This window comes from Acanthochromis polyacanthus, chromosome 12 (genome assembly GCF_021347895.1).
Source record: "Acanthochromis polyacanthus isolate Apoly-LR-REF ecotype Palm Island chromosome 12, KAUST_Apoly_ChrSc, whole genome shotgun sequence".
Classification (NCBI taxonomy): Eukaryota; Metazoa; Chordata; class Actinopteri; family Pomacentridae; genus Acanthochromis; species Acanthochromis polyacanthus.
Window position 1 is genome coordinate 22,423,895 of NC_067124.1, and position 285,714 is coordinate 22,709,608.

Below are 285,714 nucleotides of genomic sequence, written 5' to 3' on the forward strand. Positions count from 1 at the left end.
AAAATTTCTTAACGTCAACCTTCAGTTCAATATAAACTGTTTAATAGGGTTAACTCATAACTGAGCATGACTTCATGAGATTTTATCCAAAGCAGTGCTGCCACAAAGTAAGGATGACACGAACCTTTGATGCCATGGACATAACAGTTAAAACCTTTGAGTAGACATGTTGCATGATGACTCTATTATAAACTGATTAAATATTCAGCCCTAAGTGACACAGACACTTAATATTTATGCAGAAATGATACAATACAAAGTAATCATGATCTAACTGTGGAAACCTTACATTACAGCTGCTGTGTTTCAGATGTTAAAAGGTCAGAGGTGACTTTCTGAAAGGAGGAACGAAGCTGATTTCTTCATGGGGACTGCTGGTCTGCTGAGACTGCTCAACTTGTTCACAGGTAATATAAAGATTTATCAGTTTGTGTCAGTGGTTCTCTTGCTAACATTCATTAAAGGAAGAATATACGCACAAACACACACAACAAGCTGTATCAACTGACTGAGTCTAACCTCGAAGGACAGAAAAAGCAGCATCAAAGAAAAGAAACCAGTAATTACCTGCACTCTTTGTAATGTTATTACTAGAATCCTGCAGTCAAATATTACTAATTAATACATAACATTTTCATTTGCACTGATTATGATAGATATGCAACATACAGTGAGTTACCACGGTGAGATACCCCAGTGCCCTGGTCTGAAAAAACCTTAAGTTACATCACTTTGTAGTCGCTACCGATCTACGGTTGAAGCCATTCAGAGTTTCTCTGAACTCAGCTGATTTTCCTCATGTTTTCCTCATGTCGCTCCAACTGTTCGCTAAAGTGTTAACCACCTGTCCTCACCACAGCTCCCAGTCAGAAGAATTGTTTAAAGATCATTTTCTCATGCTGTCTTACTGCACTGTCAGGAAGCTCCATTTGGTGAACAAAGTGAAAACAGTTTGCAATCAAGCAAATGATGCAAACCTTACCTTAAGCTTGACTAAAATGAGTAATTATGGAACAAAAAGATAGTAAAATCATCTCCAACTCAATTAATTCCCAGTGTAGGCCATCTATCACCATTAATCACTTCTTAAGATGAAGAAAGTCACCTCCGGGTTCTCGGTGCTCAGTTAACAGAACACAAGTTTAAGTGATTTTGAATAAACGGAGCTGCCCATGAGCTGTGACCTTAATAAAATCTGACTTGAATTAAAATGCGACAGCATAAAATGTGATGAAATGCAGAAAATCCAACATAAATTAGATTAAATTATATATTTATCAATGACAAAGTGGCACAACACACATGTTACAGCTCCTACTCTCGGAGAAACTGTCTGGACTGAACTGATCTGGAAAGGAATAAAAACTGTGATGATTTCTGTGAAGAAATGACTTCCTGAAGCAGCAGAAATAAAGAGATCAATAAATTCTGAATGCAAAACAAATATTACATGAGGAAACAAGGATGGTTGGCCTGTTTCTGATCAGAGATTACACCACGTGTGTCAGATTTTTACTTAATCACTCTGTATGTTTGAAAATGATGAACACAAGAGGTCTGAGATAGTTTGATGACATGGAAAGTGTCAATATGTGTATTCTGTCTTTCTAAATGCCCCAGTAATCCTACCAGAAACAGGTTGGTAGACTGTGCTTGTCATAGATTATTGTTGTGTTCTGATGCTCAATCTTTTGTCATTTTAATGACCCACAGACCACCGTCAGACTTTGTGTGTGACACTCGTGTGTTTTCAAAGTGTAGAACTAGATTTTTTGTAGAATAGTTCACACAAGATTTATGTCAAATTTTCTTCATTCAAAACAGACTTTTACATTATCTTTTTTTTTATGTAAGTCACAAGATTTTCATAGATACAAGGTGATGAAAATATACAAATACTGTGCCTGTTGTGTTGACAATATGCAAATATATAACAGTGAGCATGAAGAAGTAAGTATGAAACTAAGACGAGGATGAATAGCTTAATTTATTTATTATCTCTAACATACAAATGCTCTCTTGTTTACATCACAAGATGACGATGCATATTCAGGCCAAAAGAGAAACTCAGAGGTAGACAGACTCTCCGTGTAAGTCTCATCAGTCCCTCATAAATATGTCACAGTTAATCATCATATTGGGCTATGGACATTTTTTGAATAGTGCAACAAAAACACATTGAAAATTAACTTGCGCCATAAACATGAGTATGGCTTACTACTGGTATTTTATATTGTTTCTGGACAACCATATTCCTTAACTGTGTTAGTTGGCCAACCATCACAGCTCAGATAATCTAAATAAATCAATCCTACAACCCACCTCAAAACAATCAGAACTAAACAACTGAAATCAAAATCAGTTGCTGAAACCACGTCACTCATAATGCCACAGTGGATCTAAACTCAAAGAAAGATGTCTAAAACTGAATGTCTGCATGTTCCAAGATGGCCTCTTTGTTTGAATGTGTGTTGTCATAACTGCAATAGATGTAGGCTGCATTTTGCATTTTAGTTAATATTAACCAACAGCTTGCTGTTCAGCAGAGAGCTGTGTGTCACAGGGCTTGAGCAGGACTTGATGTTTCCAGCTTAGAACTTTTATATCAGCTCAGCCTTGACCTAACAAGTTTTGAAGAAAGCCACAGAAAATAATTTCCATTGTTGGTTCTTTATTTCTTGACATTTGGGATGTCTTCTACTACTAGGTGAGTAAATAACTCAGGTTTGCCTTGTCCAACCAATTCTTTCTGCTAGTGAAATTTCACATCTGGTGTTTGAAATTGGAGCCAGATTGCTGAATATGACTCGTTTGTTTTGGTACAAGGTCAGTGGTCAGAGCCGTTCTTCTAACTAATTTTATCCATTTTCAGAGATGGGAAAGATAACTGTGGCATCAACAATGTCTGCTGTATTGCTGATGAAACATTCTTAAGATTCTAATTTGACTTTATCCAAATCAAATGTCTTTCACCAGATATTCTTTCATATAAATCACTATGAATTAATGCAACACTAAAAGCGTCCTACCCTCCACCTCTGCTTAACCGACAGTTCCTCTCCTTTTTCCTCTTCCCTGTATACTGGCGTGAGTGAGGTGTGTGTGTTCCTCACAGCAGCCATCATCAGACCGTCCTCATTCACAACTAGGACTGTATAGATTTTGTGGACTAAACAAAATTACACCAACAACATTGTTGGATAAAAGCAGTGTAGTTTTTTTGCATAATATTCCCGTTATTGCTTTGGAGAGCTGAAAATTGATCTCTGCAGTGAGATTATTTGGAAACATTAAGTTTGTACCAAGTTACAATGATCACAGTTACTTCACACTCTTTCTCCTTCTTTTAAATTTGAACTTTTTAATTTAATGGATACATTCATGTTTGGAAACAGTTAATTTCAAAAGCAATTATATTCCTCTGCTTCCCTTCATCTGAGTGTAACATGTACTTTCAAGACTGAAAAAAAAATCTTCAGATTCACTTGAGGATGTTCACAAAGAAACTGAAATGATCGTTTGTGTGGCTTTTCATTTTATTTAAAATAAAACTTACTATAGCAGACTTTAAGGTTTAGCGATTAGTCATAAAAAAGGTTTCCTGATCAAGTTCTCAAAATATCACATTTAAAAATGTCAATTGTTTCTTTTGTAAACTCCATGATGTTTGACTTTCTCCAGACAAACAACGATGCTTGGAGCTTTGACTTTCCTCCTCATTGGCTCTCTGCTGCAGGGTGAGTTCAAGTCCATTAACATCTGAGTTTGAGGAAAGATTATTGAAAGTTATACTAATAAAATGGTTCTAATTTAAAAGACTCGTACTCTTAGTGAAACTATGAAATTCTGGCTCTCTTAAATATTTAACAGAAATGTTGTATGCTTTTTGGTATTTTTTTTTCAAGATCTAACAAAAACTCTGAAATCACGAAACAATAATCGTTTTGGAGAAAGGCTGCAGATCACTGATACCAGAATAATACTGTTTCCTTTTCTTCTTTAAAGAGTTGTGTTTTGCATTTCAGGTGCCCTGTGTGGAGATTGGAATGTCACTGTACCACAGACAGTAGAAGCTGTGAAAGGATGCTGTGTGACCATCCCCTGCTCCTTTGATTTACCTGATAGATTTGTACAATACCTAAATAGCCAGTGTGAAGCAATATGGAAGACAAGTAACAACCAGATTGTTCTAACTCAAACAATGGCAGGAAATGCAATAAAGAAGAACTGCACCTCAACCTTCAATACTGCTATAAACAGCGATCAGTATTACTTCACACTGCAGTGTCCAGAACAGGCGATGTATAATTTTTTAAACTATCCTGTCAATTTGGTAGTCACAGGTAGGTTTTTTATGTCCATGTTCAGATCATTCATAGACAAAATATGCTTACAGATGTGGTTTGACCTAGTTTTAAATTTACTGCATTTTACAAATCACAAGAATTTTTTAAAAAAGAAACTGTTGATCATTCATTGCCTAATCTAAATGTACCTTCCAACCAGATCATCCTCCTGCACCAAACCTGAGTCCGTCTCCTCTGGAGGTGAAGGAGGGATCCTCAGTGAATCTGACCTGCTCTGCTCCAGCTCCCTGTCAGACTCATCCTCCAACTCTGACATGGACCCCCAGTCTGGGTGACGTTCAAGAGCAACTGCTGGAGAATAACGACAAAACTAAAGTCAAGATGTCTGTCCTGACCTTCAATGCTTCTCACCTCCATGATGGAGAGAATATCTCCTGCACTGTGGTCTACAAGAAACAAGATGGCAGCAGAGATGCATCTGTGAGCAGTTTAACAGCTGCTGTTTTCTGTGAGTCAATTTGTCCACTGATAAAATCTGAACATTAACATAAACTAAACCAGATCCACTGACTTAACAGTTAGTGAATAACTTTATTATTCCATTGCAAGAAGACAACAGTCACCAGTTTTGATAATCTATTAATCATGACACCTTGTTCCTGTTCTGAAGAAACTTCACATTTTACAACAGTTTAATCTAATGTTTTAGTCAGTTAATAGTTCATTGAACCATACAGGCTATTTGGGAATTAATGCATTTTAAACACTGAGGTCACTTCCGTCAGCGGTTATTGATTCTACAAGGCTACAAATGATCATGCAGTTGAATGTCTGAGCAACAGTCCAATAGTTGTTCAACGTATGCATTAAACCGTCTGTTTTACCCAACCTGACTAGAAACCAACTTCAACATTGAAATCATCAACCCTCAAATGTCTATACTATACATTCAGAATAGTCAACCTGTTAAGGAACGAGTTTTTGCTGAACCCAAGCAGAGAACACACAGTGAGGACTGAGGCAGATAACCAGGTTTAATTGGGGATTTATGGGATGATTTGGGTAAGGGGAACCAGGTCTTCGGGGATACGGATGACTTCTTTGCTGAAGGTGGGAGCAGCGGAGCCAGGAGACGACGGCTGGTGTTCGTTGGGGGAGGCGGGTGTGTGGCAGCTGGGGAGCAGGCGGGGCTCGGCGGAGGCGAGAGGAAAGGCGGCTTGGGAATCCAGTGAGGCGAGCGAGACGGGGGCGTGACGGCCAGAGCAGGAGAATCGACAGATGACTAGGGGGGGCAATTGAACAGACGAGGAGTAAAACCAGGAAACTCCGGAGACACACAGAATAATCCAACAGGGCAGGAAACAATCCGAGCAGCTGGGTCCGACTGCAAACAGGGAGGACAGACAGGAATTAATGATACGAATAAAAACTTGAGCATACGTTACGTGGCGACAGGGAAACTGACTGCACTAGCAGAGTTTACGATCTGGCAGGGTGTGGATGCAGGAACCGGTCTTTTATTGCAGGTGTGTAGATTGTCCGATGACTCTCAGCTGCTCGGATCTAGAAGAACACTGAGCTGGGGAGAGAGGGAGGAGAGAGGGAAAAACAAATAATATGCACACACAATTTCCAAGAGAGGCATACAGAGGAATCCCTTACACAACCAATTGGAGAAATCCATGTTTGTTTTTTTCTGTTAACAGCTTCAATAAGTGGTTGACACAATCCAAATATTAGGCCTCATAAAGATTGTCACACCCAAATATATACCAATAATGTGTATGTTTCATTTGCTGATTTTTCAGATTCACCTAAAGACACCACAGTGTCAGTCAGCCCCTCTGGTCCAGTCCAACAGAGCACTATTGTGACTCTGACATGCACAAGTAACGCAAACCCAGCAGTAAAGAACTTCACCTGGTACAGAGATGATGGAAGCCAGGAGACTGTCATTGGAACCAAAGAAGTTTTAAACATTCAAGCATCTGAAGTCAGTCGACCGTTTTTCTGTGAGGCTGCAAATGATGTTGGAGTTGGACGTTCCAACCAGAGTCAGATAGATGTTCAGTGTATGTAAAAAAAACTCTATCACTGGATCCATTAATTATTTATTTACCTTCTGGATAATTGTTGGAGAAGGGGTGGGAGGGGATAATTATATCAATTTCAAAGATTATCTACATACATGAAAATCTTATCATAAAAAGTCTTTTGAAATAGTAAAATGCTCGTGACTATGCATCTACTAGGTATTTATATTCAGGCTGTCATCAGTCCCTGATATAAATATGACACACTTAGTCATCACATTGGGGTTTGGACATTTTTTTAATTGGGCAGCAAAAATACATTGATCGAAATAATTAACTCACACCATACACATTAGTATTGCTTGCTACTGGTATTTTCTATTTTTTCTGGACAACTTCCTTAACTCTGTTAGTTGACCAACCATCACAGATGATCTTAATAAATTAATCCCACTAATAAAACACATCGCAAACCAATTAAACTAAACAATCAGACAAAAAGAAGAAGATCCTCAAAATACAAAATTGATTACAATGTTTAATCAATAAGAAAAAGTGTTGCACATCAGCTTGAACATGTTGCATGAGATGAAGTAACTCATTTTTAAAAAATGAATCAGACATGCAGTCGAAATGCCAGACAGCAGGAAGGAACTACACCTGCTACAGAGCTACCAAAGGTCAGGATACTTTAAAACAGAAAAGTTTTAAATCATTTAGAAATCTAAAATGAATTGTTCTTTTTTCATGCCAATTTGAAAATGAGCATAGAGCTCGGCATTTAGTCATTGATAAACACATCCGTGTTTTTTTTTCTGTTAGCAGCTTCAATAAGTGGTTGACACAATCCACATATTAGGCCTCATGACAAAGAATGTAACACCCTAAAATATGCCAATAATGTGTATGTTTCATTGCTGATTTTTCAGATTCACCCAAAGAAACCACAGTGTCAGTCAGCCCCTCTGGTCCAGTCCAACAGAGCACTATTGTGACTCTGACATGCACAAGTAACGCAAACCCAGCAGTAAAGAACTTCACCTGGTACAGAGATGATGGAAGCCAGGAGACTGTCATTGGAACCAAAGAAGTTTTAAACATTCAAGCATCTGAAGTCAGTCGACTGTTTTTCTGTGAGGCTGTAAATCATGTTGGAGTTGGACGTTCCAACCAGAGTCAGATAGATGTTCAGTGTATGTAAAAAAAACTCTATCACTGGATCCATTAATTATTTATTTACCTTCTGGATAATTGTTGGAGAAGGGGTGGGAGGGGATAATTACATCAATTTGAAAGATTATCTACATACATGAAAATCTTATCATAAAAAGTCTTTTGAAATAGTAAAATGCTCGTGACTATGCATCTACTAGGTATTTATATTCAGGCTGTCATCAGTCCCTGATATAAATATGACACACTTAGTAATCACATTGGGGTTTGGACATTTTTTTAATTGGGCAGCAAAAATACATTGTTTGAAATAATTAACTCACACCATACACATTAGTATTGCTTGCTACTGGTATTTTCTATTTTTTCTGGACAACTTCCTTAACTCTGTTAGTTGACCAACCATCACAGATGATCTTAATAAATTAATCCCACTAATAAAACACATCCCAAACCAATTAAACTAAGCAATCAGACAAAAAGAAGAAGATCCTCAAAATACAAAATTGATTACAATGTTTAATCAATAAGAAAAAGTGTTGCACATCAGCTTGAACATGTTGCATGAGATGAAGTAACTCATTTTTAAAAAATGAATCAGACATGCAGTCGAAATGCCAGACAGCAGGAAGGAACTACACCTGCTACAGAGCTACCAAAGGTCAGGATACTTGAAAACAGAAAAGTTTTAAATCATTTAGAAATCTAAAATGAATTGTTCTTTTTTCATGCCAATTTGAAAGTGAGCATAGAGCTAGGCATTTAGTCATTGATAACACATCCATGTTTTTCTTCTGTTAGCAGCTTCAATAAGTGGTTGACACAATCCAAATATTAGGACTCATGACAAAGAATGTAACACCCTAAAATATGCCAATAATGTGCATGTTTCATTTGCTGATTCTTCAGATTCACCCAAAGACACCACAGTGTCAGTCAGCCCCTCTGGTCCAGTCCAACAGAGCACTATTGTGACTCTGACATGCACAAGTAATGCAAACCCAGCAGTAAAGAACTTCACCTGGTACAGAGATGATGGAAGCCAGGAGACTGTCATTGGAACCAAAGAAGTTTTAAACATTCAAGCATCTGAAGTCAGTCGGCCGTTTTTCTGTGAGGCTGCAAATGATGTTGGAGTTGGACGTTCCAACCTGAGTCACATAGATGTTCAGTGTATGTATCACACAACAAAAAACATTTGTTTCAGAAGTCATAATGATGAAGTAATCAGCTTGTTTTTTATTTCTATGATGTAGGTAGTTGTTTTTTTTTAATCTTTTAAACAACCCGAAGTAAATGAAAATTGACTTACTTCACAAAAAGAGGAAGATCCTCAAAATTCTAAATAAAATACCTGCGAGAAAAATCAAAGTGACACATCAGCTTAAATGTTCAGTTCAATTCTGTTTTTTTAATATATTATGCTAATTCACAACATATTTTATCTCATAGCACTTAACCTATTAAAGTGTTAGTCGAAGATTCATCATGAACATGAATAAAATTAAATCCTTCCGTTAAATATGGTTTCAACCAGCAAAATCCTAAAAACATGTTCCAGTGTCTGAAATAAGATGTTGTGATTAGCAAACTGCATCCGATTATTAAGTCAGTAGTCAGTGGAAAAAAAGAGAGAGACTTTAAAACAGATATGTTTTATTTATTTAGATGTCATTAACACTAACATTAGCAGTTCTTTTTTATGCCAACTTGAAAATGAGCATCGAGCTGGGCATTCAGTCACCAGCAAAACAGATGTTTATTGTTTGAATCACATGATTCATCAGGAATATTTGCATCATGATTCTCTTCTCTGGTTCACTTCACTCAGTCTTCACTCATAATTTTAAAATTATTACTTTGTCAGTACATCTTTTTCAATTAAATCTTTACTTTGATTGCAGTTCCTCCACAGATCCTGCCATCATCTGATTGCACCACAACTGCAGGCCAGCTCAACTGTTACTGTGAGACTGTGGGAAATCCTTTTCCCACTTTACACTGGTCTTTGGATGGTCAACCTATCAGTCAGTCTGACAAGTTTGTGATCAGCAGTGAGCGTCTAAATGATGACAAAGGTCTGAGGAGCTTCATCACTGTGGATCAACCACAAGAGATGGATCGTTCCACCTTGATGTGCCACAGCTTCAACTCTCTTGGATCTGCCAGTCAACAATTCCACTTTGAGCATCAAGCATGTGCTGAAAGTCCTGGTCTGTTTTTTTAAAATCTATTTCTTGTAACAGTTAGCTGGAAGCTGTCAGTTACCTCACAATAACTTTTATTTTTCTTCACAATGAGTTTGGCAATCATTGGGACTGACATGAACAGCTTGTGTGTTGGTTCAGTCCATAGACTCCTATCCATAGAATCAAAATCTACAAACTGCCCATCGTGCAACACTCTGCAGAGTACCATCATCACAAACGTAAAATACCATCTTATATGCAGACCAAAGTAATTGAACATTGCTGCATGAAGTAATATACTAGAGAACATTCTTACTCAACAAAAAACAAAGAAAGCAAATGAAGAAAAAGAATCAACAACACCTTCTGCTCACATGCACCTCTGTCTTGACGGACAAAAGGTAGTGATAACAACAAGACAAGAAGTTGTAATATGTTTAAGCTAGTTTATGCAGGCTATCCAGACTCTTAAACTTTATGTCTGAATTATATCCTCATCTTAATCTTCGATTTTGTGTTCCAGATCAATGGCTGATGCTACTGTTCATCTCCACAACTGTCTTTTTCTTCACACTTGTGTGTGTTCTGCTGTGTGTTATCAGGTTAGCTAACAGCTTTTGAAGAGATTAAAATGAAAACTACCACTACTTTTTAAATCACCTCAGTATCGTAGTTCACTGACTGTCAGTACTGAATTCAAGTCAACATATTGTGACTTTTCTGACAAAAAAAAGATTAAATATAGAACAATCACAGTCTACATAAACTTTTATATAATATTGGCATAATATTTAGCACAGGAAATAAATCATGTAGTGTTTTTAACAGCCAATTAATAAAAAGAGAACATAAACTTACTTCAGTTGGGATGATCAGTCACCTGATTAATTATTAAGGTGCAACAGTTGAACCCTTTTATACACATACAGTTAAAATAATCAAAGCTGATACTAAAGGCTGACCATGATCTGTGCAAACAAGTCCAAACCATTATAAACAAGAAAAACACTCAGAGAGACTTGTGCAATTTATGATGGATCAGTCCTGATAAGTCCTCAACTGTGTTTTTTTTAATAAGCTCGCAATCATGTGATCGTCAGCAGGCAGCTGATGTAGTGTTCACTTGTTGCCATAATTTCTTTGACACTGTGACGCTCTCGCGAAATGATACAGAAATCTTTAACAAATCTGTGGATCCAGACTATAAGCCACATTACTGCCAAAATCTAATCACTTGATCCTTGCGTCATTTCTGACCTTCCCTGAAAATTTCATCCAAATCCGTTGGTCTGTTTTGGGTAATGTTGCCAACAGATAAACAGTCAAATATATGCCGATCGTCACATAACTCCACCGTTCCTTGGCAGAGTAACAAAGCCGTTGTGGGTAAAGCAGCCACCACGGTATCTGCCACAATTGTAGATGCCAGGTAACAGGAAGTGAAGCGTGCCCTCAAATTCACAAAGAGAGAAGGTACAGATGACAGCTATTCATGATTTATATTATGGCGACCTGATAAAGAAGGGAGAATACAAGCCCACTTAGACCTGGCAGAACTACTTATTCTACTACACAATCACTTATTTGAAGTTATCATTTCTTGAACTTCTTTGATTCATTGACGTTGCTTTGTAGAAATCATTTTTAGTACATTTTTTGCATTCTCTGTGACTTCATCTTGTGGACAAACAAATGAGCAGTAAGAAAACCAAATGTGAATCAAATAAACCCATTGACGCTGCATTTTCTACTGTATTTTTCAGGGCTCTGAAGAATCGCCAAAACCCCAACAGTCACCTCACAGGTGAAATCAACCAAATTGCTAAGAGACAACATGTAACAACAGAGGTATGTGAGGTACTTTGACTCAAAGTTTTAGAATTAGACAGCTATTTGTGCGTTTTCTGTTCTACTGATGTTTTCTCCATAATTGTAGGCACCCAACACACCAGAAGAACACATTTATGTCAACACTGAACGCCAGCCAGAGGTAAATGAGATACTTTAAATCAAAGTTTTGAAATTAAACAGGGATTTGTACATTATGTGTTCCACTGATGTTTTCTGTTTGATTGTAGGTACCCAACACACAAGAAGAGGGCATTTATGTCAGCTTTGAATGCCAACCAGAGGTAAATGAAGTACTTTGATTCAAAGTTTTGAAATTAAACAGTGATTGGTACATTATGTGTTCCTCTGATGTTTTCTGTTTGACTGTAGGTTCCCAACACAACAGAAGAACACATTTACGTCAACACCAAAGGCCAACCAAACGCCAGTGACCCTCCAGTTGTGTCTGAACAAAATGGCAAAACTGTGCCAAGCTCTGGGTCAAACAATGTGGAAGGAGTAGGTAAAAGCTCAGAGAAGAATGAGAAGGAGAGCATTTGAAATGTGAGGAAGGGATCAGAGTGTGAATATGCTCAGGTTAAAAAGAAAGGCAAGAGAGCAAAGAAAAAATAAATGATGTTGGAAATTGCTGTCTTGCTCTCTTATGTGTATGTTTTTGGTGTAACTAATCAAATATGGAAATTTACAGAATGTTTGCCTGTCTTGTACAAATGTAGGAAAGAAACTGGAGTCTCACTGATATCATATATGTTCATAGAGCTGAAAGTTTTTACTCCAAACAGATACTGGATCCACGTATTGGCTCCTACTGATCACTAATAATTTGTATCGGCTCTGAAAGATACGTATCATCTGATTTCTAGTTATTAAAGATTTTGTCTGATTTTGACTTTTTGCTGCACAGAAGAATTTTGTCATATTGTAAAAACACAAAAGTTGTCATAATATGCAACAGTTTTCACAATTTCTGCTGTGTCAATGTAAAATATGAAATGCTGCATATTTATAAAGCTTCTTAGTGAAATGCCGACACTGGTCATATAAAAACTGCAAAAACTCGTGCTATCTTATTTTTATTTATTAGTGTGGTATGTACTGTTTAATGACTTGTTTTGACATATTTTTTGATGGAAACTGCAGTGGTTGTAATTATATTGACTAAAGTGATACATAATGTGTTTCCCCCCAAAGTAACAGTCTCTCGAGTTGTTCCTTATGTCTTGACTTGCATGAGTTTTTTCATTCAATAACTTTATTTAAAGCAGATGTTTTTGCATGCATTCCAATATAATCATCATTCATGTTATGTGAGAAGAGATTTCCTTGTTCTATATCAGCTATTTGTGAAATAAATATAAGCTTACATATCAATGCAAATCTTTTTTTCAGCAAAATGTTTTGTTGGCTTCACTTTTATGAACAGATGTAAACTTTAACAAGAAACAAGAAGTAGCAATAATGTTGCCATCGATACAGTGAGTCACACTTTGGGCAAAAATGAGCCTTTTGTTTATTTTTGGAAATATTTGCATACAGTTTGGGACATAGGTAAATCAAAGTGGCAGTTACTAGTTCCTTTTATTATGAGAAAAGGTCTGTCTTTTCTGTCTTTTGTGATGGTAATACACCTTTGTAAGTCTGAGATTGCTCACAAAAATCTTTTCTTTTTAGCATTGTGTGGTTGGTATTCACTGACATACAGAGACTGGTTATGGGGTGGAGCTGCTGACAGACACAGCTGGTTTGAGTAACTTTCATGGATGTATTATTACCTCTGTTTCTATTGCTGAGGTGATATCGCCCCATTAGGTGGCTGATGTGATCAGCATACAGGAATTCAAGGATGCTATTTCCCACCTTCAATACATGCCTGCAAGATGAAAATAAAATAAAACAAAATTTACTGATTGCTATAAATTACATCTGTTTGTTACTGTTGAACCCTTTTACTGTGTAGTATATCGTCATTCACATTAATCCGTTATTTGAGTCACCATCATTTAACCTGATGTTAAGTTTGAGAGATTCATCTAAATTGTTATTTTTTGTAACTTTTCATGATATAGAGCTGATGTTCTTCAGTCTTTAGGAAGAAATAGCATGAGATGCATATTATCAGAGCAGTTGAAGCAGCTCTTGTGTGACACCAGCACTGGCACATCTAATATTGGTTTGATATGAAAGTAATTGATAAATCAACAAAGTAGATATTTAGGGGATACTTTTGACAGTCCCTTCATATTCAATACCTTGCACATTTGGACAAGACTTTATCTTCAATGCATCTTACCCTTGCCACAGTGAGCTAATCACTAACTGTAGTATGTCATGATTTTAAATTAAAAGCAAGGCAGCTTCGATTTCAAGCTTTCTCGTCATTCAGGTTAGCTGCTTTATATGAGCTCAGCAAGTTTCTTGTTTGAGGCTGAAAAGAACAGAAGAGCTGTCAAGGGATTGATGTGTTTTGCTTGAGCAAATTTGTCTGACAGATACTGCAATTTGAATCTAAGTGAATGAAAAACTTCTTAACGTCAACCTTCAGTTCAATATAAACTGTGCAGTGTTGTCATAGATTATTGTTGTGTTCTGATGCTCAATCTTTTGTCATTTTAATGACCCACAGATTGTCGTCAGACTTGGTGTGTGACACTCGTGTGTTTTCAAGGTATAAAACTAAAATTTTTGTCGAACAGTTCACACAAGATTTATGTCAAATTTTCCTCATTTAAAACAGACTTCTACATTATCTTGTTTTTATTTAGGTCACAAGATTTTCATAAATACAAGGTGATGAAAATATACAAATACTGTGCCTGTTGTGTTGATAATATGCAAATATACAACAGTGAGCATGAAGAAGTGAGTATGAAACTAAGGCGAGGATGAATAGCCTAATTTATTATTATCTATACATACAAATGATCTCTTGTTTACATCACAAGTGGACGATACACATTCAGGCCAGAAGAGAAACTCAGAGGTAGACAGACTCTCGGTGTTTATGACAATGATTGTATGGAAGAAATGTGTAGATCACACTGGGCTGAACAGCACAGAAACAATGCAACAGCTGTCCAGAGGGAAGGTGAACTACATCCACTGGCAAAGGTGCAGCAAACTATGCAAAATAATAATTCTAATAATTCCTGGGTCAGACGTCGCTAATGCAAAGCATGAAACACATTTGGAGCTGCTGCAACCTTGACACATAAAACCAAATTCCCTTGATTACTTATGATATTGTCATTTTTGTCACGAACTATTTCTTTTTGTCTCTCCAGATTAAACATAATTAATAATTCCTGTATATAGGCTTTTTTTCTTAAACCATTCAAAAATATTACAGCCATTCATTTTACTTCCTGGCCTGTCCTTCGCCTGAGTCAGCTGGGATAGGCTCCAGCACCCCCTGCGACCCTAGTGAGGATAAAGCGGTGTGTAGAGGAAGGATGGATGGATGGATTTTACTTCCTCCACGGTGAGCACTATGACATGAGTATTTATCTGAAGTCTTGATCAGAGGACATTTGCTGCCAACATCCCATAATAGGCTCCATTTATCCATTCTTCTGTTTTTCTGTTTGTAACCTGACTGGACACATTTGCGTGCTTATTTTGGAGAAAATATAGTTGCTTGTGTTTTATAGTTTTTATAGTTAAGGTTTCTATCTATTCACTAAAGTGAAGGCTTTAAAAAAAACTAATCGAACATTTCTGAAAATATTTAGCAAAGAATGACTTCAGTCGATGTTTAAGCTTCTATTTATTACATAGGTAGCCTCTATAGGACAGAAAAATACATCATCACCGTAATTAAGACCATTTCTCACATAATGCAGTTGATAACCACCTAAACCTTTCTCATATTTCAGACCTTAAATGATTATACCATGGCAAGTGTGTCCACTTTCCCTTCCATGTTATCAGTTACACTAGAAATCAAATGTAAAAATGTCCACATTAAAATAGTTCTTGAAAAAATAAATTGCAACTCAAGACAACAGAAAAACGACTCTCGACATTGTTGCTTTGGGTGACATTATGTGTCACCTTAACTCTCTTTCTCAATGTAATTGGAACTACTTCAGTTCCCACATTAAAATGAATGCATTAAACAGCATATACCACACAAGCATACAAAAATAAAACAGCATGGATTCTCTCAATTTACACATGAGCAATATCAGCATTTAAGTTAAAAAAAAAAGCAAATATACAGCGTTCCATATTATTTTGCATTGACAGTGGAAATTGTGGAAACTGTTCATCAATATGAGAATACTTTGTGTGTTTAAAAGTGACAAGATTCTTCTTCAAGAATTTAAATAAGTTAAAATCTTTCAAAAACAGTGTCGTATAGAATAATTTCTTCCAGGGCTGAAACTAATTATGAGTACTCAAGGAGGCGAATAGCCAATAGTTAGATCCAATAGGCATTTGGAGTAAAAACTTTGAGGTGGTAGACATACAGCATGAAACTGGTTGGATTGTCATTTAAAACAATGTTTTTGATGGAATGTTTCCACACTTTCTTCTATACAACAGTACCAGCCAGGCCAACATTCTAAAAATATATAGTCTGATATTTGCAAAAAGATAGCATGCATGCAGCCGAGCAGTTCTTTCCAACAGTGGAAAATGCTGATTTTTTCCCCCCGCACTTTTGCCTTCAAACAGGGCCGGCCACTGGCATAAACACTCTATGCCGTTGTTTATAGCCACATCCACTAGAGGGGGCCACACCACAATAAGTGTGTGATTCGCATTTTGTCCCTGTCTTTATTCCAATAAAACATAAATCTGTTAATGCTGTCAATCATGTGCATGTGTGTTTTAACCCAATTACAAGCTGTGCATGTGATTTGGTAGTTGCCCTGTGTATGTTTTGGGGCCACAAAAAAAATCTTGCTTAGGGCCACCAAAGTCCTAGGGCCGGCCCTGCCTTCAAATGTATGCATAGTCACACTCTGCTTCCTTCCTCACATTTCTAGGCCCCACTTCATCACACAGGTTTCCCATCTCCAGTGCATTACTCATAAAATTCCTGCAAATGCTCCCCACCATCCACTTCTCCTCCTCCAGATAGGAACCACCAGATGGATGCCTCCTTCTTCTTGTTCTTCCACTCAGCCTCATTCTTCTTCATTTGGCTCAGACACAGTTGGAGGGTTGGCTGCGTCTGGTTGGCACTCGGTGTTGACATAAATGGCCTCTTCTGGTGTGTTGGGCACCTACAATTACAGAGAAAGCATCAGTGGAACAGATAACGTACTAATCCCTGTCTAATGATAAAACTCTGAGTCAAAGTACCTCATTTGCCTCTCTTATCAGAAGTTGGCTCATAGCGACACGGCTGATTTCAGCTGTGGGGCGACGGTTTTGGTGATTCTTCAGAGCCCTGAAAAATACAGAAGAACATGCAGCAAAATGGTTGATTTGGTTTTCATTTGTTATTTCTTACTACTCTTGTTTTTCCACAGGATGGAACCACAGAGAAGGGTTGTCTTCACTGTAGTGTCTCAAAAGCTGTGACCTTACTTGATAACACACAGCAGAGCACAAAATAGTGCAAGCAAGATGGCAGTTTTGGTAAAGAACATCAGAAACAGCACCGGATCTGAAACACAAAATTGAAGATTAAGATCTAATTCATTCTTACATTTCTGATAGAAGTATGGACAGCCTCCACTTCTGATGCTTACTAACCAATACATACTGGGAACATCCCACAAAAATAAAAAACAAAAAGAACATTCTTCTGCAGGAGTGGTGGTGATTTTTTTTTCTAGACTACCGGGCTAATGCAACACAGTAAGTTTTGTGATGCTTTGCATTAATATTTGCATTTCCTCGGATCCATAGAAGAAGGTTGAGGAATGACAGATGAGATCACTGCTGATTTCACCTTTCAAAACCGCTAACGAGCATTAAAAACATCATGCAAAGTCTCACACTACGTTTCCTTTCTGTAGTAGCTACTCAGCTGTTTGCTTAACTGGAAGTGTAGTACAAATAGCCTAAACCTGAGTTAACTATTACAAGAAATAGATAGAAAACAGACCATGACTTTCAGCTGATGCTTGACCCTCAGGGCAGAATTGTTGACTGGCAGATCCAAGAGAGTTGAAGCTGTGGCACATCAAGGTGGAACAATCCATCTCTTGTGGTTGATCCACAATGATGAAGCTCCTCAGACCTTTGTCATCATTTAGACGCTCACTGCTGATCACAAACTTGTCAGGCTGACTGACAGGTTGACCATCCAAAGACCAGTGTACAGTGGGAAAAGGATTTCCCACAGTCTCACAGGAACAGTTGAGCTGGCCTGCAGTTGTGGTGCAATCAGATGATGGCAGGATCCGTGGAGGAACTGCAGTGAAAATAGGCAAAAGAGTCGATATAATTCACTGAAGTTAATGAAAATATCTACTGCCAAATTATCGTTGAAAAGTTGGAAGTGAAGACTGAGTGAAGTGAACCAGAGAAGAGAATCATGATGCAAAGTGAGATCCTAGTGAACCATGTGATTCATACAAGAAACATCTGTTTTACCAATGACTGAAAGCCCAGCTCGATGCTCATTTTCAACTTTGCATACAAAAGAACTGCTAATTGTACTAATTTGACTAAATGACCTACCTACGTATCTACATCTTATCCATCCCAGCCTCTGTTAGTTCTGTACAGGTGTAGTTCCTTATTATTGTCCCGGCATTGCTACTGCATGTCTGATTTATTCTGTACCATTAGGTGGATGCAAAAGATGAGTTACTTCAACTTATGAAGTCTTATTAAGCTGATCTATAACTGATTTTTCTTACAAAGGTTTGTTTTGAAATTTGTGTTGCTTTTTGTGATGAGGCTGGTTTTCATCTTTGATTTCAGTTGTTCAGCTCTGATTGTTTCGGGATGGGTTTTATTAGTAGGACTCTTTTATTAAGATCATCTGTGATGATTGATCAACTAACACAGTTGATGAAATTGTTCACAAAAAGCAGAAAACACCAGTAGCAAGCAATACGAGAGTTCATGGTCCAAATTAATTCTTTCAATGTATTTTGTTTGAAAATTGTCCAAACTCAAAATGATGATCAAGTGTGACATTTTTAAAAGGGACTGATGACAGTCTGAGTACAAATACTTCCTAGACGCATGACTACAAATTTTTCCCTGTTTCAAAATACTTTTCTCTATAATAGTTGATAATATTTTCATGGATCTAGAAAGTCATTTAAGTTGATATAATTTAAAAAAAAAGATTTTTCAACAGTTGAGGCGAAGGTTAGTAGATAAGGAAATGGATCCAGTATTCTCTTTAGAAGGGAGCTACATTAATAAATAAGATAGCTAGATCATAGACATCAAAAATGTTTGTTATGACATTGTTATGTCTTGTGAAACATAAAATCATTTAGTTATGTGATACATACATTGGACATCTATTTGTCTCAGGTTGGAACGTCCAACTCCAACATCATTTTCAGCCTCACAGAAAAACGGCCGACTGACTTCAGATGCTTAAATGTTTAAAACTTCTTTGGTTCCAATGACAGTCTGCTGGCTTCCATCATCTCTGTACCAGGTGAAGTCCTTTACTGCTGGGTTTGCATTACTTGTGCATGTCAGAGTCACAATACTGCTCTGTTGGACTGGACCAGAGGGGCTGACTGACACTGTGGTTTCTTTGGGTGAATCTGAGAAATCAGCAATGAAATATGCACATTATTGGTGTATATTGGGTGTTTTATCTATCATGAGTTCTTCTCTTCTGTACTCTGATACTGAATCAGAGCAGCTGACTAAAATGGGATGTCTTCAGGTGATTCTGGAAAGGTGCAACAATCTATTGTAGATTTCTGTTTTAAAATATAATTGAATTATCTCAGGTATGTCAGAGACAAAGACCACATCTGCACCTGTTGTGACCTGACCGAGTTTTTTATGTATCAGTCCAGTGCAGACTGCAGCTAACTCGTATTTACTGATTAATCTGCAGATTATTTTCATAATGAAGCATTCAGCCTAAACTGTAAAACATGACAGCTGCATCTTCCAAGCAGCTAAGGCAGCACAGTCAACATACCCTCTCGAGTTGAATTATATTTTTTACTTCTAGTAATGTTGTCTATAGGAAGAACATTTTGAACCCTCGTGTTGTCCTTACCAAAAAATGTTGTTGCCTTGTCTGAAAAAAAGTCCAAAAATTCAGAAAAATTTTCCCCAAATTTATAAAAAGTTGCAAAATCTTCAGGAAGAAAATTCTGAATGTTCTTAAACATTCTTTTTAATTTGTTTTTTTTTCAGCAAAAAATGTTCAAAAATTTACTAAAAATTTTTTTGAAAATGTGGAAGTTTTCACTGTGAAAATATATATATTTTTTGCACATTTTTAAAACTTTAAAACGGGTCAATTTGACCCGCAGGACGACAGGAGGGTTAACAGCAACATTCCCAAACCATCTTCTGAGTATTACGATGAAAATGTTTTGTCTTTGTTGATTTGTCACAGCACAGGATTATTTCATGAAAAAACATTCCAGGGATCTGTGAGGCAACAGTGCTAACCAACGAGCCTCCATACAGCCTCTAAATGTTAAAATGCTCCATCTTAGTTCACCTTTGATCTCATAGGAACACTAACTGAAATGGCAAATATCCCTAAACATTTTTTTAACATTAGTTTAAAATGTTTTCTTTTAAACATCATTTGAACTGATAGGAAATGTAACATTCTGTACTTGTTGGTCTGTATGGTCCAATCAACTATCCAACTGTAAAGGATACTAGATTGTTAAGTAAAGGACTAAAATGACTATTTTTTTAAAGAACATTGAAAAAATGTGCATGAAAGAAATGTGTCATGATTGATTGATTTTTAAAAGTTGCTTTTCTTGCAAAGGAATAATAAAGTCACTCAGTGTTTCATCCTAAATGAAACTAGGCTAGAAAACAAAATCAAATGGTTTGGTTTATGTTAATGTTCAGATTTTATCAGTGGACAAATTGACTCACAGGAAACAGCAGCTGTTAAACTGCTCACAGATGCAGCTCTGCTGCCATCTTGTTTCTTGTAGACCACAGTGCAGGAGATATTCTCTCCATCATGGAGGTGAGAAGCATTGAAGGTCAGGACAGACATCTTGACTTTAGTTTTGTCCTCATTCTCCAGCAGTTGCTCTTGAACATCACCCAGACTGGGGGTCCATGTCAGATTTGGAGGATGAGTCTGACAGGGAGCTGGAGCAGAGCAGGTCAGATTCACTGAGGATCCCTCCTTCACCTCCAGAGGAGACGGAGTCAGGTTTGGTGCAGGAGGATGATCTGGTTGGAAGGTACATTGAGATTAGACAATGAATGACCAACAGTTTCTTTCAGATTTTTGTTGTGATTTGTAAAATGCAGTAAATTTAACACTCGGCCAAACCACATCTGTAAGCATATTTTGTCTATGAATGATCTGAACATGGACATAAAAAACCTACCTGTGACTACCAAATTCACAGGATAGTTTAAAAAATCATATTTCGCCCATTCTGGACACTGCAGTGTGAAGTAATACTGATCGCTGTTTATAGCAATATTGAAGGTTGCGGTGCAGTTTTTTTTTATTGCATTTCCTGCCATTGCTTGAGTTAGAACAATCTGGTTGTCACTTGTTTTCTTCCACATTGCTTCACACTGGCTATTTAGGTATTGTACATATCCATCAGGTAAATCAAAGGAGCAGGGGATGGTCACACAGCATCCTTTCACAGCTTCTACTGTCTGTGGTACAGTGGCACTCCAATCTCCACACAGGGCACCTGAAATGCAAAACACAACTCTTTAAAGAAGAAAAGGAAACAGTATTATTCTGGTATCAGTGATCTACAGCCTTTCTCCAAAATGATTATTGTTTTGTGATTTCAGAGTTTCTGTTAGACCTTAAGAAAAAAAATATTCCTGTTAAAATTTTTCAGAAAAGGCTGGCCAGAGAGTTTGTTAGTTTGACTGACTCCATCTTTTATTTTGAAGGATGTTATCACATATACTGAGACGCCAAAGTATGAATCTTTTAAGATTGAGAAAAAAGAAAGAAAGAAACAAAAAATAACCCATAACAGATATTTTGGTAGTTTTAGCATGATACCAAGATATCCATCCATTCTCTATACACCGCTTTATCCTCACTAGGGTCGCGGGGGGTCCTGGAGTCTGTCCCAGCTGACTCAGGCGAAGGCAGGGGACACCCTGGACAGGTCACCAGTCTGTCGCAGGGCTACATATACAGACAAACAATCACACTCACATTCACACCTACGGGCAATTTAGAGTAACCAATTAACCTCAGCATATTTTTGGACTGTGGGAGGAAGCCGGAGTGCCCGGAGAAAACCCACCCATGCACAGGGAGAACATGCAAACTCCATGCAGAAAGATCCCAGGCCCGGAATTTGAACCGGGGATCTTCTTGCTGCAAGGCAAAAGTGCTAACCACAATACCACTGTGCAGCCCATGATACCAAGTTATGAATCTTTTAAATTAGAACCATTTTATTAGTATAACTTTCAATAATCTTTACCCAAACCCAGATATTAATGGACTTGAACTCACCCTGCAGCAGAGAGCCAATGAGGAGGAAAGTCAAAGCTCCAAGCATCGTTGTTTGTCTGGAGAAAGTCAAACATCATGGAGTTTACAAAAGAAAGAGTTACATTTTTTTGGATGAATTTCTTTCTTCAAGCAGTTTTAAATGTGATCATTTGAGAACAGGAAACCTTTTGTGATGACTCATCTCATCGCTAAACCTTACAAGTGAAATAAAGTCTGCTCTAGCAACTTTGATTTCAAATAAAAAAAAGAAAAGCCACACAAATGATCATTTCGGCTATTTTGTCAAAACGGTCACATGAATCTCAAAATTTTTTTAGTTTCAAAAGCACATATATTTCACTCACTTGAGGCAACAGAATATCATTATTTCTTTTCAAATTAAGTGTTTCTAAACACACATGCATCATTTAAACAAATCTGTGCTAATTAAAAAGACATGACACAGTGCTTCAGTGCCTGTGATCGTGGTAATTTAGTATGTTGCCATGTAATCACTCTGCTTTTATTTAACAATGTTCAGAACATAAAATAGGTGTAGAAACAAAGTGAAAACGGTTGTGGCGTTATGACATTCATTTAACTGGTGCATTTTTAATTCAGGTGTTTCATATTTATGATTAGAAATACTCAGAAGAAATGCTCAAGAGCTACAATCTGTTTCCTGTTTTGTAGATTTTACAAACAAAGGCTCAACATTTTACCTTTAATTTTAAGCTTTGCAAATAATAACATTAATCTGAAAAATTGAATGACTCCTAGAACATTACACTCTCCTTGTGTTAAATTTTAGTTAATAGATTCAGATATGATGACTTACATTTTGCACGAGGCCTGCAGAGAAGTCCAATTCCACAGAAATGAAGTTATATTTTACAGCAGCACTTATCCCTAAATCTCAAAATGAGGAAGTCACAAATATTGCACAAAGAATGTGAGAATGAGATACGGTTGTTACCAGATGTGATATCGATCGAACCCAAACAAGTTTTCTCGTTTTCAGGGTGATAAGACAAGTTGACACTAGCTGGGACTGTGTTCAAATGTTGTTACTGAGCTGGAGACTGCTGGCAGTTCTCATCACATGAAATCAAAGAAGGTGATTTCTAATCAACACGCAAACTAATATCTAAGGACATTTGTTTAAAAGACAGAAAATCTGGTTCATTTGTTACTTTGCTTTCCAGACATCCACAGTTTTTCTCCCAGCCACAATATTAAAGCCCCTGGCAGGTCTACAAAGTGGATAACATTGATTGTGTCTTTCTACATTGTAATGTTCTGCTGGGAAATACTGGCTTCTGAAATGTGGATGTTTTTGAAAAATTCGGTGCTGTGGCTGTTTGGTCTCTGTGGTTCAAGACACGTCTAGACAGCATGATATGTAAAAATAAACCTTGTGAAAGACTTGAAAGGTGCAGAGTTTAAGATGTCTGATTCAAATTCATCAAACTCATCGCAAACATTTCTAAATTCCTTCTTCTCTTTTTGTGCTCAGCTTTGACTTGCAGAAGTCTCTCTGTCCAATGTCACATAGCATCAGTAGATGCTGGTGCGGTTGCAATGAGAGAGTGTCACTGTCTGCAGTCAGCAGCAGCAATAGTAGCCTCTGCAATTTAAGTCCCTGTGATCTCTTTGATGTCAGCAACACAGAAGGACCTGGCCACACACTGTATTTAATTTGGCCGAGTTACTTCATATGAGAGGTCTTGCAGAATTACGAATCACTAAATCATCTGTGTTGACCAAAATATCTTTTATGAATATTCCAACATTCACAATTCCAGTGCCACAATATTTCATCAACGTACTTTCATCTTATGTTTCCTGAAGCGACCATTCTTGAGTTGCTCTTCTTTATTCATTCCACTTCTTTCTTTCAGGCCTGCCTTTGTGCGAAACACCTTCACCTGAACCTCCACAGTGTCCACACAGTCTCAGCTCAAACTCTGATTCTTTCATCTGCTGGCTCTGTTCCATCAGCAGCAGTGATGAGACTCCAGGGGAGATTCTGCCTGATCAGAGCAGCAACATGTAACTTATTAGATCTGGCTTTGTGCCATATAATATCAATAACCCACTCATACCAGGCTGCAGCCATCTCCCGCTGGATCTTTTCGAACACCAGTGCCCTGAGTGTCCCCTTTTTTTTCTTCAGAGATAATTTTGTTTTCATTTCATTTTATTTTTGTACTGAGTAAACTAAAAGCGGTAAAAATATGCATTTTGCACAAATTGCTAGTGAGCGTGCGTTCACGTGTGCGTGCCCGCGCACATGGATGGATGGAACCATCGTTCCTATGTCGTTCCAACAACAACCAAGGCCACAAATACTGAAGCTGTGATTGAGGAATCACGAACAGCTAAATCTGTGACTCCAGTTCCAACTACATCTAAAGCCACAAATACTGACACTGTGTTAGAGGAATTACAAACACGTTATTCTGTGACTCCAGTTCCAACAACATCTAACAACACCATCTAAGGCCACAAATACTGAAGTTGTGCTACAGGAATCCCCACCAGATAAGTGTAAAACAGGTCCACAGGCTCCGTTGTACCGAATCACCTCAGACATCAAGGCTGATTTTGTCTTTAGAAGAAAGTGAACTAAACCTCTGATTCCGGAGTGCACCATTAATTCCAAACAGAAAATATCTTGACACAGACGTGAAGTTATTTTTTTTAATATTTACTATAAAATACAAAAAGAAAACATAAAATAAAAAAAATAAACAAAAGCAAAAAAAAAAAAACAATGTGAGAAATTGAATGGAATTTCTTTGTTGTTATTGCACAGTGTACAACAAAATGAAGCAGAATTCCTGTCAATGCATTCACACAGTTAGACACTCAAGAAATATTCAAATGTAGAATATAACATCTAGTGAAGAAAAACATATTTATGCAAGTGTATGTATGAGAACAATGGGATAGCTTATTCTGCTTATTTGATACATGAGAAAGAGTACTTTAACTGATGTTTTAGAAATATATATATATGTATATATATATATATATATATATATATATATATACACACACACACATATATAACTCCGCTGCTCCCCACTGCTTTTGTAGTATTTTGCAAATACACACGTGGACAAAATTGTTGGTACCCCTCAGTTAAAGAAGGAAAAACCCACAATTCTTGAAACTCACAAAAGTAACAATAAATAAAAATTTATTGAAAATTAAATAATCAAAAACAGCCATTACTTTTGAATTGTTGATTAACATAATTATTTAAAAAAACAAATTAATGAAACAGGCCTGGACAAAAATGATGGTACCTCTATAAAAGATTGAAAACTATTTGACCAAAGTGACATGATTAACTCAGGTGTGTCATTTAATTGACATCACAGGTGTTTCCAAACTCATAATCAGTCAGTCTGCCTATTTAAAGGGAGACAAGTAGTCACCCTGCTGTTTGGTGAAAAGGTGTGTACCACACTGAACATGGACAACAGAAAGCGAAGGAGAGAATTGTCCCAGGACATCCGAAAAAAATTATAGACAAACATCTTAAAGGTAAAGGCTATAAGACCATCTCTAAACAGCTTGAAGTTCCTGTGACAACAGTGGCTCATATTATTCAGAAGTTCAAGACCCACGGGACAGTAGCCAACCTCCCTGGACGTGGCCGCAAGAGGAAAATTGATGACAAATTGAAGAGACGGATCGTTGGAATTGTATCCAAAGAGCCCAGAGCAACCTCCAAAGAAATTAAAGGTGAACTCCAAGGCCAAGGTACATCAGTGTCAGATCGCACCATTCGTCGTTGTTTGAGCCAAAGTGGACTTCATGGGAGACGACCAAGGAGGACACCACTGCTGAAAAAACTCATAAAAAAGCCAGACTGGAATTTGCAAAAATGCATGTTGACAAGCCACAAAGCTTCTGGGAGAATGTCCTTTGGACAGATGAGACCAAACTGGAGCTTTTTGGTAAGGCACATCAACTCTATGTTCATAGACTCAAAAACCAAGCATACGAAGAAAAGAACACTGTCCCTACGGTGAAACATGGAGGAGGCTCAGTAATGTTTTGGGGCTGCTTTGCTGCATCTGGCACAGGGTGTCTTGAAAGTGTGCAAGGTACGATGAAATCTGAAGACTATCAAGGCATTCTGGAGAGAAATGTGCTGCCTAGTGTCAGAAAGCTTGGTCTCAGTCGCAGGTCATGGGTCTTCCAACAGGACAACGATCCAAAACACACAGCCAAAAACACCCAAGAATGGCTGAGAGAAAAGCGTTGGACTATTCTAAAGTGGCCTTCTATGAGCCCAGATCTGAATCCCATTGAACATATGTGGAAGGAGCTGAAACATGCCATTTGGAGAAGACACCCATCAAACCTGAGACAACTGGAGCTGTTTGCTCATGAGGAGTGGGCCAAAATACCTGTTGACAGCTGCAGAACGCTCATTGACAAATACAGAAATGATTTAATTGCAGTGATTGCCTCAAAAGGTTGTGCAACAAAATATTAAGTTATGGGTCATTTTTGTCCAGCCCTATTTCATTAGTTTGTTTTTTTAAATAATTATGTTAATCAACAATTCAAAAGTGATGGCTGATTTTGATTATTTAATTTTCAATAAATTTTTAATTATTGTTACTTTTGTGAGTTTCAAGTGATTTCAGTGAGAATTGTGGGTTTTTCCTTCTTTAACTGAGGGGTACCAACAATTTTGTCCACGTGTGTATAAGATGCAAAGCTGTGAACTGTGGGTTCCCCAGAATATTAAGGCTTCTTTGCCACAACATACACTGATGATCCTCAGATCTTCTGGGAGATTGTTGTATGGACTGATGAGTGGACAACTGAACTATGTGGAAAACAGAAGTGCCCTTACAAGTGGCACAAATCAAACACAGAATTCCACACAACAGATAAAAACATGGATGTGGCGGTGTAATGTTGTGGGGATGCTTTTGTGCTTCAGGTGGATTTTTCCATCATTGAAGGAGACATGAATTCTGTCGTCTGACAGAAAACCAGAAAGAAGAACACCAGGTCATCAGTCTGAGACTTGAAGTTCCACTTCTCAAAGAGAATGAAATGAAAGTTCTGGAGGGGCCTGGTCAAAGTCTCCCTGAGATGCTGTAGCAGGACATGAAAAGAGAAATCCATGCTCACAATTCCAGTGTTGCTCCACTAAAGCTGTTCTCTAAAGAAGAAAGGGCCAAAGCTCCACCACATCGATGTCAGAGACCTCCAGTTGTCGGCAGCATGTGTTTGCAAACTAACAAACTAACAGATTCAATAAAAAGATGTAATTTTGACAATTAAAAAAACAGAAAACATTTCAGAGTTTCAAACTCACTGATAAGTTTATGGTTTCAGAGTGAAAGTGATAATTCAGTTGAACAGGCGTGGGCATGTCTAGTCCAGGTAAAATCAGTTATTTATACAGTTTGGTAGTTTTCTGGATTTAGTAACTAAGGGAGCAAGTATTTTCTAACACAGGCCCAGTTGTATGGAATGTCATTGATAATTTGTATTTGTGGTGACTCATGTTGCCTTTATTTAATACTCCATTTTATTGAAATGTTTCACATAGTTTAATATGAGATACACACAAAAGAAAAGAAAGACAAGCTGTCTTTGCAGCACGTTTTTTAAAATATGAGTTTGTACTTATTAAGAGCTCATTAAAACTTACAGTCATCTGCTGCTCATCTGTGTTCACTAGCAGAGAAAAACTGCTTTTTTTCAGAAGTCAAAGAACAGACAGATGTGTCTTTACTAAGTATCTTTGCAATTTGTTAAAATAGCAATTTTTTTAATCAAGCAAAGAATTCAGACTTCTTCTGACACTGAAATAAAAATGAAATTGAGGACCATTGTAACATTTTGTTATTGAGAAAACGTACTTCATTTTAATTCATAAATTGTGTTAGTAACATTAGTTTTACTTCAGTTTTTAATTAAAAAAACATAGCAATTATTAAATTATATATATATATATATATATATATATATATATATATATATATATATATATATATATATATTGTTTTTGTCTTTTGTGAGTTTGTCTTAGCCCCAATTTGTAAAATAGAAAAAAAGTTGTTGTTATAAAACACAATAAGGGAATATTTCATGTTTCACCTTTAGGGTTAATTCAACCTGCAATTTCTGCAAAAAATTAAAAAAAAAAAACACAACAAAAACAACGCTGTTCCAACAATAAGAATAATCCTTTGAAGTTAACAATAGTTTACATCCAGGTTCTCTGACCAAGTCATGATTTATTTAATAGAATTTTCTGAAACGTGTCATCTGTGTAACACTAACTATCAGGGAGATGAAACAATGTTAAGTGTGGGTTTTTTAGCTGTTATCACCACCCCTCAATCTCAGACTCACAATACATCATTATCTTCAATATAAATCCTGCTATCACAGATATAAGTCAGAATGTTGGTCTTCTTCCTTCCATCAGATCTGTAGAGGAACTCAGCAGCTCCTCGATCTTTGCCTGCAGCTCCTCTGCTTTCTCTGCGTTCTCTTTTCTCTCCACCTTTCTTCCCGCCACCTGGAGTCCCTTCAGCACAGACCGCAGTGCGTCTGCATTCTTCACTGAGTCCATCTGGTCTCTGTCAGCCTGGATCTCCTCCACCCAGTCCAGGTAGGCCTGAAGTAACCCAAGGTCATCTACAAAATTTGCAATGATCCTGAGCCCTGGCCTACGTTGTTGCAGCTCCTTCAGCCTCCTCCTCCCCATCTCTCCGATGTCATTCCCAACGATGCTGAGGAAGAAGACAATTACTGGTTAAGGCAGCAACTCACACTAGATGGCAGTGTTATAACATTCAAAACACTGAGTAGATGTGTGTTTGAATCTTACGTCAGTGTCCTCAGAGACGTGTTTTTGCTGAGGCAGTTGACAATGTTTTCTGTTCCTCTCTCTGTGATGCCAGTGATGTCCAGATAGAGCTCTTCCACAGTCGTGTTGTGCTCCAGAGCATTCCACAGCTCCAAAACCCCCTCTGGACCCAGATTATTGCCACACATACTGGAAACATGAGTAGAACAATTGTGGTCTAGTGACATATTCAGTATGTGCTTGTATCAAAGGAGATTAGGGTATCTGCAGGCTATTACAAATTGTTATTTTTTTTGAAGTGCAGGAGTTACTTCCTGAAGCAAATACCTTAGAAGACATCGAAAGGTAAATGTTACAACTGTTTTATGTAGTTGCAGGCTGCAGGGAGACATACATTTATTAACTAAAAACAAGATGGATGCATCTGTAAGTACACTGCAGGAGGCTGTTTAATCATTTTCTGCAATGTTTTGATCAGCGAGTTTTAGTGAACACCATCACCTCTGTTAGTTACCGCAGCTAGAAAAATGGTTGTCTCTGAATGGTCAGTTTTAGCACAAACTTACATTAAATAGCATCTACTGTCAAAAATATAATATAAATGGCAGCAAAATAACACTGTAATAAATAATTGTTGGTCTTATTACATTTTATTCTGGAACTCTTGGGGTGTAAGTGCACAACAGCATGATGACCAAACAAAACTTTGATCGTTATTATCTTTGACCCATTGTTGTTGACACGTTTTGAAAATGGCAAAGAATTTCCATAATGATTAATCAACTGGACTATGTTCTACATCAGCTGAAGAACTGTAATTTGCTAAAGTATACATTTTATGACAGTCCTGTTTTATGTCCTTCTTATCTTTCAAAGCAAGTAGTTGTAAAAAAAAAATCTGTAATGACTTACAAGAGTTTCTTCACTTGGCACTCGTTTGATTTCAGAACTGCAGATTCCAGAAAAGCTGCCTGCTTGTCCAGACAGTTGTATCTCAAACTGAAAGAGAATGAATAAATATCAGGTCAACATTGTTTTTTGGCAACCTGACTTGAAAGAAAGCTTGTGTCCATCGTAGCATGCATCAGACAGACGGCAGGGTGTACCCTGAAGAGACTACCAATCTATAATTGTAAAACACATACAAACAACAGTAACAATGCAAACTCCACACTGAAAGGCATCAATTAGCAAGGAAACTGGAACCCAAGCCTGTTTATATTCCACAGTATTTAAATTTTTTACTCTAGTCTTTTTGATAGTTGAACATAGAAGGAGATACTCACTAGAGACTTTCACAGCGATGTAAGATGGGTCTCAGTCTGCTGAGTCCTCTGTTTCCAATGTTGGAGTAGCCCACGTTGAGCTCCTGCAGGTTGTGTGGAGAAAACTGCAGCACATAATGCATCGCTGTACAGTCAGCAACACTGAGCTTCATTTTAAACAGGTAAAGTGTCTTGATCTCTGGTGCCGCTATACTGGTAGTTTCCTTCATGTGGAACTCCAACAGACAGTGGAGAAGATTCAAAGCTGCCAGATTTTCCAGCTTCTCGCTTTTAAACTGGCCTTGGAACCACAAACCCAGCCTAGCAGGAAGGCCATCCTCTTGCTGCAATGGGGAATGAACAAGACCATCCAACTGACCTGCCAGCCGGGCTCGAAGCATTCCCATGAAGAAGCGTGTGAACATCTGGAGGCTCTCCAGTTTGTCCATGTTAAGATCTATATTTTGCAGACATGCGGCTGTAGAGGACTCTGGATGTCGCCCAAAGCACCAGAAATCAAGAGCTTGGATTACTTCATCCTGGCTGGAGAGGTTGACAGCACAGTAAAGGGCAGCCAGATGTTCTTGAACTGTCAAGTGGAAGAACGAATACATCTCCACTTTCTCCTCTTTGAGAGGCTGGATGATGTGACAAAGAAAGGTGCTCTGAACATCAGCAGGTGTAACACCATAGTTCTTCAGATCCGCTGCGTCAAACATTATCTTTCTCTGAAGCAGATTTTCATAAGCCAGTTTTCCAAGGTTTGTCAGCTGTTGATTCGCTAATGACAGAACCTCAGATCTAGACGTGCTTCTGTCTGCACTTGCCTTCAGTGCATGGTGCTTGACTGCTGTTAACAAGTAGCAGAAATAAACCTCACTGACTGTTCTAGGTGGGTTTAACTCCAGAGACTTTGAGTCACCGACATCTTGAGTCTCCGAAGAAAAGAACTCAGCTATTGCAGTACAGATGATGTAGCAATAAAGAGGGATGAAGGACAGTACGAAAAGGTTGTCATTGTTCAAGATGTAATCATAAACTTTTTCAGCAACTCTGCTATCTTTGTAGAACTTGGTAGTATATTCCTTCACCTGGTCCTCCTCGAAGCCCAGTACCACACAACATCTCTGGAAGAAACCCTTGGGCGCTTCAGTAGTCGGCCTCGTCGTGACAATGACGGATGCCTTCGGGAGAAGACTTCCTTTGATCAAAGCCACCATTAGCTCTGACACTGACACCTTTGTGTTTATATCAATGTTTTTGTCTGGACTGTTCCAGTCCAAGCGGAATTTAAACTCATCTAAACCATCTAAAATGAAGAGCAACGAGCTTGGTGAGGTGAAAAGATCAGGCAGAGCTTCCTTCAGATACCGGAACCGTTCTTCAAGCAGTTCCAGTAAACTCAGTGGGGCTTCAATTAGATTGAGCTCTCGGAAGCGCAGGTCAAAAATGCAAGTGAATTCACGCATATTCTTCCCAATTGCCCACTCATAGACCAGTCTCTGTACTGCTACGCTTTTTCCGATGCCAGCAATACCCTTGATTTTAACCCTTTTGGGAGGCCGATTCGATGGTCCCTGGGGACTGAAGAGATGACAAGGCCGGATGCGTTGGCAGGCCTGGTGGACATAGATGCGAGCTCGTCTTCTGGCCAAGTCAAAGTACTCGTGTTGGCTGCTGTCGACTATGTCATTATCTTCTGTCACAAAGAGGTCAGTGTAGCGGATCTCGATGTGAGAAGCTAAGTTTGAAGCCACTTTATTGCCTTCTGAGTAACATCTTAACTGCTCTGTACGTTTCAGAAGGGTTGTTTTATGGGCAGAGATGGGAACTATAATGAAAATATTAGACAAGAGAACATCACTCTTCAATTTTGCTAGATAAAGTTAAATATTTTGACTTCTCTCCTTCAGCTGACTTCTTTTGGCATACCTCGGATGTTAGCCAGCCTTAGACTCCTGCCAGGTTTTAGTTCTTCTTTGGCTACAACATAAAAATAATACTCCCTTTTTAAAACAAGCATGGGGAATAAGTAAATAGAAAGTGGTACTTGCTACTCATTGTATATCAGTATATGCATATATATTGTTTATCACTAGTAAGAAGTCATATCAGCAGTAATGTAAATCCAGTTTTTGATAAGATAGTAAATTCATACCTGTAACCTCAGGAATTAAAGAGGATCCTTTGCTCTTCCCTTTAAACAGTTTAGCAATGGAGCCTTTAGTCTTCTTCTCTGTAAATATCACATGATTTATGTAAGTAATTTACCAGATGTTACATAACAAAAGTTATTTTGAGTTGGTTTAGATGCTATGACTTTTTCCAAAGTGTCACATTCTCAGGTTTCTGTGCCGTTTGAGCTTATTCATGTCATACAGATTGATCATCTTGGAACCACTAATATCAGTACCAAGTGTAGATGTTCAAGCTGTCCACAAAGTCAAAAGAATTTACATGCTGTACAAAAGTTTATGACAGTCCATCCTGTAAATGTGGAGCTATGTCATTCTGGATTAACATCATGAACTGACTGATGAACATGGATTGTTATTCCAAGAGCCATAGCAACAGCAAAACTAACATTTTAACCTGTGACAGCTGGGCTTAATATTCCTTATGCATGAGAATGGCTTCATTTTGAGTCAGACAAGGCATCATTGCTGATTGTATCCTGCTAATGGTTTCATCACACGTTTGCTATTCAGCAGGCAATTAAATGTGATTGCCTTCAGCACCTGTCCTGCATTTGAAGCTCAAGTTTGGAAAGCAATATTATTCTCCCTTACTTTGAAATTGTTTATATAAAAACCATAGCATAGCTGTCAGTAGCATTTTAAAGCAGCCTCACCTTGATCTATAACAGGTGCAGGTACTGGCTTTCTGATGGCATCATTCCTGCAGTGTCTCTCAACCCAGACTTGCAGATCTCTGCAGTAATAGTCCTGCACATCCCTCAACACCTGCAGGAACTTTTCACTGCTCTCCTCAGTGGCACACACTGTCTCCAGAGCCTGGACCACAGCGTTGGAAGGTGTCCTCTCCAGTAGAGACAGGTAGGAGGTAGAGGAAAGTGCCTGTTCATCATGGAGCCAACGCAGCAATGGTGCTGGATGGTCAGAAGTCCAGTTCACCAGTATGTCTCTCTGAGATCGGAGAAGCTGCTGAGCTGAACTCATGGCTTCTGAAAATATTGTAGGACTGTAATGAGGAATTAAGTAACACAATATGTTTTTAAATAAGCATTAAAGCTTTTCAATGAGCAGTTACTACAATCCGTATTAAGAGCACACTGAAACTTTGACATCACATTTCCCGTGCATATGCATAACTACATTAGAACAGCATGAAAAACTGTAAGAATTTCAGCACAAACACTCCCCATACAATGACTCAGATACATACCTTAACCAGATGTTTTATCTTTACATTCTACAATGGTTTCAGTCTTGTCTGGTGTTGCTCTTTGCTGTCATGAGTGTTGGCATTTAAGCGGTTTGTGTTCTGTCTTAAGGCGCAGGAAGGTGTAGGCAGCAGTTAAAAGGTCCAGAGTTCAACTTCAAATCAGTCCAAGTGTTTGTCGGTCACTGTGATTACTCCGTTTGATCCCACCCAAACATGCCATTTCCCTCCAAACACCAGTGACTTGTTAGAATGCACAATGTAGAAAAAAATATCAAGCAAAGCTATAATGTACACTAATGAAATAAATGTGTATTTGATTTATTTGTTATTTTCCAAACAGTTCAAGAGGAAAAACTCAACCATTCATTCTGGTTTAAATTTCAGCACGAAACTTTTCCCCTTTGTTTTCCTTCCTTAATACAACTGTGATGACCTACTTACACTGATTGTCAACAGCACAGCAATAAAGTAATGTCAGATTTAAAAAAAAAGTTAACCATTAATCTGTTTCATTCAGCCTTTATCATCTTTTTTTTCTGTGTCACTTCAATCACACTGTCAGCGGTTTGGTTTGGCCTTGTAGATAAGTCGAATCAGAAATGAGCGCATCTGGTGTCAGAGCCTTTGAGGAAATGGCCATCAGCGTGAGAATGACTCACCCATTGTCATGTGTTGTCTCACTAATACTTGCTGAGGTCTTTCTTTCCCTTGCAAACATTTTCGCCCTTTGAATAATCATTTGAATCTTTTGTAATGTTTCAACAAGCATAAAGTTGTGCCATTATTCCAATATCACTAATTCTGAAGTCTTATGGTAACTCCGTAGGGTGGAACGAACAAAGATCATAAACTATGGTATTGAAAATTTGAGAGGAGGTATCAAAGTGAAGTCATAGCACAACGAAACAATCCAACTTCCCCCTCTTTGCTCCTCTGGTCGTCCTTCCCTGTCTGTGCTGCCAGAGCAGGGTTGCAATCATGCATGTGGATACAGTATTCCTTACGTGTCCTCTGATTTTTGGTAAGTAACTAAAATTTCTATTTCTAATGCATTTGCTTTGCTTTTTACATGAACTACATTATATTTTCATTTGCTGGCTGTACCTTTACCTCTGGTATTATCAATATTAACTGTGAAAGATGTAGAAATTGTTGTTTTTTTGTCTGTGAATGTTTCCTGCAGAATATAGTGCACATGAGAAAGTTGAATATTCACATTTGAAAATTCTGTATTAAAAAATAAACGCTCATTTCATTACTCCAGGAAGTTGATGTCACTGTGGAAATAAATACGCAAGAGAAAAATCTGAATAATTTTCATATTTAACTTAGAATTAGGGTTAGCAGATTAGTTCCAGAGCTAAAAGTGTAGTTGCCCTCTTCCCCTTTCTAAATATACATCTGTTGCAAAATTGTTCTGTCATCTTACGCATTTGCAGACAGCGCAGCAAAATACAGCAGCGTAAACATCTTGTCTTTTCAAATTTAATATTTATGATTACTATTCGACAAGTTAATTTAGCTTCACCTCCTTTATTGGAAGTGAGAAACTTTTTATCTGGCATCAAAAATTACCTTTGACTTCTCAGGGGTAAAAATGAAACTTAAAACATCCCAATTATGGTGCACTTATAATTCATCTCACTTAACTGTATGGGTATATATATTGCTAACAAACCTGATCTCTTTACTCTCTAAACTTCACCCTAGAATAAATCACACTTCTGTCAGATTATACTTGCTAAACGACTTTCTGTTCTCCATCACAACAGCAGCCTTGTGGAGGGGGGTCCAGGCTGTGTCTCCTGTTCCCTCAGTCCCTGACCGTGTCCAGGCTCTGGCGGGCTCCTGTGTGGTGATTCCCTGCTCCTTCACTCCTCTAGCTTCTCGTCCCCTCAGGGGGAGGAAGGAGAGGGTGGACGTGAGGCTGAGTTTCAGAGGTGGTGGTCATTTTTTCCCTCTTCGCAGCACCGCTTTTAACAGCGAGGACAGAGACCAAGTGAGCAGGGATTTCCAAGGCCGGACATCCCTTTTTGGTCGAATCGCGGATGGGGACTGCTCGGTGAAGATTGAAAGGATCAGCCAGGATGACCCGCAGGTGTTTGAAATTGCTCTGAAGACAGGCGATGACTTACTCTGGGGGAAACCGTCAAAATTCAATCTGAACATTATTGGTGAGTGGGGATGACACTAGACTGCCTTCCTTTACTCTTTTAAAACAATATTTAAGAACCTGATGAGCTTCTTTTTCAAGGCTATTAGGATAAAATATTACAAAGAAGAAGAGATATGAGCAGTATTGGGGGAAAAAATCTCTCACACTTGACTCAACCGAGTGGTATATAGCCAATATCTAAATAGACTCAATGAAAGGTATAATCAATGATATTTATTGCGTGTTTGAGTGCAAAGTATTGCATTAAGTGCAAATTTGTCTTCCTCTGAGGTCATGCCTAACATGGAAATTAAGAAATAGTAAAAAACTGATTCAGAAAATTTAGATTTAGAAGATCATAAATAGACACATGAAGATGTTTAAATAAAACAACAAAAGAAGGAATGTGAAATCATCCACCTCATATATTTAAATCTAGTGGTTCCTGCATTTATATGAAAAAAGAAAAAACTGGGACATGTAATCTATGACCGTGGAGTGGAGCTTCTCTTGTCCAATTGAGATGCCTTTAAACAGATACACAGAGGTAATGACACTTAGTCATGATGGAATTTTACCTCACTCGCAGAAACCCCGGAGTCTCCCGTCATCAGTGGCGTGTTGTCAGCCACAGAGGGACAGCTGGTCACCCTGAACTGCTCCGTCAGCTATCACTGCCCCTCCAGACCTCCTGCCCTGCAGTGGAGGTGGGAGCGGGGAGCCCAGATGAACAACACCGAGTCGGAGAAAGTGCAGATAATCCACCCGGAACCCCAGCGGCTGACATTACTGGCCTCTCTGTCCTTTACTGTATCACACCAGGTGAAGCCCAGGCTCAGGTGTGAGGTCAGCTACCCAGGAGCCAAAACATTAGCCACTTCAAAGGATCTGCATGTGACGTGTAAGAGAAGTCCTGATTTTATCTTTGAACTTCTTGGTTCAGTTGAGACTTACTTTAATTTTTTTGTACATAAACATCTATATTTGTGTGCCTTAGTTCCACCGAAGGATGTGAAGGTTCAGGTCCAGACCTTGACAGTGCAGGAGGGGGGCAGTGCCTTGCTCATGTGCTCATGTAAAGCTGACCCTCCAGCTTCAGAGTACCGCTGGTCCTACAGTCAACATGGCCGCACTGTGCACCTCCACCAGCGAACACACACAGTTCGGGTGTTCAACGTCACCAGAGATATGAGGGTCCGCTGCTCAGCTCAGAACCTGATTGGTCGAGGAGAGTCCTGGCCCACGCCACTGAACATACAATGTAATTCCATCTCTTACCTGCCTACATCAGATTCAGATTCAGATATATTTTATTCATGCACAGAGAAAGATAAATATGTTCTACCAAAGCAGTTTACAGCAGATGTACATGAAAGGGAACCTCAGGGAAGCCAAAGTTCTTATAATTAGGGGACATCCATCTGAACTATCTGACGTGTACCTCACAGCACTTTGTTATTGTAAGTTTCAAGTTTGTGTCACTTCGGACAAGTCAGAAATGTATCTGTAACTACACCAGTGCTGATGTCACACTGTACTGAGCATACACTGCAGTACAGTGTGACATCACTGCAGCAAGGTGAGCAGTGAAATCACTAAAGGTCAGCAAAATCAAGATTTCCAGGTTGCCCTTGAAGATGGTGCAATGCAAAGAAGCAAAGGAGCATAGTAATTGTAGAGCGGTTTCAGAAGAATAGCTTTGAAAAATATGAGTTACATAGACCGCTGTGTGCTGGTAAATAAAGAGCTACAACATGCAGCCTGTCAGCTCAGCTTGACCTGCACAAACTTCAGAAAGTTACTGGTCCCAGACAAGTAACAGCTGACACTGCTCTATAATACAGGAACCTGATATTTAAACACCCCAAGAAATGACAGATAGTGCATATATTAGTGAGCCTTAGAGGTGCTGGTATGCACATTCTGTTTGTGCTGCACAGATCCCAGCTATCCTTTTGGCAATAAGCTAACCAGTTTCTTGCTTTGTAGCATCACCTTTAGCCTTTTCATTTAATTCTCGTTAATAATTATATATTTTTTGCAGTTCATATTATTTTTGTCAAATCACCCCACTTATATTTACACAAAGCCAATCGATAAGCTTATCTGAAATTAGTACAACTCAGTATTTCATACTTCCCCCCCCCTTTGACTCTCAGAGCAAACACAGCATGGTCAAATTGGGTTACAGTGTCAGAAGGTTAACTACAATATCAACAGCCTAAACAACATAAATCAAGTATCAAGAGTAATAAATTCCAGCTGAAGTGTGACAGTCCATCCATCTTCTCTCTCCTCCAGATAAGCCTCTCATCCTCCGGCTCTCCTCCACCTGTGTTGTGGAGGATCTGAGGCTGCTGTGTAGCTGTTCGGTCGACTCCAACCCCAAACCTGCAGTCACCTGGAGCGTTAACGGGACGGTTCCACCTCACGATTACAATCTGTCAGTAACATCAGAGCCCAGCATGCTAACAGCTACTCTGAGAGGCCACATGGACAAACCTCAGAGGGTGATCTGCTTTGCTGTCAACGCACTGGGAAACGACTCCCTGGTTTTGCTGCAGGGAGAAGAAAGTGTGTACCAAGCATTGTTTATCCATATTAGCAAGGGCCTCTTCTTTATTCACTTTAATGTAGCTGGTGCTGAAACATCTGTGCAATATGTCAGTGTTTTAAAAACATAAGCAGAAGAGAAAAAGCTGAAGAGTGTATTAGAAAATGCTGCAAAGAAAACCTTTCTTTAACTATTTTTGCTGCATTAAAATGTCGTTGCATTGCTTAGTGTGAAAATAAGCTTTTACAGAGCATTTCATTATTAAGTGACGTCACTAAATTAAGTGTGAAGGACAAGCAATATGTCTATAAGGAACAGAGAAGTAAAATTGTACTTCATCTGCTGATCCACTGCTGCTCTTGTGGTTTATGTACAGACGCAGCACCTTTGTTGTGGTTGATTTTACCTGCTGTGGCCATCTGCCTGGCCGTACCCCTTCTGTCTCTTCTTGTCTACTGCTGCCGAAAGAGAGCTGGGAAGTATGTAAAGCAAATCTGCCCTTTAAATATTCATTTCATGGCACTTGCTTATTGTGAAGCTCACATAACTCCTCTGCTCCTCTCAGACGTGTCCTGAGCAAACGTCCAGCTGTGTACCCTGAAGGACTGGGAATTTACCAGGACAGGATGCCTCTCTATATAAACTGCACAGAAGTGACTCATATTTACACCAACGGCAGCTACCAACTTGTATACCAGAACTGCACGCCTCTCTTTGTCCACACTAAGCAGGTATTTGATTAACTCGACTTGTGTGTGTGTGTGTGTGTGTGTGTGTGTGTGTGTGTGTGTGTGTGTGTGTGTGTGTGTGTGTGTGTGTGTGTGTGTGACTCAGAAACCTAAGATCAAAATGTCGACCTCCTACAGTATATTTGAAGAATAACAACACTTGTCCTGCTTTTACAGATCCGTCCAATGGGCAGAAGAGGTGGGGAGAGAAGAAGAGGGGGAGAGGGGGGAGGAACGGATAGACGAGCTGGTTTGGGAGTCAGAGGAGTTAGAGAGGTGCAGGGTGCTACTGATGCAGAGACTGCCATCTACCTGGAGATCCTCTGAACTCTGAGTCACATTAAGCTCTTACTAGACTCCAGATTCATTTTCATGCTGGTGGTTATCCATATGTTTAAGTAGCTTTCAGGCTGTTTTATAAAGTTTACATCTATACATGTATGCCATTTCTCAACCATGCACTCCTATCTGTTGAATAGCCAGTGGTGATCTATCTGTCTAATAATCTCCATATTGAACAATTTCCTTCAATGAGTGCTGGTCTGTGACCTTTATCTTTGCTCTTTTTATAAAAGATGAAAAGATCACAAGAACAGATGCTCTAATCTGATGCAGTCTGACCAGTGGGCTCTTCCAGCACAAAATGATGCTCAGGCAATGGTAAAGTTCCTCTGGAGGGAGAAAGACTCCAGCTCTAGCTGTGGTGAAATTTGTAATGCTCATTATATCATATGATGTGATGGCTCTGTTCTAATGTTTGTGTAAATGAAGCCCCATAAAGCCCTGGAACTGTTACAACTAATTAAAATGGAGTCATTTTTGTGACCTTTGTTTTACTAGGACTTCACATCATTCACACAGACTGGCACAGTAGTTATAGGCCTGTCATCCGCAGTGAATGCAGAGACAAAAAGCATTGGGTATGAAGAAAAAACACAGAGAATCTACTCTCAAACTCCCATTCAGAAATCTAGATGACATGACATGACATGACATGACATGACATGACATGACATGACATGACATGACATGACATGACATGACATGACATGACATAATTTTTATTAATACAATAAAAAGAAATCTACCTAAACAGGCAGTGGCTGCACATGTAACACACAGGAAATACTAATATTACACAGGGAAGCATTGATACTGCACTCAGTTGTTCTATAAAAAAAACAAAAAACAAAACAAAACTATAGAGCACAGATCCTTACATGTGTTGGACATATTGATAATATGCTTGTTCCTCTAAATGATCTTCTATATGTAGAAAAATACGGACATTGCATGGAGTCTTTTTGTTTCTCTATGTTTGTTGCGTTTGCGTCACATCAGCGATGTTGTCTGATTTCTTTGGCAAAATCAAAATTAATCTTCTTTAAAAATATATATTTGTCACAAAGTAGGACAAGTAGGAACACACAAAAAAATCTATTAATGCTAAAATCCCTATTAATTTGAAGATATTTTGTCTTTGTATTATGTGTTAACCAGTACACAGTCTTACCTGTTGGTGGCGATAAAACTCCACTGACGCCGGTGATTGAATCGTAGAAGAAGAAAGCAAGGCCCTGATTGGATACAAAGGCTTGGTCGGAAGTTACGTCCCATCACAACGTTTACAGGCTTTTGGTGGGAAAATGAGTGGACCTTTATACACGTTTACCTGAAAATTTAAAGCATTTATGTGTGTTCTCTGTCATTTACTGTAACGGTAAAGTAATAGATATATGTCACGTCTGTAACCGTGTGAAATATTCACGCACAGCAGCCCTGTAGGTGTGCTAAAATCACCAGGCTAATCAGGAAAAGTTCACTCTGCCTATTGTTTGCTAGCATGCTATCACGTTAGTCAACTGACGCTGATTAGCTACTAAGTCAATTTTCTTGACTTTCCGGAGCTAAAATCATTGGCGCTGAAGGGAAACTTGCTGTGTTTTATTAGCGGGTTACGATATTGCTCCGTGACAAAGCAAGCGACCGGTTGGTTTATGACTTAACGCGGACTGTGGAGCGTCAACAACATGCCAGAAATCAAACTCAAACACGTCGTGTCCTGCAGCACAGAGGACAATGTAAGTTGTTCATCTGTCACTTGAATCACACATGTGAAATGGAGAAAGTCACGTTCTCTTTCGTATTTTAACACTCACACCGATCAGGCATAACATTAAGACCACCTGCCTAATATTGTGTTGGTCCCTCTTGTGGTTAAAAATGCTATGAACCATTGGGACCTCCTATCGAGTCTGACACCAGGACTCTGGCAAAGGATCCTTTGGATACTTTGGGCTGTGAAGTAAGGCCACTGTGAATCAATCTTGTTCCACTGTATCCTATAGATGCTTCATCAGAATGTGGTCTAGGACGTGCGACGTGTAAGATATTCCATTTGCATGAAGGAGTGTGCTTGTTCTATTAAATGTTTATTTGGGTGTCTACGTTTCATCAACGCGGACACAAAAATCCAAGGTTTTTCAGCAGAACAGCACATGGTACCAATATGATCAACGTTATTCACTTTACCTGTCAGTGGTTATAATGCTGTGGCTGATCGGTGCATTTTCAAGCTTATAGCTTAGCATGAATCTCACTTACCATTTTGTTTCTTGTGATACGTCACAGACGCACAAGGCAGACAACCTGCTGAGTTCAGACACCTACAGAAAGTGGAAAGCCGCAAGACCAGGGGAGAAGCAAACATCCGTCATTCTTCAGGTTTGCTTTTTGCCCTCTGACTCCCACGAGTGTTAGCAAACAGTGTTTCAATAACATGTTGCTTTGTCATTGCTGATCACCATTTATTTAGGTTGTATATACTTCCTCTTACTTCAGGTGACAGTCAACTGAATGTCTTTGGATTGTGGACTAAATAATAGATTTAAGGACTTTCTGGACTATGAGAAACAGTGATCATTTTAAAAATAATTTTCTGTACCAAATAACTAATCAGTTAATCAAAGAAATTGTCAACTGATTAATTATGATTTAAGTAATTGAGAGTTGTAGATGCATTGCTGGGTAGAACAGATTTATTTTCTAACTTGTTGAATGTAAATCCCAGCTTTTTCTTTGTTCTGTTTTGTGCTGTGAGGTTTTCCCACAATATCATATCGCTCGCATGTGTGTGATCATTGAATCTAACTTGTTTTTGTCAGCCAAGTGTTTCTACACATCTTACATTTGTGCAGCGTATCACTGAATATAAATGTAAACTTATACATTCAGATGTTTTCCCACTTCCCATTTGTTGATGTATTTTTGTCCTTTCAGAAACTCCCTTGTCTGTGCTGTCATTAGGGTGATACCCTCCTCAGCTTATGCAGACATTTTGGCTCTGTTTTTTTTTCCTAGGGAATAGTTACTTTTTAGAGACCAGGCAGATGTCATTTGCTTGCTGTAGCATTTGAATCTTTGTCTCCCTTCAGCCACAGAATGAGACTTTAAGGATGTATTGTATAATTTTACAGAACATGTTTAATGTACCTAAGAGTTTGTCACTGAATTCTGTTCCTAATGTTAGACTATTTCTGTGGGATTGTTGTTACATTCAGTCTGTCCCAGCTTTATGAGTCCCTGATTGTGCATTCAAAACAAAAATGCTATCTACACAACTTTACTATATTTTATTGTTTTTGTACTTTTCTTCAGGAGAGTAAATATTATAAACTGTTGCGTTCATAAGAAGCATTGTTCTGTCTCCACATGTGCATATGTTTTGCAAAGCACTTCTAAAATCAAGGCTGACTGAATACTTTCTCTCCCTGCAGATACTTTTTCAGATGTTTTTTCCCCCTACCTCATCTTACCTCTTTTAACAAATGCTGCTTTACTTTTTTCAGTTTGAAAAGGAAGAGCAGGTGCACAGCATTGATATTGGAAATGAGGGGTCTGCTTTTATCGAGGTGCTGGTGGGCAATTCTTCAGCTGTCAGAGACCAGGACTATGAGGTATTCACTAAGAAATGTCTCATTTCCCTGTTCTAATTAGTAATTACCTAATAATACCCACTTTGATCCCTGTTTCAGGTTCTTCTGGTTACGTCTTCCTTTATGTCCCCCACTGAAAGCCGTAACGGCACCAACATGAACCGAGTGCGTTTCTTTGGGCCCAATCAGCTACAGAAGAGCACATCTCAGGAGAAGTGGGACAGAGTGAAAATTGTGTGTAGTCAACCATATAGTAAGGTAAGGCCTGGGCAATTCTAATCAAGAGCCATTTCAGTCTTTAGAGCGAAGGTCCGTCTCATCTTAGTCCAAATCACATCATCATCATCGTCAGCAGCAGCAAGTAGAACATTCTAAGTTTGGAGTAATTATTTGTATATTATCACAGTAATCATATCATACAGTAGTGTAGTAGAACCTGACAGTGCAGATGATTGCCAAATGGCTGTAACCATGGTTCCACTGGTAGTGCATTCAGGTGCTTTTTCTAAACGCTGCCCAGAAATGTGTTCTATAAAAATGACTGCATGTGAGATGAAATATAAGAGCGAACATCCTGTTTCTAGATCAGATGTCAGATCTGTCTGTTGAAGCACTGTTTGAGTCGAATAGATTGCTTTTCACAGATATTAACATATTTTTTGTCTTTGCGCTTTACAGAACATAGCATATGGGCTTGCCTTTGTTAAGTTCCATTCACCACCTGACAAAAATGATCCTCCTCCTACTTCTTCCCCTGTAAGTAATGCACTGTCTTGTTCCCATTATATTGAAGGTTTATTGTCTTAAGGGAGGGATACCACAGGATACTGCTGTATAACCTTTCCAACAGATATTCTATAATTTGGGAAAATTATAATGTTATTTAGAAACTCATTAAGCAAGGCTATGATTCTGACCAGATGTTTGTTGGTAACTCGTAGCTATGACACTTTTCAAAATAACAAAAAAGCAGTAAGGTTTTTGACACCCGGAGTTGTTAGTGTCAACGTGAAGCTCAGTGTTCTAAGAAGATGATGTCGTAGAATTAATCACCAGACTGCACTGGTGTCAGAACTGTCTTACGTTGATATTAACATATTTAGCGTTTATTTGAATTTCTCCTTTTATTTATACTCTGGAGGGAATCCTGCACATAAACCTGACAGTGCGTGGTGCCTTCAGTCTGTCTTTTGAAAAACTTTTTAGCTCATGAAGTCATTTGTCATGTTGAAACCCGTGCTGTAATGAGAAGAAATGCACTTCAACGGTCCTTCCATCTTCTGCTTTGGCATTGAACTCTTCCTTCTTTTCTCCTGTCAGAAACTGACAAAGCTGGGACAGTTCAGGGTGAAGGATGAGTCTCCTTCATCTGGGACCAGCCTTCAACCTGGCAGCCTCTTCTTCAATCGGGACAATGCAGCAAAGTCAAGTACTCCACTCAAAGGTGAATCCAGTATTCAAAGCTCTTCTCTGCCTTCTTTAAAACCTGACTCTGTTTATCAAAGTTATATATTTAGAAGTTTATTTTCCATGAAAGCAATCCCTTCATGCCTTGAAAGGGCTTGGATGTAACTCAACACCTTTGCCCTCTTCAGTATGCACGGATCTATCAAGTCCCTGCCTTTGTCTCTGCATAACCCTTTGCCATTTGCCTGCTCAAACATTGTTGGATTGCCTCAGTCCTGAGCTAATCATGGCATTTTTTTTTACTGATTGGCATCAGCACACACCTAAACCTGATCCTTTGTTCCCATCCAGTCACACAGGTGTCATAAATTTGCATAATTTTCTTTTTAAATGCTTTGTTACCGATTCAAAATTGATTAATTATTAATGATAATGGAATGCTGTCCTAGTTGATCCCAGTGTCTGTCCATAGGTCATTAAGTATCAAATGAGGCTTTGTCATGGTGGCCCTTTACTAGCTAACCATCCCAGCGCGCTGTGGTTGCTGTCACTGAACTGCCTGTAGTCTGAGTTCCCGTTTCCTCGGGTCACTACAGTATTAAGCAAAACGTCAAGGAAAATTATATTGATCACATCAGCAGACTAAATATTGAATGACTTGGATCAGATTGGGGTAAAAGAACTTCATCTGGACATTCCTACTGTAAAACTCCTCTCTCCTAGTTGCAGTATTAAAATATTCAGCCATGCATGTTCAGATAGGACAAGATTCTAAAGAAGAAAAACGATATTGTTTCATTTATGATGTGATTCTACCATATACAAAACACCATTTGGACATGACAACAAGGTTAGAAAACATTGGAGGGGAGTCTTTAAATGTACCTACTGCTGAATCTTACTTCAGTTCTTCCAGGTCCTTATAGTGATAATCTACAACAGAGCACTAATTAGGCTTAACTGAAAGCTGATTTCATGTTCCAGGAGACTGGAGGTGAATTCAAAGACATTCTATATTATCAGGCTCTTTGCATGAATAGTTTTGTTTTGTTCCCTCACCGACCCTCTGCACTTCTGCCCCTTCAGCATCTCTACAGAGTGAGAAATTGAGCTACGCTGCTGCTGCCCTGCAGGCAGGTGGCAGCTCTAACTCAGCAGGCCAAGCTTCGTCCTCGAATTCTGCCTCCCCACAGGTAGATAAACATCCTCATCATTTTCCCCACAGAAGGACAGCCAGCACACAGACTCTCCCTCAATGAGCAGATTTTTTTTCTATATCTAGATCACGGGAAAGCTAAGATGGACTTTGAGAAGATGAAACAGAAGCACTAAACATGTTGTAGTTTGAGATTTTATATGTACTGGAGGTTTTAGCTACCTCACCACGCATGGGAATGTGTATTTTGATGTGAAACCAAAAGACGTCTACGCTTTTGACTTCATAATCGAAGTGAGTTTAAATCAGAAAGTAAACCTTTATTTGTCACAGTACCATCACCATTTTTTGATGTGTGCTTTGTCCCAGATTTCACATGATAGTTTCACACTCAGCAATAATTTAAGCACAGTTAAATGGAAAAAAAGTCTGATATACAGATCTTTTGTCACCGACAAATGATATTTCAATTGTAATGTAAACAATACATTTTTATACCTTTTCATTTAATATAAAATCTGAAATCCCGAGATGTTGAATGTATGAATGCATTCTTAGTTGGCAAAGTCCAATTTATTCAATGGATTTGTAGTAAGTCTGGAACAAAACTCATAGCTTTCATCTACTAAAGAAAACCGCTTAAAGCACAGGAGAATGACAGCTGGTCAGTATCAGCCGCGCATCACTTTGACTTTTGAAAGAAAAATGACAACAAAAATCAATTGGAGTGAGCTGCACAAATACATGTGTATGCATAAGACAGCAGACTGGAAGTTATCCCAGTGATTGTAGTTGTGTTTCCATTTTTCTCAATAATAATTATTTCTGTAAAGAATCAGTATAATTGTTGTTTTTTGTACTCTGGAAGGACATTTCATCTGCTGAAAAAAAGTTGCCTCCCACACTCAGATGTTGCTAAGTAAAGTTTATAGAATGTGCAGTGTTTTTGCTAGATGACTTTCTAATGGGATAAAGTAGAATAAAATTATGGATTGTTTCTAGGAGTCTATTTTATTCTGCCAGTCGTCCGTATGTATCCTCCTCCCAACACATCTGTCAACCGCATGAGTTGAATTTCTTTCTTCCATTCTGAAAGCAAGAAATACTGCTTACTTTAACTTTATCTGTGCTTTTCTCCCGTAGCCGCCGGCAAAAAGAAAATTTGAGTTCAGCAAAGAGCGTCAGTCTGCCCCCGGCCCTCCGCCCTCGAAGAAAACAAGCCCTGCTGGTTCACCTGAGGGCAAAGCCGCGACCCCCAAGGCCAAGCCGAGCCCAGTCAGCACACCCAGCCCGAGCACTGCCAAAGGTGAAACAGCGCCTGATTGTTAGAACGCTGATTATTCCTTCACTCAGAAAAACTTCACGGAGTTTCTCGCTTATCTCTGCAGCGTCACCAGCACAGAAATCCTCTGAAAAGAAGAGGGAGAGTCAGTCTAAACCTGAACCGAAGCCCAAACCGCAGGCAAAGTCCCAGAGCGACACGCAGGTCCCGTTCAAGCGGATCATGGAGGGGGTGGTGTTTGTCCTCAGCGGCTTCCAGAACCCCTTCAGAGGGGAGCTCAGGGAAAAGGCTCTGGACATGGGAGCCAAGTATCGGCCCGACTGGACGCCTGATTCCACTCATCTTATGTAAGTAGCTGACACGAAGGAAATGACGACGGATGTGAAAAGTGAACTGTTACGTTGTCCTTCCTTAAGCATAAATCACAGTTTACGGATGCATTACTTGTATGTGGCCCGTAAGGTAATCGTTTGACATTTCTGGAAATAAAATTATTAAATTTGGGATTTGAGAGTTAGATGGGAAGATCAATTGCAGTGTTAGCGTCTGTATGGTAAAGCCACAGCAAGCAGCTTGTTTGCTTTGTCCAAAGGTACTAGAACTTGTCAGTCACTCATTGGCAAGTTATGTCTCCTTTTCCCATCTCTGTGCTTAGCTAAACAGCTTCAGACAATGGCCTCTAGCTTCATATTTAATGGACAAACAGAAGAATTGTATTGATTTTCTTGTATATCCCTCAGCAGGAAAATAAATTACGCATTTCCCAAAATGTCAGACTATTACTTTAATCCTGTATTGCTCCCCTAGTTTTCTCCCCAGCATTGTACATGACAGTGTCCTGGACAGTGCTGACGCAATGCAACCACATTTCTGTTTTCTTCTATTGTAGATTTAAGAACTGTTAGCATTATTTTCAAGTACCTTTTAGTAGTAAAGTCTGTTTTTGCTTCGATGAATGCAACATTCAGGGACAATTTATTTAGGGTATTTTTTTTAGTAAGCGTACTTGAATGTCATTATTTTTATGGAAGGGCACTACTAGCACATCAACTTTAGTAAAATCTGATTTTTATTTTCCCAATTCATCAAGCTGTTAAGGACGCTGTTCATTATCGTCCTTTGTTGACAAGGACGGCTCCGAATTATGGCTCCACGAAGAGCTTGTGAAGCGATAAAGAGTTGAGCTAAAGGATCCCTACGTGGTGAAACTACAGAATGTTGCTAGATAAGATTAGAAGAAGATAAAGAGAAAGAAAGCTTTATCATTGTGGAGGAAGCGATTTCTTGACAGGCTTCTTTGGAAATAAAAAAACCCAAATATTTTCAATTGTTCAATGAAACATAATGTTATAGAACGTTATCAGTTGCTTTGACTGCAATATTGACTCAGGTATCGGTGTCATTTAAGCTGTGTGATCTGATGATGTTAATATCATGAACAATGACCATACCTATCTTTAAAGTTACTATTAATTGATGCTTTCCTGTTTGTCCCAGAGATGTTCCTTCATGAGATATGTTTTTATCTCTTCCTGGTATAAGGACCTTGTTAGCACTCTCAGTAGTTTGATTGCCTTTTGATCTCTGCTATCAGAGCAGGCTATTGCCCTTGCCGCTTCCCTCCAGTGATGTAACCACTTGTGTCTATTTGTGTTTGCGTGCATGCTGGTGCACATCTGTTTCAATCTCCAGCTGTGCCTTCGCCAACACCCCCAAGTACAGCCAGGTGAAATCAGCAGGCGGCATCATCGTACGCAAGGAGTGGGTGATGGACTGCCACAAGAGGAAGCAGAAGATCTCCTATAAACGGTAAGAGAGGGGGACGAAGTGGAAACAGTTGCCGAAATGGTATTAATGTTTAAATTGAACGACACTGGATTAGACCTTCAGAGCTGTAGAGATGACTGTGCTCATGCCTGGTCACAGAAACAGCTGGATGGGATTCAGTATCTAGTTAAAGGACACTTCCACATAGTGACAGCCTGGGTGTAGAGTGGAATGTGTATCCAATGTATGAATCCATATCTGATTAACACTTTCTCTTAAGGCGTGTCTGAATATTTACATGGTCTGTGCACAGAACACACTCTGATTACAGCGTCCAAAAATTGTTGACCACTTGCTACAGAGAACATTGTAACCTTGAACAAGCGATCCCTGCTCTGATCATAAATTCAACCCGCCCAGCTCCAGCGGCTGTCTAATTACATGCCTCATTATAGAGGGGAGCTTTTGCAGCATCAAGGTCTTCTGTCATCGCTTCACACAGATTTCTGTCTGCTGAATAATGTAGAGCTGAATGCTCATCTCAGAAAATGGAAAGTCCAACTTCATTGGAATTCTACTGTACTTTACTGTAAGAAGCTTTGTCTTATCATTTAGGGATATATTTCGTACTTGGTACTTTCATGATGATCATGTCTGGTTGGGATATGAATCAGTTTCCAACCATGCCAGGTTATCTAGGGTTACTGGTCTCATTAGTGTCAGGAGTCTTTTAATACAATTCAAGCATTGGATCTGCTTTTTTCTTCTAGTGTACCCATTTTTTTAATTTGGTGAATGACCTCTCCAGCCTGGAACTAATGATTATATTAAGGACTGATTCATTTGCTGAATATCTTCTTCGTTATCCATTAATTAATTGTCTACAAAAATAATTTTTGAGGGCCCAAAATAGCATCAATAATTTTCTTTCCCAACAAGCAATCCAGAACCAAAAAAATGTCCAATTTAATATATTCTACATATAATGTAAGAGCAGCTATTTCTTATATTTTTCCATCTGAAATAATCAAGTGTTTTTGCTTGAAAATGAAATGCATGTCAGAATAGTTGGAGGGTAATTATCGTTACATATTTTCACAGCTCTAAGCCACTTTGGTCACCTTTAAACTGGCCAGCCAAAAGCACAGAAGCAGAGCGACCGTAGCTGCTATGCTAACTTCAGCTCCGCTTACAACCTGTCTATTGTCTGCTACAATGTCTGTTGTATAAGTGCTGAGTTGTAGCATGTGGCTGATAGAGATCAGACATTCTACCTGATTGACAAAGAGGGAATTCACTGCCTCACAACTGTGTATATCTTTTTAAATAACCGGCTGCACGTGTTATTTGTGCAGTGTTGTACTAAGACCCCAAAGTAAAAGTGCTTTAGTCATTTGCTATTATGCTTTGTGGACTTAAAGAAAGTTCTGTTTTTTGATTGTGATTGTGTCAAAAAAGAGATAACTGTATTTATATAGCAGTGTATTACAGACGGTGCAAAAAAAAAAAGGATAGTCTGCAACACTATTAAACAACAAATGGCCGGTCAGTCCAAACAGAAAGACCAGAAAAGCAAAAGTGGAAAAATAGTTAAAAATGGTAAAAGATTGACTAAATGAATCGATACAACAACTCCAGATAAAATAATAAAAATATTGAAAATCTTATATCCAGTTTAGGAAAAAGAATAAGAAAAGTGGAATAACAGAAAATGGAGTAAAATCATCAAGACAGTGCTAAAATAAAGTAATAAAAGCCGAATAGTAATCCTAAATAAGTAAGTAAATATTATGGTCATAATGTCAGAATATGTATCAACTACTAAAGTCTGAGACATATGTGTGTAAAATGCTGAATTCAGTCATTTCTAGTTAACATTCCTCAACCAGCAACTGTTGAAAGAGTCCAACAATATCCAGCTGACAATTAGGAGTTTGTCGATTTATTACAATCCAAGGCAAACACAATCTCTTGATTTCAGTTTTAGTAGAAATCGATGCACAGTAGAAGTATCCCAGGAAAATGTGATGATAATGTAAGAATATCGTTTGCTGATATTATTTTACAGTATTTTATGGAAACCGTAATGAATATTCTACTTTGCTACACAGACTCTTGTGTTTGTTGGAAAATGCCCACGACATTTAGATTAAGTGGATGCAAGAGGAAGCTTTAAAGCCATTTCCCCCTCACCAGTGGGGATTTGAGAAGTAATGACTTCAGGGGAAATTAGTGCACACAGTTTTCACACAGGCTGCATCAGTGGATGGTATGAAGTCTTATCTTGTAGCTGAATGACTGCATATCTGCATAAATGATTGACGGCGGTCACCAGCTCTGCCTCTATTAAAACCCAGTGGGTGTTTGTATCAAATTACACACCCACCGCCTGTTTTTGAACTGCTCAAAAATGCCAGTGCGCATTTTAAAATTTGCTTCAATCATTTATTTTTCTGCCTGCATTCGTTCACATGCTGTGATTTTATAATGAACTTTTCATGTGATTTTAAAATGCACTGCAATTACAATAATCTATGTTTTCTTGTATTACCTATGGAACAGTTTAGGGCTGAAATGTGGCTGATTATGTGCTTTTTTTTGTCTAAAGTGATGGTTACCTGAATATAGTTTGGCCTGTTCAATATGTCACCGTGGGCAACAGTTATTTTTTTTACTCCATTTTTAGTTTTTCCAACACTGTTTAAATTGCACAATCAATTCAGAAACTAATCAATAAGAAAAAATTGGCAGGTTGCAGCTCTGTTTGACTACACATGTAATTAGTGTATCTTCCTGCAGTTATTTTGCTGTGACTGTCATTTCAGGGAGATTATTGTCATCCGGTTCCAACAGGAAGATAATACGGGTGGACAGAAATTAATTTCTTTTCATGCTGGTTCATCAAAGCCAGAAGTGAAAGTGGTCTGAGTTATGATGGGATGAGATTTCTCTAGACAACTGCAGTATGCGTATGAGCCACGTAAAAGAGAGGCAGGAAAGCTTTTTTAATAAATCCTGCTGAGGGGCCATGACACATACTGCTGAGGTTTTCCCAGATCTGATTCTTACTTCAGCATTCTCAAAAAGTGCATAGAAATGAGAAGTTGGCTGCAGCTTGTGTCGTCATCCTCCCTCATGCTCGTCGTTCTCTGTCAGTTTCTGCTTGTGCCAAAGATCTTTCACACCATCCTCCCCCAGTATGCTCCCCCTTCTCTCGCCGTACGAATAATCCGTTCCCCTTCCCAACGCCGCTATTGTGCAGCGCGTGGAGTGCACAGCTTTGATGATGTATCCTGTATTTAAAAGCTGCATCTGCTATGGGTAATTAAAGGGACCACTTACTTTGATGATGACAAGTACCCAAACAAATGCGCACACTCTCTCTCAAACTGTTGCTCCATCATGCCCACAAGCACTTTGTTACTGAGCATCTGGAAGCAGATGTACTGCTTCGTTCAGCGCCCAGTGTAGCGTGGGCCTATATATTAATGAGAGCGGAGCATTACCTAAGAAATCCTTTTTCTGTGTTTATTACCCCATCAGTGAGAATGCAGAAACACTGAACTAGGAGTAAGCAGAGGGCACTCAAGCAGCTCTATAAATGTGTAATCAGAATGGAACCAAATAAGCTGCTACAATATTTGCACTATTATCACCTCAATAAGCTGCCCTATGTTGCACCACTGCCAGTTCATGGGTTAAGTTTTGTATATTTGACTTTATTTTATATACAGAGAAATTGACAATAACAATCCTCTATTCTCTTCTATCAAAGTATGATAATGATAAATATATCAATGCTCTGTTGAAACATCCTACGAAGATGTTGGTGTTGGAGCCAAAATCAGCACAATCACTCTGTTATTAACCGAGCAGAAAACATGTTGGCATACAGAAACCTTAAGCATGCCACTCTAGTTTCAGAGTGTGACCTGCATCCTGAAGCCGTGTTCTACAAACATGTAGAATTGCGTTAATGACAACGTTTCTTTGTCATCACTAGCAAACAGAGCATTTCACAAACGGACTTCTGTATTTTGTGAGCAATGGATGAGAGAGAATCAACAAGATATAAAGTAGGAGTGCTACAATGTTTTTGAATGTTTCAACTTTGATATTGAAAATTAATTTTTCTTGACAGGATTTTTTTTGTAGTATTTTTCCGTCTTCAATTGTACAGCAACAACTTTCTTTTATAGACAGTTAAACTTGAGATTCAAGCCAATTGTGGATTTGTTGATAAATATAAAATTAACTGCCCACAAGTTTGAAAAAAATAAAATAATTATTGACCTTGGTTCTTCAAAAGTAAAGATTTGATTTTGCTGGCTTTGCATGCATTACCATATGTTATTGTGCATTATATTTAAGTCTGCTGGACAGACCGAAGGAGCACTTAGAAGATGTTGCCTCAGGCTCTGTGAATGCGCCATGATTGTTTTTCAGTATTTTTGACATTTTTCATAGCATGTGAAAAGAATCAATAAGTTCATCAGTGATGGAGAAGTAGGCATGATGTTTTCTTGTATGATTCTGTAAGAAAAAGGGTATACTGACTGACTGATTTAAAGCAAAAGCAGATGAGAATTTAAATCCCCACTGCTCAGTTTCCATCTAGAAATGGAAGAGAACGAACTAAAAACTGGAAAGAAGAAAATATGTTTTCAGAAACTGCAAAGAGCCAACATACAGAAAATCTTTGTAGAATTTTTTGGCATACATGACTCGCAGCTGAGACGGCGCTAACATGCAGAAACTGTCAGTATATTTCTGCTTCATTTATCAATAGTTTGTGACGTTCTGTGCAACCTTACTGAAAGGCACAGTCACTGACAATTTAGTACAATTTAGCCATAGAAAACTAACAAACATTTTTATTTATTCATCTGAGATTCAGCATTAATTAGTAATAAATCCTTTGGTTTACGAAATATTTTTAAAAAATTATAAAAAAGTCCATAGTTTCTCACAGTTGAATGTGTCTATTTTTTTGTTTGTTTGATCAGTGCGTAAAAATGAAAAAGATATTCAGCTAAATGTGATAGATTAATAAAAACACTAAATATCTGTGAGTCTGGAGTCACAAAATATTCACCTTTTACTGATGAGTTTGCTATTGAAGTTATTTAATTGTGTAGAAACTGTAAAAAATCTCTTTTTTTTCCCTTTTGCGTGTTAGTGTTGTCTTTTGTTATGATATTCTAAATAGGATGTCGCTCAAAATTCCTTCAGTTCCATTTTATCCTGGTTTAACCCCTGAAATAAACCCTGTCTACAGTCCATTCTAAGCCAGTTGAGCTTGTTTTGCTTTTTGTGATAAGAACACTTAATATCATAAGCAGCAGTTCCTGTGTGACTGCCCTTGCCCACCGTGTCCCTTTGCATTTTCCAATTTCCTGGACACTTGGTTTTATGATAAAGGTAAGCATCAGACACTAAAACGTCTCCCGAGTGTACGGAAATGATTACACCATGATGGTGGCATATCAACTCTCTGCACTTCACACTTCAAGCTGATCATGTCCCGATGACTTTAGAGTGGCTTGAGGGACTATATGGAGAAGGTGGAAAGAAATGTCATATCCTCATTGTAGCCATCTTGTGTCTGTGTGTGTGAGCGGGGTTGTTTTCCATATATTTATATTCTATGTATACATGTATATATATGTGTGTGTTTGTATATGTGTGTTTGTATATATATATATATATATATATATATATATATATATATATACACATATGTGATCCTTGCCTGCTTTTCTGCATATCCCATCCGTTTTCTGTCCACACAGTTGTGTATTCTCTCTGGAATTTCTGTGAACATTATTTCTGTCACGGCCTCGAGAACTTTGCAGAGAGCAGTAATGAATGAGTCACACTCTCTTCTAACAGCTTACTCCCTCTGTCTATTATGGGCTTTATCCCAGCTTCTTCTTTCTTTGATCAGAGCTGATTGGACTGTCGAATCGTATAGTGAACAGACAAGGTGTTAAACTTGTTCATTAGGTTGTTTGTTAGTAGGAAGATGCTGTATCATTGTAAATTTCCCCACCCTGGGACTAATAAAGAATTACCTTATCTTACCAAAGTACCAGAATAGATTTAGATTACGTTTTGGAGGAAGCTCAGCCATCAGTTAAAGAACAAATGATTAGTTTTGTGCTCTGTGGATTCAGCAATTCTTGTCTTTGTGCAATAAGTTGTCTCACTCAAATTGAAAAAGCTGGCAGATGAACGGGGACAGCATTCAGTGTGACTATAATGTGATGAGCCACTTTTAACTGAGAGTAACCAGTACACAAAAAAAGAGTGAGTACAGGGACAGGAGATACTTTATGACTGGAGCTGTCTGTTATTTTTTTCCTCTATCTGCAGTGAATTTGGTTGTCACCCAGCATGCAATCTTGAGAGTGTATGACGCACAGGTGTTGGTAATATTTTAAACATCAGGCCATTGATTTGTCTGGTGAAAAATATTGCCTTCACTGTGAACCTTACTTTCATTCAACTCTTTCCTGACAAGGGCCCAGTGCACTTTGAATCATTGTACAAGTAGAACTGATTGAGAACAAGATATATAGTGCAAACACTCTTTTCCCTCTGGCGCTTAATCATCCTGACACGTTGTGTTCACCCGTTTTTTTTATCCCCCGCCGGCCGTAGGCACGGAGGGGGATATTGGCGTGGGCACGTACGTCCGTATGCATTTCATTTCCGGAGCATATCTCAGAAACTACTTGAGGGATTTCGTTCATATTGCACCCAGGCCATCTCTATATAGTATAGATGTGCCTTTTCGGGTGCATGACCTTGACCTGATTTTCAAGGTCATAGTGAGGCACTTCAAATATTTTTTTGGTTTCCGGAGCATATCTCAGAAACTAGTTGATGCATTTCACTCATATTGCGCACACTTAGCCTGTTGGTAATGTAGATGTGTCTTTTGGGGTGCATGACCTTGACCTTATTTTCAAGGTCATTGTGAGGCACTTCAAATATTTTTTGATTCTGTTTCTGGAGCATATGTCAGAAACTTCCTGAAGGTTTTCATGCATATTGCACCAACGCCCCCTGTGCATAATGTAGATCTGCCTTTTTTGATGTATGACCTTGACCTGATTGTTTTTATTGTAGTGAAGATGTATCATTTTGTAGGTGTATCGTCCAGTATATATTATTATTTGTTGCACTTAGAGGCACTACATATAAGGCGGGGGATGTTTTAAGCGGAGCGTGTTTATTGTTCTCTCCCAGGTATTTGATGGATGGAGCAGAGTCGAGCTCCGAAAGCGAAATGGAAGTGGACGACCAGAGCGAAGAGGAAATGAGCACAAAGGTAGATTTGTTTTTATAAGTTGGACTATAAATATGATCAAATGACATTTTTATCACCGTCCCTGCTGCTCTTGCAGACTCCACAGAAACAGGAGAGACAAGTCGCCATCAAAAAGACACCACAAAAGAGGGATGAAGATGATGAGTATGCTGGCTCCACTGATGTGGATGAACCGGGTTAGTATCAAACAATTTTGGTGGAAAGCCCTCTTGAGAACATGTAGCTGAACTTTACCTGACATTTCGGTCATCTTCAGCATGGCCACTTCACTTCTCTTTCTTTCTTTGTGTCGTATGGGGACTGTTGTTGGGGTGAAAGAGAAAGCTCATGAAAAGTGGCTCCACATTGACAGACTTACAAAGTCCTAAATGTGTTTTTCAGTTCACCAAAAGTTCACCTGAGACTGAAAGACAGACGGTGTGAAATGATGGGGCAGGAAATGGGCAGACTGCCCGATGAAAAGGTGAAATGGAGGAAATTGAAATATGACAGCTGAGATCAAAGAGGTGCTTAAAGTTCGGATACAGTGGGAGTGGAAAGAAACAAAGAAGGCAAAATAATACCTTCACAAAATTAAATTCTCCTATGTTTTGAAGGGTGAAACAAATGGTTTCTTCTATGTTGTATAGGGCAGCTTTTTCATTTCAGTGCATTTTGGAGCCCACTTTAAAGTGATGCTAAACCTAAACCACTAGTTCATCTTACACGTTGTCCACAAAATATTCCATAAAAACGCAGAATCATCGACTGTATATAAAGCTTAATGAATCCCCATGATGTCTTCTACAGGTTGGTGCCTCAGGTCATTGACATTCAGGCAGTACTTCATTCAATGAGTGGATCTGAGGCCCACCTTGACTTTAACTCTGGCTCTCAGTGGCCCTAAATACGGTGGTGGTCAGAAAACAATGTATATATACTGTGTACATATCACAGAAATTGGCTTCTGTGCTTTGGTCAGCATTCAGTTCAAAGCTCCATTGTGCTTCAGTCCAAACTTACATCTGCTAACCAGACTGTGATCTATTGATCTTGTTAAGAGATTTTAAATTTTTCCATTTGTGAAAAAGATTATTGTAAAAGAATAATTATCCCAAGTAACAGCAAGTTAACAGGGCCGTCAGTAGCAGGCATGAAAACTATAAAATAGAACTAAAACTTCACGAAGCTCACATTCCTGTTTTTTTGGAGGGGTTCACATTTTTCCTCTGCATATACACATTGAGATAGATCAGGCTTTTACTCTGTACTGCTTTCACATTGGCCACCACAAATAATCTGCTATAAGAGGGAATTAGTTAGACAGCATTTTCCAGTCAAAAAGAAAAAAACACTACCAGCTAATAGGTCTGCAGCCCCTTAAACTGTTTAGATTGGAAGTGGTCATTTAAGCAGGAAGTGCCCTGAAAACAAAGAACAAAACCTTCTGCTTCTTAATAAATGACAAAGTAAAGATGTATCCGTATCATCTCCTTCAGACGTCTCCATTATCCCGTTAATAACTGCATGTCTAAATGCTCATCCCAGTGACTCATCCCTAAAAGTAGCACTGGCTAGGTTGGACATAATAACATATCTGTATCACTTTTAACAAGTCTAAAGTCAGCTGTTACACCATCGGATTGACACAAGCAGCTATACTTTAAGATGTGTGACGTGAGACAGAGACGCTAAATTCACAGTTTGTGTAGAAAAATCACAGCACACCTTTTTGATGTACTTTGCTCTACAATTTCAAATCTGTTTGGCAGCAGCTTAAAGATTAGTGAATGTAGTTTGAGTGTTTTTCAGCACAAGATGTTTGGAAAAACTGAAATTAGTTTCTTGCAGCTATTTGGAGCTATTGACGCTAAGTTTGTTTATAACCTGCAGCGTCAGACAGCAGCATGATCCATGTGTGCGTCTCTATGGAGAGATTTGAGCATGTTTGCATACAGAACAAGAGCAACATATATTTATAAATGATCGCAGATAAAGCATGTAAAACAGATCAGTGAGGACCAGGATCTGATGGCAGGTCACGCTGTGTTTTGACATCAGAGAGGTAAGCTGGAAAGACAGTTTAGTTTCCAGCTGTTTAGGACTATTTCTGTGTATCTTCAAACAACGGTAGGATCTACTCGTGTAAAGAAAAAGATGCACATATTTACACACAGAGCAACAGCAACTTTATTAACTAGAAATTCTCCTGAAGAAAGGGCCAATCAGAATCTAGCAGCAGGTCCCATTTGGAACTTGTATTCACCTCACATAGATGAATTATCACACAGTCACAGTTTATCAGCTGCAGTTTGATTTTTTTTTTTTCCATCTGCATTTTAAATCCTGAGCTGTCAGATTGACTGTCAAAGAAATCAGAGATAAACTGGGCTATTAGTTATTTAGACACTGATCAGCTACTATTAGTTAGTGTATTATACATCACTTGGTGTATTGTGTAGTTTCATGGAAATGACAAATATCGTGTGCTTCCTGTGGCGCTCTCCGGCGCTGTGGATGGCATGTGTGAATGCAGCCATGAGGAATATTAATGGATAAACGACCTGTATGTGTGAAAAGGGCTAGAATGACAGAATGCTGTTATTTTAATGGTTTGATGAACGGGGCAGCCTTCATGTGCCATGCCTGAAATTGGCTTATGTCTGTTTTGTGAAAATCCAAGAGCTGGGATTAAGTGGCTGTGACTCATGGGAAGTAAATCATTCTCTGGGCTCTGAAAACTAGAGAGGTTTGCACTGGAGTTGAAGAGGACCGAATGAATTGAGAGAGGCCGGGGGACGATGCGAGAGCACAGAGATGAGACAAAAGGGATAACCTTTGTGAAGCACTTGGGAATGGATGAGCTGACAATGGCGGCGTAACAAGAACAACATATGAACTGTAGATGCTGTTCGAGGGACAAGCAAGAATAGAGGCAAGATGTAATCGCTGTGAAGGGACTTGTGCATGATTCTCATTTCTATGTTAATGTGAAGCCAGAAGTAAAGTGCCGAGGTGCATCAGTGAGGAGAGACAACAAGCACTGACCCACCAAACACATGCACGGAGACGGCATTTTAATTAGAGCTTGTTCTCCCCCCCCCCCCCCCCTTAATAACAGGATTGTATGGTTATGGCAGGTGTTGCTGGCAAGGTTACATCTATTGAACTGCTGACACATGTTTCAGAGAAAAGTGGATTCATCCAGCTTTTTTTCAGATTTAATGAGAATCAGGAGTTATTGCTTCATGTAGACAACAGTATAGTAAGATTAAACTCCTTTGCCCAGATAACTGGATATCTAAAGGAGGTTTAACTCTGAGGCATTTGATTGTCATAGTTCATTTGTTTGAAAGTTAGGGCCAAAATGGAGATACGGTGACTTGTGTTGCAATGAACTCGTGGTAAATTGTAAAAGTACTAAGCTTACTAACACAATTTTCTGCAAATCCTTTTGCAGCATTAAACTTAATTAAACATTTTTGGGGTAAAGGCAACCACACTGACAAATATGCTCATCATTTCACAGGAGGAGATGACGATGAATCCGCAGTGGACACAGAGGACGAGCTGCAGAGGTAAAGAGAACAAATAGCTTTCCTGTTTGTAGTATTGATGTGGACAATTTTGTTCTTCCATGTCGACTGGTTATTTGATTCTTAAATCACCTGTGTAAGCTTTTATTGAATGGTTACACAACTTTGACCAGAGCATGAGTTGGCCTGAGTTCCTCAGGGCCCCGGACTAATTTTGCTCCTAACCTTTTCATTTAGGTGGACTAGCACTTAATTTAAAAACACCCAGAATTATGGCGGCACAATATGTTGGCTTCTGAGTTCTGTTAGCCCTCTGAACTTGAAGCAGTTTGTTTTTTTGAGCCTGCCACATTTTTAATAACTGTGGGCTTAGTTTTCGCTGCAATAAAAAGTATTGCACCTCTATGGAAACAATCCAATGATGGTTCGAAGTAGAAGCAACTTCAAAATGTCTGTTGTTTAGTTAAACAATATTTTAGTGCCATCAGTCATTATATAAACAAAACAAAAGCTGAATTCTTTTGAAGATTTATTATACAAAAATTTAAAAAATCTAGTATAAACATGTGCAACATTTTCTCCACAAGTGGCCACTGGTGTTACTATTTCTGGTAAAACAATGGTGATACTACGTACGTAGTATAGATATTTCACTGTCAGTATTTTTCATTTGTTTCTACATGCGTCTTCTATCTCTTCCATGTAAACACAGCCTGCAGTTCAACCTGGTTCAGCCAAAAGTTCCTGAATTTTGTCACCGGGCAGCTTTTTTGATATTTTTCAAGCCTGCCGATGGGTTTTGACACTCAGAAGGTTAATATCAAGAGAATGTTACACTGTGATCTCTTTAAGATGATTTCCATTCCTTCTGACCATGACAAAAAAAACAAACATCTTGTAGTAAGCTTCCCATTGCAGCTCCACTCATATAGGAAAATAGTACAGAAGGACTAAGAATGTGCATGGATATGGATTTTTGGTTGAGTGTGTGACCAAAATGGTTGTATTTTGAAGCCTAGAAATGTTTTCTTCCGAACCAGTTTTCCCTCACAGTTCCCTTCAGCTCTACACATCATTGTAGTGTTTCTCTGCCTGCTCATTTTTTGGCCTTAGAAGCTGCAGCTTTATGGTTTTGGTTCAGTTTTACTGATCTATTCTGCATTGTTTTCTAGACACAACAGTATGAAACTTCTAAAAAACATCTCTATTACCTTTCCAGCACCACACAGTCAACAAAATCAGCTACTTGCTATCTGCACAGGCAGTGTATTCAATTAAAAAAAGATAAAATGGATTCCAAGAATATGATGGCAGGGAATCCACCTCTGGTTATTTACCATATTCAACAATAACTGCATAGCAAACAGCAGCATTGTATCCTATTCCATTTTTTTCATGCCATGTAGCTGATTGTGTTTTGTACAGTTTGCTTTATGTAGCCGTGACTGTCTCAAGAACAAGTGCCCAGAAAAGGTTTTTTAAAATCTTGAGATAAGCAGGGAGTTTTCTTCGTTTGAAAGGCCCTATGGAAACTTGTACCATTACATTTTTTGGTCCCTGTGAAAGGGTGGAAAAAGAGAGCAGACAGAAGAAAGCAGCAGCAAAAGGAACACCAGTGAAAGACGAGGATCCATATGGGGGGTCAACAGATGAAAACACAGACGCTGAAGCTGAAGAGGATCATCCCATCCCTGAGCTGCCAGGTGTGTCTTCCTGCCTCTGTTCCTGTTCCCATTACAGGAGTGCATGTCCTCCATTCCTCATCAGACGTAAAGTAATCGGATGGCCACACACAAATAACAACATCAACGTGTATTCTGTCTTCTTTGGTGCTTTCTCACCTTTGTCAGTATAATTACTCATCCACCATATAGTGCAGTCTTCTCCATCTCTCTATTCCTATATTTTATTTCTTCCAGACTTCCTAAGTGGAAAACATTTTTTCCTCTACGGTAAATTCCCCAACAATGAGAGGCGACTTCTGTTACGGTACATTGTTGCCTTTAACGGGTGAGACTACCTTTTTTCTGTGTTAGAAGTAACCTGCTACAACTTTTTCCATCTTTTACAATAGAAGAAGACTCAGTTTGTGCAATTATAATAACAGTGTTCACAATTGTCTTTGCTTTAGTGCCATCGAGGACTACATGACAGAGAAGGTGCAGTTTGTGGTGACGAGTGAAGGGTGGCATGACTCTTTTGAAGATGTGAGTCCTCTTTTCTTGCCTTCGTTGGTATTTAGTTTGTTTGACTGCCACGGCCGATTAACCCTTAGATGTACAAGTGATTGGACCCTGCACTCTTCCATAAGTGAGTCAAAAATGACCCGTATAAAGAATCAGTGTGTTTTATGTTATTACTGTCATTTTGGTTAAGAAATGACCATAATCATTTGTGTTATATTTTGTCCACACAAGAATGATTTCATGTGTGAGAAATGTTTATTTTTCACTTTATAACTAATTTTGAACATGTTGATGATTGAAAAATATGAATATTACACAGAACAGCAACAGAAGAATGTCCATTTTATAGACATTTTTCCACTTTTTTCCTCCAGCTGTTGCTACTCTCCATCCCTCCAAGTTTGTGCATCACCTCTTGTATGATCGTATCGGTAATAAAGAGCTTGGGGTAGTAATATGAACATTAGAATTTCTTTAAAAGTACAAAAATTAACTTAAAAATGTACATGTGATATCAAAAACATGTTTTTTGAGGAATAGCTGGAAAATAAAATGATAAAAACTTTCCATGACAAAGATATTACAAAAAGAAACGACCTCACCGGGTCATTTTTGATCCACTTCTGCATCTCACGGTTAAAGCAACATCACTGAACATTTATGTTTGTGTCTGTACTTGCTTTTATCTTTCAGTCCCACAGAAAAGACCATTTTGATTCACAAAACAATGTGTTAAGTGTTGCTCCATTATACAAAGTGCGCAGCTCAAATCCCTTTTCAAAAAGCCACAGAGGAAGGAGCACCCTTTGAACATGCTACTCCTAACACACTATCAGCACAGACTTTTTAAGCATTTCCCTTTAAGCAGTGAGCACTTCTAAAACTTATTTTGCAAGATGTCATCAAATAAATGCAGTGAATCAAATGGGGAGTAGAAACTCTGCCATCTTACTTACAAATGCCTTTTCAATGCTTTTGAAATTGCGGCTCAGAGTTGGTTTTCAGCCACTGAATTGGCAGTTTTGGCAATACAATCTGAAAGTACCTCTTCCTATCGCGCAAGGAGACAACTTCATGACTCACTTTCACCCTCCCGCTTTCATCACAGGCGCTGATGGAGAACAGCAATCTGAACTTTGTCAAACCCGCATGGATTTACGCCATCAGTGAACGACAGAAGATGCTGCCCTATCAGCCGTATACTGTTGTCCCCTGAAGGAGACGCTGTATGTACACACAAAAGGGTGCAAGAACACACACTCACACTTTATATTCTGATGGGGAAAGCCATAGAAACAGTTTCTTTCTTTTTCACTTCATTTAGTAGAAGCAATAAACCAGTTATTGTTCATTAATGCCTTTACTTGGACTTTGACTTGATATTCATGAGCTCTACAATGATCAAAATGTTTTCTCCACAGATTTTTAGCTTTGTGTCAGAGTGGGAGAATGTCTCTTTCATAGTGTCTCTTGAGGTTAATGTTAGGATTAGGTATTGATTTATTTCAAGCTCTTGCTCTGGACAGTGGTTAGTCTTGGCCAGAAAACATCATCATCATTCTCCACGTGCTGCTCTACTGCTTAGGGGTTTTGAGCAAAGCACACTTTCTCTGATTGAGGATTTGTTTGTATTTCTTAGTTCCCGTGCTGCAGTTTGCTGCTGCTCACCTCAGCTACCTCAGGGTCTGTCTGGCAGTGAGTTATCACTCTGTCCTGACTGCCAGTGGCACTGATAAGACTGACTTTTTGGAAGCAGGTAGACTGTTAAGACACCAGTCCAAAATCAGATGAAGGTGACAGTTACTTCAGGCTACAGCCATGAAATGCAAATACAATTGAGCTACATTCTGGAAATGAAAATGAACACTGAGGGATTGTGTTTGTTTTTCTCCTTTTTGGTTTTATTTCATGCTGCTTATGATAAAGTGATGTTTTTGTGTTGATAAAAAAACTGTTAAATATGAGTTTGTAATTTGGTTTTATTCATGTTTGTGGAATAAATATTGAAGTGGCTCAAAGGATATGGGGACGAAGAATAGATGTCATCGTTTTTGAGATTTCTGAAATGCCTGCTTAACTCAGTAGGTAATGTGGGACTTATCCTCTGCTGTAGGTGCTCACTTGTTCAAAGCAGCTTGTTAAATTATCTTCCCCATTCCCCCTTTTTGTTATAATACTTAATTATTTTGTCTAAATAATAAAGGTTTTTAATTAAAACTGTCGCACTGATTTTTATTAATTTGTCTTTGCACTAAGCTGCTCTCATTTCGACGTGAGCGTCTGTGTGTGCAACTCAAGAGCCGCTCTCCTCTTTTTCATTCCTTCTGACCTCTCTCTAATTTACTTCTCCTGTTTCGCACCCCGGAGCCACTGGGTCTTCTGCTCTTCAGTCAAGGGGATTAGATAGATGGTATGTGGACGAGAGACGGGGAAGGAGGGGTGGCTACGGGATAGAGAGGCTGCGGAACAGATGAAAACGTTCGGATTCTCGACAAGCATTCTTTTTTTTTTTTTTTTAAAGCAGTCGACTTTTGGATTGTCTTGTATTTCTTGTGTAAGGTAAATTCACACTAACCTGTGCAAAGCTGTAAATTTACACTGCACAAAATGCTGTACAGAAAGGTTGAAACTGTCCTCCTGTCCCCTGGAGCTACAATATAGGTGAACTTTTTAATATGCAGGAAACAGATTGACCTTTCTGCTGGAGCTGTTCTTCTAATCTATATATTTGTAATTCCCAAATAATCATTTTCACCTCATTCCACCCCCATCATGCAGGTTCTTTGTGATGTAAAAAAGAAAGTGAATTTTAATTACAGTGTATTGATTATCAGATTGACCTTACGAATAACCTAGATTACTGAATCATTTTGATCAGAAGTTCAATGGATGTGGTCTGCCCTGGTGACCTGAAATATTAGTTCCACATAATTTTCAGATGCTCCTGCAAATTCAAATGAGGAGAACCACCTCCACCTCCTCCTCCTCCTCCTCCTCCTCCTCCTCACCCCTCTAGTCGTCTAAGGAGCATGGCTTTTAAGAAGTCCAGTTTGGGATAAATTGGCTGTATATCTGAAAGGATGGGTAGTTCAATGACGAAGTAAAACTTTCTTTTTGAGGATTGCTCATTTGCTGGAGGTTTAAGTACTCCATCCACCACATGGAAATGAAGGTTGGTTATAGTCTGATTTCTCGAAATGCCTTGTTATAGGGAGAACTCATGCATTTAAGATTTTAAAAGCAAAAAACGCTTGAAAAGTACTAACAGTAAAAGCAGGCAGTATGCACAATGGCCCATTTCCGTTAAAGATAGTTTAGTTTATTGTAATTACTGCTGCACCCTGCATGGACATGTCACTTTAATGTTGTGGCTGCTAGAAAGTGGATCGGCATTCAAATCTACAATAATATATGATCATTTGTTGGTGAATTCTGTTTTTCACGTCTGTACAGTATAAGCCTCACATGAAGTTCAAGTTCTTCAAATTTGCATTTGATAGTGCTTCATTGAACTTGCTGATTAATACCCACTCTTACCGACCAGTGTTTTAAGTTATTTGGTTAACTAGTAGTACAATGAGTTGCTGCCATTGTAGGTAATTTATGAATTTGTGGAAAAAAACAAACCTGATTTTCAAATAAGTCCTAGCAAATGGAGCCAAACAGTCACCATTATTAAAGCATCGTCACATCCGATGTATGACTCCCAGCCCCAGCTTCATTTTGATCAAAGTGATGATTTGACATTCTTTTCACGAGTGCATTTGTTGACATACACTCTGACTGGTTCGCTTTTGAGGCAGCTACTCTGCTTTTTCTTGTTGTGGATCATTTATATTTTAATCAGAGTTCTTTCGTTTCCCGTCAGGTTTTCTGCTTTTCCCCAGTGGCAGTAAGCCTCATCAGCTTAAATAGCAGCTCTATAGTGACTCCTTGTTTTTTTTTTTAAATCATTGAACTTAATCATGATAGCTTTGACAGTTTTTCCTGGTCTGGTGACTTTGAATGAGTTTTGTAACATGGACTCATTTATTTGTGTTCAAAGAGGTTAACATCAGTTTTTTTTTAAATTGTCATTAAAGGTAATCCATCACAGTGAATGAAAAACTGACAGGACATGTCACAAAACTTGATCTGCGTTAATAAAAGGCAAAGCTCATTGCTTCATATTAGCATTAACATGAAGTCAACCCTTTCTGAAACTGCCTTTGACAGATGCACAGTATCTTTCTGAGGCGCAGCTGAATGAAGAAAGTTTGAATCGTGTTGAGTTTGGTTCACAAATTTGCAAATCATTAACTCAAATAAATGTCTTAGATACTATTCTGTTCTTTGCATTTACTAATGCATACCACTGAATTGGTTTGCAGCAGTTTTATTTTGTGGCTCCTTAAAATACAACAGATTACTTACAACCTCCCATCAAACCTAATGGACTCATTGTGGTTGTGTGTCATAAGCTACAATTTTACAACTTATTTTAAAGATTTTAGAGGCCAGAGGAGATGGACTATTTATTTATTTATTTGGTTTTAGGAGGTGAAAATTTATATATTTCCCAAGCAAAAAGCTAAAAATGTCGATAAAAACATTTTCTGTAACATTTTCTCAGTATGTATTTAATTTTGTGACTCTTTGGCAAGTACAGAACCACTTGTTGAGGTGGCATTATGTTAGCAATTACTTGTGTTTTCAAAGTGACAGTATTATGTGTAATGTTGTTTTTGTTGTTGTGTTTTGGCAGGGGATAGTTTTGGGTTTTTTTTATATTTGCTTTTTATGTTTTTGTTTTTAATGATGCCAGTTCATTATGGTACAGTTTGGGAAAATTAACTGCATTGAAAGTGTGTGTGGTCTTTTATTGTGGGCAGTTTAAGGCACACCTGTGCACTAATCATGGTGTCTAATCAGCATCTTGATATGGCACACCTGTGAGGTGGGATGGATTATCTCAGCAAGGAGAAGTGCTCACTATCACAGATTTAGACAGATTTGTGAACAACATTTGAGAGACATGGTGATATTGTGTATGTGGAAAAAGTTTTAGATCTTTGAGTTCATCTCATAAAAAATGGGAGCAAAAACAAAAGTGTTGCATTTATATTTTTGTTGAGTATGTATATATATATATATATATATATATATCATTTAGGCTAAGCAGCTGTCAGTCTTATTTAAAATGAAAAACAACAGAACATATAAAACATTTTAAAATATCAAACTTCTACATTTCTTTATATAAAAGTTTCAATTGTCTTCTCAAATTGTGCAAAAAAAAATGTTTGGCCCCGCCCACTGACATTAGCCACATCCAATAGGATTATAGCTAGCAGCATGCAGATGCAGATGCTGTGTAAATATTACAAATATAAACAACCTTGACTCTAAAAGTGAACGTGAAAGGTCCTCCTTCTCCGCTGCTCCTTCCAACCACCGACCGTCTCTGTCCTCCTCCTCGGCTTCTCCGTCAGACTCAGCCGCACTGACCCCACCGACACGACGGAGGAGCGGAGCGGAGACTCGGTATTTACGTGAGACTGACCGAGGTCAAGGTGGGAGGGTGCAGCCTCACAGCCAGTCTGTCTCCCGATATTGTTCCTGAGAGGAGAACTGAACTGAATGCAGGCAGCACTGGTGAGAGAGGGTAAGTAAACGCTTTAAAAGCGGTTGAAAAATAGAATTTAGTTGTAGCTGTATAGACAAATGGACACTTGTTTAATACTGAATTCATATAAAAGAACATGCTGTTTGGGAAGTTGGTGTGTGTGTGTGTTTTTTAACGTTTTTGTGCTTTTCTCCGGTGGTATTGTGAACATATTGACAGGTTTATCTTCGTATGATTTTGTATTTGTAAAACTACTTCTTGGCTTGCACTGCTCAGATTTTAACACTCTTGCCATGCATTTGTGCATAATTTTAATTGTTGATTGTTGATTTTTTTTTCACAAGCATATGAAATTCCCCATTGCAAACAACTAATGTTGCTCAATCAAGGAAGCAGCTGTAGATAGTACAACTGAAGAACTCTTAAAAACAATTTAAACAGCGGAAAGGGCTATAAAAAATTCTACTACGTATGTTGTTTTTTTTTTAAATTTATTGTGATGTGTCATGTAAAGCGCTTTGGATAAAAGCGCTATATAAATACAACCATTTACTATGTTATTTGAATAGATCCCATTCACATTTGATACAGACTGAGGTTCACCAGTGTGCAGTATGAGGCTGTTATTTTTCTCATAAGAAAGGTGCAGAAGATGTGTGGGACAAAAAGTGGATAATGTTTCCTCTTGGGCCCTTCCACGTTTTTATATGTGGCATCTCTCCAAACACAGCTTCCTGAAATTTTAAATTTCATTGCCCCTATTGCTCTAATTGTGTTTCTGCACAAATTTGGCACAAACATCCACCTCTTTTCAAAATTTTCTCATGTCGTGTTTTCATTTTGGCAGACTGCTCATACTCATCTCAGTGTAGTTGTCCACTGAGACCTTGATGTAATTATGCCTCAATGAAATAAAATTATCTTGCCCTCATTTGAATTGCAGAAACAGATAATATATCATTTATGAAGTTCTCATTTGCGCTATCCTCTGGTGGCCAAAAGACTGTCATTATACGCTCTCAGTGGTAAAGCTCAGCAGAAGGACACGCTTTGAGTCCTTCCACGAATCCCCAAATATGTTGAACTGTCAGATATTACAAGGCATGATGATCTTACTTGACAGTGGGACATATGGAAAAGTATGCAAATACTAGCTAACTGTGATTGTATCTAAACCTTAAATGTTTGTACCATCTGTGCAATGTGGCAAATTTCTGCTCACTTTGAGTCTTTATTGAAATTGTCTAAGAGCAAACCAGAGAGAAGTGCACTGGCTTTGCAGTTAAGAGTCTGTTTTCACACCACACAAAGGCACTGCTTCCTCACCAGTCGAGCTGTGTGTATTTGCTCCACTTTAATTTCGATCTGTGCACATAAGGCAGATATCAATTGGAAGTGACTTCCAGAAGCTGAAGTGTAAAAGGTGGAGAAGAGACCAGACTGCTTCTTGAATAAAAGATGTTTGTGGTTGATATGGAGCTTCCCCCCCCCAGGTTGAGATCTTCTCTTGTGACTCAATGCTGAATTGATTTTCTCTCCTGCTTGTTACTCTGTTGACTGGGAGTTCTATTTATTTATTTATTATTTTACAGATAACAGGTGGAAGTGTTATTATATGCTGGGGAGTTGATCATGACTCTCCTATTGTGTTCCCCTGTGGCTCATTTTGTCTCTTTTGTCCTGTCTTGCACTGTACACTTATTGCAGCAGGGATTTAGATCAAGCACAGGAACTTTCATCAGAATTAGTGCCATGACTTCATACAGACTGATGACTGAATGTATATCACCATGAGGCGATGTTCATTTTTATAGCAGCACAGAGGAAAAGACATTATTATAGCAGCTGTACTTCTGACTGAATGCTGTTATTCCAAATCCTCTTCGAGTTTCCCACTTAAAAGAGAAAATACCCCACCCATGAGAAGATATTTTCTGTCTTTCATTGCTGGGTTAATTTCCAATATATAGAAAAGTCCTCTGATTTTGTAACTGGATCTGTAATTACATTTGTTTCCAAAAGTCCCTGGCTGCTTGTTAAAAAACTTCTGAAAACAGGAGCGTGAGTAGTTCAGGGAATGGCTGAGAGTCAAACCGTGAATATTTTCTGCCCCGATCTCAGCAGAGAGCTGATTATACTGCAAGTGAACATCCACACCATTCCCACTGGCTGAGACTCATTGCTGCTTCTCACTGAAAGAAATAAAAGATTTATTGCTGGCCAGCTCATAGCCTTAGTGAAGCCGGAGGAAAATTTGAAGGAGTGTTTTTTCTTTTTCTAACTTCTTTCCCTCGTCTTCTCTGCTCTTCTTTTTTTTCCCCCTGTAGTGTTGGAGGCCAAGGATTTAATAGACCTGTCAACTGTCTCGAGAGGGGAGCAACGGAGGACGATAAACACGAGATTGGCCAGGAGGAGACGGAGATAAGAAAAAAGGCTGGTGATTGTAACTGAGGAGAGAGTCGTACAACACAGGAATGAAGTAGTGAAAGGTCAGTTCACAGGAAAACAGCAAACTACTGCATAATGTAATTACACCGCCCAGAAATAAAGTACATTTTACAGTCAAATTTGGCATCTATAGTTTAGAATATCAAAAAAAACATGATATCAATATTGATGCTTAGATTTGATGATTAATTTGGTGGTAACAATAAAAAAGGCTATCCAATTCTTGATTCATTCTGCATTTACATATTTGTGTGTTAGTGAAACAAATGATAGACAGAAAAGATGGAAAATTAATTGTCGCATCAGTTCTCTTTTTGAAGGTACAATATTAATACCAGAACAAGACACTGACTTATGTTCCCCACATAACATTAAGAGTAAGAACTGCCAAAGTAACACCAAATGTAGTCATCTCAACAGAGAGATTAATCAACCTTCAAAGATTTTCTTTTCAATAAGCATTTGTATCATTAAATTTCTGCATGTTTTATTTTGCGTGTTTGTGTCCCCATGCCATTCAAGCATAAATGTCGAAAAGTGATTTTAATCAAACATATTTAAAACATAAATATCAAAGGCATTTCAACACAACTTGGAGTTTGTTTTATTCCGAATTTTAAGGCCCAGAGTTTTATTTTTTCAGTGAATTTATCTGGTTTCCAAGTATCGTTTATGATTGTCCTTGATTATTACTAATTACTGAGCCCCGAAAAACTCTTGTCAGTCGTCCCCTACCTACAATATACGACCTTGCTTTTTCATGAAACCTTGTTTTCTCGCTGCTTTTTGTGTCTGCCTGAATAAATTTGTGTGTGTGAGATTAATACTCAGACACAAATGATCCTTTCTCCATAATGAATGTGAATCTGTACAAAGTAAATCAAGGTTGTAATGAGCAACAGCATCGACGTAGTTGCATCAGAATTGCTGTTTTAATTACGCTGGAGCGCTTCTGAGCTCGGAAAGCATCTGGGCTGTGTCTTGCTGTCTTTGTTTTCTTGGACAATGCAATCTCATAAAACTTTGACAAATGAGCTCAAACTCTGAAATGCAGATTAGATATTACGGACAGACTCATGTGCGCCACAAATTGGATGTAAAATTTTTAGTTGTTCTTTCACTGTCAAGTAGGAATGAACTTTCCACAACTTTGGTTTTGTTCGGGGCGCTTATCTTTGGATAGGGGTTAGTCAAGTTAAACTGTATTTCATCAGCTTAATGCTCGGTTTTAAAACACTAATTGGACAAATTTCTAGCCAAACTGCCATCCTTTCTGTTACATGACCTCACTTTTTTAACATTTGCCTTGCTTGTTCCACTAAAATTTGTGAGATATGGTGATTGGAAGTATGCATATCAATCAGAGAATCTATACAGCAATTTAGCCAAGTGATGCGCTTCAAAGTTACACATATCAATTGAGCTGGAGGTCACATAATGACAAGCATTTCACAGTGCAGTCATGGAGGTTGTCAAGCTTCCAGTGGCACAGTTTAACAATTCCTGGAGTGCTATTCTCAGTTGAGCGTATCCTTACAGTGAAGTGATCTCATAAAATCTGACCTTAAGAATTACATCTTAGAAAATCAGATGGCATTTGTAGCCATGACCTGAGGGAAGCAGTCTTCTGTACATGTATATAATCAGTTTAAGATGTGCATACACAGTTATGTAGTTTTGCTTTGAGGCTATATGTGAAAATGAATGAATGCAAGCAGGGATCACTGCACCCTATTCTGAGAGGAAACCAATAAGCTGATGTTAACGGTGGCTTTTCTCTTACAATCACCAGAGCCAGACAGGGTTACCTATTCATCATTTGAAATTTGAATCTCTCAAAGTGCTTTCAGTGGTAGTTATCTGTCTCGAGGGCAAAAATTCTGTGTGGTACATTTAAATCCTCTCTTCATACATATTACAGCTACTGTATCAAGTTTTTATTATCTGAAAGTGGAAAATTGGTTAAGAAATTGCTGATATTATCAAAGATTGAAATAAGCATATCTTTGAGAAGTGTAAAGGACAACTTTTAATGCTCTGATAAGGCTTGCTTTTATTGAGTTGAATCTACTTTAAATGAAAGGAAAATCTCAGGTGCTTATGGTATGAAAGGAAAACTGCTCAATAACTGTGCAAGACCATTATGTAGCGTTGTTTTTGTATTTATTTTTCAGTTATTGTTAGCCCAGGAGAAAATCCCTCCCCACCTGTGGAAAGAATCTGTTGTGGTTTCAGTGCCTAAAGCTTCTCTTGTAAAGACCCTTCACAGACTATCACCCCATAATCCTGACATCTCTTGTGGTCTTAAGACAGTGACAAATTATAGGTTAGCATCATAGCCACTGTGACACATCCCATTGGTTTGTAATATTCCGTTTTGAGACTTCAGATTTCCCTTTGGTTGTCACCATCTTGGTCTTTTGAAAACCAAATGTAGCAAGCAAGTGATGGTTCTGACTTGAGGCCACTATGCTCACCCATTCAGCCAACGCTCTAAAGCCCCTGTGCCCTACTTTATTATCTGTTTTACTCTAAATGGGCCCATAATTTACAGAATAAACAGCATGCTGTGTTTAGCATGAAGTGAAACTAACACTTGAGACCATTAACTCCCTGGGAAAATGTTTACTGAGGTAACAAATCAAGGGAGAATCTGGGTCATTTTCTAATAGACTTCTATACAGTTGGATTTCTTCTGGCAACCAGTAGAGGCACCCCCTGCTGGCCATTAGAAATAATGCAGGTTCAAGGCACTTTTGCATTGGTTTTACTTTTCAGATTCAGTGGCTACGTCCATATTGGATGTACAATCTATGGTTAGTGTTGCTCCAATTGGTGTATGAGACTACAAAAAATGTTATAGATGCCACAGTGGTTCTTTTAATTTTGTTCTTGAACATTTGGAGAGCAAAAACAATCATACCTACCTGCTCTTTATTTATTTCTCCTCTGCATCATCTATGTGTGTTTATTTTAGATTTTTGCACTGTTTGCTTGATAGCAGATTGATTTTTTTTTTTAAACTAACAGACCACAGTGGTGATCTTCTGTGCTCCACTGAATCCCCACAGGTTGTGTTTGTCCACTGTTTTGTTTGAGTTTTACACAAATTACTGTGTGCTGAGAGCTGTAGGTATGCATTGAAATTTGTGGATTGTTTAGTCATTAGTAGGTGACACAATGACAAAGAGGTGACAGATGATCTAGATGGAGATGTGATTTTTCAGCAGCTGTGATAAATCTTTCTTTCGATTAAATTAAACTGAAACAAAGGAGAAGGATGTTGAATTCCAGAGAAATCCTCTGTCTTTTAAGTCAATCATCATGAAAGGTAAATTCTTCAAGGCAAGTCTCGCCGCTTAGCCGCCATTTTTGCAACTCCTCCAGGTACTTATTTTGGCCAAGCAAGATGAAGTGTCTATCCAAATGGAATGATCAGAGCTATATTTACAATTTCAATGGTCACTGGGGCACAAAAGCTGTCTGTATAGAATCACCAGTCAAAAAGGATTTAAAAAAAAATTATGCTTTTGCCTCTAAATAAAGTTTAAAACATATTTGTCCTCACAGGTCTCCTTTTAAAGGAAGTTTAGAAGTGTCAGCGTTGATAAGATTTTATGCTGCTTTTGTTGAATCTGTGTTAACCTTTGCATTTTATCTGCTGATTACTCAGCATAGTTAACAGACTAGGAAGACTAGTTAACTCAAATGATCATGGGCTATAGTCTGAATGATCTTGACCTGTGTTAACTTACAAAACCCACAGGATCAATGTGCCACATAAACTCATCATCCACAACATCAAAACCACTGGCAGGCGAAGTAAACAACATTGATGAACTCATTACAATGACACCTGTCAAGGGCTGGGATATATTAGACAGCACATAAGCTGTCAGTTTCTGAAGTTGATGTATTAGAGAGATAAGCGATATGGACAAGTGTCTCGATTTGAGCAATTTTGACAAGAGCGAAAATGTCATGTCTAGAGGACTGGGTCATGGTGTTTGCGAAACAGTAGCATAGCATAGAACCAGACCGGACAGAAAGTTCATGCTCACCTCTGTCCACGACTAAAATGGGCATACGAGTGTCAGAGCTGAACATAATGGAGCAATGGAGGAAGGGGTCATGGTCTGGCGAATCATGTTTTCTTTTATATGATGTGAATTCCCGTGCATATTGTTTACCTGGGAAGGAGATGGCTGTAGGATGAACTATGGGAAGAAGTTAAGGTTGCAGAAGAAATGTGATGCTTTGAGCAGCCTTTCTGACATTCATGCAGATGTTACTTTATCAAGTATCACCCCTCCACACTTTTTTGCAGACATATTGGCGCGTGTCTGATACGAATGGACACCTGTGGAGTCCATACGTCGATGATTCACAGCTGGTTTTGCAGCTTGAGGTGGGTTTACACAGTATTAGACAAGTAGTTTTAATGCTGTGGTTAATTTGTTTAACGGTCACAAACTGTGTCTGTTTTGAGCAAATGAATCCAAGTCACACATGTCTCTACAGTGTGTTTTTCAATACTTCAGCTCAAAATACTTCAAAATGGTTCATTTCACCATGACTGAGTAACATCTCATTTTAGGGCTGTTCTAAACAGACTTCTTTGCACTGAAAACCAATGAGCTACTGCTGGCTAGTTTTAGGACGTCTTGACAAATTTGCAGAGGAGAATATCTCTGTATTTTATCAGCTTTTGATTTACACCTCCAAGTTAATAAAAACACATTAAAATGGATTTTCACTGTCTGGAGCATTCTAATTATAAGGACATCATTTTTACTCTGGCATGTTTTGCTTGGGGATAGTTATGTATGGCTGATGTGTTTTTTTTCCACACAAAGACATTCCATTCCCTCTTTATAAAAATCTTGAAATGACATTCCCAATATTGAAATCCAGATTTAATAGACATGCTAACACTTTACTTTTCATTTTAATAGCGTAGCTTGTGGACACACCATATCTGCAATGTCGATGAAAAACACATTTTCAGTTCTGCTTCTCACACCAAGCTACACACTGGACCGTTCATCATTCTATGTCATTCTGAAAGTTTCACATCCAAGTGAAGTAACAATAAGCAAAACTCATTTCTGAGGGAACAGAGTTTTAAAGTTAGGGAGAGATCGTTGTCATGGGTTTAAAAAAGTGGAAATTGACTGGTGCTAGGAGCCAGGATTTAAAGTTCCATCTTCTATGTCAAAATGACAATCCACAGGGGGAAAAAATATATTAAGCTGAGTTTCTCACAGGCTGTTAAATGACTCACATTTTATTTTCCATTTCTTATCATGTTCAGCCTTGACACAAAACTTCAAATTTTTGTTCTTAGATCATTATTTTTGAAGCAAGAGAATTTCAGTATCTGCATCAGTGTGACACTTTAAGCTTTTGATCTAGTCTTTGTGTCACACTCTTATGTTCACTACCGCTTACATCTGTTGCCTCATGGGGTGACAAATACAACTGAGCAAGGCTGGTACTCCATTCGTTCTGATTCCTTTGATCTTTGCTTTCTATATTATCTTGGTAGTTAAAGTCTCACCATAAGGTCTAATTCATAGCTAATAGGGAGATTAATTTCTTTAATTTGGAAATGTTTGTGTTGTGATCATAGTAGTAGTTCTTAAACATCAGCTTCAAATGTATTTTTTTCTGTAAATTAGATTTAATAAATTTATTTTAAGGTCAAGAAAATGCTCTGGGCAAAGGATGCCCAGTACTCTTGAAAGACATCGTCTTCTCCTTTGCTTATTACTTTGACTGCAGCAGCTTTATTGAAGCACAACACTGTAGTCTGTTATTGGCTAACGGTTTTATCCTGGTATGGCTCTCTGTCTTTGGGGCATCTCACTCTTTGAGGTCTTTGAACCCATTTGTGAAGGAAAGGTGAAACTTTGGATTTAGTTCAAGTCTAGAGATATGACTGAAGGAAAGTTGTTCAGTTTTGGAAAACAAAGTTTGATCTTCATTTTCTTTTGTCCTGCCATGATTATGTTTGGTGTTGAGCATGATAGCTAAAAAAGAGTCAACATTTCATTGGCATTCAGTAGAAAGGGCTTGCTTAAAGCAATCAATTACTATTAATTTGGCTGTTAATCAATATAAGTTATCTTGACTGCAGTTTAGTGCATATCCAAATGCAAGCTTTCGGATATTTGTATGTTGTGTTTACTTTTTCTTTTTAGCCCTTCTAATTTGGTTTTCTCTAATTTGAGTCTTAAAGCAGCTAACATTTGCCATTCACCACCCAACGCTTCAATAAAGGTCTTATCAGTGGAGTGTCTCTTCATAGAGGGTTGAAACATGCTTTTCCAGCTGAATGCCATCCTTACTATTCACTCCTGCACACTCCTGCTCCTTGTAACATTTGTATTGACCTTTACCACAATGATAATGTCTGTATACTTTCAATTACTATCTATCCACGTGACATCAATACATACCACCAATGATAAATGTCTTCCTTAGGCTCTCTGGCCCGGAATGTGTGGTCAACAGGTGAGATGATTTATCGATTCATTAAGCTCAGCTCATCTTGGAGATGTAGCAATGCAGATCACTGGTCAGGGTCAGAGATAGGAGATATCTATGGGAGGCACATGATGGTGTGAGTGGCTGAAGATCAGGTGGTGAAAATCTGACTTCATTTATGCCTTTGAGACTGACAGGAAAGCTCACACAGAGAAGGTGCAAGTCAGTCATCCATTTCATCTGTTGCTGTTTAATATTTTATGCAGCTTTTTGCTATTATGTGGCCTGGTTCCACTGTATCAGAAGAGCGCGATAGAGTGATAAGAAAGGGTGCGGGAGTTCTCATTTGTCCTCATAATGTCTCCTCTCTACAGAGACACATAAACCTTCAGCAGAGGCTTACTGATTGTAAGTTTTAAACACAGGTGTGGATCACAGAGAAATAATTTTTAATAGATTCTTGAATGAAGCAGTTTCTTTGTGATTATCTCTTATTTACCCGAAGCCAGCCAACATGTTTACCATACCGTATGTAGTCTCTCACTCAGTCGGTATCTCTCTGCAGGATTAGATGCTTTTCTCTGAACAAACACATCCTCGGGCCTGGTTTTGACTATTAATTTTCAAACAAAGAAACCATATCTGCAGTTTTAGAAAACGTCTTCTAAAATATCCACAGAAATCTGTTCTGAATACATTTAAAACTCATTCAAACTCAGCTTCCTGAGTTTCAGACACTCTCTCCTGCTGACTTCAAATGTTGGTAGAAATGTCTGTAATATGCTTCTTCACAGAGAATGGAGACCGTAGTCAGATTCAATATAACAACCAATATGAAATCAAATACTTACAGGTTCTTATGGCAAAAAAAAAGCTTCAAGTTATGCAGGATAATCAATTTCTCCACACTTTATCTGTCAGCTCAAACAGACATTATTTCTCCCAAGATTTGGATTTATTCACATAATCTATTTTAATTCTTATAAATTGCCCTGTCAGGCTTGCAAAGTGACACTTTACACATTAGAGCTTCTGAATTTCTGGTCAGGGGAAGTGCTCTGTCCTTAGCTCACTTTTCAAATTAAATTTCATCAATTATCTGACAACCATGGTCATGAGGTGGATTAGATAACAGCGGAGCATTAATATCCCAGAGGGACAGTTTGGCCCGCAGATGATATTTAATGAATACTAAATTCTGAAAAATGCAGCAAATATTGAAAAACACACAGGTTAAATGCCTCCTCTGTAGTTTTGTCCATTAGTGGTCATAGTAAAAAGATTAAGATCTGGATACCAGACTTGATAATGGAACCTATTCATTTGAATAGAAATTGGTCTCCAAGGACAATGCATCATCTCTATAGTAAGCCACATTGCATATGTGAATTATTGTTTCTCTTGCTGACCTTGCTGACATACTCTTATTCAGCCTCAGCATTCAGAGGATGCATAAATAATCTGTTTTATGTTTTGGAACAGCTATACAAATGTAAAACCTTCACAGATTAAACATTGAAAATATGATTGATTATTTTATTTAACAAACACAATTTTTTATCATAGTATTTAAAGAACACTTTACTATTCCATACATGCGGAACAAAACAAGCACTTTAAAATTACAATGTTCTTTTTTATGTTTTTTTTTTTAATGTGTGCATTTGCGTGCTTGGTTGTCCTTTTGAAGCTGCTTGTATGCCCTTTATAATTGCCCATTGGTGACAAGTAAAGTTTTTTTTAAATTGAAATTGATGATAGTATACAACTGACCATGTTAAAAGTTTTATATGTGATGCAAAATGCATTTCAGACAGCAGGTTTTTTTTCTTAACGGGTCACAGGGACAATTAGACTACAGGGCTGAGTTCCCACGTAGCTTATTGCTGTCTTTATACATCCATGGCAGCATATGGACATAAACAATGCATGATGATATAATGTATTTTTGAAAACAAACTTTTCAGATGCATGAAGATTAATATTTGTTAGATCTAGTAAATAACTTTAAAATGCACCTTTATTGCCACTTTAGCTGTTGTCATCATCACTTGACACCAAAATGACTCTGACAAAGCAGTGAAAAGAATCCAAGCAAATAATGGAAACATTAAATTTTAACAGAGAAAGAACGTGTTGTGTGAAACCAATCTGCTGAGCATGTTCCCTGCTTGAAACATTTAGAGTGAAGTTCAGCGTTACCAGCGACACTAGCTGTATTTTTACAAAATCATGGATGCGAAGTGCTGTTTCTCCCTTCATTAATCTCACTTACTTGCTTCCAGTTGAACTTTTACAACACCAAAAGCCAAAAACAACCTGTAGAGACCCCAGAGATTTTATTTCTGTTTCAGTCAGGGGTTTAGATAAAATCAGGTGACCTTGACTGTGTGTACATATGCAAGATACTGTGTTGTTTGCATCTGTGGTGTCCTGCTAGCTGCCTCTTGGAGGTGAGACCACAGACAAAGTTGAAGCCTCGGTGCCACGATAACCTTTCCTTTTATTCTCCTCTGCTGTCAGAGGAGGAAGCCAGTCTTTGTTCGGTATTGTGAAAAGCTGAATCGAATGCGCCGTGGGCCATGAAGGTTCTCAGAGTAATTATTTTTCTCTTTCTCCATTTTTCAGCCTGACCATGTTCACTGGAGAGAGATCATGACTTTACTCAACGAGTCAGACGAGGCCTCCTCTCCCACCTTCCCTCTCCCCTCCTTTGAGCATAATTTCTCTGTCCTTGTCACCAATGACCCCTCATACCCCTCTGTGTCCTTGCCCTCCTCCTCCTCCCTGCTGACATCCTCCAACTGCACAAACTCTACTTTGACCACGTCTCCTCCGTACAACTTCTACGCGGTGCTGTTAGTCCTCCTGATCTTCTGTGTGGTTTTTGGTAATGTGCTGGTGTGCGTGGCCGTGTCCCGGGAACGCGTTCTGCAGACAACCACCAACTACCTCATCGTCTCCCTGGCTGTGTCCGACCTGCTGCTGGCCACGCTGGTCATGCCCTGGGTGGTCTACCTAGAGGTGTGTGGGCTCTTCTGTTTACATTTTAGCTGTTGCATTGACATTTTTTTAAAACATATTTTGTGTGTTTTAAGCACCAGTAAAGGAAAACGTGCTTTTATATGCTGCGGCAGCTAAACATTATAAGAGTGGATCCATTTTTGGATTAGAAAATAGAAAAGATAGTGGATGAAAATATTTCTAACAGCGGGAGCAGTGCATTAATTATAGGAATAGGAAATCACCAAAAAATTAAGTGAACTGTTAAATTTCAATTGAATTTGGTAATTTGAGAATTTAATGATGTTTGACATGTGATAATGAGCTGAATATCTTTGGGCACTGGGCTTTTTGGAGTTGAAAACATTTTTTGAACTGCAGGAATTTTTAACTGGATTATTGCACATTTTTTGACATTTTCTAAAAAAATGATCTAAATAATATTCAGCAGATTAATAATTAAAAAATGTTGTTAACCAAGCAAAATTTAATAAAAACTGTAAAAAGTGTCCCTTCACAGTTCCCATAAGGTCAGGGTGATGTTATCCAATTGTTTATGGTATCTGAACAACAGTCTGAAAACCCAAATATGTTCAGCAAATGACAAATTATCACCTTTTAAAGATTTGAATAGGTAAATGTTTGGCATTTTTGCACAAGAAACAACTGGAGTGATCAGTAGAATCAGTTATCAAACTGGCTATTGATTATTTTACTGCTAATTAACTAACTGATTGTGTAGTAGTGATTGGTAGTACATGTTTCATTTCAGGTCCAAGAGACTTACTCAGATGAGTAAAATACCTATAGCAAACTCCTCAGTAAAAGAGAAAATCTGGGTGTTGAGCTCTGTTAGAGTGCAAAATATGAACTTCTGCATTCAATAGTTATGATTTAAATATTAACCCATTATCTTTTTGCATTTGAAGTTCTTTGAGGGCAATTTTTCAGAAGCAAATCATGATGGCCTACATTAAAGGAAAAACCTGAATTAAATATTAAACAGACTCTATTAAGGAGGTGAGGTTTGCACCAGCCTGGTTAATATTAATGCATCTTCACCAGTGTTCGAAGATATTAGCAAAATGGACAAAAGGAGTGAAATAAATGAAAGTCCTTGGAAAGTACTGAAGCTAAAAATGGAAGTAATGGAAGCGTGTTGACCATAAGTTTGGTTTGTTGTGTTGAAGGTGGTGGGAGAGTGGCGCTTCAGTCTCATCCACTGTGACATCCTGCTCACCCTGGATGTCATGATGTGCACCGCCAGTATCCTCAACCTCTGCGCCATCAGCATCGACAGGTGGATTTACACTTTACTCTCTCTTTACTCTCACTGTGTCTCCTGTTATTTATTGGGCTTTTTACTCAACGCCATTCTTTTTATGCAATCTGTCTTTCTCAACAGAATTGCTTTTCAGTAAGAAAAGAAGTTATGTCTTGATTAATAAATGTCACTATGATTTTTATTTAGAAAAAATACCAAATTACAGGAATGACAGTGAATCCGTTTGATTTCTTTACTCACTCCTCTTTACTTTGGTCTTGATTGGCTCTCTCTCACACACAAAAACACAAAAAGTTAAAAGAAAGACCAAGCATTTATTTACACATGCACATGTTCTCTAAAAACTTCATGAATCCATCATCCAGAGCAGCAGAATAGCAGCCACTAGCACTCTATTGTCCAGCAGGTAACTACAGGCTTTCACATGTGGTCATTAGAGTTGATTTTCTTTTTTTGGAACAAGGAGACCATGTTTGATGCTTTGATGTTCCACCTGATGCCATGTTCATGTGTCCAGAGGGAGGCGTCCAGACACCCAGCGGGCAGGATGTCTGCAGCTGTGTCCTAATTTGTCTGACAAAGTGACAGATTGAGGTCACACCAGTTTAGACTTGTGTAATTTGGTGCAATAACTAAGGATAAAGTCTTAATTGCTTTGCTGAAGGTCCTTTGCTGCTGTCAGAAGGCTGTCAGGGCTTAATACACCAGCAATTTTGCAACGACACAGTAGCTACAAGGTTAAAGATTTGGTCAAAGTGCTTTAAATTAGGAGGCTTATGTCAACATTGCTCTTTTTATGCACATTCCTCCAATTTTGAGTGACAGAAAATAATTGGTTAAATTAGCATAAACCCAAATAAAGTTATCAGATTTAGAGTAATTACAGTACTGCTGACATTCAGTAATTTGTTTAGCTTATTTGCTTGGTTTCATTTATGATCACATCACTATGAATCTGATTGCTCTCTCATTACTCTCATTTTTACTCTATGTACAAAATAGCAAATGTTAACTTGCAAACTGTCTTCACTCAACATACTAGCTTTGTTTTTGGATCATATGCATATACGTTTGTATGTTGATGTTTAGCATTTAGCCCAAAGCTAAGCTGCTGAATGTGTCCATATCACAGAGCATCTGGAATGACTGTTGATTCTTGAATCTCTGTCTTGTTATGTTAAGTGTAGCAGGGCAAGGCGAACATGCAGTTTCTGCTTTTCCAGGATCTAAAACAGCAGTCAGCAATTACTTTCCACCATGGACCTTTTTTTTTTAGAACTGCTTAGATGTAAACAAGCATTTAGAGGCTTGATCAAAACAATTGTCTATGAAAAGTGTTGGATATCTGTGTGTCTAATGGGGTAAAAATAGTAGTGTCTTGGATCAGGATTGGAGATTTAATTAATCAGTCCACAAATAGAGAATGGTTATTAGATATAGATTGTCAGAGGATAAAAGACTAGTCTCCCTTGCTTTATTTTATTACCTTTATTTTTTTTTTTTGACTGCATGCAATTACAAAACCATTTTATTCTTCCATAGGGCTTTGCATAGCAATATAAACCCACGCACTGATAAAGCAGTAAAGCCTCACACTCATTGCCTTGATAGGATTTCTGTGATTTGAATTCTGTTTTAATATTTGTTCTTTACTCCCAAGAACATTGAACACTACCATGGCTGCAGCTGAAAGAATGAGGTTGAGCGAGCCAGAACAACAGGCGACATCCAAACAGCACATTAAATGCAATACACAATTGTAATTTTAGTCAGAACCATTCGTGCCTCAATGATAGTGCAATGCTGTTGATGAATTTATCAACTTACACATTTGTATTGTCTGCATTTTTTTTTTTTTTTTGCAAGACTTCTTTCATGGTTTTGGCTGCAGCAGCTTTGTTGCTTTCAACCTTTGTTCTCATGCTATAGTTTGTTCATCCTGTGAGAAATGTGTGTCTCTAGACCTGTCCATGTTTGTAATTGGCCATCTGGTGTCATCATTGTCTTTTTTGTGTGAACACACTCATAGGTAGATTATGAAACTCTTGTTTGACTAACCTTAGTAAAGCTAGATAACGAAAAGGGTGTGTTTAACTGCTTCTGCTGCAGGTCTGATTGTATTATTTACCTGTGAAATTCATTGCACAACTTTATCACACTCTATTTCAGAACTTCAAACAGCCTGTATCTCTTTGTAATCAGACAGCATTAAATGTCACATGGTCAAAAGACGTTACACTGTTCTCTACAAGAGATTTCTGTGAAATATTTTAGCGTAATTTTGAAGCTTTCAGATGTTTTCAGACCTGGGTGTATTTGTATTTGTACCTTCAAAAAACATCTTGATTGGGTGGCAGTTTCAAACCTTTTAATATCTCCAGATATATAACTTCTACAGCCATGAAATTTAGTGAAGTTCCAGACAAAATAGTTTCCAGCAAATACCAAATAATTTAGTGCCCCCAGGAAAGACCAAAGTTTTATTAGCCCTTGAAAAATGTGAAGGAGCCCCAGAAAGTTCCTGTAACTTCATATATTTATATGAATGTGTCTATTTTGCCTATTTTGTACAGTCTTTCATTGACATTCTACCAATATCTGTGGCTTGTAGCAGTTTGATGTGTGGCAATTATTGTTGCAGTTTTTTGATCTTTTGAATTGCTTAATTGGTGATGTGGACTTATTTCTGGGACCACAGAAACTGATATGAAAGGCATCAGTTTACAATGTTAGGCTATAGGTAGGCTATACAATGTCATTATATGTGCAAAGTCAAAAAATGCTTCCATGGTGTCTTCATGTTCAAATTTAACAACATGTAAGGGTTACTTTACCAAAAAGTTCCCATTTTGGATCTTAACCACAGTTAAGTTTTGACATATTTTTGTTGGAGGCCCAGACTTCCATTTGCCTACCTTTGATTGAAAGTTTTTTTCAAAATGTAAAATAATATACTGTATTTAATGCCTAAATTAAGTTAAAAGTGATCTTGTCCCTCTGTCCTCTAGAAGTAACTATGTACACCCTATCTTACATATTATGTATTTATAGATGCGGGCCAAAATAAGTTCTGCATAACAATTCATTATCCTTCACAATATCTGCATCATTCCTCCCAGACTACTTTATAACTGACAATAGACTTATCTCCAGGGGACTTTTTTTCTAAGAATTGAGTCTACAGCTCAAGCATCTTTGGACTATGTGTTGCAGATTACAGCAACTGAAACAACAAAGACGTCCTGGGTACTGAATGCACTGGAAACGGATTTTCATTTCTTTTATCAAGTCTTTGGCGTCTTTTTCCCTGACCCTCTGCCTGCAGTTGGGATTACAGCAGCTCTCTCAAGACTGTTCACACCTACATTTACAGCAGGCAACTCTAACTAGTTGTGACATGCTGACAGTTGTGTGTTTTGTGTCCTTGTGGCTGTGAAACAAGCACTGACAGCGTTTGTCTGTTTGAAGGGAAACTGGGAATTTGTTTGTCTGGATTAGTTTGCTTTAAAATATGTGTGAACATGTCTTTGGGGCGATACAGTCTGAAGTTGCATCACTGTGTTTACCTGCTTCTTGTGCGCACTGACGTGTAAATACAGGCACCGTGAGTGAGTGTGTGAGAGGCATGCTAATGTGTCATCCTTGTGTCTTCTGTATCGGTGTGTTTGTTTTTTTGCAGATACACAGCGGTGGCCATGCCGTTGCTCTACAACACCAGATACAGCTCCAGGAGGAGGGTGGCAGTGATGATTGCTGTGGTGTGGTTCCTCTCTTTCGCCATCTCTTGCCCTTTACTATTTGGGCTGAACAATACTGGTAACACCCTCATCTGATACGACTTCTCGGTTTACTTAGCACTTGTAAGCTTAGGTGCTGTTAGCTCCATCCAGACCTGTACAGTCTATGAAGTGTCACACTGAAATTCAGTCATGCATCCATAGCACATAGGTGATACTTGAAGCTTAAAGCTTGAAAGCAGAGCAATATCTACCACTTCATCACTTCATTTACATCAAAACTGGATGTAAACAGTTAATTGGCTTACAGAAAACTGTTCTGCAGATTACAGAATAGTATTACACGAAGATACTGTTAAACTCAGCCCTGTCTAGCTGACCAACAGTGGCGCACTTACTTTGCCTTGGATATCCCATGTACTGATCATGGTGGCTAGATTAAAATAATTGGTTTCTGTGTGAAATGTTACCGTTCCAAGGCTTTAAGTTGAGACCATATCTCTACAACATGATTATGTGAGGTCATAAATAAATGATGTCTCATGAGCTTTGCTAGCATTGCAAAATTAATGAAAGCCCATTGCTGAGATTGGCAACATCGGCCTCCCCCTAGATTGCAACACGGCATTGAAATAGCTGTAATTGTGACCAATTTTGATGTTGCAGGCCAGTAATATTTCAATCACGTAGCATCTCCGTGATAACGACTCAGAAATGTCTGAAGAAATGTTTATAGGAAGAATACACCCTGGTGATAAGGGCCTTACCATCCTAAGTAGAATTAATGTGAATTGAATTCTAAGTGAATTTTTTAAAAACAGCCGCTTAGCTCCCTTCACTCCAGCCGAAATGTTATACTGCTTTGAAGACTTTTAACAATAACAACTAATAAATAAATAAAAAGTCAGGCAAGGCAAGACTGTAGCAGCATGAAAAAGATACATTGATATTTTGAAAATGTGTGCAGCATTTACTAGCAGGTACCAAGAAAAGCCAGAGCATCCTCAGTACTTTTTATGGCATGTTAGTGGATATCTCATCCCAAAACAAGTGCGTTGCTGTTAGATTTATAATCGCAGCGTTTAATCCTCATGTTATGTTTCTCATAATTGCGACCCAGCCGCACAAGGCTCGACATCTGTTTCACCGTTTCCCTGTCATAGCTCCAACATCTACTGTAGATGTCACTGTGGGAAATTAAGCATGAGGAGTTACTTCTTAGCCGCTTGCACATTGTATCGTCTGTTTTCCACTAGTGCGGAAGTATATTTCTGATGTGGAAATTTAAGATTGGCTCCTTCACGGCTTGTTTAATCCACCACTGTAAATGGAATTTTTTAACATAATCACTTTTTATCATCATACGTTAGCATCTCTGAGACGCAATTTGAAAAATTTTGAGGATGAACGATTCATCTCACGAATGGGTTATCATGCACGCTTTCTTATGCAAGACAGCCTCTGTAATACCTTCGTCCATCTGTGCCTGAATCTGGTTATTTATCTTTGATGAGACAGAAAACAAACCTCCGCATACGGTTAATGAGCTGACGTTATTGCAGAGCATTCGGTTACGTTTCCTTATGTGGTTCTCACTGACGCTGTGACAGATGATGCCTACAAACAAGTGGACACACATAATCCTCGATTTGTTTGTTGTCACACAAAAGCAGCAGGAGTGAAGGTGCTCCGCAGATAACTTCTGCCTTAATGAAGGCGGCTGTGAGGAGGGACTTAGGTTCTGAATGCGTTTGCACTGAACTGACAGTGATCCACTTGAAAATAAATAAACACAAAGTAATGTGAGAGTTGACATCCAGCAGCCTCAGCTGTGTGTCTGAAAGCAGCAAGATACCGAATGATAATTTAAACTGAAAAATGTTTCACTCTCCTTACTAAGTGGTTGCTCAGAAATTAAAACAGTGTTTGAAAGGCTTTTATAGAGGCTTTCATTTAGTTCCCATGCAAATTTTTGTGCTTAAATGATCAAGTTGCGTCATCACTGGCTCCCAAATAAGTGCAGTCAATTTACCAATGTGTCTTTAATAAAACTGACATGAAAATAGTGCTTTAAATGTGCACTGAATACTCTTTTCAAGATCAAGGATGAATAAATAAATGTGCAGGGAATATGAAATTAACATCAGGAGGAGGCTAGTTTAGCTTACTAACATATCTAAAGGAAGGTAAAGGTAAAACTGCATCTCTCTGCCAACACCTTTTACATCATTAACACTTTGCATGTTTTTTGTTTAGGTGAGCCTTTAGCCTTTTTTTCCTGTTAGCACTAACTCAGATCTCTTAACATATAAAGATTTGTAAAATCAAAATAAAAATTTGTATTTTTAGGAACAAGCAAATACTGGCACAAGTCAGCGCTTGATACTGAACTTGATGCTTATCAGACAATGACAGTGGCATAGATCTTATGGCTGTAGCCTCCAGAGTGACAATTTTTCCAGTAAAACATTTTTAAATAAAACAGAATTTGGGACCATAAAAAGGAGACAGCTGCAAATATGAACCTGAAATGAAATGTTATAATAGTCTCCAAATGCTTCTGTACAATACTTGCATTTTCCTCTCTTCCTTGTTCTCCTTTGCATTAGCGAGCCGTGAAGGCACCACTTGCAGCTTTGCAGACCCAGCCTTTGTGGTGTACTCATCTGTGGCTTCCTTCTACGTTCCTTTCATCGTAACTTTGCTGGTGTATGCACAGATTTGCGTGGTGCTGCGCAAACGAGGCAGACGCACCGCCCCACCGTGCAGACATGGTCTGCTCACTCAAAGCGAAGCCGAGGCAGGGGAAGGCCAGCGGCACCGGAAGGTAGAGTTTATAATCAACAGAAAACGTGTCTTCTGAGAATGCATTTTCCTTCTTCTTCCTCTTACAACATTTTGACAGGTGTTAAAAAGTTGAGGTGACGTTCACAACTTCCAAGGGCATCTTTATCTGTTCAGAGTTCTGTTTTAAACAATGTTTGCTCTGCATTCAGGACATTTTTAAAATCCCTGATAACCTTGGCTACCTCTAAAACATACTCAGTGTCCACATTTCCACAGAAGATATTTTTCCCCCACTCAGAATCAATCACCAACTCAACATTTCAAGTAACTGAAGCAAAAATATACAAGCAAATTGAAAATTCTTGTTGACAAAAAGTAAACAAAACAAGGCCACTGTTTAAGTGGTCAGTATCAGCAGGAACAGCATCACTTTTGAATGGCGAGTACTGGCACTGGCAACACACTGGGTAACATTACCAAATAGCAAGCTGTACTGCATACATTTTGGCAGATGTGGAGTAAGAAATGAATCAAAATTTAAGCGATCCTGATGTAAATGTTTATGCTTAGTGTGTGGACTAAAAAACAAATATCAGCCAATGTATTTTAATCTTTAGATCTTAATATAAGCACCTAATTTCCTTTTCTTTTCACTTCGCGCTGCTTCCGTCCTTCTCAGAATAAATGTACACAACCAGAAGACGTAAAGTTGTGCACAATGATCCTGAGACCTGCCACGGCAGCCCCACAGCGCAAGAAAGTGGTGAGTGTGATGAGAAAAATGAATGCTCGTCATGAATGACTGCTCTCTTTTCTGGCACTTTTATATGCGTTTTGTACAATCTGCTGCCTCTGCTTAATGCTCTGCCAGCATCTGATCATCCTTCTCCTTCTTATCTTCATAAGTGCACCACTCTTCCTCTTTTGTCCTCTTTACAAGCATCCCCACCTCTGTTTGCGCTCCAGCACTTGCCTCCCTCAACACCCTCCTTCCTCCCTCTCTGTGTGTCAGACCCTGGTGAAGGAGGCGTTGGTTCACCCCGTTGAGGTGGAACCAGGTCAGTTCCTTCCACGGACCGAGCAGAGCCTGCCTCCTCCCCCTGCTCCCCAGACCTCGTCCTCTCACTCCAGACGGGCCCGGATCTCCCTGTCCATCTCAGTTGGACCTGCCCCTGTTCTTCCCTCAACTGTGACGCGATCTGCCCTGACACCTCGTCCTCCGACCCTCGATGACGGCATGAGGGGCCGGGAGGGATGGAGGGAACGCAGCGGCGGCAGGGAGAAATGGTGCATCACCAAGGAGAGGGTGAGAGGGAGGCTGTCGCAGCAGAAGGAGCGAAAGGCAACGCAGATGCTCGCGATTGTGCTCGGTGAGCAGAGTAAAGTACAGACTAATTACAGAGGTGTTCTTTGCACCACAGAACACTTCCACCCTGACTCACTGCATGCTGGTGTGCACAAAGTTTTTTTTTTGTACACAAACAAACGAGTGCGCTGAATATTTCTGCATACTAAAATACTTAGATTTGGCAAGAAAAAATGGAGACATCAGAGGAATAGTTTGAGAAATGTGCTGATTTGCTTTCTGACAGAATATCTAGATGAAAAGGCTGATACCACTCTCATTACTGTCCACTACCAGTTAACATGTTATAATTTGTATATTCTCAGATTTAACAGGCAGACAGCATATTGATATCGATCTTCTAATCTAAACTATCAGCAAGAATGTAAATAAGCTCATGCATAGAAATAGTAAAGTCACAGCCTCTGAACAGAAATCAGATTTGCTCAGTCATTGTTCTTTTGGTCTTTTTGTCATACTCTAGTCGCATTCTTAGCTTATTTGAGTATGCTACAATCTGGGATTAAAAAAACACAATAAAGAATATATGTTAAAATCAGATTTTAAAAAAAAACTTTCTATAACCTTCCTTTAAAACCTTTATTTTAGCTCCCTTTATATTACGCATGTGCTCTGCCAAAGCATCTTTTTCTGCCATAATCTGAAATAACCAGTTCATATTACTAGAAAGAAATACGGCAGCACTTGGCTGAATGAAGACAGAATTGAAAATATGTTAAAAATGACCTACTTCTTCAAAAAAAAAATTTTTTTGTGTTAAAACTGGCATGACTGAAAACAATATGCAAATTTGGATCAAGTTTTAGTGATTTCAGTAATAGGCATCCACAGCATCAATTCTTATGGTCTCCATTATTTAAGACTTCTTACTTGATTGTATTGTGCTTTTCACCAACCTCATCTGTCTTGTTATTTGTGGGACTGATTAAATTGTCTGTCCGTCTACTGTTTTGCCGGTTTCACAAAATTGTGCTAATTAAAAATGCAGAAGTTTGCGTGTTATTTCAGTTTTTGCATCCCTGCATCATTTGTGCCACATATTTTAGGGCAAAAACACTCACATATATTTTCACATTTCCTATACTTGACATCCTCTTACTGTTTCCAAGGTGTGTTCATCATCTGCTGGCTGCCTTTCTTCTTGACCCATGTGCTGAAGGCCCACTGCAGGAGCTGCTGCATCTCACCCTCACTGTACAGCGCCGTTACCTGGCTGGGATACCTCAACAGTGCCGTCAACCCTGTCATCTACACCACTTTCAACGTTGAATTTCGCAAAGCCTTCATCAAGATCTTGCACTGCTAGGCCAGACATATAAGAGGCATCGGCTGTCAAGAAACAGAGAAGAAGCCTGACATTGGTTTAGGATTTGAGAGCAGAGAATAGAAGAGGAGGTAAAGAATAAGAACTCTGGCGGGTAGACGGAATGAGACAATACACTGGACAAGTGATAAGTCAAAGTGTGACATGCTTTAAGGAAAATTAACGATGAGAAAGGTGTAACTTGTAAGTCTGATGGCAGAGAACATGGCATACAGGGGGGGGGGAAGGGTGACAATTTGCAGACAGCTACAAGAAACACAAGCAAGCTGGAGGTATTTATAAAAAAGCAGACATGCACTGTGATGTGTACATATATTTTGAAAAGGGAATATGTGAGGACAGAGAATCTCACCGCAACACCCTGACTCAGAGCCTCCACATATGTAAAACTCCCAGTGACGTGACAATTTTTCCAATTTGGAACACTTGATTTGTGTTCGCCGTTGCGACTCGCTGTCGTATTTTCTTGTAATCTTGACAAACCATCTTGTTATCCGTCCGCATGTTTTTCAAAGAGGATTGGAAAGTGTCAAAGCAGAAAAAGAAACTTGATGTATAAGTCCAGATTTAAACTTTGTTTTACTCTCATGCCCCACTCTTGATCTTTTCTCACACTTTTTTGACACCTTTTTAAAAACTATATCCAGTTACAATTATAGATTTGGAACTGTTTTAATCCAATTTAATGTGTTTTTTTTTTTTTTACTTTAAAGAAGTGTGCATTCGTATACAATTTTATGTTATAAATAATCATTTACCAGCTCAGAACTTGTACAGCCCAGTTATAAACACAGTAGTATTTTCATTCAGCACTCATTTTATTTTGAAAATCTCACTGTCCTCATGAATTGAAAACCCTAACAAATTGAGATTTTATTTGACCTGAGGCTCAACATGGACAGTGTTTGTTGAAGAATAAAGAAAATAAGTTGGACAGAATTAATAAAAATGTCTGTAAAGTACAAATGACAAGACAGTGAATAAATAAAAGAACAGCTGGTTACAAGATGTAATCAGTTTACAAGTCCTTTATTCATACTCCAGTTAAGTACATTTTACTCACCTTGTCAGTGGCCCAGAGAGTGAGTGTTTGCAGAGTGAGTATTGCACACAACTGAGCGGTTAGTTTTCAGACAGGACTCCACATGCATCCTGAGAATTGTGAATGAGCCTTGTTTTATTTGAACTTTTTCAAGCTTTCATATCAATATGATGTAAAATCTCAGTGTGGGTATTTATCCTGTGTTTTTAATCCTGTGATAGCAAGATGCTGTACGTGTGTGTGTGTGTAGGTCTGTGCATTTTAACTATCCTCTCCCAAAAGATTTATGCAAGTTGTATCAAATATTTAGAAGATTCCTTGAAAGACGAGCCCTTGAAAGATCTTTTTTTTTTAAATATTATTGATTGATCCAAAGCTCACACCTAAAAGCACATCAAGCCTCTCAACACTGGCAGTGAGTAGGTTTCAGCATACTAGTGACCTTAGTTTTGTCTGCTAATATGTTTCATTATCACTTGTACACTTTCAACCCTCCTGTTGTCTTGATTTACGGGCACCCAAAAACTATTGTTTCCTTGTCTGTAAAAAATCCAAAAATTCAGCAAAAAAAATCCTAAAATTTCTGAAAATTTGCAAAATCTTCAAGAAGAAAATTCCAATAGCTCCGTAAAAGTTTCCCTTAAAAGTTTTATTTTTGACAAATGCCCCCATTTTCACTGTGAATTCCCCCCCCCATTTTCAAACTTTAAAATGGGTCAATTTGGGCCCGCAGGACGACACAAGGATTGATTAGCTCTATCTCATTTGACATTTTGGGAAATACTATGTATTTGCTTTTTTGCAAAAAGATAGAGAAAAGGATCACTTATTTCTCAAAGGTACTGCTAAAAGGTAGAAAGAAATATCTGCTTACCTCTAAACCCTGCCTATTAACATGTTTTATTGTTTGATTCATGCAAAAACTGAAGTGTAAAAATGACAAGTTGTTGGAATGAATTCACAGGAAGTATCCATCTGAACTCTCTGCTGCTTACCTGACATGAACTTATTGAACTCTAGTGTTGTTAGTCTTGGATTTTATTTATTTTTTTCCTTTAACGTAGCTGTCAGCGAAGGAAATTTTGCAGCCGTTTTAGAGGTTGACACCTTTCTCGCTCGTTTTATCAAGCGCAAGTTATCATCACTATCAGACATCCCTGAAATGAGCTCATAATAATGACTGCGGTAACAGCCTTCAAGTGTAGCTCCAATCTCCCAGAATGTCAAACTACTGCTTTAAAACACATCATACTCATTTATTTATGCTGTTGTACCATTAAGTCCTCCTAATAGAATTTCTGTTTTCCAGAACGCAGTTGCTGGTAAACTAATTTCCATGAATATAAGAAGCAGAAGTCAATGCAGAGAAAACCTCCATCATACATCACTGCATCCACTTTAAGAGTTAAGCCCCCATGCCTGAAAGTTTGATAGTTATGGAAAGAGATTTAAAAGTTTCACAGTTTGTGTGACTTGCACTTTTCTGACAGTGACTCTCCTGTCCTGTCAGCAAACTCCACTGATATGTCTCTGCACAAGATGAAACAAATGATTATACTAAGTTGCAAATGCAGCCGTACCTCGAGGGCTGCCGTGGAGACTTCTCTCCTCCGCTGACTGATAGCACAGGGATGAGAAACTGGCAGAGCTATGTGTATCTGACAAACTCAGACTGGTGTGAATTGCCAGTCAGCTTAATTGGAGTAAACAAGGACTCTGACACCAATACGGGGGCAAATGAAGCCTGCATGCTTTATTTATTCACTCATTCAGTCGGTGTTGTGAGCAGGTGGGGAGGATGCAGCACCAAACTCAGGTTATAAACAACAAGCAGGCAGTACTTTAGCACATGAATGTATTTAACTGTAATATATAGCATGTACCGAAGGAGCCTCAGAGTCTATAAAAAACAGAGTGAAAACAAAGCTGCTATAGAATAGAAAACATTTTATACAACTAAATTACAGAGAAACAGGCATTTTAAGAGGAAATGTGAGTGAGTTAGACATTTCCAATTTGTGATTTTTTTTTTTGTTCTGTTTACACTTTATCTATATGAATGTCAGTCATTGTAATTTCAATCTGAAATATTTCGACAACCACTGGATGGACTGACAGGCCCCGTTGAATGCATTCATGCTCCCCAGAGGATAGATCCTGCTGACTTTTGTGATTTTGTACCTCTTCATCTCGCATCACTTTGATGATGACATCCTTTTAGCGAATTGTCCAAAAACTGAAAATGTCAGAAGCTGGTGGCATAAAATCAGGTATATGAATTCATGTTCCACACATGGTATATTATTAAAACCTTAGCGATCCACTGAATTTTTATCCATGTGCAAATTTTTTATTTCTCAAAAACTAAAAGTATTCTCATAGAGCATAGCTTTTTTGTGTACTTAATACTGATTACCAAATGTTAGCATGTTGACTTTGCTGTTACACTAACTTCAGGCCTTACACTAGTTTGGGCGTCATTTGGGACATGCAGACATTTGGGGCAGATTTTCAGGCTGATTATGTTGGTTGTGAAGTTGCCTTTGTTTTTTGTTGGTACACAGTGGTTCATTGCTCTTTGTTGAATGTATAGTGAAATGTTAATACCTAATACATTTTGCTATCATTTACAGATCCTACAGTTGATTTTGCAGATTTTTCCATCCACAGTTGGGTATCTGACATGGTTGCTATGTGTGATTGTTGTTTTTGAGAAACATATTAGCATGCTAGCATTAGCATTTGCAGAGCTACATATAAGAATGGCTGTTGACTCTTCTTTTGCGCTAGTTTTGTTGAGCACATTACAGTATGTTTTCTCTCTTTATGATATGAAATTATAGTTTCCAGGTTGGTCAATTTGCTTTCACACAACCAAATTTTCATTGATCAAACAATCACTGGTTTTACTTTAGAGAAAAGTTGTACATCAGTGGTTTTTCAGGATTAATCCATTACTTTTGGTGGTGGGAGGAACAGACAACCAGTGAAAAACATTTTTGCAACTTTCAAGCTCAAAAACCCAGTGGAAATCTGAATGTTACCTGAACATTTGCTAAACATTTTCAGTGTGCTTGCTTGAAATTGGCTTCAAACCAATTGACATCATGCCAAAGAAGCCATCATTGCAGCTGCATTTTGTCAAAATTGATCGCCAAAAAGTCAAGCGTAAATTCAGCAAACAGCATTTTGCATTTCACAGCTCAACATCCAACAAGAAATATTATCTAAAAACGGTGGGGGCTCACACAAGTCTGCTCTGTTACTGTATTTGTCATTTCAGCATAAAATGATTAATATGCCGTAAACACTAGCTTTATATGTCATTTTTTAGGTTAGTAAGGCTAGTAGCGTGCATTCAATGCACTGTGGTTGATTTAGTTTATCTAGAAATAATGTGCAGCTTTTTCCCACTTTACAAACAGTGAATTGGTTGAAGTTTTTTTTCCCCACTTTTTTGGAATTAATTTCAGTTTCTTTTGTAAAATGTGTTTTGCACTGACATGCTGTGGAAATATTAACATTCTATCCCACTGCTGATGCCGTCATGTCTCCTCCTCCATGCTTGATCTCTGAAGTGCACTCAGCAGTGTAACCTAGAAGATGCTGAGTAACGCTATGACCGGCTTATTGTCGCTGCCAACACCTCGCACCGTCTGACGCCGTCATGCGATAGGATGAACAAAATACCCTTGAGAAGACTGAGTGTACACACAAACACCCACAGACACACAATAATCACCTCTTCAGATTCATAATAGGAGCTTGATTGTTAGATACATATCTTCCAACTGTGTGAAACTCAACCTTGTGTCTGTGCTGCCCTTATATCCCTCTGTACTTGTGTGGTGTGGTGTACATTACCCTCTGTTGTTAAACTCTGACCCAAGCTCACAATTATCCCCATGCATATTTCATCGACTCTCAGTGACACTGAGGGCACGTATCCCTTACTGACCCAACTGCTGCCGCCTTGACTGTTCTGACCAGAGCGGGAAGATTAGGTTGGAGAGGGAAGAAGTGTTTTAGGGGAACCCGTGCAGGCTTGAAGAGATTGGATTCACAGTAGGAAGAGCAGATATCTTTGGATTAATGATGCGCCGGAGCAACCAGGGCGCTTTTGGAGTCTTGTCACTGATGTTGCACCAGTGATGCTACAAGCTGGTTTAATAAGTGGAGGAGCAACGCAAGATGAATAATCCCAGCTGACATTCTGGTGAGAGTTCCTGAAAATTTGTTTGAAGTAATTGTCAGCAAAGGTGTGATGAGACTTTGAGATTTAAGCCTGCCAGTCAGATATAATGCTTTCAATAGTAGGAGTCTTTTCCTGCATGCATATTAGTAATTTAAAAGCAATTAAAAAGTTAATTCTCTTACATTTCTGTAATGAGGGCTGTCTGTGGCCTTTGCTCATGAGTAACTTTCCAACTTATCAGTATTTATAACTTAGTATAAGACCAAGCTTGTGTTCGGATGGTATTCAAGTCATTCCTTTTAATTTCTTTTGGGAGTACTATTTTAATTTCATCTCATAATTTAACCATGTTTCATTTCCAATGTACAAGCTGCTGTTTGTCTTAAAAAAAATCATGTCTGAGTAATGTGAAATAGCAAAATACTCTTTAAAGGGCCATATTACATAAAAAAAAAATTGATGAGTGTAGTAGCACTCAGATGATTCACAGATGCATCATTCCAAATTTGTCATTATTTCTGTTTCTTTTGCAGGCATCAGCTGACGCTTCATGATCTCCGTTCATGCTTCCAGTGACTTTCCCAGTATGGATTTGCAGGATCACACAGGCAGCACTAGCACTTCTCATGCACAGCAGCCAGTGGATGTGTTGAACTATTTGTCCCCCGAACAATGCTCATCAACATCGTTTCAAACTCCAACCAGTCATGAAGTGCTGAGCATATCATCTCGGGTCCCTTCTTCAATCCTCACACTCGTGCCTGACGATAAACCCAAAACTCTTGTACACTTAGACCCAGACTTTCGATGCTTTCCTGAGGTAACATCAGAGCTTCAATCTGTTGAAACTCCAACTTCTTGCTCTGTGTCCTTAGAGGCACAAGATCAAAAAATCCTGACTTCACCACTTCCTTGTAGTGATGATCTTCCAGATGTTCAGCAGAGGAAGCAGTCAGATGGAGGCCCACTGGAGGAAGGATCTATAAGTCTGAAGTTACTCAGAGAGCAGGAACAAGAGCCAGGTATCATAATAAATCAAAGTGTTGCTTTAATGTAGAGTTTTGTTAAGGTTCCAAGAACTTAGGCCCAAAGCATTCCAACATTTAATCAACTGCACTGTGATTAAAGCATGCTTTTCCATATAGTCAAAGGTCTGTGGATGTCCAAAAACTCTTTGATTCTGCCTGAAGCAACAGCATTAATATACTGCATGGCCTACAATATGTGGTCGATCTCGTCGGAATAGTCTGACATTTTCATAATCCAGTGTGTCATTTGCATTAAGGAGACTGATGATTAACTGAACCTTATTGATGGATTGAGACAGAGGAAATTCAAACCTGGTAGCGGAGAGCTTTTTTTTTCTGGGAGTCAAGACTCCAATTATTTTTTTAAATTCTCTGATATGTCCCATCTGCTCCTTTTAGTTAAAAGCAAATAGTTAGATAAAGGTGTGCCAAGTCCGAAAAATGTCCCGGTTCTTACATTCTGTATGTGGATGCTTTAATTATACCATACCAACTTATCACTGCATTGTTTCTAGTGTGTAAATTCGTTGTTGGCTACATGTAGACAGCTGACAGTTAGTGTAGCTGTGAAATTTTGTAGTTTTTGTGGTTGATTGAAAGCAGCCCTGTTAATAATCTACTTCCTCTACCTTGCAGAAGAGTTACAGATGATCCTTGGATGAAAAAAGTCACCTACAGCTTCAGAGTTAATTGTAATCTTGAATAATCAAGTAAAGGATGTGACAGGATTATTTTGATTCAAAACAGGTTCTTCTCTTGCAGAGACAGGCCTGTGCTTTCTGTTCACTGCTCATTAGAAGCAATGACATACAGGGCCTGTGTCCTTTAAAGTCACTATAATAAACACCAAAGATTTGACCCAAGTTTTCACCACCTACTATATCACACAGTGAGGACTGCTTCAGGAATCCTTCAAAGGCGTTGGCAAGACTTCTGTTCCAACTTGTCTCAAGGTCCTGTTGATGCATTGCCCCATAAACAAGCTTTGTTTTGTGGTGTCTTGCCAGCATTTTTCCTCTAAAACAAATCAAATCTGCTGTCCCTGTAGGATTGTTTCCGTCGTGCACTGTTCTCTCATTTCTAGAGCTAATTTTTTTCTTTATGCATGCTTTTTGTAGCCTCTCCTTGGAAAGCAGCTGTGATGCACAAACTTACAGAATCGTCTGTATATTCCTGACTCCACCTCTCCTTTCCATCCAAAGTGGTGGACAGAGTGGATTCTTATCAGCCGAGACAGATGCATTTCTCACAGTTTCTCCACAACAGAGTGCTGAGGCAGCTGTTTACAGCCTCAGCAAGAACATCCCAATGTGGGATGGCATTGCTGTGCAATCTTTATTATTGCTATCTAACCTCAAAGTGGCCTCTCATACCAGTGACAATGATACATTTAAAGGGCTCATGCTGCCATAACTGACATTTCTCTCAGCACACCGCATTGAATTACATGTAAATAACAGAAATGAGCTACTGGTGAGCGTATTTCATCGTTCTGCAGAGGTTTGCTCTCTCACTGATGCTGTTCATTATCCCCGTCAGGTCTTTCATTTGTCATTTTAATTATGCTTTTTACCAATACCATATCGGTCAAGTAGACAGGTCAATCTATGTTTGTGATAACAAATGGTTTAACTTTTGGCATAGATGTGAGTAAATGACACAACCACTTCCTTCAGTTTAACTGTTAAACTGACCCAATACTGTTTAGTAAACTTATATTCCATGCAACATGTTAAGCAGTTCTTAGCTTCTTCTCATCTTCAAACAAAGATGCACTTCCCTAATGTGTTCTGGTTCATGATTTGGAAAGAAGAACACTTTATTGTCTTTTAGTTGTTCTAGCTGATGCACTGCCTCAGCTTCATCCACATGATCAGGGCCGGCCCTAGGTTCACAGGCACCCTAGGCAAAATAGTAATACGGCGCCCCCCCCCCCCCCCTTCGAATCCAATACACTTTCCCATAAATCTCTGCGCAGAGATTCAGCAGAGGTGTCTACACTAAAGACCTGCTTTAATTTGTTAACATAATCAGGACTTCACTGTTATGTCCACATGCTCTTTTAAAGTTGCCCACCTCTGAGTGGAAGCAGAAAACAGATTAAAGAGTTTCTGCAGGTAGCCAAAGTAACATGTGGCTTCAGCAGAGCTTTTTGCTGCATCAGAGACAACCAAGTTCACAGTGTGTGCTCCACATGGCACAAATAAAGCCCTCGGGTTGACCTGGAGCAGTCTAGCTTGGACTCCCTTATTTTTGCCCTTCATGTTTGCTCCATTGTCATATGATTGCCCTCTGCAGTCATCAAATGGGATATTAAGTTGTAGTAATTTCTTAAGAATGAGGGCTGAGAGGCCTTCTCCTGTTGTTTCCTCTGCCTCTAGAAACCCCAGAAAATGTTCTTTAATCTGTGGAGTGCCTTCAACAGAGACAATGCGAATTATAACTGATAATTGCTCCACATGGCTCACATCAGGTGTGCAGTCTAAAATGATTGCGTAATATTTGGACTCATTGATTTCCTTTACAATGGCATGCAAAATCCTTTCACTAAGGCAGTCAATCAGTTCATTTTGAATGGTCTTCCCCAGGTAGGTTGTGTGACTGGCTCCTCCTTCAATCTTAATAATGTGCTCTTTCAGCACAGGATCAAACTGAGCCATTAACTCCACTTCCTTAAGGAAATTTCCATTGTTTGGCTGATTAAGTTGGTCTGTGGAACCCCTGAGTGCAATATTTCTCTCTGCCAGTGACTTAATAATTGCCACAAGTCTGGTGAGAACTTCCCGCCATCTCCTCCTTTCAGCATGTATTATGGCCATCTCAATATTGTCAATTGTTTGACCCTTTTTTGAACGACTTTCAAGTTCTCTCCAGCTTCCCATGTTATTTGTGTGTTCTTTACTGTTTTCATGTGTTTTAAGTATGTCACCACAGTTTTTCCAGTCATCAGTGCCATCCTTGCTAAGTTTAAAAGTCTTCTGTGAGAAGAGCTTGCAGCAGAAACAGTACAAACTATCTTTCTTTTTTGAATACATGAGCCATGACCTTTTGATTTTTTCCCCATTGGTCAACAGTCTGAAGAAATGGCGGTGATGGCAACTTCTTCCATCCTGTTTTTTGGGGAACGAGAAGTCTGACCTTATTACAGGTGGTCCTCGACTAACCAATTCAGTCCTCTCTGAATCAGACAAGTTGGGTGGCCAATCAGCGGGATCAATGGGGGCTGCTGAGATGGGCTCACATACATCTGTTGATGTTGATGGAGCGCCTGTAGGCTGGCGGATTGTATTGAGACTGCTGGTGCTGGGTCCTTCTGTAAGAGATTAAAATACACAAGATGTCAATGACAGGACAAATAAATTTTATTTATTTATTTTTTTACTGTGATTCAAATATTTCTATAAAATGCAGAAAATATATTTGTTTTTCAAAGTATGATAAGTATGCATAATTTGCATTCTGGCATTAAATAAAGATAATGCACACAGTGAGCAACAAACTAAAACACTAAATTGTACCATATTTTTGAAGAACACCAAGATTTTTTTTTTTACTCTTTCTTTTATTTGCCAACAAATGACCATAACATGATGTATTGATTGTTTAAGTAATTGTGTATGCTTTTCTCACGAGTTTATATATATATATATATATATATATATATATATATATATATATATATAATAGAATGAATGTATATTCCTATATATAATACAAAATGTATAATACTCACCTGGTTCAACCGTTTGAGGTGGTGTCTGAAGAATTACAGTGCTGCTGCTTGGTGCTTCACTGACTGCTCCTGTACAAAGCAAAAACATATAGATCTTTAAGAATTACTTTTTTTCCTCAATTGTTTTTGTGAAAATTATATAATACAAAACATAAAGTGGATGGATTTGATTCAAATCTTATATAAGACGTATAATTACATTGCTACTACTTTGCTATTGTAATGCTCACCAGCATCAACATTTTGAAGTTGTGTCTCAATCACTGCTGTGCTTCTGCTTAATGCTTGAGATGCTGTGTAAAACACCAAATAATAGATTATTGACTTTTTGGTGAGCCAACATAATAACATATATAAGTCATAGACAGTGGAGTATCTCATACCACTCCAACAAAACTATTACATAAACATTAGTAATCCTTTCAACTTACAATGTTCACTGTCACTGTCACTAACAGCCACAGGAGAAGGTAACTGTGAGACCGAGCTTGCTGCCTCTTCTGCAGCAGCTTCTACAGTTGGCCCCTGTCGTGGCTGTAGATATTTTCTCAGAGCATCTGATCAAAAGAAACATGCTTGCACATTACATGAATTTGTGGATTATGCACAAAAGTGACTAAACCAACGAGGTAAAACGTCTGCTCTATTAAATAAACTGGCACAGGCAAGAATGTATGATGTTTCAACAAATAGAGGTAGGTTATAGCACATAATAAGTAGCATTTGACTTAGCTAGCGTTAGCACAATCGTAAATTGACATCCAGATGAAAGGTCGAATTATGTCATTATCCAAAGAATATATACCTCGACTTTGAGCCCGTTTCTCCTCCTCTTCTCTTCTTCGCTTTCTGAAAGCAGCACCCGAAGGCTTGGACTGCCTTTTCATGATAAAAGTTTTATGTTTACAAAAATGACAGCGCTACGACGACGACCATCTCATCAATAAACTGATGGGATGCGCTGCCCATCCCCCACTCACTCACCTTGTAAACTCAACAGCATGCTGTAGTAGCGCGGGGCGCCGCCCCGGCGGCGGCGCCGCAGATCAGATGGAAAAGGATGCATGCGTGACTCACAACTCGCGAGAGTTGTGAGTCATGATTAGTGAAAACGAGTTTTATTTTAAGTTTCACAAAATTTGTAGTTATTTATAGGTTGAGAGACTGAGAGTAAACATAATGGTGCATTAAGAAAGTGAATAAAAAAAAAATTTAAAAAAAAAGGAAAGAAAGACTGAGAGGGAGACTGCCATTTGGCGCCCCCTCACCAGATGGCGCCCTAGGCAACGGTCTAGGCCGCCTATGCCGTGGGCCGGCTCTGCACATGATGATGGATAAGGCCGGTTTATTAGCTCATCCTGTCTTCAATTGAAGAAGAAGTGTTTGCTACACTTTATTGGATAGACAAGGAAACGAAAAGGAAAGCAATACCGCCCAGATTTCACTATTTACTCACCTCAACATTTAGTCGATCCCCCTGCTGCTGCTGAATGCAGAGAGGTTTTATCAAATACAAATGAGGAGTTCCACAGTACACCAGCGCTCGTCTGCCTCAGGTGGCTATCAGTCAGGCATAAAATTGATTTCTACTTCTTTCTTTTTTTTTTTTTATCTACAAGGCATCACAAGCAGCATGTGCTTTACCTCTAATTATGGAGGTGTTCTGTACTCTATTCGCTCAGCAAAGTGTTTTGATAATCAAACTTTGAACACTGTTGCCTAAAAGACCCCTCAGGCAGTCTGGCTCTAAATGCCACGCTGGCCAGCTCAGTCACTCCTTTTAAGAAGTGATTTACAAGTTTTTCTGTCAAATTTCTTCCTTCTCCGTGCTGCTTGTCATAAATTCTGTGCTATGAATTTAAGCAATTGCTTTAAAATGTGCTTGTGTGCTGTATCAGTCATTTCTGTTTGCTTTCCAGTAGCATTTCTTTCCATGGACCTGATAATAAATTAAGAATTTTATGCTCTGTTTTGCTGGTATAGATGCAGCTGTAACGTTGATGCTGTTCATGTGGATGTGGTTGCATCAGCTGATAGTGTGTTCAAACCTATACTATGCAAGAAGTGTTTTCTATAGGGGGGATTTGCCAATCACTAAGTTAAGTTCAATTCAATTCTAAAGTTGCGTTGTTAAATTCTGCCCCCTTCTCTCCCTAAAAATCCTCTGAGTTCCGTTGTGTTCAGCTGAGGTGCATCAGCCTCGATTCACCAACATTTGAAAAAAGTTCACGCCTAACCAGCTCATAATTGTCGGATTTTTTTCTGTGCATACATGGGTTATTAAATAAAACGTGTAAGATATGTCATTTTTGCACAGTTTTCCTTTCTCCAATCTATGGAGCAATGTTTGGCGTACACAGAAATAATGTAGCTACAGTTCTGAAATTTTTGCAGGATCATTGATATGTACATATGGTCTTTAATTATATGACTCTGTTTTGATAGAATAATACAATCCAGTTGTATCATGGTGCAAATCTGGTCAAAAAGGTGAACATGGGTTTTTTTTTCTATTGTAATATACCACCAGCCATAAAACCTTTATTGTTCAACCTAAGTGGATGATTTTTTTCCCCATGTGATTGGCATCAATAGCAGCTTTAGAGTCAGTCAGAGGCATATTATATGAGAAAAGTGCTTTGAAATTACATTTTTTTTGCATTTATGATTGATATTTGAACAAACATTATAATTATATAATATTTCTATTGGACTTAAAGAAAAAATGTGGTTTTTCAACTCATAGTCCTTCAAATAATTTTATAAAAACTGGTACTATAAGCCATTACATGTATATATCACACATATTTTTAGTTGTTTACTTAATGAATTAACTGGATTTCTGAAGAGCTGGTGCATCCAACCCTGGATGTAAAAGCAAGGAAAGACGATGAATTCAAGCTAACTTGAAGCTCATTCCATCGCTGAAATATCTGTTTGTTTGTTTGCAGATTCAAACTCTCAACCCTGTATATCTCGAGAGCTATTAGCAGTTGTGGGAATCCCCGTCTCTGTTACACTGATCATAATCTCTGCACTCTTAGGTAAAAGCACTCATATATTTTTAATACACTGCACCAGTCAGTCCCATATTTGAGAATGTCATTTTTTTAAATATCATGTCCATAGACGATATTTGAAAGAATATATGTGCTCAGTAGCCACACAGAGGTCCCAAGCTTCTTATCTTAAAATACACTATTTTATTGAAGAATAAAAACCCCATCATATAATTTCACCTACTTGCTTTAAGTAACTCATCAATAAGCATGCATTATTCATAAATAATGTGTATTTATACTTCTGTCCTCCCTGAAGCTTTCTCTTTAATTCTGATTAAACTGAAACGATCTCTCATGGAAAAATTAAACAAAAGGTCAGAAAGAATTCTTTTCACTCTTTGGATCATTAAGATGACACTACATGTATGAGGAGTTCTAATAATACATTAATAAAATTTTACTTGTTTGATTTCATTGCGTCATCTCACTGTTTTTCTTCTCTCTTCATATTAGTCAAGTTCCTGGCGTTCCCCTCTGCGTTACATGTATCACCTCCTTCCTGTGGTAAGAAATGGAACTGCAGTTTGCCAACTCAGCAGCCTGTTTTATTCAAGAACCAAATAGAGAACATCACTGCAGGTAAAAAAAAAAAAATGTGTGAATGATGAGTATTGTAATACTTACAGTATGTCTCGCTCATCTGTCTTGAACAGAAGTTGATGGTTACATTTTCATCAAGTACCTGGCAGTCATAGTAATATAACTTTATCGGTGAATCGGTGATATTGCCATAATCATTTATCATATTACACTGTTAATATACAGTTTTAGAACACCCCGGTTTTTCCATTTTTTTTATTGGAAATTATTCATGTTTATGTCTCGTAGAAATGAACAAATAAAGTTAAAACAAAAAAAGTAAACAATTTAGAAACCAAAATGTAGTCTAAACTTTTGACTCATGGAAGTAGTCACCTTTGGCAGATACAACAGCTGAATACACTCCTGGCGTTCTTTCCACAGTGGAAATAAAATATTCTTCAAAAAATTCTTCCCAACTCTGTTGCAGAAGTTCCCATAAATGTGTGACATTTGCAGGTTGCTTTGCTTTCACTCTTCTGTCCAGTTCATCCCAAATCAGCTCCATGGGGTTCAAGGCTGGAGACTGTGCTGCCACCCCATGTTTTCAAGCTTATCATTGTGTTCTTTTTTCCTGAAGTAGTTCTGGCATAGCTTGAACTTATGTTTTGGGTCATTATCTTGCTGTAGAATGAACCCCTGACCAACTAGGAACATACCAGAGGAAGGGCTGGACCCAAATATATTTGAATATTCGGTCGTGACGGTGATATCCGAATATTTATTGTGAGATCCGAATATTTGGATATTCTTCAATAATCAAGGCCGAATATCCGGAGCCCAGAAATTGCTATTCGGGTCAGCCCTAACCAGAAGGTACTGCATGGTGCTGCAGAATGCTGTGGTAGCCGTTTTGGTTCACAGTTCCTCTCACTCTGTACAAGTCACTGACCCTGAATCGGGCAAAACAGCCCCAGACCATCACGCTTCCGCCTCCATGTTTGACAGTTGATGTCACACAGAGGAACCATCCTGTCAGCTACTCGACAAAAATCCTACAGGATCAACCAAAGATTTCAAATTTTGATTCATCAGTCCATAATATCTTCTTCCAATCTTCTAGACCTCTTCCTTTCAGAGTTTCCCCCAGTTTCTGAGTGCCTTTTGATGGTGAAGAAAACTGTACTCACTGACCCCTTGACTTTCTTGGCAGTTTCACTGTAGGAAAGATCTACGTTTTTAAGTGTGGAAGAGATTGTCTGTCTCTCTTCTGTTGTTAATTGCCTTTTCCTTGCCATTTTTATAGCAGCAGGCTACTTTCTGCAGTGCAATACTGTTCAAATAATGCTCTCAGGGGTATGGTACCATGGTGTGTTCAAACACCACTTTTATACAAATAGAGGGGGTTGTAAGTAATCAAGAAAGGTTGGGACACCTGTAGGATTTGGTAGGCTTGATCAAACTCCATTGCTGCAGAACAGCTTTCAGTTGTCAACCCAGTTCTTGTTCCATGAAAAAGACCTTTTTGTATAATTCTGAAATGTACATTATTTTTCAGTTTTGAGCAACCTTAGCTTTTTTAACCTCTGGTAGTTCACCACTTACCTTTGTACCATTTCAAGCTATTCATTGGACTTGAACTACTTGGGGAAATCTAAAACTTTTGACTGGCAGTGCATTTTTACTGAATTCAACACCCCTTGTATAAATTCTAATATATGCAATTTCACACGTGTGTTATCTTTCTCCTGCTTTCTCTCTTATCCATCATCTCATCGCCAGACTGCCCAGATCTGTTCAGTGATGGCCGACGTATTGTTGGAGGGACCTTAGCGCCAAAGGACAAGTGGGGCTGGCAAGTCAGCTTGCACTGGAGGAAGACTCACACCTGTGGCGGCGCCATCATCTCCACCCACTGGGTCATCACTGCAGCTCACTGCTTTGCTGAGTAAGAGGTGGACACAGGAAATGAAAATAAGGAGAAGGGGTTGTCAGCTCAGGCGGGAAATGAAGCGTAGGACAGTCAGGGAGCCACCATCCATCAACATTTCCATTGTTAAGAAGGGCTTCCAAGATGTTGTGATCTAATCAGGTTCAAGTTTAAAGCAGGTGAAAAAGCTGAAGCACATTTTGCATCCAGAACTTCACAGATGGGGCTCTGTCTGTAGGATGTCTCTGCTCCTCTGAAACATTTCATTTGGATTGTGAACAACCAGCTCATTAAATTGTTTGTAATACTGATATGGGGGGAAAAAAATGTTCACCAGGAATTAATTTAGTTTGTTATATTGTTAAATGACTAAGAACTGCTATCACTTTTGACCACACACACACACACACACACACACACACACACACACACACACACACACACACACACACACACACACACACACACACACACACACACACACACAAATTACTTATTTTAGTGTAATTAAATAGTAGTTTTGCTTTTGCTGCCTTGTCATAGTGTCCCACTGCAGTTCTCATTTGACAAGCATCAATGCGGACATCAAAATGTGCACTTTCAGTGAGATAGACAGCCATTAGCTGGTGTTACTTAAACTGAACAACAATATTTCTCTGCCACACTCCTGCAGGAACGACATTCTTGAAGCCGCTGACTGGCTGGTGGTGGTGGGAACAGTCAGCATCGCACACAACTCTCCAGGGAAACAATACAGAGCACTGCAGATCATCTACCACCCTTCTTACAACAATACCAGCATTGACTATGATGTGGGGCTTCTGCGCACCATCACTGGCATGGACTTGACAGGTAAGATCGAGATGCCTCCATCTGTCCACAGGTCTGAGCAAAAATGCATCATTTACATCATTATTTTGAAATTTAACTGTTGTGTTCAAGGCACAAATTGATCAAGACTTTTGTTTTAAAAATGCATCACTAAACGTGGGATAAGCTGTTCCAAACTAAGCTGGTTCTTAAGTCAATCCATAATACAGTTTACTTAATTATGTATAATATGCATAAATATAGTTGGCCTTAAATAAAAAAATACACTTATACCATCTTGGAAGACTGAAGGAAGGTTAATGCAAACATGGTAGTCCAATACCTGCAGCGCATGGCAAGTAAACATTAGCTTGGCTCCATGTTTTCATCATCTGCCACTAATATATGTGTCACATGCTTTAAAGTGGAAATAATTCCCCCAGACATATTTTAAAGGTTTTACTTCTGTCAGTAAACATGTGCAGAGGGAAAGAAAACCTGACAATATGTGGTTTTATAACCTTCATACAGTGTTTTTATCATTTTACTGTCTTGTTTGTAGATGAGGGCTGCACAATGGAGTAAGTGGTTAGCACTGTTGCCTTGCAGCTAGAAGCTCCCCGGTTTTCATCCTGAGATCTTTCTGCATGGAGTTTGCTTGTTCTCCCTGCGCATGCGTGGGTTTTCTCCAGGTACTCCGGCTTCCTCCCACAGTCCAAAAACATGCTGAGGTTAATTGGTGATTCTAAATTGTCTGCAGGTGTGAATGTGAGTGTGATTGTCTCGATGTGTAGCCCTGTGATAGAATGGTCACCTGTTCACGGTGTCTTCACCTTAACTCAGCGTGGATTGACTCCTACCCACCCACGAACCTGATGAGGATTAAGCAGCATATAGATAATGGATAGATGGATGTTTGTAGATGCAAGATCATATGTCAGTATGATTGCTGTGTGCTCTTTGTAGATGGGGTACGACCGGTCTGTTTACCCCGTCTAAGTGACTCCTTTCCTCCTGGAACATCCTGTTGGATCACAGGCTGGGGAGTGACGGCAGAAGGAGGTGATTGTGCCATTTGTACTGGACCATGCTTAAACTAGTCCCAATGTTCTCAACTGAGCCTACATCCTATGGTTACCAAACCCTAACCTCTTTGAGGATATTTTAAAAATAATATTAATAAATTGACATCACCTTAACATAACTGCTATAACTCTGTGACAATAGTAACTTCCAAAGAGGGAAATATGATGAGCAACAATGACAAAACTTATTGGTAAAATTAAAAAGCTATATTTTAACACTGTTTCCTTCATGCAAATGAAAGATTCTGGTACAAAAATTTAACAGAGCTTGGACAGGAACATACTTTCAAAATGTAGGTGATGTCAAAAAGCAAAATGAAGACTTCATCGTTGTAATTTCCACCTTAGGAGGCAACGGCAAATGCACTAGTAGCTGTGATTAGACTTGTCTGCATTTGTACACAAACTTAGTAGCATTTTCAGTCACTTAGTTTTTCTTTGCTAATTATTTTCTCCTTATCTTTTCATTCCTTTTTGTCAGGAACTGTGTCAGATGAGCTAATGGAGGCTCAGGTACAGGTAATAGCTCAGTCCACCTGCTCCAGCTTTAAGGTCTACAGAAACCGCATAACCCCTCGGATGATTTGTGCAGGCAACTTGGACGGCGGAGTGGACTCCTGCCAGGTGACATAAAATCTCCTCCATAAGCCTAACACAGGTTTATGATGAATATTGCTTAACTTTATAATCAATCACCAGGTCAAACTTGAGTTACTCATTGTTATTTATTAACACATTGTATCCTATCTGGTTTGCTACCTGATTTGGTCTTATTTAAGGGAGACAGCGGTGGACCGCTGGTGTGTAAGACACTGAATGGGGACTGGAGGCTGGCAGGGGTGGTGAGCTGGGGAGAGGGTTGTGCGCGGCCCAATAAACCAGGCGTCTACAGCAGAGTAACGGAGCTGCTGCACTGGGTTGAAAAGAAAACAAAGGTACTGTTGGAGCCACTCAGTGTTATTAATGTAAAGCCTGTCTGTCTTTTCCTATCTTTGATCACTGGCAGTCAAATTACAGTTTGTAATGTAGTTGCTGCAGCTCACATAAATGGAGTGAGTTTATACTGTATACTATGCTCACAAATTCTGTAGGAACAATGTCAGCCAAAATGTGTTAATGGTTAAACTACAAGGGTTGCTGGATCACCTCATAAGTTTTTGGACTGTCATATGAACAAAATACAATTGTAAAAATCGCCAAGTTCTAAAGGTTAAAACCTCCTTGAAGTTCTATAAACCAAAGTGTTGACATATGCTAGAATTGAGCACTGAATAGCATGTGTTGCACAGACACAGAGCCTACCCTACTGTAGCTGCTTTTTTAAATACCTTGCAGAATTTTTTACTCTAATCAATGGAGTTTATTTATGGGGCAATATCAAGCCATTTTTTTTCAAATGATACTGGTGTTTTCTGGTGTCTATTCTTGCTGCAGGGCATAACAAAGGAAAATGAGGACACCACAACAGCCATGACCGGCCCTTAAGGGAGATAACTGACAATAAAGATTGGCCCATATCTGTCTGTGTGCCTTGTTTATTGTGCAGCACTGCAAAGTCAGTGTTAGACTGACAGATTAGCTGCTTTATGGTTTCTTGTCATAGCTTATTGAGTTTTTTTATTCAAGAAAATGTAGTTTAGTATAAAAAGAAAACTGTGCTCAAAACAGTTTACAGACATCAAAAGGCAAGTTTATATTTCAACAATAAAAAGTACATTTCTTATACAGAAAAAAAATGGAATCAGTCAATGGAAAAGGTATTACATGACAAGATCAGATTATGTGTACTGATTAGCAATATTAGCTCTATTGCCACAAAAACGGAATAATTCAGTTGTAGTATTTAGACAAGGTCATGGATTTAGATACGGCTAATGTATTTAAACATGGCTTGTCGAAACCTAATCACAATAAAACAGGCGATTAAATGTTAGAAGATGAAGAATAAGTACTCTTCAGAAACACCTATACAATGCACTTTCTGATGTCACATCCTCCTTTTTACTATTCTGTTAATATTTGTAGCGCCATACTAATAATAAGGTGCACTTTTATGGTAACAGTAAAAGTTTTGTGTTGGAAGAAGAACTAAAATTCTTAAAACATTAGGCCAGAATATTACTTAACACAATTAATTTACAAACATCACGCAACAAAAAGTAGAATTTAGTTGAATAAGCTTCAGGCAAGACACAAACACAACTGATCTACAAAAAAATATGAGAAGTTACAGCAAATATAAAGACACAAAGATGAATGACGTTTGGTAGCACAGTTTTTATGCATTTTAGAAACTTTTAACACATTTTTAGTGTGTTTAACTGCTGTGTGCTCAACTTTTGAACACTATTAATGGTAATGGTGTACAGCGCCACTTTACCAATATGATCATTGAAAAAAAACGTTTTATTTGTAGTGGGGGTTTTTTGACAGTTTTGGACCTTTACATGTAAAATTTGCCTGACATTACAACAAAATAAGCTGTCTAATTTGAATAAATAGGGTCTACAACATGTAAGCCTTCAATGAGGAGAAAACAAATGATCTTTGAATGCTGATATGTGAATTGTGAACATTACATATTTCCATTTTCTGTGATTTTGAATTTTTTTTTAGTTTAACTTTGCAGCAAGGTTTGAATCTGTCTGACAGAGTGAATGTCTGCAGTCACGTAGTAACAGCCATAGACGGCAACCAACATGAATGGCGTTTGTGCGTGCCTCGTGAACGCGCACGGCAGGCGTCGCAACAAACGGCTCTGACGCGAGCAGACACAACTGTGGAGGAAATTGACCAACAACACCGCGGACTATCCCACTTTTTGTTACTTAATAACACAACCGCTGACCAAGACACCAATGGGAGCCGCTGTAGGGACAGTATGTGCCATAAAAAGCAGGTGACAGCAGGACACATCATCTATAGCAGACTGTCGGGTTGCTACGCTCTTTTGACTGCTGTTGACTTTTTTTTTTTGCTAGCAGAGATAATTATCTAGCTGTGCAGGCAGGAAATTCACAACAGAGGACCGACAATGTGTTCCGTAATAAGCAGAGTGAAACCGTGTCACCGGGCTCTGGCTGTCTCGCTTCGGCTCCGGACAAACACCGAGAGTCCGAGTTATGCAGCAGCTCAGAGCAGGCGCTTCTCTCCTGGCGTAAGTTCTGGCGTGGAGCCGCTTTGGGTCAGCAGCAGGTCGTACAGCTCCAGGACAGCCATGACCGAAGGACTTTTCTTCAGACAGGTAGGTTCAGGTTATCTTTTCTTGTTTGACCTGTGTATGAGGTGATTCGCCACGACGAGAAAAAGCGAAGTTTGTAGGTATTTCTACGTCTAGCTGAAGTAAGCTAGCTGTTAGTTAGCTTCACTTTACTGTAAGTTGACAGTGAGCCAAAGAAGCTCATAGAAATTAAATGTTGTGAATCGTTGTAGTGAATTTTCCAGCTAAACAGACCACTTACTTTAGTCTTTCTGCATTGAGTTTTAACAAAAACGTTGAAAAACTTTGGCTGTGTGTGTAATGATAGTTGTTCTGTCCTAAGGCGTCTAGCTATTTTTTTTTTTTACTTGACAGTTCATCTTCACCTTGGCAAATGCAGTTCACAAAACAAGCCGTTCATTTCAATTCACTTACTCAATATTTCTGCAACTCTCAGCCGTTCATTAACATGCAAGGTTTGAACATATACATCTGCATGGCAAATAAGCATTTGGATCTTGAGTTGAGATTATTTTGTCAACGAAATTGTTCCCTTTATGTAAATACAAAACACCAATATTCTGATTGCTAACACTTCATATCATGTATTTGTAAACACAGGACACTTTCTAAATGCTTAAAAACAGACATTCTGCATTGATATGTTGCGCCACATTCTCATCTATTCTTCTTCCCTCCTTTCATTCTCTCTGTCTTATCTCACACACAAATACAAAAATAGACATTATAAATGTAACAGTGAGGATGTGACCCTTGCTACCTGCTGCCATCTGTTGTATTTTATTGCTGAGTCACTCCTGTGCACTCCCATGTTTAGTTGTTGGAGTTGGAAAGTATGACCTACACATACCTGCTGGCGGACACAGCAACCAAGGAGGCTGTCATCATCGATCCTGTGTTGGAAACTATCAACAGGGACCTAAAACTCATCGGGGAACTGGGACTAAATCTAAAAGTGGCAGGTATTTATCTCCCTGCAGTTGAGCTAAGGGATAAGAGTTTATTCCATAAACTCAGACAATGTTGGGGAATTCCAATCATGCATAATTGTCTCAGACATTGTTATGCAATGTCATGTTTATATCAAAAGACTCCTACTGAATTAGGGCTGGAGATATGGATAAAAATCAATATCAGAATAGTAATACTAACAATACAAATATCTCTCCAAATTTAAACTATATATCATTTATTTATATATAACAACTTTTATTAAGCACTGACACAATATGATGACTTTGTCACAACTGAATTCTACCCAAAATAAACACAGAATTATATCCCAGCTGTGTATTGAGCCATACCACCTTCCTTTTTCTGATAGTAAACACCCACTGCCATGCGGACCACATCACAAGCACTGGGCTGATGAAGAAAGGACTGGCTGGCCTGAAGAGTGCCATCTCCAAATACAGCGGTGCCTCTGCAGACATCCTCCTGTCAGAGGGAGACAAAATCCCCTTTGGAAAACATGTAAGATGGTATTTCAGTAGATTTTAGAGAGTGTTTTTGTATGTATATCAGTGTGTCAGCAAAGTTTTGGGTGTGTATCAATGTATTGGATATTGTATGAATTTGGTCCTCTAGAAATACCTGAAGCATTTTGTTTAAAATTGCTTAATAAGACAGATTTACACACGTGGACAAAATTGTTGGTACCCCTCAGTTAAAGAAGGAAAAACCCACAATTCTCACTGAAATCACTTGAAACTCACAAAAGTAACAATAAATAAAAATTTATTGAAAATTAAATAATCAAAAACAGCCATCACTTTTGAATTGTTGATTAACATAATTATTTAAAAAACAAACTAATGAAACAGGCCTGGACAAAAATGATGGTACCTCTATAAAAGATTGAAAACTATTTGACCAGAGTGACATGATTAACTCAGGTGTGTCATTTAATTGACATCACAGGTGTTTCCAAACTCATAATCAGTCAGTCTGCCTATTTAAAGGGAGACAAGTAGTCACCCTGCTGTTTGGTGAAAAGGTGTGTACCACACTGAACATGGACAACAGAAAGCGAAGGAGAGAATTGTCCCAGGACATCCGAAAAAAAATGATAGACAAACATCTTAAAGGTAAAGGCTATAAGACCATCTCTAAACAGCTTGAAGTTCCTGTGACAACAGTGGCTCATATTATTCAGAAGTTCAAGACCCACGGGACAGTAGCCAACCTCCCTGGACGTGGCCGCAAGAGGAAAATTGATGACAAATTGAAGAGACGGATCGTTGGAATTGTATCCAAAGAGCCCAGAGCAACCTCCAAAGAAATTAAAGGTGAACTCCAAGGCCAAGGTACATCAGTGTCAGATCGCACCATTCGTCGTTGTTTGAGCCAAAGTGGATTTCATGGGAGACGACCAAGGAGGACACCACTGCTGAAAAAAACTCATAAAAAAGCCAGACTGGAATTTGCAAAAATGCATGTTGACAAGCCACAAAGCTTCTGGGAGAATGTCCTTTGGACAGATGAGACCAAACTGGAGCTTTTTGGTAAGGCACATCAACTCTATGTTCATAGACTCAAAAACCAAGCATACGAAGAAAAGAACACTGTCCCTACGGTGAAACATGGAGGAGGCTCAGTAATGTTTTGGGGCTGCTTTGCTGCATCTGGCACAGGGTGTCTTGAAAGTGTGCAAGGTACGATGAAATCTGAAGACTATCAAGGCATTCTGGAGAGAAATGTGCTGCCTAGTGTCAGAAAGCTTGGTCTCAGTTGCAGGTCATGGGTCTTCCAACAGGACAACGATCCAAAACACACAGCCAAAAACACCCAAGAATGGCTGAGAGAAAAGCGTTGGACTATTCTAAAGTGGCCTTCTATGAGCCCAGATCTGAATCCCATTGAACATATGTGGAAGGAGCTGAAACATGCCATTTGGAGAAGACACCCATCAAACCTGAGACAACTGGAGCTGTTTGCTCATGAGGAGTGGGCCAAAATACCTGTTGACAGCTGCAGAACGCTCATTGACAAATACAGAAATCGTTTAATTGCAGTGATTGCCTCAAAAGGTTGTGCAACAAAATATTAAGTTATGGGTACCATCATTTTTGTCCAGCCCTATTTCATTAGTTTGTTTTTTTAAATAATTATGTTAATCAACAATTCAAAAGTGATGGCTGATTTTGATTATTTAATTTTCAATAAATTTTTATTTATTGTTACTTTTGTGAGTTTCAAGTGATTTCAGTGAGAATTGTGGGTTTTTCCTTCTTTAACTGAGGGGTACCAACAATTTTGTCCACGTGTGTATATCGCTTTGAATTCACAGTTGACTTTTCTCTCCTTTAGTGTCTGACAGTGAGAGAAACACCGGGACACACTGATGGGTGTCTGACGCTGGTGATGGAGGATCAGAGCATGGCTTTCACTGGGGACGCTCTGCTCATTAGAGGCTGTGGCAGGACAGACTTCCAGCAAGGTAAGCACACACTTCCATGTTGTTTTGGAAATTTCCTTCCTTGCCTCTTAGAGTCTGGTGGAGACATTTTGCATCCAAATTCAAATATTTTCTTCTCAGTTGAACTGCTCTGAAAGAAGTCATCACAATAAAGTGTAGTGCATATAGGAATAAAGTGCAGGCCTTAACCTCTCCAACAATGCTAGCTGCTTGTCTGTGGGACAAAGCTTCAGGAAGAAAAAGAATATTTTGAGTTTACATCAAATTTAATGATGGTACTCTCATTACTCTTGAATTACTTGTGTACTCATCATTGCATTGATGTGTTACTGTCTGTGCAATATGTTAATATCTATCATATTTTTCCTTTTTATAGAGTATTCCACCACCATAGCGCTAACATTGCCAGATACAAACTCTATTTACGAGATACACATAAAAGCATAACAGTTTCATGGTTCAAAATAATTAGTTTTTACTTTTGTATAAAGGCTAATATACAAAATCTACAAGGATTTCAAGGTTTTCAAGGTTTTTATTAGCCATTTGTGCATCAACCAACAGTCCAGGCATATTGGAACTCTTGTGCAGGGGCTCTCAGAGTCACAGTTTAAATAACAAAACTTAAGATAAGAAAAAAAAACACTATACAGAAGAAAACAAAAATATAGATATGTATAAGAAATATAAAAATATAAGAATATAAATATGGAGAGAGGCAGTAGCGCCGGATGCCACGGTTAATGCCACTGCCGCAGTGACACTTTTTGTGGCAGTAGAGAGAGTATTGAGAATGTTGCACTTGTAGCAAGTATTGCACGTTCATCAAGTATATCAAATCAAGTAATAAAAGATTTGGATAGCTTAGATTGTTCTGAAAAAAGGCTAGCCCTTAAAACAACCAAAATTTGAGCTTAAAAGTAATCGAAGTTTAAAAAGACTATGGCTCCAAGAGTTAGGCAAGTTTAAGTTCAAACCTTTATTTCTGTAATGCTGCTAGATCACCACAAGGGTGCGGTGTTTCACCTGTTTTGTTTTGCTCTCTTATTCAGGTTGCTCAAAGAGACTCTATAACTCCGTGCATCAGAAGATCTTCACCCTGCCTGATCAGTGCCTGGTCTACCCAGCGCACGACTACTTAGGTTGGCTGAAAACCCACACACCTCATGTCTCGTAGAGTCCCTGATCTGAAAATTGGTTCTGCAGATAGATGGATTTTAAGCACTAGTTTAGTGTAGAATTGAAGCCCTTAGTTTTCTACTCATAATCAATACTTAAATAGAACAGATGTTTGCGTAACTGTGTTATTCAAATACAAATACGAAGAGCTGTTGACACAAGTTTAACAAAACTGCCAGTGAGCGTTGTATTACATATCAGTCTTTAAGTTTTTATAATGCATCACATGTGTGCCAACATCATTTGACTTCTCTAGAATTGTTTTAACTGATTAATAAAGTTCAACATTTGGCAAAAACCAAGACCGCATACACAATAAATGCTAAATGGGGCTGCATCTGTTTTTGTGTATCAGGTCAGACGGTCTCTACTGTCGGCGAGGAGCGCAAATTTAACCCACGCTTGACTAAGAGCATCGATCAGTTTGTGGACATCATGAAAAACCTGAATCTCCCCAAGCCGGCAAAAATAGGTATGAAAACGCCAACATTTCTACAGTCCAACTAGCACCCATCTCTTGTTAGTAAACACCATTCCAATTCCTGCGCCAAAAAAATGCCAAGGCCGTGACGACTGACTGCACAAGTTTATGAGCTGTGTCACATCTGCTTCTGAAAACAGTCTGTTCTCTCGTCCCTTGCAGATATTGCAGTGCCTGCTAATCTGGTTTGTGGCTTACACGAAGTTTGACTGCCCTGCAAAAGAGAGGATTCTAATCAAACAAACTACATCATTGCAGACTAATTGACATTTACCTACCTGTTTTAGCAAGACTAATCTAGACAGCTTACCAGATAGTGCTTTGTTGTGTTTTTGTATGCAAATGAAAGGTATATATTTGAGTAACTGTCATTTAAGTGCAGCTACTGGCATTATTTTTGATTGCGCCTAAAGTAAAAATGCTTTCAAAGATAATTTTAATGAGTACCAAAACAGTTAGTAAGGAGTACTACAATTCTGTAAATGAGGGAAAAGCACTTAGTTTAAAAAAAAAATTTGTTTAAAGTTAAATGTGATGACATTTTAGTCACTTCTGTTATTATGAGTTGCAGAATTGGGGAGGAAATTATGAGACAGATAGGAATGTTCCATTCAAGGTTTGGTTTAGTATTCATGGATGCTTTACTGGGACAATCAAGTTCCTTCACATGGCCTTTTCAGTGATTCTGGACTCCTCTACCCAAGGCTACACACACACACACACACTCTCACACTGCTGCCGGCCTTTTTGCATAGCAGGAAAATAAAGCTACTCTATTTGCATTCAAAATCAATAAGTGCCAAGTTTCCATGGCCCAACATGTCACGGTTATGCACTTGTGCTCTCAAGCCTCATCTGTTCCTGTTGATGTCCCAATAGACAAGGGTATCCGTTGAAATGTGTCTCAGATTATCGCAGATATGACAAGAGGCGTCCATGCCAAGTATCATATCTGCTTCTAGATTTCCAAATATCTTGTGCATGCTGTTCTCATCAGGTGTTTAACACCTCACCAGCCAGTAAGACAGGTTTGTTTGGGAGTGCTGGCCCCTGACTCAGCTACAGAAACTTGCACATGTGATAGTAAGCTGTGCCATAGTGTAGAGCTGATCATGAGCTTTTGAGGGCCAGTATGAAAATGTTTATTCAGAACGTTTTCTAAGTGAATCTTTTTACTCCCGTCAGCATTTAAAGGAGCATTCCATTAAACACATGTGGTCCTGCAATTGCGGGGAACAGTGCTCACCAGGTGACAGCAGTTATACAGTGTCCTCTGCAGCAATGAAGGGAACATTTTAAAGTCTGAAAAACAGTCGTGATGTTGTCAGGGTGGTCAAAGCTTGGGTTTGAAATCTACAACACAGAACAGAAAGCATATGTGACAAACTAGGGTTGTAGCATCCAAAGGAAGAAGATGTTTACCAGCCAGAGAGGGACTACTACCATGCTCATGGTATGTTGGAGTTATTTTGGTAGCTCAATAAGCATGAGCTTGGAAACCAAATAAAAATGGACCCCTCACATCAGCCAAAGACTGTGTGATAAAGTCCTAAATGAATGAACATGGTGTTGTATTGCCAGTGCGTCATCCTCAATCAGTTCTGCAGTCATAGAAGCTTCTTCATGGTGTGAACACTTGCTAACATGGTAATCTCTATTTGAAATGAATGCTGTATTCCATGAAATGCTTTCTGAGTTATGTCCTTGAAAATATAGAGACCTACTTTGTGGGGCTTGAACCACATAATAAATAAATAAATCCATGCCAAATATCTCTGCCTCCTTTGGCCATTCTTTGAATCCCCCACATTTACAAAAGTGCCACGTTAAATCACTAAAATTCGCTTTAAATAGCCAGATACTCAAGAGCAATCTGTACTAATGAGATTCTTTAGTGTGGGTTATAACATTTTATATTTGCAATAAAAATACACAGAAACTTGAGAACTCAAAAATACATTATTCTAGAAAAACACTGTTAAATGAGAAAGAGGATGCACTGATACTGACCTTATGGAGCAGCACACATAGTGACCAATCCACAGTAAACACACGGTCTTTGATTGTTCCATTAAGAAATTGCAGTCACAGCCTCAAGAGCCTCGTTAATCTGTGACCTCAAGTTACCAAGAAGAAGAAAGCTATGCTACAGACTGTAGTATTCAGAGGAATAGGTGGATCTCTAGAGATAAAAGAACAGCATTTTCCTGATGCACAGTTTATCTGTCCACTGTAGTGAATCTGATTTCTCCAGCTGCACATCTTATTGTTATAAAACCTGCATTATCTTATGTGTTAAAGACAGTTTTTAATTTCTTAAAGACACACACATAAACTGCATAATTAAAGAAGACATGCTTTAAGAATAAAAGAGAGTGTAGTTTAGAGAAAAGGTGATCTGTGTTGCCTTGTCACATGCAAGTCAATACCGCTAGCACACACACACACACACACACCATCTACCAGCTGTCTCTGTCAGCAGTCAACACAACACTAATGGACAGTCCCTCTGCCTCACCTAGTTTATGCGCTGACAGACACCTGCATTGTTCTTCTCTCAAAGCAGGAGGTGTGTGTGACCATTGTCGCCATCAAGCTCGAAGATATGTCGCTTTTCCACGTAAAACGGTCCTCTTTGCTCGATCCTGTTTTGCTGCTGGGAAAGCGATGTGCCAGCTGTCCTTTCACCCAGTCTGCCATCTGCCAGCCCTTTTTTCACTCTCCGTCTCTCTCAGCCTTCTTACACTGTGCCACATGAACCTGCTGCCCATTCTCTCTCACACTGGCCACATGTCACGGGAGAGAATATATTACACTATCAGCTCATTCACAAAGAGCTGTAAAGAGGCCAGCCAGGGTGATAAAGGCCTCAAAAGTGGAGAGAGCAGATTTCGCCCATGGGACCTGAAAGAAAAGTCAGTGTATAGGATCCTGAAGTAAATCTGTGGTGTTAGTCAACAGTTGAGAGGTGTTTTTGGAGTCAATAGTAGGTTTTCATTAACATTGCAGTAGTGTTTGCTCTCAAAGTGCTTATTGTCCCAGTAATACTCCAGATTGCTGTGGTGCTCAGCAGTGTTTACAGTGACTGTTTAATACTTCATGGTATTTTAATCTCTGCTGGGATCTGTATAAGACCACCATAAGGACTTAAGTGTTCAAACAGCACTCTATATGTATACAAGCAAGAAATCTGCTCATATTTATGACATTTTATTATTTTAGGTTTGACCAACAGTTCAAAAACCAAAATTTTGAGTTTTTTTGTCATAAATATATCAGGAAACTAGCAAATATTTGCCGGTGACCGCTGGTGAGCATTATTGCATGAAAATGCCCTTTAAATGTGCTAATCAACACGTTTTTTTTCTCCTCTAGAGTAGTAAATGGTGTTTCTGCACCAAAAAAAAAAAAAAATTAAAAATCTAAAAATTAAAATGGCCATTATCACTCCAGGAAGCACAGGTGCCATATACATATTTATTCATTTAATTGATTTTAGTCTGACCAACAGAGAAATATGTCCAAATTCTAAATTTACTATTCTTAAAAAAACAAAACAAAACAAAACAAAAAAAACAGAAAACTTGCAAATATTAGCCTCACTAATCTGGTACCACTGATTTTGGGGGATTTTGCATGAACAAATGCCTTCTTGGAAACTAATTAACAAATAATTTAAGCTCTGGACTGCTGAATGGTGTCTTGATGCATGTCCTTTCATGAATAAAATGTCAGAAAATCTGTGTTCATTTCATTTTATTTTATTTAGTGTGACCAAAAGAGAAAGAAACTACTTTCTTATGAACTCATCAACAAATGATTTCACTTCTTAAAACCCTTTTTGTATGCTTGCTTTTATTTGATACCCATTTCTAATTTTCGTCTATTTTTTTTCTTATTTTTGTCACCTGTTTGATATTTTTAATTTTATATATTTGTTCATTTTATTCTTTTTTAACCTTTATTTACTTATTTATTTTAATTATTTGCTAGTACTACTATGATTCTTTTTTTTCTTTTTTCTTTTTTTAGCTTTTATTGTTGTACCCTTAGGATAAAGCGGTGTATAGAGGATGGATGGATGGATGGATGTTGTACCCTTTATTTTCTTTTATTCCACTTTCCATCCCCCATACTTGGATGTGGCATTTTATTGTGTTACCTGGTGTTTTACTTTGAAATTCTTCTGCCATAGGTTAGGCTCATCAGTCTTCTGTTCAATGGTGTGCCCTATCTGCAAAGCATTTTGTAAAAAAAAAAAAAAGTGCCATAGAAATGAAGTTATTACCATGAATACCTTCCATTATGACTTTAATATCAAAGATAAAGCAGAATTATCAATTTTCAGACACCGAAAAAGCAAATTTTATAAAAGTAGTTTGCACTAGATTGCAAAAGTGTTTTTAGAAAGTGCTCAGTGTATGTTGTGAGGGTCAGTAAAGGGGCCCAAGGACAAGTTTTTGGCTCCTAAAGGGTTAATCCGGCCATGCAACTCCTGAGGAAAATAACCGTATAAGTTCAGTCTTCTATGTACCACTGTAATATCATAACAGTCCCATGGGAGCTCGTCTTTAAACGTATTTAAGTCGCCTTTCACTCCCCAGCGCGCTGGCAACACGCCTGGTGACACCACAATGAGAAAGCCCCGTCAGTTCCCAGAATAGAAATCCCCCCATTCCAGCGTTTGAATGAAACTCTCTCCCTGCACAGTCTGTCCAGCACACAGAGACCGGCGGTAGGTGAAGTTTACTGCGCGTAAAAGAGAAAAAAAAAAAACACTGGGGGTGAAACCGGCTGATCGTTTGTGCCAGAACAACCCCAAACACTTGAATTAACCCGCCTTCCGTCGTCGCCCTCCTCCGCAGCTCGAGATCCTACCTGTTGACTAGCCGCCAACACCGATCTGATCTATCATTTCCTTCTTTTTCCTTCACTGGGAGGGATTGAATCAAACCAGGTGGAGATAAAACCAGCACTAAATGAGCGACAAAGCTGCTGTCAGCTGCACAGCGAACAACCGGCAAGGTCGAAGTCACTTTTACGCGTCTGAAAGTGAAACAAGTGTGTCTTTTTGTTCCGTGTTTCCTCTGGTGTTCTGTATCCGGATTTGGCACTTCATCATGAACTGGAGAAGTTATATGTCTTGACGTTCAAATCGGATCGTGTGTTCCAGGTAAGATTTGATTTTAAACTTGCTTCACCACCTGTTTTAGCACAAAGTCAGCAGACCTCCGTTTGTAGAAAGTATGAGGCGAACCGGCTTCACACGGCACAAACTTCACACCAACTAAACTCCTTACACTTATGTTTCTCAACGTAGTGATTCTGACATGAGAATTTACTCGTAAACCATATACAACACTTTTCTTTTTTTTTTAATGTTTGCCATTAACAAAAGAGGAATTAATCCAGCTTCCTGATGTTGTCTGTATTTACACAGTCAAAACTGGCTTCTTGCTGGTGATAACAGTAAAGCCATGATTCATTAATCCAGGCTTCACCTCACTCTTTGACCTACATAGTCAAGATTATCTGAGAAAATGTTCACAGTAACTTTCTCTGAGATCACTTGCCGTCTCTCACACTTCCAGTAGATTCCACTTTTGTTTACAATAACCTTGAGATATCAGCTCTTTTTATCCGTCCATCAGCACTTGGAGGGTAAACAGAATGGGTGGGAGTGTGCTGAGACAGGATTGCGAGGAAAGATTGTGAGGATTTGCTGTCTAGGGACTTCTGCCTTTAGCTTTATTGTCTGTCTCATGCACACATACACACACACACGTCTTGTTTTGTCCACCGCTGGACAAATCTATGTCTGAGCCCTGTGTCCCAGGCTGTCATTAGTGGATCACTCCTTGCATCACAGTTCCCACAGATTTACTCAAGCCAAAAGAATCTCTGGAAGGAGAGTTGATAGATGCCACTGTCTCACGTTAAATCTTAATTTATGTGTTTCCTTTAATGAGATTTTCTAGCGTGTAGGTCTTGTTTAAGCCTAAATGGTGTGACAGAGATCCAGAATGCACACTTACAGGACCCAAAAACTCAGGCAGCTGAATGGAATACGAGAGTAGTCCACGTTTTTATTTCACCTGGGGTTTTCAGGTCAAGATATCTCTGTATTTAATCTATTTTTTCTGTTTTGTTACAAAGCAGAGTGAGATAACTGTTGCTATTTCCACAGCGTTCACCGTCAAGTCTTCGATCTTAATCCTCAGTTTGGCACACAAATGCGGTTTTTCTGTTGGTTTTCCTGCTAAATTCCTTGATCAAACCATCAGGTCTTTGCTAGACGTACTGATTAACCTACTTCATCCAGTTCTACACTGCCAAAGTTATGATGATACATCGACATTTTCTATTGTCTCTTGCCTTTCGTTGGTTTCCTACATTTCCCGGTCTGCCTTTTAATATCCTCCAGTGAATGGACCTTTAGCTTGTTGCATCTAGTTACGATTTATGTCTTTCATGGAGTAGAATAATGTTAACAGCTGTAGAACGTCTATTGTGGCTGCAATGCATTTTGGTCATTCTGGTCAAGCTACTTATAGATAATAAGCTCACTTAGTATAACTTTTTGTTGTTGTCTGTCTGTCTGTCTGTCTGTCTGTCTGTCTGTCTGTCTGTCTATTTCTGTGATTACACGACTTCTGATTTGAGTCACGATTTCAGTTTTCCTTAAGTCAAGCATAAGATTCATACAGCTGTTTCTGTTTAGACAGTAGGGAAAGGCTGGATGCGATTTCTAAACAGGAAAAATGATATTAATTATGAGGTGCAGATATTTTATGCACCTCAAATCACAGTATTCAAGTCTTATTATGGCAATGGCAATAAAACTCGGCTGTAATGCTGGCGCAGGATTAAAACATTGCAAGCTGGGATCATGCTTGCTCACAGAAAACTACCATGTCGGCTTCTTCTTCTCATGATTTCTCCAGATCTTCAAGCCAAGTTCCGGAGATGAGTGATTGTCTCGAATGTTTGCCAGAACCTGACATGTCCAAGTGATGAGTGAAATAGCTGAAGAGTGTTTTGCTCATAAAGCTGCCATTGTAGTCGCTGCACAACACCTCAAACTGACATCAGCTTGTCAGCCAATTTTCCACAAGAATGCGGACAAATGCGCCATGTAACAGCCACAATGGGCCCAGAAATGCACTGTCCAATAGCACTAGATTTTTTATTTACAAATCTAAAGTGTTTTCAGGTAATTTTCATTTGACAGTGAACTTATTGTCAGTATGTTTATTGCTTTATTCAGAATACAGGGCCCCATGCTGTTGCTATTATCGGTGGTTTTGTTGTTTACGTTGCCAGTCATGTGTCAGGCAAGATTTGTCACTTTTTTTTTGTGTAGCTGCCGATTGACAGCCAGGACTCACTTCTTCACCTGCTCTTCCTGCTCACAAACTCGTAGTGCGATGACAGCTTCCAGGTATTTGGCGCCGAGCCAGCAGGAGCCACATGCAACAGTTCCAGAGGTTGCTGCAGTTCAGTCCTCAGCATTTAATCTGTCAAATGACCGTGTGCTTTTTGGCTGATTACACGGATACATCATGTCAGGTTGAGAGTACCTAGACATCTAAATATATTGCATCAATATAAAGAAGTAGTCGCTGCATTGCTCTCTGGTCATCTTCAATAATCGCAGGGACAACAGGGCCAGAGCAAGACGGTGGCAAAAAGAAGGCAATCTGTGTCTCTGTTTTGACAATAAAAATAAAAAAAGAAATACTTATGCTCTCTGGAAACATTGTGTGCATGAGATAGTGATGCGATGATGTCAGGCCTGCAACTGAATAGAAAGTTTTAAAGCCTGGAGATCTGGTCTGCTTGAAGCCACAGCCTGTAATTGTGGGAAAATAAAAAAGAATATGTGACTTGTCGTTCGAGTTTGCAAGGCTTAATAGCTGGTTTTGGCCCCGTGCTTTCCACAGATGAGAGGCACTTGGACACCGAGAGTCACTGAGAAAGCATTTTGTTATCTACATTGTAGATGCAGCTCTGCTCTGTGTCATGCCGCTGTTTTCTACTGTGCAGCGCAGCTTTAGGGTCACAGTGAATGCATGTTGTGGAAAGCATGACTGATTTCACAACTTGCTAATCCTCTAAAAGGATTTAGGAATGCAAACCTAACATGACAGTCACATTAAAAAGGAATTTTACAGTTTTATTCCCCTTTCTTCAGTCTCTTCAAGGTCGTCGACCATTCTGTTTTCAGTCAGTGCAAATTTCACCTAATTAGAATGTTTTGCTTCATTGCCAGATGTAAAATCCAAATGCATGCGTTGTGTGCATGCATTTTACCAGTGCTATGTGATGGAGGTGATCAGAAATGTGCAGGATTTAAATGCAACACAAAACGGAGGTTTTCATGAGTCCAGACGTCCTCCTATTGTGCCATATTGGAACATCTGCTGCAAACCACCGCTCTGCTAACGCATACCCCCTGTCTGTTGTTTGTACTTGTAGTGCACAGTCACCCAGACATTAGTCCCTGTTAAAGCTGAGTCAGCTCAGTTGCCTTTCAAAGAACTCACTTTTCACACATGAATACATATTTGAGCAAGTTTAATGACTTTTCTGTGATCTGGAGCTGCTGCCTGAGTTGTATTCATTCAAACTGCATCAGAGCAATAATTTATAATTCTGAAATATTTTTTCAACTGAGCAAACTGACTTGTGAGCTCAGCCTGTGTGGATTAATTTGGCATTGTACTCGACCGCCCCTCTTTACGGGGCTGTTTTGCTCACACGCTCCACATGTGACATGTTTTTTCCCCTATAGTCCTCGTGCACTGAACGCATAGTGACAGCCTGTAATCAGCATTCACACCCACACAGTAAATGCCATCGTCAGAGCTCCTTTGTCCTGAATGTAGCTGGTGGAATATAGCTGTTGTCAGTGTTGACTTTATGGTTTTGTGTACACAGTGCTTAGCCCCCACTTTTCCCTGTAGCTGTTCACCAGTGAGGCAGGGTCCAGACAGGGACAAGGTCAGTGTGTTGTTGCCCCAATTTGGGGGCTACATGCCGCAAAAACTCAAAACCTTACCAAGTCTGTTTTTTTTTAGTCAAAATGTCTCATCCTACTTGATTTAAGATAAATTCACTTAACAAGTGACATTTCAGCAAGATGGAGGGACTTGTTTTAAGACGATGCATCTTAAATATCTTGTTAAGTCAAACAATCTTGAAATTATCTTGTTTTGAGTTGTATTTTACAAGAAAATTCAAAATAGGTTTAATACATCTCAAGTTAGGAGGTTACATGAAATCAAAAATCCATTTTTGAGTGAAAAACTTCAATTTTTTTTTTTTTTTAGCGTGTCGGGCTTATTTTAAGACACTTAAGCTTGACAATCCTGATAAAATATAGCTTAAAATAGGTTTTCACAGCTAATTTTAGGATCTCAATATTCTAAATATCATATCTTATTTCACGAAATCTTACCAAGCCATTTTTCCTACTTATTTCAAGGTGCAAGTTCCTTGAAATTAGTTTTTTGTTCTTGTTTTGAGAGGGGCATTTTTTCCAGTGCAGTGCAAGTTTCAGAAACATACTAACTTTCCATAATTTTAACCTTGGGTTTGAACACCAGTGGGTCAGAGACATGCTGACAAAGTATATAAAATGGGCTCTTCTTTGCTCAGTTTACTTGTCACAATGAGTGTAACTGATTCAGTGGAAAGAGTTGTATAATATCATCTGGTGTACTGGAAGGAGCTTTCCAGAGTTTGAATAAATAAATAACCTTGTTAACATCTTCAGATGATCTCAATTTAGGCTTCAGACTTAAAAAAACATAAACTTCAGATTAAAATCTTTTTGCAGTTTGTGGGAAGTGCTACTAGTTACATGCAAAAAGTTGCACAGTAGCGAGAAGTGAGCTCATTAGATCTCTGTAACCTTCTCCTTAATCTGTTTCAGGCTAGTGGCTCATGGCCATATTGGCTGCTTGTAGCATACAATAGCATACCTGAATCCCTGGTGGCAGCTGAGTTGCCTTGTGGGTAATCTAAGCAATGTTTCAGGTCATTGATATGGGTCATTTTCTACAATATCATTCCACCAAGTTCTGAAAGAGAGATAGAAACTGTATTGTTTTGTGTACAGTCTTCTAATGATTTAGTGACACAAACTCCATATTGATCGACTTTTTATGGATTAGTTGAGCTCAAACACACAGCTGATATAAACTGTGATGGCTGAAGAGTCAGTGAAGCCTCGCAGCGAAAGACTAAGCGATAAGACTTTGCTGATGTGAGCGCATGGTGAGATGATATGACGCGAGTAGCATTCCTCTCCTCCCTGTTATGTTGTCCAACATATTCTCAGCTCCCTCACACTGTTCAGATTGTGTGCGTATGTGTTTGGATGATACAGTTGTTGCTGGTTATTGCTGAGTCTTTTCAAATTATATGATCATTTTGAGAGTTGTGTCTTGTTTTCCCTTTGGGTAGTCCTTGCATAACACACAAACACGCGTACAAACTCATGCAGACTCGGTGCTGAACTGAGTCTCCAGTCACTCCCTCCCTGCTATCTTATTCTCCAGAGGCGCTCCACTCCCCGCAATCAAGTCCAATTATTTTGGGCACAGAACTGTGTTTTGTTCTTCTGATCTGACTCGCAGGCTCAACTTTGCCCTCTTCGCCATCTTGCACCTTCTGATTTTCTTTTCTTTTTATCTTTTTATTCCAATGTTTGCCCCTCTTCTTACTGTCTCATGCAGTGTACTTTGTTTGTTTAGTCCTTTATTTGTTGCATTTGCACAAACCACTGTGTTAACATGAAAACATGGACTTTACTCCTGAACATCTCTCTCTTTTGGCTCTAGTGTTGATAGGGTATCTGACTGGACTTTAGTTAGAGTTCAAACCCTCGCACAGACGTTTGTTTGGATAATGATGTAACTCGCTGTGCAACTTTCTCTGCCTTGGTTTCCCTGGAAGTTGACGGCTTTTCTGGGCAACAGAACGTCTAAGATTGCAAGAGAAAATAATTGGGTAAATGGTAGTTTCTGGTGCTGAAGTGCTGCATAGCTTCTCTACTCTGGACATTCACTTTATGGACGCTCCTGTCACCAGTTCAGCCTTTTACACATGAACGTACAGTTGAGCGGCATGTCATCTCATGTCATTTGGTAAACTTTGTCATGGAGTAAACAAGTGTAGCGTGTGATTAGTTTCTTTGTTGTGCAGCTTTACTATATAAACTAGAAGGATTTTCTGAGCTGTTGTTGCTACTGTAGGCTAGAGTTTCAATGATTCATCGATTTTTTTTTTTTTTTTATTTTTTTTGTCAAACATTGTTATTAATTATTTGGCAGCTATTTTGATGATCAATTTATTGATTTGAATGCATTTTTAAAACAAAAAACAATTCTGATTCTAAAATGTGACTATTATCATGCTACTTTGCTCTCTATCTTTGAGCTGTGGACGAAACAAGACTTTGAAGAAGCCGTCTTATGCCTTCGGAAACACTGATCGACATATTTCACAGCTGTCTAGAATTAACAATCCATTAATTAAGAAAATAACTGACAGATGAATCACAAGTGAAAACAGATGTTTGATGCAGCAATGTTGGTCAGTATTTACCTTTAACATAAAATATACTCTTTCAGTTTGTAAAAGCATTTCTATTCTGACCAAATGCTCCTTTTATGTGAGCTCTGTGTACACTAAGTAGACGCTTTATAACTCTTATACGCTTGGTATGCCATAAAGTTTACTTTTAGGATCCCTAAAATGTTCAGTCGATATATTTCTTTTAGCAGTGAAGTCCTGTTTAGTGGGGTTGCTCTACTGAATTGTATTCTAAGTAAATTCTGCACTTATAAATATTACTAGAGAGGACCAAAAAATGGAGAAACATCTCTGTAGTCAGGTACAACACCATTTTAACTATGACCTCAAACATTTCCAACATTGTCTCTAAAAACAGAACATTCTTAACTTTGTAAAGGTAGAATTTATGGATTTCCATGGACTACACAAGGTTACCCCAATGAAGTGGCCTCTGAGTATTTAGCAACACCATATTTGGAATCAAGACCCGGCTTAATCTGTTCATGATATTTAAGTTAAAGGTGGTCAGCAGCTTTCATCCAGTGCACTTTTTGTTGTCACTCCTCACAGTCCACTAGATGTCAGTTCTGCATGAGCCTTGACAATAAATCCGGCATACGTCCACAACGATGGCTCCTTAAATAGGAACCAAACAAAGAGCCTCTGATCCACACAACACTATTACAGCGTGTTCTATGTATATTTGAGCTCGTTCAAGCTGGTGCATTTTCTGTTATTAAACATGAGACTCTGTATGTCAGTATCATACCGTGTACTCCAACTGCTTAGAAATGTCAAATCGATGGCGTTTATCCTTCAAGTAGATGAAAACAATGTTAATCCTGAAAGTGAAAGTTCAATTTCAACTTCATCTTGTTAACTTGTTCGGTCAGTGACAGCGGAAATACCCTTTATGACAGCTCATCAAGATTAGGAAGATGAGATAGGTCAAACATAAACCTCTTTTTTTCTTTATGATTCTACCACATAGACTGATATATTACGAAAAACGTGGATCAGTCGTAAAGAGTTGTCCTGTGTTTATTCCACAGCACTTTTTCCCTACTTAATGAGAGATACATACAGTTTGTGAACATTACTGTGTTTTATCTAGATGTAGATATCTGTAAAGCTGTATTTTGCACAGTCAAATTTTCACAAGAAACCAGACACTCAGTGCTATTTTTTTATTCCCTCTGTCTGTCCCTGCCTTCCCGATTCTCCCCTCGTCTCTCTCTCTCTGGATGTCAGTGTGCCAGTCGTTGTTTGGAAGCCCTCACTCATATCTCAGCTGTATATTTATCTCTGTACTTGTACTCAGCCTGCATTCTCTGCAGCCTAATAAGGTCTTAATGGAGGGGAGAGGAGGAGGAGGAGGGCACACGGGGCGATGGAGGACGATGGGAAAAAGGTTTCACAATAGGAATCAGAAGTATTTTCCCACAAATCGGTTTTGGTCTGTGCACACATGCCTGTTTCTGCTAGCGTGCCTGTATTTGTGGAACCACATAGATGAAGGCAAAAGGACATAATAGAATAAAGAGAAGAGGATAATACAGACCTTTAGGTTGATGCATCCCCTAATGTTGGGAAGCGCTTTGATGTAGAACCCTGAAAACATTGTATATAATTGATATTTGCTTGGGTTAAAGCCACATGATTGTGACAGAAAAACCAATGAGTACAATGTCGCAGTACTTCAAAGTATATTCTGATCTGGCTTCTTTCTTATACTGTCTTACTGCTGATGCACTTCAAAGCTTCTTGTGGAACAGACTGCCATTTATCACGCTTGTGTCCAACAAACACTGAAAGTCGCAACCTTGAAACATGACCACAAACCACCATCCACATCCTGAATTCTCTCCGCGCTTTTGCTTTTGCTTCCTGCCAGGCGAGGTGTTTTCTCCATCAGAGGCAGTTTTCTGGTAGCCGGAGGGGATTTCTGTGTTTTTTTTAAAGTTCTTATGCCGTGTTACTCAGCTGTGATATCCCCTCGGTGAACTGTCACCTGATCCTTCATACGCCTTTAACCGTGCAGCAGATTGGATTACCACAATATTCACCAAAGTCAGCCAGACCACCCCACCGACTCCACCCCCTGGTCTGCAGCTCTTATTCACTACCGCCTCTGTTTTAGGCTTTAGAAATGCCCCAACACAACATGGAAAACTCCAGGAGCCAGTGGCAGCAGGGTCTGCGGCCGCCGTGGATCACCAGAGTGGCTGGGGGTCAGAGTCCCGCCTCCTCGGGGGCAGAGTCAGATACAGAAAGCAGCAGCACAGAGAGCGAGAAGGTAAGTGAGGGAGATGAAGCTGCTTTGGTGGTGGTGCTGCAATTTGTTGGGCTTTTTCGTGTCAAAAGTTCTCTCTCTCTTGCATGTACGATTTTCTTTACATGAACAAATCACGAATCATCATTTCAAGACTCAGCTGTTTACTGCCGTACAAATTGCATGTTGTGACTTTGTCTGCTCTTTTTTTTGTCATTTTCTTCCAGTCCTGCCTTAAAAAGCTAGACGTGGGCTCACTGAAGGTGCTGGCGTTGCCCTCAATGCTCCAAAAGCGAATTACGGAAATCGACCAACAAAAGGAGGAACTTAAGATTGAGGTGAGCATGTGAGACGGATGATCCAGTCACGGATGGCAGAAGAACATCAGGTTATCTTATCAGATTTAAGGAAAACAAGTGATTTTGCACAGCTCAAAAGGCTCAGCAAGTGTAAAATAAATCAGCGAAAATGAATTCTCTGTCAGTCCAGCTAATTTCAAACATTTGCAGGTTTAAAAAACAGACTTACTTTGATTGGCTTTCCACTGAAGCTTGCGCATTTAAATCGCCACATCATTTCCAGCCACCAAACACAGTCACAGTAAAGGAATTCATATCTCAGACTTGCTCAAGGTCTGGTCAGTATGATTCAGCTCGGTGGCGTCTCCTGTCCTTTCAGCTGCAGCTGGAGATTGCCCTGCTGCAAGGAGAGCTGCAGACGGAGAAGAACCAGCTGCACAGACAAACGCTGAAGCTGCAGGCTCTGCAGCAGGAGGCCAGGCAGAAGGAGAGGCACAAACACAACAGCAAACAAAAGGTGAAAGATGCACTTTCTTTCATAAGGTTTCTCAATTTTTTTTCCCACTGCTTACACAAATATATGTTACTCATGTCTTTGTAATTCATGGCCATCTTAATTAAAGGTGACAATGAAGACAAACTTGTTGCTGTGATATTTAAATGGTTTAATAAAGGAATCACAGTCACACTAGAAAAGGTTGACTTCAGGGATTTCAAATAAACATGTGGACCCAGTAATGGTCCACTAACATCCCGCAAGATCATGTCAATGATAAGTCAGCTCCCATGCAATGATTGTTGGATGCTGAACGGTCCCACGCGCTAATCTAGCACCGAGTTGCTTTGGGCATGAACGCCTCTGTAAGCAGAGTTGTGAAACCGACCCGTCTGTGTTGTCTTTCTTTTGAAATAGTTTCTGTTTAGACTTTTTTTAAGCCAGGCAATGACTATACTCTCGATTCACTCCTTTTTTTTTAAACCGTGTCTGTAACTGCAGGAGCGAGACAGTCTGGAGGAGGAGAGACGGAGGGTGGAGGAGCTGAAGAGGAGGTGTGAGGAGAAAGAAAAACTGATGCCCAGTCAGCCAGAGAGTCAGAGAGAACAGCTAACAGTACAGCTGCAGCAGGTGAGTGAGTGTACAGTGTGGAGTCTTTTCAGAGTCAGATGCATCGTCATTCTGTCTGCTTCACTGAGAATATATTCAACACAGAATCAACTGTTCGGTGTGACTCTATCCAAAAAGATAACCTCTCTGGAAGTTGTAGTAATCAAACTAGCACTGTCATGTTGTCAAATTACAAAATCTATTAGATGAAGGAGATTCAGTTAGCAGCACAATAAACCGCCTGTTTCTACTTTGAAAGAGTTTAGTTTGTATATCATATTAAGAAATGCATTGTAGCCCAAAAAACATCAACTCAAACCTTTTTTTTTTCTTGAAGAATCTAATCTTACGCAGCTGTTTTATTAGCCAAATGTGCCAGTGATTATATCTTGATGGCAGCTTTCCAAATGAAACCCAAAACTGCTACTGATCCTTGATGAGCTGTGCTGACACATAAAATTGTGTCTAACATGCTGGGTGTGTAGACATCAGCGCTGACTCCTATACATGTTGTTTTTTGACTACAACAATGTGTGATTGTTCAGTTCCTGTTCGACCTGATCTGTCAATGTGTCAGAAGTTTACGCGCATTCACACCGAACAGAGGATGATGTATTCTTCTTTGCATATGTGACAGAACAAGATCTGAGACCTGTCTTTTTTTTTTTTTTAAAGCAGCGTTTCAATGACAGGCTTGGTGCAGTCCAGCGTCAGGTTGTTACCTTCTGTTGTAACATGTTAGATTTACTTGGAAAGAGCTTAAAGAAACAGGTTTGGCACAAGTTGCTTCACAGACAGAGGTTTGCGCAACAGAAATGCAGCACTTTAAATACTGAACAATCCTTGATTCTTTCATTATCAGACCTTGTTGCACAGTTATAATACCAGTAATAGGGTCAAAAATGATGTCTTGAATGTCTTTTGTCTTTTTTATAGTGTGCGCTGAAGGCTTTAACGTTTGGATTGCAGATGTTGAAGCAACATCTGCTTGTTATCTGTCATTAAAATAACAATAAAAAAGCCGTTCTTTCATCTTTGCATAGTAATATTTTATGTAAGGAATCAGGCATGTTTGCAATTACTGTGTAAAATGTCACAAAATTTTGCACATTATAAAAACAACCCAGTAAAAAATGAACAAAGAAAACAAACTTTGAGTTATCATGTCAATGTTGCATGTTTGACTCGTAGTGAAGTTTATTTGGTCTAATTAATCCCACAAGATTGGAAAAAGTGGTCCTCAAAGTTTAAGAGCTTGATGTAACATATTCAAGTTGTTTATTTTGTCCATTTAAGAACCCAGTTTTCAGCCCAGATCTGCATAATGTCTGTCATTTTTGCCTCCCTATCATGAAGTAATTAATTGATTCACTATTTGTCTCAGTACTATAGTTTATTTCCAATTAAATGTGGTGGAAAGATCATGTGCAATTCTAATTCTATAAATCCAACTTGTATAGAGTGAGAAAAGAAGATATGTTGCACAACTGGTTATGTGAGCTGGATTTTTGTCTTCTTTGCAGGAGAAGGAAGCGATGGAGGGCGCGGTTCGGGCTTTTGAAGACTGGGAGTTTCGTGTTCTGGAGCGAGAAAGCGGCATCGATGATGAAGATGAAAGCACAGCGGATAAAGGGAAGGATGGAGAGGCTGACACAGAGATGGAGAAAGAGATCTCATGTCAGCAGCATGTAGTCAACACTGCTCAGGTAAACACTGTGGCCTAGAGGCAGTTTTTTATTGATTTTTTTTTTCCGGGAATTTCACAGCTGCTCCCTGACATGTTATACGGGTTTGCAGCTTATCAGCATGTCATGTGCTTCGTGTCAGTGTTTACCCTCACATAAATTCCTGCTCATGTGGAGACATGTGACGTCACACTTGTGCATAGATAAGATGGACAAAACAGAACACCCAGCTCTCCTATAAAAATCTAATGCAACAGTTTTGCAGACGTCTACATAAACAGCTCCTTTAAGACATATATTTGACAGACAAAAATAACAACTCTACAGCAGCTTTTTTAAAAAAAAAAATTCTGATTGAGATAAAAGCAGCTATGTGCATTTATTGCTCTGCAGAAATCCATTTTCTGTTGTTTTATGTTTAAAATCGGAGATTACAGATCAGAAAAAGAGCTTTAAAGCCACAAATCTGTGCTCCTCCTACAATAATCACAGAGTTGGTGGCACTGATCGACAGAGCTATGAATCTCGCCCAGATAGTATTTTTGTCCTGTTGCACATGTAAGAGGTGTAATTATTGAATTATTGCCAAACAACCACATTAGATAGCTTGTTTGGATGCACACATGTGCGTGTGCTCTCCTTTTGTAGTTACGCTAAATGTTTGTCACTGCAGGTTAAAACTTGCCCTCTAAAAATGGTGACCCACTCATGAACTCTTTACCTCACAGCATCACCCTCATTCTGTCATATGACTCTATACAGAAAGCCTAGTTACATCAGAGGCCACCATGAATGAAAACTCAAAGAGCAGTGCAGATAGAAAGGAGAGGAGAGATGATAGCGGAGTGGATGGAAAGATTGTATTGAGATATTTTTCTCTTTAATTTTTGGCAGTGTGTAGCTGTACAGGGCCTGAGCTACATCATGCAGCTAATTAAAATGGTTTTATCCCCAAGTGACAGTCACCTTAAGCTCAGACTCTGTTTTGGGAAGCAGGAGCTTGTTGAACACACTGTATATGAAACAAAAAGTGACTAGAACTAGCTTGATTGGCTGTAGCAGAACAGGAAAAAAGCAGAAAAACAACTCGGTCTGATTTCCGGTGGAAGCCAATTTAATGATTGTCATTTTTAACCAATTCTTTCTGCAGCCTTGTGATTGAGAGACTGAAGAAAAGGAGAAAACTGTGAGACTGTAAAACTCGTCAGATCAAAGTTATAGTAATTGGATGAGGCCTCGAACATGTTAGCACTTGTAAATTAAAGCCCCAATTTTTAGTATAACAACAATGAGGCGCCGACTGTTAAAGCTTTGGCTCTTGGGTCGTACTTTGTTTGTGATTTATGGACATATTTTTTCAATATCTAATTCTGTTACTGGGGTTTACAAATCATCAAACATGACAGTGGTGTGTATTTGGCTCTCACTTCAATTGATTTGTGCAACATTTTCCGTGATAAATCATAGTCCCAAAGCCATTATGATCAGTTGCTGCTAATTCTGAGCTAAATGCTAACGTCTGCATGCAGACAATACAAACATGTTGATGTTTTCCAGTTAAATTAGCACCAAACAGTTGTAGTTGAGGAGAATGGGAATGCCACTTTTTTTGCAGATATTTGGTCATAAATATGTGCAACAAGAAAAATGGACAAATGAAATCTGTTGGTGGCACTGAATGAAAAGGCATCCTGAGGAGGACATGAATGTCTGAACCAAATAAGGCCGACTGTAGTTGGTATATTGTAAAGCGTATAAATTCAGGAGATTATCAAAGTCAGATTTATTCGCAAATATTTTTAGTCAGTGACCAGTTTTATTGACAAACTGTCTACTATCTCAAGGCACTGATGGCATCATTGTGTTAGGTGACATGTTCAAAGGTCAGTTAAACCTCTTGGAAAACCAAATGTATCCGAATTATTTCTGAGATCTCCACTATTTTCAGATTTTTCTGTTCTTAAATGAGAGGAAATGTACTTTGTGTGATCTTTACTTATGTTCTCTCACTGGAAATGTCCCAAATGCTGCTTTTCCACTGACTCCACAAGCATAGATGGAGAAAATACTGTTGAATTGTTCCTCAATTAGCCTGAGTATGTACACACGTGGACAAAATTGTTGGTACCCCTCAGTTAAAGAAGGAAAAACCCACAATTCTCACTGAAATCACTTGAAACTCACAAAAGTAACAATAAATAAAAATTTATTGAAAATTAAATAATCAAAATCAGCCATCACTTTTGAATTGTTGATTAACATAATTATTTAAAAAAACAAACTAATGAAATAGGGCTGGACAAAAATGATGGTACCCATAACTTAATATTTTGTTGCACAACCTTTTGAGGCAATCACTGCAATTAAACGATTTCTGTATTTGTCAATGAGCGTTCTGCAGCTGTCAACAGGTATTTTGGCCCACTCCTCATGAGCAAACAGCTCCAGTTGTCTCAGGTTTGATGGGTGTCTTCTCCAAATGGCATGTCTCAGCTCCTTCCACATATGTTCAATGGGATTCAGATCTGGGCTCATAGAAGGCCACTTTAGAATAGTCCAATGCTTTTCTCTCAGCCATTCTTGGGTGTTTTTGGCTGTGTGTTTTGGATTGTTGTCCTGTTGGAAGACCCATGACCTGCGACTGAGACCAAGCTTTCTGACACTAGACAGCACATTTCTCTCCAGAATGCCTTGATAGTCTTCAGATTTCATCGTACCTTGCACACTTTCAAGACACCCTGTGCCAGATGCAGCAAAGCAGCCCCAAAACATTACTGAGCCTCCTCCATGTTTCACCGTAGGGACAGTGTTCTTTTCTTCGTATGCTTGGTTTTTGAGTCTATGAACATAGAGTTGATGTGCCTTACCAAAAAGCTCCAGTTTGGTCTCATCTGTCCAAAGGACATTCTCCCAGAAGCTTTGTGGCTTGTCAACATGCATTTTTGCAAATTCCAGTCTCGCTTTTTTATGAGTTTTTTTCAGCAGTGGTGTCCTCCTTGGTCGTCTCCCATGAAGTCCACTTTGGCTCAAACAACGACGAATGGTGCGATCTGACACCGATGTACCTTGGCCTTGGAGTTCACCTTTAATTTCTTTGGAGGTTGCTCTGGGCTCTTTGGATACAATTCGAACGATCCGTGTCTTCAATTTGTCATCAATTTTCCTCTTGCGGCCACGTCCAGGGAGGTTGGCTACTGTCCCGTGGGTCTTGAACTTCTGAATAATATGAGCCACTGTTGTCACAGGAACTTCAAGCTGTTTAGAGATGGTCTTATAGCCTTTACCTTTAAGATGTTTGTCTATAATTTTTTTCGGATGTCCTGGGACAATTCTCTCCTTCGCTTTCTGTTGTCCATGTTCAGTGTGGTACACACCTTTTCACCAAACAGCAGGGTGACTACTTGTCTCCCTTTAAATAGGCAGACTGACTGATTATGAGTTTGGAAACACCTGTGATGTCAATTAAATGACACACCTGAGTTAATCATGTCACTCTGGTCAAATAGTTTTCAATCTTTTATAGAGGTACCATCATTTTTGTCCAGGCCTGTTTCATTAGTTTGTTTTTTTAAATAATTATGTTAATCAACAATTCAAAAGTAATGGCTGTTTTTGATTATTTAATTTTCAATAAATTTTTATTTATTGTTACTTTTGTGAGTTTCAAGTGATTTCAGTGAGAATTGTGGGTTTTTCCTTCTTTAACTGAGGGGTACCAACAATTTTGTCCACGTGTGTAGCAGGAGGAGGGTCAAGTGAGAGATGAAGGCTGGGATTGTGTGAGGGGGATGCGAGGTGACTTAGCTGCACCGTGGCTTCGCTGCAGTTGACAACTCACCTCTACATCGTCTTTCTGTCTGTCCGTGTCGCACTGTGTGTCACATTCTCTGGCCTCAGGTTTCATATCGTTCCATCTTTTTCTTTGAGTTAAACTTTCAGCCCTGCTTCCATGCATCTCTCTCGTGCCCCTCATTAACTTGCAAAACAGATGTTTGATTTGCATTGTGTCGGCTGAAGAGACCTACATTCTAAGCTCAGAGAGACTGCATTTGCTCACACCGACACACACACGGCATCACATCTGGGATATTTACACAATATTACTTCACAACGTAATGAAGAGATTAAGTAAACTCGTGTCAGACACATGAATCAGCTTCAGACATTTCTTTTGAGGAGAAGAAACCATATGGCAGTCAGCGCTGATGGGAACTATTGTGTGAATATTCAGGAGCGAGTCCAGCAGTTGGAGAGACAGCTGAAGGAAATGGAGAAGGAGAAGGAGAGGGAGCTGAACGCGTTGAGGAAAGAGAAGAGAGAACTCGTCCACACAACTCAGACGGTAAGAGGGAGTCATGATAGTATGGATTTTACAAAATCAGTCTCAAATATTCATTTGTCTTGTACAGTTTACATTGAAGCTATTATTTTATTGTTATTCCTTAATAGTGGAGTGTAGAATTTCATTGGAGATATCAGTTCATTCTTCTTTCCATGATATTTCATATGCTGGAAGCAGTATTTGAATGATTTCAGTTTTGTATTTCCTGCAGAGGTTACACAGCCAGTTGTCACAGATGCAGGTGTGTGACATGTCTGCAGCCTACTGTATTGTATTCCACATATTTCTAGATTATAATGCGATGGGTTGTATACACACCATGGCCTGTTATTCAGAGACTCTTCCACAATGGAACGATTGTCCCACACCTGTGCCGACAAAGGAGGCAGAGGATTGTCTAGTGAAAGTTCCTCTCCAGTCGTAAATTTAACCCCTAAAAAATCATAATGTAACATATTTAATTTTTTTCTATGAAAAAAAATTCTTTCCTAGTGCTAAATAATTCTCCAGTGTAAGAGTAGTGTAGTGTGCCTGGGTGAGAATTCTGCTAATTAATTCTAAAGAGCTAAATATTTCCCTAAGACAAAGCTGAATATACCCCATCATGCAGAGTTTAAGAAGCACCTGTTAACAATCTGCTAAACTTCACTGGCAACAAATAGAAATACAGCAGGTTTGTTGGCTTTCTGGTGCACATCAGCTAATTACATTACACGATCACCTGAGATACCTCAGCTATTGTAATGAACAATTTACTATTAATAGTTTAGAACATTTCCCAGGTCTACAGATCACCTCAGCCCTAAGGAATGCTTTAAAGTCTCTCAGCTGTTGTAGTTTTGCATCCATCAACCACTGGTTTGATTTATCAACCTAATGTCTGGTCTCAGAAGGCAGCTGTTTTCAGAAAAAGAAAACCCACTAGGTCCTCAGCTTCAAATGGCATACATATGAAGTTGGATAGAAGCTGAACATATTGGAGCAAAACAATGGCTAACAAATGCTGTTTTACTTCAGAGTTGTTGAGAGCCGATATTATTGAAGTTGCATCCGTCCTTTAGACACACAGACAAATCCAAATGAATGCTGATGTTGATCTAATCTGTAAATAAGCAATTTTCTGCTAACACATTTGGCATATAAACTTTAAATGGTGATATCATAGCAGTGTCGCACTTCCAGTTTTGCCTCTAAGGGACCAAAACAAAAGAACAAAGCGAATCATGCTCAGTTAAAGGATGTAGTCAGAACTCTTGCTGTAAGTTCTTTTGAAAATAGACTGGATACATTTGGTCAACAAATGATACTTTATATGAATATAAATCTGGCTTGTAAATATTTTCAAAGTGAGTGAGATTTCTAAAAGGTATAATGAGGTACTGTTGTGTTGCATTGTTTGTTGTAATTTACAAAATCTGGTGTAGACAATTCATATCCTGTACCAGTAACTTTTTCAATACATTTGAATGCCATTTATAGGTCTGATTTACTAGTTAGGTAATCTACGTTGATGATGTTAATGAGCTAACTTACAGAAAGTGGTATAAAATTATGACATTTTTAAAAATGCCCAAACATCAGTGGGACATTAGATGCTACACTGCAAACTTTCAATGACTTTAATTTTCCAATAATGCCACATAGAAAGTAGTTGGCAAAAGATATATTTGACATTGTATTAAAAATGTACACATGGATGACTAAACTAATCCTAGACTAACCTTTGATAGCCTAATTTTCTCTTTTGATTTTGCTGTCTGAGGCACAATATAGCCAAATCCCCCCTTTACACTGAGTAGTTAATGATTTCGGACATCCCTTTCTTTTTTCACTGGACCTCAGTTTGGAGATTATAAAGCATTCAGTGACTATCAGCGACAGGTCTGAGTACAGCCCACGCTGCCATGTGCTATCTGTGTTTATTGTCCACACTCACTGTTCCTGAAATATGTGATTTACTCTGGCACTAATTAGAATGTGCTGTGACTTTAGCACACAACCAGTGGCCTGACTTTGGTCAGAGCTGTGACGGCACCAGTTAAAACGAACAGAAGACAAGATCTGGGTGAGGAAAAGGCAAATCAGACTCAAGGAGGGAGGGAGGGAGGGAGGGGAGAGAGGGAGGAGTAAGCACTATGAGGGAGGGTTGTGAATGTGTGTGTACATGTGAGTGTGTGAGAGAGAGAGGGAGAGAAGGCGAGCTGGGAGAAGTTTCACATCCTCGCAACGAGCGGTAAGCCGAAAGAATTGGCTTAAATTGATCTGTGCGGCGTTAAAATTGTGCTTATCTGGGAACTTTTGTAAATGAGAGAATAGGGACAGAGTGAGGGAGGGCAGACGGGAGTGGCAGAGCAGGGGAGGACAAGAGAGTGTCAGAAAACACGACCAAGTGTGTATGACTACGATATGAGTGCATGCGGGATGTGGCTTGCTTCTGTGTAGTGAACTTTTATGGAGGGATTTTTGTGTCTTTGGGCCAATTGACTTCAATAGTAGCTAGTGATGGAAAAAATGACTCCGATTGGATCATATTGTTTATTAAATCTTGGAGAAAGCGGTGCCGGAACATCTGCCAAGACCTTGTAAAAGCTTGTAAAACATTCACTAACCATGTGTGGAGTAGTGAAAGAGGCAGACAAGGGTTAAATCGTGGACTGCATGTGGTGACCGAATTGCTCATGTGCTTGTGAGTCAAGCAGGGAGGAATGGTTAGAGGGAATGATAGTGAGGCTGTGATAATTGTGTTTTTTTTTTTTAAACTCATCACGACCCCTTTTGGGAGTGCAGATGAGTTTTCATCCTCAGCCAGATGTGGTATGTCGAACTCAGCAGCTTTTGCTGTGTTTGTCGTCTTCCCCACAGCTACAAGTTGTATAAATTAAACAGTATTTGTGCCTCATAGCCAGGCATCATCACAGAGGGACTGATTTTAACATTTTAATCTGGTCATACAGGTTCTCAAAGAGAAGAAGCCGCTCGCTGATTGGTCGAACATCACCGGCTCAGCTCCCTGCATGATGTCACTTTCTCCTTTGACCGTTCACAAGCCTCCTCAGGTATGCAGCTTGTTGCCATGGACACAGCAAGTTTACATAAGGGCGTCAACTAACATATTCATTTTTGTTTATTCTCAATTTATCAGTTGTATATTCTATAAAATGGCAGAAAACTATGACGTTGCCATTGTTAGTCACATATTACGTGATCTGGTGCCTTTTTTTTGAGTCATCAATACTGTACAACTCAATGATATTCAATGCAATGCTATTAAAAATTGAGAAAACAGGCAGATACTTACATTTAAGAGGCTAAAACTAGTGAATTTTTAGCACTTGTGCTAAAAAAGATTTCTTTTTTTTAATTTTTTTTTTTTTTACAAAATTTAAGATGGCATTGATTTCGTTTAAATGTTTACGTCACAGATTATACTCACTGGCTTTTATTTTGTAGGAACCATGCAAAGAAACAACCAGTTTGCCCAGAAGAAGGAGCTCGCATCGCAACAACAGATTCAGCGACAGGCCGCTCTCAGCACAGGGTTAGCTATTATCAGCTCTCCTTTTTTCTATCTTCCATTGTGATCTTGATTGCTTTAGCTGAGACGTTTGAACAATAAATACGCTATGGCTGCACTCGTGGCCTCATTTTGTCTGTTTGTTCAGTTCCCTCCCTTTTAGTCAAATCGAAGGTGTGTCAGTAGAGCTGGAAGGTTGTTATTATGTTGGTAGAAAGCAGGATTTGCGTGTAGCGACTGGGTGAGCCAGAGAATCGCCCGTATACTTAAGCCTAAAATCTCCTCAGTTGTATTTTCCTCGCATGCTATTTGTCACTAAATACCCCAGTAGCTTAATCTACATGGTCATGTTGAGTCTTGCCAGGGCTTTGTCCTTCTCCTTACTTTCACTCAGTCTCTTTCTAAATGCTGTAACTGAAAATTCTTTGTGTCTCAAGTTGGCGTCTTGATACTCAACCTCCACTTGCAGGATTTTTCTCATACCACATCTTATATAAAGCTTTTTTCTCTCACCAACGGATGTCATTTTCTGTCTTTCTCCTCTCAGGGTTGGTGAGGATGCTTCCTGACAGCCAGGTCCCTGAGGGTTTCACTTCTCCCCTTACCTCCCATCGGCTTAGCAACGGGCACAGCAACAGTCACAGCAGCGCTCACAGACCTGGGACCAGCAACGGTGCCGGGCTGCTCACTCCGTGCAACAGTGCAACAAGCTCTCGAGCTGCCAGGTCAGTTTCCTCACTGCTTGGTTGATGGACTGTTTTTAATGTGTTTATATAAGTTCATATACTTCTGAGGCATTTACATGCTCACAAAGTGGAGATATATGCTGTTTGTGAAGGGTTTAATGTCTCAATGTTACTGTGAGGAGGATCAGTTTTTATTCAAGGTGCAGCTACCATAAAACATAATTACACAGTTTCACATCTTGGGCCTAAACTTAATTTCATATTTTTTAGACATTTAATTTGCCTTTTATTCATTTGTGTAGCACAGTAGAGTAAGATATTCAGGTTATGACCGCAAAAAAAGACTTTGAAAAGCGGGAACACAGATGCAGCACTACAAGAAGATGTTTGATGCGGCACGAAACACACTCATTCAGACTGTAAGTAACCCAACAGCTTAACCACACAATCTAAACCACTGGCTTTGTGGGTCAAAACTAAAGTGAGAGTTGTTGGGGACAACTTTGTACACACAGTGAGGGTGCTAATTTTATGTTTTCCTTTCTAAATGAGATTGAGTAAGGCATTATTATTCTTGCTATTAATATTTAATTGAAAATGTATTATTATTAGTAGTAGTATGAAGTATTTCGCCTTGCAGCGAGAAGATCCCCAGTTCACGTCACAGCCTTCCCGAGATCTTTCTGCATGAAGTTTGCATGTCCTCCCTGTGCATGGTACTCTGGCGTCCTGCCACAGTCCAAAAACATGCTGAGGGTTAACTGGTAACTCTAAATCAGGGGTGTCAAACTCCGTTCCTGGAGGGCCACTATCCTGCATGTTTTAGATGTTTCCTTCTTCCAACACACCTGATTCAAATGATCAGGCTCGTTATCAGGCTTCTGCTGAGCTTGATGATAAGCTGATCATTTGAATCGGGTATGTTGGAAGAGGGAAACATCTAAAACATGCAGGATAGTGGCCCTTCAGGAACGGAGTTTGACACCCCTGCTCTAAATTGTCCATAGGTGTGAATGTGAGAGTGATTGTCTCTCCATATGTCCATGCGATAAACTGGTGACCGGTCCAGGGTGTCCCTGCCTTCTCCCTAAGTTGGCGAGGATAGGCTCAAGCCCCCCCAAACACACACACACACACACACACACACACACACACACACACACGAAACCCTAATGAGGATTAAGCGTTGTATAGATAATGGACTGATGGAACACTATGTTCCCTGCCTTCACTCAGTCAGCAGGGATAGGCTCCAGCCCCCCCTCGACCTCACAGAGCATTTAGTGGTGTACAAATAATGGATGGATAATAACACTAATAATAATAATAATAATAATAGTAGTAGTAGTTTCTGTTGTTGTTATTGGGATTGGTAATGGTAGTAGTATTAAATAGAATTAAAATCTAACCAAAAACTTCATAATTCAACTATTGCTATGTATTATTAAACTTAATTTAAATTTTGTGGCCTAGCAAGAAATGATAAACTGCTCAACATAGACGAAGACACAGCAGCAACAGTACCAGCTAGATTCAATGCATTATGGTAACTCCTACTCACTAACAGGACATTATTTACAATAAACACAGGGCTTTGCACAGCAGTATAAGATGAGGTTGGGAACTTTCTTAGATGCTCGTGTTGTGGGAGATGTCAACATGAATAGGTACAGGTATTCAGCTGTGAATGTGATTATTAAACAGAATTGTTAGCATGCGCAGTGTCGTGTAAAACTGTGAACATATGTTGCACTTTAAGAGAACTTTATGATGCCAGTCACATGATTTGGCTTCTGTCGCACTGAAAAGTTGCATATTGAAGTCCAGCTACAGATCAACCCTTGTGTGCTTCCCATTTATTTCACTGTATCTCTAACTGGTCAGTGATACTGTATCTTTTACTGTAAGACTGCTACAATGTGGTTAAAAATAAAAAGTGGCTAGTGTCATAATTTTTTCTAAACCATATATCTCTGTTTCTGTCATCAGCTGTCATTGACATATTTCATCTTGACCACCTGTGTATGGCTGGTGCAGGGATTCTGATTGCATATTGTCCCTCTTCATCTCACAGCCCGTGCCTTTTGGATCTAGTGGAAATCGAGAAGAAACTTAGGGAAGCCAAGGCAGAGAGAGAAAGGCTGCTCAGAGAGAGGGTGAGTCACCTGCCGTGGGAAACACTCGCCGACACCTCTAATCACCAGTGACACACTGCATTAGACATGGCTGTCTGATCCCTGACACCCACTCAGCTCACACATGATGGTCCAAGTAAACAGCCAACAGATGTGCAGATCTTTGGTAAAGAATGTTTGCAGCTCTGGCAAATGCCAAGACTGAAAAAATGTGTACCAAGAGGTTTAGAGAAAAGGGAAACTTTGAATTTTTCTGTGAATAGTTCCAGTGGTGATGAAGCAGCGGTATTACTGTCTTCCTATTTCTATTACACTGAAAATGGTTTTCATGAATTTTCATCAATGGCTAATAATTTGCTTTGGTGCATGTGTGCACCCAGGAAGAGCGACGGCGGTTACTGTTGGAGGAGAGAAGACAAAGGGAGGTAAACTCATCCAGAACAGAACCACCAGAACGAGAGACCCTGCAGGAGCCAGAGCCAGAGCCAGAACCAGAACCAGAACCAGTAGAGCAACCAAAGGCCATTTCTGCCCTAAACTCCTCAGAGGTATGAATGAAACTGTAAACACATTTTCTCAGTCAACTTTTACACTGAATGATGGACAGTTAAAAAAAGATCAGAATCAATACAGCAGAAACAAATATGTAACTGTTTTATTGCATGTGTTCTTTTGTTGTTAAAATCTGCTTCTTACATTACTGCTAATTCTCTGTTAGTGGCTAATGAAGCCTTAGAATGAGATTCAGATTTAATCATAGCTATGTTGTTGGTTGTGAAAATACTTGAAACAAGTGAAAATGTACCATGTCCAACAGTTTTATTTTCAAAAGGAAAAAACTGGTAATTTCCGTTGTGTAAATTATATTCGCAATATAAATCCAAAAGGAGAATCTGTGAGGGAGGGTGTTGCACTTGCAGGAATATATCCAAAATGGATGCAGCAGTGCTCTGACTTATAGTAGAACTCCAAAAACTTTTCCTGTAATTCAACTCTGTGGCATCTTTTCTTGGACTAAGCCTCTTTTGCAAACAGCACATCTTTCAAACTTAAATTTCCTGTTTTCTGTTTCTGACTTCAGCCCTTATAATGACCTCTTTTCCAGTGTCATGATCCCATACGATTAAATTTCTATCATCTATGATCAGAGAAGGCCCGTTTTAGACTCATAAACAAGTGCAGCCATTATAAAAGGCCACTGAATGCTAATAGCGTTTCCTCAGTTTCCATGGAAAATGGATTATTTTCAAGAATGTTTAAGCTCCATTTGTCCTCACAGCAGCGCAGCCTTCCCCTCTTCCTCTCGGCAAACTTTGACCTGCGGGCCCATGTGGAGTCTCTGGGTCACGGCGTGGCCGGCTGCACGGACCTGCGGCTCACGTCTCGACGCTGTGCGGGTTTCTTGACCAAACGAGGGGGGAGGGTCAAGACCTGGAAAAAGAGATGGTTTCTGTTTGACACGGACCACCGACGACTAGCCTACTATACAGGTTAGACTGGCTGGAGGAGCGGTGTGTGTCCTCACACATTTTCCTGTGTGTTTGCATGAATGAAAGCCTGTTTGTCCTACTACAGAGAGGTCAGGCATTAACATTGTTTTCAAGTATCAATCCATTCCCTTTTCCTATTTGTTGAAGTTTATAGAGAGAGTATGAACTTAAATTGTTTTATATTAAACATCATAGCACTATGAACTTAACTTATTTATCTTGAGCCTTAGTGAGTTTGTTGTAAGCATTTTTTTCCTTTCCTTTTGCTTCAGACTGTGATGAGAGGAAGCTAAAGGGAGTCATCTATTTCCAGGCCATAGAAGAAGTTTACTACGACCATCTACGAACAGCTACCTCTGTGAGTTCTCATACTTGGCCCAAACCGACTTCTCTTAAAGTTTTGCATCCAGCTAGGTGCCTCTGCTAAATCTGTAGACTTTGAATCCATGTAAGAACAATTTGTAAGTTTAATTTAAACACAAGACAGAGGCCTCTTGTCTTTTCTTGTAGCTTATCCAAATATATCATGTAGCATGTGTCTGCTGTGGTGTATACACATGGCATAAAGTATGATTAACTGGTTTGAATTTCTACAAATGAGCTTATATAATATAGGCCTGGCAGATTTACACATGATTACAAACAAGAACAACCTCTTCAGCTATTAGGAATCAAAGGCAGACTTCAGACAACCAAGTACTGTATTTGCTGCTTACAGGCCTTGGGGTCTTTAAAAAATGGCTTGTGACCTAACAGGTTCACAGTCAGGCCAATGAAAAGCACATTATTTATATTCTCATTCTATCCAACAGCCACATGAATCAGCAAAACAATTTACCTTTGGGGTAATTGTGGATAAAATAGCTCATTTTTCATGTGATCTCTGTTGTGTAAAAATGCTGATTTTCAGGCTGCACCAATGAAAATCAAGATTTAATCTTTAACATGTTCATATAGTGTTTTTGTTTTTGTTTTTTTGCTAGAAGACACACAGTGAGTGAAACATGTCTACCATGAACATGCAGTGTACACATGAACACGAATTTGTTTTGGAGACAACCAGGGTTTCGTAACAAACTTATGGGAACAATCCTGTCAAGTTGCACGCAGAGGCTTTCCGTATAATTATTCATTCTATGACTCTGCTTTCATTTTGAACTTGTATTGTTTGAACTATTCCGATATATTGCATCTTGGCATTGAGCAGCATGGTGTAGTTTTACAGTGTTTAGGAGAAAAGTTGTGGAGTTGGATCCAAATTGTTTTAAGGCATGAAGGGATTCTTTTCATGGAGCTTCTAAATTTATAAATCTAATGAACACGTTCAGTTTAGTGGTTTAACCCTTGTGTGGTGTTCATATTTTTGTTACACAGCCAGTGTTCGCGGGTCTGGCAGACCCGGTGCATTTTGGGGTTTTCAATTCAACACAATCAAATAATTTTGTGGTAAAATACTCAACAGATGTTTTCCTCAGTTCAATTACAAGCAATGTAAACAACATAAATGGTAAATATTTGCTCTTTACCTTTGTTAGATCACTTTTATGAATAAAAGTGCTACTCGTTTTTTGTTAGTTTTTTAATAAAAGTACTTAAAAAAAGAAAATCAATTATAATCAAGGTAAGATTGGAAACAATAAACAAATTCACAGATGAAGCAAGGTTTTTCATAACTACTGACTTTTATTTATTTGAATTTCATTAGAAATTTAGCCCATTCCGATCAGTTTAAACATCAGAGGCTGAACACATGCAGTAAACATGTCTGTCTGGACAACACATCAGCCTCATTGAATACATTGTTTTTTCACACCTATACAACACATGAGGGGCAGAGTTTTACTGTGTGTGTGTTGCATATGTATTTCTGGCACTTGATGCATGTATATTGTGTTTTTCTGTCCATCCTGGGTCCACACACTTCGCAGCGCTTCTTTTTGCTGTTGCTGGCTGCAACCTTTGAAAAGATCAGGAATTTTACTAACTCTCTCTCTCTCACAAGACATGAATGTCAGACCAAACTGCAATAGCATCACACCCTTCAGACTCTGCAGGTGGTGGTTCTGTAGGTTGGGTGGATGGAGCACCAGCATTCCCGTCCTGAATCCTCCTCATGATTGCTGCAGAGGCTGGGGTTCTTGGAACATGTTGTCTTCTTTGTATTTGAGGCCTCACCAGTGCCTTTCCCAGTTCCTCAAGAAAGAGTCGCCTCCTCTGGAGCTTCCTTCTGCTCCACTCTGGGTTCAGTGCCATCCAGATGACAAAGGCATTGTATGCTGATATGTCTAACATGTAAAAGAATATCACCAGTGGCCAGCGTAGGGTTCTCCTTTTGCAGCTGTAATCAGTCACCAGCTTATCCATGTTGTCCACACCTCCTTTTGAGGCATTGTAATCCACGATGATCTCTGGTTTTTGATGCTCCTGGAGAGCAGGTGTTGGTGCTTGAATTTTGCAGCAATGCTGCAAAGCTGTGCAGGAGTTGCAGGGCAGAAATATACCCCCCCCACACACACACACATACACACACACACACACACACCCCTACACACACCTACACACCCACACACCAGGCCCAGACAGGAGGAGGACAGAGAGCAGATGCACAAGACCTAAAACTTCCATTTTTATTGGCCCCGGGTCCAGTGGACCCGAACACCCTGTATGTAACATAAATGCGTAGGGGGGTGTACGGTGTGTTGTCATTGAAAATGTGTTGTGATATATGTTCTTCACAGAAAATGAGCCAAGGCCAGTGAATCTGAGTTTGAAATAAAAATTTATCGTATTATTTTTCTTTGATATAAAAATGAAAACGGGTCCCACAGACCCGAACACCATACAAGGGTTAATCAATGCCAGGAGAGGCAGTTTTAAAAACAAAGAAACCTGCTGAGTTTATTTAAAGCGATATTGGATTTCTCAAGTAAAAACACAAATTCTGAACAACAGACGTCTGTTCTGCTACTGAGAAAAGTGTGAGAGAACAGAAGTATGAGAGCATAGCTTAAAAGTCAGAATATTTTCTTGTCTGTCCTGTTTGTGTTCAGCTGTCAGACTCTGGACTGAGATAATTGAAATCTTCATCAGTCAGTCACCACAGTGCGGAGAAATAAAACTCTTCAGTGTTGTCACAAAACTTTTTTTTCATCATATTATCACTGTGTGTCCCTTCCCTTCAGTCTCCACGGCCCACTCTGACGTTCTGTGTGAAGACATACGACCGCCTTTTCTTTTTGGTGGCTACCAATGCAGTGTCCATGCGCATCTGGATGGATGTTATCGTCACAGCAACAGACGAGCACAGCCGTTATTGACCTTAATGCATATGTGACTGCAAAATCTATGAGTGAAGCGAAAGAGCAGACCCAGCAGTGGGTTCTTTTTCCACTTTTCTGCTGTAAGAGGGGCTGGTTTGGCTGAAGATCTGCCCCGGGGGCTCATTCCATACCTGGACTATTGAATGTGAATAAACTGCGTGAGGTGCAAAAGGTGGACGTGCACGAACACAGCGGAGGAAGCTGTTACTAACAGAGTGATTTACCAGCTGCAAACCAGCGGCCTGCACTCTGGCCTTCTGTTACTGGGAGGTTTTTCTCTCTGAGCCTGACCTCCCCCTGCTGGTTACAGTCCGGTATTACAGGACTGGTGCACACTACACAACCATACGCTACAACAGGGGGTGGAATAGCAACACCTACACACTACGGCGCAATCCAGTGTAACCGCCGAGCAAAAAATGTCCTTTAGACTGTCTGAAGGGTGTTGAGGTTGAACACTGTGCTGAGTTTTGGGTTAGATTGTTTTATCTTGTGAGTTCCCACTAACATGTCCATATCCTGTGTCTGTATTCAGTTAAGATGGATTGTACATAAAATTTTCAAGATTATTTATTATATTTGGAAATTTCTATGGGTTTGATTTGCAATATATGAAGATATACACTGTTATTGATGCACTATTAAATGTTTATTAAAAAATCATTGATCTAATATTCTCTTTTTATTGAAGTTATACCTTTTACTGGCAAAAGATTTGTTACATTAAATATTAACTATGGAAAAAAGAAATGGCATAATCCTTAGATATGGCTTAGATAGTTTGGTTATTACAGAGATTCTGTATTTCTTCAGTAGTAATAATTGGTTCTGTGTTGTCACTTCTAACTGCACTTTCCTCAGGGAATTTACAGATATAAAGTACCATGCAACTCAAAGAATCCCTTTTATACTAGTATAACTGACATTTATCAAATATATATCTGACACTGATGTGTTGTTCAACTGAAAGACTGTTTTTAATTTGATAAGACTAAATCTCATTGTACCTCAGACACACAATCGCTTAAAACTGTCCTTCAGTTTCTCTTAAAATCATGTGTAGCTTTAAAATTACCTCTTTTTTTTCCCCCCAGAAGCAACATTAAGCATCATTATGTGCCCATTAATGGTTTGGACGTCTAGTTTCATGGAGGATATTTGGCTGTTTTCTAATGCAAAACTTGTATCAATACTGTTTGAAAATCAGTTTTCAGTGTTAAAAAAAGTCGCAATAAGGGGTTTTTTTTGGTTGTTTTTTTCTACACTTTTGCTATAGTGTCTGTTTTTATTTGGATACTGACTTTAAACATTTCACTTGTAAATGCAGTGGTTGGGGATGTTTCAGAAAATATAATATTTAGCCCAATACAGTTTTGATTTTAATTGAAACTAACGCCATTTTTTTTGTTTCTATGTTCCTTTTAACTCTACCTACTTATGACAGAAATGTGACAAAACTGGCACATGATCTCATATTCCTCATAAAAATAATATTACATTTGTATTTATTGTAAAATTTAAGTGTCATACGCGTGGGTCAGGAAAGAGCAGAAACATAGAGAGAGTGATTGTGTTGAACGCCACTCCCCAGACACATCTTTAACAGCTGAGTGCCGTCCAGACGCAGCAGCAGTCTGACATGACTCACTTGTTGGATTCCAACCACTGACCCTCCAATGCTGGTAAAAGCTTGATTTGCTCTTTTAGTAATTGACATTAAATCGGTTATTAGTATATGCTTTGACAGCTCAGGAGTGTTTGCATCTCAAATATGCTCTTTTTTTTTTTTTTTTTTACCAGAGAACAAAGACACTGTATGCTGAAAACCTTTGTTGGCTTTAAGGTAAGACTTAAAAAACACAAATGGTTAACTGTAAAATGTGATCGCTTATATAATTAAGTAAAAAATGTAACTAAATGAAAATGCAGCTTCTCATTTTTCTGTCAAAAACTGTAACTTCAGCAATTAAGGATGCAATGAGAATAATCTTGAAATATTCTCTAAATTTAAAATATAAATTTTCTCTTCTGCATTGTTCTAACTGCTGTACAAGGTTCCTACAATACACTATACTTTAACTTTCACTGTAGTTAGAGTTAGAAGAACAATAATATACTGGTCTCATTATTAGAGAATGTCTTTATTGATTGAAATTGAATTTCCCTTCGGGGATGAATGAAGTTATTGTATTGTATTGCTACTTTATGCAATTTTTTAAACAGGTAATGTCCTCTTGTTTGTGCTTGAAATCTTTATCTGCATGCCTTCCTTATTTATGATACAGCAGAGAAAGAATTTTCCCTTTTCTGTAGTAAAACCATCTATGTTAATGTTATGCTGTACTAAAAGTTAATGTACCAGTACAGTTTCGTACATGTGTATTGAATTTAGCTAAAAATAATTTGACCTCAAAATTGTCTGGCTTTATTTTACTATTAAACGAGTCGTATTCCATTGTAGTATGTCAATATGAGTTCTCACAAGATTAATATTAATTTTACTTTTTTTCCTGGTTGGTCATAAACCAGAGAATGACAGAAATAAGTGCCTGAATTTTGTGTGTCCAGTTTCCCTCTCTTGGACTGTGAACGTGACAGAAAAGCATGACAGCTGCTGTAAAGGTTTTCTTCATGTGCTGTCTGCTTCAAGGTAGGTGATTTCATAGTCAAATGTGTTTTATTTACAGTTTCATGTACACAACTGTAAATAAAAACTAAAATATGTTCTCTTAAATAAGTTTCTGGAGCATTGTAAGACAGTTTGTGACACTGAAATGTTCCTTGAATTCTTATATTCATCATGCTGCTGCTGTTTCACATCAGGTAGCTTGTGCGAGCACTGGGACGCCGTCATGCCGCAGACAGTGGAAGGACTGAGTGGATCCTGCGTGATCATCCCCTGCAGTTTCACTTTGCCCTCAGAATGGGATCAGTACCTGGATGAATCGTGTAAAGCCATATGGAGGAGAGGCAGCTGGAGCCGAACGCAGGTGTTCGATTCCAGCCTCACAGGAGACAGCGCAAGCTTAAACATTCTGCAGGGAAATCTTATTGGGATCCTGCGTGACAAAGACTGCACCACTATCTTCAACAACCTGCCTTCCAACCATTATGACAACTACTACTTCAGGCTGCAGTGTGACAACGCGCTGAAGTTCAACTTTCAAACAAGTGTCCTCATCACCGCTCAAGGTTAGTCACGTCCTCATGTACACGAAAACCCCACAGCTTTTGGCATTGTTTAGTTATTCTTCTCGTTATTGCTCTACTCTTCAGATTCACTGCCTAGACCTGCTGTAAGTCCATCCAGGCTGGAGGTAGAAGAAGGGACTCCGGTGACGTTGAGCTGCTCCACTGCTGCTCCTTGTCCAGTTCTTCCTCCGGTTCTGACGTGGACACCCAGTGTAGGTGACACTGTCGAGGATATGGACGCTAAAACTGCCTCCTCGGTTATGAACTTCACTGCTTCTTACCTGCACAATGGACAGAAGTTCTCCTGCACCACTCTCTACAACAGACAGGCTGGCAACAGCGACCTTCTGTATGAAAGAAGTTCAACTCTACGTGTCCTTTGTGAGTATATTTCTGGTGTTTTCTGACCTTTTGTTGCATTGAGTGTCATTAATGAGATTACTGGATTAGCAAGGTGTGTTGAGCCTGAAGTTTTCAGTAGCATAAACATGGCTTCATTTTAACCTGCTGCATCACCATTGTCACAGAAGCTGCACCGTTAAGCTGGATTCAGTTCAAATTACACCATTTCACCAGTCTTTTCCAGACCATGCTGTCTATGAATGCTAGAGATTTTAGCAAACCCGTATGTTTAAGGTGCACAGTTTGCACTTACTTGCATTATAAATTATCCAGGGAGAGTTTTTAATGATATTGATGCCCAAAAACTCTTCTTAGTAGTGCAATTTAAAGATTACAGATCTAATAAATACTTTTACCATGACTCTAGAAAGTTACTACTCTCAGCCAAGAAATAATTCTGCACATTGCCCCCCCATAAAACACAACATTCAATTTTCACACGTTGATTTTCACATTTATTTAAGAGGTAAATGATACCGTGTTTATTGTGAGGATTAAAGGAGCTGGCTTGTGATTTTTTATTTTTATTTTTTTTGCTCTGCTTTGGATTTTTAAATATTCTTTCTGCAAACCCAAGGTAAACGTGGTGTTGGTGTGAGCCTTCACGTTTAAATCTCGCAACACCCAAAAATCAATCATATAAGCTCACTGTAACCTCATCATATGAATGTGGGTTTTCTGGTAAAGATAGAAAGACAACCGTATGTCCAGAGAATCTTTACCTCCTAGGGAGAATTATTATAAAATTATAGGGTGATGGAATTTTAAAGCTGCAGAAACCTGTATTTTGCACCATTAAAAGTAGGAGGAGACCAAAACAGAGGTAAAAATTGAGCAGACCCTTGACTTTTGCAGGTGTCTGGAAACATTTACCCAAGTGATTGTTGATGTTGTGTGTGTGTTTAAGGAGGCAACTGTTTGAAATTTCAACTATATTTACAGCCTAAGTATGTCAGTGTTTCTAAGCATTTGTTGCACTGACTCCAAGCAGCCAAGTTATATTTATGCTTTCAAATTTCTCTTCCAGATCCGCCACATAACACATCTATCAGTTACTCTGGTCCTGTAAAGGAGGGCAGTTCGGTGATTCTGACCTGCAACTCGAATGCAAATCCAGCCGTGGACAGTTACGTCTGGTACAAAGTGGATGGGGAGCAGGCGACAGCAGTTGGATCTAAGAAGAGACTCACAACCACAGTCTCTGAAGTCGAAAGCCACTTTTACTGCAAAGTCAGTAACAAATATGGAGCCCAGAACTCCTCCATCACTCAGATAGACGTCCAGTGTAAGTCAGACTGAAACATGCACATTGAATATGATGATAATATTGGTGAACAACATGGACTGAGCTCATACTTGTTTGTTTCTCCAGTCTCTCCCAAGGATACAGCCGTAACCGTCGACTCCCCTGGACCAGTCCTGGAGGGCAGCTCAGTTTCTCTGCTCTGTAAAAGCCGATCCAACCCTCCAGTGACCAACTACACCTGGTACAGAGATGATGAAGTGGATGAGGAGTCTGGACCGATCTTAGTCATTGGCGGGGTCGACCCCAGCCACAGTGGTAACTACCACTGTGCAGCAAAAAATGACCTGGGAGAAGAAACGTCGGCAACGATTCAACTGGACATTCAATGTAAGCTCATTTAACAGAGAAAAGACACTGATAAACAAACAACAGAACTGCATGTTACCAATGTGTTCATCTGCTGAATATGGCTCTACTGTATATCCAGCTGTGCTCACCCAAACATGACCCGGGGCCAAGATTCGCTCACAGGGCAATACCAGTGTCTGGACCAGGGACAGTAACACATTGTCATGTTGCGTGACAACCTCAAAATCCTTTCTGTGTCAGTGGTTCATCATGACTGAGCTCCGCTGTGTCCACATGTGTGCCAGCGTGCTAATTTATGTGTAGATGGTTTGTTCACTCATTGAGATGTCATTTCCAAACACAGAAAGTCATAATGTTGTGCCAGTTTCATGAAAACTGAAATTTGGTTTGACTGTGGCAGGTTTAAACCTTTGTGGTGTCAGTTGTGTGTTCTCGGTTCCCTTTTGAAATCACACATTGTCAGTCTGTCTGCCTATAAAGACAATAGTACACAAACCTTTCTCTTTATACCCAATCATGTTTTCCTTTTGCCGTTTGCTTTCATTATTAAAATATACTTGAGCTGTAATAGTTGTTTTACCACCAGTATAGAGGATGAGCAATATTAAAATAGGAAATGTATCATAGCCGGCAAATTGTCTTATTATGTTTTATTGCCTATAACCAAGAGTTTGATTCATCTTCGTCCTTTGGTTTGTAGTAGCTTGTTTGGAGCTTTCCAACATGTCACATTATCTTAATCAGCAGAATGAGTTACTGTGGAATGACAGATGTTAGATTAAGGATTTTTTTTTAATCCGTGTTGCTTTAAAATTTAAGCTTTATAGCTCATTTGAGAGCTCGGCAACAGCAGGTGAGGGAAAAGCCTTAATTCAAACAGTTCAATGCTGCAGTTGTTGCAAGAGATAACTATCAACATCCATCCATCCATCCTCTATACACCGCTTTATCCTCATTAGGGTCGCGGGGGGAGCTGGAGCCTATCCCAGCTGACTCGGGCAAAGGCAGGGGACACCCAGGACAGGTCTAACTATCAACATATGTGGTTGTTTTTTGTTCAATCTGCATTCATTCTGCCAGCACATTGTTCTAAACTGGTGATAAAACAAAGCTATTTTTTTTAAAAATTCCAAAGTTAACAAAGATATAAACATGGGAATGTTGTATTAATTTGTAAATTAAAAATATTTTTGCATGCATTTTTTTGGCGTACGGCAAATTACTTATTAGTTATTAGAATATTAAATAAAGAAGCGTGAAGCTTGAAGCTCGACAGCCACAAGTAATTGAAAGATTTTAGTTTTTGACAGGGTAAATCTGCATTCCACACAAATAAGAAATGATTTTGGGTGCAGTAATAACAGGAAGAATGCTTTCTTTCAGATCCCCCTAAGAACACCTCAGTGTCGGCAGACCCGTCTGGTCCGGTGCAGGACGGCAGCCCTGTGACTCTGACCTGCACATGCATCGCCAACCCAGCAGCAGTTAACTTCACCTGGTTCAGAGTAGTTGGAAGAGGGAAGGAGGTGGTCGCCTCTGAGCAAGATTTCACCTTCAACGTGACCAAACTCTCGGAGGATCAATATTACTGTGAGGCTCTGAACGTCCACGGAGCTGAATCCTCTGAGCCAACCAGCATTGATGTCACATGTAAGACTTCATGTTTTTTGGTTTTTGTACACATTTTTGCTACCGAGTCTTCACAAATAGTCAATTCTCTGTCTCAGTTGCTCCAGAGATCCTGCCTTCTTCTCGCTGCGTCAAGATTTTATCCCTGTTTCGATGTTCCTGCGACAGCCAGGGGAACCCGCTTCCCTCCTTGAGTTGGGAACTGGCGGGGGAACGTGTCAATCACTCTGCTGACATCCCGATCCGGGAGGTGACCCTGGGGAGCATGACCCTGAGGAGCCTCATCACCCTGTACCGTGTGGAGGAAGACATGCCCCCCCTAGTGTGCCTCAGCGTCAACTCACTGGGCGATGATAGTTTGGCTTTCAATGTGTCCTCCAGTGAAACTCAGCTAGGTAGAGGACTGTGCGAGATTCTGCGTTTGTATTCAGCTTTTTTGTGACATCATTTGGATTTTCCTGATTAATGTGGTTTGTGTGGATGTTTTAGGCCTCCATACTGTGTCTCTGCTGATCGGCTCTGCAGTGGGAGCACTGGGAATGCTGGTGGTGTGTGTCCCGCTGCTAGTTTTTTTTTGCAGGTGAGAACAAGCAAATGCAGCTGAACGGGCAGCTAACACATTGTTAACAGTTTGGAAACTGGTTACAAATAGTAGGAACACATTTTGAAGTTGCTGTTGGAGGTTTGATTCAAACCTTAATAGGATTGCAACCCCTGAAGATTTCTAAATAGACTCTTTGCTTGTTTAACTGTTAACTCGATGTGGATGTTTGAGCTTCAAAGTGCAGAATAAGTTTGACACTAAAACAAATGACAGAGGATTGTTTCTTGATGCTCACCCTGAGTCTGAGTTTGAGGTGTATATGTACAGCATGATCTCTTGACAACACAACTACTATAAAAGTCAGTCATGGTTCACAGTCTGATCTGTAACTTGTATGAGGTTTTGTGTCAAAACCTAAAAACTCCAGTGCATATACCTACCAAGAAATACAGTTTTCAACGAGTCTAATAGCTAAATCTATGAATTATACAATATCTGCATACTTGTTAGTCTTGGATTTTTAAGTTGGACAGGATGAACAGAAGTAAATTTACCAATTTTACACAAGCTACTGGAACTTTGTGGAAAAGATACACTAAACACACATTATTATTCAAAGCAATGTGTTTTAATATGTCTTAAAACATACCTGAATGTCTGATCTATAACAAAAAAGATACCCAACTATACATATAATCAAAACTTTCTGTGTTTGCTTTAGGAAAAGGAAAGGCAACCTTTCACTTGACGCAGGATTGGTGGACACTTCAGAACTTTTAGTCACCAATGAGGTAAGTTTATATCGTTTATGGCAGACTTTTGTTTTTTTTTTTGTGCAAGGGATTACAGATGCAAAAATAATCTGGAACCTTTGTGGTAGCGCTAGCTCAGGTGGTACAGTGGGTTGTTCACTGACTGCAGGGTTAGCATTTGATCCCCAGCTCCCTCTGTCTGGATCTCTGTATGTCCTTGTGCTGAGCTGAGGGGTGTACCATAGTACATAGCATTTCTGTGAAAAAAAAGACCCATAAAATAAAATACACACAATAGGTAGCTTGCAAGTGTCATAGTTTAGCGAGGTGTATTGAGCCTAAAGCCAGAGTTTTAAAGTCATGAAGGTGGCTCTTTTTTAACTTGGCTTGATAACTGTGATGGAGGTTTTATTCAAAGTTTTGAATTTAAAACAGCTGTGAAGAGTGCCACCATCAGTGATCAGTGATACAGATCTTAGGTGAGGGAATACATTATATATGAGCCACTGAATAAAGCTGTGCTGTTCCAATCGTGCAAAACTGTATGCATCACGTTGCCATGGGAACGTACATGCATTCAGATGGTGACGCAAACAATGCGTGAGTGTTTTTATGTTAGGGTTTGATTTACTGTCACATCCTCATATTACAGATAATAGAACAGGGATAAGAAAAGTACAAGAGTATGAAGTTTAAAGGTTAAAAACTCTGTTGTACAGCTCACATGAGTCATGACATAAATATATTGGCTTTCACGATGAACAATTTTCTACCTGCATTCCTCGTACCATTTGTTGTAACAGTGCTTTTTATTGGATGTTTTGTTTGTATTCATAATAGTTCTCTATTACAACAGCCTTTTTCACCTGACTGAACTAGGCGACATGTGATTAGTCTATTTTGTGCAGAGAAAAGTCAAATAATCACTCAGATGTTCTTTTTTATCTGACAGCACACAGAGCCTGATTAAGAAAGAAAGTTGAAAACCACTGTCATGATGACCAATTATTTCCGTTATTTTTCAAGTAGGAGTCATTGTAAATGTCAAAATAAATATACTAAAATGCTGTGGTACAACTGTTGGTACATTTTGACAGATTTGTACACTGTCTACTATAAACCACTGTCTACTGTAAACCAAATTTAGGTTACTCCAGGTGAGCCCAGTTTGCATGCTAACAATAAAACGCTAGTAACACATTTATTTCCTGCAATGTTTCAGTATTTTTTTTTTCACCAAATGTCACTGAAGTGGTTCTACCTCAGTAAAGAGAACTATTACTTTTCTTCTGCTACTCCAGCTGATTATTCTGGTTTCTCTGCAGACCAACTCCTCACAGGTGGATGTGATTTATGCCAATAAAGTAATTCTGGAGGAGGAAAAGGGAACGGCTAAAGAAGATCCTCTTCACTACGCCGATGTGGACTTTGCTAAAACCGAACTCGGATCAGAGGCTAAGCTTGTGGAAGGTGAGGTCAGAGGCCAGACTGCGAAGACAGCTGAGTACGCTGAGATCCGCCTTCACAGCAAAGAAAGTAACGGAGGAGATGCAAAGGTGGAAGAAACACTAGCAGACACTCATTTGGGACAAGATATCAGTGGTGTTACGGGACAGGTCAGTGAAAAGGTGATTGCTTAACTTTGAGAATTAGTAGCGGAAACACAGGATTCTGGACTTTACTGTGTCCCACTTTAGTTTTCAGCTTTCAGCAGATGCCCAGCTCATAATTCTGAGCAGAAAACTTCTAAAACGTGCAGCAGTTGAGGTAAAATCTGCTCTACAGGCAGCGTCTTACTCCAGAGTAATGCTACATAAACGTGGTTCCAGTCCAGGTCTTGACTATTGTCTCTGTAACTCTCCTTTGTCTGTCCTTCTTGATCCTCTTCAATTAAAAATGCCATAAAATGATTTAAATATATATAAAATAGGTAGCTACCTCATGATACAGATATCACAATAAATCTGTATGCTGAGGTTCAATGTTTAACCTGATTGCATTGTATAAATCTCCTCTTTTACCTATATGTGGTTTGCTACCTTAGATAAATACTGTTATGTTTATACTGCTGCTGTTTATATTTAATACTCCCATTGACTTACAATTCTAAAATCAGAGTGCAGAGTGAAAGAAGTGGGATAATTGTTTACTTTTTATTAACTATGCATGTTTAAAAATAACAACACATAAATACAGTATAAATTCCCTGAGAAAAAGAAACGCCAAAAAATAATCATTCTTCTTGCTGTTAAGTTTGCTCAAGTCAAAGCAGGTAACAAAATGGAACCACGTGCATTGTTATGCATATATTTCTAACAAATTTATAGCACTACATGCTATAAACAAATCTTAGCATAGTGAGTGCAGCACAGGTTCACAACATTATAGTAATGTCGTTTTTCAGCTTATTATGTACATTTTCACAAAACGGTATTACTTTTTTGTTATAGTTGACCAGACTTATATTTTAGATGTGATGAGTTTCGATAGAGGCCCTTCTGTTTGGTGCTTGCTGCTTCACAAAAATATACAGAAACAAGGTGTATGCAAATTCTAAAACTTGCCGCAACTGGACTTGCTTGAGTGTCATAAAGACATTTACCCTCTCACCTTTTAGGTTACTTCAGTTCTGACCAACTGGTTGGGAGTTCTGCGCAATTAAAGGGATATTTTGGTTCTTTTAAGGACAAGGGACTTTCATTTGAGGTCAACACTGTAAACATTTTGACTAGAGAAGACCAATAGTACAAATGAGGCATGAAAGATATTATCTATGTCAAACAAATCACTATGACACCACTTATCAGGCACTTACAATGCAGCTCTGAGGTCTCTCACCCATTCACACCTTTACTCAAATGTCCATAAAAACTCTCATGATTCACTTCAAGGTGCTAAACACTCCACAGGAGCTTTTTTTGCGTAGGACATGAAAAAGTCCAATAAAAGTTGGCAAACATCCCACCTGTGGATCTGTAAGTGCCCTAAACTCCAACTAAAACCGAAAAATATAAATATAAAAACAGAGCCTGTACTAGATAAGATCAAACAAAAGAAAATCATAAATTTTTGAAGGAAAAAATATATATCACTGTCCAGCTACACATTTTTAACTTCCAGATAAGATGAAACGGCTTCAGCCGTTCATAATATTGCAAACATATACACACAGAAAAAAAATCACACTGGATTGAGCTGGACAATAGACCCACTGCACCAGGACCAACAAAACTAGCAACTAATATGCTCAGTCAGGGGCAGTAAAAGAATATACTTGAAGGAATACGGCTAGTGATTAAAACTATACAAAACAATGATGAGGATGTGACAAAATCTTCATTCAGTTTTCATTTTAGTAAAATCCAGCTGCTTCATGCTGTGAATGATGACCAGTCCATCAGAAGTCAAGAAGCATCTTGGATGAAACAGTGAAACATCTGCAATAAATGTAAGCAAGTCCATTTGCCTTCATCTTAGATATGCTACTAACGTTATGACTGATTATGGACACAGTTCAGCTGTGTTGTCAGATTTTGACCTGAGAGTACTGAGTCTCATCTTCAGAGCTGGTGGAGTCGCTGCTGGTGTCGCTGCTGGATCTCTGATGTCCACGCTTTGGCTTAAAGTTCACTTGAGAATAGTTGACTTCTACTTCATCCTCACTGGTGTCTGAGTCAGAGTCAGATGGATCTGGGAGTTTGGCTGCACAGACCGAACTGACATTCTCATAGTCCGCCAGTCTTTCCATCTGTTTGTCAAAAGTAGCAGACAAGGGTTTGTGTTATAATTCATGGATTTCACAGCAAAATCTAAACAAAACCCACATTAGTTGCTGTGAAGACATGAAGTTGTGCTTGTTTCACTAAATTACTTTTACAAAAATGCAACATATAGTACGATAATGAAATAAAGTGAATATGATGCATGGAAAGAATGTGGTTTAGAAAAGTTTCTGACCTCATTAGATGCCTTTGCTTTGGACACTTTTGCATACACAACATCCTCTTCTGGTTTACTGGAAACAGAAATCATTAGAAAATCTCCTTTGTAATAGTACATCTCTTATTATCTGTCTATATGCAAAACATAAATTCTTACTTATTCCCAAAGAGCAAAGAAGCATAGTTGAGGGAATCACTGGCCAAGTGTGCTTCATGCTTTTGCTTTGGCATTGGTGCAGAGGGAGCCTGAGCAGACGCAGACAGAAGACATCAGAGGACGTACAGTAATAAGTGAATCAGTTCATTCATGCTTTAAAATGAAGGCTGCAGGTTGTCCATTGATGCATCGCTCCACAGTGCAGAGTGCTGTACTGACAGATATCTATTGAGAGGACACAGCTACAGCACACACAGAGAAAGGCTAAATCAGCCAAAGACTCATCCGGTTTGTATGATAGAACTATAAAAAATAAAGCTTTTAGGAGACTGAATCCAGCACAAAAGAACAGTGGCGTTGGCAGAAAGTGTTATCTTTTAGTGCAGATCTGGATCATAAACCTTCATTAAAATTGTGAGATGGTACATTATCTTTGGTGGAGGGTGTGCTGTCCAAGTGCTTCTCTCGTTTACTGTTTGTGTCAGATTGAAAGTGTATGAAGCTGCTGATGTTCTCACGTGATTGAGGCTAATGTTTTCATTTCAGTGTGCAACATGAAAAAAATGACAACTTGTGTGGATTTTGGGGTTTTGCATAAATTTAAAAAAGCATATTTTAAAATGAGAGATGGTAAGGTAAAGATAAATATGAGGGACGTGTTTCAGTGATCAACAGCAGATCTGCATCTATTATCACTGAGTAATTTACTTAGTTTTTAATGAAATTCTAAAAATCAATGAACATTTCTTTGTTTTGAAGGTGATTTCACATCCACACTTGTAGTTTGGCTCTGTTGCAGTTTTCCCAGGGTTCCTGAGCAGTACTTCAGCTTTCATAATCAAATGTTAGGTTTTTATTCACAAATTTGTTTTAAAAATGCACAATAAAAACAGCAATGCACTTAACATTTGGTCAGTAAAACATAACTACATTTTGAAGTTTTCTTATTAAATTTTCTTACATTTTTTTTTATAGGTGTGACTGTTTTCAGAAAAAATGCATCATGTCGAAGTTGGAACATTTTGGATGATTTGGATGAAAAAGGTTAAAAAAAATCCAGCCAAAAATACTGTAGCAGAGGCTGAGATATCCTAAATGTACCCGTATAAATGTTTCATAACATTTTCTTCAGTTGTATCTTTCATTAGGCCTCTTTCGCCTGGTTACTACCCATATCTTTCCCACACACATTTCCAGCTCAGCCTTTCTGCTGTAAATCTGATCTTTCCCAGCCAAAGCTTAGATAACCACAAAAGCTTTACCACTTATTTTTGCCAGAGCCACAGAAGACATTTTGTGACTGTTTTTATAGCATGACATATAAAATCAGTTGATTGACTCTTTAATAAAGACCAAGACGCGTAAAGTTTTACTTCTCACATTGTGATTTTTTTTTCACTAAACCCTCTCATACGCCATACACTTTCATTTTCTGCTTTTTAATTTAGGCATTTTGAAGCATGTTTGGAGTTGGTTCACTCACCAGTTTCCCACTTGGCAGATTGACAACAGCGTAAACAGTGTTAATGTTGGATGCAGACCTGTGAAACAACGATGAGAAGAGTAAAAACATGCATATGAAGTGACGGAGCAGACTCTCATTATTCCTTCTGCATCTGAACCATCTTAAATAGATGCTTTGACTAAAGAATGAGCAACATCCGGTTCGCTGTCCAACAAAGTGTTCCTTGTCCCGGGTGGGGACAGTGTGTCTTACGTGCTGTCTGGATGAGGCTGGCAGCGTTGGGCGTTTGGACGGCATGGCTGGTCTGGCAGGAGGTCATCCCTGCTCCTGAAAGGCTCTGTCAAAGCAGTCTCAGTCATCCTACTCCTCCCCCGATTCCGCCGACCCTGAATTAGTTTACACACACATGCACAATGATGTCTCATTTTTTTGTCTAAATTTGTTCACTAGAAAATGTTGCACATATGAGTCATCACCAGAGAACCACAAGAGGGCCGTGTGGTTCCTTGCCGATGTGATTTGTTCCTCCTGCGTCTGAAAACAAAAGTGACAGCGCAGTGGTCACACATGTTAGTTATACATAACAAATCATCCGTCAATTTTTTCCATCAAAAAAATTCATATTTTACCTGTACAAAAATAAAATTAAAAGACAAATTAGCAACAGAAGGCAAATCAAGCAGAAGATCTTCACGGCCATCATAAGTCTGTCTGTGGTAAGAAGAGATAGAGCATCAGAATGCAAACAGATCTGTGAACACGTGGCATAGTTTCATAATGTTTTGATTTTATTAAGGAAAAAAAAAACAGGCTCACTCACCATCAAACAGCCTGATTGGGTCAGATGGTTTTTGATTTATCTCATTTCCTGCGATGCAGTAGTACTCTCCTTTTTGGTCTGAGTTCACTGTGAAGTTCTGACTTTCAGATACTTTTTCATCCCTTTTCTTATCATATGTCTTCTTGTACCATAAATATTTTTGGCTTCAGGATAACACTGAGTGATGCAGCTCAGCATCACAGAACGGATCCCACCAGACTGCTGCTGCTCTTCTCCTTTCAGGATTGTTACGCGTTTTGGAGCATCTGAACAGGGACATTTAGCAGAGAGGAAAGAGAGATGCAATGATTTACTCTGTATCATGGAGTTACAAGATGCAGTTAAGCCTAAACTTATTCCTATCCATGACTAATTCAGATTCATAGCAAATTTTTGTTGGACCAATAAGTTTCTTCTGAATTGAAATGCCATAAACAAGAGACTGAAGATGGTTGGACATCTTGTTAGAGATGTCCATGATTAATTTACATTTCTTCTAAAGAGACCACATCAATTATTCGTACCCCTTGAAAATCCTTCTGCAGATCTTCCGTATATTTTACAGCATTTTTGAACTCTATAAACTGAGAACAGCTGACTGCCATAATTCTGTTTAGTCAATTGCAAATCATGGTTCAAACTAAGTTGAGTGAACTTGTTATCAATGTCCATCACTCAGAGAGAGAAAGACACAGAGTTGCACACTGTGTCTGCTCACAAGACAGGGAAAGACTATGAACCAGGGATCTTGTTGCTGCAAGGCGAAAGTGCTAACCACTACTCCACTGTGGATCCCCAGTGGCAATAGTGCAAAGAATAATCACAAAGCACAAGGGCCTGGTAAGAAGACAAAAGCCGACCCAATAATGGCAAGAACGGTGGCTTGAGAGGCCAAAAAGAATCCAAGGATCACTATCAAAGGCATTCTGATGAATCTGAGCTGTTCTGACTCCAACGTCCCAAACAAATGCTCCAAAGGGCATGGCACAAGGCTGGTTTCCATGGAAACCAATCATAGAGGACGCAGACACACAAAAGCTCACCTGGACAAATAAAGTAAGCTTTTGGCCATAAGTTCTGTGGTCAGATGAGGCAAAAATGGAGTTGTTTTGGCATAATGATGTGGCTTTTGTTTAGCAAAAGAAAGGAAAATTGTTCAAGGCCAAAAACACTGTTCCCAGGATCAAGCATGGTGGTGAGAATGTAACCCTTCAGGGGCGTTCTTTCAGCAAGTGCACCAGAGGATTTCGTGAAAGTAAATGGCATCATGAGGAAAGAGAAGTACATTAGGACTGTGCAAGAATATACTGGGGATCTGCAGAAAAAAATATGTCGGACAGCATAGTCCAACAAGGCAATGATCCAAAACATACAGTCAGAAAACAATGTCAGTATTGTTAGTGTCCCAGGCAGAGTCCAGACCTGAACTGTGAAACGGTGGTCATTCCTGGTTGGTTGGATGGAATCTCAATTGCCGAGTATAAAGTCCTGAAAAAGTGGGCTGATGTTTTATGGGGCAAGAGTCAACATTCAGACCTTTACTGAATAACTAATGTAAACTCTACAGGAGAAATCAGTGGACACACTTTCACATTTTCTCAATCCCAGTTGAAGTCCTCATACGCTATAATTTAAGCACTAAAAAGACATGACCCTTCATGTATTTTGGTAATTAGATATTTTGCTTTCATAAGAGCATGCAGCATACTTTATGTGAAATTGAACTTAGTATGTGTGTGTGCTCTGTATTTTTATTTTTGGGGAGAAAATGGATTCAAATTCAACATTACCTCTCCATTTTCCTTTCTGCCCCTAAAAAAGTTTGACCTACTAGTTTATCCATAGTGTGTGGTGTACTTACACTGAACATGAACTTCAACTTGCTCAGAATTTCCAGGTCCAATTTCATTGATGGCTGTACAGCTGTAAAGTCCGCTGTCAGAGGGGCTGGCAGACTTCACAGAGAAGGTCTTCTGATGGCTCTGGATGACTTCATTCCTCCCATTAATCTTCTTCATCCAGATGACAGAAGTCACTGCTGGGTAGGAACGGGCTCTGCAGTCCAGTGTGAATGCCATGTTTTCTTTCACAGTAAGACCAGGCTGAGCTTCTACCGTTACATCTTTGGGAGTATCTGCATTAAATATAAATGTCAATTTAACAAAATAATAAAATAAGAAAGACATTGCTGTTTGATCAAAAGTTTTTTCTGTCAATAAAAATTGAATATTTCATTTTTTAAACTTACAGTAGGTCTGTTAAATTACATTTTACTTTTAGCAACAATAATGAAGTAGTAACACCATAAACAACATATTAGCTGGACCATGCTAGTAAAGTAGAATAACTTATTTGGCGAAAGAATGGCTGGATTGGATTACTGATGCTACTTCTGATATTGTATCACATCTGATAATCTGCTTTGTCTAAATCTACATCGTTAAAAGAATGAAGCAGTAAAATGGAGTACCTACAATTGGTACAGAAAGTATTCAGACCCGTTGAAAATTTTCACTCTCTGTGTCATTGCAGCCATTTGCCAAAATCAAAAAAGTTCATTTTTATTTCTTTTTTAATAAATTTGCAAAAATTTCTACATTTCTGTTTTTTTTTTCTGTCAAGATGGGGTGCTGAGTGTACATTAATGCGAAATAAAATGAACTTTTTTGATTTTGGCAAATGGCTGCAATGAAACAGAGAGTGAAAAATTTCAAGGGGTCTGAATACTTTCCGTCCCCACTGTAATTTTTTTTCTGTTCTAATATCAAATCTGGAATGGAAAGTTTTGATATTGTCTGATTAACAAAACAAAAAGACCCACGCCACTCAGTCACTTACATTTTACCACTAATTTCCTCTGGTTGCTTTGCTGAGTTCCTTCGCTGTTTGCGGCTTTGCAGATGTAAACACCTGCGTCGGTTGAAGAAGCATTGAATGTGTAGTGAAAAATGTTCCTCTTATCATTGGGCTGAGAGAATTTCCAGTATGAAAACTGATGGTTTGATGAGGATTTCCTCATAATAGTGAAAGATGATGATGGGAAACTTTCAGCAGTGCAGCTGATTCTGATCATCTGACCCTCTGTGACCTCGGCATCCATAGACAGCGTGACCTTGGTTGGAGGAACTGTGAAGAAAAAGCAGCTGTGAACTTGTTTTTCAGGAGGATTCTTTTTTAATTTAGTGTATTGTGTGATATTACAGGTGAAGTCTATGTAGAGGAAGTCAATTCTTGCTTTGAGTTTGACATTTGTTTGGTGTCTGCTAATAGTTAGATGAAAATACTGATACCGTTCTCATGTCATTCTATGAAATATTGAACCAAAAAAGGCAAAAAGGAGTCTGTTTTTGGGGGATGGATGTTATAAATGCAGATTTTTCTAAACATGTACAGAAACCTTACTTGGGTGCAACACTATTAGAAGAACTCAGTCACTTACACAGCACTTGTATGCACACCGGGGTACTGGTATCCCCCTTGTCGATGTTGTTGGTTGCGTTGCATCTGTAACATGCTTCATCTTTTCTTTGGACCCTCTCCAATCTCAGCATCCATTGTTCTGAGATGGGTGTCCACTGTGAGGAGTCAGTCTGTTTGTACCAGGAGTACCAGCCAGCTGGCTTTGCATCAGTGATACAGGTTAAAGTGAGGATGCTGTTAACTTTCACTCTCGTATTTTGTGCTTCACCAAGGGAAATTCTGGTGTTCCTTGGCCGGTCTCGGGGGAAAAAAACAACTTTCATTATACATTGGATGGTGATACAATCTAGAGAGCATCAGCGCCAAATTCTTTTACTTTTCTCGACTATCAGCAACATCACTGACATACAGTTAAGCTCTATATTGTTCATTCCCATGATAAATTTTGATGTGTAGTGCATTTTTAATTGATCACTGGGTTTCTTCTGGCTGAGAATGACATAAACAAGGGATAAGATAAGATAAGATAAGATAAGGGATAAAATGGTATGACATTGTGCTAGAGGTGTTTGAGCTACAAAAAAACGCAATTTCTGCATTTATTCATACCCTTTGTAGGAATAGCCTTGATTTGCCGCAACAGCACTGAAATAGTTTCTGCAATTGCTAAACTGCTTTTTGCATGCTTCCTCTGGGATTGTGAACCACCACCAGGGAGGATTCCATGTGCATATTGTTTTCTGTCAACCATTTCTCCACAACTTTACCCGTATGTTGCAGATCATTGTCTTGTTGGAAGGTTCTATGCTGCATGAAACCGAGTTTTTCTGCCTGATGTTTTTCTACAAAATATTTATGTAGTTCTATCTCCTCATGTGGCCGTTAAACTTTCAAAAGGTTGTCTGACCAATTGGTGTAAAGACACACCCATTGCTTTCCTTTCCCGCCACTGTGTTTGACTGTTAGGATGGTGTTCTCAGGGTTAAATGCCTATAATTTGCTTTTGGGTCATTCCGTGTGGTTTCACCAGATGGTGGTTGCCACACCATTTTCAAATTAATCCTAAATTTGCATGCCATTAGATAGTCACAAAAGTACTTTCTATGCAAAATTGTAGGCCTGTAGCTCAAATAGTTTCTGAGTTGTGGGGTTCTGAAATTTTCAGAATTTGGGCTATAAATAGCCCAAAAAAAGCCTCGCCAGGGTTTTTTGCATCTTTATTTGGTTAATTCTCAGCCTCGAGACCAGAGAGCTGTGAGTTGGTAAACAAGGCCTCTGCATGTAGCTAGTGCCCCACAAACATCCCCAGGTGTTTCCCTAAACTCTGCAGGCCATGGGTGCTTGCTAAAAATGCTAAAAAATTAAGAAAAACCTAATCGCGAGTGGGGTTTGGGACCTTAAAAGTACTAGAAATACCGCACAGAAGTGTTCTGACACCTCTGGGTTCCATTCTACACAAACTTGTGTGATAACTTAGCAAACTGGAGCTTTCTAGGTACCTCAGTTACTTTGTGTATCTGTCTTAGAGAAGTGTCCTCCTTCAACAGTTTCCATGGAGACCAGTCTTGTGCTGTATTGACTGAGATTTCTGCCTTGAAATGTTGACACCAGAACTGCTCTGATTCATCAGGATGGGCCTTGGTTTGATTCTTCTTAGCCACTCACTCTAAAATTCTTGTCAGTGAAGATATTCCTCGGTATAGAACTTCCTGTACTTTCTGGTGCTTGAAAACACTTGGATGTTGCTTCATATCCTTGATCCATTAGGGTTCAATTGATGAACCCTAATTGCAAGCTCATTAGGCTCTCTAAGCTCTCTAAGGTTTTAGCCATGAGCTGAAACTGACTAGTAACTTACTAAGGAAGTGTTTTCATGAATACTGCATTAAAAAGAGTGTGGTAGAAATTCCCAGGACCACTGGGAATGATACAGTAGCTTAGATTTTATGGAAGAGTGCAATGATTTTAGGTACTACAAGTAATTTTTGACGTGTAATTTTAGTAAGAAAACATTGAAATATTTAAAATGCATCATTAATATCTCTGGTAAAATGTCTTGATGTCTTCTTATTACTTCTTTATATCATTCTCAGCCAGAAGAAAGCCATTGGTAGATTCATGATAAATATCCAAACCTGGCATGGGTATGACTAATTTTGACCTTAGCTATACACAATGAGAAGTGAAACTTACATTGAACCAGAACACTGCGTGGCTTGGATGTCCCAGAACCTGCAGTGTTTGTAGCTGTACACGTGTAGCTGCCACTGTCCTCTGGTTGAATATTTCTGGCAACAAATGTCTGAAGCCGTCCGACCCGATTACCATCCTTAGTCCAACTAAATTGGACATTCGTAGGATTGCTTCTCTTCACATTACATCTAAAAGTAACTTTATCTCCTTGTTTAATGTCCGTGAGGCTTCCTTCAGGCTCCTTTGAAATCTGTACCTCAACTTCTGGGACATCTGAAACAGAAGATTTCAGCAATTTTTTAGGTTGATGAAGTGCAATGAAAATGCAGTGTTTGAAAGCCAAACAATGCAAAATAATAGAGGATTTCCATTCAAACACATGCACATCTTTCTATTTCTGGCTTGGTCTTGTTTACAAATACAATTTTAAACTGCACCAATAAATTCATTCTACGGCTAATACAAAATATGGTGATTTATTAGTGGGAAAATTTAAACAAAAAGGGAAATACTCACATGTGACATCAACAGTGACCGTTCTTGAGCGTTGTTTATCAAGTTTATTTTTAACTTCACAATAGTACGATCCACTGTGTGAAGAATTAATTGGTCTTATTGTCCAGTTGGCTCCTGAGAATTGCTGTACCTCATTATGAAACCAGGTAAAGGTGAGGTCCGGTTGCCCTTTTGAAGAGCAGGTCAGAGTCACAGTGTCTCCTTCTTTGATTGTTGATGAGCTGATCTTAGCGGATGTCTCTCTAGGAGCGTCTGTGTCAACGAAATCAAAAAAAGTAAGGAGGAATCTTTCACACACACAAACAGCATTGTTTAATCAGATGAAATGTGGAGAATGGAAACAGCATGATCTCAAAGTTACACTTTTAAATTCATCATCTGCAGTGACCAGGCAAAGAGATCCTGTCTTCAAACAGGAATTTTGTGCAAATTAACAGATATTTCATTTTAACCAGTCACATTTTACTGACATAGAAGTAAAAAGGATACAAACTGTAAATAAAATAAATGTAATTTAGGTGTCTTGCATGCACAAGCTCACCTTGAGCTGCTTGCATTCTGATAAACAGCATTTTAAATTGTGATTTTAAATGTTAATCTATTGAGAATTTAGTTCTTTTACAACAGAAGTAGTAACAGTGTAATGAGCAAGTCAGACTTTTTTTTTTTATTATTAGCTCCTGTAATAAAAGACACATTTAAAAAACAATAAAATAAAAAACTTTTTGTGCACATGTGACCTTAAAATTTTGGTCACAGATTGATTGTTTTTCTCAGTAGTAAATATAACCACTAAACAATAGACATGACATCAAACAAACAACTTTATGAACTTACATTCTACAATTATTTTGGTCTTCTGGATCAAATATTTGTCTTCATCTGATGTTTGACAGGTAAACTCTTTTCCATCATCCATCCAGGTGGCAGTAAAGCTGACAGTGGTGATAGATGTCTTTGTAGATGTTTCGTCTGGAAGGTACACTGAGGGCAGCTGGGTCAGAGGTTCAATTTTTGGCTTTGGACACGAACTTAACGTGGAGCATGTGAGCTTTATTCTGTCATTTTCCCTCGCGACTGGTGGTTGTTCAAAAATGATAGGACATGGATTATCTGAAACAAAGACATCAGAAATGTAACAATGAATGTAGTAAGTATACAGTGTAAGTATAAAACAGTGTTGTTCTAAATACCAGTGGTGGAAGAAGAATTCAAATAGTTTTTCTCATGTACAAATCCTAACACAGCAATGTGAAAATATTCCATCACAAGTTAAAGTCCTGCATTAAAAATCATACTCAAGTAAATGTTTCAAAATAAAAACACTGGTTTGCTCCCTCTGGCTGATTTCCTTTATTAGAATATATTATGCATTAATACTGAGGCATCAGTGTGTCAGCAGCATGTTCTTGTTTTAGCTGCTGCAAATGGAGCTATTTTCAACTACATAGGTTTATACACAGCGACACCAGATCAGCTTTAGATGAATATTAAGAGAGGACAGTAAGGACATATTCTGAAACACAAATCTTTTCATTTTGTAGCTTTTGGACTATTTTTCTAATCTTTGATTTTTGGTGAGATGTTGAATAATTTGAACATTTAATACAATGAAATAATTTGAGAAGTTTAGAGGGGAAAAAAAATCCCCATTTGATGGAGTTGTAAACAATTCAAAAACATCTGAAGTGTGACCCAAAAAAAATGGAAGGTTTCATTTTTAGCATTATATATGAATGTAGTGGAGTACTTTAGTACAGTGCAGGAGTAAATGTGTATCCCACTGAAGATGAATACATGCATTTTATCAAAAAAAAAAGATTTTAGAATTCGCTGCAGCATGGAGCTTCAGTAAACTGCTCTTTAGTCATAATTCATGATACTGGCCATGATAAAACACATGGAGTAACAGTCTCCAAGTTAATGCTGAAGATACCCCCGTAAATTATATCCTTTCGTTACAAAGGTTTTGAAATAAAAGAAACAAAAAGAAAAGATGTTCATGAAATCTAACTATTCTGGGTAAAGAGGTATGTAAAAGAGAACAACCTGTCAAAATGAGGGATCTGGTAGGATTTACCTTTCAATCTGTTTGGCATCAGAATCCCACTGAGACACTTCAAAGTGAAGGAGAGCTGTACAGTGACTCCATTTTGAGTATTTTGTTTTATTATTTTTTGAATAAAGGTATGAATTCTCAGTTATCAGTTATTTTATTTACATGTAACATTCATTACATGACATTACACTTTACATTTTCCTTGTGCATCTTCTTGTCTTCTGATCTTTACTCACCTTTAACTCTGAGTGTCGTCCATGGTTCAGTCATCCATATTTCTGTTCCTTTTCCTTCAAATCTGAAAGAATAATTTCCACTGTCTGTTTTGCTCAGGTCACAGATTAAAATATTGCACTGTGACTGTTTGAATGGAATCTCTGTTATACTTCGAGTGCAGTTAGATGTTACTCTGTTTTTAAACTCTGGACTGAGAGGACGTTTTGTCTGATCCGTACTGTGTATAATGGTGCCACTAAATCCAAATGTTTTATTGATCCATTTTGGATTCTTCATCCAAAACCAGTGAGCACCTTCAGTATTAACAGATCGCATGACTTGTAATTTGATTTCAGCGCAGGATCCCTCTGTAGCCGTCAGCTCAGGTTCTTGTAGACTGAATGGGCGTGTCTGACAAGGAAAACCTGTGATGTTGGAGAACAAGCAGAAAAGTCAGCTAATGAATATGACTTTAATGCGAATGTTCAAATAACATCACTGTGAAGTTGTGGAATACCTACTTTTAATCTGGGTCAGAAATACCAACCACCAGAGTGTGTGAGCATTCATCTTCACACAGCATAAAACGTGATCGCTGAAACCAAACAAACAGAAATTTGTGTCTGAACATAACTGTACACATCATATCATTTATATATCATGAAATATGATTGTAAACTTGAATCATCCTCACCAGGTAGTTCTTGTTTTCAGTGCAGAACAGCTGCTCTCAGGATTTCTCTTCCTCCCCTTATTTTTGTGTTTCTGACATCATTTAGAACTGTTTAAAGACAGTTGTGTCTTTTTGATTCTGGAGATTCTGAAGCACAAACATGATTCTTTTTTCACCCAACTACAGCTGGGCAATTAATCTTTTTGTTTTTAGAGAGAATACTTTGACAGAAACAGCTCCATGCAGTATCGTTGTAATTAGTATGTCTTGATACGACAGCCACAAAAACAAACATTTGTCCGGTGAAACAATTTAAGGCTTAGACTCTTTTTCATTTAATATCTAAAATATGATTTGGAGGAGCATTTACTTGTCATCTGTTGTTTTAAAATAACTTTTGCCTGCTTCACCAGTCATGCTTTCATGAGTGCAAACGGCATAGTGCGTTTAATTTCCCGATTTTGGTCTTTTATTCTCCAAAAATTGAAGTGTAATGTTTCAAAAAAATGAGAGCAGCATCTCTCAAACGTTCCATATACAGCATATACCGTGTATCACTTCAAAATACTGCAGTATACTTGTCGATAGAAGGTAAGTCATTTTCCTTCTCATCAAGTGCTCTTTTTGAAATCAAACCTCTTTTTTCCTCTAGACACAAAGATTCTCTGTATTGTATCTTCCCAGTGCTTTAGAATAAAACAGAGATGCTTAAATCAGGAGAATGTTAAAACCAAAATATAAAAATGAGCTTGTTCTTACCTCAGAGGATTCACTTCTAGCAGGACATGCAACTCAATATTCCTTCTTCAGAAACAGTAAAGTTTAAAAAAAGGGAAGTTTTCACAGTTGACTTAAATTATTCTATAATTTGCATCCCTTTGTAAGTCAGAGCGCACAGTCTTGAGCTGCATCGATGAAAATGATCAAATATTTCTTCTCGGCAACAGTACAGCATGCACGTAGCTGAATCTGCTCTCACTTCCTCTATCTACATTTTTGCATTCAGGGTATGTGAGGCAAAGAGTAACGTAGAGTACTTGGCATTTATTTGCAGGATTTATGTCTACACAGTATTTACAGTGTTCATGAGTACTAAGAGTGAAAATATACTGTATCAAAAGATTTGGAGATATCGTATGAATTGTGTGTTTCTTATATTCCAAAGCATACAAAGAGTACCACACATAAACAGGAAACCTCACACAAAGAGAAAATCATTCATTCATTTCCTCTCTTCAAGAGCAGCAGACACTATCTTCTCAGCATCAGCTGCCATTTCATCAATAGCACCATTTAACGCTTGCAGCATGGCAGTGAATGAGCGGCTGGCAGAGCGGGCATGCCTCGGCATTGCCATCTCCAGCAGCTTTGATGAAACAGTGGCTAAGTCCTTCTCTGCCGCTGTCAGGCGGGTTTTCACTTCGCCTTTAGTGACCTCCACTGAAAGTGCACAGGTCCGCAGCACTTTAAGTCGTGCGGGTTCTTTGCCACGCTGCCGGGCCAGTCGTTCCACCGATTCATCATCCAGGCACAGAGATAATTGTGCTTTTGTCAGGATCCGCACTGCTATGCTTGAGTCCACCATAGAGGCCACCAGGGGAACAGGGATAGCAGACATGCCACCAGATAGAGAGGCAGCTGCCCAAACCAGTGCTTTGAATGCATCCTTTTTCTGGCTGACCAGGGTTGATGTGAGTGTAGGTAGAGCCAAGAGCAGGGCGTTTGCTCGGATCTCTGGAAGGTTCTTCCCCATGTCCTCCAACAGGCCAGGAAAGTCAAACTTCTCCAAGGTCAAAGGTGTGACCAGGTAGACTTTAGGCTGTGCCACACCCTGTGATGTCAGCACCTCCAGACTGGCTTTCCTTCTTTCTTCCAGGCTCTTTTCTGTGTCTTTCACAGATGCCAGGAGAATAAAGTACACAGTTTGTCTCTGCAGTGAACGGGCTTCTAAGAAAACCTCCACACTGTTGGGTTGGGGTGTCTCAGTGAATGTCATAAAGACGGCATTGTAGCGGAGAAACTTCACTCTGTCCATGTACCCCTCTGGTTCAAATGGCGACGTGGTTGGGACGGGTGGCAGGTCCCACAGGCGGAAATCAGGGTGTTTAGGGTTGGGGTAGCCGGCCACTTCCTCTGAGGCAGCAGGGGATGGAGAAGGAGCTGCTCCCTCATCTCCAGGCCCGAGGCCACGGAGGGAATTCATGAAGAAGGCTTTTTCATCTCCACGGTCTCCCACCACAGCCAAGTTGATCCTGCTGATCAGGAGATCTTCCACTGCATCCTTAACGTCTGCTAACTTGTTGCTCTCTATTGACTCTTTGAGGGTTTCCAGGAGGTTTAGGCCTCTGAAGACATCAGCCATTGCTGTGGAAAAAAGAAGACTGCAATTAATGAATACCATCCATAATAAATCCAAAATTAAACTAACATATCGATGGAGGAGAGATTTGCTCTTGACCTGTATTGACGCACTTTACTTGAGCATTCGTTTTGTGTTGTTGTCTACTTACTTAGGTCTATCCATTTATTCAGGAGGTACAGCTACTAAGCACACAAGGCAATGAAATATGTACTGCTTTAATATTTTCTAATAATTTTCCATCTGCGGGAATCATATTCAGAAAAGGGTCAAAGAATGTAAATTATGATTTTTATTGTTATTGTTTTGACAAAGGACAAAAAATAGAAAATTAAATTTGAACAGAAGGTTTTTATTTGTCTCCAATTATGTTCCTAAAAACAAGTTACCAGTCACATAGAGTATTTTAGCCGAATATCACAGTATTGGTTTCGTTCAGGAAGGATTTTGACGGCACTACTTCTAATAGTTTTTAACATTGTTATATTGATTGTTCTACTAAAGTACAGTATTTGAACACTTCCACCTCCACTACTGCTTCTGTATATTATAATTACACCTGAATGAAAGGTTGCAATATAGAAACGTAGTGAAACTTTAAATATGCATTGTCTTAGACTCCATTCAACGATACTACACACACTCACCTGAACGTACCGAGCAGAAGCAGCCCTCTGGTTGAAATACTTTGCTATTCAATGCTGATTCTTCTCCAGCTCTGATCAGCGTCGGGCTGATCTATTTATGGTGTCTGTCCAGCTAGTGGAACATTCTAATCCTGTAAGCTCAGTCTTAATCCAAAAAAGCACTTTAAGCACATACCTCCATACTTGGTGTGTATGTAAAGCTTTAGGCTTTAACCTGTAAGAATGTGTACACTTTTACAAGCAATTATCCATCCATCCATTCTCTATACACCGCTTTATCCTCACTAGGGTCGCGGGGGTGCTGGAGCTTATTTGCTTTTTGTTAAAGCAATATTTATGCAGTAACATATATTTTTAAACAGTTTGCATTTTTTCCCCCAAAAGTAGTGAGAAATGTTCAAAGAAAGGAGGCCATAACCTTCCCTCAAGTAAACTTAACTTGCAGTATGGTCTTGTTGTACCTCAGTCTGATATGCAGAGGATGCGTTTTGTGTTTTACTTTCATGACAGTAGAAGTTATTGTAGTATTGTTGCACTGGCTACATAGGGTGTACCTAATGAACAGGAAACTGAGGGTGCAGTGATAAGACATCTTTTCCTCCTGCTGCCCACAGTGTTGAACATGAAATCTGATTAGATTAAATCAAAGATAAAGCCCTGAGTAAAACATTTTAGCAGTCAAAATATTACTATTTACCTTTTGTGGTATGTGATGCTTTCATGCTAACATTGCTGCATCTGTTCTTGTATTTCCACACATTTCTCTTTTCTGACAGCATTTTTATTTTCATTTATCAGAAAAGCTGTTGCATGAATTTTCAGAATTACCAATAAAGAGGAACAAAGAAGAATTCATAAAACTGAGATATGCAACACCTCATGCACCCCCTTGCAGAGTTTCGCTTTCTTCTTTTTAGAGGAACCCAGAATGCAAAATATCTGGTGGCTGCTTGATGCTATTTTTAGCTCACATCCTGTCTCACAGTATTTTCTTTTCTATCTGACAGCAGAAGACATGAATGCATTTCCTTTACCACTGTACAGTACATATTTGTTTTACATACAAAATAATTGCACTTGAGTTCAGAATATTGAAGCTAATCAAATGGCCAATAACTAATACAAATATTTTTAAGTCTTATCTTTGGAACTAGAAGCCAAAGGTGAACAGTTTCTCTGAAATGCTAAAAGTGAAACAGTCGTCTCCTTTCAAAAGAGAAAACAGTTTTAACTGTGCCTGTTCTCTTAAAGTACAGTGTATGTTGGAAAACGTATACAACAAAAACAACTACACCTAAATGCACTTCAGTGTCAGATGATTCAAAATTGAATCATCTTACAGCAACTGCATTACCTCTAAGTTAAATAGTAGGATAATTGCTCTCAAGTTCAAAGTAACAGTTTAAATTTACTATATTACAACTACATGTCTGACAGATGGAACTGAGTGCAACAAAAGTCCGTACTTCCTTAAATCTTTGAGGAAGTACTTCACATGTTCACTCTTTTTTTCAGGTTTATCAGATGTGCTTTGCTGAAGAGGATCTACGCTTCCTCTTTAAAATGAATTAAAGATGTTGTACTGGGTTTAAGTCAGGACACACACTTTGACAGGTCATACACACGTGGACAAAATCGTTGGTACCCCTCAGTTAAAGAAGGAAAAACCCACAATTCTCACTGAAATCACTTGAAACTCACAAAAGTAACAATAAATAAAAATTTATTGAAAATTAAATAATTAAAATCAGCCATCACTTTTGAATTGTTGATTAACATAATTATTTAAAAAAACAAACTAATGAAATAGGGCTGGACAAAAATGATGGTACCCATAACTTAATATTTTGTTGCACAACCTTTTGAGGCAATGACTGCAATTAAACGATTTCTGTATTTGTCAATGAGCATTCTGCAGCTGTCAACAGGTATTTTGGCCCACTCCTCATGAGCAAACAGCTCCAGTTGTCTCAGGTTTGATGGGTGTCTTCTCCAAATGGCATGTTTCAGCTCCTTCCACATATGTTCAATGGGATTCAGATCTGGGCTCATAGAAGGCCACTTTAGAATAGTCCAACGCTTTTCTCTCAGCCATTCTTGGGTGTTTTTGGCTGTGTGTTTTGGATCGTTGTCCTGTTGGAAGACCCATGACCTGCGACTGAGACCAAGCTTTCTGACACTAGGCAGCACATTTCTCTCCAGAATGCCTTGATAGTCTTCAGATTTCATCGTACCTTGCACACTTTCAAGACACCCTGTGCCAGATGCAGCAAAGCAGCCCCAAAACATTACTGAGCCTCCTCCATGTTTCACCGTAGGGACAGTGTTCTTTTCTTCGTATGCTTGGTTTTTGAGTCTATGAACATAGAGTTGATGTGCCTTACCAAAAAGCTCCAGTTTGGTCTCATCTGTCCAAAGGACATTCTCCCAGAAGCTTTGTGGCTTGTCAACATGCATTTTTGCAAATTCCAGTCTCGCTTTTTTATGAGTTTTTTTCAGCAGTGGTGTCTTCCTTGGTCGTCTCCCATGAAGTCCACTTTGGCTCAAACAACGACGAATGGTGCAATCTGACACTGATGTACCTTGGCCTTGGAGTTCACCTTTAATTTCTTTGGAGGTTGCTCTGGGCTCTTTGGATACAATTCGAACGATCCGTCTCTTCAATTTGTCATCAATTTTCCTCTTGCAGCCACGTCAAGGGAGGTTGGCTACTGTCCCGTGGGTCTTGAACTTCTGAATAATATGAGCCACTGTTGTCACAGGAACTTCAAGCTGTTTAGAGATGGTCTTATAGCCTTTACCTTTAAGATGTTTGTCTATAATTTTTTTTTCGGATGTCCTGGGACAATTCTCTCCTTCACTTTCTGTTGTCCATGTTCAGTGTGGTACACACCTTTTCACCAAACAGCAGGGTGACTACTTCTCTCCCTTTAAATAGGCAGACTGACTGATGATGAGTTTGGAAACACCTGTGATGTCAATTAAATGACACACCTGAGTTAATCATGTCACTCTGGTCAAATAGTTTTTAATCTTTTATAGAGGTACCATCATTTTTGTCCAGGCCTGTTTCATTAGTGTGTTTTTTTAAATAATTATGTTAATCAACAATTCAAAAGTAATGGCTGTTTTTGATTATTTAATTTTCAATAAATTTTTATTTATTGTTACTTTTGTGAGTTTCAAGTGATTTCAGTGAGAATTGTGGGTTTTTCCTTCTTTAACTGAGGGGTACCAACAATTTTGTCCACGTGTGTAGTTTCCACTTCAGAAATTTGTGTGCTTTTGGCAGTGTGCTTTGAATCTTTTGCACTCATGAAGCCCTGTATGATCACGCTCTCGCCTTTGTGCTTCACTGTCAGGCCTGTGCATTCACTGTGAGGGTTCTACACAGGTTCATATCAAACACGCTGAACCCTAATCTCACCAATGAATGTGCTTCTACTATCCATGAAGCTTCTTTAAATGTCATATAGCAAAGTTTCTTCTCTATTTTTTGCCAATTTTTTTTTTTTTTGGACACCATACTAGAGATTGACGTTATGCAATATCTTTCACATTATCAGAGCCACCACAGAAACTCAACAAAACGATAACTTTTTCCATATTTGTGCAAGTCTTTTCCATGTGGAGCTATGATGCAGACATACAGATAGAATCATGTCATCAGCCCAAAACTGAGAGATTTTAGAACCACATTCATGCAACTGGAAATCACAGGTGCACTCAATTTTGTTTCAGTGACGACAGGTTTTCTAACTTGTGTGTCAAAGATCAGAGGTGTATTCATCTTTGTTGCTGTGGGTTTCTCTTTTGGAGCCTGTATCTTGTGGATTCCCAAGTATTTGTTTTTGATTGTTCATGAGAAGAAACTTGTCAACCTGAAAATAATGGCAATTTTGAGAAGTGGTACAACTTTGAATTGTTTGATATTTGAATGATATTGCACATAGAGTGTACTCATTTATTTTGTGCATTTTGGAAGTTTGGACAGAGCCACTCTGTGCGTGTCCTTATGCTAAGCTAACTGGCATGTGGCCTCGGATTTTATCTAAATCTGGAAAAAGGCTACTGAGGGAATTTCCCAAAACTGAGTACTGGTTTATGACTGCATGAACTTTGTGAGAACTTTGATGGTAATGTACAAATAAAGACACTGCAACCTGGATAAGATGCAAACATGCATTGATATCTGGGCTTTTTTAAAAGCACTTCAGCTAGTATAAATGTTACACAAATAAAGACAAAGGCATGGACATATGTGTAACAGGACGACTTTATGCTGTAAACACAGAAAGGGCAGCTTTTGAAGCAATGGCTTCTCTGTGGTGACTTCCTGTACACAGCTTCTGCTTGAACTCAGCTGTTTAGGGAAGTCAGTCTTTCTAATTTGCCACTACTGCCATCTTCTGGTGTAAATTGGCATAGCACCAGAAACAACTTTAACTCATGCAGGTGAGCGAGTGACACACAGAAGAAGAAGAAGAAGAAGAACAACAACAAAAAAAAAACACAAGTTAAAACACTAATAAAATGAAAAGTTGTTGGAGGGGGTCTTCTTTTTACAGTCAAATAGTCCTGAGTACCACATAAATATACTGTTCTCAAAACCAGGATAAAGGATTCCAAGTGTCTGAAAATTGAATGTGATGTTTTAATGCACAAACACAAAAGAGAAGCTTCTTCAAAGTCCCAACTATTACATTATATTCTATACTAAGGACACTCCTGTGCACAGTCCCTTAATAGCAATTAAACAATAAATAAATTCTCAATTAATTTTATGCAATTTCAACACACAAATTTCCGACAGCAGTTAGAAGAAAGTGTGAGCATGTGTCCAACTTTTTTTGTTGTTGCTTGCTTTATGTACTTTTTTGTATGAACAAATTTCACAAGGATTACATGGACTAGACATGATTTGCACATTATGTAATATGTGCTGCTTATAAACTGCTATACAGTGGTCACTTCTGAGTTGATTCACCAAGCAATTTGCACAGACTGAGAAGTTTCTTGGTCACTTCTGCTACACTCAAAGCTGAGTTTGGCTTTTAAAGCTAATAAAAACAACAGTTGCCATGGTAGAAATGGCACACATGACATTCACACACAAAATAAGAAGATATTACAACACAGCAATTTACAGAAATAACCATCCTCCAGCAGATGAACTTCAAATTATTTTTACATCTGGTCAAGTATGTCCTGAACAGTAGAATACACTGCCACATCCTCACTGTCCTTCTCTTCTGGTACACAGTGTTTTGTCTCCTCATCCTCACCTAGAAGCGCCTCCTCCTCTTTGCCCTCTCCATCTGCTCCCTCCTTTGCTGCTTCTTTCTTGATTTCGGCGTACTCTGTCTCTGTAGTTCCTGCCTCTGCTGGATTTTTTCTTTGTAACAGGGAAAAATCGATATTGGAGTAGTCTACATCCGATTTCCCTGCAGCTTCTGCTCCTTCCAGCGTCTCTTGGTCCTGGATCTGATCTTCCTCCACTGCTTGACCAGCATTCATCTGTCAGGTATTACACAAATGATATGCGTCATTCATCAGCTGCTACAAACCAAACCACTAACCTCAACTCCTGCACTGCTGTTTAGTATATTAATTTAGTACATCTCCAATGCTGTCACTAGATGTCAGCAAAGTAAAATTCTTAACACTGGGGCTTTGACCAACTTAAACCTAGACTGCTGTAGAAATAAAAATACCAATGGATCCTCCTGATTCATCACCATCTCCAGCATCCCAGACAGATTTCCACGAATCCTCTGTTTTTTCTTTCTGTGGAGAAATACGACAAATGCACCAATTATTGTATTAATGCCACACTTCAACAGACATTACAGGCATCTTTCTTGTGTTATTTGTATATTTTTTCCACCTTAATGCAATTTCTAAACTTCTTCTATTACTATCATATTCAAATTTTCTAAGCGCTGATATTTAGATGATGTTCAGATGATTTTCCTTGCATATTTTAACAACTGCAACAACATTATGCACATGTAAAGTATAAAATTCCTATAAAAATCATAATAGCGTACCTGCAGCATATCCACGCCAAACAGAAAATGCTTGCTGAAAACACTACGCCAATCAAAAATGTGATGATAGTTTCCAGTCGCGTAACAATTCTGAAAAATTTCATGTTCTGACCTACAATAAAGGACAAGTTGTTAGAGAAAAATTCCCAACTTCTCGTTCTACAGTGAACAGATTCGCATCGAATGTTTACATTTTTACAATTTTCCAAAGAGATAATGAAAAACTGGAGATTAGACATCAGTTACCTTCTTCTGCTGCTTTGCTTACGATGAGGTTCCCTTTTATTTCTCCATTTTCATTGCGGCTGACACAATCAGCAGAAGTGCTATTGCTGCCTTCCACAGATAGGATGACTTTGCTGATGATTGTGTGGTTTGACACGTTGGTAGTGACAGAGTACTCAGTGAGGCTCGCCAACAGTGGCCATTTAATGGTGGGTAAAGGAAGCCCCTGACTGATGCACACACAGGTCAAAACCTCCGACTGAACTTCACATCCAGAACCATTCAGGATCTTTGGCAGCACTGCAAGGACGCAGAATCAGAACATTAAAGAGAAACATTCAGTACAATAAGCTGATATGCTGTGTGACCATATTTTTCTCTACAAGAATGGCAGCCTACTCATAAGTTTGTTTAAAAGTCACAGTTACATTTATAAACATAGAGTCATGTGTGAGTGTTTCAGCCAACTTTTGTCCGTGCGATAGGAGATGGAACAAAATTCTTGACACTACAAGTCAGATTCACCTTTGATAACAGCTTTACTCCGAGTGATTCTATGTTTTTATGTTCAAGACACTATGAATTACAGGACAATACACAAATGCAATATTTTACTTTTAATTCTTTATCTCAACATCTTCTATTTTAACTTATTTTAACCAAAACATGGCAGCAAATACTAGTGCACAGTTGTTGCTACTATTCTGTGTCCAACTGCCCCATGTGCCTTCAAATTGCCCTCAGGAAACAAAAAAAAAAGCTTTTGAATTTGAATTTATAGAAATTAATCAGACAAAAGACTTTCTGCTCTGGCAATGTGGCTGTAATGCAAAGTTAAACACATCTTGGAAACTTTTGCAATGTCTGCTTGTACTTGTGATATATGATGAGATTTTATGAGATTTTTTTTTTAAGATACTTCATGAAATTTCAAAACCAAAATCCCAACAAGGTCAAAAGAAATCCCACCTACATATATACATACACATTTTTTTTCACTGTTTTTGGCTCAGTGCTACAACATAATATGTTCTAACTGCTGAAGTAAATCATCGATTTTCAAATTTAATGGCAAGGGGTGTGGCCGTTATTCAAAATGAACCTAGTGAGCTTGAGCTACCCGATAATAATTTTTTAAAAAAGCATTTGTACTTTACTTACCCTTCATTTTGATATCGACTTTTTCTACGAGGCTGTTGTTCATACGTTCCGCTGTGCAGATGAACTGCCCAGCATGTTCTGGTGTCATATTATAAATGAGGAGTGTGGCAGTTCCATTTCCACTGTTCAGGGTTGTGTTGGCTCCATGTTTGGTCCAGGTGATCAGAGCAGGAGGGAAACTGTCAGCAGTGCAGGTCAGATTCAGAACCTGACCCTCTCCAACAGTGGTCTCTCCAGTGATTTCAGGTTTCTTCTCATCTAAGGGACACATTTTAAGACATATTATTTGAATCTATCACATAATAACAGTTTTCAGCCAACCTCTGGGTTTATTGAGGGGCAGACAACAGACTAAAATTTGGGTCAGGTGAGTCAGTGAAATAAAATGAGCAAAACTTGGTTTTCCATTTGCAAACAGATGAGAAATACTAGGACAACTCAGTGCCTTAAACACTGTCATGTTCCTAAAACCAGTCCTGAAAAATGTTTGCATTATCCTGCTAAAAGAGACCCCTGCCAGCCAGGATTATGGTAGCCATAAAGCGATCTGCAGCACTGTTCTGAGAAAGTTCTGAAAAGTTTGATTAATTTTTCCAGTGGGATGTTTTCTGTTAGTTACCAGGATGTTCTTTTGAAAGGTTGGGTAATTAAACATGTTGTCAAATGTCAGACCTAGTGTCCTAAAGTTGTCATAACCGAATGTTGCACTGAGAATGTTCTTCCTTTGCTATCCAGTAACATTGTGGGAATGCCATATAGATTCTAAAATGTGTTCCATCAAAAACCTCCCCATAAAAAACATCCCCATAACATCCTTTACAGTCAGAATGCTCCACTTTTGTTCATACTGTATATCACACTACAAGAATGTCCTCTAAAATAAATTCTGTCACCTAAAGTCTCAAAAATGCAGAAACATTTCCACAAGGTTGCATTGAGAACATCCTCATTAAATCAGTTTATAGAGGAACGTTCTTTAATCTGATCTTTCAATAATATCCTCAAAACATCCTCAGAACATTGCAGGAAGAATGTTACATCTTTGTTAATATGTCAAGTTATAAGACATAAAAAAAATAATAACATCTAAGGCATTAATTACATCTGAATAATGTTTTTTTTTAAAATGTTGGTTTAAGAGTGTTCCACATTTGTTATCATAAAACATAATCTGTATTTATGACGCCCTCTGTATGTTGACGTTTGTGGTCTTTTAACGTTTGATTGAAACATTTTCTTTTAAAAAAAAATACAAGAACTTGCAGGTAAAGTGAGCCGATGTTTTGGGAATGTTTCATGCTAGCAGGGTTGCCTTGTCACAATTTCGTCCAATTCAAAGTCACTGAGAGCCTTTTGCTTTCTCATTTTTTGTGCTTATAATGCATCAAATTCAAAAACTTACTATTCAGTGGCTGCCAAATATGCCCTACCTCTTTCCAGATGGCAGTGGTTTTGCTGGTGTAGCTGACTATTTGTACATTTAAATGAAACGTAGCATGAATTTGGGATACTGAAGAACACCAATAGCCTGCATCAGAATAGCTGTACAGTATACTTACACATCACAGTCACGATAATGTCTTGCGTTTGGGTGTTCGGATGTTTTGCCGTACAGAAATACTTTCCAGAATCTTCTGCTGTCACATTCTGAATGACAAGAGTGGATGTTCCAGTGTCGTTATTCAAGCCAGGCCCAGTTTCACTGATCAGGCTTTTGTTCACACCGTCTTTAGTCCATGTGATGACAGATGGGGGGAAACTGTCAACACTGCAGGTCAGATTAAGAGCATCACCCTCCTTAACTGTTGTCTGTCCAGTGATTTCAGGTGTCTTCACATCTTTGAGACAAAATTTTGGGCAAATAAAAATTCATCAGGCAGCAAAATTTTATTAACTCTAAAGATAGAGTTTCATTGTGAGGCTGAAAACCAGCTAAACGCCTTGCCGTTTTGGAAACAATGGATTGATTTAGCAATATTTCAAGGTAATAATCGTAATTATTGTTATTTTTATTGTGTTTAAGCTCATTGCAGGAGACATTATAGTTAATGAGGAAGAGAGAAATTTAAAGTGACACATATAAACAACTTCCTGAAACCATCTGAGGTGAAGTTTGGAACGCTTGGAATCCAATGAGATCTTTCTTCCACTGAAATAGCAAACACACATTTAAAATATAGCTGTAACCTTGTCAATAGAATGATCAGCCAATGCAATATGTAACAGCTCTTAAGCTAGTATAACAGGAAGGATATGACCTCGGAAAATTTTAGATGAACATCCATGATAGTGTCTCCAAATCATGCAGAAGTGTAAAACTTAGTGCATTTTAATTGGAGTGACTTAGACATTCAGCACAGTAAGAAAAAAAGTGAAATTTCAGGAGGTTTTACTCACAGGTTACATTCAGAGTCGCCGTCTCCTCCTCCTCTGTAGTCTCGTTACCCGTACATCTGACCACACAGGTGATCTTGGTGCTGTGGTGTTTGGCTGAAGGTGTAAATGTCAAAGTTGAGTTTGGTCCCTGACTGGCTGTGATGTTTTCTGTGCTGTACGAGCTGTTCGGTTCTATTCCTCTCCAAATCCAGGTGATGTTCGGGTCAGATCCAGAGCAGAGACTAGCTGCAGTGCAGGTCAGTGTGGCCTGTTGCCCCTCAGTGAGTGGAGGAATCATGACTGACGGCTTCTTACTCAGATCTGAAGAGGGTAGCAATAGTAGAGTGAAATTTGTAGTTAGGATAATGTTTTTTTGTTGGTGGAATCAGGTGCGAAAACATTTTTTTTATTTTTTTTTTTAAATTTGGCAATCGGTATATACTTTAAAGAGTAGTGAATAGTGGCCATAGGAGTTTTGAAAAATGAGACTTGATCTATCAGCATAGCTGCCATTATTTAATAATCTATTATTTTACTTTAAAACGAAAGCAAGCTAATACCACAATCCATCAATAAAAGCCTCACCTCATGACTGCCATGTTGTTAAATCTCAGTCCAAATTGTTCTAGTTGGATGCTGGTCTGACCGTAATGAATGCTGTTCTGCTGTTGTATTGTATTGCATTACACTGACAGACATTTCAATTATTTGACCCCCTAGCATTTCTATCTGTATCAGTGATATCAGGATAATCGTTGTACTAGAAATGACAGTATTGTCTGACCAATGTTTCTGTCTCTTGATGTCAGTGTCAGGTTCTTCTCTGTTTTTTAATGTTTTTATTGTTTTGAGTAACAAGTTGTAGTGATTATTTTGGGGGACTTTCTTTAGTAAATAATTTCCTAATTAATTTAAATCTCATTGTGTACGATAAACAGAAAACCTGTATTCTTTAGAACCTACATGGTTGCAAAAATGACATTTTTAGAGTGCTAAATATTCAGAAGGAATTATTTTGAGGCCAGATTATCAATAATAGCACTGAGAAATTTCAAAATGCAATACAAAGAAATTAAATTAAATTAAAAATGAATTTTAGACAAAAGATTGCAATAAAGTTATACACAATACCTGAACTGGCACTGTAGCTCCTCACTGTGAAGACCAGAGTCACCCAGATGAGAACAAACATTCTGAGTCAATGAATAAGACTCAGTCTCTCTCCCAACAGGATGCACGTTCTTCCTTTTAATGAGATAAAAGCTTTTTGAAAAATACATATTTTAGGCTGCAATGCATGTACAGGAAGGCTCGGTTGATCAAACTGGATCACAGAGTTGGCACAGCAGCTGGGAACACAGATGTTCAAAAAGGATTCTGTGTACAGTGATTTTAATAAATTTGACTAATATCTTCCTCTGGGAGTTTATCTTTAAAAAGGTGCTCAACAGCAGCTCTGAACATTAAACATCTGTGGCCCTTGCCTATTTCTGGCCCAACACGTTGCTACCACAGTCTGCCATATGGCACACACAAAGTAAGGGTTTGAAAAAGCAGCTTTGTAAAACAGCCTTTGTTTCTATAGATTCAACTTAATAATGGTACTTTTTTTTTAAAAAAACTGATAAATGTTGTATTTTACCTGCTTGTTTTGTCTCCTTGACTTATTTCACCAGTGATATCTGCTGTGTGAGTCCAAACCAACTCTTCTTCTTTTTGCTTCTGTGTCTCTTCCTTGTTTTGCGTAAAAGAATTATTGCAGAGTATTGTTGCTCCTCCCACACTCACAGTACCATCATTTCATCTAGATACAGTTATCACAATATTATCACATTATGCACCACATGGGAATTGTTATCTTCAACAATGAAGAATGAAATGAAAGGAAACCGTCTTTTTGTACCATTGTCTATTTGTGAGAAAAACATTTTAAAAAAGGGGAAGTTTGTAGCAGTTCCACAAAAACAAACTCTGGTCATCTTAAACTAATCGCTATCTTCTCATGCTGATTTTTATAGAACTCAAGAGAATGTGATCATGCAGTCATTTGTGCATGTGGTCATGCAGTGTTTAAGTGTTGCCTTTTGCTGTGTAATGCATTGCGCGTACGTTGCGAAGTCTGCCTGTATTTGTACTGCAAGATGAGCAAATATAATGTTTGGATATAAATAAACAGGTACTTGCAGATTTGAACACAAAGTATCATCACCTTTGCATTTGTATAGTGTTTATCTATCTGTGGTTGATTTTCTCAGCTTGGTCAATGTGGTGAGCATTTACATGCCATCACTCTATTTTCAGGGTCAAAACTTCCTTGTTCTCACAGTGCACTGTTGCAATAGACTAAATTTAAGCTCTGAAATTAAAACGAAAGACAAATACTTTCAGGAACACTTCTTCATTGCTCAAATTTGCCGTTCATATTTGTATGAAGCTGCACTTTGGCAATCACATTAACACTGGAAATCCTGCAGAGCACAGACGTAACTCTGCAAAGAGGCATTTGGGTTGTTTTTTTTTCTTTACACAAGTTAGCTGAATTTGCAGCAGGAAGTTGGTGCATGTAGAAAGGTAAAAGTGTGAAATGTTTTGCTTGAGGGTCTTCGACATGTGAACAGATGGTCAGACCTCCTGAGCCTCGTTCTCCTGCATTAAATAAAATAAAGGTTTTAAACAGAAGACCGTTTTGTTTTTCAATACAGCGATAGTGTTTTCCCCTGTGGCTCCAATTTGGCATGGGGATCTTTTCTATGAATACAGCAAAAATTTGTCTAGAGGCAACAAATTTTGACTATATTTTATTGACAAAATAAGAGACACATTACATTTGATCACAAGAATTAACCAAACCTAATAGTATAGACACTCTGTATCAATCTGTATACATATTTTTAAAAATGAAACTTCAGCTGCATGTATTTCTAATGATGAATGCGTTGTGAAAAGTAATGAAAAGCTGTTAATTCATCCTGATATAGTACGTATAAATTCTGTAATATACATAAAAGCTTAATTGCGTACAAAGACTTCAGAGAAACAGCAAGATTATGTATTCACACAGTTTGAGTTTTGTTCCTTTGTAAACAAAGTGGCTCCGTTGGGTAAATCAGAGTTGTGTGAGTTTATTCCTGAATATGGACACTAAAGGCAGGTTCTGCACGTGGTATCGTACTAGTAGCTGAATGAATGGAGTAACGCTGTTTTGCTAATCCCTAGCCAAGTTGCCAGTGCTGTGGTTAAAAAAATAAATCAACAAAAACAACTTACAGGGCAGTCATTTACACGTCAAAATGCGTCACATGAGAACACATTACTTGAGAAACTAATCCCCAGTAGATCAGTCCAAGCCGATAGCCCTTTCCGTTTATGTGTAGACAGCTTTAACCACCTTTTCTTAGCATTTTCCTGCTTTTTAAATTTTGTTTTTGGCCCTTTGTTTTTTAGGATTGACAACACATCCATTTACAGCCATGGCCATAAGTTTGGACACAGCATGACTTACTATGTCTGTTTTGATGTCTATTACAGAACATAACTAATATTTTTTGACAGCACCAGTTTAATTAGTCAACAAATCAACAAGGGATATAATATTATCAATAAATTCCAACAATTGGAACAATTTTGTTCCCAAAACTTAATATTAGAAGAAAATAACAAAAAAATGCAGTACTTTCACAACCGAATTTGGTAAGAATAACAAAATGACACCAAACTCTTTTGATGTTTTTTTTTAAAATATGAAACTTAATATAGTTCTCAGGAGTTGTGTACTGTATTGTAAGTGACAATTTTGTGGTATTTTCTAAGATTCACAAGCGTCATGGTACTTGTGTCCAAACTTATGGCCATGGCTGTAGCATCCTTTCCTTTACTCCCACTCATTTTTATTTATGCATAATTTTACATTTTATTTACATGATTTCCTTCCTTTTAAAGGAAATTTACACACAAGCACACAAAATAAACCTAAATCACACAGACATCACACATCTAGTTTAATTTTATCTTACTGTTTGCTTCACAAATTGTAAGAAAAAGGAGGGGGGGGGGGAGCATCCTTACGTGACCACACCAGACCTCAAACCTCATCCATCACTTCCTTCACATTGGAATACAGTGCCACATCCTCCTCAGCTGCCATGCCCTGCTTTGCCTCCTCATCCTCCCCTATCATCACCACCTTCTCCTCCTCATTGCCCTCCAGCACTTCACCGTCCTCTCCACCGGTGTCCGGTCTGTCCTCCATTGCTTCTTTCTTAATTTCAGCGTACTCTGTCTCTGCTGTACCCCATGTCTCCTCAGCCCCTGTGGGATTCCTCGTTTTCATCCTGGAGAAATCGATGTTGGAGTACTCCACCTCTTTTGGTCTCATGTCACCGTCAGGCGCTGACGGCCCAGAGGACTCAGCTCCTCCCTCATCTTGGACACGGATTACATCATAGTGAGCTGTTGGACCAACATCCATCTGTAAACAAAGCAGAAACAACAAGTCAGACAAACTGTAAGGGCATTTTGCATCGGTGACTTTTAGTACTATGTAATAGTCTGTTAACCTCTACTACTGGTTATTTTTCTTTCAGTTACTGCCAACCAACTTCTAAGTCATTCTATAATATATTATTTTATTATCTTGATCTCCCAGGAGGTAACTTTTCTAAGATTTGAAATATAGCTTGACAAGATTAGCATATTGTTGGTAAGGTGTTAAACTGATCATGATGCTTTTATTTTAGTAGTCAAGATTGCAATTGTGAAATAAAGTCTTCTCAAATCTGTTTATGCTTAAAACTAAATGACAGCACAACAATAAGAAATCAGTAAAAAAAATAAAAGCATACATGACATTCTAACATGTTTATGCCTCTACAGGTTCATTACTGTAGCGTACTTAAATGAAAGAAAAACACAAGATTAATACTGTAGTAAACACTTAATATTTGATGAATATAATAAATAATAATTATCTAAATACCAAATCTGGAACAGACTGAGCAATCACCAGCTCCATATTCTCAGGCAGAAATCTAGACCTCCTCGGTTTTTTTCTGGGATGAAATGCAATAAAAAAAATTTCAAGTGTTAATAACAAATCATGACATTGCAAAAATTACAGAATCAAAGTCAAAATTGTTTTTTCAAGGCCTACATATGAGATTTTTAGTGTTTTAGTCCAAAAACTGAACTTCAAAAAACAAAAACAGCAGCAGACATGATACTACTCTTAACACATTGATTATGTGGGATGAAGTACAATGAGTGGCTCAGATGAAACAAATAATGATCATCTTCTAGCTCATGTTAAGGTTTGGGATATACGACATGATCAGTGTCAGTCGACGTTTTATAATCAGCATGATAGATGCAAGACTTCTGGGTGTTGGTTTATCTGGTGTCACAGTTCATGCTATAGTGGTTTTTAGGTGTTTAAACAAGATGCAAAGGATCAACAGTATTTCAAGCACTGGTAGTAATAATGTTTTGGCTCATCAATGTGTACTAAATGAGAATACACAGATATATACCTGGACGTAGAAGCAAGCTTTAGTGGTATGCATTAAAAAGTGGTTACCATTTAAGTCAAGTATTCAAGATAAAATATGGTAGAACACTGGTATGGTGACTGTACATGAAAAACATTTGAAATAAAAAAGAAATGCAACTCATCGACGTCAAATGGCATCAGAGTAATTCAAGGGAAAAAGAGAGTACCTGAGGCATTTTATCACCAGACAAGTGATGATTGTTGAAAGAAGTATCCCCATCACAAACCCGATCAAAAACACAATGATGCCGGGCAGCTGTTTAGCAGTGTTTAATACGTCTGCAAAAAGATCTGGAACCAAGAGAGAAATACAATCTGTGCTCACTTACGTGTCTTGTTAAACAATAAAAAATAGACAGTGACAGTGACAAGCAGTGATAGGGAAGGTATTTTAGATGTAAACACTTGCCTTTTGTGCTCCCAGTGGTGGGACTCTTGCCTGTGAAGTTTGACACTGCGGTCAGTACTGCAATAACGCAAAGGCACTTAAATATATATTCTAACAGTTAGAGATAGACCCAACTGTCACTCTAGGTCACTCTAAATTACATTTCTGACAAAGACGTGTGTGAAAGATCAAAATAATAAAACACAGAGCCTCAATCCTAAAGCAGTTGGTGCTTTTGACCTTCGTCCGCACACAATGTATTAAACAGGAGCATGAAAAACATCCATTTTCAGTAAAAGTTGCTGTAAATCCCAGAACTAGATTACTAAGATAGTCCCCAAAAGGAAAACTCAGATAAGTTTCAGGATATGGAGAGAGCAGTGTTTAAGAATAATGTGCAGTGTGTGCTACTTACAGGTAACATGCAGAGTTTTTGTCTCCTCTGTAGTTGCCTCACCGTGAAAGCTGACCTCACTGTGGCTGTTGTTACCTGTCACAGTAAGAGTTTTTGAAAGGATTGTGCAGTCACTAGTCTTATTACCAGTGACTCTGACAAAATATGATCCAGAGTCTGACTTGGTGAGGTTATTGATGATGATGCTGCAGTTCTTCTTATTCAGGTCAGGCTGCAGCAGTGACACCCGTCCTTTATACTCAGGCTGGATGTTTTCATTGTCATGGGAGTTAAATATTGGTTTGTTAAAGCTTTCATTGCATTTGTGCCAAATTATACTTTTAACCTCAAAATTAGCTTTAGCAGTACAAGGTATAACAACACAGAGTCCAGACTCTGCTGTTATATTTCCTTCATTAGACATGGTGCAGGATTTATCATGATTACAGTTTGGGTTGTCTGTCCCTGATGAATCTGTAAATGCAAAGACAAACATAAACAGAAGATGCTTAGATTTTGACAAAACATAATTGCTGATAAAGAAAGACTGCTAATAGCGAAAAGTGGCGCCTCTTTTACTTGGCTGCTGTTTTCAGCATTGTTAGATGAATTTATTGACTTAAAGATGTATGAGGCTGACACGGTGTTTTACAGAGGATAAATTAGAAATGCATTACACACACACATGAAGAAGACAATTTCATATTACTTTTAAGTATGTTTTGTTTGGTAGACAGATTTAGATTTTTAGAATTTTGATTTGAAGGACATTTATTATCATGTATAATATTTTGTTGAAATCATATGTCATATGGATGAGAATTTCAATAAACTTACTTTTTCGGCCAGCAGTCAGTCTACTCACAGACAGGAGCAGAATTGCCCAGACGAGAACAAACATCCTGATTTGATGATTTAGGCTGACAGTCTGTTCCTCCACAGGGCAAACTCTTCCTTTCAGGTGCACAAACAAAATGCAATAAGCATGCAGTAAGTTCAGCAGATGAAACTAGCTCAGAAACACCTTCATGGTTGACGGCACAGATTTAAATACATGATTTTTGCATTTTTAACAGTTCCGTAGTACATCAGTAACTTCTACCATCATCATCTTGAAATGCTTAAAATGTTTAAATTGTTCAGGAATTTGTGGTATCTGTTCCATAAATGCCAAATAAATAATTAGCATTATTTGTTTGTAAAAATTCACAGAGAGACATTATCACTTATCAGTAAATATTCAATGCACACTGCTTATTTTAAAAAAGCATTTCTAGTGAAGATTGAATTACACAGCCAAAAAGTGTATTTAAAACCAAAAAAAATATGGATTTTACCTTTTTCCGTCTGAATGTTCTGCTCCGTTTCCCCTCACTGACCTCTTCTCAGCATTTCTACTTTCAACTGACAATTCTACTCTTCCTCCTCCTTTAGTACTTCTGCTCTTTGCACTACAGTAAGTTTCCAGGAAGTTTCTCTACACACTGCTGCCCATTATTTCCTCTGTCAGATGGCCATGTTTAGAGCTAACATCTACCATTTACCACATCATATCAGATATACCTAAGTTAGCAATACGCAACGTCAACACTAATGAAAGAAGTTTGGATTTTTCGTGATCATCTTAAGTGTGTGATGTGAGAAATTTTGAGGGGGAAGTAATGCACAAGCATTGTAGAAAAAATCTAATTAAACATCCCATGCTTCAATGCATCATGGAAGGTGCATCAGTGGGAATGAAATGTATTACTGAATAATGCGTGTGCAACCCATACCCTTAATTAAATCTGTTGCTTATTCATGTCTAAAAAAAAGGGAGAACTCCCACAGACTCAAAAATACGGAGTCAGTCATAATCTTGATTTGAGGTTCTTTGAAAGAACTTCTGTATTGCAGCAGCATAATTTTAATGATTGTCGGCTAATTGTGCTCAATCTTTCAGCTGTCTTAAAGGACAATAGCTTAGATCATTTAAACATCTCCTAATATGGCATCACTGTATCCTCTACAATTATTTCCTGTTCACAGTTTGAGGTGTTAAGATTCCAGTTATTTCTAGCGACAGTGTTATCAAAAACACAAACTACAAAAGCTTCAGACGTAGCAAATTGCATGGAGAGGTTTGAAAGGCATTACTGTAGCAAAAGACTTAATGGTTTCATCCTACACACATGCGCGTGCACACACACGCACGCACACAGTTTGCTAAACTACTGCTATTAGTCAGGCCTTTTAAAGGGGAAGTATGACTTGTACAGTAACTTTATCAGCATGTAAGAGACAAATTGAGTATAACATTTATCAATTAAAATAAGGACATTTAAAGAAATAAGAATTAAATACATCTTTAATCAGCAAAAAGTGTAACTGAAAGATATGAGGAAAATATTTTACGACAGAAATGTTGTTTCATTTTCATAAAGTGAACATTGCCGAGTGTGTTGTTTTTCCACAGCAAATCTGCAAGAAAACAAAGCAAACTTAACACTACAGAAAATGTAATTCTGGAAGATATCCTGCAACTTGTCTCAGATGTTGGTATCACGTTTGGTTCTTTACTGAAATGCAAGTTTTGGTAGAAAGTAGGTTTGCCCCTCCCTAAGAAATGTTATGTTAAATTAAATAAATAGTAATATGTTGCTGTTTGGACTGTATATTTTTCAGGTTCACAACCTTGTTTGCCATTTTTAGCATTAGTACAGCTGAGGCTGTGGGTTTGGTAAAAACTTTAAGTTGAAAGGAAACTCTTGAGTTTTCACTTCCAGTAACAGTTTAACTCTATGTCTGCTACTGTATTGACTTTCCTTTTGAAGGCAACCTGTCTCTTCCCCTCCTGCTCCATCTGAAAAGTAATTTCCTCATTTATACTGTACAGTCAATATTAAAGTGTTTATCAGTGCACATTCATTTACAGAAGGTTATGTTGAGAGAAGATTAAAATCCCCCAAAATTAGTATCAGTTTCATACTGAATGCTATCTTTACTGATTTTACTGTGATGAGTCAGTCCCGGTGGCACCTGAGGACACTATTTGTAGAGCTTTGCCATAGCTATCCCAGTATATTTCATGCAACCTATAAAACAAAAGCATATAAAGGCAGCTCTGATTATTTGATGTCAACAATAAAAAATATGAGTCCTTTTTACGATGTACAAACTAAGCTTAAAAGAAATGCTCCATGCTGGTGTGACTTAAAAAGATACTAACCATCAAAATGTTTCAAAAAAATGTGCTTGATACCAGATTTGCATTTACGAACATTATTCAAGTTCTAACCATGCCATCATATGTGCAAGTTTTGATAATACAGATCAGTTAAAATGTTCTTTGTAAAGTTCATATAATACTGCAAAGAATAGAGCGAAACTGATCTGCTGCAGAATGACACAAAACTAGGAAAACTTTTCACCGCACTACTTTCAATTGCCCTGAAAGTTCAAGGTGGAAGGCTAAATGTTCTAAGTATTGCCGGTTTTGCACCTTAATAGCTTCATAAAAAGTAAAAATATAAATGCTGAACATCGTACGGGCAAGGTGTGACGAAGCCATTGCTCTTCAGAAATCCTATGGGTGTAGACGTCACTGTATGCAAACATCATCCTAAAGGTGGAATACATCAGAAGAAACATCATGATGCAGGGTTGATTTGCTACAAACTAGCTTGGATTTGATTACCTGCATCAAAGGGCAAAATACTGTAATTCTCATGTTTTTCAAGGAATGTTACACGTTAACATCAGGTTGTATGTCTGTCACCTGATAACTTAAGCCAGAAAAAATAAACACCAGCTATCATTGAAGTAAGGCTGAGCTGAAGAGAAGTTCTACTGGCAAGAATGGACCAAATTTGCTCCTGAACAATGTGCAGGTCCTGTCCACAAATGCTGAATGAATGGATATGCACTACGGCAACATGTAGATGACATGGAGAAGTCTCTCAGTCATCTCACTTTACCACAAGGCTCAGTTTGGTGCCTGAAAGTTGTGGCCATGTCCTAGAAACCGTCCAGAATTCATTCATTCCTCATTGAAATGAAAATCCGTCATCAATGCGTCACATCAGCTCATCCCAAAGAAATGTTATCCTCGGGCAACAGTCCTCAAATCTCATCCATTAAATCCTTCACATTGGAATACACTGCCTCCTCTTCCTCTTCCTCCTTCTCCTCCTCCTCCTCTGCCACACAAGGCTTTGTCTCCTCATCTTCCTCCATCACCTCCTCCTCCTCTTTGTCCACTAAAATTTCACCCTCTTCCTCATCATCATCTTCCATTTCCTTATTTACTTCTGTTTTAATTTCAGCATACTCCGTCTCAGTGCTCTCTTGGTTCCTTGCCGCGCCCCTGGGACTCTTTCTTCTCAACAGGGAGAAATTAATGCTGGCATACTCCACGTCTTTGGGCCCACTGTTGTGTTCAGGAGCTGCTTTCTCTGCTGCCACAGCTCCATTCTCAGCTCCGTCTTGGGCGTAGGTGTGATTGTCTTGTGCTGCTGGGCCATCACTTATCTATCAGACACACAGAAGGTGACATTACTCACGCAGCAGCATCCCCAAATTCTACATACTCTGACAAAAAATATCTCTGTCAGATATATTTACTTTATTGTAAACCATTTTTTCAATAACCATGTTCTGTTCTTCTATGGTTCAACTGCAGCTGGTTTATGTGGGGTCTAAATTCTGCTTCAGTAATCCACTACCTTCAGATCATTCTGTTCTATAGCAAAGCAAAGCAGCCAGAAGGGAACTCTAGCATGAAATGAAAGTTGCGTCGATTCAGTTCAGATACTGTAGTTGTGTTTGCATGAGTTGCTTCAATCGTATTTCATCACGAGTGACTCATTTATTAGCTGTTTGGTAAGGAGCTTACCGGTAACATCCAGTCACCGAATGCATGATGCAACAACCGGACAGACTTTTAAAGAAATTACACCAATCTCCTTCTTACGAATGTCCTTGTTGTAATTGTTGATTTTACCTAAGATTTAATGCCCATATACTGCATGTGAGGTGTGGGCTACAGTAGGGTTTTGCTCTTCCAGAAGAATCATTGTTGTTCAGACTTTGTGATTTCAGAAAGCAGATCGTTTTCTGCCAGTTTAAATTGCAACTATTTGCTCATTCTGGTCAGTTTCTGGGTTGTAACTGAAATCAAAGCTATTTTCACACATGTTAAACACGACAAACTTTTCCAAAATGCTCAGCAGTATTCCCATGTGTAGCAATAATACGATCAATAGAAAATAAATGGATATGATATTGGAGATATTTCTGCAAAACATGAATAGTTTTTACAATTATATGAAATCTAGCTGAATGGAAGAAAATACCATGGGATCATCTTGACTGGTCACCATCTCCAGAGTCTCATCCAAATTTCCAGATCCCTTCTGATTTTTTCTGAAAAGAAAAAAAATAAATATTTACACAGCAGCACATTCAGATTCAAGCAGAAATGTTGTCCACTAATGAAACCTGGGATGTTGTAAAAACATTAAGGGTGTACCTGTTGCATTTTTGGACCAAGCAGCAAATGACGGCTGAAAGAAGCATCCCACTCAAAAAGGCAATGATGATTTCCAGCCTTGTAATAATTCCTAATACTTCTTTTGATTGATCTGCAATCAGAAGGAACAAATTAAGAATTTTTTACATTTTTTTATGTTCATATATATTGAATAGCTCACCCAATATTTATCTGACTATAAAGGTCAAAAATATCACAAATTGGTGGTAAAAGTGTTGTGGTTGTGGACATACTGTGTGGTTCAGGCGACCTTGTTTGGATGGGGAGGTTTTCCATTGCTTGCACATTGTCGTTGCTGCTGATACATACAACAGCAGCGCTACCGAGATTTTTAACAGTTAGGGTGCTGCTGACTGTGTGATTTGACACAGTGGTATTGACAGAGTAGTCAGTGTACTTCTTCAGCAGTGGCCACTGGATGGCTGGTAAAGGAAACCCCTCACTTTTGCACACACAGGTCAGGACTTCAGACTCCACCACGCATCCAGAGCTTTCTGGTATCATTGAAACCCCTGTAAACACAAGAAACCCAAATTAGGTTGCCATTGTAGCACAAATATTCACTTTGTACTCAAGAAGATTAACACCATCTACTTACAAATCACAGTCACATCAGTGTATGCAGTCACAGTTGTGTCCTGGTGCTTTGTTATACAGACGTACTGTCCTGAATCTTCTGCTGTCACACTGGGGATGATCAGTGTGGCTGATCCGGTGCCGCTGTGCAGGTCAGCATCTGTTCCACTGTCCAGTTGTGTGTTGGAACTTGTGTTGTGTTGGGTTGGAAGTTTACGCCACATAACAAGAGATGGAGGGAAGCTTTCTATGCTGCAGGTCAGATTCAGAACTTCTCCTGCCTTAACAGTTGTAACCCCTGTGATTCCAGGTTTCCTGTTATCTGTAGAGAACATTGAAGTAGTTCAGTTAGTATAGTTTCTTCAAAATAAGGAGTTACATGTGTGTCAGCAAATGTGCAAATATACACAAATATTCGTTCAGTGTAGCAGCTTTTCAGAGAAAGAATAGCTTATATAACTTTACATGAGAGTATATAGAGCTGTGTGATATATAATGTGGTATAGAGTTATATTGAGCGATGAATATTTTACACACAACACACTACAAAGTCATTGTATTTAAAAGTTTGGGGGGTTTTTTAGCCACTGTATGCATTGCCTGTTAAAAAAGGAACTCACATCACTGTAGACTGCTGCCTACAGAGATGTGACTTCCTCTTTTAACAGAAAGTATTGCTTTTTAAGACCTGGATAGGAAATATGTGCAATTGTTTTGCATATTGTCTGCAGCAGAGTCTAATAAATAAATAAATAAATAAATAAAATGACTTAATGAAAGCAATGACTTAAGAATTTGGTGTTTTACTTGCTCTGAGCTCACAGTTTCATTTACCTGATGAGAGGAAAGAAATACTTGTTCTTTCTAAGAGCACCAAGTTGTGTACTTACATATCACGGTTACATTGACTGTTTCCTTCAGGGTGTTGTTCAGATGTTTCGCTGTGCAGATGTACTGACCAGAATCTTCTACTGTCACATTAAAGATGGTAAATGAGCTCATTGCACTTTTTTCCTGCAGGTAGGTTTCAGTGTTGTTCTGCAGCTCAGGTAAAGTGCCGTTCTGCAGATTAGCTTCAGTTCCATTTTGTATGTTTTCCTCCGTAAGTTTTGTCCACATTACAACAGACGGAGGGAAACTTTCAACACTGCAGGTCAGATTCAGACTCTCACCCTCCTTCACGCTTGTGTCCCTGGTGATTTGAATGTCCTTCACATCTGTCAGACAAAAGACACAAATGACACATTTGTATACCTGCCCAAAAATCTGATTTTTCTGCAGAAGCACTATTGATGCTGTAAAAACTTAGGTGGCAAAGTACTCACAGTTTACATTCAAAGTCAAAGTCTTCTCTGTAGGTGGGCCACCTTTAATGCGGACCTTACAGGTGATATTGGTACCGTGATGTTCAGCAGAGGGGCTAATGGTCAATGTTGAGCTGTGTCTCTTTGTCCCAGCAGTCAGATTCTCAGTCTTGAAGGCAGTGATGTTTCCTGTAATGTAAGAATCATTCTCTCCTGCTCCTCTCCACTTCCAGATGATTTTAGGCAGAGATCCAGAGCAGAGACCAGGAGCAGTGCAGGTCAGTGTGGCTTGCTTTCCTTCTGTCAGTGGAGGAATCATCACTGAGGGTTTCTGAGTGAGATCTAATGAAAACACAGTGCAACAATGGAGTCAGTATTTTTAGTTTCATCAGGAACTTCTGCAGTTTTACTTTCTACCCACAGAGGTCAGCAAATGCCTGAAATTACTTCAACACTCCATTAATGCTACACAAATACTTCAATCATGTTGATGCACAACACTGACACTGAATACTTATATTCTGCATGTACATTTGTTGCTGAAATTTTTCATACCTGTAACAGAGACAGTTGCTCGTTGAGAGAATGTATATCCATCTGGTCTTCCAAACCGATCACCGTTAACTCTGAGCTGATATGATCCACTGTCAGAGTCACTGAGGTCATTTATTCTGATGCTACAGTTGTTTTGACTCACATCAGGCTCCAACAGCGACACTCTTCGTCTGAATCCAGGCCGAATATTTTGGTTTTTCTTGTTCGAATGAAATATCATGTCAGAATCATCACATTGTTGTGTAGATTGCTCACATTTGTACCAAACTATACTTTGGGGTGTAAAGCCATAAGCAGTGGTGAAAGAACATGGAATCACAACACAGAGTCCAGCTTCAGCTGTTAGTTCTCCCTCAGTGAGAGTGACACAGTATCCACGATTGTCACAGTGTTGTTTTTCAGCTGTTGGTGCGAAAGAGTGGACAAAAACAGCAACAAACAACTTTTAGTTTTTGGCGGTATATGCTGATATCTAATGAATTATGAAGAAAGGCTACTGCAGTGACAAATTGTGTTTGACATGAATTACTTATTAGAGTTAACTTTACTGATTACTCAACCTATAAAATACGTAGTAAACCAAATCTGTAATAAAATGACAGTTTCCAGATAAGACAGTTGACAGTGATACTACAAATTTGCTGACAGGAAAACACAGTCACAAAGGTTTCATCTGGGGCAGCATTAGAAGTTTGCAAAGGAGAAGATTCATTACCTGTTTCAGCACTGCTGCCTCTCACAGAGAGAAGTAAAGTTGCCCAAATGAGAATGATCATGTTGATTTAATATTTGGTATGTTCAGCCTCTATCTCCACAGGAAAACATGCAGTAAATATAACAGAAATCAAAGGAAAGTCCACAGTTGCGATCACATACACAATACAGGATGTTGCATGTTCGGTTATTCGGTGGTTGCGTTATTAACACACTTTACCCAGGACTGTGACTAAACCCGTGTTTTTATGTTAAAATACTTTAACACATCTGTTCTTGAGAGGTTGATTAAAAACTTTTACTCGTGATCTTTACATCAATGGTGCTAATACAATACATCCATATAATTCCTGCCATATTCCAGCTGAGCTTTACGTCAACCATTGGACATAATGAATTTATCAGACTCTGACCATCTTCAATCTAACAAGTCCTTTTTCTTTCTCAGCCCTTACTTTTGCCAGCAGTGCCATAGTTATTTGAAAAACAGTTTGAATGACAACTTCCATATTTAGTTAAAAAATACATTTAAAGCCCAAATTAAATGCTGTTTTACCTCCTTTGTCTTGATCTTCTCTCCGCTGTAATCTCTGCTGACTTTCTCCTCTGAAGTGTCTCCTACTCTCCTCTCTTTTCTATTTCTTCCCCTTTTGTGCAACAACAAGGTTACAGGAAGTACCTCGGCACTCCACTGAGCAATACTGCTCCTTTATCAACACAGATTTTTATTTTTTTTTCAAAAAAATAAAGCTGTGATAACAGAACAGTTTTGAAAATATATATTTGTGCACAAAGTGTCCTCATTAACATAAAAAGCCTGTTTTCAGAAAAAAAGAAAAGAAAAGCTGTGTCCTTGGTAGATGTAAATGTGAAACTTTCCATAAAGGGAAGTGCTGTAAGTGTGTGCTTTTTGTGTCTCTCTTGTAGGAAAGTCTTGCTATCGAGTTGAGAAACTGAAAAACCAGCACACACACACTACATGAGAGTGTGCATATAGAGCTCATTTTTAACTCACTTCAACCATGCACAACACAAACAACACTGCTGCATTGCTCTCCATGGACTGAGCTGCTTTCTAACATCTGCATGTATTAAAATAGTAATTACTACTGTATAACCCCTGAGAAAGGTAAAGGAAATTTAACAATTACTGATTATAATAGAAAATATCTTCTTTAAGCATTTCCCCTATTTCAGCTGCAAACAGTGTCTTTGGAAACGTTTTTGTGTGTTTGTGGCTTTCATGATAATTGTGCAACAGCTGATTTTTGCAGTAAAGAAGCTATAGTGCTAATTTATTCTTACACTGCTGTGTTCTTTGAAAACTTCCTGTTTGCACTTGAAGTGTTAAACTATTTTAGCTCTAAGAACCAGGCAGATATCTCATCTCAGTATAAAGTGCTGTGAAAAAGTATTTGCTGATGTCTTTTATTTTTGTATATTTCTTAAATGTTCCACATCATCAAGTACATATTAAGATTGATTTAATATTAGATATCGCCAAAGCACAAAATGTAAATTCTGCTCTTTTTTTGAAGATTTATTGAAAATTTGTATCACTCCTGTGAATAAGCAATTGCCCCTCTGAATCTAATAACTGCTGAACTGCAGTTAAATGTTTGTCATAGCTTGTGATCAGTCATCACCATGGAGGAATGTTGGTCCACTCCTCTCTGCAGAATAGTTTTCTTTGGGCCACAGCAGATGGTTTACTATCGTGAACTGCCTTTTCAGGTCTTGACACAGCAGCTTAGTTAGATTCAAGTCTAAACTTTGACTCAATCACTCCAAAACCTTCATTTAGTTATTTTTTGGACACTCAGAGAGGGACTTCCTTGTGTGTTTTGGATCTTTATCATTCTGCATGAACCATTTGTGTTGAGCTTTAGGTCATACACTGATGGTGGATATTCTCCAGGAGGATTTTTAAGTTTCGTGAGCAGAAGTTTTTGGGACTCAGTTTGCTTAAAAACGTAACCATTTGTGATTTTAACATAAAATTCATAATTTTAACGGTGTGATGTTCATGACAGTGAATGGTCTGCCTTACACTATTATAAAATCTACAATGTGAGTTGACTGATGATTGTCAATGAAGTATTGTTTATGTTTTTATTTATGTACATGTATTTTATATACAATATTCAAACATTTCATGTGTATATTTGAAGTGAATTAAATTGTTCCAGAACTTCAATGACTTCATCTGCATTCTGTATCTTTAAAATGCTGTTAATGCTTTTTACTGATGATATCTTCATCAGTAAAAAGTCACTTTAATGTTGCCCCAGAGTGCAGGCACCACAAACAGACTGAACCAAAGATTTATTCAAACAGAAAACGCCGACCACAGACTGAACTAACCAAGGTAACCAAATTCCATACAAAAAACAATGAATTTAACGAGAAACCAAACAGAGCACTAAAACACTAAACAATAATAAACTAAACAGGCCACTACATGGGCTAAGGGCTAAACTAACACAAAACGACTTGACTCACGAGTTCACAAGTCCAACTAAAGAGGCGACAAACCGGAACCAAGGCAGACCTGGGAGAGTGACTGACAGGAAGTCGGCAGAAACAGGCAGCTGCAGCAAAGCAGTGATGGGGAGCCGAGACAAAGACGAAGGGGGAGGGGGGGGGGAGTCCCGGGAATAAGCTGTGCAGGACAGAGCAGGGAAGGGGAGCCCGGAGCTGAAGCGGGCCAAAGCAGAATGTGGCTGGCATGGAGCCAGCAGAGACAGTGAGCCAGTGGGGAGTGATGGGGCAAGCCAAGCTTCTTCTGCCACTGATTACTGATCAGGCACAGCTGCCAATGGAGCGCAGCTGTGCCTGATCGGCCAGGGCTGTCGGCTGGCCAGGATTGCAGCACAGAGAAGGGAGAGATAATGACACATATCTTATACTTAACTCCACATCATTATGCTTCTCAGCTGTTTGCCTGATGTTTTATTTTTCTCTCCATAATGTTTTTGCTTCTGTGTTTATGGTTGATTTCTGAACAGATTCAGACACCTACAGCTGGTGGAACCAACTGACAAATGAGGCTGAAGGTTGTGTCTGTGGATGTTACATTGACAGTTACAGTGGCAGCACTTTACAGTCCAAAAAAATCCATCACTGAGGGTTTCTGAGTGACATTCATGAAGCTGGTACTGATTTGTTAGTTTCAACATTGAGCAATGACCTCATACTCTGAAGATGTGTCTGTTCTTTGCAGTGACATGTAAGTTCTGTCCTCTTGATTTGGTTTCACCTTTTTTCTGGAGTTCCTTTAAAGACAACAAACATTTGTTATCCAAAAGTCTTCAGTGCATTAAAACAGCCTTGAAACAAGAAGTAGCAACATACCAAAGGCAAGATATGAGGATAATGACAAGAACATGTACACTGAGCGACACACCGGCAACAACCCAGGGAAGAACTGGACGGCAAGATCCACAATTTATCACAAGATCCACTGCAAGAAATAAGAAATTATGGTCAGATATGGAATGTACTGTGCATGCCCTGTATACTACATTGAATATGAGCAATGCAGCGATACATTGAGCTGAAAATGCCAACAATAAATTGCACAGAATTTGGATTATGATCAAAAAATCTACTTACAACTCACAGTAATGTTAACATATGAAAGTAGAGGCCTTTCCATGTACATTGCTTCACAGACGTACTGTCCAGAATGTTCTGCTCTCACGTCAGGAATGACAAGTGTGGATGATCTTCGGTTTCTGATCAGGCTGCCCATGCAATTGCGTTTTGTCCATGCAACAAAGGATGGAGGGAAACTTTCCACACTGCAGGTCAGGTTCAGAGTCTCACCCTTCTTCAGGTTCCTGTTCCCACTTATTTGAACTTTCTTCACATCTATGACACAAAAGTACTAATGACGCCATTGGTACAGCTTCCCCACTGTCATTGCTTTCCTGCAAGAACACTCCTGATGCTGTGAAGACAATCATCAAACCACAAGACCATCAAGCAAACATTTTGGAAAGAAACATACTCACAGTTCACATTCAAAGTCAAAGTCTTCTCTGTAGTTGTTCCACCATTAAAGCTGACCTTACAGGTGATATTGGTACCATGATGTTCAGCAGAAGGGCTAAAGTCCAGAGTTGATCTGTATCTCTTTGTCCCAGCAGTCAGATTCTCAGTCTTGACAACAGCGATGTTTTCTGTAATGTAAGAATCATTCCCTCCTGCTTCTCTCCACATCCAGGAAATTTTAGGCCGAGATCCAGAGCAGAGGCCAGGAGCAGTGCAGGTCAGTGTGGTTTGCTTTCCTTCTGTCAGTGGAGGAATCATCACTGAGGGTTTCTGAGTGAGATCTAATGAAAACACAGTGCATTAATGGAATCAGTATTTTTAGAGTTTCGTCAGGAATGTCTGCAGTTTTACTTTCTACCCACAGAGGTCAGCAAATGCCTGAAATTACTTCAATGCTGAACTGAACATTTATATTCTGCATGCATATTTATTTTTAGCTGTAGTTATTTCATACCTGTAACAGAGACAGTTGCTCGTTGAGAGAATGTATATCCATCTGTTCTTCCAAACCGATCACCGTTAACTCTGAGCTGATATGATCCACTGTCAGAGTCACTGAGATCATTTATTCTGATGCTACAGTTTTTTTGACTCACATCAGGCTCCAACAGCGACACTCTTCGTCTGAATCCAGGCTGAACATTTTGGTTGTTGTTGTTCAAGTAAAATATCATGTCAGAATCACCACATTTTTTGTAAGATGGCTCACATTTGTACCAAACTATACTTTGGGGTGTAAAGGTAAAAGCAGTGGTGAAAGAACATGGAATCACAACACAGAGTCCAGCTTCAGCTGTTAGTTCTCCCTCAGTGAGAGTGACACAGTATCCAAAAAAGTCACAGTGTTGTTTTTCAGCTGTTGGTGCGAAAGAGTGGACAAAAACAGCAACAAACAACTTTTAGTTTTTGGCGGTATAAAGCTGATATCTAATGAATTATGAAGAAAGGCTACTGCAGTGACAAATTGTGTTTGACATGAATTACTTATTAGAGTTAACTTTACTGATTACTCAACCTATAAAATACGTAGTAAACCAAATCTGTAATAAAATGACAGTTTCCAGGGAAGACAGCAGTTGACAGTGATACTACAAATTTGCTGACAGGAAAACACAGTCACAAAGGTTTCATCTGGGGCAGCATTAGAAGTTTGCAAAGGAGAAGATTCATTACCTGTTTCAGCACTGCTGCCTCTCACAGAGAGAAGTAAAGTTGCCCAAATGAGAATGATCATGTTGATTTAATATTTGGTATGTTCAGCCTCTATCTCCACAGGAAAACATGCAGTAAATATAACAGAAATCAAAGGAAAGTCCACAATGTCCATCACATAGACAATACAGGATGTTGCGTGTTTAGTTATTCTGTGGTGGCATTATTAAAACACTTTCCCCAGCTATACAGTGACTAAACCCAGGTTTTTATGCTAAAGTACTTTGACACGTCTGTTCTTGAGAGGTTGATTAAGAACTAGTGATCTTTACATCAATGGTGCTAATACAATACATCCATATAATTCCTGCCATATTCCAGCTGAGCTTTACGTCAACCATTGGACATAATGAATTTATCAGACTCTGACCATCTTCAATCTAACAAGTTCTTTTTCTTTCTCAGCCCTTACTTTTGCCAGCAGTGCCATAGTTATTAGAAAAATGTTTGAATCACAACTTCCATGATTATTTTAAAAATATATTGAAAGCCCAAATTAAATGCTGTTTTACCTCCTTTGTCTTGATCTTCTCTCCGCTGTAATCTCTGCTGACTTTCTCCTCTGAAGTGTCTCCTACTCTCCTCTCTTTTGTATTTCTTCCCCTTTTGTGCAACAACAAGGTTACAGGAAGTTTCTCGGCACTGCACTGAGCAATACTGCTCCTCTATCAACACAGATTTTTATTTATTTTTCAAAAAAATAAAGCTGTGATAACAGAACAGTTTTGACACTTTATATTTGTGCACAAAGTGTCCTCATTAACATAAAAAGCCTGCTTGTCTTTAGAAAAAGAAAAAAAAGCTGTGTCCTCGGCAGATGTAAATGTGAAACTTTCCATAAAAGGAAGAACTGTAAATGTGTGCTTTTTGTGTCTCTCTTGTAGGAAAGTCTTGCTATCTTGAAAAACTGAAAAACCAGCACACACACACTACATGAGAGTGTGCATATAGAGCTCATTTTTAACTCACTTCAACCATGCACAACACAAACAACACTGCTGCATTGCTCTCCATGGACTGAGCTGCTTTCTAACATCTGCATGTATTAAAATAGTAATTACTACAGTATAACCCCTGAGAAAGGTAAAGGAAATTTAACAATTACTGATTATAACAGAAAATATCTTCTTTAAGCATTTCCCCTATTTCAGCTGCAAACAGTGTCTTTGGAAATGTTTTTGTGTGTTTGTGGCTTTCATGATTATTGTGCAACAGCTGATTTTTGCAGTAAAGAAGCTATAGTGCTAATTTATTCTTACACTGCTATGTTCTTTGAAAACTTCCTGTTTGCACTTGAAGTGTTAAACTATTTTCGCTCTAAGAACCAGGCAGATATTTCATCTCAGTATAAAGTGCTGTGAAAAAGTATTTGCTGATGTCTTTTATTTTTGTATATTTCTTAAATGTTCCACATCATCAAGTACATATTAAGATTGATTTAATATTAGATATCGCCAAAGCACAAAATGTAAATTCAGATTTTTTATTGAAGATTTATTGAAAATCTGTATCACTCCTGTGAATAAGCAATTGCCCCTCTGAATCTAATAACTGCTGAACTGCAGTTAAATGTTTGTGATAGCTTGTGATCAGTCATCACCATGGAGGAATGTTGGTCCACTCCTCTCTGCAGAATAGTTTTATTTGGGCCACAGCAGATGGTTTACAATCGTGAACTGCCTTTTCAGGTCTTGCCACAGCAGCTTAGTTAGACTCAAGTCTAAACTTTGACTCACTCCAAAACCTTCATTTAGTTCTTTTTCAGACACTCAGAGAGGGACTTCCTTGTGTGTTTTGGATCTTTGTCATTCTGCATGAACCGTTTGTGTTGAGCTTTAGGTCATACACTGATGGTGGATATTCTCCAGCAGGCTTTTTAAGTTTCGTGAGCAGAAGTTTCTGGGACTCAGTTTGCTTAAAAACGTAACCATTTGTGATTTTAACATAAAATTCATAATTTTAACGATGTGATATTCATGACAGTGAATGGTCTGCCTTACACTATTATAAAATCTGCAATGTGAGTTGAGTGATGATGGTCAAGTGGGTATTGTTTATGTTTTTATTTATGTATATGTATTTTATATACAATATTCAAACATTTCATGTGTATATTTGAAGAAGTGAATTAAATGATTACAGAACTGCAATGACTTCATCTGCATTCTGTATCTTTTAAATGCTCTTAATGCTTTTTACTGGTGTTATCTTCAAGTGTTAGTTTGAGGGAAGTCACTTTAATGTTGCCCTGTATGGCATTTGCTGTATTCATAGTGTCTCTGATAACTTCCTGTTTTATCACCATGACCAGATAAGAACTGTCTGAAATTCTGTCACAGTCAGTTACTAAATGTTTGCATGCTTCAAGTTGACTGCAGAAGCTGTGAGCATGGCAAGAGGGACAGTGATCCCAGTAACAACCACCAAAGTTTTCTTGTCGTTGTCTAATAATTGTAGAACCAGTGGTTTGATCTGTTAGAGACAAATAGGAACAAATATTGTGTGACCCCCATATGGCCTACAGCTGATTTGATTCATAAAATACAATATTGCAGCTTTATCAACTCGTCTTTTTTTAAAGAAATACAGGAAATTAACAGGTGAGATAATATATGATGGATATACTGTGATAATTGTCTCTGAGGTCTGATTTTAAAATTGAGATGAATATACTGTGATGGTATCTGCATCTGATATTCCCATCTCTTATATTTAACTCCACATCATTTTGTTTCTTTACTGTTTGCCTGATGTTTGATTTTTCTCTCCATAATGTTTTTGCTTCTATGTTTTTGTTTGATTTCTGAACTGATTCAGACACCTACAGCTGATGGGACCAACTGACAAATGAGGCTGAAGGTTGTGTCTGTGGATGTTACATTGACAGTTTACAGTCTTGTTCTGTAATTAACAGATAAGACAGTCAACCATCATCTTTTAGTTTTTAGACTGACAAAACAGCAACTCTTCTAGAAAAGCAGTAGTGTGCATGTTTAGCAGTGATGTGCATGCATGGGATACATAGAGAGCTATGGAGTCCTTGAGTGGACAAAAAGCTACAATAACAAGCATTCATCCATGCTGTTCCTGTGAATGTCCACAAGGGAGTGTAATCAAGCCTTATAGAAGGAAGGAACATTGAGGTTCTAACTGAGGAAAATGAACTGTTAGTTTCCCCTAATATCAGATGAGGTTTGGCCTCCATGTTCACATCTGCATTTAAGAGAAATTTCACTGTAATGTCAATGAAGAAAAGTGTAATTTCTACAATAAATATGGGATATTTTTGTTGTTTGTTCCATATCTGAATCCCCAGACATGATTTTAAATTTACAGAAACAGCCACACAAAACAGGTCTATAGTAAATGAATACAGCATAAATATGAGTTTTCGAACTCTGGAATAGTTGAGAAATGTGCAGCCAACAGTGGACAGCCATAGTTGTATTGGAAATCTGATTCTCTGAGTTCTAAAGGTGTGTGATGGTGTGTGTTTCCCAAAACAAGGCCAGGTTAAAGTTAGGGTTAGAGCGTTTTGGACAAATTACAGTTTATTCGAAGCAAACCAAAGAAAAGTATCACAATGTACAAAGCAGAACAAAAAAATAGAATGAAATAAACATTTAAGCACAGTAAAAATATCAAGAGATGTTACATGTTGAACTGATCAGCTAAATGTGCTCTCAGAGATTTTGTAAATACAGCGTTGTTGAAACTCTAATGCAGAAAATGAAATGACTAAAATGATGTGAGCAGGGCAACAACAACAAATCTCCATTATACTGATTTTCAATCCAAAAAATCCATCACTGAGAGTTTCTGAGTGGCATTCATGTAGTATTAGTTTCAACGCTGAGCAATGACCTCATACTCGGGAGATGTGTCTGTTTTTTGCAGTGACATGTAAGTTCTGTCCTCTTGATTTGGTTTCATCTTTTTTCTGGAGTTCCTTTTAAAGACAACAAACTTTTGTTATCCAAAAGTCTTCAGTGCATTAAAACAGCCTTGAAACAAGAAGTAGTAACATACCAAAGGCAAGATATGAGGATAATGACGAGAACATTTACACTGAGCGACACACCGGCAACAACCCAGGGAAGAACTGGACGGCAAGATCCATAATTTATCGCAAGATCCACTGCAAGAAATAAGAAATTATGGTCAGATATGGTATGCACTGTGCATGCCCTGTATACTACATTCAATATGAGCAATGCAACGATACATTGAGCTGAAAATGCCAACAATAAATTGCACAGAATTTGGATTAGAATAAAAAAATCTACTTACAACTCACAGTAATGTTAACATATGAAAGTAGAGGCCTTTCCATGTACATTGCTTCACAGACGTACTGTCCAGAATGTTCTGCTCTCACGTCAGGAATGACAAGTGTGGATGATCTTTGGTTTCTGATCAGGCTGCCCATGCAATTGCGTTTTGTCCATGCAACAAAGGATGGAGGGAAACTTTCCACACTGCAGGTCAGGTTCAGAGTCTCACCCTTCTTCAGGCTCCTGTTCCCACTTATTTGAACTTTCTTCACATCTATGACACAAAAGTACTAATGACGCCATTGGTACAGCTTCCCCACTGTCATTGCTTTCCTGCAAGAACCCTCCTGATGCTGTGAAGACAATCATCAAACATTTTGGAAAGAAACATACTCACAGTTCACATTCAAAGTCAAAGTCTTCTCTGTAGTTGTTCCACCTTTAAAGCGGACCTTACAGGTGATAATGGTACCATGATGTTCAGCAGAAGGGCTAAAGTCCAGAGTTGATCTGTGTCTCTTTGTCCCAGCAGTCAGATTCTCAGTCTTGACAGCAGTGATGTTTTCTGTAATGTAAGAATCATTCCCTCCTGCTTCTCTCCACATCCAGGAGATTTTAGGCCGAGATCCAGAGCAGAGACCAGGAGCAGTGCAGGTCAGTGTGGTTTGCTTTCCTTCTGTCAGTGGAGGAATCATCACTGAGGGTTTCTGAGTGAGATCTAATGGAAACACAGTGCAACATTGAAGTCAGTATTTTTAGAGTTTCATCAGGAATGTCTGCAGTTTTACTTTCTACCCACAGAGGTCAGCAAATGCCTGAAATTACTTCAACACTCCATTAATGCTACACAAATACTTCAATCATGTTGATGCACAACACTGACACTGAACACTTATATTCTGCATGCATATTTGTTGCTGTAATTTTTCATACCTGTAACAGAGACAGTTGCTCGTTGAGAGAATGTATATCCATCTGGTCTTCCAAACCGATCACCGTTAACTCTGAGCTGATATGATCCACTGTCAGAGTCACTGAGGTTATTTATTCTGATGCTACAGTTGTTTTGACTCACATCAGGCTCCAACAGCGACACTCTTCGTCTGAATCCAGGCTGAACATTTTGGTTGTACTTCTTCGAGTGAAATATCATGTCAGAATCATCACATTGTTGTGTAGATTGCTCACATTTGTACCAAACTATACTTTGGGGTGTAAAGCCATAAGCAGTGGTGAAAGAACATGGAATCACAACACAGAGTCCAGCTTCTGCTGTTAGTTCTCCCTCAGTGAGAGTGACACAGTATCCACGATAGTCACAGTGTTGTTTTTCAGCTGTTGATACGAAAGAGTGGACAAAAACAGCAACAAACAACTTTTAGTTTTTGGCGGTATATGCTGATATCTAATGAATTATGAAGAAAGGCTACTGCAGTGACAAATTGTGTTTGACATGAATTACTTATTAGAGTTAACTTTACTGATTACTCAACCTATAAAATACGTAGTAAACCAAATCTGTAATAAAATGACAGTTTCCAGGGAAGACAGCAGTTGACAGTGATACTACAAATTTGCTGACAGGAAAACACAGTCACAAAGGTTTCATCTGGGGCAGCATTAGAAGTTTGCAAAGGAGAAGATTCATTACCTGTTTCAGCACTGCTGCCTCTCACAGAGAGAAGTAAAGTTGCCCAAATGAGAAGGATCATGTTGATTTAATATTTAGTACGTTCAGCCTCTATCTCCACAGGAAAACATGCAGTAAATATAACAGAAATCAAAGGTAACTCCACAATGTCCATCACATAGACAATACAGGATGTTGCGTGTTTAGTTATTCTGTGGTGGCATTATTAAAACACTTTCCCCAGCTATACAGTGACTAAACCCAGGTTTTTATGTTAAAGTACTTTGACACGTCTGTTCTTGAGAGGTTGATTAAAAACTAGTGATCTTTACATCAATGGTGCTAATACAATACATCCATATAATTCCTGCCATATTCCAGCTGAGCTTTACGTCAACCATTGGACATAATGAATTTATCAGACTCTGACCATCTTCAATCTAACAAGTTCTTTTTCTTTCTCAGCCCTTACTTTTGCCAGCAGTGCCATAGTTATTAGAAAAATGTTTGAATCACAACTTCCATGATTATTTTAAAAATATATTGAAAGCCCAAATTAAATGCTGTTTTACCTCCTTTGTCTTGATCTTCTCTCCGCTGTAATCTCTGCTGACTTTCTCCTCTGAAGTGTCTCCTACTCTCCTCTTTTGTATTTCTTCCCCTTTTGTACAACAACAAGGTTACAGGAAGTTTCTCGGCACTGCACTGAGCAATACTGCTCCTCTATCAACACAGATTTTTATTTATTTTTCAAAAAAATAATGCTGTGATAACAGAACAGTTTTGACATTTTATATTTGTGCACAAAGTGTCCTCATTAACATAAAAAGCCTGCTTGTCTTTAGAAAAAGAAAAAAAAGCTGTGTCCTCGGCAGATGTAAATGTGAAACTTTCCATAAAAGGAAGAACTGTAAATGTGTGCTTTTTGTGTCTCTCTTGTAGGGAAGTCTTGCTATCTTGAAAAACTGAAAAACCAGCACACTCACACTACATGAGAGTGTGCATATAGAGCTCATTTTTAACTCACTTCAACCATGCACAACACAAACAACACTGCTGCATTGCTCTCCATGGACTGAGCTGCTTTCTAACATCTGCATGTATTAAAATAGTAATTACTACTGTATAACCCCTGAGAAAGGTAAAGGAAATTTAACAATTACTGATAACAGAAAATATCTTCTTTAAGCATTTCCCCTATTTCAGCTGCAAACAGTGTCTTTGGAAATGTTTTTGTGTGTTTGTGGCTTTCATGATTATTGTGCAACAGCTGATGTTTGCAGTCAAGAAGCTATAGTGCTAATTTATTCTTACACTGCTATGTTCTTTGAAAACTTCCTGTTTGTACTTGAAGTGTTAAACTATTTTAACTATAAGAACCAGGCAGATATTTCATCTCAGTATAAAGTGCTGTGAAAAAGTATTTGCTGATGTCTTATTTTTGTATATTTCTTAAATGTTCCACATCATCAAGGACATATTAAGATTTATTTAATATTAGATTTCCCCAAATCACAAAATGTAAATTCAGATTTTTTATTGAAGATTTATTGAAAATCTGTATCACTCCTGTGAATAAGCAATTGCCCCTCTGAATCTAGTAACTGCTGAACTGCAGTTAAATGTTTGTGATAGCTTGTGATCAGTCATCACCATGGAGGAATGTTGGTCCACTCCTCTCTGCAGAATAGTTTTATTTGGGCCACAGCAGATGGTTTACAATCATGAGCTGTCCTTTTCAGGTCTTGCCACAGCAGCTTAGTTAGATTCAAGTCTAAACTTTGACTCACTCCAAAACCTTCATTTAGTTCTTTTTCAGACACTCAGAGAGGGACTTCCTTGTATGTTTTGGATCTTTGTCATTCTGCATGAACCATTTGTGTTGAGCTTTATGTTAGGATTGGTGGTGGTGGAGAACCCAGGCGCAGACATCACTGACAACACGGTAGGCATATTTAAAGGATTTATTAACAAAATCAAAAATCATTAACTAAAAACGAGACTTGATGGACTAAAACTAACAGGACAGCTGACCCAGGAGGGAACCCAGGAGGGAACCCAGGAGGGAACCCAGGAGGGAACCCAGGAGGGAACCCAGGAGGGAACCCAGGAGGGAACAACTAACTACACAACAACCACAGGAAGACTAAGAGAGAAGACAAAAACTAAACTAGACACAGACAACGGCTAGACTAAAGTAGACAAAACTAAACAAAACAAAAGCGACAGCAAAACTAAAAGACTAAAGCGGGGGACAAACAGTAAACTCAAGAACAAAACTAAGATCTTACAAACACGAGTCCGGTGGGGGTAATCCAGTGAGGGGATGAAAAAGACGAAGTCCAACAAGTGAAAGTCCAGCGGAGGAGGGTAGTGGGGAGTGGAGAGAAACTGTATGAATATCCAACTATGTGCCAGCGAAGGCTGAGGGGAAATGGCAGAGCTTAAATAACAGGGAAGGGGACCAGGTGAATTGAGTGGAGCTGATTGCAACAGGTGAGGGTGATGAGCTAATGAGACAGAGCTAGGGGATGAGCGAGTGGAAGAGGGACAGGGTGAAAACAGCCAGAGGGAGACAGAGACAAACCAAAAATACACTAAAGGACAACAACAAAAATGCACACAGACAAGCAACAAACACAGAAAGAACAAACAGGCCGCAAGAGGGCTGAATCCTGACACTTTAGGCCATACACTGATGGTGGATATTCTCCAGGAGGATTTTTAAGTTTCGGGGGCAGAAGTTTCTGGGACTCAGTTTGCTTAAAAACATAACCATTTGTGATTTTAAGATAAAATTCGTAACTTTAACGGTGTGATGTTCATGACAGTGAATGGTCTGCCTTACACTATTATAAAATCTGCAATGTGAGTTGAGTGATGATGGTCAAGTGGGTATTGTTTATGTTTTTATTTATGTATATGTATTTTATATACAATATTCAAACATTTCATGTGTATATTTGAAGAAGTGAATTAAATGATTACAGAACTGCAATGACTTCATCTGCATTCTGTATCTTTTAAATGCTCTTAATGCTTTTTACTGGTGTTATCTTCAAGTGTTAGTTTGAGGGAAGTAACTTTAATGTTGCCCTGTATGGCATTTGCTGTATTCACCATGTCTCTGATAACTTCCTGTTTTATCACCATGACCAGATAAGAACTGTCTGAAATTCTGTCACAGTCAGTTACTAAATGTTTGCATGCTTCAAGTTGACTGCAGAAGCTGTGAGCATGGCAAGAGGGACAGTGATCCCAGTAACAACCACCAAAGTTTTCTTGTCGTCTAATAATTGTAGAACCAGTGGTTTGATCTGTCAGAGACAAATAGGAAAAAATAATCTGTGACCCCATATGGCCTACAGCTGATTTCATTCATAAAATACAATATTGCAGCTTTATCAACTCATCTTTTTTGAAGAAATACAGGAAATTAACAGGTGAGATAATATATGATGGATATACTGTGATAATTGTCTCTGAGGTCTGATTTTAAAATTGAGATGAATATACTGTGATGGTATCTGCATCTGATATTCCCATATCTTATATTTAACTCCACATCATTTTGTTTCTTTACTGTTTGCCTGATGTTTGAGTTTTCTCTCCATAATGTTTTTGCTTCTATGTTTTTGTTTGATTTCTGAACTGATTCAGACACCTACAGCTGATGGGACCAACTGACAAATGAGGCTGAAGGTTGTGTCTGTGGATGTTACATTGACAGTTTACAGTCTTGTTCTGTAATTAACAGATAAGACAGTCAACCATCATCTTTCAGTTTTTAGACTGACAAAACAGCAACTCTTCTAGAAAAGCAGTAGTGTGCATGTTTAGCAGTGATGTGCATGCATGGGATACATAGAGAGCTATGGAGTCCTTGAGTGGACATAAAGCTACAATAACAAGCATTCATCCATGCTGTTCCTGTGAATGTCCACAAGGGAGTGTAATCAAGCCTTATAGAAGGAAGGAACATTGAGGTTCTAACTGAGGAAAAATGAACTGTTAGTTTCCCCTAATATCAGATGAGGTTTGGCCTCCATGTTCACATCTGCATTTAAGAGAAATTTCACTGTAATGTCAATGAAGAAAAGTGTAATTTCTACAGTAAATATGGGATATTTTTGTTGTTTGTTCCATATCTGAATCCCCAGACATGATTTTAAATTTACAGAAACAGCCACACAAAACAACAGATCTATAGTACAATTATACAGCATAAATATGAGTTTTAGAACTTGTTGAGAAATGTGCAGCCAACAGTGGACAGTCATAGTTGTATTGGAAATCTAATTCTCTGAGTTCTAAAGGTGTGTGATGGTGTGTGTTTCCCAAAACAAGGCCAGGTTAAAGTTCAGAGTTTTGCACTCAGTTCACTAGTGTTGGACAAATTACAGTTTATTCAATGCAAATCAAGGCATCACACTATACAATGCAAAACAACATATTAGAATGAAAATTAACATTTAAGCACAGTAAAAATATCAAGAGATGTTACATGTTGAACTGATCAACTAAATGTACTCTCACAGATTTTGTAAATACAGCGTTGTTGAAACTCTAATGCAGAAAATAAATGAATAAAATGATGTGAGCAGAGCCACAACAACAACAAAAAAATAGATTACATACATTTGTAAAGGCAAAAAATCCATCACTGAGGGTTTCTGAATGATTTTCATGAAGCTGGTACTGATTTGCTAGTTTCAACGCTGAGCAATGACCTCATACTCTGGAGATGTGTCTGTTCTTTGCAGTGACATGTAAGTTCTGTCCTCTTGATTTGGTTTCACCTTTTTTCTGGAGTTCCTTTAAAGACAACAAACATTTGTTATCCAAAGGTCTTCAGTGCATTAAAACAGCCTTGAAAAAAGAAGTACTAACATACCAAAGGCAAGATATGAGGATAATGACGAGAACATTTACACTGAGCGACACACCGGCAACAACCCAGGGAAGAACTGGACGGCAAGATCCACAATTTATCGCAAGATCCACTGCAAGAAATAAGAAATTATAGTCAGATATGGTATGTACTGATCATGCTGTGTATACTACATTCAATAGAATAGAATAGAATAGAATAGAATAGAATAGAATAGAATAGAATATGCTTTATTGTCATAATACAGTGTATAACGAAATTGAAAAGCTTCTCCTTTTCAGTGGAAGAAAATCTTAAGAAATTGTGCAAAAGCAATGCAGCAGTATATTGAGCTCATAATGATAACAATAAATTGCACAGGAATTAGATTAAGATCAATGAGATCTACTTACATCCCACAGTAATGTTAACATATGAAAGTAGAGGCCTTTCCATGTACATTGCTTCACAGACGTACTGTCCAGAATGTTCTGCTCTCACGTCAGGAATGACAAGTGTGGATGATCTTTGGTTTCTGATCAGGCTGCCCATGCAATTGCGTTTTGTCCATGCAACAAAGGATGGAGGGAAACTTTCCACACTGCAGGTCAGGTTCAGAGTCTCACCCTTCTTCAGGCTCCTGTTCCCACTTATTTGAACTTTCTTCACATCTATGACACAAAAGTACTAATGACACATTGGTACAGCTTCCCCACTGTCATTGCTTTCCTGCAAGAACACTCCTGATGCTGTGAAGACAATCATCAAACATTTTTGAAAGAAATATACTCACAGTTCACATTCAAAGTCAAAGTCTTCTCTGTAGTTGTTCCACTTTTAAAGCTGACCTTACAGGTGATCTTGGTACCGTGATGTTCAGCAGAAGGGCTAAAGTTCAGAGTTGATCTGTGTCTCTTTGTCACAGCAGTCAGATGCTCAGTTCTGAAAGAAATGATGCTTCTTGGAATGTCAGATTCTTTCCCTCCTGCTTCTGTCCACGTCCAGGAGATTTTAGGCCGAGATCCAGAGCAGAGACCAGGAGCAGTGCAGGTCAGTATGGCTTGCTTTCCTTCTTTCAGTGCAGGAATCATCACTGAGGGTTTCTGAGTGAGACCTAATGAAAACACAGTGCAACAATGGAGTCAGTATTTTTAGTTTCATCAGGAACTTCTGCAGTTTTACTTTGTGCCCACAGAGGTCAGCAAATACCTAAAATTACTTCATGAAAACACTAAATAACTATATTCTGCATGTTTTTTGTGTGTTTGTTTCGTTTTCTGTTTTTTTGGCATTGGTTTATTCATACCTTTAACAGAGACAGTTGCTCTTGGATAGAATAAAATCTCTTCTGCTGTCCCATTCAGCAAACCCTTAACTCTGAGCTCATAAGATCCACTGTCAGACTCCCAGAGGTCATTTATTATGATGCTGCAGACATTTCGTCTCAAATCAGGCTCCAACAGTAACACTCTTCCTTGAAATCTGGCCTGAAGATTTTTGTTGTTTTTGTTGTTGGAGTGAAATATCATGTCAGAATCACCACATGTTTTCTTAGTTGTCTCACATTTGTACCAAACTATAGCTCGGATTGTGAAGTCAGAAGCAGTGGTGAAAGAACACGGAATGACAACACAGAGTCCAACCTCTGCTGCTAGTTCTCCCTCAGTGAGGGTGACACAGTGTCCATTTACACAGTGCTGGTTTTCAGCTGGTGTGCCTGTTGGTACAACAGAGAAGGTAAAAGCAATATTATTTTTTTGTAATAACAATGATGTCTAATAAGGCCTGATGAGAGGCTACTGCAGTAACTGTTTCTGTCTTACAGAAGTGCTCTTAACAGCATTAGAATTTACAACGCAGCAAAGTTTATCTAAATTGGTTTAAAGGTGACAAACTTTTCCTGAGTTTTCAATTAATTCAATAATTGTCACTGCTCTTACTATTAATAGCCTGTCATTACTTGCTTTTCAATGATAAAATCCAAAAACATGTAATTTATCTGCATGTAAGAAGATAATTGTCTTGTACATCACATTAAAATGTATTAAAACGATGTTTAAAGATTATTTCAGATATATTTAACATAACGATTAAGAAATGGTGTTGGTGTTATGACAGTGTGTTTTAGCATCACCACCTGTAACAAAGAGAAGCGCAGTTGTCCAGATGAGAGCAAACATCCTCATTTGATGTCTGAAACACTCAGTGTCTGCAGGGCACATTTCACACTCAAATTGCAGTAAATGAAATTCACTTGATGAAACGGCTGTTTGCCAGTGACAATTCAGATACACAGACAGACATTCTGGCAATTTCAGATAGTCTGTAAGTGCTTGAATAAATTTGTCTGGCACTTTACAGATTGTTTTTTTAACTAATTAAACATTTCAACAGTGAAATAAGTTACATTTTACCTCTTTCTGTCTTGTTCTCCTGCACTTGTTTCTCCAGTGGTCACTGCCGAAATGACACCCCCTTCCCTCTTTGTGTTAGCTTTAAGGAAGCTTTAAGGAAGCTTTTTTTTTTTTTCCAGTCTGTTGAGCATTATTGCTCTTCTAAGACTTCCCCTTTTTAACACAGTCATGATATCACCAAAACCACAAGTATCATACACAGCATATGTTTGGGAATCTAAACTTTCAACCTTAAACAGCAAAACAACAATCCAACATCAATTACATTTCCTAGTGTAGGTGTTTTGTAACTTAATTGGCCATATTGTAGTGCTTTTTTATTACTATTCTACCTTGTAATGCATAAAATACATTTGTTTTGTGAAGGACTGTAAATCTGTATTGTTGATATATCTGCAGTGGCAGTTGTTTAATGAAGAGAAAACCAAGACCAATCATTTATTTTAGTTCTTAGGTTTAACTATGCAATCTCTTATTAAGAAACTGTTGTGATCTTGTTCTTATGATGCAATACTGCAGCGTACTTTAAACCAGTTATCACATTCTGCTATATGTCCACCTGAGAAGCTTCATCTTTCCTACTGAATAATAAGAGGAAATTGTTTTTCTTGCTCCTTTTTTTTTTTTTTTTGTTTTTCTGACCAGCCCTGTGACTGTGGCACAAAATAGGCCTTCAGTAAAGAACTAGCTTGCTGCAAATTCTTGTGCTGAACATAAATCAGTGCAAAATCTGCCCAAATAGTATCTTCCTCTTCTTTCTCTGGTGAAGATAAATAACTTCTCTTTCTTTGTGTTGTTTTATGCAATATGTTATGTCAAAACATAGTTTCCAGCAAAGCCACAGTAATAGTTAAGTTGCTGTAATTTGTCTTTATATGGTAGCAGAGCCTGTGGATACAATAACTTTCTGTCCGCATTCTGAGCTGCTGGTTCTTTATAGTGAAGCTGCATCTGATGGTGAATTGAAAGAAGCTAGAAGTTTGCCTGTAAAACGACAATTGTTTCAGTCATGCTGCACATCAGGGAGTGAGCCTCACGAGCTAGCAGCTTGGTTAGGATTCAATAAAGATCAAGGCATGGGTTGAAATATGAGTCCTACATTGTCATTATGACAACAATTAAGATTAGGGAATCATTACAGGTAAAAGATGGATGATTATCAGTATGAAGTAGGAACATCCTGTGTTTTGTCAACCCATCTATCCACCCTGACCCTCACGTGGAATTATTTGGTTGTATAATTACAGTAAGTCACTTTACTTACTCCTTGGCTCCTGTCCTAATTAACATGGCCAGTAGACTTAAGTCTGATCACCCCGCACAACCAATACTAAAAACCCATCAGAGGTACTCGTAGAACTAGATTTGCATCCAATAACTACTATCATTCTGGCAGAAGGAAGAACCATCATTCTACTGCTGTTTTCCCCACAGTGCAACCATCCTCCATTCACCTACACACAACCAAGTCATTCTAACCAAGCAGAAAACAGATTTTGTACAAACTCAGCAATTTTGTATTATTGTAATTAAAAAGTATATCTAATTTTGCAGACTGTTAAAGACTGTAGGCATGAAATCTACTTTAAAGAACTGTGGGAACAAGTGGCACAAACTGCTGAACAGTAAAGACAGACCCAGAACCTGCAGCCAAAACAAAGAAAGAATCAAAAGGCTGGATGGACATTGTGTGATACATCAATGCGGTGGATCTTCTGAGTCTTTTGGACATAAGAGTGTACTTACATCATGAGATTCAAATTCCTTGTGCGCTTTATCAACAGCTAAAAAAGCAGAACTTAAGCAACTGTTGCAGGTTTTAATCAAATGCGGGTTACATAAAAAGTTCATTATAATGCTCATATGTTCTCATACACCTTTACATGAAAGTCGCGCCTATAAGTGATAAGCGTGAAGGACCCCAAAAAATTACTAATCAGCCCACAGCAATTTGCTAAAAAAGTAATAATAATGGATTGTGCCACCCCAATATGAATAATGGTCTCACCCTGGCCACCCTTATAATAACTGTCTGGCTCCACCACTGCTCTGGACTTTATTGTATATGCCTTACTAATGCCAATATATGTATTCACAATGCTGGGACAACACTGAGTTTTTTCAGCTTTTATGTCCACTTAATCTAAGAACTTAATCCAAAAAAGTCACGGGATACAGATCCACAGTGGTCATGTTGCTTTTCAAAACAAAGGACAATATGAGAAACAGACATTTTCATTTTGTTGTCCATCAATAATCAACTGTTTCCATTTCATCTTTTTATTTTATTTATATTTGCATGGAACTGAAGACAGATGAATTTGCTTGAGGCATCAATGACTTGTTTAAAATAAAAGAGCAAGCAAACCACATCATTGCAGGAAAAACCTACTGTCATTAAATAACAGTGCTAATTTGCAGAGAGATTGCAAAACCCTGATCTGAATTATTTTGTCAATCATGAATGTAGAAAAAAATATATAATTATGATCACCACAAAGTACTGGACATACAGATTTGCTTTACAACACACTGTGACAAAAGATTAGGTAAGACATATTTGATATTTCTACTTTTTCAAAATAAAGTTTTGGTTTTTTTTTAAATGAGGCGTTCAGGGACATTAACTGGTTATTGACTTTGAGCAGACAGGCAAGTTGAGAATGCTAGCCAGCTTATCTGAAACACTCCATCTTTAAGTCAACAGAACAATGTCTTAATAAACAAATTAATCAGAATAGCTGGTCGACAATGGCTTCATTTACATGCACAGAGAACAGCATATTTTAAACTTGGTTTGGATTGGAATGCCTAAATAATGGTCTAAAAACTCAGTATGTAGCTTTTTGTATTATGTCTTGGACAATCTACCTCACTATCAGTCAAATTTAGATTGGCTAATTTGAGTTCACTCAGCTGCGGTTAAAAAAATAATTACTGAGCCTAACACATTGCCATAACACATTGCTGATGAGCATCTGTTAACCAAGATTATACATTTTCCACTTGTGGTTTACACACTTCACCTGACAACACAGTGCAATATGGGTGCGGTCTGATGTCAGACAAAGGTTCCCACATTCTGTTATGCCTATGATCTTTCTTTTGTTCTTTCAGAGGCAACTTGAGGCTTCATCATTTGAGTTCAAGAGTTTAACAGTTTAAACTACATGGCTCCTCCTAGTGTCATTTTGCTGCATTCATATTGCAATTCCTTCCTATGAAACTCTGGATCTATGAAGTTTACACAGATAAAGGCCTTTGCTGTATTTTGTACTCTTGTGAAACTGGTTGTGAAACAGCTCTCAGAGACACGCTGTCACCGTAATGAACTTAATCCATCTTATTCATGAGAGGCCACAGTACGGGCAGATTTTCATACTTGTATTTGAATCAAAAGCTTCAGAATTCATACAGATTTCATTTCACATCTCCAACTATGTATTGTTTTTGTATTTGACCCTTCTATGAACATCTGTATATACAGTTAAACTGTGTCTGTTGGAAAGAGGAAAATCAATGGGTGAATTACATTTTGGAAAGTCAATTTTCAGATGTCCATTTAGACAACAAAAATCAGCAATTTTAAGAGGAATACAACAGACGTCAATTCAAATCCTGTTGTCCTATTTAAGCTGATGCTACAGCTGCAGCGGGTGCATGACTTATGGATATGTTTTGACACAAACAACACCATTTGTGATGTAAAACATGGTGCAAATTGGTAGAAGTTGAGTTGTAGCTTCCCTGTTGGATTCGGATCATCTATAACTCATCGACAGTACTGCTGAAATGGCTGTATAATGACAAAATAAGCTTCAAGCATGGAGACTACAAAGAGATGACAGGCAGCAGAGTTGAAAATTAGACACATGGAGTTTCTATGAAGCAGGAGAGCTCAAACAGAAAGATGCCAGTGGTTGCATTATGGGTAATCTGGGGTTCAGTATAATTGGAACCAATACCAGGAACTAAACCCAGGACATCCCTGCTGCTACAGTTTGAAACATTGTGAGCCAACCAAGTTCATTAGATTTTGCTGGGGGGACCTCATTAATGAGTAATAGAAAGGATACAATGAGCACACTGATTTACTTTAAATCAACTTGAGTGAAAAACAAGGTGACCTGCTGCATGTAAACATTGCCTCTGATTTGACTTTGACTAATTAGAAGTTGGGTACTGTTTTATGAGCTTCCATTAAGACAGTGTTCAGTCAGAGTTGCTGAGTCATGTGTGATGAGCCCGTTTTTACTTTGTCACCAATATTCAATACTTCAATGTGTTGCCTGCTGACTAAAATACTCATGCAGGGTTTTTTACTGTACATACCGGCATCCCTTTCCCTATCAATATACATCAAATTAATATATTATTGACACCATCATTATCAAGTTAGACTATTAGTGAGCTTTAATATTACACCACAGGCTCATCAAATGTCTCTGAATAGCACAACCAGCTGACTAGGCAGCATCACGTTTTTGTCACTCGGACATCTGATGCAATCCTGTGAGAGTGAAGCATCGACCGACAGGTGAGGTTGATGCTCGAACTTCCCAAAGACCCCGGAGATCCGGCAATCTTTCAGCACAATTTGAATACACACACGCACACACACATACATACACACACATTGTCTAAAAGAGAGAACACTCTGGCTGCTCACGAGCAAGTACGTTGTGCTTTGGATCTGTATTTTCTATATAGTTCGAATAGCTGGAACATATGTAGAGAAACACATGCTATAGGGAGAAGAAGTAGGAGATGACAGACGTTTTGCATCGGCCACAGTGCAGGTAAATAACTCCCCCCCCCCAACACCCACCCTTCAAAATCTCAACACAATCTACACTTAAATGGAAAAATGCTGGGAACAAAGTGTGACATTTAACAGAACTAGACAGTGTGTCACTAAAATCGACAAAACCTCTTCAATCATTATCAAAAGTGATGGTGGCTTTTTTCAATTTATTATGAGAGGCTACTGAGTCACAGCACACATTAAATACAATTACGTGGAAACAAGATGCCGAGATGCGTTGCCATCTCTCGCCCTCGTCGGTTATCTTCTAAGGATGTAATTAACCAAAAGAAAACAGGAGAGGGTTCGCTCTCAGTCGACAAACACACTTAAAGATAAGAGAACAGAAAGCACGGTTACTCCTTGCCCTGATGCTTCGACTGGCAGCAGACAGCAGTGACAGTTAGGAGACAGATGGAGAGCAAATAGTGAGATGAATGTGACACCAGCAATGACATACAGAAAGCAATAAAAACATGGTCGCCGGTTAACACTATATGCTGTAGAGACAGTGTACTAAAACAGAGGCTTGAAATTAAAATAATTTGTTTAACATTGTCCAGTGGGTCTTGCTCAAACCCCTCAAAATACCAGTTTTTCCAAATGGTGGCATAAGACGGGGCGTCCCATGGAGGAGGGGCAGCACAAGGGGGGAGTACTGGCATAGAGTGGTACATTATATGAAACAAATTGGAAGAAATGAGAAACAAGGAGTCATCATACGCAGGGTGAAATCCAGTAGAGGATGGGGGGTTATAACACAGTTTATGGGGCAGAGGATGTGTGAAATACGGGGCTGCCACTGCATCTCGCATAGCCGAGGGATCAGGGAAGGATCGCGATTCATTTGGCTTTGATTTCCGTGTAGTTGCTGCCGTCATCCCCCCTCCCTGAGGCCCCCTCCCTGGGCCTGGCCCCAATAAACTCCAGAGCGGCGTAATTCAGCTCTTGCCTCTCCAGTCCTGCCATAGGGCCCACAGGTTGGTAATCCCCGTCTTCTCCCTGCAGACAGAAGGACGGTTCAGCGGCACAAATCACTGGCAAGGTGCCAGCGACACCTCAGATGACACAAGAGCGTGACAGACACCATAAAGAAAAAGATGTTAGTGGTTACTGGTTGACATACTGACAAGAAGACTGAGATGTTTCCTGTTAGTTTGGCAGTTGGTGTTATCAATGAGGCAGCCATGCAGAAGGCAGTATTGGAAACAAACGGCAGAGTACAGAACACAGAAGCTGATATGCGAGGAGATGCATCTGTCACTGAGGCTTGAGTTTTTAATGGGGATTTGTTTGGGAACCTTACCGTAGTCTCCTCTAGAATGGAGTTAAACTTTGAGCCCAACAGCTCTGTCTTAAGCTGTGCAAGAGTTAGGGGAGAGAAAAACAGACAGAAAAACGCAGAGAAGCGATGAAAGCAAGAGAAAAACAGTGTTTGGAAAGGTCATGGTTGCAGCTGCTGGATTCCTCGTGGGAGAGATTCCTTCTATGACCTCATGTCTGAGGTGAAAAATGGGGTCTCATCATTTATGACTCATTTTATTACACAGAAGTACAACCCCAAACAGTCTGAGAATGGTCATTCAACTCCATCCTCCATCATATTCATAATCATTGACATCAGCATGTCTCACCACTTTCTTCCTCAGATTTTGTTTGTCCTTCTTGACTGCGCTGTAGTACAAAGCTGGGTTCTCCAGGACCACGTCCTGCCTAGGGTTGCCATTCTCTCTGGGGGACGGAGTCACATAATCAGACTCGGTCTCGACTGCCACTACCGCAGGGCGACACGCCAAGCCTGGGCATCCATTTTAAAACAACAAGCTCTGTAAGGTTATGCTGGAGGCCAACTGTGGCTGTGAGTGACGTGGTTATTTTATGGGTTTAGTCGCAGAGATCACGCCCACTTCAGGGCTGATCTGCCTGAGAAAGCTTGCAAATTTGGGGGTCCAAATATGCCTTGAGACTAAAATAAAGCACCTTGGTTAAGAGGGCTACCTGGGTTGTATTTAGCGTAGCAGGTCAAGGATACAGAAGCAGTGTCAGAGAAGGGAATTGTGCCTGCAAAATATAAGGTTAGTCCAGCTTGCTAACCCACTCCAAAAGGCAGCCAATATGAACGTCCAAGGATTTCAACAGGGACTTCTCGTTGCAAATAAACTGAAATTGCACGGGAGAAATGATTCTCACGTCCACATCAATCCCACATTCACTCGTATACAATGTGCATCAGTGTGTTTTAGAATGGATGACTAGGCTTAAGTGTTTCCTTGGATTTCAGAAAATGCTTAGTGAGGAAAAAAGACTACTTCTGCCTCGCATTGGCCTCTCCATTAGTTTGTCGTTTATACTCACTTCTTGTTGTTGTGGCCAACGTATCGCACTGCTGCAATGATGAAGGCTATGACCGCCACTCCTCCGATGGTGCCAACTATAACTGCCATCATGTATTTTTCTGAAAACAAATGTGATGACCGTTAAAAACAAACACTTAAACCTGCAGTGCAGAATTTCTGTCTCCCTTCTCTGGCAGGGACAGTACTTACGCAAACACTGTTGCTGTTTCCTGCCGTTAATCACTTTCTTTTATAGACTGCAAGCGTTACTCTGAGTTTCTTTTATATCTGGAAGATCTGAAACACCAAGATTTTTCCGCCATACTCCGCCTAGTTGCTGTAGCCTAATCCATCTCTGTCACTATGGTTACTCCCCATCTTCAGCTCTGGCAAACCAATCATTGCTGGCTGATATAAAATGTATCACTACTGGTGTGCCAGCGCAGATGACATGAAATGACTTGTTTTGGCCTAATCAGCATTGTCTGAACTTGTTTAATAAGGGCTTCAATGTGACATATAATTTTTATGTAAAATTACACTCTAGCTTTAATTATTGTTAACACATGAAAAGCTGCACACCTTGCTAATAGTAACGGTTATAAGACATTATGAGACATCACAAAAGAAAAACATAAAAACAAAGAATAGGATACGTAAACCATTTTTTCCATCATGAAACCAACATCTAAAACTAAAAAATGAGGTATTTTTTATGTAAAGTTGCATCAGCTGATGTTGGTGTGCACAATAAACAGACATTACATAAGAAAAAAGACAAGGAAGTGACTTCAGAGCAATGTCCTATTCCAGTGTTCCATCAAAGCACTTTCCTGAAAATTACAGAATCATGAGTATATAGCTCACATTATATTTAAGGTCTGTGGGTTAGGATCTGTTACACAAAAGAAAATTGTTTGCACAAGTAAATGTGCAAAGCAGCAAACAAAGAGGTAACCTCGTACCATGAAGGGCAGTCTAAAAGTTACAATATTAGTTTCAAATCTGTTCTCTCTAATATGTCTCTCATATTGATTTTTTTATTCAATGCCTAGATGGCTCATAAAGATAAGTAGCTCAAGGATTTAGAGGTGCATAAATTCAACCATTTCCACAATTCTTCTCTAAAATAAAAGCAAAACTGTCACTGCTGGATGTTTTTTCTCCTGTGCACATCATAATCTACTGCAGAGGTCAGCGTGTTTAGGATAGAATCAGTGAAGCTTTGGTTGCAAAGTCAAGTGTAAAATCGAGGAAGCGCAATGTCAAACTTGTCCCGTCGTTGTGACAGACATGTTCAGCAATTCCCTCTGTTGTGTCTTGTGTAACTTCCTGACACAGCTGTGCAATGTAGTATTTACCAAGCATTACCCAAAACGGAAGAAAATAGTGCATTTGTTTCGGTCTATTTTCTGTTACAGATCAATACACATTTAATCTGTGGCAGCAGGACAATTAACTACAAAGCCCAAGTTTATTGTAATAAAAGGCCAGCAGAGATTTTAATAGCTTATGAAGTATTATGGCACAGAGTAATAATATATACCAGGCCTTTGCTAGACATACAATACAGAAACGTGGAATATCACAAGACTTGTCTTAACTTTTCTATGATGTTGTGTCTATTTAAGTAAAGATGCACTCCATATGCTAATGGTGATGGTGAAGAGACAGAAAGAGGAAAATGCTCATATAATTTAATCAAAAATGATCAAAAGTGAGTCATTTCTACTCACTCTCCTGCTGTAGCTCCAGAAGTACGCTCTCTCTCCCGTACATGTTGTAGATGCTGCAGTGGACATTGACGGCAGGACCGCCGTTGTCCATCCGTTCACCTTTCTCCCTCAGCTTGATCATGCCTGTGGACGTGTGCCCATCTGTGTGCGTGTAGAAGTTGTACCGGCCGTCTGTTTCGTTGATGGTGATGTTCAAGTCGGGCAGGTAGAACTCGATGGTGGGTTCAGGGTTTCCCGTGGCCATGCAGACGCACTGGACACCCTCCCTCACCACTGTGCACTTCGACTCCTCCAGAAGGACCGGGGCATCTATTGAAGGAGGCAGCACAGTGAAGAGCTACAATAACAGCAGTGAATAATGTTTTACAAATAGTAATGCATTATATTTTGATCTGGACAGGATTGTTGAGAAATAATATGCAAAAATCTTTGAGATTTATATGAAAATACTCAGAAAAATGTAAGTTGAATACTGTACACCAAAAGATCAGTCACGTTCAGCTATTGTGCTTTTTTCTTCTTTTTATACACTTCTGTTAGGTATAACACATGAGAGTAAAGTACTTACACTCCACAGTGATGTTGAGGGAGCTGCTGGCTCGTCCGTGCTCATTCTCAGCCAGGCAGCGGTACTGTCCATCTCCCTGTGGTGTGATTTCCATGATCTCCAGCACCGAGAGCTCGTCGGCAGTGATGGTGCCCACCAGCTCCCCATCCTTCAGCCACGTGAGTGTCGGAGCCGGGCTGCCCTGGGTGCTGCAGTGCAGGGCTAGCGAGGTGCCCTCCAGGACGGTCATAGACTCGTTTACGGTGGGCTCTCGGGGAGGGTCTGCATTGAAAAGCAATAAAAGTGCGTTTTTTGGTTATTTATATTTGAAAAATGCCTCTTATTGTTCTCTATAGTTTAAAGGAACCAATTTTACTATATGCTACAGATTGTTCTTTCATGTGAACAAGTTGTGAACATCATTTAAGGCCCGGTCACACCGCCCGAACTTTGCTGGAGCGTTCCTTGAACGGTGAAAAAAATTAATCACCGCTCGTAACCGTTCACCACCGTTTAACCCCCCGTTAAAGCAACGCCGTATACGCTTGGCCATCGCTGATGTTTCTGGAGGGGCCCTCCTACCGCTCCGAAAGTTTTGAGCTGCACAAAATATTGCGAGCGGTGAGGAGGGGGCAATTTTCCGCCCCGGCAAAGTTCACCCCCGCTCCACCAACGCCCAGTCAAAGTTTGGCACCGCCAGACGCAAGTTCGTGGACGCTTGGGTCCGCTAGGCCAACGCAGAAATCTTGAACGCTGGACCACCGCTGCTTCGCCAGCGTTGCCCGGGCGGCGATTAAACGTTGCACAAACTTCGGTGGAGCGGTTGTAAGCGTTTTACGAGCGGACACGGGGTTGCTGGTGTTGAAGCAGCGATCCATGGCGGCGATGAACTTTGGTTTGGCGTTGGTATAGAGGTGTCGGAGCGGGACCAGAATTTGGCTATAAATACGGGGAGAAATGGACCAGGAGCTCATTTGGAATCGAGCTGCCGTTGAGTTCAGACCTCATCTATATCGAATTTGCTCAAAGTTACAGTAAAACTGTATCACCATGGATGCTGAGAGACTTGCTATGATTGGTGCACTAGTCCAGCAGCAGAATCAGAACCTCCTCAGATTGCAACAAGCTGTTTACAGAAGGAGAAGAGAGAGAAGAAGGAGAGACAGAGTTGTGTGGGTCAGACAGTGGATACTGAGAAGGCCTGAACATGGACTGTATGACAAGCTGATGGTGGAGCTGAGGAATGAGGATCCACGAGCCTTCCAGCACTTCATGAGGATGCCACCAGCCATGTTTGATGAACAATCCGTTCAGCTCTGTAGTCACAAGCGGTATGCCGCTAAACCAACTTTATACCCCCGCCGAGCCAACGCTCGCTACCGCTAAACCAACGCTAAAGCAACGCCGGCTTCAGCGGTACACCGCTAAGCCAACGCCCGTGTTTTCGATTTTTTTCCCCATTTTGTGCACGGTGACGAGCATTGTCGAAATTCAGCCCCCCCCCCCCCCCCCCCCCCACACACACACACACACACACACACCGTTCAAGGAACGCTCCTGCAAAGTTCGGGCGGTGTGACCGGTCCAGACGGAGTCATGCTTCTAGTCACTTAATGAATCTAAGAGTATATTCACTCACTTTTAGCTTTGTTTTTGGTCTCCACCAGCGACCACTGATGGAGTCACAAGGATACTACTCTTAATGTCTTCACCTAGTAGCTGCAAATGTGTCTACTTTGCTGAGTGGTACTGAGAAACTGTAGCATACTGGGTTTTGAGAGCAATTTCACTGAAAACAGCTGCCCCTCAAATTTAAAATTGGCACCATGAACACTGAACCATAACAGTAAAGTTATGGGCTGCACTAAAAAACAAAAAAACAATTTGATTTTGGTGAAAACTCTACAGGTTCACCACTACAAATGAACGGTTTGTTATTTGAATCTATTATGAATGCTTTAAGGATTTCTTTCACATTTTAATTTTCAAATTTTCAGCATTGTTTTCATAAAATTCTAGATTATTGCTGCTGCAAATTCACACAGAAAAAAAGAAGGAATGATAGTATGCTGAAAGATGTCAGTATGTGCATTTCCCTTTTTTCATTCTAGGATCTCAGTCTTGTGTAATTTGATACTCCATATTCCATCCGTATTGCTCAGTACATTTCTTTATTGTTCTGCTACTGTCTGCTATGGTTCAAAATCTCCATAGTTTTGATTAATTTATTACCGATCTCGTTTGCTGTAATGCTGAGTAATTGTACTGTGAATTCACACAGACAACAGCTGCTGTGCTTTGCCAAGAGTCAAACTGCAAACATTTTAGAGACACAGTGCAGGCCTGTGGCGGCTGAGTACTTGATATTCAAAAAATCTTCAGTAAACTCCACCTTTATTGCCTGTGACTGGCAAATCCAAGATAATTGCAGATCCAGACTGATATCAAATTAGGTTTATGAGTGTTACCTTTCTAAATAATGAAAACCTGTTTATGTATCCTGGGACTGGGATGAATCTCTTAGACTTACACTTGACCGCCAGGTACAGGGAGGTGTTCATGACGCCGTAGCCATTGTTCCCTACACAGGTGTAAATCCCTTCATTTGCAGGTGTCACGTCATCCAGGGAGAGGGAGACGTTGGACGCCGTGTCCCACAGGAGCTCCTCGTCTCCGAACATCCAGGAGATCCTGGAAGGAGGGTTACTGTCCACCTCGCAGTGCAGCGTCACAGAGCTGCCCTCCATCACCTCTGAGGAGACATTCACCCACACTGAGCGGGGAGCATCTGCAAAGTAAAGTAGATTTTTTAAAATTGCAAGCATTTCAGTATATGCATGCCACACAGCAACTCAGTCTTTCTAAGAATTACCATTCCTTTCTGTCCAACTAAAAATGAAACAAGAAGATTATTCTTCAACCAGACAGTGCAGGTTTCCTTCTCTAGCCATGCGACTGAAATGGCTCTAAGGAGACAAAGCTAGTCTGCAGGATAGTTTGTTCACCCCGTTGGTCGAGGCTGAAATGTTTCAACGTATTTTACTGATTATCATGAAATTTACCCGACATTTGTTTTTCCCTCATGCACTGAAACAACTTTGATGATCCCTTATAGCAAAATGATCCAAATCAAATCAGCTTTACTACTTGTTTAGGCAAATAAACAATATTTCATCCTGAAATCTTCTGAGAAACTAAAATGGTGGCTCTGCATGCAAAAATTAAGTCTGTGTTAGAATCAATTTTTTTAGGAATACATTAAAGGGGGAATTGGGTCTGTTTCCCTATAGATATGCATTTCTCAACAGAACCTGACCCCAACCTAATGCCAAACAGTTATCTCCCCATTTCAGCACGATGAAGATATGTCTGTGCCACCTCTGAGTCACTAAAGAAAGAAATCTGTTTAGGGATTCAGTATAACTAATGCAGGGTTTCTAGCACGTCAGGCAGAACTCTCCCTTTGAGACTAGAGAGGCTGAAAAGCATCACTGACTACGGATTGGTTTCCACAGCATGAGCTTTTTTATTTAAATTTTACTTACACTTTATGTCTAGAGAGATGAGCCTTTCATAGACCAGTGTGGTGTTGGGGTAGTAGACCCTGCAGCCTAGCAGCTGCCCGTTGTGCATAGGTCTGGGTGTGAAGGTGAGGGTGTTGGAGAGAACCGCTGTGTTGCTCTCCTCCAGGTAGTCAGAGCTGAACTCCGGGTCAGGCAGGTAGTCTGTGTACATCCACTGGATCTCTGGAGTCATGTCCGGGCAGTTATCAGGAGCATAGCATGTCAGCTCCAGGCTTTCGTCGCTGACAATCTCCTCTGGTACGTCGATGTTGGGCTGATCTGGAGAACAGAACAGGCTTAATTCTTCTGGTTATTGCATTAACCCTTAGGCATCAATTTAAAAAGTTACACCGAGGCGCTTGAGGAGAAAAAATGCTCACATCAAAAACAATACCAGAAAAACATCATACATTAATATAATTTTACATTTTCAATGATTTATCTCTTTTGATCTACATCAGTCCTGATCATAATGACCAAATATTCATTCAATTTCAAGATTTTAACCCTTCCAATGCCATTTTTTTTAAACATTATGTCATTGTCACAGAAAAACTTAATGATTTTCTTTGAAGTAAGTACTAAATGGTAAATCCTTTTTTTGATTATTAAAGGCTGGTATGTGTCAGTGATACACACCAACATTGATTCTGATGCCTTACTATGTTTTATACAGTGTAGCTTTTTTAAAGTTATACTCAGTACTTTAAGCACAAAAATGCCTCCATCAAAATCTATTATAACTGCTATTTTTCATCCATCTGCCATGAAATCATGCATTCTAAGCTATTAGGATTTCATTCTGAAGTTTGGTTTCAAAATAGTCGTTTTTACTGATTTCTACTAGATTGTGTCATTTTTTTCATATTTGGCCCATGCAGGAATGATTTCAATTGGAACATTTTTGCCCTCAAGGTCCTGAGTGTGACAATTTTGCATACATAATGTATGACTAAAGCATTATAAGGACTGATCTTCAAATTTCAAAATTCCACACAGAATACACACATTTACAAAATTGTATGCCAAAAGTTTAAACATAGCGTAAATGATCTAAAAATCCAAAAAGGAAAGGACAAAAATGCCCTCAGGGGCACATGAGGGTTAAATTGGTCTTTTACTATCCACTGTGAACCTTTTTTTCCATTTTATATGACGCAGTTTAATATTTAGTTAAGTTTCTCTCATTATTCCTCACCCAGAACTTTGAGCTCAGCGTAATCTGGGTACGTGTACATATTGGCTCCGCCGAGGTCTGCGCGAAAGTAGTATCTCCCTGAGTGCTCTGTGCCGATGTTGTTGATGAGCAGAGTGCAGTTCCTCTGGTGCAGGTCACCCAGCAGCTTGGTGCGGCCCTTGTAGCTCTCGTGCACAACGTCCGTACGTGATTTGAAGACTACAGGAGGGAAGAGTTGAGGGTAGGGCTGGCCGAAATACCAGATGCCATGGATGCCGCGGTACGGCCTGATGCCAGACGGATACATAAAGGTGCATGGGATGACCACACAGGAGTTTGTCATGGCCGAGATATCGCGGGGGACCCAAACATTCCACTGGCAACTGGCATCTGGGAGGAGATACAATGAGATTTGATGACTATCCTCTCCAAGTGTATGACACCACTGCATGCTTAGGGTTAATTGTAAAGATGGAAGAACGTGTCTACCAGGTAAAAAAATGTATTACCATTAATGATCAACAGCAGTGGTAAGAGCAGCTCTAAACACCACATGGTCTCTGCTCAACGCTGGACCATAGACCTCTGAAACAGACAACTTCCCATCAGTTACAGTGCATGCATCATCAGGAGAAAAAAAAAACTCCACAAATGTTTTGTTTACAGCGACTGGTGGTGCTGCATGACTCAGACCTAGCACCAACCTCTAAAAATCACACAAATTAAAAATCTTCCTAACATTTACCAGTTTAGTTTGGTGTTGTTGTTTTTTTTTTTTTGAATGGCACAGTGCCTTTTCACAAAACAACTTTGAAAAACCAAGCAGTTTTGCCCATAACAGCTATTTTTTGAGTTGAAAAGGAGTTCCAGAATCTCACAGGTTTTCTCAACCCACAGAGTAAAATTGAGCCTTGTAACTAAATCACTGATCAACCCTTAGACGATGTTGACGTGGCAGCAGGGAGACGTTTTATTCACAGTTCCTCTGCTTAATTAAACATGTTTGCAAATGTCAACAAGCAATTCCAGTGTCATATTTTCAGTTTTCATCACAAACATCCCTGTATCACTATTCATCATTCCATGCACTTGGCTGTACCAGAATGTCTCAATATACAGCTACTAATAACAGCCATATCTGACATCCATATCCATTTAGTATTCCATTTCCACTATCTGCTTGAAACTCAACAAGGAACATCTTACAGTGCAGTTATGGTAGCAGATTGTTGCTCCACCTGCCTAAATTCAGTTTAACATATTTCCAGAACATATAAAAACACCATAAACAAAGTTAAAGATGATTCTGACGTATTTTCTTCTAAATGTATCACATCACATATCATGTACAACGTCATTACCATGAACTATTTGGACCACAGCAATATAAATGACATTACTGATGCAGATCAGATAGAATTGATGTAACACTATTGCGTAGTATAATTTAAAATATATATATTATTTGTATGACGAGTTATAAACCTACTTATCTTCAAAACACAATGATTCCTCAGTTTTCTCTCAAAATTTAACAGCAGTTAGATTACAGAAGGTAGCTAATGTTATGGCAGTTTTTGATTGTTTAAATCGGTTATTTTGTAAGCATGAGCAGAATTGAGAAAGTGCTATTTATTAGCCAATATTCCAGTACAAATAAAGAAGCTAATGTGAAGTATGGACTGCCTTGAACTGCATAGGCACAGATTATTGAAATTCAAAATTAACAAAATGAGATCAGCCTACATTTAAAATGTCTGCATGTTCTGCAAGATATTTTCAACTTAATTAATGGTTAAATTTCTCAATATTTAGCCATATTGCTCTGGTTGCAAAGTCAAAACTTGCTGTGTATTTTTCTAAGACAATTATTCATGGTTTGGTCCACATGTTGGGTTGCAGATCTTTTTAAAAGTGCTTTTTATTACTTTAAAATACTCTGACATCAAAGTGTAACTGTGGTAGTGCTTTTACTTTGAAATGCTGATGGTGAAAAGCAGGTAGAACCTCTGCAGGACAGCTTGTCGGCAGCTCCAGGAGAGGGTGTTCGCTCACACCCAGACAGCCTGACAACCTTCTTCTCTGCAGAGAGACAAACAAACAAACAAAAAAATCGTAGTGACATCAGCATCATCGGGCCATTACATCACTCGCAGCCCTCTCAGAGGCACAGAGCCGTAGTAAGTCACACAAACGCAGCGTCAGTCAGCACCTGTTTGCTCCCCCTCAGTGGAGTCACACATTATGGTCGCCATACGTAAGCCAGTCCCAATGAATGAGTCCCAGTGTTGGCTGAGCTCTGACACGAAGCCAAACTCCAGTCACCACACACCATGTCATCAGCAGATTACTGTTAATATCTCTGCTGTACTAGAAATAAATGAGGAGATAAGGAGGCGCTCATAACAATAACCCCTGATGACAACAAATAAATGTCACTGCATGAGTGATTTTTTGGAGAACCAACTGAGCAAAAGAAGTTAATAAAGGCACAGAAAGCAATGAGTATCACTGCAGCATCAGACTTTTTGCGTTGTTTATTTCTCTCTGTTTATACAGTCTTGATTATCAAACCTCAAACTTGATTTCTAAACAGGCGAGTTCATTTCAGATTTAATCCCATCCAAACGAATAATCAACTCTTCTCTCAATTACTATCAAACAGCAACCATAAACATCGCAAGTATCTAAGACTTATCTTAATCCTGTTATCTCAATTAAATCAGTCACACAAATTAAATCAGTCATGTCAGAGATAAGGAAATTATAACCGTGGCCAATAAAGTTCGGTGAAAAAAAAGGGGAAAGATCAAAATTCTGCTGGTATTTATTCCATCAATGTATGGACAGGATTCTGAAAGGATAATCTCTCCTGCCAACATCTGTCAAATTAAGAAAAAGAAGAAAATATAAGATAAAAGTCTGTGAATTTCAAATTGAGATCAATTAAAACTACTTATCATGATGACATGTAAAATAAATAACTTACATTTGTTGTTAGAGTCCTCAGTGACCTATACTGACTTGTAATGCAAATATATTATTATATGCTTTTAAAATACACTAGTAAAGGTGTTTAGGGCTTTTAAAAACTTATTTTTTCCCCGTTATGATAGATAGTAGGCTCCAGAAGGCGAGGGAATGACCTACAGTAAAGATCTATACCAGGCAGCATCTGAAGTGCTGTTTTCTTTTTTGTGTGTTTTGTTCATTGTTGCATTTTTTAGTTTTTTTGTTATAACCTAATTTTATATGTCTGGTTGCTTGTAACAATTCTGATATTTATAAATTTGAAGTTTTCATATCATTGCACTGCAGTCTAAAGGCATGGTGTCCAGAAAAGTATTATAATGCACCAATTCGCACTTAGCAGTATGTAGTAGAATACATTATTCTACTTTTTTAAACCATTATTTTGTGTTTTCACAGCTTACTTCAGTTTACCATTTCTATACGCTGACTTTAACACATTGCATTTCTTGTTTTTCAAGAAATCTATAACTGTCTTTACAAATAAAACGCATACCAATGTGATGACCGTTGCTTTGCCATAGATATAGAACGCAGAAGAAGAAGCCGAGGATTTCAGTTTCATGCAGCAGCAGCCGGTGTGTGCAGATGGCAGGCCTGAGAGCGGATTGTGCTTTAGAGCTTCATGATTAACACATCCCAACATCCCCCCGGAGAATCCATGACCAATATTAGCCTTGTTGATAGAGAGAAACGAAAAATTTCTGTTGGTTCGACACCTGCAGGAGGCCACGGATGTGTCAAGTCGCTCGTCATGCCGTCAAACTGCCAGACAGCCACAAATCCATCTGAACATGTAGACACGTTTACTCGGCTAGTGGGTGTCTTGTATTATTCCGCTTGCCTCTCATCTGTAAACCTGCAGTAGCGGAGTATCTTGGCCACTTGGGAGCAGTGGAATCCAGTTGCGAACGCTGTCATCACCTTTTAATGATGATGTGATGGACTGGTTGGCAAACTGTTAATTATTTCCACAGCCAGTAGTTTGCAGCAGCATTATCATTCATTTCAAGCAGTGTTTCTGGCCACCTGCTGAATGTAAGCCCAGTATCCGCTCTCTTTTAGCTCAGTTTTTTTTTTCTGCTTCTACCAACTCCTGGGGGAAATAACTCTTTAGTTCCTAAATGCTCCGCTATCCACAATGTTCACCAGCTGGATGCAAAATGCGTCTGTCTGCTGTTTGATGCTGACCAAGTGCTGTGCAGTGGCTTTTTGTGAAGAGAAGCTGGAAAACAAAGCTACAGGAGGAGTGGACGTGAACCATCAGCAAAAGCAGATAATTCTCCTTCTGGTTCATCACTATGAGCAACCCCTTTCGCATTTTTCAATACAAAAATATATACTGAAGCTGCTTTTAAGGGGGTTACATTTCGAGACGTCTTGGCCCGTCATGCCACACCGCTGGCTGTGACAGTTCCAACTTTTCTCCAGTGTTGCGTCAAGCTCAACCATCTGCACTGCAACAAAAGGCCAAGAGCCGGGCAAGTGTGTCAAGGGAGAGAGGCCATGCATCAGCAGCAGCAGGAGAGAATAGAGCCGGGCAGCCAGGCAGGGCCACTGACACCACCACCGACTCCAACAACAACGGCCTCATTGATGGTGCAGACAAATGGCTGGCACAGAGCACACTGCGTACATGTGCACACTTCTGCAAGCACACAATCACACGCGACACACACACACACACACACACACACAGAGAAAACACTTGCCTCATACCAGCCTCAGCACCAGGCTCCTGCTGCCTCTCAGTCCTGACTTCTTCTTCTTCTTCTTCTTCTTCTTCTACTACTTCTCGCTTTTCCCCCCTGAGTCGGTCGTCTTGCTCCAAATCCTAAATGCCAGACTCTGTGGGAAAGGACAGAGCAGGGAGATAAAAAGAGATGTTAGAAGTAGACAAGGGGAAGGGGAAGAGAGGAGTCTGTGTGAGCTCTGGTTTACATGCATCGTGGGCAGATCTGAATATGCGTTCAGGCATTTGTGGAGCTGATCTTTGGCCCACTCGGCATTCCTTTCCTCTGTGCCACCGTTTCCCTGAGCTGTCTCATGTGTCTTTTATGCATCAAACTAAAGTGCCTGGATCATGCTTCCACCTCTGAGGGCGAAGCAAAACATGTTGACACTAGCTGAACTTCTTCATGCTTCTCGGTGCACAAGACACAAGGGCAAGAGCTGTGTGGGGAAGGGAGGATGACTCACTATCACTTCAAGTAAGGCTGCTTTGGAGCAACATATGACGAGTAGGAGGAACATAGAACTTGTGAGATGAATACGGTTATGTAAATGACAGATTTACATTAGTTAGATACAGATTGCGATCTTCGGGTTGATTCGTTTGAAGTCACAACCTAAAAGCACATAAATCATACCAAATTAGATTGCGCTTGAATGTGGATGTGTTTGAATTCCAGAAATGCAAAAAAAAAAGGCTCCAAGGCATGATCATTGATCTTTCCAGCTGCATGCAGATCTAATATTCTGCCTGCTGAGGAATGTTTGTAGGTGGGGAGAACAAGGATAGATCCACTCAACGTTCCACTTAGTTTACACATAAATATAACAGAGGCAAGTTGTGTCTCCAATGAGGAAGTTTTTCCCACACTCATTGTTACATGTTGAGTGAGTCAGTGTGTCGAGAAGCCATTAGGCCACCAGCCAAGCCATGGCACCGAACGAGCTGTGGATAACCTCAAGGGAATCCCTCAATAAACAGTCTGGAGACGAGCTCAAGAAGAGAATGTTGCATTGATGCTCTGGAGCCATCTACAAATGAATACGCAGCGTGCCATAACCCCCTACACACGCATGCACTATAAGGCATGCCAACACACTCCTCGGTGTTGGGAGTGCAGCTATGTGAAATTCCTCGGCACCCCCTCTGTGCTGCTTGTAAGCTAAGCATATTCCTTTGTCTGACGGGGACTGTAGTCATTGTCTATACAGTACATGCACATTAAATGTGTGAGAGGAGACCCAATGAGCATGTAGTTCAAGAAAATTCTTTCATGTTTGCTTCTCTGGCCTTTTGTCGTGAGAAAAGAAGTACATCGGACTCTGCATAGGGTAATCAACAATGGTTTAAAAGCACAACATACAGACAAACATGAAATCTATAATGAAACAGCACACGTGTGCATGTTTATCTTCATCTAATCTTTTTGTTGCCTTGTGCAAAAGATCCTTCCTCTAATATCTCAGGCAATCAAACTCCAGCATAATCACTTATTCCACATCACACTTCAGGGATACAGATGCTATCAGAACAATCAGCTCCGCTAATTCAGGCCACAGCACCTTTTATGAGTCATTTTACTTTATTGAAATTGCTCACACAAACCAAAAGGCTCTCACAAACAAACAGCTGTGCCAAGAAGAACATTTTCATTGTGAATATCGTCTGCAGCTCATGTATAAGAGCATCAGCGAGGCTCTTGGATAGAGTGTGGTGGGGGGGGGGTAAACAAGAATGGCAACCTTGTATGCAGAACACTGCCCATTGTGCGAGGGAGAAACTGGAGGAATTTTTTCCGGAACAGGCCCGCTCACAGCTTGCGCTTTGCTGCTTGCCTGTGACGCGCGTTGATCCACCACAAGCTAAGGCTCCCACTAAAATACTCAGAGGAGCAGATGGTCTTAAAACATGACTGCTCCCCCTCCCACACACGGCGCGCTGAGCTGTGATGAGCCCAGCGCACCATACACACACACACACACACACACACACACACACACACACACACACACACACACACACACACACACACACACACACACACACGCGCGCGCGCACACACACATAGACACAAGATACAAACATAAACATGCAGATATGCCAACATCCAGTCACACAGTCTGTCCAAGGTATTGCAGAGAGTGTTGGCATAAATAAAAGTCTGGATGTTGAGGTAATGAAAGAAAAAAAAATCAACCATAAACCTGCTTCTTTTTGCTGTATGATTTAATTTGGTGTTTTAGGTATATTTTAGCAATACCATGCATCTGTATTTTTTACTCTCGCCAATATGATGTGTCACTTTCATTTGAAATGTTACAATGAAACTCAGGTTGGAGGTGTTCTTTTTTCGTATGAGAAAGTGAGAAACCACCAACAGTTGACTTCCGTGTTTTTCTTGCATGGTTCTTGGAGTGCGCGCCATGCAAAATATTTCCATCTGAAGCATTTATGTGGCACGCCACATTTTTCTGTTTGGTTTGAAATTCAAATTAAATATTTTTCCATCTTTGAATAAAACCAACAGGCCTGGACCACATTATGAAAACTAGTGCTAATTGATTTTTTTTAACTAAAAGCATGCAAAGTGCACATGAAAATAAAGTGAGCTTGAGTTGGCAAATCACCCAGCATAACAAGAAAGCAGCAACACCGATAGCTTATGTTTTTTGTTGCTACCTGGCAAACCCAGTGACTCTGGCAATCCCCATCTCAGTAGGCAGATGGTGAGCCACAGGCCTTCTCCCTCACAAGAGCGCGCTCTCTTCCGCTCTGAACAAAAGGGGGCGACAAACAGAGTCGTCAACCTGTTCTGCCACATAGAAAAATAAACTGTGGCCCCCCCATCCCACAGCTTCCTAAAACTCTCCACTTGACTTAATGTTGCGAGTATAAACCACCACTGATTTGGATGTGGTGAAATCTGGAAGGATGACAAATGTTTGTGCTGAAAAAAATGCTCCGATGGGAGGCATCGTCATTCTCTGGGGATGTTTTATCTGCTGTGAAAGCACAAAAATCACCGAATGTTGTGATTAAAAGCTACCTCGAAATGCTCCAAATTTTGTATTAAAAATGTAATCAGAGAGAGAAATTTGCAGCATATGTCCATGAATTCTTATGGGTAAGTCATAAATAAAGGTCAGAATGGGATTAGGGCTTTGAAATCCTAAAATTCAATCAGGCAGTAATTAAAAATTTGAATGATACCGTTCCCTACTGCTCCACAACCACTTTGACTTTTATGAAAAATGCGCTGGAATAAATTAATATTTTTTTACTTTTCTCCAAAAAAGAAAAAAAAAGAGCCACTTGCAGATACAGAGAATCACTCTGGCTTTTTACAGTGTCATTAAAGAAAGCAGATCTTTCCCTTGACTGAAAATGCAAACCGCTGTTAAATCACTTGTAAAACTGTTTTGCTTTGGCTCTGTAATCAGAGGCTCTTCTACCTGGCATCACATGTCTCTTTAGATGTGGTAATACGCTCTGGCAATTACAGGAACAGCTCAGCATTGATGGCACAGGCACTGAAATCTGTCCAGTAATAATTGGCTGGGCTTTTAGCAGCCCCCAGTAACATCCAACACACACACACACACACACACACACACACACACACACACACACACACACACACACACACACACACACACACACACACACACACACACACACACACACACACGCTCTCTCACTCGTGTGCAAGCTTACACATCATCACAAACACATTCCCTCATGCAGCACATTCACTACAGCACACACACAGACTTATTCATTACCTAACTCGGTCAAACTTGTGACTCATCCAAACTCTCAATCTCACTCATCGCATCATCTATGAACGCACACACACTGACTCCGACTGTAGGTGTTTGACCTTAAAAAAAAAACAAAAAACAGAAGTAATAAATTTAGATTGATGGATCGGAAATTGTAGATGGATTAGTCCTCCCCTATCTGAATCATCTTGCTTCTTTCTTGCTTAAAAAAGGATTCCAAAATAAAATTCCAAGGGGCAATTTAAAAGTAAGGAATCAGAAATAAAGACCTGCTGCTCCTCACCTGCGTAGGTGACTGTGGCCGTCCTCCAAAGCAGCTCCTGTATGAGCGATGCCAGCAGCCTTCCCTCCGACACTCACATGCAAAGCGTCACTCCAGCAAGACCTCTCGCCACTCTCTGTACCAAGCCCCAACAGTGGGGGAATAAACTGCCCTCCCCACCGCCATCACCATCACCATCACCCCTCCCATATGAAAATCAGGCCCTCAGTGTAGCAGCATTGTTCTGAAACTTCGCCCCAAGGCTGAGCCATTCATAAATACACACGGGGCCACAAAGGGCCACACTGTTCCCCCATCGCCCCAACAAATACGGGTGAGGCTTTGAGCTCCGAGGCCTTTTCTATCCATCATGACCAACTGCTTTACGCTGGATGGAACTGAACATATTTGATCATTTTGGATTGATGGAGTGCACACCCACATTTTTTTTCCTTTTTATTTTAGAGGTCAGTGTGACAAAGGACAGGAAGTGAGTTTGGGAGAGGGGGGTGATGAAGACGATGAGGAGATGTAGGATCGATACGAGCAGAAGAAGGAGCAGGGAAGCCTTGTGAAAGCCATTTAGTCATTATTTAAGTTTAAAAATCTAAGCCAACACTCAGAAGCTACAAAAAGTAAAGAACCAGAATGGTGTTTTTGATTTTCAGAGAATGATGAAGTTGGGAATACTTTCAGATGCTGCCACTGGTTTCCAATCATTTTACTGATAAATCAACATTCAGACACTTGAAAGTTGCTGCAGAAAAATAATCCACCGAGTCTGCTGTTTCCATGTTTTCTGGCTGCATTACATGACACATACCCAACGGTGTAAGCTAATTTTGCTAGATTAGCCTCTTTGAGAGTTGATTTTGTATTAAAAAGGGAGGGGAACATGCTTAATCACTAATATGACTCCTCACAGTCACTCGTACTAGTCAGCTTCAGCAACAAACTGCAGAGTTCAGCATCACACCACAATACAGCAACACTCGTCACAAATAGCCTCAATTAAGTTTTATAAACAGACAGAATGGTCTTATGGGATGTATGGTAGAGATGAGAAAGATCTGAATGATTTACAAGCATTCACATCATCTGACAACTCAAGACAGCCGTATAATTGGAGAATTTCTTGTGTCAAGATACCAATACACCACTATAACCATCAAAATTGGGCTAAGGGCTCACCTGAGGCATACATGTTTGTCTAATTTTAGGCAAGTCTGCAATATTATGTTAAATCAAATATATAATAAAAGTCAGTTAATTAAAACCGTTTCCTTTTCTCACTCAAAATTAGATATTGACTGTATTTACAAGTCGGAAGCTTCATATCTGTGTCTGCTAACGTAACAGTAATGTCATGTTTGGATACTGCTGTTGTTTTCAGCAAGTTGAAGGCTGACACTTATGATAATGCATCATGTTTGTATAATGAGTAGTGACCTTAACCAGGAGTTACTTGTGGTTAAGAATGAAGCACTATATCTAATCCTATAAGTCAAAATGTTGTTTAAAGTATAAAAATGATTATCTTAATGATGCTGTTGCCCTTTGACCTCATGTTACTGATTTGTTGGGCTTTTCTGCACCGTATACGTGAAGCTTGGCTGCCACAGAAGAGTTCTGCCTCTGTGACTGAAGACACTACAGACTCCTCCTTGATATCTGTTAAATGGGTCACACAGTGAACTGAGGTCACTCTGAAGCTGCATTTAAAGTCATTGATTTTGTTTTCGTTCTGTGCAGTTGGTTAAGTAGTTCCACTTTGCAACTTTCCAGGCCCCCTCACACTCAGACAGCAACAATAATCTAAAGCCCGGGTAGCTACAGTAACTTATGATATTGTCATTTTTCTACTGTTTCCATTTGCCTATAATCCATTTTTAAATGTCCCGTAACAACTTTACTTTACTTTTGTGCTTGTTTTAGGTAGTTGTACATCACATTAAGAAATATACCTGCATGCTGACTCCAGTTACTGTATACACTTGCCAACTTCTCCCTCCTCCACCTCCTCCTCCTACTACTACTACTACTACTACAGATAAAGACACATATTTTTAAGCCTATGTGGCATTCGGTGTGTTCACACAGTTGCATGATGCTGTGACCGTGTCATGAAACCCCAAGACTTGCTAGCAAACCCCCTCCCCTCCTCCTGACACAGTAGCCATTGTCTCTCGAGGCCTTCTGGGACAGAGCAGCTCAGCTCGAGCCTGACACCGCACAACACTGGGAAGTCGATGTGCACAGATAATTGTCTTTTAATCACAACAATCCCCTTTTCTCTGCCCTCGCTCGTTTGTCTCTGTCTCTTGTTCAACCTTCCTCTCTCTTTTGGTTGTAACTCTTGTGGCTTTAAGCAAAGTTTACCAAAGTTAGAAACTGCAGGTCCCATGCAAGAGGGGTCCAAATTGTTAATATTAAACCAAAAAAAACAACACAACTGTGGGTCTACAGCTCAAACACAATATCCACATAAATTTACTGGATACTCTTCCCACCTAAATTATGACTGTTGTGTTTTTGTCACACAGAAGTTTCATTTGCCAGTTAAAGTAATGACAGTGTCCTCTCCCCAGATTGTGAAATTTCTTATTAACGCGGCGATTCTCCAGGTGTGGAGAGGTGAGAAAACAAGATCTGAAATTCTTCTCAAGTACTCTTTTTCCATTCATAACACAGCACATTTTGCATGAACAAACAAGTGCAACCGCAGGAAAGTCTCTGAGGAGAAAGACCGAACGTGTAGCAGCTGAACTCCATTTGAAAGATTATTGTGTCTCTCGTGTAAAGGATGGTTGCCATTACAAGGCACCTTAAACAGCAGCTATTCAAAACAGTTAGAAGCACTTTTGTCCTTCAGATATAGTCGAACATCGCCAGCTCAGGCCTGTCTCATGCAGTTTGCAAGTAGCGCGAACATCCCATTTCACAAATTACAAATTAATTTGCAAGCTCTGCACTCCTCTTTCATGGTTGTGCATGGTTTGAAAGTACTGTGTTTCTTTGGATGGGTATAAAGAGAGTGAAAAATGTACACAAGAGAAAAGGATCCTATGTGGTATGTTGCAGTTTCTATCTTCCAAATTTGAGGAAAGGGGGCCAGGCAATTCCACAAGGGTAATTTTAATTGGCATTGGCTGATCAGATCTCTTTTCAAGGCTATGTGGGCATGTACATACTAGCTTTGACTGGCACATCCCTGATTCTAATGTTAACTTTACTGGACCTGGGCAAATTACACCCTACTATCACACAACGTCCTGTCCACCTCCAACCTGAGCAGAAGCCAGAAAAATCTCCAGCATCTGTATTATCTACTTAGTTTGTGATGACACTAGTCAGACAGTGTCACTGTCACACATTCACATGCACAAACCCACTGCATCTCTCGACAATACTCGCAGTAAAATACGCCAGAATGCGTGTGGTGCAAACGCACAGAAACATGCCTTTTACAGTAGTATGGTGCTACTGAGGGTGGTGCGGGGAGAGAGAGGGTGTGTGAGTGGGTGACGGGGTTTGTTGGGACTGTACTGGACAGAGACGAGTGACAGAATAACACACTGAGAATGGATCCATTGTCCCTCTGTCCACTTTACTGGACAGAAGGGTCAGATGGCTGCCGTTTGCAAATATATGAACAGTTGGGGCTAAAACTTCGTGTTTTAATATTTGTTTATTGAAATCATTTATCCGTTGTAACTGCACTTATTCCTCTCTGAAACAAATGGAATAACAATATACAAAACCTAGAATGGTTTGAAGTAGGTGCTGATCAGGTGTTTAAATTCTGATGTTCCTCCAATTTGTCATAAAAAAACAACGTCCAAAGACAAATTCCAAAGTCAGCAGTACAACATCTAACTTGGATTGGCTCATTTAAACATATAACTTGTCCTTTATTTTCTGTCTGAATGAAATGATGTGGAACATAGTGGTTATGTTTGATAGATTTATCAGTAATGACACCATCAGAAATGTATGAACATGTGTCCAAAGTATTGGGTTTAAATTGAAAATCTCAGAAAATATCTCAGTGAGAGATTATTGACCCTATTTAAAATGTTACATCCAGAGCTCTGACATGCTGCTGCCCCGGTGTTACATGGGATTTTAATTCCCAAAGGTGCACCTAATCTCAAATTTGTCCTACTTGGCCTAAGTTCCCATATTGTGCTCCAAATCTCATTGGATGGCCGGTATTTTGTTTCTATGCAGGCCCTGTTGGGAGATCAGAACATTGAAAAACATTCTTTTCTATGCCAGACACATGACTGACAGCCATTTTCTACAAAGGAAAAAATATAAAAGCAACACTGATGCAACCTGTCACTACTTCTTTAAAAGGTTGCTATAATGAAGTCCCCTCAGCAATATTTGTCTCATGACTTAACAGAACAGACAAAATGATGAGCATGTATTAGTGTAAAATGTGTAAAACGATGAACAAAACAAATGATAATTTGTTGAGAACATTAAAAAAACAATATTTGTATCTACATAGTCTCATGAATACACTCTGCACAGTTATCAAATAGAACAGAAAGTCAATTTCTATTCTCTTCGTAAGATCCTAGTGTGGAGAAGCTAATAGATCGTTAACTCCCAGCAATCACATACAGCACACCGCTGTGAGATATCTGCACCTTTACTGTTGCCACTGAATGGTCACAAATCACTGCTATTCTGCTCCAAAGATTTTTGAAGGGAGAGATTTAAACCCAGAGAAGATCTGAAAATAGTCATTGCACAAAACCAGCAGCATGTTGAGGAATCACGAGCAAATCTAAAAGTAATGAATAATTTTAGATCAGAGAGCAGCAAAGCTCTTACCTTATCAGCTGATCTGAAGCCAGTGAGGAGCTCAGAGTCTCGTCTTCTCTCCTTCAGCATTTGCGTTCTCCACTGCTCTCCCTCCTCCCTCCTCTCTTTCGCTCTCTCTGTGTCAGCAGATTGGCTCTTTGGCATACAAACCTGTGATTGGGAAGGGCTGCTTTCAGGATTATTTTAATTTAATTAAAAGATCATGTTTTAATTTTTGTTTTGTTGTTTTTTTTAAACAATTTGAATGTTAGTCTTACAGTTTGGACACTGTTTCCATCATTATGAGAATACTGTAGTCAACAGAATAACTGCTGAGATCTGGGAACATGGCAACACCACTACAATGAAGTAGAGGCTGTCTTAACCTCTATAACTGGCGATAAAAGTGAAAGATATCAGACCTGAAGTGTCTGTAATGATGCCAGAGCAAAGTCAGTTTCTAAACTGTGACTGACATTTTATTATTTGCCCTTGTTTAGCTTAAAACTTCGGATCATCTGCCCTCCAACCATTTGACAGTTTCTATGATTTTGCATTAGACATGAGCTTTACCTTAATCAAGTGAAATGCTATTCTAACCAACAGGTGCAAAGAAAATGAAACTTAGCTTGTGATCATTTCGATAATTCCCTTTAAAATGTTAGAATACATACTGACAAACCAGCTGTGCAACACCTTACAGTTTATGAGCAATCTCAATGCAGACGGTGCGCTGCCAAAAAACCTCACCACATTAAACAGTAAATGCTGCTTCGGGAACCCCCCTCCTCCGCATACAGGTGGCTGGCACGCCTTTGCCCACAAAGCTGCAATTTGTGGTTTTGTTTTTTAAAGCGGTTACCATGCTGAGATACTGTGCAAAGCAGTAGTTACAAAAAACATTTCCATTTAATGCAATCTGGGGTTTTGCAGAATTGTGTAGTCATTATCGTCTGGTAATATTGTTTAGTTGGAAGTGCACTACAGTAACTGGAAATCAAAATTCAGGGCTTTTTAGTTTTTGCTCTCCCTCAAGCACATGTAGCAAATGGTTGCACATCAGCATTATTTGTTACCGCCATGTCAAGTGCACTTGATGTGGGTGTAGCATGAATACTCTGGTCACAGTGGGGTTTTTTTATTTGCTAGATTTTACAACAAATGTCATACCAGCCACCTGCCTGACAGATCTCTCCAACATTCTTTAGAAAACCTCTGATAGTACACACAGGATGAGTTGGTAAAAAAGTGAGAAATAACTGACAAAAACCTAATTTGTCAGCAGATTGATGATTTTAAAAATGCATAGAATTACAAAGTAAAACAGTTAGATTCAAAATGAGACATGCAAGACAGAATTGCCATTTCCTGTTCTGCTGGTTTACTGTTCTACAGCTTAATACACTCCATTTCTGACTGTTTCATACCTTTTTGCTTCTTTATCATATACACTGGAGCACTGAAAAAAGCAATTATTTTGTTTCTTTGTATTCAGAGCACTGTATATGGACTGAATGACAATAAATTCCATCTTTGCTTTCACCTACAACTGACATTTGGTATCTTAATGCTTAAAATTCATCCATCCAGGATGTCTTTACACCTCAGATGGATGATTAAATTCAAATTAAGTCAGTTATTAGGGCTACAGCTTACTGATGGCAGGTTAAATAACTCTTTTTTTCACACAGTCCTGCTGAATAATAGACCAAAACAGCTTTTATAATTCTGTGGGAAGCTCTATAATGAATTTCACACTTCATTTCATATTTTTCATGCAAGCAGAAATTGAATTTATTAAGTAAGCCTTCTCACTATGAAATGTTGTATATGAGAATGTTTGAAAGTGGAGGAGTTTGGTATTTTAAAGGGGATATTGTGTGTTTTTAAAAATATAAAGATCAGTTTAAGTCTGGCAACATAACCCTCAATGGAGAGGTCAGCTGTGCTCTGTCAGTTTGGGTTTGGGGATAAATTTGTAAGAGAATTTAAAAAATAAATAAAAAAAATAGGAAAATGAGTATTCCAAATTTGGCTTCCACTGGGGTTGCTATTGGTTTCATGATAAACGTGGGCTCCATGGACTAAAATAGTCAGAAGTTCTTGGTCTCTCAAGAATTGATTTTGTTTATTTGCCTCTTATGAGCCACAATTTGATAGTGTTCTTCAGATTATTTTGCAGGAGAACAATTAAGAAGCTTTCAGTGATCAGGTCACATATAGATACACTCAACAAAAATATAAACGCACCACTTCTGTTTTTGCTCCCATTTTTTATGAGATGAACTCAAAGATCTAAAACTTTTTCCACATACACAATATCACCATTTCTCTCAAATATTGTTCACAAATCTGTCTAAATCTGTGATAGTGAGCACTTCTCCTTTGCTGAGATAATCCATCCCACCTCACAGGTGTGCCATATCAAGATGCTGATTAGACTCCATGATTAGTGCACAGGTGTGCCTTAGACTGCCCACAATAAAAGGACACTCTGAAAGGTGCAGTTTTATCACAGCACAATGCCACAAGTGTGGCAAGATTTGAGGGAGCGTACAATTGGCATGCTGACAGCAGGAATGTCAACCAGAGCTGTTACTCATGTATTGAATGTTCATTTCTCTACCATAAGCTGTCTCCAAAGGCGTTTCAGAGAATTTGGCAGTACATCAACCAGCCTCACAACCGCAGACCACGTGTAACCACACCAGCCCAGGACCTCCACATCCAGCATGTTCACCTCCAAAATGGTCTGAGACCAGCCACTCGGACAACTGCTGAAACAATCGGTTTGCATAACCAAAGAATTTCTGCACAAACTGTCAGAAACCGTCTCAGGGAAGCTCATCCGCATGCTCGTCGCCCTCATCGGGGTCTCCACCTGACTCCAGTTCGTCGTCGTAACCGACTTGAGTGGGCAAATGCTCACATTCGATGGCGTCTGGCACGTTGGAGAGGTGTTCTCTTCACGGCTGAATCCCGGTTTACACTGTTCAGGTCAGATGGCAGACAGCGTGTGTGCTGTCGTGTGGGTGAGCGGTTTTCTGATGTCAGTTGTGGATGGAGTGGCCCATGGTGGCGGTGGGGTTATGGTATGGGCAGGGGTCTGTGATGGACGAAGAACACAGGTGCATTTTATTGATGGCATTTTGAATGCACAGAGATACCATGATGAGATCCTGAGGCCCATTGTTGTGCCATACATCAAAGAACATCACCTCATGCTGCAGCAGAATAATGCACGGCCCCATGTTGCATGCATCTGTACACAATTCTTGGAAGCTGAAAATGTCCCAGTTCTTGGATGGCCAGCATACTCACTGGATATGTCACCCATTGAGCATGTTTGGGATGCTCTGGATCGGCGTATACTACAGCGTGTACCAGTTCCACCCAATATCCAGTAACTTCACACAGCCATTGAAAAGGAGTGGACCCTTCCCCCAATAAAACAAAACTGCACCTTTCAGAGTGGCCTTTTATTGTGGGCAGTCTAAGGCACACCTGTGCACTAATCATGGTGTCTAATCAGCATCTTGATATGGCACACCTGTGAGGTGGGATGGATTATCTCAGCAAAGGAGAAGTGCTCACTATCACAGATTTGTGAACAATATTTGAGAGAAATGGTGATATTGTGTATGTGGAAAAAGTTTTAGATCTTTGAGTTCATCTCATAAAAAATGGGAACAAAAACAAAAGTGTTGCATTTAGATTTTTGTTGAGTGTGTGTATGTGTGAGTTGGTAGATTCGATAGGTCTTAGAGCAGCCTTTAACACACTGAATACAGAACATGTGTCTTTTCAGTTTGGTGCAGCTAATCCAAATGTGACCGTTTTTTTTGCTTGTTTTCGTTATTTGATCTGGATTGTGTAGATGAGTGAAGAGTCATAAAGTCAAATGCAAATTGCAGTGAACAAAAGCTTCATACATACATACATACCTTTATAGAGGAAATCTGCTCTTCAGGAATTCCTTAGTATCACTTAAAGTTACAAACACTGACCCGGAAGTTGCTCAGAACAAATCTGATCTGTTGACCACTGAGCATCGACACTGAAGAAGGTTTTTAGCCCATAAGAACCCATGGTGACAGCAGTGTAACAAGTGCCCCAGTCTATGTGGTCCACTTGGTCTGTGGTATATCCCACATAATTTTCCTTTAAGGAAAAATGGGTCTGGGTTCTTATGGGTTAAAGAGAAGTCTCTCTTTACAACTCGACATTGTTTTGTTAGATTCTGTGTTTTTGTCAGATATGTGTGCTGAAAACCATTTCCACTGTCATTTTTGAATTACTTTAAAACAGCAGCTGTGTAGATGCCAGATTAAGACAGATGCATAAATTAAGCATTAGATTTGGTTCTTTATAGTGCATACTTAAAGGCATTAGAGGAGAGTTAATTTCCTACGACTTTGAACGTAGCATGCACATGCGCACATACAACATCTCCCTCACCCCCCTCTAACCTCCCCCCTCTTAACATTTACGAAGAAACGCCCCCCTCCAGAAACTTGCGTAGGACTCGTGAAGTTGTCTTTTACGGCTGGGTCCCCCTGGATCTTTATCTGCCATTATGTCAAAAAAGATGAGCAAAACAAGTCGCCAGCTAACTACGAAGCTATACCAAAGCAACACATACACAAAACACGTAAGTCCAAGGTGTACGTAATCTACGTAACGAGGCCTGAGCCGGAAGATTTTTGATTGACAGGAAAGGGAGCAAACCAAACGCCTCGTTCCGAGCACGTTGATTGGCTGATGTTTTTCAGGTCCTGCCATGTCCACAGTTATTTTTTTAAATTTTTTATTTTTTTTAGAAACCGTACATACAAGTCCACTAAAGGTCAGTATATTCGTTTTATGTGAATCAGACAAATTAAACAAACAAACAAAAAACATCCTCCATAATGCCTTTAAATGCTTGTGATGTAAAGTCAGTCTTAATGCAAGAAAGTGTCATAGGCACTGTATAATCTCCAGCTCCATCCAGCAAAACATGGTTCAAATGCTAATTACAGGAAACCACTTTTATATTCAGGTTGATGTTTTGCTTAACTGTCAGAATCTGTCTTCTTTTTCTTTCTTATCAAGTGTTAAGAAATCAAATGTGGCAATAGATTTTTAACATAATTTGTTGCTGCAGAGGTTTAACCATTGTGAAAATTGCCATTTCACGGCGATGAATAGATCACTATCAGAAACTGTAAACACTTTTTAAAAACACTGAGGTTGTTGGTGAATAGTTAGAAGGACCGGTGTAATGAGACGGCAATGACATAATGAGGGCAAGCACAAACTGATACAGGAAACCTGCAACAGAGGATAGAGTAATTATTTATATACAGTAGTTACATTTTTTATTAGTTGAACAACTTGGCTTAAAGTTGCGTAAATGCCGCCTTACCTGTTGGTGATGGTGATTTGTTCTACGGATGACAGCAGCAGAGATGCAAAAGAATTTTGGAAGTTGATCACTGATATTCAGCCTTTCCTATATGAAACTCTATGCTACTACACTTAATGTAAAATATTATTTAATTCTTATGCAATGTCATATTTGACATGTAGTCACATCCAAATGGTCAAACTGGAGATAAAGTGAAAAACCAACACTGGGGACTTTTATAAAATATGATATTAGAATCTCTGGTAAATCCTTTCTTCATAAAGTCTAAATTTCACACTATGTTGTCAGAGAGGAAGTGACTAAACTCTGGATTAATATTTGAAGGAGTAATTTGTGATGCTTGAACAAAACAGTACTGCACAGAGGCATGATCTTAATGCAACATCAGTTACAGCAGCTATTTTATTAATCTTTTTTTAATGATTTAGTGTGTTACTTTGTGTCCATCCTATAAGTGCCAAATTTGAAGGCAAACTAGAAATAGCTGCAACATTTTTTTTCAAAAGTATATGTTTCTAGTGTCTAATTGATCAGCATACAAAGTTGTTTCTGGTCTTAACATTCCTAAGTCCAGCAGGAGTGAACCAATGTTGGATACAGAATACGATTCATAACAACACCACAGTCTGCTTTCATGAAATCACAGAATAGCAAGATGGTGTCATCTAGTGGTGAAAGATTTCAAGTAAAAAGAAAAAATAGCCTGGCAATGGAAGCCTTTATTGTAAAATTTAAGATTTTATCACAGAATAATAAACATTTGCGTTTTCAGAGTTTATTGCTGGTGAGCTGTACAATATACTGTCGGTTAAAATTGCAAATTTGAGTTTAAAAAAGAAAAAGAAAATGAAATTTAAGTAGTACACAGGAAATTCCATTGAAGTACTTTGTTCACCAGGTGTCTAAATAGTGAGCACACAAATATTACTAAAAGCAAAGGTAAAATGAATTCCGTTAAATGTAGACAGACAGTCTCTTATAAAAACACAATCACTTTTTCACAAATACAAAAAAAGAAAAAAAAACTGTCCAAGGATCCCTAAAAATGTATGCAAGTTCCTGTTTTCAGTTAAATGAAACAGCAAAACAGTTAAAAACATTAAAGCTATTTGGAAAATGTCAGCTTGTCAAGATGTAAACACCTTTACAGAGAATTATCAACTTGACTTTGACATCTACAAGTAAAATTCTGTACACTTTAAGGCACTTGTGGCAGCCACAATATTTTATACATGAAAAGGCACATGATATTTTATCTGTGCACATTTTCCCTGTTAAAAAAGGACACAATCACATTCAGCATCAGTTTATGATGAGTTTAACATTTACTATGAAATTGATCAAATCAGCACAGCAGATAAGCAGTGTGACTAATATTTACAGTCCAATAAACCAGCTGGTGTTTTGAAGATAGATCAAAGCTGCATCATTATTCAACTTAGTAGCTCACACGGCTGTTTGTTTTACACGACCAGGCTCTCCCGACTCACTGCTCCATTCTGCAACACAAGAAAAGTCATGTTCAGTTCATCCAGCAAAATAAAGGAAACTCAACATGAATCCTACTTTAGTCATATTTTAGATGGATGTCAATGTAAAACAATGCATTCCAATTCAAAACATACTGTAGATCTTTAAAACAGGTCACAAATAAAATTGTATTATTTAAAAAAAGGCACACCTTTATAGCTAAAGAAGCTAAAAAAATAATAATTAAAAAAATCTTTTAAATACTATAATTTTTTAACAAATGCTTCTCAGACTAGACTAGAAGTGCATATTTTTGGGGTGAGCTTCAGCCACAACTTAATCTATTGTCATGGTTGAATATTTACTGCAGGACAGGTGTATGTCTTTAAAAAAAAAAAAAAAATTCCCGTGTAAATGATGAGAAAACGTGCCAGTCAGCTCGGTTCACTGATGTGATCATGATTTAGGATAACAACAGTGTGATGAAAGTTATCTTCCTTTGGCACCACAGGCAACATTTGTTTCTGAGGTTCAGTTCATTGCTGGATTTTAACTTTCCAGAAATGCCTCTCTTAGGGTCTGTCCCATCACTGGCATTACTTGTAATCATCAAGGAAACTTTCATTTTACTTGAAAATAACCTTGACAGACTAGAACCTCCTACTGAAAGTCACTGTAAAACATCACTCAGATGAAAGTACAGATATGCTATCTGTGACTCACCTTGCGGAGGTTGCTTTTCTTAGAAGATGACACACTTTCATCCTCACTGTACGGTGGTGGTGGTGGAGGTGGGTAGTCATCACGGCGACCAGGGTACCCAGAGGGCGGGCTCACAGGAAGAGGCGGGGGCCCACGTGGCGCCCTCCCCCGGTCAGAGCGGTCGCTCTCGCTGTCCAGTCGCTCTCGACTGCGTGCCCTTTGCTGCTCGCTCATCTTCTTCCTCTCCATGGCCTCTCGCAGGAAACTGTCATCGTAATCATCTCGTCCACCCCTGGCACCGCCGCCCTGCCGGCGATCCCTCTCCAGATCCATTAGATCATCACGACTGCGGCTGCGACGTCCTGCGAGGCCACCATAGCCACCTCCTTCTCCTCTCCGATGATCAGGGGAGTAGTCACGTCGTCTACGGTCGTCATAGTCACGATCATAGCCACTACGAGCGCTGCTGCTCCACTCATCATCCGAGCTGAACAGACACAAAGCAGTACAATTAGATGCAAAAGATATACACCAGAGCAGTTATTCTGTCATTAGATGAGTTAACGACAAGCTAACGCTAACTTTAGACCTCACTGCTGCCTCCTCAACTGTTGCATTTTTATATTTTGTCCACTAGATGGATCCTTGGAAAACACAATGTAAGAGAGGCTGAAGGAGCCCATATTATACTTACAGTGCCTTGTGAAAGTATTCGGCCCCCTTGAACTTTTCAACCTTTCGCCACATTTCAGGCTTCAAACATAAATATATAATTTTTTAATTTTTTGTCAAGAATCAACAACAATTGGGACACAATCATGAAGTGGAATGAAATTTATTGGATATTTTATACTTTTTTAACAAATAAAAAACTGAAAAGTGGGGTGTGCAATATTATTCGGCCCCTTTACTTTCAGTGCAGCAAACTCACTCCAGAAGTTCAGTGAGGATCTCTGAATGATCCAATGTTGTCCTAAATGACTGATGATGATAAATAGAATCCACCTGTGTGTGATCAAGTCTCCGTATAAATGCACCTGCTCTGTGATAGTCTCAGGGTTCTGTTTAAAGTGTAGAGAGCATCATGAAGACCAAGGAACACACCAGGCAGGTCCGAGATACTGTTGTGGAGAAGTTTAAAGCCGGATTTGGATACAAAAAGATTTCCCAAGCTTTAAACATCTCAAGGAGCACTGTGCAAGCAATCATATTGAAATGGAAGGAGTATCAGACCACTGCAAATCTACCAAGACCCGGCCGTCCCTCTAAACTTTCACCTGGAACAAGGAGAAGACTGATCAGAGATGCAGCCAAGAGGCCCATGATCACTCTGGATGAACTGCAGAGATCTACAGCTGAGGTGGGAGAGTCTGTCCATAGGACAACAATCAGTTGTACACTGCACAAATCTGGCCTTTATGGAAGAGTGGCAAGAAGAAAGCCATTTCTCAAAGATATCCATAAAAAGTCTCGTTTAAAGTTTGCCACAAGCCACCTGGGAGACACACCAAACATGTGGAAGAAGGTGCTCTGGTCAGATGGAACCAAAATCGAACTTTTTGGCCACAATGCAAAACGATATGTTTGGCGTAAAAGCAACACAGCTCATCACCCTGAACACACCATCCCCACTGTCAAACATGGTGGTGGCAGCCTCATGGTTTGGGCCTGCTTTTCTTCAGCAGGGACAGGGAAGATGGTTAAAATTGATGGGAAGATGAATGGAGCCAAATACAGGACCATTCTGGAAGAAAACCTGTTGGAGTCTGCAAAAGACCTGAGACTGGGACGGAGATTTATCTTCCAACAGGACAATGATCCAAAACATAAAGCCAAATCTACAATGGAATGGTTCACAAATAAACGTATGCAGGTGTTAGAATGGCCAAGTCAAAGTCCAGACCTGAATCCAATGGAGAATCTGTGGGCAGAGCTGAAGACTGCTGTTCACAAACGCTCTCCATCCAATCTCACTGAGCTCGAGCTGTTTTGCAAGGAAGAATGGGCAAGAATTTCAGTCTCTCGATGTGCAAAACTGATAGAGACATACCCCAAGCGACTTGCAGCTGTAATTGCAGCAAAAGGTGGCGCTACAAAGTATTAATGCAAGGGGGCCGAATAATATTGCACGCCCCACTTTTCAGGTTTTTATTTGTTAAAAAGTTTAAAATATCCAATAAATTTCGTTCCACTTCACGATTGTGTCCCACTTGTTGTTGATTCTTGACAAAAAATTAGAATTTTATATCTTTATGTTTGAAGCCTGAAATGTGGCGAAAGGTTGAAAAGTTCAAGGGGGCCGAATACTTTCACAAGGCACTGTACCTTATTTCAACATTTCCTATCCAGCAACAAATAAGACAAACCCTAACCCTTTCCACCAGTGAAACTCACTAGATAGTCACTAGCTGTTGTTTAAATTATCTTGGAACTCAGATTGTGGGACAGATTTTAATTTGAAAAACCCCATAAAAATTTTAAATTAAATTCTTCCAGAGAAGTTATTAGCAATTTTGATGCATGTATAATTTGGAATTATTACATAACAAGTGTGGCCAGCCTGACTATTAAAAAGCTGGACTTACTAGTGTAACACTGTAGCATCTTGAAAAACAACAAACAAAAAAGCAAAGGACAGCAAACTGCCTTTGTCTCCTGAATAATAAAAAAAGGGTTCTCCAAGGATTATTTACACATGAAGTAAAAAAAAAGTTGAAAGTTGAAGAAAAAAGAATTCAATGAGAGTAAGTTAGAAATTCCTAAATATTCACAATTTTTAAACCTATTTGTACTTTCTGGTGGCCCAACTATGTAAGAATGATCTCTGGATGTTCGAATAACAGACATGAAACTACAGTAAGGGTTCAAAAGGGAATAAAAAGATTGCTCCATTTATTCAGCTTAATTTGCATTTCCAATCTTTTATTCAAAGCAAAGTGGATTATGTAAGTTCTATTTCTGTGTGATTAGAAATAAGAACTAAATGACTGATGAGGAACTGAAGACCGATGAGCTGTTCAACTGCTTCTTTCTATCATCCACACAAACTTTACTACTTGAAGTTGTACTGAAAGGGGCAATCATCGTAATAAGAGAGTTTTGGTCAGGGTCTTCTCATCTCAAATCAAACAATTTCTTAAACAATTTTTGCTCACCTAGTTTGACTTTGACTCCAATGTGTATGGCATGAAATATGGACATTTCTAAAAGGTGTTTTTAGAATAACTATCTATTTTAGATTATTCTAGATTGATTTAAAAAGTACTTTCCAAGGTTTTGTCCTTTTTTTCATCTTTAATTGCCCACTTGCAGGATGTTTTTTGCACACTGAAATTTGAGGCTACGTTTGCACGACAATCTCTCGACAACTGTTTCGGACAAATGCGTGAGATTTTCAGTGTTATTCCAGGTCATGAATGCACACCTCATGTGTGTCTCTTTTGCAAACTAATTCTGATCTCAGTAGTCCTATCTTGTGAGAAATTAGAAGGTCAAGTCTGTGAGATATTTCATTGGTAAAGTAAGGGTGTGCTAAGAAGAACCTTGACTCATTTTGAGAGACAGGGTTAATTGTACATACAGCATAATTTCGTTGACGGCAGGCTGAACTACTGAAACTACCAGTATGCAGTACCATTTCAAGTCAGAACGCTCCAACCTTCTCACGGCTTCAACAGAAAGATCACCTGTGTGGTTTTTTTTACAGCGGCTAAATAGAGACTTAGTGAATTTGCTGAACTGAAATCCAGTTTCAGATGTTGAATGGAAAGGAAAAACAGCTCTAAAATATTCCTATACAAGAATAAATTGCCAAATTTGTGGTATAAAATCTGTAAAAAGAATAAACATGAGCATCACCTTTTTCTCTTGTTATGTCCTTCCTTTATCTAAAAATTAAAGATATATTAATATGGCTTGCTCTTCTTCGATACAGTACACTGACGCAAAGCATTATCCTTTTTTAACTCCGCAAAGGAACGCGGCGGAGTTATGTGATGATCGGCGTATGTCTGTCTGTCATTGTCACAACATTAATTAAAAAATGGAATAACGGATTTAAATGAAATTTTCAGGGAAAGTCAGAAATGACACAAGGACCACCTCATTAGATATTGGCAGTGGTGCGGCTTATAGTCTGGAGCCACGGACTTGTTAAGGATTTCTGTATCACTTCGAGATAGCAGCATGGCGTCACTGTAACTATGACAACACGTGAATGCTATGTCATCTGCCTGCTGACAATCACATGATTGCAATCCTACTACAAATCCACCACTGCGAATTTCTGAGTCCCATCAATTCCCGCCACCCGCTACATATTTAGGTCATGTGATTTAGTATCTGTATATAACGTACACATGCATAGTACATTCCTGTGCTAAGCTCAAGGTCATTTTGTTTGTGGGTACATCTATATTAAATGGCCACGTTCTATGTTGCCGTGATTTCTGATCATCAGTAACTAAAAAAAAAGGTTGATGCTAGAGGTACGGACCCGTACCTGTAGCATCTGTACTAGAGGTACGGACGTGTTAAGGTCACTGAAGAGCTGGCGCCGGTTAACTACTATTTGCTGCACATTACAGGCAGTTTATATGAATGACTTTGACGGTGAACATTGTATAATTTAACCAAAAATACACCGTCTCCTCTCATACTTTAGACATTGCAGTTTTTACGCTTTTAGACGCCGTGTATAAACAGTTCCTATTAATTAGTTTACCACGTTCAGTGGTGGAAGCGGCTGACGAACTCCATTGCAAATGTTCCCATTTAATTTCGGACGCTAATTTACAAGATAAAATTAAGGATGTCGAATATGAAACAAACACTCGTGAATGGTGAGGAGCAGCTCTTTAATTCGGCATGAATCAAAAAAAAAATAACACAAACTCGATTTACTGTGATATTGTGAGATTTGTTTGTGGTTATGTAACTTAGCCATTCAACAGAGTCCGCTAACATTAAAGTGACTGACAGGGTCTGTGTTGACAGACGCAGAAAATACGTCAGGGTTTTGTTTAGGTTGTTAATATGTAATAGTCTGTCGCTACTTTTGAAGGTAAAAAAATACTTATAGTTTGCTGGCTGTTAGTTCTGCCATTCATTCCGCAGATTCACCTCGAATCACGGAAGCGCCTTCATCAGCGTCGCCGGCTCATTAATATTTATGTCCGTCGGATTACCAGCCAATCACGAAGCGCGTTCATCAGCCGACTCATTAATATTTATGTACGGCTCATTAATATTTATGTTAAGGGAAAGTGCCGTATCCATAGGCCACAGGCTACTGGTACGGTCCGTATCTGTAGACACTACCAAAAAAAAAAATGCTGCATTTCTACAAAAATATGCTGAATTTCTGCCAATGCCATGTGGGGGAATGACCAGCCTTAGTGAAGTACTGCATTCTCTGAGTGCTTTTCTTGTATTTTTAACAATCTGAAAAATTTGAAATACACAATATGGATACAAAAAAGAAAGCTGCTGAGGAACATCAGTATTTTCTATAATTGCTGTGATACTGAATGACTTGCTTTGTATATCATCACAGATAACGACTTGAACTAAATGGCATGATGCTAATAATATGTAGGAGTTGTTCAGAGAATTCACATTGGAAATCTATGTTTCATTACATAAAAGCAAGCTAAGTTCTTCTACAACTGCTCCCCATCATATTGACACTAAATTAGAGTAATCCAACATCACATTTATGGAATGTAAAGTAATCTAATCTAAGGTAATTACTAATAACGAATCTAATATAATGTAATTTAATGTAAATGTTGAGGATGAGTGGTGTCATTATTTTATCTCACTCAGATAAGTCAAATAAAATTAGCAATCATCACAAACCGCTGATCAGAATAAAACAGAAAGAAAGTGAAATTAAATTTTGAATTATTTGTTAATTGTTGAATTGTTGTGCTATTATTACTACACTGGTACAACTTTCAGCTTTAGGTATAGCAGCTTTTATGGTAATGGTAAATGGTAAATGGACTTGCTCTTATATAGCGCTTTTCTACTCATCAGAGTACTCAAAGCGCTTTTACAACAATTGCTCCCATTCACCCAGACACACACACATTCACAATGCAACATCACCTGCAACATCAGTCAGTATACATTCATACACCAGTGGAACAGTCACTGGTAGGCAATTCGGGGTTCAGAATCTTGCCCAAGGAAACTTCGGCATGCAGCACATGACTAGGCTTCGATCACTGGACGACCCACTCTACCACCTGAGCCACAGCCGCCCCATTATGTTTCCCACCAAACTAAAAACCATAGAAAAAAAAATACTGACTAGTCTGGGAACCCCCACATGTAGTGCACAGACTCAACTAGAAAAATACATCTGTATTTTAAGAAAATAGGGCACCAAACTGAAACGACTGTACCAAGATATTAATAATAAATAGATTCATACATTTCAAGCAATGGATAAACTCTACATTGAGATACACCTAAACAACTATGAGAACAATCTGTGATGCTTTGATAACAATTGTAAAATACATAAATATTTGAATCAACTTCTTTAAACATATCTGTACTTTCTGTTGGGGCAACTACCTAAAAAAAACAATAAAAACATTGCAGCTTTAATTATCTTAATTTGCATTTACAAATAAGTGTTCTTATTTCCAAAGCCAAATAGATTAGAAAGAATGTATTATGTATGAATGTGTGTGAAAAATAAAACTGTTTAGGGAACCATTCCACCTCAAGTCGTACAATTTCTGAAACACTTTCTGCTGGCTCAATTTGGATATGCCTGTTATTTTTTAAATTGTCCGTCCACTCACTTTAATCATGCATTTTTACACAATGAAATTTGAGGCTATATTTCCATGACATTGTTTCACGAACCATTCAAGATAAAAGCCTAACATTCTAACTGTTATTGCTCATCATGCACATAATCATAAAATAATAATAAAAATAATAATAATACAAACTACAAAAGCACTCAGAGAGCGCAGTACTCCGCCAAGGCTGCTCAGTTGACGTATTATTTCCGATGGATGAAATCTTCAAAAAAAAAAAATTACTTTGCTGTGACCACAAGCATGTGTTATGCATGTGCACGTTATGTATGGATACCAAATTACTTTCTAAATTATTCTTATAAAGGTCTGTTAATCAGTTCATCACATTTGGCAAGCCTTTGGTTTGCTAGTGATAAAATGACCATTCCCTCCATGCTTTTATTTTGAAGATGTATTTTTAATTTTGCTTTACAATAATATAGAACAAAACCTAAAGAATATTTTTAAATATGGCATGTTTGGTCATAAAAATAAAGTTATTTTCACTGAACCTAAATACCTGATTGAGCTAGTATGACACAAGTTATACCACAGAAACAACAGCACTGCTAGATAGCCTAATTTAAATAGAACTGAGTTGTTGAGTTTCAAAATGGCTTTCCAAATATAATAAAATGTTTTTTTCTAACATGAGCATACTAATTTTTGGACCCCACTTTGTAGGCATAAACCTTGGTTTGAAGAGGACTCATCATGTAGTGTTGTGTATACTCTTTAGAAAACAGACCTGAACTTGGTCATTAGCATGACATCAGCACAACATGACCGTGATCAAATCTATAGATCGACTAGAGGAGTGCGACTTTAAATATCCACTGTCAATGAAAAGTTTTAAGCAAATCATAGATGGTCAAGTAGAAGACCCCTAATGATTTAAGCAGGAATAAACCCTCAGGAACTTGTAACTCACCCTCTCCTGCCTCTGGGCTCGTCTGGGCGTCGGTGTGGTGGGTAGTTGTCTCGGGGATATCGGCGTCCAATGTCGTCGAGGTTGTCCATGGAGTGGGCCCGCACGCGATCACCCATGTACCCGCCACCTCGACGTGGGTAGTCATCACGCCGGTGGCCCTGCTGGGACACGCTGCTGATGGTGCTCATGGCTTCATCCCGGTCATAGACTGTGGCCAGAGGTGGTGGCTGGGAACGTCCTCCACGGCCTCGAGGCTCCAAGCTGTCATGCAGGGAAGTGACTTCACTCATGTTGTCCACTGAGGGAGAAAAACCACAAGACGATGAGACAGAGGGAATTAAAACTGTCTGGTTGAAGAATAAGCCAAGTAAGTAGCTAATTAAAGCCTTTGCAGTCATCAAGATAAGACAAGATTTATTGATCCCCGAGAAGGGAAATTTACATGTTTATCATTATATACATATAAGGCATGAAAGAAGCAGAATTACAAAGTACAATGAGGCTAAAAAGATAAAGTTAGATTAAAGATAATGTACACCTTTCACATGTACAGATCAGGCATGATGAATTTACATATGGAAAGGTACAGATATGACGCAATTAATTTACATCTGGATATGTACAGATATGGCCTGATTGATGATGTATTCAACTGAAGGAGACACCTGGTGTGTAGAATTGTAGTTTTATACAGAATAGCAGTGCCAGCATTTATGTCATTGCAGTTGAAATATTATTAAGAGAAAAAAAAGTATTATCTTGATCTGTAATACACATGAAGAGAGGCAAGAGAACAGTATTATGTTTGATGTTGATCTGGAAGAGCGGCAAGCAGAGAACCCAGTTCTGCAATTTGTTGTTGGGTTGTGTTTCATAATGTTTGAACATAGCTCTTTTAACACTTAAACTACAGGGATAAAAGAAATGTTTACCAAGAGCTGTAGAGAGAAAGACAGTGGTAAGCTATGCTGTTGCACCGAATGAGCTAAAGGATAAAAAGCAGTGTTAAAAATGTTGTTGCACTGGAAGAGCTCTCCAGAGAAAAAAATTACATTACATGATGAAGAATGTAGTACCTGATGGGCTGGGAACATAAAAAGGAGCCCCAAGTCTAAAATGTGCAGTCTCGTTTATGTTTTATGTCTTAATTTACACAATCAATATATTTACTTTTCATGAGAAAATCACAGTCTCGTGGAAATTGTGCATTTTAAAATTTTTTGGAACACTGATCAACCGTACATCTGTCATTGGCAAACACTTTGAGCCAGTCAGAATAAAACCTATGGGACTATACATAGATTTAGTGCTTATAATTATGACCAGAATTGAAAGTTGCCACTCCTTAGAGCTGACGGTTCGTGACACCAAAGTGAAACAGAGTTCACTAACTAATCGGTGCAGACATGACATCATTCATAGGTTTTCCCCATCAAAATCCACTTCAGTAGTTTCTCTCAAGCTCCCTATCTCCTGCTTTGTAACAAAAACTAAAATTAAACCAATTGTAAATACTTAGGCAACTTGATTATAGTACAGCATTAAAGTGACATTTAAATCTGTCCCTGATCATTAATTTAACCTCTAAAAACCCAACTCTAGCAAAGTTACACATGTAGATGTTTTCATTTTGATTGAAAGTAATCCCTTTCTGACTTAAAATGGCTTGGATGCAAACTCTACATGTTTGCTTTCTCTAGAATGTGTGAATCTGTGTAGTGCCTGCTTCCTCCTCCATTCATCCCTCCCCACGCACAGCACACTAAAACTGCTCTACTTGGCACAATTACAAGTTGTAGCATCGGAGTAATTTAGCCATACATGTTTAAGCCAGAAATCCATTCTGATTGATATTGAAAGCCTAATTCTGCAAGTGGACGGGATCAGTTCTATAGGTTTGTTATGCATTAAGTTAGTCAGTCATCAGTATACTTTGCAAAAGGTGCAAATGACATTGACTGCATATTTTGCTCATGATGTGTCCTCTAGTATATAAAAACACCACGTAGACATGTTAAGAAATTTAAAGAATAAAAAAAACCCATCAAACATTGCTGACTGTAGCCATCTGCAGCCAAGCAAGCCGGGAGAGTGTGAAACTTCACAGGGGGATTTCCTGTTATCCTCTCAGTCAAAAGTCATCTGAAAACACACACACTTTAAAGCCTGTGCTCTGTTCATCCATTTAGTGTCTCCAATGTCAGTTCATTAAACAACTTTTTATTCAAAAGCTGATCATCAAGGAAATATTCATGATTTTATTACTACTATTTTGATACAGGGATCTGTGTAAGCTCAAAGCAGAGCTAGGAGACAATTCACCATTAATCTGACTTTCAGCTGACTTACACTGTGATAATATCACATCCCACTATTATTTCACAAACTTTTGTGAACCATAGTAATGATTTTAAGGGTTTTGTCAACATCAATTCATAAAAACAGAGAATAGTTCAAGACATATGCTCAATTTCTTTATTCAGACTTTATTATAGGTTATTCTGCAGTTCTTTCCCAGTTGTTCTGGAAAAGGACATTTTTAAAAATATTATTAGCTCTGCAAAACTTATTCAATATGATCACTAATCTCTAGTCAGGATAATATGGGACACAGTTGAAAAAGTAATGCTGTTAAACAACTGCATCATACTTGGTGTTCTGTAATCAAATTTTATATAAATTTAATCTCTCTTCCTTTAGCTCATCTCCCCTTCATAACATAAAACTGCAATCAGTTCAAAAAAATCTAAATGAAGTACTCAACAACTTGGAGGAAGTGTAACCGCACACAGAAACAGCAGCGGACAGCTTTTACCAGAAGCTGATTTATTGTTACCAACAGTGGTCTGAGGTGCAGTTTGCACAGAACTGCAAGTAGAAGAGGAGGAAGCGATAAGAGACTCACAGCGGTTGTAGTTTGCAGGTCTGGATGGGTCTAATTTGGCCAGCTCCTTCTCCATATAGTAAATGGCCCGTGTTGCATTGCCATCAGGGTCTACCTGGATACGATAACCACTGCGAGCTGGATAGAAGAAGAGAGAAAGTGGCAATACACTGAATTATTGGGCCACATGAAAGAACATTTTTCTATCCTAAACATCTGTTGTTTTTCCTCTTTCAATCTTTCTTACATTATTAACATTTTAAGTCAGATTCACTGATCTCTCTCAACTCTCTGAATTCCAAAGCCCATGAGTGAGTTTAAAAAGACATGTTTTTACTTATTTTTAATCACCAAAAATATACCAGGAAACAGGAGTTGGATTTACAATTTTTCAATAGTCTACAGTCAGGAAAAAAATTCAGGGACTTTTCAGACGAATTGGACTGAACTGCATTCTGTGCTTATACAGAGATAGAAGGCAAGTAAAATATGCATAGTATGTGTTTTTTTTAAATGATGTGTGGCCTTGTCATTTTTTTACATTACAAAAAGACATTTTTGTGTTATTTGTACGGTACTTATATGTATGTATGTATGTAAGTGTGTGTGTGTGTGTGTGTGTGTGTGTGTGTGTGTGTGTGTGTGTGTGTGTGTGTGTGTGTTTTATATTTCAGGTGTATATACAGATTGTGAAGAGAATCAAAAGTGAAATACCAAGACAAGTAATATATTTGAATCTAACCAAAAACTATTTTAATAAGTCATTTTACCTGTATTTCAAATGTTACTTCTATTTGTTTTTTTAGCAGATATGACTAACAACTTGGTGAGATTTATCCATTTAGCTTCAATTATTTGCAACTATTCTTAAGGTTTTCACTATTTAAAAAAGACATTCAACACATCAAAAATTGCCTCATTCATAAACTTTAGGAAAGGGAAATTCCTTTAATGATGTCACGAGAATGCCCCACCAACGTAAATATCAATCAGTTCATTACAAAAAGTGTGTTGGTGTTTTTCCATTCACTCACTGTTTTCCCCTCCACCATCACGTTCATGCAGCAAAGGCACCTGGGAACCCTGTCCCACTGCAGAGACAAAAACAAACCAAATTTAAATGAGGATTCAGCTGAACACTAAAGAGAAAGTGCTTCACACTGTCATTCTAAGACTCTAACTTAACCGCTCACACTCACGTAAGTTCAAAACAGTATGAGGCCTAAAACAGATATTACTCATTAATAACTTTCAGAATCTGCACACAAAAATGTCAAATACGGTGGAAAAGTATGGGAAATCTACCTGAGCTGGCACCATCATAGTCATGGCCATAACCATTCTGAGGAGGTGGGGCTCCAAGTCCGTTGGGTAGAGGAAGCAGGGGCATAGCAGGCTGGTTTATTAGGGGGCCACCGTATGCAGGTTGAGCATACATACTCGGAGCGTAGAGTGTGGGAGCATATTGACTGGCCACGCCTTTCTTCACTGCTTTTCCTGCTTCATACACTGCAAATGATTGGAACAGAGGTGGGTTAAAGTGGAAAGGAACATGAGTGAGTGGAACAGTGGAAAGACCTCATGTGTCTTTAGCAGCTGAGACAGAAACAAATGCAAAGCCAATACTGAAGACCATGAAAATGAAAGTTCGAGCTTTAAAGGAGGGGTTCAAAACTTTGGCTTTTTTTCTTGCCAGAATTTGATGAGACCATACCACTCTCAAGTCTCTCAGTTAATGAAAGGACTGACAGGAGAGTGCCAGCAGCCTATTAAGTGAGCTTACACTGCACAAGACCAACAAACAGTCTTTATAAATGCTGCTGTTGAACTATTACCATTTGTAGGTGTGAAGCAAACCTCTGAGGTTTTTCTTCAACCTTCTAAGCGAAACATTTTCCCCTTGCTCTGAAATAGGCCAAACTGAGCTAACACTAATTGTCCGCTGACTCTAGTTTCAGATTTACTGTGCAGACATGATGGAGCTCCTCCTCTCACTCTTAACAAAACAGGCATGTGTATGTCTTAATAATATATCGAACTACTGCTTACAGTATGCTTGATGAACCATGTGGTTTGTTCTATTCTCTTTATAATAATCCTGAACCTCATCTGTAAGGTAGTTTAACTACAACAATAAAACTCTACCATGATATGTGAATACATTCAGACAATGCTTGGTTACTTTTACACAAAAGTACAACACTACATAGTAAGAACAGAGAAAAGCAGGATTTCATTTTTTAAACACAAAACTGACTGTATTAAGCATATGCGTGAACTAATGGATCTCAATTTGAACATCATGAAAAAAGTTTGATATTTTCCGTTAGTTACTAAAGAGAGGAAAATGTTTTATATATGCTGGCCTCATTGCAAGCAAAGTGACATAACTCAAGCTTTTTCTTGCTTTAATTTTGATGATTATGTCTTATAGATAATGGAAATCCGAAATCCAGCATCTCATAATTTTAGAAAATTTCATTTTACCTTGAATAAATTACTATTAAAACAGTAAGAATAAAATGTAACTCTCAGTCTAATTTAGTACACATGGTCATGGGGAAGACTGCTGAAGACAACACCCTTCACAAAGAGGGTTAGCCACCTGCTCACAGTGTCAAAACTGTTACTAAACGGTTTGCTGACATGATATTACTATGCTTGACTGGCCATTTGCCAGAAGTTGGAAGTTTCTGCGTTGTAAATCCTTTTTTTGATTTATCTTTGAAAATACTCTAATAATTTGATTTGAGAAAGATTTTAGTGGATTTCTGATTTTCATGAGCCATATTTATCAAAATTAAAACCAAAAAGGTTTAGAATATTTCAGTGAATATGGATTATATTAAAGTTCAATTAAATAACTTTTTATATATATATATATATATATATATATATATATATATATATATATTTTTTAACAATTTTCTACTTTTTTTAGTTGCACTATTATTACCTTTGCAATGTGGGCCGTTTTTTATACGAAGTCGTTTTCAAGACACATGACAGATGAAATGCATTGCGATAGTCAACCATATATGTGGGGAATGTTAAATGTATTATGGGAAATATATTTCATTTGACTCGTTATTTCTCCTAGCCCACAATGACAATTTTAAAGTTGTATTACAGATGTGAACAAGGGGAGTGACTGAAGCAAAGAATAGTAGCTAATTGGAAGGCAGCAATAATAACAACGAGAGACAAGATTCAGACTCAGACTTTGACAAGTTGGTTGAATTGTTAACCATGCCTCTGGGTGAGAGACATGCTTAAGGAGGAGATTCCTATCTTATCTGAAGAGAGAAAGTTTCACCAGGTCTTAAAGGGTAAAGTTTTATTGGGTAAGACCACATGTTTTGCTTTACCTTTCTTGCATTTTTGTTCAGTAAAGCCCGTTTTAATTTAACAAAAGACCCAAACAATTACAAGAATTTGTCTACATAAAGTATAAAGTCAACATTGGTAAAATTGTGGTTTTTACCATTTTTCAATACTCAGCACTACAGACACATTTAGTTCAATAAAGTCTTTAGACTTGATACCCAATCCTAGATTACATGCAGTTAAAGGACATCTAAAGAAATGTCATATGCTTTTCTGTTTAGTACTTACATGCTCGTGGACAGCAGCAGCGGTCAGGGCAGCAGGGACAACTGACATAGCAGCAGCATGTATGTGGACAACACTGGCACCAGCAGATCCCAATAAGGAGCAGCAGCAACAGGAAGCCCAATACCACAAGGACGACCAGAAGCCAGTCTGAGTGGGCCAGCAGGAGGTTTGTTAGATACATTTATATTTACATTATTAATACACATAACTTGATTATCCTCCTCAACTGGTGACCTAAGCCCAGAAAAAAATATATATAAATTTTCATACATTTCATGCTCATTATCAAGTTTGTTAAAAGCCGTGAGCTACAGATAAAGATCTGCTTTGTCTTATAAAATCACTGGAGCAGAATGATACAGAGCTGAAAGTTCTGTTTGGATATAATTTTCGTATTGAACAGAAAGTCTCTGGAGAGTGATATGTAAATGTATCCCTGAAGACCAGTCAAAAAGAAAGCAGCAGAGGTCTGTGGGCTGACAGTCAGTTCAACATGATAACCCTTGGATTTCATTTTTGTTATACGGTGTGCAAGTCAACAAAACATATTGACTACAGAGCTAAATTAGTGCTTTTTAATGTTTTGTCAAACCGGTAAAGCCGGTTTATCCTTATACCCAAGGCATGATTTCACTGTGCAAGTCAGCTCAGGCAGCACATGCCACAAAGAGAGGGGAGACACTACATTGGATTGGCAAAGCACTGAGTGGAAACATTATTCGGCTCTTGTGTACTCAGATAAGGAAATGTACACTGAATGTCCTTTTGGTGCTGCTCAGCAGCTACAGACAATCTACTCTCATCACTGAAAGTTACACATCCGGCCTGAGTCACATTAAAGAGACAGAAACAGAGGAAGATGACAGGAGAGTGTGAGTTTAAGGACGTAAGAGAAGCGGAACAAAAAGCAGAACAGCAGAAGAACCTGATATATTTTCAACCACAAAGTGAGTCTTGCTTGGTACTTTTATGCATTTACATAAGGACTTTGACCAGGAATTTGCCATGTCCAAACTGTTGAATCTTTTAAACACAAACAAACTGAGTGGCTTCTGGCAATGCAGCTGAGGCAACGTGTAAGAAATGCTTGCCAGTCCCATTTCCTTCCCAACTAAACCTGACACTCCCTCACATGCCTCTACAGTGGGACTGAAATACAACAGAGCTGCATCAAATAGCTTGTACTACCTTCCATAATCAGTAAGTCAATGCCAGGCAGGAGGTCAGTAGTATTTGACTTTCTCTCTGTGAAAGAAAGATAAAGTCACAATTACTTTTAGGGGTATTGGACTACTTTTACTAGCTGCAACTTATGACTCTATAACTATGTGAAACAACTCTTGAGAACCCTGCTCATGGTCTCTTGACTGTAAATCTACTCCCATAATATGACCTCAGGTACTTGCAAGATCTGCCTGGCAAAATGGTCTTGCTACATTTCCTCTAAAATATTTTAATTAATAACTTGTGCAGAAGGGAGGAGCTGAGTGGAAAAACAGGGAAGCACGGGGAGAAAAGAAGCAAACTAGAATCTGACCAAATCTGGTATAAACTTACCAAGTACAATTAGCTCTGTGTAGTCTTCACCATTTCCTGAAAGATCTTGGGATGATATCACAGAACACACGTAGACGCCACTGTCTCCCCAAGCAGTCTGCGCGATATTCAGGTCTGCATCTGTGAGTAACAATTTAATGGTGATTATTCAGAATACTTGTAATTATATATTTGTGGGATCTTGTAAAAATCTTTGTTAGGTTGCACTGTTTCCACTTCTCTAACTAGAAAAATGTTATTCAGCAGATTTTTCTGCTGATTGTGAGTGTGTGGTTTCTTTCACATTTGCCCTCCAGTTCCAGTGTGGCCTTAATATGCGTTAATTACTATTTTTTTTGGCATCAGTCTGTCATAGTCTTGAAGAAAACACTTTTTGCTACGAAGTCACTGAGCTCACCTTAATTTTGAAGAAACAATTAATGACTGACATATTCTAGTAGTGTTTATATACGAATGGAATTTATTTTAAGCTAAGAGCCTTTCTCAGTTACAGACACTTTAGTTATTTCTTAAAAATAAACATTTTGCAACTGGATCTGTTCATAGGACTGTGAAAAAGTTTCAAGCACTAAAAGAGAAGTGATGATGCTTCTGCAAAAACTGCCATGATCTCTTTTAACGTGCTTGTTGGCTTCATACACTTAAAGCAAATACATCTGCTCTCGAGACAGACTGTGAGAAGTTACGGTTTCAGTTCAAAATGACTGGGAGTGATGCAGTAGAACAGACAATAACAAGCTGCAGATGTCAAAAAAAATGACTCACATGAATGGGATTTAAGCCCCTAGGCACAAATAAAACTGGACCTAAGGAGACAGATGTGGCTGTCCTCCCTGCCAAATCTGTTAATACACTAAATTAATGATTAGAAGTAGGTGTTTTTCACAACGCAACAGTTGTTTGGCATACCATGAGTTGTTGTTTTGTTCTGTTGTTCATTTTTAAGGCCTCAGCTTTTGAGGCCTCCAACTTGGACACTGAGCAGAAAACTTCATCTCAGCACAGCCACTGTCTAAGGTCTTCCCATGAAACTTTATTTTCGGTGCCTGCATCACATATCTAAAAATTCTGCGTGACACTGTAATAAAATATTAGTATATAATAACGTGTATATGTTTTAGATTCATTGGTACCGTTAGTGTTTTTACCTGGCTTCAGCTCTGTCAAAGAATGTACAGACTGACCTTTGAGAAAGTTAGGATTAGGGAGTTAAAGTGATGTTCATTTTCACAGTCGTAATAATGTGGCATACTCTGAGAAAAGTAATGCCACATAAATAGCAAATGCAAAGATAATTTTATAGTTTCTAATATAATCTGTATCTATCTATCTATCTATCTATCTATCTATCTATCTAGATATAGATGTATATATATGTCAGGGTAGAGACTGCGATTTGGTAGAATTGGAGTTTCTACCAGTAGAGATTGCGATTGTAATCTCTACCAGTAGAAACTCCAATTCAGTTCACGTTGCATTGCCTACTGGTGCAGCTCTGAACTAAAGTCACACTTCAGTTTGAAACCAAAAATATCAATATTTAATGGCATTTCTGGTTTGCGTCCACTTGATTCTAGTATAATTGTTCTTGGTTACTGATAAGATAAATAGCATAATAACACTATATGTTATTTCCAATAGGCGTGGTCTCACTGTACAATTCTTGAGCAGCTCACCTAGTTCAAAGTGAGGATGTTTAGATATCATAAGTAAAAGCCATTCATGGAATAATGTCACCACAACAGTTTGAAAGGAAACATCCGACACCTGCATATAGTGCTATTATGCTATTTATCTTATCAATAACCAAGAACAATTATACTAGAATCAAGTGGACGCAAACCAGAAATGCCATTAAATATTGATATTTTTGGTTTCAAACTGAAGTGCGACTTTAGTTCAGAGCTGCACCAGTAGGCAATGCAACTTGAACTGAATTGGAGTTTCTTCTGGTAGAGATTACAATCGCAATCTCTACTGGTAGAAACTCCAGTCGCAATCTCTACTGGTAGAAACTCCAGTCGCAATCTCTACTGGTAGAAACTCCAACTCTACCAAATCGCAGTCTCTACCCTGACATATATATATAAACACTTGCTACCATACATACATCTATCCATTGATTTCTGCTCAGCATCAATAGACAGTCCCACATTTACTGTACAGCTTTTTCTGAGAATATCCATCTAATTTGCAATAATGTACAGTTGGCTACAGTTCTCGCTTTAAACAATATTAAGAATAAATTTACATCACGCGTACACTTGCAGATACAGAAAGCATGAATTAGAAGTTGGTCTAAAATGCAGTCATTTTCTAAAAAAAATCTCTGTATAGTGAAAGTTTGCATTTGACATCTTTATAGTTTTCCATTTTAACATGTAATTTTATCTGCCAAGTCACAATCAGTCTGATCTAGACATCCAACTGGCATTTCAGAGTTTAAGCTTGGATCAACTCACTGTTCATTATGCTGATCTTGCGCCCCTGGTATTCTGTGCCGAGGGTAACTGCATTGCCCTGCTTGGAGGCCACTATGCGCACTGTCCTTTGGCTGTCGGCACACTCGATGTTGGGGTCATAGTTTGGGTTGTTTTGAGAAAGGATGTTTTCTGCACTGCTGGGATTGAGAGCAGCCTGGATTGGGTCCCGGCAATATGACTTGTACTTCCATGTGACAACAGGAGCCTGGGTAGCAGTTGTCTGGTAGTTACAGTTGAGAGTGACAGGCTGGAAGAGGATGACGATGTACCTCTTGGTAGGACACTGTACCGAAATGCCCATAGTGGACTCTGGAAAAGAAAATAGGAAAGATTTACACCGATTAGCCTGATTGGTGATACTTGTTGTGAAATGTTCCTCACATTTAGTAATAATGCCTACAGATTTCTCATTAGTCTAAAATACCCCTAAGGCGTGGCAAATGACAAACAATATTTCTTCATTGGCAGTATCACCGAGACTAGGTGTGATGAGTCACCTGGCTGAGTAATAATAGCCTGACCGTTACTGCTGCATAGATTATGATAGCAGGGCTCTCAGAACACAGCACAAAAACTATACAAAGCTCTGAATACACAGGCAAGATTTGTGGTTTCAGACAATTTCAATTTGTTGACAGCCAGAAAAATAGTAATTATTTCCAGTGAAACATGTGTTATTAGCAGTGGTTAGCAGCAGTGACAGTATCTGCTCTGATTCAGCTGACTCTCCTCTTACTCAACAGTTTGTCCATTTACTGCTAACCCATAATGTTAAGGCCTTTATCAAGCCATAAAACGCATAAAGCGCGAAATGTGGGTTAAGTGTGGTTTCAATACAGCACATTCAGGTCTACCTAGAAACATTCAGAACAAAAAAGAAACTGTTTTATGTTTTAAAAAGATCACAAACAAAACATTGTCAGAGTGAAAGCAGATGTTTCTTGTGACAATGTAATAGTGTGTGTTTTGTTTGCAGACATTATAGTGACAGTATTTCCTGCCATAAAGAAAGTAGACCAATATCAAGCAACATAATAAAATCAGCAGGAACCAGAGGAAACTTCTCATTGTTTTTGTTATATGTTTAAATGTGTTCAACTCCAGTTAACTAAGTTATTGCAGCTTTAGTTGCAGTATACTTTGTCTGTTGGAAGTTTCTGTCAAAAATTTCTACCGTGCCAGTGGCTGACTCACTTCCTCTCATCCAGTTTCCCTATGGTTACTCTTAAATGTCAGTGCACAACATACACACACACACACACACACACACAAATATGAATGTGTTTTCCAGATGGCACAATCAGCAAGAATGTTTCCACACAGTATTTTCTGAGTTTATTTGTAGAACTGGTAAAGGGGAGAAAAAAAAATCACAAGATCTAATTAAATAAACTGAAGAAAGATGAAAAATATCCAATGGGGGCTTGCATATCATACTTATTCAACAGCCTCTAATCACCCTTCATTTTTTGCTGCTTTGTTCTGACACAGAAATACACATTTCAGTGTCAATTAACTATATCCAGTTTTATCCAAAATTCTACCCAGTTTTTATTATTGTTATTATTATTAGTATTGTTATTATTATTAGAATAGGTTCTGCTAACAGATCTTAGTTTTAAGAAGTTCTGCTTAAAAACAACAAAAATTCTTTGGTTTTATCCAAAATGATACACAGTTTTTATTATTGTTATAATAGTTATTATTTTGTAACAGGTTGCGCTAACAGATTGTAGTTTTAAGAATGCATCCTTCAAAACAACAAAATACTCTTGTTTCTTAATTTTAAAAAGACTTCGCTCTTTCGAAATAATCCATTCCACGCATAATACCAGACTCAAAACAATAACTATACATAATAAAAAAATAGCAAATAAATGAGTTCAAAAACTCGAGCATTTTACGGAAGAGGGCCCACCCTGTTTGAAAAAAATAGGCCAACTTACCTGTCGCCATTAAAGCAGCGACGACTAATGTCCAAAACATTTTTAATTCTCTTTCCTCAGGTGCTCGGTCGACTTAAGTATTAATAATTAATCGAACACACATACAAGAACTCAAGCAAAAGCATAATATTGAGCGCAAGTGTACTTTTCCTCAGCCAGGTAATAGTGTAAGCTCCATTTTGTGTCTTTGTATCCTGTTGACGAGGGAGTAGCTGAAACCGCACAGCCAACAGGTGAGCGTTCAGAGCCAGGTTTCGAAACACGGGGGTGTGTGTAAATTGTTTTGGAATATTTTTCCGTCGACTGCGTAATAGATTCAGGACAAATCCCAGGTGGTGGTGATTAGAGCAAACCTGTAAAATACGAAGCTGTTACTTTGTCCACAGTTGGTTCGCTAAGGTGGACATTTGGTCAGGGAAAATAACTTGTTACCTCCCCACTTAGTTGGTCTGATCCAGACACTGATAACGCTATCAAAGCACTGTTTGTTAATGTTCAACCTGGAGGTGGGCGAGTCAGTCCCTGTGTGTGTTTCTGAATCGCATCTTTCCTGTCGGGGTGAGACTTTCAGTTCTGTTGTTGACTATTGCCCAGTACGTAACGGCACTTTGACAATATTCACAGTTTTGGAACATGTATTATTATGACATTCACTTATTTGTAGGGAACTTTCCGCGTTATACTTCATGCTGCCCTCAAAATAAGCTCGTATTTGCTATCTCTACACACCTGCATTTCTTTGTAGCTATATTAGTCACATAAAGACCTCATAATACTTTGTTCTCAGAGTGCAGGATCACCTGTGCGCAGACTTTATCTGTCGAACTCCTCTCCCGTGGAACCAGCTCCCGGTTTAGGTTTTAGGCAAATATTCTCCCAGCTTTTAATACTAGGCTTATACCTTAAAGCTAATAGTAAGGTCTAACTCTGAGGCCTCTGAACTACCCAGGCCCAGGCTCCTGGGGATATCCCATAAGCACTTTCCCCCCCCTTTTTCACACTCCGTGCATTTACAAGCCATTATTTCATGTAGTTATTTTTGATTCTTCTCTATGCTGTAGTTGATGTTTTGTTTCTTTTTTTATCTTCTCTCTCCCTGTACCTCCCTGCAGGTATCCTTGGCTCTGCATTGTTTGTTTACAGACAGTAGAAGAACATGTGCGGTAAGAACACAAGGAGACAATGTCCAGTATAGCTACTACTGTGCTGCATACAAATAAAGTACTCTGAAATGTACCAGTAGCAAAGCATGACGTAATCACAGGAACATGCAGAAACACGGCAGCACATTTAGCCATCAGCATGCTTAAATCGTATATCTATGGCTTAAATGTCCACTTGGGGCTCTTAGCTTCAGCTTAAACGTAACAACAGCCCTACCCAGAAAAACATTTGGTCTTAGCATAGACTGTATATAAAGGGTCTTAGTCTCTCCCCTCTTCTCTCAGTTCAAGCCGTTGAGGCAGACAGCCTCCAAAGTCTTTTTCTGTTTCAGGTGATTAGTCAGGGGTAAATGGGAGTTTTTCTTCTGTACTTTTGTCAAGTTCTTGCTGAGTGGAAAGCTGTTGATTTCTTCTTCATAACTGTGTAAGAACTTGAACGGCCCGGAGAAGAGTTATGATTTGATTTGGTGCTACATGAATACAACTGAAAAGAAAATCAATAGATTTAATTATGACATTCAGGTTAGTAATGTAAAAATATAATCAGCAAATACATTTGGGTGTTAAGCTACCCAACAGACAGTTACTGACATCCTAACCCTTTCCTCATAATGAGTATATATATTTTATAGTTAATAATGAATTGATTTGGCCTACATCCTTCCAATTTTAAAAGTAGGATTTTAAATCGGTAGTATTGCTTTACCTAAAATGAAATCCACTACTCATGGTTTATTAAAAACATACTCTGATTCAGTATCCGTTTTATGAATAATGACAGAAATATATGCCGTTTAAAGCATTTTTTAATCATTGTAACAGATGCACATTTAAGCAGGAAGCTGTCAAGCAGGAAGCTGATGAGTAAAATACTTAATTAACTGGCTGACAGAGAAATAACTAGCTGTTAGTTTGGTCATTTATTATCATTATCAAGAACAAAGTCCAAATAGGTCCAGCTTCTCAGTTGTGACGAGTCACAAAAATTTTTGGAAACATTTTTAGTTACTGACCAAGTACTTTATTAAGAAACTAAACAGCAGTAAATATTCAGCATGACTCAAGCAAGAATATAATCTTGACTTGTAGACTAGGCTGTAGCAAAGCAAAATGTAACATGCTGGATTAGGTGGGCATGCCGTCAAGATGATCACGATCAGGCACCGTCGTCTGTTGTTGACCGTTTTTAGCCCTGTTTCAAAAAATAGAGAAATGTTTGGAAATAAATTTAGTTAAACACAGTTGAACTCTCTCACTACTAGGCATTCTGTAATATTTTAAACTCACATTTTACGGATATCAAAGTGTAAAAATGGATGGTATTATAATATACTTAATTTTTTGACTATCGAAATGAAAGGTTAATAACAACAAATGGGGTCATAAAAGTACCTGTTGCACTTCCAGCACTAAAAACAAGGAATGAAAATAGATTTAAAACATTAAACTATAATTTACTACATTCAGATAATGCAATAATTTTGATAGCTTTGATTGCATTATATTTGGAAAGACCTGAAACACAGTAACTGATGCATAAAGCTAGCATAAGAAACTTCCTTTCTTCAGTGTTCAGTGTTCAATTTGAGTCACACTTACACAAAAGATCAAGAAGACGATCATTGCTCCAACCACTGTCAAAGAGAGAAATACAAAATGAATACAGACTGCTGTCATGTTGAGTAAAGAAAATCAAAGTTATCAGTCACTGACATGAGTATTTAGTTGACCTTCAGTCATACATACCAGCAGGAATCAGTCCAAAACGCTTACGGCTAGGACCGTTTTGAAGACCTGAAAAAAATTAAAATAGTTGTAAGAGATTTTTAATCTCAAAGGATTTCCTGGTAAAATAAAAGAAAAAAAAATAACATGTAGACTAACCGAAGAGTAAAACCCTCCTGTAACCACTGCTAAGTTACAGATTAGGCAAAACACAAAAAAAATTTCTTCCAAATCAATTTTGACTATTTTATTCATAAATAGTTACTGTTTGAATATATGAGTATAATATTATGAATGAAAAAGTAATGCTGCCAATGATTTTCAATGTTTATTTGTGGACTACTCTGAGTACACGATAAATGGGCTGAAAGAAAAGAGATTCCTTTGGATACACAGCATTCATGAGAAACTAAGCTCGCCATTCTCTGACCAAATACGCAAATGTACTCACTGAGCAGCTTATTAGAACACTGCTGTGTCTTAAATACAGAAATATGAATCTGCAGAGGGCACAGATACATAAGTAGACCGGTGAAGACTGAGACATGAGAAAATCATGGCCTGATGAATGTCAGTCTCTACTGACACTGCAGATGTTTAGCTCGTAATTCAACAGCATGAATTCATGGACCATTCATGTGTCAACAATTTAATCATGTCAAAATGGAGCAGAATCTCAGGGGGACATCTTGTGTAACCCATGACACCAAGACCTGCTGTAAATTTGAGAGCAAAGGGTGGCCCAACCATACAAGTGTGGTATTCCTAATTAAGCATACATACTGTTATTAGAAGCCGCTCCAATGTTTTCCGGTCCAGCAGGCTGCAGCTGGGTGCCTGAAGAAGAAGAAGGAAATTAAACAACTTTGGAGAGACAGTTCGTTTGGTAGTGTAATGTATTGATACATTATTGCAATTAACGTAGCGACATTTTATAAGGCCTTCATGACCACACAAACTATTTAAGGGTGACTAGATGTTGCAGTTAGATAAACTAAACTAAATATGATGTAATACTGTACATTTACATGGTATGACTTTGTTGAAACTGTTGTAGAGAGGTGCTTTATTATCAGCTTGTGGACTGTAGTTTTGCTATTGAGCTGTATTGCGCTATTCACAGACGTGTTTCTTCTGTACAGCCTAACTCGATTCAAACACATATAAGTCAGCAGCAAGAACAGACAGCCTCTAAAATAACCTGTTGAACTGAATATTCTAACAGTCATACATACACTCCTTCGTGATGTTTAGTTGATCGCCGTTCATTTCTGCGTCGATTGTAGGGAAGTTCCCTGGGCAGCCAATGAGGACAGTGGATTGGGCCTTGCACACAATGCAAGTGGAAGCATCCTTAGGAGTAGGTGGAATTTTGGAGCACTCTTCAGTTGAGACATTGGAGCTTTTCTCGTACAGCCGTGTGTCATCAGGGCCAAATATTGTGTCCAGGTTTTGGCATTTGTCATAGTCGTTGCACGTGAAACACGTAGCTGCAGCCAAGACAGACAAAAATATTTAGGATTCAGAGATGCTGAAGAGCCCTCAACTGTACATGTGTGTAAAATTTGAATTTCAGGATGTGTGTATAAAAACTTCATTTGCGGTTAAAAATTGCTGGAGCTTGGTTCAGTCAACGTCTTACTGTTTCTGTCTGCTGGAGATTTAGTAGGTACTGTGTGATAGAAAATATAAGGAAAATATCAAATGATTAAAAATAATATTGCATGTTATTAGTCACAAATGTTCAGCAAAGTACACAGTAAAATTTAATCTTAGCTCCTATTCAAGACAATAGAACATAAATAAAGACAGTTACTAAGTAACTTTAAACCACGTACCAAGGGAACCCTCACAGACAGGAAGTGCAAGTAGAAATACCAGTTGAGACAGTAGAAATACCAGATGAGACACTAGAAATACAGGTGAGAAAATTACAAGAGTCACACATATATATATATAAATATGCATAATAGTAATGCAATATGTTGTGTATATTATGTACGTTAGATAATATTGCATTGCTGTGTATATTATGCCATGAATGTGTAAATGACATGATATTCATAACAGAATTCATGAAACTGTTTTGATTGATAGATGTAGCCGTTTGTGATGGTTGCGAAATAATAAAAAAAACAAAAATTAATTACATTTCCACTTGTTTCCAGGAGCTCTCTTCTTACAGCGGTTTCTTTTTCTCCCTCCTTTAGGAACCTTTGGTGCACGCTTTGCTGGGTTTTTTCCGGTGTCCATCTTGGGATCCATGATGCAGCTCTCTCCTCCTACCCCATTATGATCTGCCCCTGTAATGGCTCTTCTTCCGGGTAAAGCCTGAACTGCTTCTTCTTCTTCCTTTCGGTTGTCTAACTGGCCTTTTAGTGGAGACTGTGGTTTAAGGTTGTTTTCTTTTACCACAGCTAAACCACCCAGTTGTACAACCCCCATCTCAGCAGGTACAGACTGCGACTCAGGCCCGAACACAGAAGGGAGTGGCATTTTTTCAGCCATCTGTGGGAATTCAGAGGTGTCTGGCTTCTCCTTCGGAATGGGCCTCACACACCAACCTTTCTCCTCCACAGACAGAGCATTACCACTGTAACTCTCAGAAAAGTTATGCTCCATTATGTTGGAGAGGCCATCATCACTGTAGTGTGAAAATAAAGAATGCTTTCTTTATAAAATGCATATAATTTAAAAAAAAATAAACTTTGAAAAGCTAAAGTATGTCGTGGGAATAAATGGGAAATCAATTACGGCAGTTTATCTTATTTTTCTGGATTAATTAAAAAATATATGCAACAAGCAGCTAACATCAGAATGACTCCAGCTATCACTGGTTGAACAATGCTGTGTGATGTTTAAACCAAACTTATGTCTATTGTTTAAGTGATAATAGAAGTAAAAAAAAGAGACATACCCCGTCTCTTGGCTGTGTGCTTGCTCACCACCTTCAGATGAAAAACATATTACAGTCATTTTGCTAATGCTGATTTCATTTACAAAAGCAATTTAATCTTTAGTTAAAATTCAATTACAGCAAAAAAACTATTCAAACTTACTGTGTTCATGTAATGACCTTATTAATAATGAATTACAGCGATTACAGAAATATTCGGAAGTTAGGTAATGTTGCATAACACAATGCTACACGGCATTCTACAAATGCAACTGCGACATCGGCAACACGTGTTGCTTAAACCGACTTGTTAGTTTGTTACCGTTTCCGCTGTAAAGATATTAACAAAGTCTTTTGCCATTTAAGGTATTAAAACCTGTGATTTGCTACAAAAACCGAGTAAGGTTTTTGTAGCATAGAGCACAGATGGGAAAACAGATCAGAGGAAGTCGGTGTGCAACAGAATAAGAATGAATGAAAAGCCTTGAACAGGAAGAAAGTTTTGCAACAAAAGTTCCTACGGTCTACTTACAACTATTAAACGATAGAATTAAAATAACAAACTTACTTTGTGACTGAGGATGGACAATATCATCCGTTGGGTTTGCCATTGTTGTTCCAGCAAGCAGCAGAACTTAAATAGAAGTCTGCAATGACCAGTCGTCGACTGAGTAATAAGGAAATGAGGAGGAGCTTTGAACTTCATCTGTTAATGACATTGTTTCCTGTAGATCTAGTATCAAGACTCCCATCTAGTGGAGGAGGTCTAATTGTTGTTTCTCAAGGAACAATGTCTTCTTTTGGTTTCTTAAACCTTTTTGTCAAATAAAAAGTTCATAGATTTATATTTCCCTAAATAAAGGAATTTCATTACTTTTTCAGTACCTCTGTCTGTGGATTTACAGTTATAGATTTTTTTATTTTAATTTTTTTGTTTGTAGGTTCTGATTGGGACTTTGCATAATATGTAACACACTGATTCCTCAGAGGTCAATGGATTTGCAGTTACACATTTTTGTTTTTTGTGTGTGTGTAGTTTCTGATTAGTACTTTTTAAAAATGTAACACATTGAAAGAAAGTTGAAAGTCCAGTTCCAGTGCTATTTAAATATGTCTTGCATTGTTCCAAGCAGAATACAGTAAATACACAGCATTATTTACACATTTGTTTGTGCATGCTTTACCTTTAGTTTTAACTTTAAATGTGTTCCTAGTTGCCTGGCGGAGGGATGTAGTGAATAACATGAAACTCCTAACTTTCTGTTTCACCCTCTCACTGACACTGCCCTAGTTTTCTGCATTTCACTGTTGAGGCAGCAGTCAACTGTCAACGGTTTCTTATGTAGTCACAGATGTGCATAAACAGCAGGGCAGCAAAAATAAAAACAAAAAACAGAATCACATATGAATTGGTAAATATGAATAGACTAACTCTAAAAATATCCCACATAATGTTCATAAAGGGTTTTTTCACAGTTGAGGAATGTAAATTGTTCCCTGGCTACTAAAATCCCCCAAATCTGAAAAACCATATTGTAAACATAACCTCTGTCCTCAGTGACATCCACAGCCCTGTGCAGGATAATCATTAACCCCTTAGTCCCTGAGCCCTGTTTGTGAGGCACCTACTCTTAGTCCCTACAGCCCCCGACTAAGGGGTTAAACCCTCAGTAAACAAGAAACATAATTCCACTAGAACAACTCCATGCTGAGGTTTAACAGGAGAACATGATAAAACGGTTACAGTGTTAGAATAAAGCTTATCTATGTTTATGCGGGGGTGCGTGGGTGGGTGGGGATTTACAGGCTTAGGCATAAGATAAAAGTAACAACTGCATCATCATGCTTTTAATGCCTGTTAATGACAGACCATATACAGTGTAAGCAATTGTTTAAAACTCTATGCTTTCACTATTTATGAATACGGCGAGAAGCAGAAAAAATGCCACCCCTTTGTTTAATATACATAGATAAGTGATGAAGGGAGCAGTTGGGACAAATCGTTTGGGTGGATTATTAATGCACCAAAAAACAGGCACAATCTTGGGTCAAAGCCAGAGCCTGTCTTTTAAGTCACTTTGCTAATCATGTTTTTTGATAATTTTCTTTGAGTATCTGTTAATATGTCATGCAGTCAGTTGCATTTTTGTCTGTGCTGCTCATTGCATATTTATGTTAAGGCTATATTAACGTTAGCAAATTGTTCTGCTTGAGTATACCTGCTCACAAGTTTTCCTTGATGAAGATTACACTTTAAAGTGTCATCTGTAACTCTATGTTGATGTTTCAGAGTACGGTCAACAGAAAGCAAATTGAATGCCACGGATTTTTTAACCGGTGGCTGAAGTGCAGTGCAAAAGTGCAGCTCTGCAAGTCCCACTCACTGTACATACTTCTCCCTTTGAACAGTGAGGTTTTTTTAGGGTAAAATAATTATAAAGAAGGTAAAATAAATTAAAATAGACCCTGGTCACTAGAAGCAGCTTTTGGTGTATGTTATTGTCCTTCTCAATTCACTTATTGAATTTAATCACTTTTTCTCTGTGATGCCATACAATACCAAAAATGCATGAATTTTTACCTGATGATCCAAAAAATCACCAAAATTTGTACAATTTATCCCAAGGGGATCATGAATGTATGAAGCAATACAGCTAAAATGTGGTAATAGTTGTTGAGATATTTACCTCAAAACCTCAAATGCCAGCATGTAGGCAGCCCTGAAGGGATGAGAAGTGGATCACCAAAAGTCAACAGAATTCCACCTTTGGGGGGTCATGACTGTCTGAGCAGAATGTTGGGGCTGTCTATCCAATAGCTGTTGAGACACTCATGTATCAAACATGGTGGGCCACCCTCATCACTGATGCAAAATGACGAGATTGTTTCGTAATTATCCATTTATGACTTTCACATGCACTTACATTTACTACTATACTCAGGCCCCTATATTAGAATAACCCTCTTCCCTATTCTGGCTGTAGCTGAGTCCCATTGGCTTGACAGAACGTTTGTTTACAGTGTGTTTCTCATTCTGATCTCTATTCAAACAGCTGAGATACGCCTGCTTCGCTCAGGGCCATGGATCGGATACAGGAAGGCGTGGAACAGGTATAAAGAGAGACAGCGAGTCACCTCATGTTCAGACCTGACACAGCTGCTTTTCCTCAAGAGGCTAAAAGGTAAGGGAACTTTTCCATGGATTGGCATAGGACAGCATAGCTTTAGTCACTTTTAAAGAAATAACCATAGAGTGACATCAAAATCAAATGTTGTCATATAGATAATAGCTCTTTAAGAGGTTGTAAGTACAGCAAAAATGCCTTTATTCAACAGAATGTAGTTCCTCATTAGCTTTTCATGTAGTCACTGCTGTTTTGTAAGACCTTCAGCCTGTCCTTTCTTTGTGAAAGTTATTTTCTATAATGTGGCTGTCTGTAGTAGCTTTTAATACACTCATTATGAGACAATAATTCAGTGTTTTTATGTGGTCTTACATTATTAGCTACCAACTCCTTACTGCAGTCAGTCCAAAGAGAAACTCTTCTATTGTGGACTTTCCAGTTTGTCAACTTTTTGATCTCCCAAAGTCTCAAAGTCTGTGTGAAATGGCACGCAGAATGCTGAGTGTGTGTCACGTGTATGTCAAAAATCTGAAGATGATAAGCATGACTGCAGAACAGGGTACTGGAGCTGTTATTTACACAACAGGTTCAGTTATGGTTGATTTATACAGCTGCTATCTATTCCGGATTGTTTTTTTGTTGTACGTTAATTTCCTACAGGATATCCCTTTAGAGCTTTGGAATCAAAATACAAATTGTGTCCCTGTTTTGTTCAGATATTCAAGTAATGATTCTGTTTAAGTGAAACAAAATGGCATTTCAGTCAGGTTATCAAGCTGTGACCCACTTTTTTCTTTGGAAGTGGCATGCAGAGTCTCCTCTCTTACTCAACAGTGGTAACACACCCTTCTGAAGAATGTTTGTTTCCAGTCAATTGAACATATTTGATCTGGCAGAGAATTATAAGAAACTAAAGCTTTGCTGAAACCTGTAAAACATGATGATTCAATGCAGTACCTCTGTGGTTTGGGTTGGGTTAACATGGTTTGGTTTGTTGTGATTTTTTTGTGTCTTTATTCAGGCGACTATTGGTGGAAGACACACTAAGATCTATTTATTTAGATTTAAAAATTAAACATTTAAGTGAAATAACTGAGAGTAAAAATTCTCCATTACATGTAAATCTCCAAAATGATGCTTTAATGTTTATGCAGCACTGCAATGCTGTATTAAATAAATAAAGCCAATTATGACCACCTGACGGACAGTTTGTTCATATATTATAGTATCTACACATATTTGATATTCAGAACTTTGTTTCTTACGAAGTTGTGGCATAGATTTGATTGGATTTTGTACCCTTGTCTACAACCTAGTGGCTCTTTGTGAGTTGCTCCAGTGTCGTCGTGTCATAGCAGAGAGGAAAGTACCAAAAATGAAAGCTGCCTGTGCCAGGAAAGAAAGACTGTCAAACAGAGAGAATGCTTCCAAGAAAACCCTCAAATACACACAGAACCGTGTGTTACTCTGAGCACGACAAACCACAGAAAAGCAACAATAATAATCATGAGGTGCTAGCATTTGTGATGACAGGAAGCTGCTGCCTCACCAGCTTTGTTTGAAACCTTAGCATTTGGACCTTACCTCAGTGACATGTGACATCAAGCAAAAAATAAGATGTTGGATCCTCTAATGATTGACTCGATACACTGCAAGCATTGACTATATATAAAGTCTTTGTATGGTACTATCAGCTTTTACAGCTTGTAAAGAGAAGAATACGGATTTAAACACAAAAAAATGTCACCCTATTAGTTTTATGTACACAGATGGCTGACAAATGAAAGGGAAAATAAAATCATTAATAATTTGGTGAAAAAACAAGCTAACCAGATACAATGTCAGGGGTCAAAGGGTCAAAGCTATAGCCTTTGTTTGAAGTCACTCATGCTCTTTTTTTTCTCCTTTTTTTAATCTTTTGGTCTGTTATTTTTTTTGGGGGGAGGGCTTGTTTTTCTTTACTTAAATGTCACGTGGTCACATATGTAGTCGCATGTGACGCACATGAAATAATATGACTGCATGGGCCATGTTAAGGCTATATTAATATTAACATATACAGCAAAACTGCTCTGCTCAAAGAAACATGTTCACAGAGAAGTATTATAGTCCTCATCAGGCTGACTCTCTGCAAGAAACACTTTATGTTTGTCCTTGTAATTATATTGTTTAGCTTCAAGTTGATTTTAAAAGTTACCGCGCTGTCACCCTCCACAGCTTCTCCCAGATGGCGTACTCCACCGGCACGCTTGCACAGGGCGCTTTTGGGAAGGTGTACAAGGAGAAATACAACGATACCTGGGCTGCTATAAAGAAAGTCCCCCACCACCTCATCAGCAGGAAGGACCTTGAGAGAGAATGTGAAGTGTACAAGTAAGTACAAGTATTTTTGCCGACTCTTTACAGGAAGTACAGAAAAAGGGGAAGCTGATTTCTAAAAAAAGTGCAAGGTAAAACACATATTTTCCCAATGCATGTAGAGAAAAGTACCACTAGGTAACCACCTGCTAGTTGGTGATTGTTCATCGAAACGGCAAAACAGAACATTTGAGAAGCATGACTTTACATAGGGTGCAATTAGGTCATAACAAACTGCAAAATCAGAATAAAGACAAAGAATTGAAAACTGGTTCAACAGTTAAAGAAGTCAATTTGCTCAGTGAGGTATCAATAAAATGCCTGTCAGCACTTCTGTTGGTATGAGGAAAGAAAACGGTTATGGAAAAAATTATAAGGAAGTGGCATTTATGGTAGTGTTAACAAGAACAAAGACAGGGGGAATTAGGGGAAATGATTTGTTGATATTGCAGTGAAATTAGTTTTAGAGTCATTTAAATTTATGGGCAACACTTTATCTATCTATGATAATTGAATGCTGAAATAGTTTAGAACGTACTGTGGAAGATATAAGTGTTTATTCATGTATTTATGAAGAACCAAAGCCCATTATCTGGACTCGCATTCATCTGTAGTCTGGAAAATTTAAAAAAGATAATCATACAGCTGTAATAATAGAAAACGTATCTTCACAGGAAATTTTCACTTGCTAAAAAGTCCTGTAGAACATTTCGACATGCTGTCTGGTGAAAATCAACTTTTTTACACTGGTACCATGTTAGTATGGCTTTTTTTTAACCTCTTAGGCCCGGTCGGCCCACAGGTGGGCCAAAGAAATTTTTTCTGAAAATATGGCCAGGGCTTAAGAGGTTAAATGCCGGAAGACAAACCACGAGTTACATAAGCAACCGACACCACGCCTGAGCATTTCCACCCTGAAACTGCAGTGTGCCAGTGAAAATCTCTGAGATTTCATAAGTAAAAAGTTTAATGCACCGTTCATGTGAAACCGTTCTATGGGACCTTCGGTATCATCATTGCTCTACAGAGTCAGTTATTGGTTCAAACAGGTGGGCTGGAATTACGGCAATAATGCATCTTGCTTTTATGTTGCAGGTGGTAGTTTCATAGATAAATG

General features: G+C 38.8%; 21 protein-coding genes across 35 annotated transcripts in view; 9 read left to right on the forward strand and 12 right to left on the reverse strand.

The window, feature by feature from the left end:
* Positions 1-4,626: 4,626 nt before the first annotated feature.
* LOC127536367 (B-cell receptor CD22-like) lies at positions 4,627-10,237 on the forward strand. The gene is made up of 4 exons (XM_051956401.1): positions 4,627-4,815; positions 8,423-8,686; positions 9,418-9,707; positions 10,226-10,237. The coding sequence occupies exons 1-4, from the start codon at positions 4,689-4,691 to the stop codon at positions 10,235-10,237; spliced, it is 693 nt and encodes a 230-aa protein (XP_051812361.1). The 5' UTR covers positions 4,627-4,688.
* Positions 10,238-28,190: 17,953 nt separating this feature from the next.
* On the reverse strand, positions 28,191-29,409 carry LOC127536521 (leucine-rich repeat-containing protein 45-like). Its single transcript, XM_051957155.1, has 2 exons — positions 29,007-29,409; positions 28,191-28,908 (listed from the first exon to the last, which is right to left on the reverse strand). Exons 1-2 carry the CDS (start codon positions 29,210-29,212, stop codon positions 28,572-28,574), a joined length of 543 nt encoding a protein of 180 aa, XP_051813115.1. The 5' UTR covers positions 29,213-29,409; the 3' UTR covers positions 28,191-28,571.
* An 855-nt stretch (positions 29,410-30,264) lies between these two features.
* LOC110958821 (NACHT, LRR and PYD domains-containing protein 3-like) lies at positions 30,265-33,429 on the reverse strand. The gene is made up of 2 exons (XM_051956402.1): positions 33,102-33,429; positions 30,265-32,126 (listed from the first exon to the last, which is right to left on the reverse strand). Exons 1-2 carry the CDS (start codon positions 33,427-33,429, stop codon positions 30,271-30,273), a joined length of 2,184 nt encoding a protein of 727 aa, XP_051812362.1. The 3' UTR covers positions 30,265-30,270.
* Positions 33,430-34,565: 1,136 nt separating this feature from the next.
* On the forward strand, positions 34,566-39,928 carry LOC110958815 (sialoadhesin). The gene is made up of 8 exons (XM_022205521.2): positions 34,566-34,676; positions 35,428-35,829; positions 36,400-36,711; positions 36,808-37,071; positions 38,112-38,384; positions 38,741-38,843; positions 38,930-39,095; positions 39,270-39,928. Exons 1-8 carry the CDS (start codon positions 34,634-34,636, stop codon positions 39,417-39,419), a joined length of 1,713 nt encoding a protein of 570 aa, XP_022061213.2. The 5' UTR covers positions 34,566-34,633; the 3' UTR covers positions 39,420-39,928.
* Positions 39,929-40,688: 760 nt separating this feature from the next.
* xrcc1 (X-ray repair complementing defective repair in Chinese hamster cells 1) lies at positions 40,689-63,898 on the forward strand. Its single transcript, XM_022205508.2, has 17 exons — positions 40,689-41,173; positions 41,724-41,816; positions 42,941-43,048; positions 43,127-43,285; positions 43,706-43,783; positions 44,348-44,471; positions 45,521-45,627; positions 46,734-46,896; positions 46,979-47,219; positions 48,565-48,681; positions 55,894-55,975; positions 56,052-56,151; positions 59,484-59,532; positions 61,057-61,193; positions 61,410-61,500; positions 61,622-61,697; positions 62,785-63,898. Exons 1-17 carry the CDS (start codon positions 41,123-41,125, stop codon positions 62,890-62,892), a joined length of 1,884 nt encoding a protein of 627 aa, XP_022061200.1. The 5' UTR covers positions 40,689-41,122; the 3' UTR covers positions 62,893-63,898.
* Positions 63,899-67,027: 3,129 nt separating this feature from the next.
* drd2l (dopamine receptor D2 like) lies at positions 67,028-90,733 on the forward strand. 2 transcript variants are annotated; one of them, XM_022205509.2, is made up of 10 exons: positions 67,028-67,320; positions 69,609-69,770; positions 74,057-74,137; positions 78,847-79,242; positions 80,412-80,521; positions 84,186-84,322; positions 86,853-87,070; positions 87,710-87,793; positions 88,043-88,400; positions 89,506-90,733. In XM_022205509.2, exons 4-10 carry the CDS (start codon positions 78,874-78,876, stop codon positions 89,700-89,702), a joined length of 1,473 nt encoding a protein of 490 aa, XP_022061201.1. In that variant the 5' UTR covers positions 67,028-67,320; positions 69,609-69,770; positions 74,057-74,137; positions 78,847-78,873; the 3' UTR covers positions 89,703-90,733. The 2 variants fall into 2 exon arrangements, with proteins under 2 accessions (XP_022061201.1, XP_051813276.1); XM_051957316.1 differs by lacking the exon at positions 74,057-74,137.
* A 7,267-nt stretch (positions 90,734-98,000) lies between these two features.
* Positions 98,001-100,738, reverse strand: LOC127536575 (zinc finger MYM-type protein 1-like). Its single transcript, XM_051957357.1, has 6 exons — positions 100,703-100,738; positions 100,524-100,597; positions 100,150-100,275; positions 99,949-100,011; positions 99,719-99,787; positions 98,001-99,298 (listed from the first exon to the last, which is right to left on the reverse strand). Exon 6 carries the CDS (start codon positions 99,018-99,020, stop codon positions 98,016-98,018), a length of 1,005 nt encoding a protein of 334 aa, XP_051813317.1. The 5' UTR covers positions 99,021-99,298; positions 99,719-99,787; positions 99,949-100,011; positions 100,150-100,275; positions 100,524-100,597; positions 100,703-100,738; the 3' UTR covers positions 98,001-98,015.
* Positions 100,739-102,214: 1,476 nt separating this feature from the next.
* LOC110958822 (transmembrane protease serine 6-like) lies at positions 102,215-109,746 on the forward strand. The gene is made up of 8 exons (XM_022205527.2): positions 102,215-102,218; positions 103,234-103,359; positions 105,082-105,247; positions 105,903-106,081; positions 107,006-107,101; positions 107,606-107,748; positions 107,904-108,059; positions 108,559-109,746. Exons 1-8 carry the CDS (start codon positions 102,215-102,217, stop codon positions 108,607-108,609), a joined length of 921 nt encoding a protein of 306 aa, XP_022061219.2. The 3' UTR covers positions 108,610-109,746.
* Positions 109,747-109,890: 144 nt separating this feature from the next.
* ethe1 (ETHE1 persulfide dioxygenase) lies at positions 109,891-117,194 on the forward strand. The gene is made up of 7 exons (XM_022205510.2): positions 109,891-110,368; positions 111,162-111,306; positions 111,669-111,817; positions 113,654-113,783; positions 114,815-114,904; positions 115,297-115,413; positions 115,585-117,194. The coding sequence occupies exons 1-7, from the start codon at positions 110,159-110,161 to the stop codon at positions 115,629-115,631; spliced, it is 888 nt and encodes a 295-aa protein (XP_022061202.1). The 5' UTR covers positions 109,891-110,158; the 3' UTR covers positions 115,632-117,194.
* Positions 117,195-120,138: 2,944 nt separating this feature from the next.
* Positions 120,139-148,516, forward strand: phldb3 (pleckstrin homology-like domain, family B, member 3). Of its 2 annotated transcripts, none has more exons than XM_022205513.2 (15): positions 120,139-120,595; positions 129,146-129,301; positions 129,505-129,615; positions 129,956-130,093; positions 130,574-130,702; positions 132,205-132,387; positions 136,598-136,708; positions 139,663-139,764; positions 140,159-140,246; positions 140,770-140,947; positions 142,983-143,064; positions 143,424-143,591; positions 144,326-144,533; positions 144,806-144,891; positions 147,716-148,516. In XM_022205513.2, the coding sequence occupies exons 2-15, from the start codon at positions 129,155-129,157 to the stop codon at positions 147,848-147,850; spliced, it is 1,866 nt and encodes a 621-aa protein (XP_022061205.2). In that variant the 5' UTR covers positions 120,139-120,595; positions 129,146-129,154; the 3' UTR covers positions 147,851-148,516. The 2 variants fall into 2 exon arrangements, with proteins under 2 accessions (XP_022061205.2, XP_022061203.2); XM_022205511.2 differs by having other exon boundaries at positions 120,141-120,595; positions 144,323-144,533.
* Positions 148,517-150,457: 1,941 nt separating this feature from the next.
* On the forward strand, positions 150,458-157,627 carry LOC110958810 (myelin-associated glycoprotein-like). Its single transcript, XM_022205514.2, has 10 exons — positions 150,458-150,503; positions 150,677-151,045; positions 151,130-151,426; positions 152,475-152,732; positions 152,820-153,080; positions 154,446-154,712; positions 154,790-155,086; positions 155,181-155,271; positions 155,957-156,026; positions 157,313-157,627. Exons 1-10 carry the CDS (start codon positions 150,458-150,460, stop codon positions 157,625-157,627), a joined length of 2,271 nt encoding a protein of 756 aa, XP_022061206.2.
* A 499-nt stretch (positions 157,628-158,126) lies between these two features.
* Positions 158,127-171,461, reverse strand: si:dkey-24p1.1 (uncharacterized protein LOC556718 homolog). Its single transcript, XM_051957182.1, is given in 17 exon segments — positions 158,127-159,735; positions 159,945-160,002; positions 160,086-160,174; positions 161,569-161,626; positions 161,803-161,936; positions 162,027-162,084; positions 162,180-162,261; positions 162,371-162,530; positions 162,533-162,636; positions 164,232-164,504; positions 165,209-165,496; positions 165,810-166,088; positions 167,984-168,256; positions 168,500-168,751; positions 169,337-169,612; positions 170,795-171,199; positions 171,296-171,461. Coding segments are annotated over 17 exon segments (3,060 nt in total). The 5' UTR covers positions 171,345-171,461; the 3' UTR covers positions 158,127-159,513.
* Positions 171,462-172,471: 1,010 nt separating this feature from the next.
* irgq2 (immunity-related GTPase family, q2) lies at positions 172,472-175,706 on the reverse strand. Its single transcript, XM_022222409.2, has one exon. It carries the CDS (start codon positions 173,846-173,848, stop codon positions 172,670-172,672), a length of 1,179 nt encoding a protein of 392 aa, XP_022078101.2. The 5' UTR covers positions 173,849-175,706; the 3' UTR covers positions 172,472-172,669.
* A 3,005-nt stretch (positions 175,707-178,711) lies between these two features.
* LOC110958824 (hemicentin-1-like) lies at positions 178,712-201,310 on the reverse strand. The gene is made up of 19 exons (XM_051956403.1): positions 199,828-201,310; positions 199,273-199,362; positions 198,558-198,959; positions 198,024-198,344; positions 197,589-197,915; positions 196,721-197,020; positions 196,356-196,634; positions 196,102-196,213; positions 195,926-195,995; positions 194,697-195,101; positions 188,353-188,733; positions 186,375-186,399; positions 184,287-184,586; positions 183,449-183,727; positions 181,890-182,147; positions 180,750-181,028; positions 180,504-180,615; positions 180,168-180,240; positions 178,712-179,970 (listed from the first exon to the last, which is right to left on the reverse strand). The coding sequence occupies exons 2-19, from the start codon at positions 199,331-199,333 to the stop codon at positions 179,641-179,643; spliced, it is 4,314 nt and encodes a 1,437-aa protein (XP_051812363.1). The 5' UTR covers positions 199,334-199,362; positions 199,828-201,310; the 3' UTR covers positions 178,712-179,640.
* Positions 187,051-194,681, reverse strand: LOC127536379 (uncharacterized). The gene is made up of 7 exons (XM_051956452.1): positions 191,930-194,681; positions 191,430-191,546; positions 190,614-191,066; positions 190,220-190,249; positions 189,978-190,101; positions 189,241-189,313; positions 187,051-188,733 (listed from the first exon to the last, which is right to left on the reverse strand). Exons 2-7 carry the CDS (start codon positions 191,491-191,493, stop codon positions 188,347-188,349), a joined length of 1,131 nt encoding a protein of 376 aa, XP_051812412.1. The 5' UTR covers positions 191,494-191,546; positions 191,930-194,681; the 3' UTR covers positions 187,051-188,346.
* A 267-nt stretch (positions 201,311-201,577) lies between the features above and the next one.
* On the reverse strand, positions 201,578-211,117 carry LOC110972507 (sialic acid-binding Ig-like lectin 14). 4 transcript variants are annotated; one of them, XM_051956450.1, is made up of 8 exons: positions 211,016-211,117; positions 210,465-210,554; positions 209,747-210,148; positions 209,266-209,531; positions 203,288-203,342; positions 202,887-203,144; positions 202,626-202,734; positions 201,578-202,546 (listed from the first exon to the last, which is right to left on the reverse strand). In XM_051956450.1, the coding sequence occupies exons 2-8, from the start codon at positions 210,523-210,525 to the stop codon at positions 202,444-202,446; spliced, it is 1,254 nt and encodes a 417-aa protein (XP_051812410.1). In that variant the 5' UTR covers positions 210,526-210,554; positions 211,016-211,117; the 3' UTR covers positions 201,578-202,443. The 4 variants fall into 4 exon arrangements, with proteins under 4 accessions (XP_051812410.1, XP_051812411.1, XP_051812409.1 ...); XM_051956451.1 differs by lacking the exon at positions 209,266-209,531 and having other exon boundaries at positions 203,288-203,608; XM_051956449.1 differs by lacking the exon at positions 203,288-203,342 and having other exon boundaries at positions 209,211-209,531.
* A 3,709-nt stretch (positions 211,118-214,826) lies between these two features.
* LOC127536378 (B-cell receptor CD22-like) lies at positions 214,827-219,868 on the reverse strand. Of its 3 annotated transcripts, XM_051956446.1 has the most exons (7): positions 217,728-219,868; positions 217,451-217,522; positions 216,620-217,030; positions 216,107-216,427; positions 215,727-215,984; positions 215,338-215,446; positions 214,827-215,258 (listed from the first exon to the last, which is right to left on the reverse strand). In XM_051956446.1, the coding sequence occupies exons 2-7, from the start codon at positions 217,497-217,499 to the stop codon at positions 215,156-215,158; spliced, it is 1,251 nt and encodes a 416-aa protein (XP_051812406.1). In that variant the 5' UTR covers positions 217,500-217,522; positions 217,728-219,868; the 3' UTR covers positions 214,827-215,155. The 3 variants fall into 3 exon arrangements, with proteins under 3 accessions (XP_051812406.1, XP_051812407.1, XP_051812405.1); XM_051956447.1 differs by lacking the exon at positions 217,728-219,868 and having other exon boundaries at positions 215,376-215,446; positions 217,451-217,721; XM_051956445.1 differs by lacking the exon at positions 217,728-219,868 and having other exon boundaries at positions 217,451-217,721.
* Positions 219,869-222,678: 2,810 nt separating this feature from the next.
* Positions 222,679-245,665, reverse strand: mag (myelin associated glycoprotein). 6 transcript variants are annotated; one of them, XM_022218587.2, is made up of 13 exons: positions 245,542-245,665; positions 236,640-236,768; positions 233,865-233,972; positions 232,400-232,475; positions 231,912-232,280; positions 230,696-230,992; positions 229,681-229,938; positions 227,172-227,432; positions 226,604-226,912; positions 224,887-224,986; positions 224,166-224,262; positions 223,838-223,891; positions 222,679-223,533 (listed from the first exon to the last, which is right to left on the reverse strand). In XM_022218587.2, exons 4-13 carry the CDS (start codon positions 232,443-232,445, stop codon positions 223,375-223,377), a joined length of 1,950 nt encoding a protein of 649 aa, XP_022074279.1. In that variant the 5' UTR covers positions 232,446-232,475; positions 233,865-233,972; positions 236,640-236,768; positions 245,542-245,665; the 3' UTR covers positions 222,679-223,374. The 6 variants fall into 6 exon arrangements, with proteins under 6 accessions (XP_022074279.1, XP_022074278.1, XP_051812403.1 ...); XM_022218586.2 differs by lacking the exon at positions 245,542-245,665 and adding an exon at positions 240,718-240,861; XM_051956443.1 differs by lacking the exon at positions 245,542-245,665 and adding an exon at positions 240,704-240,845.
* Positions 245,666-251,620: 5,955 nt separating this feature from the next.
* On the reverse strand, positions 251,621-273,551 carry lsr (lipolysis stimulated lipoprotein receptor). 2 transcript variants are annotated; one of them, XM_022218592.2, is made up of 11 exons: positions 273,331-273,551; positions 271,364-271,693; positions 268,902-269,021; positions 268,533-268,589; positions 267,345-267,491; positions 265,035-265,238; positions 264,764-264,820; positions 263,751-263,867; positions 260,846-261,143; positions 253,115-253,580; positions 251,621-252,420 (listed from the first exon to the last, which is right to left on the reverse strand). In XM_022218592.2, the coding sequence occupies exons 1-11, from the start codon at positions 273,368-273,370 to the stop codon at positions 252,385-252,387; spliced, it is 1,872 nt and encodes a 623-aa protein (XP_022074284.2). In that variant the 5' UTR covers positions 273,371-273,551; the 3' UTR covers positions 251,621-252,384. The 2 variants fall into 2 exon arrangements, with proteins under 2 accessions (XP_022074284.2, XP_022074285.2); XM_022218593.2 differs by lacking the exon at positions 268,533-268,589.
* A 1,744-nt stretch (positions 273,552-275,295) lies between these two features.
* On the reverse strand, positions 275,296-279,791 carry LOC110968657 (uncharacterized). 2 transcript variants are annotated; one of them, XM_051957022.1, is made up of 11 exons: positions 279,683-279,791; positions 279,136-279,166; positions 278,369-278,862; positions 278,057-278,128; positions 277,861-277,890; positions 277,454-277,708; positions 277,002-277,055; positions 276,240-276,287; positions 276,093-276,127; positions 275,886-275,902; positions 275,296-275,685 (listed from the first exon to the last, which is right to left on the reverse strand). In XM_051957022.1, exons 1-11 carry the CDS (start codon positions 279,723-279,725, stop codon positions 275,619-275,621), a joined length of 1,146 nt encoding a protein of 381 aa, XP_051812982.1. In that variant the 5' UTR covers positions 279,726-279,791; the 3' UTR covers positions 275,296-275,618. The 2 variants fall into 2 exon arrangements, with proteins under 2 accessions (XP_051812982.1, XP_022074287.2); XM_022218595.2 differs by lacking the exon at positions 275,886-275,902.
* Positions 279,792-282,173: 2,382 nt separating this feature from the next.
* zmp:0000000881 (uncharacterized) overlaps positions 282,174-285,714 on the forward strand; it is a 6,784-nt gene continuing 3,243 nt past the window's right edge. The window contains exons 1-2 of the mRNA XM_051957082.1: positions 282,174-282,296; positions 284,457-284,612. Coding sequence (XP_051813042.1) covers positions 282,253-282,296; positions 284,457-284,612 — 200 coding nt within the window. The 5' untranslated portion in view covers positions 282,174-282,252. The remainder of the gene's footprint in view (positions 282,297-284,456; positions 284,613-285,714) is intronic.

Excerpts from the sequence above, each read along its gene's own strand:
- mag (XM_022218587.2), bottom strand. The coding sequence starts at position 232,445 with ATGTGGTGTTTAGAGCTGCTCTTACCACTGCTGTTGATCATTAATG. Across the intron at positions 232,281-232,399 it reads ACTGCTGTTGATCATTAATG|ATGCCAGTTGCCAGTGGAAT; the intron begins GTAATACATTTT and ends ATCTCCTCCCAG. Across the intron at positions 223,892-224,165 it reads AAAATCTGAGGAAGAAAGTG|CTTAAGACAGAGCTGTTGGG; the intron begins GTGAGACATGCT and ends ACTCTTGCACAG.
- lsr (XM_022218592.2), bottom strand. The coding sequence starts at position 273,370 with ATGTTTTGGACATTAGTCGTCGCTGCTTTAATGGCGACAG. Across the intron at positions 253,581-260,845 it reads GAGCCCAGAGGCAGGAGAGG|CTCGGATGATGAGTGGAGCA; the intron begins GTGAGTTACAAG and ends GTGTCTGTTCAG. Across the intron at positions 252,421-253,114 it reads AGAAAAGCAACCTCCGCAAG|AATGGAGCAGTGAGTCGGGA; the intron begins GTGAGTCACAGA and ends CTTGTGTTGCAG.
- LOC110958824 (XM_051956403.1), bottom strand. The coding sequence starts at position 199,333 with ATGATCATTCTCATTTGGGCAACTTTACTTCTCTCTGTGAGAGGCAGC. Across the intron at positions 196,635-196,720 it reads CACTGATGTGACTGTGATTT|GGGTTTCAATGATACCAGAA; the intron begins GTAAGTAGATGG and ends TTGTGTTTACAG. Across the intron at positions 184,587-186,374 it reads ATACAGGCAGACTTCGCAAC|ATCTGAGTAAGAAGCCGTCA; the intron begins GTACGCGCAATG and ends TACCCTCTTCAG.
- drd2l (XM_022205509.2), top strand. The coding sequence starts at position 78,874 with ATGACTTTACTCAACGAGTCAGACGAGGCCTCCTCTCCCACCTTCCCT. Across the intron at positions 84,323-86,852 it reads ATTTGGGCTGAACAATACTG|CGAGCCGTGAAGGCACCACT; the intron begins GTAACACCCTCA and ends CCTTTGCATTAG. Across the intron at positions 87,794-88,042 it reads CCCCACAGCGCAAGAAAGTG|ACCCTGGTGAAGGAGGCGTT; the intron begins GTGAGTGTGATG and ends TCTGTGTGTCAG.
- ethe1 (XM_022205510.2), top strand. The coding sequence starts at position 110,159 with ATGTGTTCCGTAATAAGCAGAGTGAAACCGTGTCACCGGGCTCTGGCT. Across the intron at positions 111,307-111,668 it reads ACTAAATCTAAAAGTGGCAG|TAAACACCCACTGCCATGCG; the intron begins GTATTTATCTCC and ends TTTTTCTGATAG. Across the intron at positions 111,818-113,653 it reads AAATCCCCTTTGGAAAACAT|TGTCTGACAGTGAGAGAAAC; the intron begins GTAAGATGGTAT and ends TCTCTCCTTTAG.
- LOC127536367 (XM_051956401.1), top strand. The coding sequence starts at position 4,689 with ATGTCTGTCCTGACCTTCAATGCTTCTCACCTCCATGATGGAGAGAAT. Across the intron at positions 4,816-8,422 it reads TTTAACAGCTGCTGTTTTCT|ATTCACCCAAAGACACCACA; the intron begins GTGAGTCAATTT and ends CTGATTCTTCAG. Across the intron at positions 8,687-9,417 it reads GAGTCACATAGATGTTCAGT|TTCCTCCACAGATCCTGCCA; the intron begins GTATGTATCACA and ends CTTTGATTGCAG.
- LOC127536575 (XM_051957357.1), bottom strand. The coding sequence starts at position 99,020 with ATGTATTCAAAAAAGAAAGATAGTTTGTACTGTTTCTGCTGCAAGCTC.
- LOC127536521 (XM_051957155.1), bottom strand. The coding sequence starts at position 29,212 with ATGTCACTAGACCACAATTGTTCTACTCATGTTTCCAGTATGTGTGGC. Across the intron at positions 28,909-29,006 it reads ACGTCTCTGAGGACACTGAC|CATCGTTGGGAATGACATCG; the intron begins GTAAGATTCAAA and ends CTTCTTCCTCAG.
- LOC110958815 (XM_022205521.2), top strand. The coding sequence starts at position 34,634 with ATGCATGTGGATACAGTATTCCTTACGTGTCCTCTGATTTTTG. Across the intron at positions 38,385-38,740 it reads TTTGCTGCAGGGAGAAGAAA|ACGCAGCACCTTTGTTGTGG; the intron begins GTGTGTACCAAG and ends GTTTATGTACAG. Across the intron at positions 38,844-38,929 it reads TGCCGAAAGAGAGCTGGGAA|ACGTGTCCTGAGCAAACGTC; the intron begins GTATGTAAAGCA and ends TGCTCCTCTCAG.
- xrcc1 (XM_022205508.2), top strand. The coding sequence starts at position 41,123 with ATGCCAGAAATCAAACTCAAACACGTCGTGTCCTGCAGCACAGAGGAC. Across the intron at positions 47,220-48,564 it reads CCTGATTCCACTCATCTTAT|CTGTGCCTTCGCCAACACCC; the intron begins GTAAGTAGCTGA and ends TTCAATCTCCAG. Across the intron at positions 59,533-61,056 it reads ACAGAGGACGAGCTGCAGAG|GGTGGAAAAAGAGAGCAGAC; the intron begins GTAAAGAGAACA and ends TCCCTGTGAAAG.
- LOC110958810 (XM_022205514.2), top strand. The coding sequence starts at position 150,458 with ATGACAGCTGCTGTAAAGGTTTTCTTCATGTGCTGTCTGCTTCAAG. Across the intron at positions 153,081-154,445 it reads GATTCAACTGGACATTCAAT|ATCCCCCTAAGAACACCTCA; the intron begins GTAAGCTCATTT and ends GCTTTCTTTCAG. Across the intron at positions 155,272-155,956 it reads CTGCTAGTTTTTTTTTGCAG|GAAAAGGAAAGGCAACCTTT; the intron begins GTGAGAACAAGC and ends TGTTTGCTTTAG.
- phldb3 (XM_022205511.2), top strand. The coding sequence starts at position 129,155 with ATGCCCCAACACAACATGGAAAACTCCAGGAGCCAGTGGCAGCAGGGT. Across the intron at positions 130,703-132,204 it reads TAACAGTACAGCTGCAGCAG|GAGAAGGAAGCGATGGAGGG; the intron begins GTGAGTGAGTGT and ends TCTTCTTTGCAG. Across the intron at positions 143,065-143,423 it reads AAAGGCTGCTCAGAGAGAGG|GAAGAGCGACGGCGGTTACT; the intron begins GTGAGTCACCTG and ends GTGTGCACCCAG.
- LOC110958821 (XM_051956402.1), bottom strand. The coding sequence starts at position 33,429 with ATGAGTTCAGCTCAGCAGCTTCTCCGATCTCAGAGAGACATACTGGTG. Across the intron at positions 32,127-33,101 it reads TGCACCTGTTATAGATCAAG|CAAAATTGAAGAGTGATGTT; the intron begins GTGAGGCTGCTT and ends AACTTTATCTAG.
- LOC110958822 (XM_022205527.2), top strand. Across the intron at positions 103,360-105,081 it reads AATAGAGAACATCACTGCAG|ACTGCCCAGATCTGTTCAGT; the intron begins GTAAAAAAAAAA and ends TCTCATCGCCAG. Across the intron at positions 106,082-107,005 it reads CACTGGCATGGACTTGACAG|ATGGGGTACGACCGGTCTGT; the intron begins GTAAGATCGAGA and ends TGCTCTTTGTAG.
- LOC127536379 (XM_051956452.1), bottom strand. The coding sequence starts at position 191,493 with ATGTTTGTTCTCGTCTGGGCAATTCTGCTCCTGTCTGTGAGTAGACTG. Across the intron at positions 190,250-190,613 it reads AAAAACTCTGCATGTTACCT|GCAAGAGTCCCACCACTGGG; the intron begins GTAAGTAGCACA and ends CAAACTTCACAG. Across the intron at positions 188,734-189,240 it reads CTCAGTCTGTTCCAGATTTG|ATGGATGTTGGTCCAACAGC; the intron begins GTATTTAGATAA and ends CTTTGTTTACAG.
- LOC110972507 (XM_051956451.1), bottom strand. The coding sequence starts at position 210,525 with ATGATCCTTCTCATTTGGGCAACTTTACTTCTCTCTGTGAGAGGCAGC. Across the intron at positions 203,609-209,746 it reads AGCAACTGTCTCTGTTACAG|ATCTCACTCAGAAACCCTCA; the intron begins GTATGAAAAATT and ends TGTTTTCATTAG. Across the intron at positions 203,145-203,287 it reads TTTGACTTTGAATGTGAACT|ATGTGAAGAAAGTTCAAATA; the intron begins GTGAGTATGTTT and ends TTTGTGTCATAG.
- irgq2 (XM_022222409.2), bottom strand. The coding sequence starts at position 173,848 with ATGGTATTCATTAATTGCAGTCTTCTTTTTTCCACAGCAATGGCTGAT.
- LOC110968657 (XM_051957022.1), bottom strand. The coding sequence starts at position 279,725 with ATGGCAAACCCAACGGATGATATTGTCCATCCTCAGTCACAAA. Across the intron at positions 279,167-279,682 it reads TGTCCATCCTCAGTCACAAA|GTGGTGAGCAAGCACACAGC; the intron begins GTAAGTTTGTTA and ends TTTCATCTGAAG. Across the intron at positions 277,056-277,453 it reads ACTAAACATCACGAAGGAGT|GCACCCAGCTGCAGCCTGCT; the intron begins GTATGTATGACT and ends CTTCTTCTTCAG.
- LOC127536378 (XM_051956445.1), bottom strand. The coding sequence starts at position 217,535 with ATGTGCCCTGCAGACACTGAGTGTTTCAGACATCAAATGAGGATGTTT. Across the intron at positions 216,428-216,619 it reads AGCAACTGTCTCTGTTAAAG|GTCTCACTCAGAAACCCTCA; the intron begins GTATGAATAAAC and ends TGTTTTCATTAG. Across the intron at positions 215,985-216,106 it reads TTTGACTTTGAATGTGAACT|ATGTGAAGAAAGTTCAAATA; the intron begins GTGAGTATATTT and ends TTTGTGTCATAG.